The sequence below is a fragment of the Agelaius tricolor genome, unplaced genomic scaffold (genome assembly GCF_023055355.1).
Source record: "Agelaius tricolor isolate 1412-34295 unplaced genomic scaffold, bAgeTri1.0.p SCAF_2, whole genome shotgun sequence".
Classification (NCBI taxonomy): Eukaryota; Metazoa; Chordata; class Aves; order Passeriformes; family Icteridae; genus Agelaius; species Agelaius tricolor.
In genome coordinates this window covers 67,051,380-67,339,737 of record NW_027269262.1, presented here as the reverse complement: position 1 = coordinate 67,339,737, position 288,358 = coordinate 67,051,380, and the positions used below count along the sequence as shown (strand labels likewise).

Here is a 288,358-nt window from a genome sequence, read left to right as displayed (position 1 = left end):
TCCTGGTTTACAGGTACATGCTACTACTCTGATAGTGGGACATGTAGACTCACAGCGACATTTATTTCAGTGTTTTGGGAAATGGATTACTTTAAAAGTCCAAGCATTCTTGGGGATAGATCTTGGATTTTAATCTGATAATGAGACTCTTTTACACATGCCGGTTTATTGCAGCAATTATTGCACAGAGCTTCCAGTAAGAATGTCAGATACAGGCCAGTAGCTCATCTTTCCCAGATGCCAGAAGCCAGACATTGCTTTGAAATAAATCCCCGGATAATCCCCCAAAATCACTTAATGATAAAATGTAAGGAGAAAGAACCTTCTTCCTTGTGCTGTAGAAATAGTTTTTCAGGGAAGGGAAAAGGGTGTGGGTGATTAGCTTGGTCCCTATAGCTGGAAACACCTTCCACCTTGTACTTGTTTCATTCTTTGGTGAGGCAAACAAATATGTGACATTTCTTTTACTCGCATGCCCAATAAAACTAACCTTATTCTCAGCTTTTTTCAGAGAAAGGAAGTTGCTGCTTCCTCACCTATGCTAAAAGAATTCTATAGAGTCAGGAAAAGGAATAAAGTTATTTGATTTTAAAGGAAGTATTATATCAAATTAGTAAAAGGATCATTTTTATCATTTTGTTAAGAAAAAAACCCAAAAAAACAAACATTCAGGAGCCTTGCCCTGCCTCCACCTTCATATATTCACCCAATTAGGTTCCTCATTTGATAGGCATGTGAAGGGAGAAAAAAAATCACCAGTACTTGAAAGGCAGATGTGAATATCTAGGCCTGAGGAGAGGCAGCAAAGACAAAGGCTCCAAAATGCAAGGGCTTGAGTTTGGAGACTAGAAAGTGTAAGCAACTTTTAAAATTATAAGCACCTTATAGCATGAAAAGTTACTAATATACACAGAGAGGGATAATAATGCAACAACTCTTTTCTGGTTTGCCTTTGCCTTTTCACAAACTTGATTGAGAAACAATTAAGTCAGTTTTCATCAATCTTGTTGATGTAGCACTCTGGAGGCAGTGACTTTCCATTCATCTTGATGGCATTAACAAGGCCTAATTGAGGGGAGAGAGAGGCACTCTCCTCTCTGAGCACTCTGGTTCCTGGCAGCACTCTGGCCCTCTTGCTCAAACCGTAAAGCAGGTCACACATGATCACAGACAGACACATCTCAAGATCAACAACTGTAGAGAGCTTTGTGGATAATTGGCTAGCTGAGAAAGGCCTCTTCGATGTGTTACCGTTGGATAAAGATAGGAGAAACAAGCTAGAGATTGTGTAACCAGTGTCCAATCACTGACAAAGGTCATGGTGACCTTCGCTGAAACAGGAAGATGGGGGAGAAAATCGCTTGCCAGAAAATGAAGATATCTTAGGTAGAGAAGCTAGAAGAATGTAAACATAGAAACAAAATAATCATTAGAGCATAGAAGTAGGTGTAGTTGATCTAAGTGTACTTTAACCAATAATGAGCTCAGCTTTTGCAATATGTATAAGCTTCATTAACACCAATATAAATATGTGTGAGCTTTCAATAAACTTTGAGATTTGCAATTCACGCATATTGTGTGACGCATTTCTTCCGCCGTTCACGACAAACAACTGCTCTTATTTTTTTTCAAAAGAGAAAGGTTTGTCTGCCAGATTTGTGTACTAGAGGAAAGAAAAGAAGAAGAGAGATAATTTTGTGTAATTTGCTCTCTAAAGAGGCTCATTAGTACTCTAGTCTGACAGGAAGCAGAAACCAGGTTTTGAAGTGTGAGAGACATTCTTTCTGCACAAGTTGTGTGAGGTGTTAATTTTTCCCAGGTTGCCCAAACACAGACCACCCTCTTGCTAAAAACAGATTGAAAATTCGGCCATCCAGTAACAGAGATTTGAGTCATTGTGACTTTGAGTAGTACTAATCCAAACAATCCAAAGAGATTTATTTCAGTCTTCAGAATTAATGTTTTCTATCAATGTGCAACACAACTTTTCTTGTTCAAATGTGTTCCTTTGAAAAATGCAATCAAATTTGAAGGTAAAAGGAAAGGTGAGGCAGGACACAGATCAGCTTACCTCTGAAATGCACTAGAGAGAATTTGAGATTGAAGTATTCTGGTTCCACTTGACACTATCCCAGAATGAACAGGAAAGTTGCCATTTCAGTATGAAGACTAAATTACATAGTTGGTAACAGCTCTTGGTGGTTGTTGCACAAGAGCACTCAGTAAGGTGTTTCCACGGATTATTTCAGTCATTCAGGCAATATTCAATGTTGAGACTTCAGCTGGCTGACATCACTACAGACTCAAGCAACTCAAAAGTCATTACCTCTTCTTACATGTTAAGCAAACTTTCAACTTGGAATTACCCTGGTGTGCTTGCTTGCAGACATGAGCTCCTTTTATCTCCAATATGACATTGAATGACCCTTTTAGAATTAAACTGTTCCTTTAGTATGCAATTTTAATAATCTTGCATGTATCTTCATAATAGAAATATGGTACAAGTAGAATCATAGCATCACAGAATCATTAAGGCTGGAAAATGTATGTAAGATCATCAAGACCAAGTGTTAACTAGGCATCACCATGCTCCCAGCTAAACCATATCCCCCAAGTGCCACATCCTCTTTTTTTCTTGAACACATAAGTATAAACTAATCAGGATGGTGTTAATTCTATAACTTTAAAAACAAAATTCTGCTAAATTAAAGTATTGATATATTTAACACCTGGTTTTTGTTATATACACCAGGAATTGAGGGAATCTTACCCATTTCAACTTAAGTAAATGTGAATTCAAAGGCCACATCTTCTGACTTATTCAGGTTGATATGAATGTAGGAATTTTACTCTGGATTCCACACTTGCCCATCTGTGTATAAAAGGTACAGGTCCCTTCTGGATAAGACTTTACTTACAGCCTCATCCCAATAACTTTGAAACAGGAGGGACAGCTGTGTCCTGGTGGGCATTGGGCACAGCATGGCCAGCTGGGCAAGGGAGGGGACTGTCCCACTCTGCACTGGGGTGGCCTCACCTCAAGTGCTGGGGGCACCACAGTATAAAAAAAACCATTATGGTATTAGAGAGCATCCAAAGGAGAGCAAAAAGATGGTGAAGGGTCTGGAGAGGAAGCCAAATGAGGAGCAGATGAGGTCACTTGTCTGTTCAGGCTGGAGAAGACTGCAGGGAGACCTCAGTGCAGTCTACAAGTTCCTTGTGAGGGAGAGAAGAAGGGCAGACACTGATCTCTTTTCTCTGGTGACCAGTGACAGGACCTGAGGGAATGTCCTGAAGTTGTGTCAGGGGAGGTTTAGGTCGGGTATTAGAAAAAGGTTCTTCACTATGAATTGTAGGGCGCTGGAAAAGGCTCCCCAGGGAAGTGGTCACAGCACCAAGGCTGACAGAGCTCAAGAAGTATTTAGACAGTGCTCTCAGGCACATGGTGTGCAGGGCCAGGAGCTGGACTCAATGATCCTTGTGGTACCTTCCAACTCAGGATATTCTATCAGTCTGTGATTCTGTGAACAGCACTTCCAAGTGCCAGTGTGGATACTGGGTTTAGTGTCTTCTGCTTTGGTCCTAGAACTGGCTACCAAATGGAAAGATTTTTTTGTAAAACAGTTACCATAGCTAGGTTCTGTACCAGCAAATGTTCAGGAAACATATGGGTAATGTGCTGTACCAGTTGATAAAGCAGTCTCCAATATTTTCTGCTTCACAGAGCAAAAGATTTTATGCAGATGATCTAGATTAGACCATATTAGGCACATAGTGTTTTTGTGGTGCCAACCATCTTGAGTTGTTTGATTATAGACAGCTACACTCACCCAAGATTGAGCCAGTATATTGACCTAGGCTGGTGTGGATTTAGTTGTAGCTAAGCACTTCCAAGCACTTCCAAGCACTACCAAGCATACGATAAATGCGTTCCACCACTAACCCTATGGAATCAGAGAGATGGTAGGAGTTTTCTTTGTTGTGTCAGTATGATCTGCAAGACACAGTAGCTTCAGTACTGTCCCAGATTGCACACCTTCTGACTAGCAGCAGGTAGTGTAAGTCTAATCATTATCCTGCTAGATACTTGCTGGAACTGGCAAATAACCTCTCTGGCTTGACTCTCCAACATTGTGTTTTGCAGCCAAGTCCTTTTATTGCTAATGGGACCAAATGCTTAACACTGTGTTGTCTGAGAAGTAGTTGCAAGGCAAGACAAGAATAATATAATGCTGTTTCCACTTCAGAAAATGTATGTTTTGTGGTGAGATAGTAAAAATCTATAGGGGGCGAGATAGTAAAAATTATCTCCCATCCTTTCTAAAGACAAAAAGAGTTCAGCTTAAGTAAGACATCATGGTAATCAAGGAACCAAACCAAACACATTTAGGTTTACAGCTAAAAAATCTTAGACAACTTGGATTGATAGGCTGAGACCAGTGGTAAGAAGTTCAACAAGGCAAAGTGCCAGGTGCTGCACATTAGTTACAACCACCCCATGGAGTATTACAGGCTGGGGGGAAATGGCAGGAAAGCATTCCAGTGGAAAAGGACCTTGGGGTGCTGGTCAACAGCAGCTGAACATGAGCCACCTGTGCCCAGGGAGCCAAGGGGACCAATGGCCTGCACCAGCAAGAGTGTGCCCAGTCAGGGCAGTGACTGTTCCCAGGCATTGGGCACAGGTGAGGTCACACCTCAAGTACTGTGTTCAGTTCTGGGCCCCTCCCAGCAAGGACATTGAAATGCTGGAGCATGTCCAGAGAAGGGCAGTGGAGCTGGGGAAGGGGCTGGAACATAAGTCCTATGAGGAGCAGCTGAGGGAGCTGGAGGTGTTTAGCCTGGAGAAAAGGAGGCTCAGGGGAGACTTTATCACTCTCTACAAGTACCTGAAAGAAAGTTGTAGCAAGGTGGGAGTCAGTCTCTTTTCCCAGGCAACCAGTGACAGGACAAATGGACATAGCTTCAATCTGCACCAGGGGAGGTTCAGCTTGGAAATCAGGAAAATTTTCTTCATAGGGTTGATAAACATTGGAATGGACTGCCCAGGGAGGAGATGGAGTCAACATCCCTGGAAAAATATTAAAGAGACAACTGGACATGGCATTTAGTGCTATGCTCTAAGTGTACTCAATGATCTTGGAGGTCTAAATGATTCTGTGATCTGTGATTCTGTGAGCTATTATATAGGCAGAGGAAGAACTATATAACAACTAGAAGTAACCAAAATAGCTTAAAAAAATCTTCCCTGTCTCCCACTCTCTGAGTATCAGGAGATGTAGCTTCAGTAGCCACTTCAGGCCACGGGAACTCAAGCCTGCATACCTCACCTGTCACTAACACACTCAGTGTATCACCTTTCTTGGGCAGGGCTCTTCTTCATGGAAGGCTTGGGGACTGTGCCAATGACTGGACACAGTCATGCCTTAATAGGGGTGAGCAGTTTGAAGCAAAAATAAGTCAGGCACTAAATTAAAAATGACAGAAGAGATTTTCAGATACTTCAATCAATTTCAGCAAGTTAGTATTGGCTTACAAGAAGCTGCATTAACAAAGCTAATGGAGAAAATACTGTTAGAACTGAGATATGTACAATCTAAAGCCATATGAGACCATAAAATCAGTGATGTTCAGCTTAAATAATTTGTCAGCAAGACTAAAATAATATCAGAGAATGAGGAAGGAACAGTATGTGTTAAAAAAAAGCATGCATTTAGCCTCATGGCATGCATCTCCAATAGAAACATACAATTTGTTATGCCTGAGAGCTGTGATGGAATCCTCCAGAGGGGAAAATGAGGGCAGAGAGCATTTTAAAGTAATTTTTGGGCTTCAAGGTAGCAGATTTAGAGACTCTGTGGACCAAAAATAACACCTGGATATAGTTAGGTATTTGAGCAAAAGAGCTGTAGGGACATTCTTTGCCCACATCTGCTGATGATGGTGATGGGAGAGATGCAGCACATATGGTATCAAACTCCATCCTCTCTGTGCAAACTGCTCTGTGCTTCTAGTCCCTTTACAGCATCTTAAACAAGGATCTGCATCACTACCTTAGATTAAGGAATGCATTTCACAGACACTCCCTTATTGGAGATGTGATGTGAGTTTTCTCATGTCAAACATGAACAACATTGACTAGTTCCTGGCAGGACAGCTGTCCAGAGCTGGAAGGGCAGGAATGATGGATTGCTTTAGAAAGCCTTAGCATTTCTTTCCTCAGAGATCCTTTTGATTCCCAAGCTATTATATCTGGTACAAGGTGAGATGAAATGAGATTGGCAGTGACAATGAAATCCAGCAGTGAGGCTGCAGTGAAGGCAGCTGCAAGTGGCCACTGGCCCAGGCAAGGTCAGAGGCTGGGCAGGAGCTGCTGGCTCCTCTTCCCTCCCTGAGCTGGCAGCACCTGGGGGCAGCAGTCAGCTGCAGAGGATTGGAGATCTGCTGTGGAGAGCCAGAGAGCTGCCAGCCTCCACACCCTCCAGCTCTCACCACGCTGCAGGGAGAGGACTGTTCTCCAGAAGGCTTCAACTCTGAAGGGAATTGCATATTTGGATTTTTAAACTTTCCTTTACATAGAGGACTAGGTCTTTGGATGTGATCTAAATGCATCTGTAATAATAGAGAGCTTTCTGGCAAACCCAAGAAGGAGTTCCCTGAAAGTTTCAGAGCAAGCTGTCAGATTGAAGGCATAGGAAGCCAGAAACTGCAGCATGCAGAAGGAAGACATGCATAATCAGGGCTGCCAGACCCATGCATATTTTACTCAGACTGCAGGTTCAGCAAAGCTTAAATGTTTTGTACAGAGTATTTTTATTCCTGTTGAAATATTGCTCTTACATTTTGTTCTTTCTTTGTTGGTTTAAAGAAAAGTGAAATTGTGGGAGTGTTCTTGCTTCACAAGAGGGCAGCTGTTAAGAGAAGGACAACCACTGATAGGAATAGCTTAAATTTACAAGATAGTACATGTTACCAATATGCACTACTCTCTCATCCCTATTTGAAGATTTTTTTGGTTCAGCTTGATAAAAATGTTTAACAAGAAACAAACAGGTGGTATTGCATGAGCTGCAGTAACAAGGCAGAGCTGGGATGGATTCCTGTTGTGCAGTACCAAAGTAGATGTAACCAACAGTTATAGATGTATACCTTTGTATAGATGGAGGCTTTGAGAGAGGGTTTCAGCTGGATGATCTGGGATAATTCAGAAGAGCATCTGGGGAAGGACTATAAATGGATTTTCAGAATAGTATTAGCAAGTCTAGTCTTCTAGCAAATTTTCAAATTGCTGGAAGAAACCCAAAAGTGCTTTTGGAAACATACTACTTTTTTCATTTGCATCTCTGCTGCGATACCTAAATTTAGAGTGAAGTTTAGGGATAAAAAAGTAAGAAAAGAAAAGCACCTTTTTATTTGTGGGCTGGGGGAAGGTAGAGGGGAAGAACAACAAGGATTTAAATGCTCTGAGGTAAGTCCATGGACAAGACAAAGCAGGATTCAGAAAAAGGCCAACTTTCATTATAAACCCTCAAGAGGAGAAGCCCTGATGTTAGATACAAGACTTCTACCATACATACAAAAAAAGTTGGACAGATTTGAATATCAGAGCAACCTTAGACAACCTTAAACTTATTCATTAGATCAGGGGAATCTGTAGGTAGTTAGAAACAGGAAGCATCTGCAGTGCCTACATTACAGCCAGCAAATTAGGATCTTCTCTCATACAAACATTCATAAGTCATGAAGTTCAATTTACCACTAATCCCAGTATGGCATTTGCTGGATACAGGATATATGAGGTGGACCTCTGACCTTTCAAATATTCTTATACAGAAATGTACACATTATGTTCTGGAAGCCCATCACCTGCATGTCTGTAGGAGTTAGTGTACCTGCATTTCTTCCCATTTCAATGAAATAAAACAAACACACCCAATATGCAAGTACTCGTCCTTTTTTACTTTTCTGGTATTCTGATATTCCTTTTAACTCACAACCTGCAATTCATAAAATTCACACTGCCTACTGCCTTGCTCCAGGAATGAGTGACATACATGTTAAAGGAGAGCATGAGAAGTCCAAGTTTACCTTAGGAATAGTAATCACCACCTGTATGATCTACAGATGTTTGGCAGCATATATTATAGCCAAGCCATCTGCTGAGAAAAGCCAGAATCTCAGCTGTCTCTCAGGAGAAGTCAAGGGCCCAGAGGTTTGCTCTACCTTCCAGATATATCTGCATTTTTTCTTCATCTTTAAAAAGAAGTATCTTTAAAGCAAGTTCAGAAAACATAATTATGCATATTTTATTTGCAAGTTAATGGAGTCAACCACCAGGTTTTGTTTCGGGCTTGATCTTACTATGCCTCAGAGTTATGAGATTTCATTTATGTTCTTAAAAGCTTTACCACAAACTTAGCTTAGTGTTTCAGAAACATCTTTCAAATGTTTTTAAATTTCATGGTCCTGCTTTCAGAAATTGGACACCTATTTAAGGGTGTGGAGACTCACCGGTTGGCCTAAAATTCAGGAGGAAATAAAAGAACCCAGAATCATGAAAAGTAAAAAAGCAGGTGCTGGGTCACAGAAGCCTGAGGTCTCCAAATGTCGCAGCCCAGCAGTGTGACTGGGTAGAATGGTGCCAACACTCATTCAAGGAAACAGCACCTCTGTTGTTGCTGGCCAATCTTACTCCTTCAACAAAGTGACCATTTGCAATAGCACCCTCAGTTCTGAGTGAGTTCTGAAGCCACAGTCACAAGTGGGGGAGCATCAGCTTGGTCCTGGGCACTGAGCACAGGAAAAAGGACCTGCTTTTTCTCCTGGTCATCTCCTTCCCCAAGAGAGAGAAAAATACCACTGAAAACCAATTGGCCTCTTGAACTTTCAAGCAAACTGAAGCCAGTATTTTGTAAAGTCAGTGAGTCACATTATGAGTACTGAAGCTTTAGTTATACCTTTTCCTGACTAAGCAGAAGTCCAAGGCAATTCACCTGTTTCAAATGTTAATCAGAAATGAAAATAGCAGCTTTGTGAGCAGAGATAGCATTCCTTTACCTATTCTTGTCTGCTCCAGAATTAGATCACCTTTCTTGTAGCTACCCTGGGGCCTTAGAACAAATTCCCAGTCTTGTACCAAGCCAGACAAGCATTCAGAAAGGTTTTTGCTTTGCCAAAGTTGCAGGAGTACCAGAAAGTGTGATATGGTCCCTCCTTCCTAACATAAGGCTGGTTAGAGTCCATCTTCTCAGTAGGTGTTACTGTGCCTGAACAAGAAGCTTGCACCAAAGGCACAATTCCTTCCCTGCATAAGGAAAAATCTCCATTGCTACAGTTTTGCCAGGAATACATATTTCTTCTTACTATGAATATTGCCACATGTGCCAGTAATAATCCCATAGAGAGGCCAGGTTCCTTTTAAGGGAGTATTCAATGGAAGTCATTGTCAATGTCATCAGCCATGGGATCGAGCTTGGGTGCCTTTCCATGCTGGTTTTCATCCAAAGAGTAGCACAACTGTTGAGACAAGTCTGTAAGCACAATACACTGCTGCTCATTGGTAGTCACCAGTTTGACAGCCAGAGCACTCAAAGGAGTTTACTCTGTTGCCCTTCTGGGGCAAGGAGGAACTTGAGGAAGAAGCCTCCTTTTAAGGAGTCATAACTGTTAACTTATGTTTTCACATTCGAGAGTAAGATGTGGTTTTACTTTGACAATTCCATCCTTACATGAAGTACAGGGAAGGTTTAGCACAATGCTCAATTGAAAGGTCTCCTAAGTGGCAGATCTTCACTGCAGGAATAAATATCCTCTTTCTCACATACTCTAGTGGAAGAGGTCATTGCTCCAGCAAGCCTGAAAGAGCCAAAGGGAGGTTACTATTGTGCTTATTTTTGTAAAAAGCAGTTTATCTCAAGTAGATCTCCACCTTTGGTCTGAGTCACAGAGTAAGATTTAACCCATCATTGCTCCCTTCCCATCTACTGATTTCTTCTGTGGTCCTATGAAGTGTAACACTGCTTGCTTTGCTGTTACACTTCATAGAACCACAGAATTCTGTGATCACTTCAGCATATCCTGCATCAGGAACTATCCTCAAATGTCACAGCACCCCAGGACCACACTGCAGACAGTAGGTCATTGTAATTTGCAGACTTGAGCTGCAACAGCTCATATCAGGATTAAGAAATGAATTTTCTTTGTCAGCATTTCCTGTCCTGGACCCTCACCAGCTTCCTTTTCGTGGTTTATCTCTTGCCTGCTGTGGTTTCTTCAAAATTTCTGCTTATTTTGAAGGCGGTTTCTACACTTTTGAGGATGCCCTTGTTTTTGGTGGTATGAGATCACATCAGTGTCAAAAACCACAGGGCTGTTCAGCCAGATTGCCCAGCTCTTGCTGTCAAGACTCTTCTGCAAGTGACATGAATCACTTGCTTAAACTTCCAGGCTCAGAAGCCTCACTGATTTCTTCATGACCATTAAAAACTGTGGTATTTATCAGCAGACTGCATGCATTTACCCCAGAGAGCAGGGCATGATTTGTATTAGATGACATCAGCGCCGTAAGTTTATCTCTTGTTACTGGAAGTCTCTCCTGAGGGAAAGGATACCATTGGTAGGATACTTTCCAAGGGAGAGCCATAAGTGTGCTCCCAGATAGCTGCTTGTTGAAGTAAACATGCAAGTCAACCCACAAGCTGGCTTTCCTCTTGCATTTTTGAGTCATCACATTCACAAGATATCTACAAATAGCTCAGATTCACTTTAAATAAGTGCAAGGAATTGAGTGCCAGGGGAGGGTGCACGTGTCTGCTCCAAATTGATTTGCATGGAAAGATGCTTCTGCTCTCCCCAAAAAAACTCTTCCAATATCACAGGCATTGCAGACAGCTGTTGACACCAAGGACCAATTGCCTCTCCAGACTGTAATTTTGAATTAAAGGTCCTATTCCCCCTCCAAACAGAGGAATGCTGGTTGTATTAAGCTGCACACAGAATAGCTTCCAAAAGGCAAGGAAAGCACGAACAGGAGCTGACTTCAGCTGCATCACATCCTTTCTATCTGACCCACTACAACAATCCTCAGCTGGTACTTTCAGTTCTCATTATTTAAATGCTGGATTTGAGTTTTCATGTTCCTACCGTCTGCTCACACACAATACAGAGCTTCTCAAGCCAATAATCTGAAGTAAAAATACCTCAAGATAATGACACAAACTTGAGAGACCTCAGAATTTCCTTTTAAAGAACATTTGAGCATGTGACATTCTGCAAAAAACAGCCAGGGAAGGCACCAGCTGCTTCAGAAATAAAATATAGTTTTATTTAATTTGAGATTAGGCCAAATGCAGTGAATGTGCAGAAAAATTTTAAAAGAATAGGCCAAATCTGAGATTAGATATTCTAGTCCCCACAGACTGACATCTTAAAGGGACAATGGGGTAACTCATTATAGATGTAAAATATGCTCAGCTCTCTGAGCAATCCAGGCTGGGGACACACTGCCGAGGGAGAAGCCCTGCAGAAAAGGCTCTCAGGGTCCTGGTGGGCAGTGAGCTGAGACCTGGCAGCAGAAAGGTCAAAGGCATCCTGCCCTGTATGTCAGAAGCACAGGCAGGAGGTTGATGGAAGTGATTGTGCCCCTCATCTCAGCAGTCATTAGGGTGTATCCAGAGTCCTGCATCCAGTTTTGAGGTGAGTTCAGCAGAGGACCCACAGGATCCTCAGGGGTCTGGAGCATTGTCCTCTGAGAAGAGGCTGTAAGACTGAAGTGGCTCATCCTGGCTTACCTTTGGGAGTGCTTACAAACAGCCCTCAACCGCTGGGAAAGTGACCAAGGAGCTGGAACCAGGCAGTGAATGGTGGGGGGATGAGAAATTGTGAATGAAAGCTGAAGGTAGAGAGGTTCAGAGAGAAGGTAAGGAGACCCTTTCCCCTTGGGACAGCTGGGCAGGAGGGTGTATTGCCCAGGGAAACTGTGCTGGCTCCATCCTGGGAGTTTTCTGATCCACAAAAGGGCACAGCTCCAAGCAGCCTGATGTGGGCTCAGAGGTGACCCTGCCTGAGTGGAAGGATGCACTGGAGACCTCCTCACTTCCCTTCCCTTACAAATACCCCTATCATCTTGCAATCCCATATAAATAATTCTTCTATAGCACTGTTATTTACAAAGACAACAAGTAGAAAAATATGTGCTCCAAAATATAGATGCCTAGCAACCAGCAGAGCAATTCCTAAAAATCCACTTAAAGAGAATTTCAGGGGCTGGACCATGCACTTGTTAGCTGCTTTTTGCCATTGGAATAGCACATTACAGATAAAGGAAGGTCTAAGAACTTGTTTGACTTCTTTCTGATAGTTATTCTGTCAACTGAAGTATGACAGGATCAGTCAAGATGGACCCATTATGTCAGGCCTGTGCACAACTTGCCTCAAACAAATTAATGCCCGAACAGCACAAGCAGAAAAGAAATGAAGTGTCCTGGGACTTTTGGTAAGGCAATACTAGAGCCTAGCTTTATGCCATAACTACTCAAAATGCCAGTCATTAGGGCATGGTTTGTCTGAAGTCATGGGAGTAAAAGGGAGAGAAATAAAAGAGAGAAATAAAACATCTGTTTTGTTATTTTTCTTCTCACAGAACTCCATATCCCGTCTCCATTACATAAAAGCATATGTTAAATTGACATTTGTTAAATTGATTCAGGTGGTGCAGGACAAGCAGATCCCAATCAAGGAAGAAATTTTATTGCCTTAGCCTTCTATAACCCCAGCGTTCTCCCTTCCACTTCTTTCTGTAGTTCTGTATTTCTCTAGAGGAAATTTCTGATTGCAGCAGTGCTGAAAGCAAACTAAATGATCCCAATGAGCCTTTTGAATCTGAAAGTCTAGGCACTGAGCTGTGTCCATTTGGTATAGTGGACTGAAATGAAAGAGTAGGGGCGAGAACATTAATTTTTGTGCATTGAGCTTGAGCCTCCCTTTTTATTCTGAGAGGTAATTTGATTTAATTATTTGCCTTTAAGGTAGAGTGTTCTTGAACGACAAAAATAATTAAATAAAAACAAGTCAGTGATCTTTGTGCTAGTAAGGGCATATGAATAATAGCACTATGACCCACTGGCAGAGGAGGGGAAGGGGAAGAAGAAAAACACTCGTCACTGGGACTCACTCTTCATTGGTCATCCCAGAACATCATGTGGCCACAGCTTCTTTTTAAAGATAAGTGCTCTTCTCCTGGAGCTCATTATATTCTCCAGTCCTGCATTTCTGTTTGAACCTGTGGAAGGCATCTTTCTTGCCTGACAAGATGTGCGACCATTTTGTGGGCACCTGGAAGCTCCTTTCCAGTGAAAACTTTGAGGACTATATGAAAGAACTGGGTGAGAATTGTTATTTCAACTCCTTGTATCTGGAACAGGGAAGGAATGCCAACTTTGAACTTTATTCTTTACTTGCTTTTTCTGGCTCTGCTGTTTATCAAGGGGGGTTTAATCCAGTATTTTGATCAGATAGTCTTAAACTGGAGAATTCATCTGTTTCAATAAGTGGTGTTAAAATCCTAAAAAGCAGAAAAACTTTAATTGATGGGAATAATTTCAGGTAAGTGAAGTCTATGCATGCTTTATTAGTAGTTTTATAAATGGAAGTAAAACACACCACTGGATGATTTTGTGTGAATTAGCTTTTATCCTTGGACATGCAAATTGGTGTGATGCTAGAAAGCAGCAAGTTTCCTTATGTCTGTGAGCAACACACCTAAACAACTTTAAAATGCTGCTGGATTAGGACACCAGTTAATTGCCATGGCTATTATATTGAATGAAACTCTGTAGCTGGCTCCAGTGAATATTAATAAAGACAATTGCATGGATTCATGCAGATACTTGTAAGATTTGATGTCTAACACTTTTGTCTAAAGGTGTAGACTTCTCACTTAGAATTAAAATTGGGGTTTATAAGGTTTCAATATTCTGTTAGTGTGGAGGAAGCAGGGGGTAAGTTGCACTGATTCAGTTAGTACCTGCTAAAAAGCTGGGGGGTTATTTGCAGTTTAGGGGTAAAATACTTACTGTGACTTATCCTGACAGCTTTCAATGAGTGAGACTTGCACTCTTAATCTTTACTCCAGATTTTACTCAGGACATAGGACTTGCCAGCTATTTCTTAATCATTTCCTTATATTCAACCTACCTACTTGTAAATATAAAAAGCTTGGGTTTTTTTCCTTGTTTGTTTGTGTTGTTGGCTTTGTGGCTCAGAAACTGTCATATATTCCTGCTTATTTACATTTAGATACAATTAGCATTCAATTTATTGTACAAGCTACTAAAATTGTTCTGAACGGGTCTATGTGCAAATATCTGGCATTCATATAATCTCAGTCTTCAAAATATTACTTTTACTGTTTTGACAATGACAGAGAATTTCCTTACAACAACCCACCCAGCTTGGTCTATAGCAGAACCAAATAAGATTTTACAAAAGAATCTCTGTAACATAGAATTATTAACACTCAGAAAGCAATAGCAGAAAAATCACTGAGGGTTTTTTTTCCCAATGTATAAGACAAAAAGATTGAGGAAAGATAAAAAATTCATACAGCTCTATCTTATTTACAGGTGTGGGGTTTGCTACCAGGAAGATGGCTGGTGTGGCCAAGCCTAATGTAACTATCAGCATCAATGGTGATGTGATAACCATCAAAACAGAAAGTACCTTCAAAAATACAGAGGTCTCTTTCAAGCTGGGTGAAGAGTTTGATGAGACCACAGCAGATGACAGAAAAACAAAGGTGAGTCCTGAAATGGCATTTTGCAAATACATCTCTCAAAAGGGATGTGGGAGCAGCAGGGCAGAGCTGGGATTTTGAATCCAGTGCAGAAATGCTGCCTCCACAGGTAAGACTGTTGAGGGTGCTTTCTGCTTTCTGCTGCTTGGACCTGGAGATTCTTCTCCTTAAACCAGAGCGCTCTGATGAAACAGCCACACTTTGTTTTTTTACTTTGGTAGAATGTCATAACCCTAGAGAATGGTATGCTGAAGCAGGTGCAGAAGTGGGATGGAAAAGAGACTATCATAAAGAGAAAGGTGGTGGATGGGAACCTGGTGGTGGTAAGTTAATTTTTGTTACTTAATCACTGAATTCCGTGTGCAGAATTTCATGTTTAGCTGATGTATGACTTGGGATTCAAACACAGGGAGGGAAAGCATCTGAAAGGGCTCTGTGCACTTGGTAAGAAGTCTCTCTGATTGAGACTAGAGTGTAGGTTAAAACTGAAAAGCTGTTAAACTTATGGAATGGTATGAAGGTGCCTGTTCCCCATAGCAAGACATGGTTGGGAAAGTGTAAGAAGAAAAACCCAACATCCTTATGAGGGAAACTTATATATTTCAGAATCTCTAAGTCCTGGACAGTATAGAGGAAGCATTAGCAAAGCCCACATTACCTAAGTCCACTCTATGCTGATGCAGAGTACTGCTGTTCATCTTCAGCAGAGGCTTAGAGCCCTCTGTAGGAATCCTGCTCTGCATCACCAACAACTGTGTTAATAATATGATGTGAGAGCAAGGAAACCTCTGTCCAAGCTCTGTTGGTTGGTTTTACCTGGCCAGAGACTACTGTGCTTGACTTGGGGCCAGTAAGGCCCACATACAGTCTGGGGCTTCCCAGCTCTGCTCTACAGTTTTAGAAAACACACTTTGAAGAATCTGGGACAGCACTAAATCTGTGTTCATAAAAGGCAGCTGAGATTCCTACATGCTGCAAAACTGTACACATACACAAAACTCCTGAAGAGTTCTGCCTTCCCCCAAGGAAAAATAATGTCCATAAATTCGATATTTAAATTCCTTTGGATAGAGAGAAGAGGAGAAGAAATAGAAATCATTTTTAATAACAACTTCATTAAGAAAGACTGAACAAACCAGAGTTTGATCTAACTGAAAAATAGATGAGGACAGACAGGCAGAGGCTGACACTAGCAGCTGCAAGTCTGAAAACTCTCTGTGTGTGCATGTGCTGTGCTTACATGTGTGAAGACAACCAGAGCTGCAAAAGGTGAAGGAAAAAAAGGTTAATGCCAGTTCCAGGGTCCAGTCAGCCTCCACAGAAGTCCTAGGAGCCTTTTGTAGAGATTTTAAAGAAAAGATTAGAAATCTCCCAGGAGTCAGTACAGTAGTTCTTGAAAATTCTTTCACTCCTGTGCTTTTCAGTCTTCTGTTGCTGAAGCTCTCAAAACTGAGTTCCACTCTTTTAGCAATTGCCTTTAGAGGCAGAGAAATGCAACTTTTCTTGAACTGGTTCCCAACAGATAAGTAATTCTCTACCTTCTGACTAAAAAAACATTTAGTAAAAGTTAAAAGCTTACTGAATTATCTTTTCTTTCCAGGAATGCACCATGAATAACGTTTCCTGCAAAAGAACCTATGAAAAAGCATGAAGAAGCCACCTTCACACAGGACTAATGCTTAAAGCTGGAGTAAAACAACTTAACCAAAGGAGAAAATCCCCACAAATCTGTTTTAAAGAGAACTGTACTTTTTTCAGATATATCCCAAAGCAGTTACATGCATTTAATCTAATTTGTTGTGCCTATTCAATAAAATATTCTGCTTTCTACAACTGTGTGTGTTTATGCTGGAGTTTGTCAGGGCTTGGGGGGCCATGAAGTGTGGGAAGGGGTGCAGGGCAGGAAAGCACCCAGTGACAGCCACTGCCACCCATCTCCCTGAGGAAAGAGCACCAGAGCCAGCCCAGGGAGTGGCACTTGTGTCACGGTGACAGATGGACCCCTGAACACTCATTGGGGAGTGCTGGGTGTGGGCTGCCCCCTGCAAGGAGTCTGTGCTCAGCCAGGGCATGGGGCTACTCTGCTCAGCTTCAAGCAGAGGTGGTTGTTCCTGGGGCAGGGAGGAGGATGATCCCTGGATGCCCAGTTTTGGCTTCCAAACATGAGCAGGGTACCAGGCACCTCCTCCGTGCACAAATGCATACACTTTTAAACCAGGAGACCATTTGAAGCAGCTTGATCTTATCCTTTATTTACCTCAACTGTGAAATTATAGCAGTTAGAGCTTCCACCTATGATTATTTTGTCAATGTGCTTTGACCACCTCATTTTGACCTAGAAGGGCTAAAAGCCTGGAATTAATAACCATAGCTTTAAAAATACTCAGGTTGACTAAAAGTCTGTACAAGTTTGTTGGTGGTACAACCTCCTTTATTACCTACATGCACTTTCTACTTGCTCATTAGGCTTGATCAGTCTTGGGAACATGAGCCTTTCCAGATGCAAAGCACTTTGGTACCCCATGTCTTTCAACTTTGCTTATTTCTGAACTGCCATCTTCTACTGCCCATAGGCCTGGTCTCCTGTTTCAGAAGACTTCTACACAAGCCATGATTTCTACATCTGGAGAGCTTAAATTAAGGGGGAAAAAAAATATCAAGATTTCTACAGAAAACCTGGACAATAAGTATAAAAGTGTGTGCCTTAACCACTAAATGGGGAAATGAGTGGTTAAGATCTCTGAACCAAATTCCACATATTCCTGACATTCCCAAAATCAGCTGTCAGAGGTGATGGCTGAGTCCCTACTGCTAGCAAAAGAGACCTCTCATACACTTGAACTTTCCACTGAATTACTCGGGTTGTTTCCAAGTTTTTGCACTATTTATACAACAGGATAGGGAAATGGAAGGACTTTTGCATTGTACATGAGCTGAGGAGCCATTTAGAAGTGATGCCAAAGACTATCAGTAAATTCTGCAGAAAATGTTTAGATAACCATGAACAAGAAACTCCTGTGTTTTAACCTTGGCTTCATTGCTTGTGAAATCTCAGCACTTTAGAGAACAGTAGCTGCATATGGGATGGAGGAATGCTTCAGAGTATATATATACACAACTCCATGTATCTACTACTCCATATATACTACTCCATATATATACTACTAAATCTACTTAGCACTTAACAAAACCAAAATTATTTATAAGAGTTAGGATACAACTACACTTTAGCGGTAGGAAATCTACATGAGAGTGATGTTTATAAGAAGCAGAAACATTGATTTAAATAAACTACATATAGACATTAAATATCAGCCCATAGTAGTCCATCATCCACAGATTTGGAAATACTCTGTCAGAGGTAAAAGTTCCAATATTTTGATATTCATATAGCAGATTTTATTTTCCAGAAATCTTACATGCTGAAAGCAGCCAGCAGTTACAATTGTAACATTCACAGCCTACTATTTCAGCAAAGGGTAATCTCTTCTAAAAGCATCACCCTTTATTTTCCTACCTGGTGAATGACTTTGAACTTTGTGAATTAATCAAGACACTTTAAAATTCTATTTTTGGATTTCAATAAAGTAACATTCTGTCTATAAACCTGAACAGGGATAGCATCATAAGGAAGTATTAGTGATGCTTTTCTCAGAATATGAACATGTTTGGAATTTAGTCTCTGAAGAAGGACAAAATTTATTGTCTGAAAACAGCAGCAGTCTAGTGACTGCTTGAATAAATGGAGGTGATTCCTCTCTGTCAGGAAAAGGTGTGTGCTCTCAGACCCAGATGGAGGTGGGACACACATTTCTAAGGGCTAAAGTCAGATCAGTGTCTTGTCCTTCCCTGGAGAGCAGCACAGGTCTCCCTCTCTCTTCTGTCATGCGGAACTATTGTCCAAAAGCCAGTAACCACCCCAGAGCACTCCTTTCTGCCAAAGAAGGATCCTACTGAACCCCTACAAACCCATGGGCAGCACACTTATCACAGCAGGCACCTTGAATGCTGTAAGGAGATCTCTGCCCCTCTCCACATTCACCCACTACTCCTTTACAGGTTTCTTGGACAACAAAAGGGAAGGGCAACTCACACCCACAGATTTTTGGCAATTCAGGAGAAAGATGAAGAAAAGCTTATTCTGATCATCGATCTATCAATTGTTTTTCTCTTTTTCTTTTAACTATTATTTCCATTGGAAAGAGCTGGAAGGACTTCTGTGTCCTGGCCAGTCAAGCCCTGTGTGTGCAGTGCAGTCTGGACTCATTCCCCCCGCCCAGCTGTCCCAGTCTGGTTCTGTAGGATGCTCCAGCTAAGGGACAAGAAGCTCTTTGCACCCTCCAATGTAGCTACAGGGAAAAGAGAGGCTGCTGGCCCCATGTTCATAGTTGATCCTTCAGCTTCATAGAGTCAGTGCTAAAACATCCTTGGTGTCCTCACAGCAAGTCCCTCTTTGACCTCTGTTCTCCCCTTCTATTTCTGTTTTCTTCATTGCTCCCCTGGGAATCTATTTAGACTTCTTGGGCCTTGGATTTGCCTAGATCATATTTCCTTTAAATGAATTCATATGTTTACTTTCTGTATTTCTTTAAATGTTATCTTTATCTCTAATTAATCTCTGGATTCTTAGTTCTCTATTTCTATCAATTTTTACCTTTATCTCTTGCATTTCTTCATAATCTCCAAGTTCAATGTTTTAAATCCTGTTTTACATGAACTATAAGCAAAACAAGGGAATCAAGGCTCTCCCTTATCATATGTACTCACAATCCTTGATGCTTTTTTCTGCTTTAAACTCCAAGAAAAGATTGGTTTCCACAATTATTTCCACTGAGATATAATTCCCTGATCTTGTTCTTTCTAAACTGCAAGTCCTTTAAATGAAAGTACTGTTTTTTCTTGGTGACAAAGAGATAGATGGTAGCAATGTCAACATTGTTTGAGACTGCTTAAGACTGGGGTTTTGTCTGAATAAATTCTCTGTTACTTTTGTTCTTAAGGTTACTGGTACTGCAGTGTAGCTGTTCTATTCTGACTAATTTTCTCTTCTTGAATTTCTTTGGGCCTAATTTTACAACATCCCAATCATCTTTTATTCCCAAAGGCACCAGCCTTGTCTTGTTAAAGTGTCTTTATGTGGACAAGACAATTAAATAAAAGAACAAAGAATGCCTGAGGGGCAACGGTAGCATATTTTCATATTATTTCTTGAGCAATAATGGATAGTTTCATTTAGAAGTAGTTTTCTCATTTTCAGAGAAAAAATGGATAGTTTCATTTAGAAGTAGTTTTCTCATTTTCAGAGATGGGATAAAAGACCTAGCTATTCTTTATACAAAATGTGATATTATTCATCTCTGCTTTAGAAGAGTTTTGTGTGGACAACACCTTCAAAGACTGACATTTACTTACTTATTACAGATACAGCACCTGCTCCCTATTGTTGGGGAGAAAGAGTTCTTTTCCGTGATTATGTTTTTAATCACTCCAGACTTTTGTTCCCCACACTGAGCTGTCATTAGACCTGTGCAGCAAGGGAAGCTCTTTTCAGCTTCCCCTGCTGATGTTATTATTGAAGGGTTTAAAAACATGTGGCATATGCCACCAAAATATGTGACTGAAGACCTTCTTATTTCCCACAACCACCATGTAAACCACAGACTACAACAATTTCACTCCTCAGACTCTATTAATTGCCTGTTCCAGTGTGTTCCCCTTCTTGCTTACGATAGCTTTCAATCAGGACCTAGACCTCACCTTCCTTGGCACGCCACCGTTTCCATCTCATTCTTTCAACTCTAAACACAAGAAATTTGGTCCCACAACCTATAATCCCAGTATCCCTGCCCTTAAAATGTAGATCTGAAGAGTCTTCATAGGTTGCCATAACCCAGAAATTACAGTCATACAAAAAAGACAAACAGGTAGCTATTGTTCACCGAAGTTGGAAAGAAGCCTCTAATCTTTGCATGTACCAAGCAATAATTTTCCCCAGGAAGATAGTTTAGGAAGAGGAAGGACAGAATTACATCTGATGTGGTCTTGTACTAAATAGTTGAGGTGTCTTTAGTTACAAAGCTTTAAATTCCTGCCTGTCACATACACATGTGGTTTATGATTTCTTTGTGTCTGTTTTTTACTAACCATTAGACAATAGTTCTAAATGTGGATTTAAAAACAAAACAAAACAAAACAAAAATCCAGTTTTAAATGCTGAAAACTCTAATCTTTCAATCTTTCAATTTCAGCATGGCAGAAAATATTCTGGTGGTCCTGGTGTACACCAAGCTGAATATGAACCAGGAACATGCGTTGGCAGCAAAGGGTGAGTGATGTCCTGGGCTGCATTAGGAGTGTGTGAGGTTGAAGGAGATTTTCCTTCCCTTCTAGTCTGCACTCAGCTGGTCACAGCTGGAATGCTGAGTCCAGATCAGGGCTCCCTAGTATAAACAGTGCACAGACCCAAGGAGATTGTGGCATTTCTTCATGGAAACCGGGAAACCTGAGGAAATCTGACAATAGTAGGACACATTTGAATGCAATGCCTTATATGATTCTGCTGGCTTAAATCTTCCCTTTACTTTATGACAGATTAACTACCCATGTGCAGAAAGAAAAAAGGAAACAGAATATGTCCCCCTGTCAAGTCAGCAAAGCTTCTTGCCTCTCACCACACGACTTTAAACTAAGAATAAGAACTTTAATGACTCAGCCTCTTTTCGTGCCGTCCACCTGTCAGGCACGAGAGCTGATCTCCACTGATGCACTGTTCTTCTGAATATGCCAGGTTGTAAAAGGGAGCCAGCAAGTATTGTCTGCTTCTTCTTCTTGTGATCCTGTCTGGGATGTGTGCAGGGAAGAACCCACAGCTTGAGATCATTTCTCTGATGGAAAGGGAGAAAACAGAACAGGATAACTCAGTTCTGCCTTTAAATGATAAAAAATACAGACCTTTTCCAGGATGGATCATGAAAGGAAGAAAAACATCCAACAAACCATTTTGTACATCATCTTCTTGTCCGTTCCTTCGCACAATCCACATGGCTTTGATTTATCTGACTAGCTCAGAGGTGACAATAGTGGTAACACCCTACAGCCTCCTGAGGAGGGGAAGTGGAGGGGAAGGTGCTGATCTCTTCTCCCTGGTGTCCAGGGATAGGATGTATGGGAATGGTTCAAAGCTGTGTCAAGGGAGGTTCAGATCTGTCATTAGGAAGCACTTCTTTAGTGAGACACTGGTCATACACTGAAACAGGCTTCCTAGAGAGGTGGTCCAATCCCAGGCCAGTCAGTGTTTAAGAGTCATTTGGACAATGGCTTAACAACATGCTGTAACTTTTGGTCAGCCCTGGGTTGATCAGGCAGTAGGATGAGATGGCTGTTATAGATTTCTGTTCTCTATAGTGACTGCAGGACAATAGTATCGGGAGGACAGTGGGAGCTGGGTTTTGTAGGGAGGCAGTGCTCCTGTACTTGTCTCTGTGCTGCTGACACCCCCCTGCAGTGTGCCCTGACCTCTCTGCAGGTGCAGTGGTAACATCCCATCCCATCCCATCCCCATCCCCATCCCCATCCCCATCCCCATCCCCATCCCCATCCCCATCCCCATCCCATCCCCATCCCCATCCCCATCCCCATCCCCATCCCATCCCCATCCCCATCCCTATCCCCATCCCCATCCCCATCCCCATCCCATCCCCATCCCCATCCCCATCCCATCCCCATCCCCATCCCCATCCCCATCCCCATCCCCATCCCCATCCCCATCCCCATCCCATCCCCATCCCCATCCCCATCCCCATCCCCATCCCCATCCCCATCCCATCCCCATCCCCATCCCCATCCCATCCCCATCCCCATCCCCATCCCCATCCCCATCCCATCCCCATCCCCATCCCCATCCCCATCCCCATCCCCATCCCCATCCCCATCCCCATCCCTTCCCCATCCCCAGGCGTCCCTGGTGTGCTCAGGGAAGGAGCCAAGGCAGCGTCACCCAGAGCCTTGCTGCTGGCACGGCTGCCCTGCACAAGGTGCACATTGTCTCGCCCTGGTACTGCCTCCCCTATTGGCCAACCCCCACTGCCACAGGCACGGGACCTCTTTAAAGGGAGACCACTAAACCTCACTGGGGCACACAATCTCTGACTGCCACCAAGAGCTGCTGTGGCCACTGCCTCTCTCTGCAGGACCAGCGCCTCACAAAGCCTGAACCATGTGTAACCGATTTGTGGGAACCTGGAAACTCATCTCCAGTGAAAATTTTGATGACTATATGAAAGAATTGGGTGAGAAATGTTCTGGGTTTGTTTGTTTGTTTTTGTTTGTTCGTTTTTCTTTTTTGTTAGTAAATTTTTTGTTAGTAAGTTAGTTAGTTAGTAAGTTTGGGAAGGCTCTGCTCACGGATGCTGCCTTCTTTCTTGCCAAAAAAAGCTCTTAATTACTCTTCTAATATAATTTAATTTCTTTTCTTTAGCATCCAAATTGAAAAAGGTAGGTGATGAATTAGTACTATAAATTTACTTCTGCCTAACTGATATGAATCAATCTAATATGTTTTTCTGTCATGAGAGTAATCTATGGGGATACAGATTTTTTTTGTATCCTCTTGATTGCACTATTAAACTTGTGACTTATGATAATTCACAATATATAATGGAGCTGATGTCTCATGACACTGTAGTTTCAGACATCTAAATACTGTGAATGAATCTATCTGTTACTGAAGAATGCCAGGAACGTAACAAATTAAGCATTGTTTTTCATTTTAATGCTGGCTTCATTCCTGTATGCCAAGTGCACAGGCAGTCAGCTACTGCATTGCTTGTGCTCTATAAATGATTCACTGATTCCCTTTATTTGAAATGTTAGACTAAATAACAAAAGAATTGAAGTTAATTAATTAGCCAGGGTGAATGTGGGAGGACAGTCCAGCTGCAGATATTTTTCTGAACATCTGAACAGAATTGCTTAGTATGGAATAATTATTGCAAACAGTTTTACTTTTTGGATAACTTTATACCCTTTTTTACAGATCTTTTCATCTGAGTGTGGCATAGCATTAACAAAGGCAATAACTGCAGCTATCCCTTTTCTGATCTTATGAAGCAGTGATAATACATCACCAATGGCTTCATTCCTACTTGCCCCAAACCTCACAGCCTGTAGACAATGAACTGGACTGGAAAGGACTAGGCAAATACAAAAGGCTTTTGGTATGGGATTTTCCTGGAAGCTCTTTGCAGCTCTCAGCCCTTATACCTCAATGTTTTTTATATTTCATACTTGTACTTCTCACCGAGGTTTAGATGCCAGGATCCTAAAAGGATGTTAATAACAACTTAGGAATTACCCAGTCTTCAGTATGTTTTAATGAACAAGCACCAGCATATTGGCAATTCAGTGTCCAGTTTCTTCCTTGCAGCTATTAACAAAGGTACAAATTCTCAGATTTGTCAAGGATTTTTTTTAAAGGATTTTTACAAATTTTTATGAGAACCAGACTCTTCCTCTTAGTTTTTCTACTTATTCTATCTATATTTAATTAATGCAGATTTTTAACCAACCATGTTTCTTCTTAGCTAAATGTGCACAGCTCTATAATTGTGTATATCTTTACTTCCTGCTGAAGGTGACTCTTATCAGCTGGGGCTGCCTCAGCCCCTGAACACTGAGGTTCCCATTCCTACCTCTGTCTCAGTAGTGTCTCATCTAAGGAACGAGTGTTTCATCTAAATCAGGCATTGAAGTATTCAAGAAGAAACTCTTCCTTATTCTTCCACTGAAGGATCATGAGAGGATGCTGAGTTTCTTGCTGCTGGAATATAATGATTTTTTTTGTTTCTGGTTTCCAGGAGTGGGGTTAGCTGCAAGGAAACTAGGTGGCCTGGCAAGGCCTGATGTGATCATCAGTATGAAAGGGGACATAGTGACCATCAGAACTGAAAGCACCTTCAAAAATACAACCATCTCCTTCAAACTGGGCCAGCAGTTTGATGAAACAACAGCAGATGACCGGAAAGTCAAGGTAAGTGGGCTGATGATTTCTGAGTGGTCTGAACATCTCGTAGAAAAACACCAGGGGAAATTTTACCTACTCCCTTAGTGCACCTTGAGTTTTCCAAACTATTGAAATAAAGCACTGAAAGAAGACACAGTATAGTGCTGAATATAATGTCAGTGAGCATGCCATTATGCCCGAGTGCATATCTTGCTGAATGCAATGTGAATTGCTGCTCTAAACTGCAAAGCTCAGCCTGCAGTCTGAAACTCTTCTCTTGGAATTCGCAGAGTGTTGTAACCTTGGAGAAAGGGTCATTGGTGCAAGTGCAGAAGTGGAATGGCAAAGAGACCACAATAAAGAGAAGACTTGTTGATGGGAAGATGGTGGTGGTAAGTTCACATTCCTTGTTTGCTTCTAAATGTCAGTAGAATACAGCCTTCAGTACGTTTCTGTCTAAACAGACTATCAATTTTGGCTTACTCTTTGAATAATGAAACAAATTAAAGGAGAGAAAAATGGAACCAAGCTTAGAAAACAGCTGGAAAGAAATAAATGTTGTTGAATACACCAACTTGTCTTTACTAATCTCAGAGCTGCCATAAGTTGACAGCTTACTTACTACTCTCAGCATTATTGTTCTTAAAAGGAATAAGGTTTAAAAATAACAGAAACCTGTGAAATAGAAAAAAAAGTTTATAAGCAGGGTACTGCTGTCCCTGAAACAGCTCGTTCCTTTTCACTATCTTGGCCAAGCCAGGGAGATACAACATTTTAGGGACCCTAGTTGTAAGGGTCACTATCAAAATTAAGATTTCACTTTGTTCAATAATTTTTTTAAATGTTGGAGTCAAACTAATTTTGGCAACTTGCTTGAAGTCAGCAGCATTACACTTTTACATGTTAGCTGACTGTCTTTTGTTTTAAGCTCTCTTATGTAGAATCATAGAATGGTTTGGGTTAAAAGGAACCTTAGAGATCATCTAGTTCCAACCCACTGTCACGAACAAGAACAGCTTTCACTGGACCAAGGTACCCAAAGCCCCATCCAGTCTGATCTTGAATGTTTCTAGGGATGGGGCATCCACAACTTCTCTGGGAAACCTGTTCCAGTGCCTCATTACCCTCACAGCAAAGAATTTCTTCCTAATATCTAATCCAAACCTCCCCTCTCTCAGTTTAAAGCCATTCCCCCTTGTCCTGCCACTGCACAGCCCTATAAAAAGTCCATCTCCAGCTCTCCTGAAATCTCCCTTTATGTAGGAAGGTTGATTTGTTTTTGCATCTCCACATGGCAGCATTTCTGTGTAAGATTTTCTAATTATTAAACCCTCTTCATAAAGCAGAGAGGTAAAGTGCCTCTTCTGTCAGTGTCCTGCTGCCTGCCCCTTGCCTCAGAGAGGGTTGTGGAGGACTCCTCCTCTTTTGCAGACCAAGGAAGTATTTTTTTAACATCCTGTTGCCTTTGTTGCATGCATCCTGTGACTGTGAGTAAACAGCAGCCACTGAAGGCTGAGGGTGAGAGGGGTGACAGGGTCAAGAGAAATATTTTGTGACTCAGAGGAGCAAAGATTTTTTGGGACTGTAGCCTGACCTTTGAGATACCCAGGCTACTTCTGCTTCTACACAAGAAAAAAAAAAAAAAAAATTACTACTTTGAAAATTTAAAGCGTTGGTGGGCCATGATATAAAAACTAGGTGAGGTGAGGCTAACATTTCTGACAAGCCAGCAATAATAGCAAGGAAAGTAAATTTGTTTGTGGAAGCTGAACCTAATTTTGCAATCTTTTTGTCACTAAATGCCACTTAATGAAGTTTAAAGCTGTCAAAATAGAAACAGCTCTATTTGCAATATAAAAATAACTTTGCTGTTTGCTCTAAAAACATGACATCTGTATTTTCATTGACTTCAGAGGTTACTGCAGCAGACACAACTGCTGTCAGCAAAAGGTTTATATTAATATTTTCCTTTATGCCTTAGGAATATGCCATGAAAGGGGTTGTCTGCACCAGAGTTTATGAAAGAGTGTGAAGAAGTTCCCTCTGTGCACTGGACCAGAACTGGCTCTAAAACCTCGGCTTAGTTCAGTGACCAAAGCCTCATGCACTGTGCTTCTTTATTTTATTTCCTTTTATTGGGAAAATGACTACACCATAATTTGGTATTTCAGAGCCATAGTGTAACTAATCCAATATGTTGTGGTGATCCAATAAAATCTTCTCAACACAGAAAATAGAGTGTTTGGCTCCACATGAATGATTTGCATTTACTTCTAGACTGGTGCTATCTTTTCTGTTGATAGTGTCTGTACAAAAGCTCAGACTATTTCTGAGTAAAATGGTGAAACACAAGCAATCCATATCTGAGAGAGGGCTAACACTGCTTCTTTGATATGGGTAAAAAAAAAAAAATCTCCTGGACTCAATATTCTTTTCCCACAAAAGATTTTATTGCTGAATAGCTCCTATAGGGAAAATTATCTTTACCACCAGAATTTTTGACTTTCAGTATGATATGTCATTGTAGCCTTATAGTCTTAGCACATCATTGTTTCATACTAATCTCAAAAGGCTTGTATTTCTTTTAGTACCAGGATTTATATACTGGCATTTATTTGGAAGAAAACAGATACTGGACGGAAAAAATTGGAATGTATTCCATATTTGCCTGCCAAAAGAGCAGATAAACCCATGAAACAAAGTGTGGAGCAGGTGTGAAAGAACTCCAGAAGCCTTAAGGCTAGAGGGCTTCATTTATAAAGTGCTCAGCAATCAAGCCTACTTCCAGCACAGTATTTAAATGTATGCTCAACATTAAGCACACAGAGGAGTTGCATTGGGTAGTTTGCTGTCAAGCCTAACTGAGCAGCTACTATACATTCCTTCCACTTCTCTTACTCTGCTTTTATTTAAGGAAAAAAAAAACAGAAAAAGCAAACCTAAACTTCTGGAAAGCTATTTAACCAAAAAGCACTGTGGCAGGTTATTAATACTTGCCTTCACTGGCCAGTGGACAGTATCACTGCCACATTCACACTAAACACATTTCATCTTGTGTCACTGCCTCTGTGCCATCACACAGAGCTCCCACCTCCTCTGTGGCGTTAAAGTGACTGTGAGAGGCTTATGTGCTTATCTTGGCTCATTAAGAGCAGCAGAGCTGATATGAACCTTTGCCTAATGGTTTTACAGGCAAGAACACAAGTTCTCAAGGTTAAGACAGATCCTGAACATCAGAATCTAAACTGGTTTAGCCAAGCAGAGAGTGAGGAGATGGATATCATATGCAAATGAAAGATACAAAGGTCATCTTTCTTCTCTACCCACCACTGGAAAAGCCAGAATCTGGGCCCAGCTTTGGATACATTTTTATGTAGATGCAGTCTAACTGCAGGCAGCTGCCAGAAGGCAAACAGGATGAATCCTAGAAAATAAGAGCAGTGAGAGAAAGATGTGGGATTTATGGACAGCAGTTTTAAGGAAAAATTTATCCTGGTCTCTACATTTGATGAAGGGACAAATGCCCCATCTTTAACCTTACCATTAAAATTCACCCCTATGAGTGTCAGAGTTTCTGTGACTCCAAGTCCTCAGTGATAGTAACAAGGAATGGAGGCAGAATGATGCCCTCGTGTATCATCTTTTGCAAACAGAATGTAATCACGTATTTTGAGCGAAGACATTTTACCAGGCTTCCATAAGAACAGTCATACAGTGTGAACTCTCATTATACATGGCCCTCCAGATTATTCTCCTAGTGTCTTAACAGAGAGCCAGAGACACTTCTTACAGCTCAGAATCTGCCTGACATGGACTTGTGAATCTGGATTTCTGCTCTGCAGTTTCTTCATTCCCTTCCCTTGCAGTATAACACAGTCCCAGCTGGAGCTGCTCACCCAGCCTGGCTCTTGGAAGCTGGAACCTCTCCAGGGCCTTTTAAGCAGAGTTCACCTCCTACCCCTGAGCCACAGGCAAGGGAAAAGATACTGCAGCAAACAAGCTCTGTATTTCCTTGGCTTTTCCTGATGCAACCTGTAAATTCTTCTTAAGTTAAATGCAAAATCCCCTTTCCAATAGGATATTAGTTTTCAGCTTTTTATTTCCTTAAGCAAAGGAAATAAATGTTTACTTCAGTACAAACTACAGTTTTTCCAGGTCTGGAAACAGTAACAGAATAAAAACAAAGGACTTCTCACCTACTCTTCATTTATTTATTTACTGTCATCTCTGTTTCTATGACATAATCCATCTCTCTCTTCCTCTTCTAAAGAAAACTTTAGTTGCAGTTATTTTCCAGAGATTTGGAATTAAAATAATGATAGCTAAATTCCTAACTACATGCAGATATGCTGTTTAGGAGCCTACAATTTGGCACTTTCACTCTATACAAAGGTCACATAAAAATGTCATGAGAGCTGGAGACTTTCCAGAACAGGATAAGTGCAGCAGCGTGATAGTGTTGAAGGCTAAAACAATAGGGCAGGTGGTACAAATGAGCATAGAAATGGAGCACTTTGGGCTACTGCTGTCTGTAAAGCAGTCTTTGGGGTCTCCAGGAGAATTTAGGGGAAATATGAACTTTATAGTCTCAAGGTCGTCTTCATGTCTCACTGTAAATTAGTTTTTCTTCTTTCTTAAACTTTTTATATAGACCAGATACTTCTGGAATGAACATCTAGGCTGAGATACAATGTCTGTGACTTGAAATGTACTTTCACATTGACAATCAATCCATTTGCTATTTTCCTAGCTTGCATATGAGCCTAGCCTAGAAATATTGGCAGTCTGATGCTGTGTATAAATAGCATTATTTAAAGCTATCAGCTTCATCAGGCACCCACCCCAGGCAGTGAAGTCCTGGCTGAGTTTAAAATACCACACTCAGATTCTCCTCCCATTGGTCACTCTTTCTCTAAGTTTGTAAGGCTCTGTCACACCAGTGTTTTGCCACATCTCCTGAGGTGGTGGAAATTGCCTGCATGGGGTATTCATCCTCCAGCTGCTGCAGGTCTGGCAGCATTCCCTGCCTCTGCCCTCTCTGACATTCTGCTGGGGAAGGAGAAGCAAGCTGTCATGGCAAGAGCCCCTCTCAGCCCCTGTGCTCCCATGGGGAGTACTGAAATCAAATGAAAGCCACATCTGGACTCCATGTACCAAAGCTGTTTCCTTGGACTGGGCAAAATTTGGCAATTTGTGATAGAAAACATCTCCTGGTGATGTATGGCTAAACCCAGAACACCAGACCCTGCATCCCAGTCTTTTCCACATCGAGTGGAGCAGAGAATATAGGCTCTCATGCAGCTTTCAACTTCTCTTGTCCATCTCTTTGAAGTTCCTTTTGGGAGCAACTGTATTCCCGTAAAGTGAATTCGTACACATCCAGGTGCTCAACGTACAGAGCTGCTGTTGTTTCACACAGAAACCTTGTCACCTGCTGGGACAGTTTGACTGGACAGTGAGTGTGTGGCTGGGCAGCTCTAGAAATAGCAAAGATTTGGGGAGGGGGATGGGGCTGTGTTATTAAAGCAATTGTGCTTCATAAGGAGTCTTCGCTGCTTACCACATTTTTTTCCAAGAAGCAACGTGTTATGCTGCTAAACACTGTGCTCTTTATAAATTGCTCAACTGTGCCTTTTAAGACATTGCTACCTTGCCTAATTTTCATTTTGGATTAAAGATGTTCTGTTTCTTTCAGGAATACTAAGGAGTGAAAGGTTAGAGCTGAAGGGATAATCACTCAGAAACAAATAGGCTGATACCATGAAAAAATTGCCTTCAGAAATCCTGGAATTTAGATGTAATCAAGGTCTTTGTTAAGGAGGCAATTAGAGCATATCCTTGCCATTTCAATGAAAAATGTTGTGGTTGGATATTGGCCATCTGCTGCAGATGAGAAACACAAGAAAATGTTATTTGGATTAAAGGGCACAACAACATTGGGACTAATATTGTGCCTGAGATGCTACAGAAAGGGAAAGCTGTGTTAGACAGCATTCATGCAGTATTTTCAAGGGAAAGTTTGCTTTTTTTTACCTTTCAAGAAGAAAATCAATGTTTAAACATACTTTCCTCAGACGTTATGAACAATTTTAAAACTAAAATTAGAAGAAATGCAATCATTCAGGGATTAGGAAGGGTGGGGTGAATGCATTACAACTGGATTTGTTTCCAGTTTCTCAGTGAAGAATTAATAAAAATATTTTTAAATATTTTTTATATTTGCTATAATGTGATCACCAGTATTAATCATACTATTTGTGAGAAGATGAGGGAAGAAGAAGGGATTTTCTATTTAATTCAAATTAAACATGCTCCATGTCACACTCCCTTGGGGATAAGAATTCCTACAAGAGGCACCTGTGCCAGCAATGGGCTCAAAACCACTGCAAGGATCCATCTTGTCTTTCAAGCTCATAGATGTGGTGTCACAGCTAAAGCTGCATCAGGAGACACTTACAGAGGAGCTGTGGGACATGCCTGCTTCAAGCTTGACAGAACTTAGGGTTGCTTTGGAAATCTGTAAACATAATTACGGGAAAGGGGAGGTATGTAATGTGTCTAGCTGCTGTACAATACTCATACATGCCAAAAACAATCTCATTCATCTCAGATCCTAGTATGAATTTCCCAAGCTAACAAAATCTTTAACTTTTACTTGGAAGCTCTGCACATTTGATATGAAAAAATCTGCAGGACAGTGAAGGTAGGGCCCCCAGTCTTCTTATATAATCTCCTAGCAGAGGTTTGCAGCTTTCTATGGCATTGTGCCACCTTCTTGTATCTTGTACCATACTGCATTCAGAGTTTTATAGCCTACTGAGTCCTATGGGTCTGTAGGGGTAAATGCATTGTAATTCCTTTACAAATCTCCTCTCCATATTAACAGTGGGAAAAGAAAAGACTACAAAGCAATTTGAGACTGTAAGACATAACATTCAAGGCCCCTAATTACTCAGTCATCACAAATGTTTTAATTTCATTTAACAAGAGATAGAGCAGTTAGATTATGAAAGGTTTGGTGCATAAATGTCTGTGCTTTCCAGACAGGAACTGAGCCCTCTGGTCAGGGGCACAGGAACCAAGATTAAGACTCTCCCTGGTGCTTCCTTTTTTCTGGGGATTTTGGTGTAATCAAGAAGCATCATAACAGTTTATCCTGGCTCTGACTCCAGTTGGACAGAGAGCATGTTGTGAAATACAGGCACAATCACTATGGTCTAAGTTAATGACTTCAGAAAAGTAGTGTTGAAGAAGAAGATATTTTTAAAGCACGGGGGCCTATTTGGATAAGGCATTTCAAGCCTATCTCATTTTCCTATCACAGGGTGACAAGTCCTGTGGATGGAAGAACCATAGTAGTCACCTCTGCTGACTTCTGAAATGTAACAATATGACCAAAGCCATCAGCCTACAAGAAGGTCTACAAGAACATTGGAGAGGAACTTTTTGCAAGGGCATGTAGTGAGAGGACAAAGGGATATGGCCTTAAAATAAGAGGACAGGTTTAGATTGAACATAAGGAAATTCTTTACTGCGGGGGTGGTGAGGCACTGGAACAGGTTGCCCAGAGAAGTTGTGGATGCCCCATCCCTGGAAGTGTTCAAGGCCAGGTTGGATGGGGCTTTGGGAAACCTGGTCTAGTGGAAGGTGTCCTTGCCCATGGCAAGGGGGTTGGAACTGGATAATCTTCAGGGTCTCTTCAAAACCAAACCATTCTATGGTTCTGTGTCTATAATTATGCTATAAATTAGACCAGATAAAGCTGCTGCTACAGACAGGGTACAAAGTGATGCACAAAGCCATGCTTCACCAGCTAATAGTTCAAAGCGGAAGGATGGATCTCATGGATTTGTGCTGGCCCAGTCCTGTTCAATCTTCTCAGTAATAATGATGTTACTATTTGTGGAGTGTACAGAGCTGAGAGAAAAGTCAAGCATACCAGAGGGGAGGGTTCAAATTCAAATGATCCCAAGAAACCCTGATAGTAATTTGAAAAGCCAGAGGGATATTTAAGAGGAAAAAAATGCACCAAGCAATATGAGCAAAAGCACAAATATCAGATGGAGAACAAGCAAGAGGTAGAGCAAACACTGTGGTTTTACAGCAGATCACAGACTGAAAGTGAGTGGTGAATGTGGCCTTACCAAAAAACACCAACATCCTATCAGGATGCAGAGTCCAGAGGATAGCCAGCAAGCTGCAGTCATCCACATGCTCTGCTTGTCACTACTAAAGCTTCTGGGATCATTCTCAGGTCTGGGCAAGGCCGTCCAAAATGAATGGATTGATGCAGACAATTCAGAGAAAAGCAATGAGGCCCAAAAAACATTCTTTAAATGGAAATGTGAAATTACTAGGGAGAAGGGATTCAGGGAAGTGAGACTGGTCAAAGGCACAGAAGGCTTATACTGACACACCAAATTCCCTTATATGTAAGATGTGTAATAAATGTAGATCTACACATGCATAGAACTATCTATTCATACACATGGTTTAGTCACATCCAGGGATACAGAACCAAGCTCCTGTTGTCCACCTCTGAAACTGTCATGGAGTCAGAGCAGAAGAGGCTAACTCCCCTCTGCAGCACCTGCTGTGAGAGCCATCATTCAGTGCACCTCTCCTCAGCTTCACAAGTACATGTTCTCACAGGGCAACAGGTCAGGACATGAAGAAGAGGCAATTTGAGCAAGAATTTCAGCAAAAGAGTAGAATACCCAAGACACAAACAACACGCCTGATTTTATTCTACTACTTACGTTTTCTATCTGATTGGGCATTAAAAATAGGAGATTGAAGTTGCTTGTACCTGAAATATACTGGCACCAAGTTACTCCTTTGTCCAAGGTATACAAGCAGCTGGAAGTTAGATAGTTTGAGAGCAAAGAAAAAAAAAGAAAACAGAGAGAGAGGAAAAAAATATGAAATTACCTAAAAAACCTTAAATCTCTCATTGTTTCAGAATTGAGGAAGTGCTTGCAAAGTAGAAGACACTGTATCTCTGAAAAATCTATACTTGTCACCCTGACACAGTTATGGATCAGATTGTGATTAAATCAGAGTGTGGTGCTAATAAGACCAAGGTTGTGAATTCAATCCCTGTATTGACCATTCACTCGAGAGTTGAACTTGGTGATCATTGTGGGTCCTTTCCAGTTCAGAATACTCTGTGATCTAGGAAGTGTCATCTTCCCAATGTTTTTCTAGAATCAGGAAAGAATTGCTATATTTTTCTTTGATACAAGTTTCAGATTATTCATAGGGACCTGTGAAAACAATTGAAGAATGTACCTTTTGGACTTAATTTTAACTGTACTCTGCACAGAGTTCTTCCCTGAAACCCATAAGCTGTGAATTCTCAGAATCTGCCTGTATGGTACCTATAAGCACTTTGGGGTAGGAGATGTACATTGCACTGAAGATATTCTCAAACTCCATGTCAACAACAGCTCTTCCATCTGGAAACCCCTCTGACAGGTCCTGGTTGGCAACACTGGGGCATCAGTATGATTTATATTTTTGATGTGAGGCTGTGCTTTCAGAATTACTATCTTAAAAAACAGTTAAAGTGATAAGGGAAAGGGCCAAGTTTATTTCTTACAGCTCAGATGAATTCAGTTACCTCTACTGTTGTCAGCTACTGCTGGGTATTTACTGGGCACCTTCTGGAGGCAGAGTTCATTGAGACAGACTGAGGAGAGACCATCCCCAGCCACTGGCAGAATACATAATTCCTGAAAAATATCCAGCATGGAAGATAGCAATTAGTGCAGTCAAAACCAGCTCTCTGAAAAAGGGCCTGCAGTGTTGAGGCTGGGCTGAGTGGATTGGTATCCCCTGATCATGATGTGCACTGACTGCTCCAGTAGCAGTCACAGCCAGTTGGCTTCCTCCGTGTGAGATCCTGCCCTGTGCACCTGCAGCACTTCACCTCTTAGGGACAAGGGCCTGGGATGTGTCCCCACTCATGCTGCAAGTGCAGTTTCTGCTGCCTGACTGCATCCATTCCTAGCCAGGAAGGCTAGAGAGGGAGGGATTTGGCAGGGCTCCCCCAGCAGTTTGCAGCACCCTGCTCTGGGGGAAACACCATCTTAGAATCTATTTGGCCACAAAAAACCAAACCACCAAACAAAGCAAATCTTCTACATGGCATTTAGATGAGTGGCCATGAACACAAGAGGATTAAAGCACGTTTTCTCCTTTTTGCCTATAGCTGAAGCTTGCTCCTCCTGGCAGCCCACACTGCTCACAGCACACCGTGCCCACATCTGTTTTTACCAGACACACACCAGCTCTTCTCTGCCTCTTCTTCTAACTCCATATTTTCCATACCTGCTTCCATAAGGGTTTAACTTAATGTCTCATTATGCACCTTCATCCTGGTCAGCAGGGAGGGAAACAGAACAGAACCTGTCCATGTTTGTCTGGGTGCTGGATGTTTCAGTCGTGCTCGCCATGCATATAGGTGTATGTGTATCATGTGTGTGGCCACGTGCACCCTTTGGCCAGTCTTGCTGCTGACTGTGTCTGAGGCAGAGATCTACATCAGCCTCACCTTTGTGGGGGCCACTGAATTCAGTAAACCCAGACAGATATCCCCGTTCTGCCTGCTGTGACTCAGCCATGAGTTCCTGTACATTTCTATCCCTCAGTCAAGCACTGGTTTCACAGTGAGTTTTAACATGTATACTGCTTTATCTGGATCCAAGTGAATTGCTGAATTTAACACTCCTCTTCTCTTGAATCCTGGCCTCTGATGTCCTTAATGCAGTGTAGACATTTTCCCCTAACCCACCATGGATATTAATATTTGAAATACATCCCTACTACAGTCCTTGGAAAATGGCAAACACCTTCAGGTAATAATTTAGCTGACCTATTTTAAATATATTCTTTTAGAGATGAATAACAGCTTAGAAATGCTTTCTTTTCAGTGTCTGATAAAGGATTTATGTCATTGTCTAATACTTGATGTAACAGCTCACTGAGCTGTAGCTCACACCACTATTTTGGTAGCTCACACCACTATTTTGGCTGACAGGTCTGTGGCTGAGCTCTCTTTGGTGTCAGAACCCCAAGGATTACACAGCTGGAGAGTGGTGGTGTGCTGGTGATGCAATGAAAACCCTCACACATCTCTGACTGTGTGCCAGTGTCACACCCCAATGTCCATTTGGGTAATTCAATCCGTGTTCTCCAAACAGGATCAGTTCTGTTAACTGTGATCTAAACAGGATCAATTCTGTTAAAATATCTGAAGATCATCTACTGAGATGAGCAAAGAAGATGACCTGTTTCCTTCCACTCAGCATTGAAAGCATGGTCCCAATCATACACAGGCATACGTGGTTAAACGTGGTGCTGGGTTCTGCCTCTGCATGCCTGTACTGTCTTGCTTGCTGCTGCCTCTCCTCCTGCTCTTTCAATGGCTTTGACAGCCTGTCCTGCTTCTTGGGCTAAGTGGTTGGGCAGTACTGATGGCTGCTTTCCAGCTGATTTCCTATCCTAACTCAAAAGTAGCTTAATTTTGTATCATATTGTTATTAATTATTTTTATATATTTAATATTAATATTTTATTAATTTTCCAACACTACAATTAATTTTAATCGTAGTGTTGGGAAAATGTGTGGGAATCCAGGAATGAGAAAGTCCTTCTTGACTAAACGAAATATGCTGTTCTACTGTCATAACCTAGTTTGGGCTCTCATGAGGAGACTCTCATGAACCCGACAAACACTCAAAATACTGGAAGCAAAACCAACTCTAAATCTTTGTTCCTCATTTGTTTCTAAAAATACTGCAGTTTTTCTACTCACAAAGTAGCAACAAAAAACAGAAACGAGATTCTCAAGTTTCATTTCAGACCTTTCATCAGGAAATTACTCAGGACTCTCCAGAGCAGTCTTTGCAATGAGTTTCTCTTCTCTTGGTAAGTCTGTGGAGAGAACTTTGAGCAGACAGGGAAAGGGTGAAACATGGAAATGATGTTAGAGTTCAACAACAGCATGATGTTTATGTCCCAGAGAAAAGGGGAACATCACCCCAGGGACTTGAGTTGAGCATCTACATTGTGATCACATGATGGAACATTGAGATCCAAAGCCAGGCAATGGAAATGTGACCAACGTCACTCCCAGGTGTGGTGCAAGGATGTACCACAGCCAAGAGGAAGGGAAGTCCTTTTTTCAATAGCAGAAAATTCTCCAAGCACCATCTGGATTTGAATAGAAGCACTCGTTAAAGGAAATAACTTGTAAATGATGACACTACCCTTTGCAGTTCACATGGCTTTCCACACACATCCGTCTCACAGCACACAAACACACACACACACACAGAGCTGATGTACTCCTACTGTTTACAAACACTGCGACAAAGAGAGGCCATGGCCAAAGGACAGAAAACCTCAAGTATCTTCTTTAAAGTCTAAGTGTGCGATAGAGAGCATAAACATCCTTTCCTTAGTTAACCCAAGCAATCCATTCATTTTCCTTAGTTAGCCTAAGAAATCCATGAGCTTAAAATGCAGTAATTATTGTGATTGGCTCCTGTGCAATGACTGATGGGGAAGACGTAACCCTGAAGGCTTAGCAAAGCTGTATCACTACACATTTTTAGTCTTTCCTTCTGAGGTTTTTCTATGACATCTGCCTGCTGTTTGGTCATACAAGACCCCCCAAGAACTGTCAAAAATTTGAGCTCAGTAAGAGTTTGTGGAAAAGTAAAAAAACTCAACAATATATATTGTAAATTCTTATATGCTACAATATTAATAGAAAATAACACTAGGTTTTCTTTTGCTTGTGTACTTGATATCCGTCCATAGACTGTAGAACAGTTCTTCATCCTTTGGGGAACTTCATCTACAAGTTCTATAGAAAATATGCTTTTCTCCATCAAAATGTGTGATTTTTTTTCTCTAAATATATTCTTATTTTCTCTCTTGGATGTGACTAGCCCCAACACTAGTAAGACAAAAAGTACAGGATGACAATTTAAACAACCATTTCTGAAAAGGATGCAGTATCTGATGGAGTTCTCTTGTTGCTAGCAATATGAAAGCAGAACAATTTGTTATCAGATCTTCTGGCTAAATGTGAAGGACATTTGTAATCCAACTGCAACAATATGATGAAACCAGGACTAGCACCCTTTGTGGTAAACTGTACTGGCTGTCCCAAGGAATTGATGGTACAAGGAACCAGAGTATCACACATGTCTCTAAGAAGGCAGATTTATTCCTCTGTGGCAGCTAAGCAGTAATGGAGAAAAAGATTTCTCCTTTTGGAATCATTGGTTGTAACTGTGAGAGATTCTGAAGTCAATACAAGCAATTTCCACGGGCTAGAGAATGTTCTCAAAGGTGAGGCTGCACACTTGTCCTTTCAAAACTGATTCCTTTCATCTTTTCAGAGCTCATTTCTGTTGGGGTTTGTCCAACAGTGGGGTTCACTCCCTTGCTGGCACAGCCAAGCTATGACATCTAAGAGGGTGAATATCCAAAAATATAACAAGCAGCCACTGGTAGCTGCTAATCGCAGCATCTGGGAAGTGATGGCCATTTGGAAAAAAAGCAGACTAGATCTGGCAGATGACATGTCCTCTCCCCCATCAGCACAACATTTGCTGTTCTGTCATCTTCTTGAGCAGATCTGGTCCATCTTTGTATATCCACAGCAAGGCAAACTGCTTTTTACTCTGCCATGTTCACAACCAGACTCACTGGACAATCAAGTCATATTCATAGAAGTGGAAACTAGAACATGACAATTGAATCACCACAAGTGAATGACAGCTGTGGCAGACAGGTGAAAAGGATGGAGTGTCAAGATGCAGAGGGAAAAATTGTTTCATAAGTCATTTTGTAAAGAACCCTTAAGCAGAGCACCTTGCACTGACTGGTTTGTTGTTTGAGCACACTGCTTTTCTTTTCCACTTCAGTCAGCATGACAATCTGCCTCCCAAGACACTCCCAGGTCACATAAAAAAAGCTGACATTGATTTCAATGTGAAGGAAGAAAACCCTTTCAATGAAAAGAAAAGAGTATTTTCTATTTTTCCACTAGTAATCCAAACAAAAGGACATGCTCTGGAGTCTGGCTCTGTAAGTACTGGGCCAAAAAGCACCTCAGACAGCACTGATCTTCAGCATGGTAATTGAGTGTACACAGTCACCTGTGGCAAACAATAGCAGGAAATCCAGCCCTCAGGCAACGGAAGGCTCCAACATATAAAATCCAACACATGTATTTTTTATTTCTACATTAGGCATGAAACACAAGATGGATGAATGGTTGAAGAGCAACTCCATGCAATGTTTGTAGGCAGGAAATAAAAGCTATTTATAAATGCTTAACAAGAACACTTTCTTTTGTTCAAGAATAAAGTTTCTGTATAAAAACTGGTGAAGTACATCATACTATTTTTGTCCTCTGAATGTTCTCCAATCAGAAAAAGAAAAACAATAACAAAAAATTATGGCCACATTTGTTAGAAAGTACTACTGTTTAGATTGAGAATACTCAGAGGAAAAAAATCATTAATCAGTCATTTAAAAATACTCTTAGCATTTTTACAGGAAAAGGCAGAAAAGAATTCTTCCAAAGATCCCACTTTTGTTCAGCACTGGTTTGGCACTTTCCAACATACTTTGCTTTAGAGTTTCATGCCAGTCTCTCCTCTGTCCAGGTAATGTGCCCGAGCCCTTTTCCTCACCTGTGCACTGCCTTATTGGCTGCAGGTCATTCCTTGTTTCAGATTTCCTTCTCACAAAGTCTGAAGATGACAAGTTTGGGCATCTTGTGCTAAGGATTTTAGGGATTTCACTTGGATAGGGCTTTGTGGTTTATGTTGTATCATTTTGTGAATTTTCCAAAAGAGCTCTCAGTTAGTAGTTAGAAATATGATCCAACATCTGGGATGGCTTCCTCTGTAAAGAGATTTGCCTGCATTTTTGTGCAGGCCTTTTTGAGAGTGTGGAATTTTTTATGGGGTGGCTTACACACATTAATATAATGAAGCCCTGTGAACTTTGGAGAGAGTAGAGTGAATAAGATGATTTCCTATTACCTAATTTTCCTGGGAGAAAGTAGCTCTGAATTAAAATGGAGAGGCCACAAACTCCATATTAGGGCACCTTGAAGATGAAGTTCAGTGAAAGAGTGGAAGAAGCACTACTTGTAACTGAAACAGTAAAAATGCTTTGATGAAAATAAAAGCAACAGTTGTCAAAGTCCATTTGCTGAGTCATGTCCAGCCTCTCACCCATCAGCACCCCACAATCCTTCTCAACAAGGCTGCTCCTGATCTGTTCATGCACAGCCTGTGTTGATACCTGGGGTTGCCCCGACCCAGGTGCAGCACCTTCCACTTGGCCTTGTAAAACTACTCTGTAAAATATTATTGATGGACCAACACCATCAAAATATATTTAGGAGGTCATGAAGGTGAAAATCTGTGACAAATATTTGCTAGCACTTGTAAAAAATGAAGGCAATGTGTATGACACATCCAGTTGGCGGACATGGAGTTGCTATTACTAAAAGCAGGCAACACTGGTGGTAACTTGACAGAGTCCCAGCATAGCTCCACCTCATCCAACTACAAAATGTTTTCATCCTCTACACAAAAAAGTGCACAGACAGTCTTCATTCATGCCCCACATTTTTTTTAAAGCTTCATTTCCTAGTTCGCTTTTGATGATTTTCTGAAGTTATCATCTTACTGTTTTGCTGTGTCTGTTGGAAATTTTATAAACTACTTTAAAAGACTTCAGAGACAACATGTTGTTGGAGGAAGCTGGAATATTGTTCTCCAGACGGATGTTTTAACACAGCCAGCTGCCTTTTATGTAGTACAGAGGCAGGGGAGGTTGATGCCAGCTTAGAGGAAGGAAGATTTCTAGAAGTGCAGATCTAGCACATGTTGCATGCCATTGCACAGAAATCCCAACTCTCAGAAATGCTTGACTAGCCCTCATTATTCCATTGTCATCAGTCCCAAACATAGGGAACCCTAAAAAACTGTCCAAACCCACAGTACTCCACAGCCCTTTCACTACACCCGGTCCTTACATTGCCAGCAACCACATTTTCAAGCTTTCTCTGCTAATATATTACTGGTTATTTCATTGTTGTTTTTCACTGGTTGTTTTGGAGTTTTTTTATGAAATTGAGGCTCTGAGATATTAATACTACTCTGGGGGAGGCGGTTTTAAGAACAGAGGAGCGAAGTAATAAACATGTTAAAATAAAGTTTAAAAAAAAGATGTGAAAAGAAAGTTGATTGACTCCATAAACACAAAAACTAGACAAACTCTACTTTTACATACCTATAAATAGAGTGTTACATGACAGCATTGATGGACTGTATGAGTCCCATTGTACTGAAAGCTCTGTTATAAAAAGAAGTCTGACATTTAATATTTTGTCTATTATTTCTTGCCAAGTCTTTCCCAGTCTTCTGAATCCACAGTGTGTATTGAAAGCTCAACTATGCCTACCAGTATGACAAGTCTAAGAATTCTCCTTTCTTTGTTTTCTCCATTTCTGTTTACTGTGTGTGCTTGTGCATTTTGAAACACCAGTCATTGAGAGAGTATTTGAAAAGTCCCCAACATGTGATACAGATTCATTAAGTCTCACTGAAATACAGCATTTTGGAAAAGGAAGTGAAAGAATTAGATTTAATCACAAAAAACCAACAATAGCTTTTGGATGTAGAACATTTAAAAAGCCATGAACAAGGTCAGTCCATGTATTTTCTGAGCATACCATGCATTGCTTGTTGCCAAACTCTCTTGGGGTGATGAGACTGAACACCTCTGAGGTAGTTTGCCATGAAAATACAAGAATGTGCAAAGCTGAATGTCCAACAGAGAAGCCTGCATCACTGTTCCTTTTCAGACCTGTCTGGGATAAAGACCTCCTCAGGACAGACCCGAGTGAGAAGATACACAGACACACTGACCCTGAAATCAGTCTTTGGAGGCTACATTAACCTCATAGGATTTTGGTCTGTCTTGCAAGGCAGCTCCAGCCTTTACAGACATTTTGTGAGTAGTTCCCTTTCCCCAGGTGCCCAGGGAGATGGCATTTGCAGCAAGCAAGGCTGTCTGCAGGGCCCCCTGGGTGTGCAGTGTCACTGCCCTCTCACTGTGGGGAAGCCACTGGCACCTCCCTTCACATCCACTACTGCTGCCACCCCTTCAGGGGCTTGGGTCTGTGAACAGCAATGTCACAAAGCACTTTAGAAACCTCAATGTGCTTCATGGGCTAATGCAAACCAGCATATTCAATATGCTGTCTTCATATATTCATTATTTTATTGCTGGTTCTCTAGAAAAGCTTTCAACTGGTTTGCACTGTCCAGTTTAAAGTATACTGAAAGGATAGGTATTGGGTGAAATCAGGAAATAAAAAAAGGCAGAAAATAAATCCCAGATTATAAAATTCATTTCCTATCCAGCAGTGAACAATGTCCCAGAAGATCAGGAAAAGCAGCTGCACATATAAAGTCCTGGGGTTTTCACTTGTACAAGAGAGGAAAATACTAAATCACTGATTACAGAGTCATGTACTTTTCCTGGTATTTTAAATATGTATTAAATAATCATGTGAGTGCTTCAGTGCCCAGGATTAAGGTCTATGTTAAAAAGTCACATGCACCCTAAGCAGGGACTCTCTTGATTGTACTTACTCTTTTATTTTAAAGCTGTTTTGGGGAAGATGCAGTTAACCAAACATGGCTCACAAAGTTTTTGAAGCCAATAGACTGCATTACAGCATATTTCTATTGAATTTGTGTTGGTGGCTGATTAGAGAAATTTATATTCATTAAGAATTAGTGCTTTCCAACATTATTGGTATGACTTATTACCACACAGAGAACTCAGCATGGTACTAAGAAACGGGAGAAATTTCCACATTGAGAGCAAGTTTATAGTTCAGCATCCCACAGTTACTACCTGTAGTCAGACAGGCAGACACTTCAAGACCCAACATGACCCATGACATCAAAAACATTTGCTTTTCAGCCTCCACTCTGAAGGTAACAATATTTGCTGTCTTGAGATACACTGAAATATGATTAATTTCCACCCTGCCAGTTGTAAAAGGGGCAAACGAAAAACCTGTTATGAGAAGCAGGTAGTTTGAGGGGAAAGGAAGGAGTAGGATTTTGTTTACATATTCTTGAAAGTGTCAAAGTACATGAGTAGCCTATAAAGCAATGCTAATGCATAGCTTTAGTTTCTTCCTCCATATCTTTTTAGGTTCAATGATTTTCAAGGGCAAGAGGGTACTGAACTTTCTTCTAAAAATAAATGTAGTAGATGAGCACTACAGATGAAGAAATGTGTAAGTTGACAAATAATTAAAAGAAAAACGAAAAGGCCAGATTTTAGTGCTATGCTCCTCATGCATCTATGATCCTCAGTGACAACTCTGAGGAATGTTTTTCAGCTAAAAAAACCACCTTCTGAGTCATCACTAGCACTGACTGCATGGCACTGCTATTCTTAGTTAGACAGCCTGACCCAATCAGTGCAGAGTGGGACAGATTTTCCCAATATATGTTTGCTCTAGCCATAAGTCATTTCTGGCCTATTATTGAGATGCATATGCCTGATGAGACACTTAATCCCTGTTACCACCCCTGGAAAGGCATGGCAGATCATGCAAAAGCTGGCACTGTAGGAAGTCATATGGGAAATAGAAAATGGCCCTCAGTTCACCCTCCTTCTGAGAGCTGGTGATGAGATGGAGTCATCTGTGCTGGATTCCAACTGGTAGGCCAGAAGTGCAAAGCCTACAGCTTCCTTTCTGTGCCTTGAGTCACCTAGACTTTATTAGGAGAGGACTTTATTATCCAGAGAGTGTTTCTAAATGTTAAAAGGAATGGCAAGCAGGAGGTGGTCTGGGGCAGTGAGATTTTTGAAGAGCACACCATTATCTGCTATTAGAAGCACCACCACAGGTAGGGAGCAACAGGCACAGCACAGCCTCTGTGGCTGAAGGTGAGATGGCTGCTCTAGAGCCAGGTCCCACCAGACAGACTTTGAAAAGCTGATTTCTTGGTCTGCCTGTGTCAAGACATGAGACTTTGCTCAGAGAAAATGGTAAGAAATATCCCCAGAATTGTGACATCAAAATGGCAGTGGAAGAAAGGTGGTTGAGCACCTCCTTTCCTGCAGGAGACACTGGCCTGAGGCCAAGCAGTAACTTTCAAGAGGAATATTTTCACTCTCTTCCAAAATGCAACATATTTGACTTATGCAGTGCTAAGAAGTCTGAAATTCATGCATACAATCATCCTTTCAGTACAACTCCTCTTCAGAGTTGAAGTCTACAGAAAAAAATAACCAAACAGTGACATCATGGGAAAAGTGAAATACCTGCTTTCTTTACCACAGCTGCCAACTCACTGGTAGACAGGACACCTCCTTTTAAAATTAGAGAGCCCTGAATCATCACTTTGTGCTTCATTCACAGGTCACAGTCACCTTTTCTCTAGTCCCTAGGAAGCTGTGTTGCTGCGTGCTCATATGATCCTAAAAATGTCATCAGCCATGGAAGCTGTGATTTCCCAGGGACAATGGAACATCATTAAAGTTAGCAGACAGTCCACACTGGGTAAATGCCAGCATCTAAATCTGTCTTCATGAGAGACCTGTAAATCTGCTCCCCCATCCTCAAGTGAGGAAGTGAAACTACTGAGCATATAAGTAGGAGATACCCAGTAATATTTCATATCTACATTGTTGACTATTAAATGCCTTCTTTTTTTTTTCAAATTGGGTTAATAAATCTTCATGGACAGAAACTGGTCTGTATTTGTGATACACTTTTATGGTCTTCCATAAAAATGAGTCAGAGGAAGTAAAAACAACCCTCCAAATGTGATACTCGTGGCAGGTACTTGCACAGGCTCATGCCACTTTTGGGTAGCAAAGCAAGAATTACTGCAATCACCAAAGAGGCCACATCTTTGTTAGGAAACTCCCATAATTTCAGGGTTTTTACTAAGTTAAGATATTTCAGTTTGTAAAATGTACCTCTCATCTCCCATCTGGAGTGTTGTGGAACAATTTCCTATTTCGGAGCATAGGGAGCCCCTCTAAATCCCTGCATCTTCTCCACCAGTCACCTGGAAGCACTTCCCACAGGGCTACCCCACCCTGCACCTTCACCTGGCCCAGACACAGCCCTTGTGACAGTCCTTGGCTGAGCTGCCAGAGTGTCCCTGTGCCAGCCCCAGTGTTCCAGAGAGCACAGCCAGCCCAGCCCTCTTCCACACAAGTGGAAGTGTGGCAAGTCCCTGTGCCCAGCACAAACCAGCTTTGCACAGCTGATTGTTACAGGGATGCTGGGGAAAGGCAAGGAAGCCTGAAGCAAGGACATTGGGATATTATGAGCCCACTTTCCTTTTCCAGGCTATATTTTGCACAGGGTGGGGTCCAAGCAGCAGCTCTGGAAAGCAAAGGAAGCCAGTGAGCCCACCACCCACTCTCTTAGGACCATTCTCTGGGCTGCATGTTAAAGTTGAACATCTTTATAGGAATCCTCAGTGAGTGGGGCCAGGACTGACAGCCATTTCCTGAGCACTTTGTCAGCCTGTTCCAGCAGCCTCCCTCCTTTCCCAGGGATTTGGACCTGCTGAAGTGAGCCTGGCTGCTTGCCCCAGGCAAGCTGCTGTGAGAGCCAAGCATGGGCTTTCTGCCCCAGCCACACCACTGGTGTTCCCCTCTTTAGGTAAATGTTCTCCCTTGTACCCCTGTGTGGTTAATTAGCAGCTGTTCAGGTACTGTAAAAACGCAAGAACATTCAATAAACGTAATTTATTAATAGATAACACAAAACAGCCTGGTTGGAAGGCTATTGAAGCCACTGGGAAGACTTCTGCTGTCCTCAGTGGGCTTTGGAACAAGGCCAAAAGCTGCTCAGCATTAGATAAAGAGAGGTTGATGTCAGGACTATAATACTTAATCTGTGTAGTAGCCAGATATATTGCACAATTAAATTGTCATTAATTATTCCAAATTGTCTTCCCTGATCGCTAGGTTTAAATATTATGTCTTAAAGTCTTAAACTCTGAAACAGTGAAGCGTGTGCCTAACATTGAAAATGCAATTAGTGCCCTGGAATCTGTGCCCTTGTTCCTATTTTAGAGAACAGGAAGGGTTTGTAATGCTCCTGCCACTATGAACAATGGTTTTCACTGATACAGTATTAATTACAACATGCACACTTGGGGTAGATGCCTATTTCTAGTGACCATGCACTCCCTTTGCTCTTACTGCTTGAAAGATAACAGGACTAAATATATTGAATTTGAGACAAGCGTTGGTGCAAGGGAAGGAAGGAGGAAGAGAACATTAAATAAACAAATATTTAAAGCAGTGTCAGCTATTTCGTCAACAGTCATTAAAAATGTTATAAAGTTCCTATTGAGAACAGTTTTGTTCTTTGATATAAAATTTGTCTGTTTAGAAGGGTATCTCTGTGGTTACTGACTGGTGGTACTACATAGAGAACAGAGCTTCAGGGACTGGGTAAAAGCGGGAAGTTCTCTAACTAACAAATGAGGGAACCAATTTTCTGAGCTACTGATACCCACCAGGCTAAGAATGTAGTCTGTGGTGTAATAGTCTTTGGGCAGCTTCCAAACAATGCTGTGTTGTGGGAAGGAAGCTATAATGCAGTTGTGTCCCTGTCTTATATTGACTTCTGGGTCAAACAAAGCCTGGAGTGATTTGGAATTCCCTTGCAGTGCCACTGCTTACTGCAGCTAGTTTGTGAAGGAAGCTATTGTGGATGAAAGAGAGAAACAAAAAGCATTTGATCCTTGCAGTCCTCATGAGACAGCTATGAATTTATGGCAATTTTTTTCTTTCCAGGCAGCAAAGGAACAGATTACTATCTTATTACAGATCAGCATTTTTACAAATGCTGAGCAGCAAATGCTCCCTGGCATCGCTTACTAGGGATGTGAAAAGGAATTATTCAAATTACTTAGAAATTGCCTGACAGCACTTTTGAGATAAAGATGCATTGAAATAAAGCATTGCTTACCTACAGATAACAAGGGAATTGCTGTACTGATTCAGACTGAAAGTGCTTTTAAGACCTGAACTCCAGCAGTGGCAATCTATAGGTGATGAGAAGAGCAAACAAGAGTAAGCAGGGCATGTACCAAGTGATCCTACCCCCTCATACATCCCCCCAGGCTTCAGATACCCTCAAATGAGGCCCTGCTGGAGCTCACATTTACATTCTTACATTGAAGAGTCTGATTGCTGCTCTTAACAAATTAGTTTATACATTTGACCTCCCCACCATTCTGGGACCTCAGTTTCCACCATACAAAAATTTGAGTCACTACATGAAAATAATAGTAATTTGCTTATTTTTTGCTGCTTGCCTGTTAGCTGCCTGAAGTACTGGAATTCTGCAAAAGTTGAAGAGAGGAAAACAACCATTTATACTTTATCTTCCCCAGACAACTTTGTAAGTCTGTTTCACATCTGACCTTGATTATTTTTTCACAAGTTGAAAATGGAATTTAGCTTGAAAGATCAAATGATCAGTCAATCTTTCTATACTTCATTTCTCCAGTTATAGAAAGGGGTTCCTGATGTTCAGTGCATTTCTAAAATTTTATTGCCACCTCCGCCTCAATGTCCAGGAAAACTCAACTAACAGAATGGTTTGGGCTCTTCCTGATATTTTAGTAAACTTCCTGATATTGCAAAGTTAATGGAAACTACAGGATCCTCAATTGCACTGAACACAGCAGTGTTGTAGAGAAAATGCTACTGTTAACTCAGTTTTCATGCAAGAAACTGGATAGATATGTTAGGGGGAAATAAACGTCTGACTGAAAAAAGAGCTCATGTTTTGCTGTTCACTAAAATAGTGGGGAAAGCTGCACAGACATCACTCATTTACTTTTTCAGCTTGTGTACCTGAAAAACAGAAAGCACAAATGGTCAGAAACAAAGCATCTGTGTTAGATGTGAACATACCAGCCATGTGCAACAAGGGAATGGAAATGACCTCTGATGAGGTTAGTGAGCTAACCACTGGGAATGTGATCCTGTCTTCCTGAATCAGAGGCAAAATTCCTAGTTAAATTCCCAGGACCATTTATGAGTCTTAATGGGTAAACCATCTTTATAAGAGGGGTGTGGTTGTAGCTTTTTGAAAGTCATCTTTCAAATTCCCTGTAGAGTTTAGCAAAACTATTTTGATTTCTGAAATTCCACTTCCACACAAGAACCTTCTCCAGTATGCTACCAGACTGCCTAGCCAGGCTGACTAAAACTTCTGCCTGTCCAGAGCCACATTTGAAACAAAATCATTTGCATTTTAATATAAGGGGCACAAGTCTCTGAAAAAAAAATAAATAAAAGGTATCTTGCTCTCACCTTTCAATGAACTTCTGCCTAATATGACTTGCTTGCTGCATTTCTTGAGACTCATAAAAATACACCAAACAGCCCTGCCCCTGTACTTTAGTGAAATTTTAGCTGGCTGCAATTTTTAGAAAATGACATGATTACCTATTCAAGGCTGAAGCATGTCCAGCAGCAAAGGAAATTCCTGCCCAAAGCAGTAGGAGTGTACTTGACTTATGCCAGAAGACAGGACCATCAAACCTGCTTATGTTTCCCTCTGCTCAGGTCAGGATGTTCAAGAAACAGTTCAGGTCACAGCAACCTTGGACTTCCTCATGTCTGAAGGCAGCCATTTCAGGACCTCTGCCTCATTTCAAATTCCCTTGTAAAATCTGAGATTATTTCTACCTAATTTATTTATTCCTCAGATTGATATTTAGGCATATCACTCTAAATGTTTTGTTTAACCATTGAAAATGGGTCTGTATGTCCTTGCTCTGCAAATAAAAATTCTTGTGAGCTGTTGTTTTGTAGAAGTCTCATTCAGATACTTGAAGGAAAACAGCAGTCCAAGACCTGAGTCTTTATTCTTGACTGCAAGAAGAATAGAGTAGGTGTGTGTAGAACGTTGCAAGAAGTGTAACTCCCAGGAATGTGGAATTTGCCAGCAATGGGAGGATGCTGCAGGACCATGGCTGGCTGTGGCTGGAGGAGGGAAGCATGGCCAAGGTGCACATCCCATGCTCCCTGACATGCTGAGGTTGCTCCCCAGCAGCATCCCAGGGGCACTGCAGGCCTGCTGCTCCTGCAGCTACACAGGAGGTAAAGCTGACAGCAGTTCTGCTTTGAAGTTCCCTCCTGGCCACAGCATTTGAGGGTTTAACCCTTAAGGAGATCGGGGTTGTAGTCATCAGGATGAGAATCCCAGATTGCTTCCAAGGATTCAATTAAATATGCCACACAATAAAAGTGCAGGCATGAGAGACCATTTGGGTTTGGCACCATGCATGGGACTAGAGCCTAATTAGGCCTTTATTGCTAACAACATCTGGTTATAGCACTGCCTGCATTTCACAATTGGGCTGTTTTGCAAGCTCTCTCTGGGTTAACTAACACAGGGATGCCTACACCACAAAATAGAGCTTGATGCAGAAAAAAATCATCAAAGCAGCACTGACCAAAATCTGAATTTACACACGAGCATTCAAAAACCAGAGAGCTGTGATTCAGTTATGCCCACTGATGTTAACAGGCCATGAAATCTAATAATCAAAGAAACTTTTGGGTCAGGTTGAAGGCACCAGTACTGCAGCCAAAGAGAGTACTCTTCCCAAACTCGTGGTCAGATGAACTAATTCATTTCTGAACTTTCACAGGGAATAAAACATTTGGACCTTAGGTCACTTGGCATTGCCTGAGTTCTGAGAGAAGATGACTTAAAATCATTCAAAAGATTTAAAAGTGAGACAGGAGAACAAATAATCTCACAATACTCTCACAGGGCTAAGTAGGCATTAACAAACTGGGATCTTTCTTTCAAGGCAAATATTTCCTGCACAGTTGATCCCCTCAGATAAGTTTTGTTTTCTCAGTATCATGAAAATTAATTTACAGGTTTCAGTCACACATAGTAAAATATTCTCAAAGGCTTATTTGTGCTGTTCCAAATAATTTAACTCTACAGAAAGCAGCAGATATGGAAGTGCATTCTTGACAGTCAGGTCCTGCTGGGTTTAGATTTACATTCAGCCCTGGGGCTTTTGGCTTCTTACTGATAACTGGAAGACTGGTAGTATTTGCCAAATACAATTTGAATTTAAGTGGTTGCTACTGAAACTGAGTAAGAATAGAGACATAAAGTCAGAGCAAGATAGTTTCATGAACCATCAAAAAGAAACAGATGTCTATTTTCACTTATTTGTTTCTGAAATATTATTTGATGGCAAAAGAATAAAGACAGTTTTAAAGCTGGTATGATAGGAAAAGAGTCAAATTAAGAACTCTTTCTGAAGTGTGTCACCTGTGATTCTGTGGTAGAGCCATTTCTATTGCTTTCTATTGCACCTACTAGAGGAGTATTTAGTATCATTCTCCACTGAATTTTAACAAGATCTAAAATATTAATTTAATATTTTATTTTAACTTTGTTAATCTTTTAATAACAACTTTTGCTTCATGTCGCAAGATGGTTGTGATTTCTTGATGGAAGCAGTTAAAAGTTGTTTTTCAGATCCTGCCAATCAACATAACTACACTGAACTTACTTACTCTAGCCCCAAGTATTTATCAGAGTCTTGAGGTCATCCACAACAACTCAAACTTCATAAAATCTGCAAATAAAGACTAAATATTTGTTAGGGGCATCCATTTATTTGGAAACATTGTCTTTCTGGTAATGTTTTCTTAGTTTTTGTAAAACTACATATCTTGAATAGTCTTACTGTTCACAGACTGGACTCTGATATTATTTTTTTTTAATGCATGCCACAAACTTTTTTGATCAACTTTACTTCTGAAACACAAAAACCAAAGGGGGGTGAGGCCATATACTTAGTGTGCTTCAAAAAAATTTCAAACATTTCTATTAGGTTTTTATTTGTAATTCATACATTAAAGCAGCATAGGCTTACACAAATATTGTGACTGCCCCCCGTAGACCAACTTATTCCTGGATTCTTTTAATCTATTGTATTCTTAATCTTCAAGCAGCATAAAGATCATGAGGAATGTGCTTTACTTTCATGTGCTTATAATTTTCTCCATGTGAATACAAACATTGTAGTTACATGGGTATTTCACAGTGCAAAACACTCTTTGTAGACTTATGAATAAGACAGAAGGCTGACAATGGGAAATATGGGTTAGCTGAACCTATATATTATAAGCTGATTTATTGCACAACAATTGGCCAGTTTGCAAACCTTACATGTGCTTTCTAAACAGTGAAAGCTATCCTAAATATGTAGAGAGGTTGGAGAGTTAAAAGTAAAAAGCATTAACTTTTCATTTATAATGATCTGCCTCATTTTGCAATAAAAATCCAATGCAACAAAACAAAAGAATACTTTTTTCCCTTTGCACTTGAGCGCTCAGATTTTTTAAAAATCTCATTAAAGACTGTTTCTAACTACACTGGAATCCTTGCCAGACAGAGAGGAGCACCTGAATCACTTTGGATATCAAAGTTCAGGAGCTCTTAATTCGTGCTGCAAGAGGTGACCAGCTTCCCCTGGATGTGATGCATTTTCTCATAAATGGAACCAAGGAACACCCTTTCCCACCCAAGGAACAAATTTATGTATGCAATATATAGAGAGAAATCTCTTCTTGTTTTGGGAAAGGAAAGGTTAATGTCTGTGCTGTTGTCTGAGTAGAAACTAGACCTTAGTAAGAGTCTTTTGTTTCAAAGGAAGTCCATCCCACAGTTTGGAAACTGAGTATAAGAATGACTCTTCTTGTCTCAATTGAAAAAGGCCAAAGTCCCATCTCAAGTGCAAATGATAAATTGTAGCTGTTCCCCTAATTTCATTGGGGTTTTGTTTTGGTTTGGGTTTTTGGGGGAGAGGGGGGTTGGAGTTTTTTTAACTTATTTGCTGAATTCATCAGTCATTTTCTTGGCTTTAAAATTAGCCAGAATCATACTTTTAAAGGTCTTGGGGAATTTAGCTTTAAATCAGAAAGCTTAATTTTTATTGTATTGATATTTTAACATATTATTCTTTGTTCTGCTTTACAGTGTTCCTCTCCAGCATTGCCACAAATGTGTTTAACTACTACAAAGTTATTGAGCTCGTTACTGAGTTCCTTCCTCAATCAATATTGTTGCTGAGTTGACTGTCACAGAGAAAATTTACACCATGATTACACCAAATAGTTAACTACAAGAAGCCAAAATTTATGTTTATAAATCCTTTTAGGAGGTTGGCTACATAATTAATCCAGTCTAATACCACTGACCTCTATTTTATAAAGCCTTAGAAAGACTGCTTCAGAATTTGTAGACCAGTGAACCAAAACTTTCTTATATGTAACATATATTTTGCACAGACGGAGTAGAAGCTTATCTTTGAAGTACCTTTAAAAGCATCAAAAAGCAGGTGTGAGCTGTGGGACAGACAACCCAGACCAGGGTGAGTGAGCAGTATCTGGATGAGCAGGCTCCTTGATTGTATCTCTCACTAGTTATAAATCCAGCTTCTAATTGATGACATCTGCCTCTGCTACACCATGGCAGCAGCCAAACCAAGCGGTGCAAGAAGAGGCAAATATGAGGAGTATAGGGGAAAGGAAATCAGAGATTTTATCTGTTGATTTTTGTCTAAATATGGAAATTCTTATACAATAGACCATCAAATGTAATTTCCTATGTCTTAGAGGACAAGCTGTACATTTTTTAAAATAGTTCAAAAGGCTTCGAAACTTGAGCTCAGGGTGTGGAAGTGGGAGGAGGGGGCCAGAGGAGCTGTAGAGAAAAAAAGATGGAGTACAGGATATCCCCCTCACAAGCCTTTGTGAAGAATCCCTCAGTCTGAGATTTCTGTGTAGCAGTACCAGACATTCTCCTCACTTGGCAGGACTGGGCCCACTGCAGATTGGTGACAGGGATGTCTTTGTGCAAGGACAACTGAGAGGTCCCTTGCCCACTGCCACATACAAGAGAAGACACACAGTACCAGAGCTGAAGCATCTTCCTAGTGCCATTCTGCATCATGTGCTGCAAGAAGGAGGAGCCAGTAATATCACAATAAGGCTCTACCCTTTGTTGTACTTTTTCTTCTCTGCTTGAAACTCCAGGTGTGCCTCGGTCTGCCCTATCACAACCTTGCCCCTGCCTCACAGAACAGTGAGCTTAGTTTGCTCACTGAGGGCCACAGCCCTCCCCATTTTATTTTTTTTAATTTTTTTTTTTTTAACCAGGAGTGAATATAGCTACTCCTGCTTCACTTCGTTTGATATCTCATTTCCAAACACTTTTATCAAATGAATTCAGAAAGTTGCCAGACTCTGCCTCACGATTGCAAAACCTTGAAGAAACCACTGGGCAGTTTAAGGTCTTTGCTAGGTCAAAGAAGATTTCCAAAGAACTAGGACAACCTTTCTCCCAGTACTTGAAGAGTTATGCTTCTTTCTTGTCTGGTAATACTTGCTGAGTATGTGGTAACAGACTTGTACAGGCATTCTTGCCTAATGTCATTGGGACATTACAGTACTGAGAAAATCAATGCAACTTTACAGCTATTAAGCAAAGTGTTCACAGTAGCAAGCATATAGATTCCTTCAGAAAACAGTCCTGGGAGATTTGACTCTGTCACAGGCATCCCAGTGCTCAGCTTTGTGAAATGTGAGGAAATGTGTTTCTCTCAAACAACTTTTTTGGGTAAAACTGAGATCCCTGAATGAGGCACAAACTGAGAGGTAGAGACTTTTTGTGCAGTCACAGTCCTTCCCAGAATAGTGATCAAAGCTGACAGCTTGAATGGCCAACAGGAGTGATGTTCTGTTGCCTTCCAGAGCTCAGGCTCATACAGCCTCGCCCATCAGTAAGAGAGCTGAAACAAACAACAGAAAATCATATTTATAGGCGGAACACAATGATTTTGCTTGACTGAAGAAGGAATTCTGAGCCTGAAATGTCACCAAATTTTTTCACGTTTATCAGCCAGTTTAATAAAGAACAAAGCAATTTCCCTGCAAATTCTTCCTTATGCCCACACAGTAAGGTAGCTATGGAAACATTCTCACCATTCAGTGGACCTGTTGTTGAGAAATAAGGACTTTGGACCTACAGGGGACCAGTAGGTAGCATAAATATTTCCTACTCATTATGGTAGGTGAAGCTACCTGTCTTGATTTTAAATTTTAGACAAATTTTCAAAGCTGTCTTGAAGGGCAGAAAGCTGGGAAACAGAAGATGATCGAGTATTATTTTATTATTTTAACTTGAGTATTTTTTAACTTTTAATAAGCTAATTTTCTTTATTTATGGTGAGGCAGGATTGTGGAAATACAGATGTAGATAGATAAGACGCAGGTTCAAACGTCTTTTCCTATGACCAGCTGCCCTCAGGAACAAGAACTTACCTGGATTTGAACAGAGCATTTCTCTGCCCTCAGCAATCTTGTGTTGATTTGCAAAAGGTGAAAGTCCAACATTTCATACAGAGGAAAAGGAAGTAAAGAGTGAGATTTCCCTACTGGCAGCCTTGTGCAGGTTGGTGTAACTTCAAAGTTACAGCACAAGCACTCTGAAGGTGGCTGGGAAGCTTTCTCAGGCAGGAGGAGGAAGTTCTGAGTAACACAGATGCACAGTGAGATTGCTGTACTCGAATTTGACAGCAACGCTGCAGCATATCTGCAGGTAAGGAGAAATGATATCAAAGCAGGAACGCTGGAATCTGGGGGAGGGTCAATTTATGCATAAGGATTTCCACCACAGACACCCCTGGAGTTTTTTGGAGCGGCTTCACAGCACTCAGCAGTCCAAAGGAAAGAACTGAGCAAGTGCCTGATGAGGCACACTCCATACACTGACAGTGGTGCCACCAGTTATTCTGCTAATGGCCTGCTCTGTTTCTTCCAGGCAGATAGAAACCACTTTCACTCCTGGCTTACAGGGATATTGTAGACAAGTAGGAATATTTTAGACAAGTAGGAATAGTAATGAGCACTTGGCTTATCTCTTCCTGTGAAATCTCCCATGTTATGTTCTTAATAATCTCTGAGAAGAAGGTGTCCACACTTATAAATTCCCATCTCAGTGAGAATAAGAGGATCATGCAATTTTATAGCTAGAAGAGAAAATATTTTTCATGGGAAATGATATGGCACAAACATTTTAGAGCTGTAACCTCATCCTGAAATGTGGAAAAAGAGAAGCTAATTGTTGGAAACAGCTCAGTTATACTGGATGGATGATAGGCCTTGGAAAAAAAATATTAAAAAGAAAAGCAATGAAGCAAAAAGATTAAACAATTTTACCTGAAAGCAAATGCAATCCTCAAAAAGAACACTTTATTTTCACAATACTTTTAAAACTCATTTATTCATAAAATTTTCGAGCTATTCATTGGCAACACTCACTCGTTATCTACAGATGAACAACTCATGGATGCAGTGCAAGACAGCTGCATTTGGACATTGAATGACTCCTGCAGGTAGGTAAAATATTGTAAGACTGTCTCTGGAGACTGGATGTTGGACCATATTGAATTCTTGTTCACTAGAGAAAACAGTTGGCAAGCTTGGGAAATATATATACATGGGTTTCAAGAGAACAGTAGAACCAATAGTCACATTCTCCAAAAAGCCATAAAAGAAAGAGAAAACTCATGGGTGAAGGTTTAGAAGCAAACCAGGACATGAGGCAGGGAGTGGAAGAACCACTGAGTAGCTGAGGTGAGCTCAAAGGAGAGTTGCCTGTGGGACTTTTTTATCTTGGTCATGATGGGAGAGCTGACTGCGATCTGCCTGAAGCACTGATTCACAGGTGTCACCTTTGAAAAGTAAGAGCCATGGTCAGCAGGAAAGTTGCAGAAGATCCAGCTTGATGTGCCCTGCCCAGCAGGAAGCATGAGGCCAGATTCTTCTAGCTGAGAACAAAAGCCAAAAGCACCTGAAAAAATCCTTTACTGGTGAAAATGTCAAGGTCAAGCTCTTACTGAAATCTTCTTTGAACTTCTGTGGAAGAAAAAAAATCTGGATGTTAAATATAGAAGACAAATTATTTCTTTTGAGGTATTGTACAAGATCAAGAGCAAACCTAAAAAACAATATGTCTGTCATTACCTAGGAAATTAATAGTTCTGCATTTTAATTTATTATGAAGACAAAGAATATTCTGGCCACCATGGTGTATTATATAATTTCCCTCCAAACAGTTTCATCTGTCTTGTTTGTGTCCAACAGCAGCAATGCCTTCAGCAAGGTGTTCACCAAAACTATTCCATTCAGCTGACACTTCCGCCAGCAAACTGGATATTTCCTTCTCAGTGATACATTGGTGTAAGCCTGCTCACATGCCCTACAAACATGAAATTTAAATCACCTCTCCTCAATGAACAGATTGGATGGCAACAAGGCAGACATGCTTGGAAAGATCTAATATGTACTAATAAGAGAGGAAGTCATCAGGAAACGGATAGTTCCTCAAGCTAATGAATTTGTCCCAACAAAAATGTGTCTATTATATTCACTATTCTTTCATGGGATCATTTTTAGAACATTTATTCTGAGCAGTTCAGCAATATTTAGAAAAACATGTAATGTATTTGTTCATTTTTCTCTCCCAGGCTTTCACTTAACAATGGACGGTATGAAGGTTTTCCTGAGTTCAACATTTGCTTTCCAGATCTGCACGATTCTGATGGCTTGGAAATGTGACATAATCTTAATGATTTCCCCTTATTCTCCCTTAGGCCATTCCACTGCTCAGGAGTATTGTGCTGCATTGATAATCACCTTGAGAAGACTTTAGTGAAAGCCTGGTGGGTGTGGTGGTATGAAACGTGGAAAGACGCAATGCTCCTCAAAATGAGAACATACCAAGGATTAAATACTCCTATCTTCCAGCAAGAGAATGCTAAGAATCTTGGTAGGTGTCCTGGCATAGGGACCAGGCGTGGACATGCCTGGGAAATACATCAGGAACTGATCACCTTTTGGTTCCTGAATGCCAATGAAAATATATGAAACATGAGAGCTCTTTTAAAAAATTTAAAAAATAAAAAAAGAAGGAAAGCCAGGCCATCCTTTATCAGACAGGCAAAGAGATGTACATTCACAACAAAAAATGAAACATGACAAAATACACCAACAAAAAATACCCAAAACAAAGCAAAACAAAACCCACAGAAATATATATATGTTGAAAAAATAATACATCTCATACCATTTTATCAGTTTCATTCGAGGGTCATCAAAACCTAGTTACTTAGGAGTAGCAGGATTTAGTTACCCTCTTTTGGGATATGTGTCTCCTGCCAAAGGGCTGTCCAAGACTGAGCTTTCTGCTTCAAGTTCTTGGTTTCTGCTTGGTTGCTCTTTGATTTGATTCTCAGATTGGACTTAGGCTATTTTTCATCAGTGAGGCATTTGACAGGCCATTTAAGTACCACTGCTCAGTACCCCATACAGAGGGTATGCACATCCTGTTAGAGCTCAGTTTACCCTTTCTCTTTTCCCAGTGGAATTATTTTGTCCTAACTTGTAGAAATTGTCTAGGTATAATCTAGTCATTTGTGCTTTCACTATACCAATCAGAGAAAACCAAAAATCAATGGGGGACTGCTGACCTCATTTGTAAATGCTTCCTTAGGGTTGCTGAGATCCTTGTCCAGTGCCCACAGGGGAATCCTCAGTGGCTGTGCTGGACTCTTCTGTGTCTGTAGTTAAATGAAATACATGTTCATCTTGAACACAATTTTGATCCACCCTCCTGCATCACAGATAAAGCTGCTCATTAAAGACCTGTTAAAACATCCAGTCTTCTTTGCTGATGAAACAAAACACAAAAGGTCATCTGATATTTGCTTTTTAAAGGCCAAGGGTCACAAGAGATAGGATAAAATCCAATCATCAACTTATAGCAAGATTCACATGCCCAGCCTACTATTTCCAAGGGCATTGCAAAAGTCTAGCATTTTCTTAATCAAGTCACAGATGACTAAAATCAATTACAAAGGTTAATGCCTCTGGCAACTCTTGTTGGTAGTGGATCTCAATTCATAATATTTTCTCTGATGTTGCAGTAATAATATATAATTATAAATTAAATCCTATTAATATTGAAATCTATTTTCAGATTTCTTACCAGCTATAGCAATGCTAAACTCAACTCAGCAATGCTAAACCCTTTTTATTAACAAAATATAGCAACTATTCTGATTCCATCCTTTTTCCTGCAATAAAACCTTGCCATACTGTAACAGAATTTTGCAAAATAGCAAAATTTCATAGTTATTATTGGGCTTTTGTAGGAACCTCCTCCTTGATGTCAGCCTTTCAGAGGTGCGTCCATCCATCCTTTGGCTCATGATGAGGTACTCAGTGAAGAAATTTGTCTTTGGTGTAAGCCTGTGAGGATTTGCCACTAATGGGTCAAGAGAAAAGCAGGAGTAACATAACATAGCTGGAACTATTTTACATAAGCAAAAACACCTTCTGAGTTATATCTTGTTTGTTGTCTTATATGAGAGAAAATTTTGCCTGGTCAGTATTTGGGCAACAATCTCTGTACTCCACAGGGAATACCCAAGAATACAGTAGTTGCTATGATTACAGGCTTCATATGACAGGCAAAATTTCAGCAAATTAACTCCCTTAATATTTCCACCACAAACTGAGGCTATTTACTTGTATGATATCTTGATAAGGAGATCATACCATCCATAACTGCATCTCCACAGAACCCAATTTTTTGTTTTACAGCTGATGGCTCACTGGCTCCAAATTATTGCACAAGTGTGGCTATGGGCAGGGCATACCTGGAGCAGCTTCACGTACTCCAAGAAGCGACAGAAGTGCTGAGAGAGATGATTGCCTTCTGCTTTCCCATCAGGAGTGGTGGGGCACTGCCCCAGCCTGCCTGAGGCTCATTAACCACACAGCCAAAGCTCAGCACTGCTCCCAGCATAACCAGAGCAACAACTTAGGTTTGTGGTCATGGTAAAGAATGTTTTAGACTGTTTCCTCTATAAGATTACAACAGCCTATAGTCTTTAAACTAGTCCATATGAACAGACATGGAGCTCCTAGGGTGTGTCTCTACCAATGATTAAAAGATCAGCACGTGGTGGGGCCCAGCTTTCTGTTGAAGTCAAAGAAATTGGTCACTGAAGAACCTCTGGAAGTAAAAGATGAAAATTGACATGAAAAAAATATATCAATCTAAATTGATATTACACCACATAAGCAGCAAAATAGCTTTAATGTTTAAGAGAGGCCATTATTATAATACCCCCATTTTCTAGGCTCTATTCTGTTACTTGGGAGTCCTTTATCCTTATACATTAATATAATACCCTCATTTTCTAGGCTCTATTCTGTTACTTGGGAGTCCTTTATCCTTATACATTAAAAGCATGCTTAGCTATAGAAGAAGATCAAGGAGGCAGGTCTGACCTCTTAACAGGCAGAAGGAGCAGGCTGCCACCTTTTGCTCTTTCTTTGCTTCAGTGCCATACTCAAGTGTTCTGTTCAGATGAAGTTGTCAAAGCAGTTCTTCATGCAGGATGTCCAAAAGGAAATCTCTTTCTGGGGAGGTTATAGTTTTTTGAACTCAAGCAAGGCAGCTAATAGCATTATAATAAATGTGCACTTATTGATTTCCTTTCCTGAGACAAACACAAATTTTGATTTTTTTTTTAATAAAAAGGAACATGGCACATCTCCTTCAGAAACAATTCTATATTCCCTTGTAAGTATTTTTTTTTAAACTGCTAGTGGTTTCTTGCCAAAAGGGAGGCAGTCCACACTCCTCCCTCCCCAAATGTTCCCTCAGGAACGCTTTGTACTTTCCCTTAACTGTTCACTACGTCCATTGGAGCCCAGCTGCAAAAAATGGCTCAACTTTACATCTGGATTTCCAATCAGTCACAAATTCATGGCTGTTTTCCCAGACAGAGAGCAATTAAATGAAACCTGTGAAACCCATTACCAAAACCTCTGGAAACATCACTTCACCCAAACAAAACTATCTCAGTGTTTCTCAGCCTAAGCTTTCAGGATTTAAGTGAGATTTCATAAACATCTAGGGAGAAATCACTCCCAAGGTTATCTGCTGATTCTTTCCCTCTCCCATCTTGTTCACTAGTATTATGTTCCATTTTTTAAACTTTGCTTAGCATGCATTTTACTTGCACTATATTGCAGACAAGTGTGCTAGTGGATTTGTCCAGATCTGCAGGAAAAGCTACATTCAAGTGACATTCTTCTGAAAATATTGAAGGGAAAAGAAGAAACTTTTTCTTCTTTAAAAATAGAAGGTGGCATCTGCATAATGCCATGTTCCAGTTCTGTCCCTAAAAGCATCTCTGGAGAGCTACTTTTAAGGTTTTGAAACCCTAAGTAATCTCAGAAACACTGTTAATCAACCAGCTGCAAAACAAAATGGTTCACCAAATGTTGCTGTCCACCTTGTAAGCCTACAGCTACAGCTGGTGTTTAGATAAAGGAGCTTAGACAGAGCTGCATCTCCTTGAGCACCATCAGTTTCCACAAGAGTCAAACACACCTTTTGCAAGTTCAGCTCAAAGAGTACTTTTTGCAGGGCTTGCAATAGCAGTTTTCTTGAAGTCCTTATTTTTTCAAGCCAAAGAGCAGGTAATTTCTGATCCAACTTGCACAACATATATTATCTATCACTCCTGCTGTAACTTTGCCTTTGTCTTCAATGTGGATGACAGACCAAAGGGATCTCAGAGCCCTGACCTGGAGGACCATGACTGCAAGAATGATCAAATCCCAGCTGAGCCTGGAATTGTGCAAGATCTGCTGCTCCAGCTGGATCCCCATAAATCTATGTGGCCTAATTGGATTCACCCAAGAATCCTTGAAGAGCTGGATGATGTCATCAAAAACCTCTTTTGATGATTTTTGTGGTGTCTTGGGAATCCAGAGAGCTCCTAGTTGACTGGAAGCGTTCAGGAGGCAGATTTTAAAGAAGGGCCAAAAGGAGGACCCTGAAACCTACAGGCCAGGCCTCTCTGTTACACTTTGGTGCCTGGTACGGTTATGAGGAGAGACCTCATTGCCATCTACAATTTCCTTGTGAGGGGAAAAGGAAGGGCACAGATCTCTTCTATCTGGTGACCAGTGACTGTACCCAAGGGAATGGCCTGAAGTTTGCATCAGGGGAGGTTTAGGTTGGATATTAGGAAAAGATTCTTCCCCCAGAGGGTGTTTGGGCACTGAACAGGCTCCCCAAGGAAGTGGTCACAGCACCAGCCTGGCAGAGTTCAAGTTTGGACAATGCACTCAGGTACATGGTGTGACTCTTGGGGACATTCTGTCCAGGGCCAGGAGTTAGACTTGATGATCCTTGTGAGTCCTTTCCAGCTTGGGATATTCTGCGATTCTGTGATTCAACATCAAGCCCATAAGTTCTGCTGTAATTGAAGTGGTGGCACAACTGAATTAAGAACTCTATAAAAACTAACCCTCTATTTATAGCGCTGCGACCAGCTTCCAATACCACTTCCACACCAATAAAATTGTGATAGTGATGAAAATCCAATATGTCACTAAAGAGCAAAAGAACTACTCAAAACAATAGCAAGGCATTGCTACAGAATTATCTATGTAACTTGCAGAAAGATAACAGGACTTCCAACTATGTGGCATGGCTTGAATTTTTTCTTTCAGACAAAGAGTTGTAAAAAAAGAGGACAGATTTAGTGAGATTTGTAGTGATAGCAATCACAAAGGCAGGATGAGAATTTGGACGAATTTGTTCATACTAAAAATTTACCATAAATTGAAAAATATGCACCAGTTAAGCACGAGAGTATCATGAAACATCTCCACCTATATGGTTCCTAAGAGCATTTAGGTCCTAAATTGGGTAAAATACTAATTTACTTAGTACAGAGTTGTCAAACCTCAAACCAATCAACTACATCTGGCTTGACAAGCTGTTTAATCTTGACCAGCTCTTCCTGCTCTCTTTCCCAAAGCTCCCACAATGATAGGAGAGGACTGCTCTGTAGTGCCAAACCAACTGATCTGTCCAAACCAGCCAGCCTTGGCCACCAGCCTTCCACTATGAGGACCCACTGTCCTTCCCATTGTAGGGTGACTTCTGGGAATTGGCTGAACTCATTGCTCAGAAAATGGCAGCTTCCTCCTAGACCTTTTCTTAGGTTTTCCCAGAAGTGGCCAAAAAGTCAGACAAACCAAGAAATGTTCACATGTTTTTAGAGTTATATTGCATAAATTCAAGTCTTCAGGACATGGCAACAAGAGGAGGAGATGAGGTGAATATGTGCTTGTGCAGCCACCTGTATGAAGATCAGGTGCTAGGGACCTAGTCCATAATCTATTTTATTATTGTAGTTTTCATTGCATTTATTTTTAATTAAAAGCAGCATACCCATCAGTAGTTGTCTTATTACTATAAGACAACTTCAGTAGTTGTCTTATTACTATAAGACAACTTCAGCACTTAGTCCAGAAATGGTACAAATTATACCATTAACATATGCAAACCAATACCAGAAAGTTTGCAGGTCTCTGAACGCAGAGAGGAGACAAAGGAGTTTGGGCATATAAAAATAGAGTGGATGTAACCACCACTTAAAGCATGTTCTAGCCATTCAAGCAGCTAAAAAAATGATATTGTATTAACATTTTTTGTTTAAATGGTATTTGTTTGCCTCAATATAAATTTTCCAGTCATGTGGGAGAAATATGCAGAAAATGAGCAGTTGCAGTCTTTGTGGTTTTAAGGAATTATCTAAGATTGTAAGACTGTGTGATGACTGTCCCCATGTAGGGAGCATGGAATATATAGCTAGGGTCAGCTTTTGTACCCATCCAGTTCTTTCTCAGCTTTCCTATTGGTTGAAAAAGCATCATTCATGCCCCTGTTGAAGACTGCATTCTGTACATGGGTGACATTGTCACTGGAGTTCTCTGTTCACAATCCAGCCCTGCCATCACCTCTTTTGCTACCTCACATAGTCAGAGGTCTGAACTATTGCAGCACATCTAGTAAAATCAGTAAAAGGCTGAACAAAAGAAAGAGGTGTTCAATAACTCATGATTAGTCTGAACAGCTGCTTGGGGTTCTGAAGAAATGTAATTTCTAAGAGGATTGATTTTTCACACACATTCGTTTATGTAACTCATACTAACTAGGCATGGCCCTGTCCTGTGAGACAGAAGGAGAGAATGAAAAGAATGATGAGTCAGTGAGGAGATATTATGTTTTTTCTAAGAGGGTACCATTCAGAGTTCTTGACTATTATGCCTTTTGAAGTGCTGAGATCCCCAGATGCACATTCTTCCTTCATAGATTACATTCCCCTTGGAGCAATGAGTGCACAGCAGCTGTCTTCTTTCCATCAGCATGTACTGTACCAGACTTGCTAGGTGGAGAATTTTGCTCTCTGATGCAGGATACCCTTTCAGTGCTATGAAAGGATCAACCATGCTGACGTGGATACTCCCATTCAGGGCAGTAAAGGGCACAGAACTGAGGATTACAGCTTTGTTCACACTGCTGTAAGAGTAGTTGGTTTCAATCCCTTGTGGTCTCATGAGTAAAAATTATGGCTACTTCTCCCTTGCCTATTTATCCAATAATCCACCAAGCAGATGTGCTAAGCAGTTCAGAGAAAACTTCTTTACAAAATACAAAAGCTGTGTCATGCTACAATCCTCCTTGATGAGTTTAGCATTTGTACGGACTCCAACACTTTAATTTCTAAGGTCTTTAGTATTTCCAGAACATTCATTTGTCACATTAGGTGCCTTAATGCACATGTTTGGAACAAGGACATTCCCATCTCAATTTTCCTCTTGTCTTCCCATGTTCATATATTATGATCCCTGTAAATGCCAGGCAAAACCAAATGCCTATCATTCTCAGGGCATCCTAGAGAATGTTCCCCCAAAGGGAGGCAGTTGCATCCTTTGTGAAAATGTGAAAACAGCAGCAGAGGGAGTAGGTGTCAGGAGAGCTTTCTCAGCCAAAACCTTTCCCCAGGCTCCTGCTGAGGCAGGGAGGTTCTGCAGCACTTCCAGCACAGCCAGGATCACACCACACTCTGCTGACTCAGGGCTGGGGCTCTTCCCCAGCAGCCTCTCACCTGGCTGATGCAATCACACTGTGCTTTCAAATCACTTCAACCACCTGCCTTTCACCTGGAGATGCATGCAGCATAGAGCATGCACTCTGACTGCCTTGGGTAATTTTATTCCAGGTTGTGAAATGCTGGGTATTGTGCAATGATAAATCCACTCTAAGCCTCATTATCTCACTTCTTAAAGAAGTGAAAGCGTGTCTGCAAGCATATCTGAATCACACTTCCAAAATAAAGACTATTTTGAATAGAGCTAACTTATATCCCCGGAAAAACACACCCTCCCCTCCTCAAGTATATTGTCTGCTGACCTATTTTTAAGTATGGTTATAGTCTCATTTCATAAGCCTAGGAATCTCCCTTTATACCAAGCAAATTTTAAGGAGGCTTTGAAAGCAGTAACTTCATCATAATATTGTCATCATAAATATGGTCACAATGTAAGGTGAAGTCTCTATTTACCATGTTCTCAAAAGATCAAGTAACAATTATCAAGACAAATATCAACAAATCAAGAAAGAAACAGACTAAGTAGGAAAAAAAGTGACATACAAATTTTTCAATGTCATCAAAATGCCTTGAGATTTGTCATTCCTTCTTCCTTTTTGGCCTCCTGATCTCTTCTGTTACCTCTTCTATATCTCCCTGCTTGTTTTTACTGCTTATGGAGAATATGAGTCAGAGCATACAGACAGACCTTTGGGTTTTTTTAAAACAACACTTTAAAACATTAAAAGTTGCAATGTTTCACTAGGAAGATGAAAGCAAATTTAACATAACACCTTCCTGGCAAAGAGCTGAAGTACCAAATGCAAAGTGGAGCATCACTCTGGTTTTAACTTCAAGGTTGCATCCTGTTCTGATGTCAAATATTTTCCACTCATGGTACCTGCTGGATTCCTAGTTGCTGTATTCAGCTATTTTGTGGGACAACTCTTTGGGTCCCTTCCTTCTGAGGGCTTCAGTCTGTGCTTGGCTCTAGACATCTTGCTCTAATATCACTCTTGCAGGACTGCACTTCCTCTAGGCGTCATTGCAGTGTGTCATATATATTCCCATTTAAATTATGGATCTTTCACAATTCAAAATTTTTCCTGTTCAGCTTCACCAAAGTAGCAGTAGATGAAAGCAGTGGGATTTGCCCTGGACATTCATTTTGAGCACACAAAGATAGAAGGCATAGAGTGGGTCTGAAGAAAAAACCCAGGGGACACTTTAAGCCAAGACAGAGATTGCCATCTCAATTCTCGTCTACAGGGGCCACTGAAATGAACAGGACACGTTTATGAATAAGGTTGCCAGAATTACAGCCACCACAGAGCTTCAGTACAAGCTACTGTGCAAACAGTTGTTACATAGAGTCAATCTAGAACAGGCTATAGAAAAATCCATATTATTATTTCAAATTTATTATTATTATTATTATAAAACTTACTTTCAAACTTACTATTGTTCCAGCTGCACACAGCTCTCCTTCCACAGTTACAGTATCTACAATGCTTGCAAAGGATATTCTCTGGATCTGCAGGTCAGAAAGCTGTTCAGATGTTGCACAGTGAGTCCATCCCGAAGACACTAACTTTAATCCCATCCCAATGGGCAAAAAGGTGGGACAATGGATCTGCCAGAGGATAGGAGAAAGCTTACTGATGGGAGAGGAAAAAAGAAGAGAGGAGAACTTAATCAGAGTGAGAATGCTTCTCTGGCCCCAGCAGGCATCAGTTCCTTATTCCGGTGAGAGATTTGGCCTTTGGCCCATGTTTGTGGGGCCTTTGTAAGTGCCAGAGTTCCATTAGTCATTCTAAAATTACCTATATAAAAAGGAAATTTTTTGGCATCACATTCCCATACTAAATGTACTTACAGCAGGAACAGTGTCACCAGTGACCTGGTGACCCATGTTTGAGGGACAGTCACCTGCCCTGGCAGCTCACTGTGCACTCAGTGCTGCACTGCCACAGCCCCATGGCCCTGCCAAGGAGCAGATTTCAGACTTATAACTACAGAAATACAGTCCAGTTTTCACTGGTATAGCATAAGATATTCCACTCCAATAGAGCTTATGTTTGACTCACTCCATCATTTTAGGATTTTTGGTCCAGATTTGTTTAAAAAAGAAAAAACATGTGTGAACATTGGGAAGTTATTTTATCATTCTTCCCATAAAACTCAGCCAACACAAAAGAAATACTTGCATGAGTAATTCTTTTGTTTGTTTGTTTGAAAGTCAAAATTCAAGACATTTGAAAATAGAAAGATGAGTGTTTTTGAGAAGTAATAATTGTTCCTCTCATGAAAACAGAAGCATGGAATGGAAATGTATAAGCAACCACAGGAGTTACTGGTGCTCCAGTTACATTCCAGTAAAAGCTAGGCAGATTTGTTGGTGTGCACACTTGTAAAATGAAACTTCAAGTGAAGATGCATTTTCCTTTTAGATAAATTTATCACCTTCCAGTAACATGTATTATTACTGAACAAAAACTGATTAAGGAAGAAATAAATATACTTTGCTGGTAGATTTCTCTCTGATCCACAGTGAACACACTACATACACATCTGGTTTTCCTCTTTCAAAAAAATCAACATTCTTGAGAAAAAACCCCAGTGTTACTTTATCCACAAGAACATGCATGCAGCATGCATGAGATGTTTATTGACCTTCCTGCTGAAAGACACACAATTCTCCAAGCTGTCATTTCATGCATCAGTTCTAACATTCCTTCCAAGTACATGTATAATACATGTGCAAGCTACTCATCAGCAAGGCTGTTTTAGGAATAAACTATCTTAGATAGCATGCCAGTGCCTAGAGCTGTTTCCAGCCCATTTGGATATGAATGAAAGGGATGAGGAAAAAAAAGTTTGATTAACATTAAATTACTGAAATAAAAGATTGAAAAACAGAAAGCATCTCTATTAGGGGAGGTAAAAATCTACTATTTTGTCACCTGAAATTAACATCTGAGTTGCCATCAGCAATCCATTTACTTGTATTACATGTAACCAATTTTATTCAGGAAAAAATTTAAAAGTTTTCTTAAAGTTAAAAAGTACTTATTGTTAATATAATCTAATGATATCACTGCAATTTTTCATTTGGAAATGATATCTTGACATAAGACTGAGATAATTGTGTAATGGGTGTCTAGCTGTGCTCTGGATGTATAAATCCCTTCATGTTCTGCAGATATCTCCCTGGTACAGTTTGTAGAGCCTGTGCTGCTGTTTAGCTGGCCAGTGAATAAGGGTCTGCTTTATGGTGAGACGGAACACCAGGCTGTGCTGACATGGGGCTCATTTCAGCTGCCTAAAACTGGAATCCAGTGCCACCACAGGCACCTTGGGTACCTACCTGGCCTCCAGCTGCCTCCAGCAGACCACAGAACTCCAGCATTTTCTCTGAAATTTTCCAAAATTTTTATTCATTCACATCAAAATTGAGTTACCAAAAAGTAAAATTGTCTACTCGATGTCCTAGGGAAAATTTCCCTCAAGAGTATCTAAATGCTCCATACAAAGCAGTAAAAAGTCCCAATCTAACAGTCTTTCCAGAACTTTACTGTAAATTTGGAATGCATTTTAAATACATTTCAGTGATCCGTTTTCACTTGCTGAAAGTTGCTAAGCTTTTCCTCAAAACTATTACAAAGTACGTATTTAACTTTTGAAGCTACTGCCTATGATATCATCCATTCCCCTGCCATAATACAAACACCTTTTTTGTTTTCTACCCCTGATATCCAGTATTATAGCAAAGAATGCTTTGGAAACATTGCAAGAGCCACACAGCTCAGTTTACAATCACAGCCATTTAAACCTGACATTGATTTTAATAGGCACCAAACAGCTTTCAGCCTGTTCCTTAGTCCTGAGATGTGTCTGATCAGTCACCCTCACTTTCACCACCAGAGAGTTTACAGGTGGTTGCAGATGGCTAACTACACAGAAACATGCTCCTTATCAAGGCAGAGTATCTTCTTACATAAGAGTTAACCAAAAGATTGAATTAAAAGATTTTGTTAAAAGATATGGCTGAATAGGCCAGGTGCTAAACTGGAAGACAACAGCAGCTTGGAAAGACTGTTGGAAATTTTTAATAATTTCCATGTTTTGGCTGGAGAACAAATAATAATACAGAATAAATACTTTTGGAAATAAGTTGTGTAATTGCAAGTGGTTTTTCTCTTTGTTTTGATTTCTTTAGGAAAAAGAAGTTTTGTCAAATAACCATGTAGATAATTCAGAACACAACTCCAATCAGTACTCGTGGCCTTGCTGGAGGGAGAAGGCAGTGCTGGCTTCTCTAGTACTGAGGTCACTGGAGCAGAGTGGATGTCCTAGACCCTTGGAGCCAGGGGATCATGTCTTTGGACACAGGATGAGTGCAAGGCCTTGATCCATTGTTGCTGCCTGGAGCCAGGGGATCATGTCTTTGGACACAGGATGAGCGCAAGGCCTTGATCCATTGTTGCTGCCTGGAGCTGGAGCAGTGGGTGCCACCAGGCCTCCAGCAGGACCCAGGGCCTGTCCCTCTCCCACCCCAGGTGTGCCAGCCCATGGCAGTGCCTGTGGTCAGCCAGGACACCCAGGCAGTGCTGGGCTCCCAGAGCTGTGGACCATCAGTCACCTCAGGCACCCACTGGCACGGCAAAGCCACCGCTGTCTGGAAATCAGCTAAAATGCAAAGAGCGTTTGCTGGGGCTGCTGGAACAAGAGGGAGGTTTCCAGAGTTTTCATGGCTATTCAGTGGAGCTTGTGCAATGGCAACTATTGCTCCAGGCTCTAGAGACCACCCAGCAGTGGGTGAGGGGCTCTTGACCCTCTTGCTGTTCCTTCTTTCCAGGCCAGCATGCTATCAAGAGAAAACAGGAGCCTGAAAGTGCCTAAGGAGGAATTTTGGATAGTCTGACTCCATGCAGTCCCTCTGAGCTGGAGCTGACCCAGCCCAGCTGCTTTCCCATGGGCTCCTCGAGGGCTGAGGTCCAGCATCCATGTCCAGCATCCAGCAGCTACACTGAGCCCTGCTGCTCTCTGCTCTGGGTGCAGCCATCTCCAGCCACAGGGCTGCTGATTCCCCAGGCACAGCCACGTCCCTGAGTGCCAGCTTGCAGGAATAGTCAGTTCCCTGTTCAGCACCCATGTAGGCTTCATGCTTTTCCCTTCTCAGATGGGAAATGCCTGCATGGCACCGCAGCAACGGTGGAAATGGTGCCTCCTGTTTAGCAGCTCTTCCACAGAAGGTTTCCACCGAAAACTACATGTTTCTGTCATGCATGGACTTGAGCACCAGCATGTGTCCCACAGGTCAAACTGCTTCACAGCAATCTTTCAAGAAAGAGCTTGTTCCCACAAAGGGTCTCCATAGCATCTCCTAAAAGTGGCAGGAAAGAACCTGCTCTCCTCTTCCTTCCTTGGCTACACACACATAACTAGGGACTCATCGCTTCAGTTATGGATATTTAATTTACTTTCAACAACAGGACAAGGTTAAAAAAATCTGAGTAAAAGAAAAAAGTGTATGGGTAGGAGAAAAAGGAGCTGAACTCAAATAACCTTTTTCAAGGACAACTCTCAGTTTGAATGAGTTCAACAAAAGTGCATCTCCAGAGAGACAAAATGTTTCTTTCTAGACAGTAATTGTCTTTTTTTTTTTTAATAAAGACTGAGATTCTTGCATTACCATAAATTTTGACCAAAAAAACCCCAAACAAAACAACTGAATAAGCCCAAGTGGCTTTACTTTTGTTATAATCACAGGAAATACTTCACAGATTTGCTTGTAGAAAGCAATTGGAAAATTAATGCTCTTTATATTTCTCAGAGATCTGGTTGAAATTGCATCCTCATTCAAATTTTACCTGCCTGTGCCATAAAATGCAATGTTGATGAAAAATCTGAAGGATGGATTTCTGATGCTTAGAAATATTTTTGTGAAGGAGGTAAACCTCATTTTCATATAATCAAATTCCTCATTTTCTAACTTTCACAGGTCAATTAAAAATGAAGTGTTTGAATTAAAAATATTGAATTAATTTTACACAGAAGAATGAGTGTCATGGGAAAACAGAGTGAGCATTATAATTTTTCTAATAAGAAATTATATATAAAAATCTTCCAGGATATAACTACTTCAAAAAGTAAAAATTCAACAAACAATATTTACTGGAAAAGCTGAGTAAAGCTATCCCTATCTTCAAAGAGGGAAAGGTGGAGGACCAGAGAAGACACTGACCAGTCAGCCTCACTGCCATCCCTGGAAAGGAGATTGAACAGGATATTCTGGAGGTCATCAACAAGCATAGTGATAAAGAGAAGGTCACCAGGAGTAGTTGGCATGGATTCACCAAGGGGAAATCATGCTTGACCAATCTGATGGCCTTCTGTGATGGCCACAATGGCCACTGATGGCTACAATGGATAGACAAGGGGGGAGCAGTGGATGTTGTCTCCTTCAACTCCAGCAAAGTTTTGACACTGTCTCCCATAACATCCTTCTAGGTGAGCTCAGGAAATGTGGGTCAGATGAATGGATAGTGAGGTGGATCAAGAACTGGCTGAATGGCAGAGCTCAGAGCTTCATGATCAGCAAAGCAGAATCCACTTGGAGGTCTGTAGTCAGTGGTGTTCCTCAGGGATCAATACCAGGTCCAGCCTTATCCAACCTGCTTATCAATGAGCTGGACAAAGGTATAGAAGGTACCCTCAGCAGTTTTGCTGATGATATGAAACTGGGGCAGTGCCTGATACACCTGAAGGCTGTGCTGACATTCAGCAATACCTCAAAACCCTGGGGAATTGGGCAGAAGGAAACTCAATGAGGTTCAGCAAGGGCAGGTGTTTGGTGCTGCACCAGGAGAGGAATGACCCCAGGAGCCAGCACAGGCTGGGGGCTCACCTGCCAGAGAGCAGCTCTGGGCAGAAGGGCCTGAGAGGCTGGGATGGCAAGTTGGCCATGAGCTGGCAGTGAATCCTTGTGGCCAGGAGGGCCAGTGGGATCCTGGGCTGCCTCAGGAGGAGTGTGGCCAGCAGGCCAAGGGAGGTGACCTGCCCAGCCCTAAGGAGGCCACATCTGGAGTGCTGTGGCCGCTTCTGGGCTCCTCAGCACAAGGAAGACAAGGAGCTGCTGGAGAGGGTCTGGCAGAGGCCACAGGGGTGATGAGGGGTCTGGAGCTTCTTTTATGAGGTGAGACTGTGGGAGCTGGGCCTGTTTAGTCTGGAGACAACTGAGAGGAATCTCATTGACACATATAAATACCTCAAAGGTGGGTGTCAAGAGAATGGTGCCAGACTGTTTTCAGTGATGTCCAGCAAAAGGATGAGGAGCAATGGCTATAAATTAAAACAAAATAAATTTCACCTCCTTTCACTTTGCATTGAGGGTGGCAGAGCCCTGGAACAGGCTGTCCCGGGAGGTTGTGGAATCTCCCTTTCTGGAGACATTCAAAACCCAGAAACCCACCTGGACACATTCTTGTGTCATCTGATCTAGGTAACCTTGCCTTGGCAGGGCATTTGGACTGGATCTCCAGCGGTCCCTTCAAATCCTAACAGTTCTGTGAATCTGTGAAATTACTTCTAGTCTTACAGCCTCAGTTTAAAAGTTAAACTGGCACAGGCCAGTTGTGGGGAAAGGTTATAAATATATGATAGCAGCTCTTCTTTTGTCCCTAAGATGGCATTTTTCACTTTTACTCCTTTTTATATTAGGAATGAGACAAGAAAAAAAAAATCATCACTGTGTTTGGTGCTGATTCAGAAAATTGGCAATGACCTGAAGGCTTCAGGTATGGAGAGCAAATTTGAGAAGTGGCTGGGAAGGGAACAAAGACAGTTTTACTCACTCTCTGTACACAGAGGATCCACTGCTGGGGCTGTATAATTTTTCCATATCACCTTTAAGATAAATTTTGTCTTTGTTATGGAAGGCAATGTGTTAAGGAATATGCATTTTCTGACTGGAAGAAATCTCTCCTGCCCAATTTTTGTGGAATTTGTGGAGGAAGATGAAAGTCATTAGGAACAAGAGAAGCATTCAGCAAGGCAAAATTGGAGTTTGAAGAAACCTACTGAAAGTTTTACATGTGACACACCTACATTATAAATGACATTTTTCCTTCACAGAGGAACACACAATTCAGTAATTCAGCCCCCTCCACCATAAGGCATTAGAAGCCAGGACTGCTTGTCCATTCATCCAAAAGTGCAAATTCTCAGAAACTGGGAACTGAGTCGTTTCTAGTGGGCTGTCTGGATGATAATAGTAAGCTGTTTCCTTCTGAGCCCACTTAATGGCAATTAGTACAGCTTTGGGAATGGTGATAATCATTTATTTATACTGTGCTCCAGTGAAAAAAAGAGCTCTTAATAGTATTTACCAGAGAGCAATAGCTTCAATAATCAGGTTACCTGGGGACAGCTACACCTCTTGCACAGACCCTGACTACAAAATGCCATTCTTTATTTTGCCTAGAAAAACATTGGGCAGACTATACTTGACAATCTCTAGAGGCATATCACTTCCACAATAATTATCACTAACCACCAAACTTCCACTCCTCTCTGGATAAAATGTTCTCCACAGGAAATAGTGAGAAGCTCTTGCTTCTGGGCTGGGCCCTTGCCTTCAGTACAACTGAAGACGTTTCTTTTATACAGCATTGTACTTGCTGCCCAGCATAAAAACAAACCATTCTGGGTGTATTCAAACAGAGCCACCACCTTGGACTTTTCAAGACCCAGCTAAAACAAATCTATGGCTGACTTGACACCAGAAATGTGGTACCACTTGACAGTGGTAGTCCTACTTTAAGCAGCAGGTTGGACTTGATGACCTCCAGAAGGGCACCCACTGCTGATATGAAACTATGAGATGTGTATAAAAGCCTTAGATATTTAGAACATGATAGTTTTGCATTTGAATTGTAATTGTTGTGCAACTGAACCAAGAGCCCTGTATTTAATAAAGTTGGTGCTAATCCAACAGTGTGTTCAGGACTTCTGATCATATACACTGTTGCACATCATACTTTTGTCGCTTGCCTGTGCGTTCCATGGATTGCAGAGGTCTTTTGATTTCAAAATAGTAAAATGAAACATCAACAACTTAATATGGTTCCTCCCATGCAAGAAGGATGTAATTAACTTAAGTCACTGGCCTGACCTGAAAACAGGGGATCATGGCATCACAGGAGCTCCTGGCTGTGGGCAGAGACTGGAGAAGGAAATCCCAATACCTTGCAAACAGCACAGAAGAGAGCAAAATAAGTTCTAAGTATAGGTTAAGTAGCCTCCTTGATTCCATGGGAAGAAAATGCTTTGAATTCTAAGTGTTGTAATACCCCCATTACGTTTTGATTATTGAGGTATTATTTGAAGTGCTAACAATGGCATCAGCCTGATCAGGAATGAAAGGGAAAAATGCTAAAGTCAAGATCCTTTCACGCTGGCCACTTTCAGGGTAGTTTTGGTTTGGGCCTTGTTCCCTGAGACTGTTTGGTCAGCAGTACCTGAAGCACTATTGAGCAAGGGAAACTTCCCTTCCAGGAAAGCTGAAGGGAAAAACTGTAAATATAAAAACTTCCTTGTTTTTCATATTTAAATCTGAGGACAAAAAAAGCAGACCATGTCTGTTTCTGCACATGCCACTGTAGTATTTCAGTTAGTATAGGGGCAAAGAATATCATTTAAGGTGGGGCTCAGGAAGGTGGGGGAGGGTCGCATATTTTAAATGAAATTACTGGGAGGAAGTGATTAGCATTTTTTTTAACAAATTTCTAAGTTGCTCTCCTTCTTACAGCCTTTTCCCTCAATTACTTCTATGACCCCATTTTTTTATTGTTGAGCATCCAGTAAATGCCTATGAGGTAGAGAAGTATTATCATTATGCCTCTCAGAGGATAAAAGCACATGTTAAAAGACACTTAAGCACATGGCTTTGAACGTCTATGTGTAAGTAACTCCATTTGCTGAAAGCAATACAGAAGATTAGTGTCAGTGCCTTCTAAGTCTTGCTCACTAATCACTTTATAGCATTCTTCTCATTTATTGCTCAGTGAAAGGACATAATTACATGACCCTCAATAGTTAAAAGCACTTGCTCATTTGTCTGTATGCTGAGTTGTTCTATTTATAGCCATTTTTGTGCAATTTACTTGCAATAGGAAATATGCTAGCACTGCATTGAGAAATCAAAATCTGACCTTGACTTGGCTCTTTTTCATTGTGTGAGTCTGCTCTAAAAGCCAGTGGGAAATCTGTGCACAAACTTTGCATTGTATCGTTCCCCAAGGCAAAGGCCAAGAGTGCTGCAGATTGTAACTCTGCAGAATTTAGGGCACAGACTAAATATTTCTCAAATTGCACAGAATTTGAGTGACCTATCATTTATTTTCTCTTTATACCAGTTTATATCATCTATTTCCAGCAGGCTCAAGCATTTGCCTGTGCGACATTTCCCTGACTGGCCTCTGTTACTAAAACATCTTTTAGTTTTCCACCTACAGTATAATTTAATTTTCATTCTTGATTGCAAATATTGAGTTATATTTTTTTGAATCAAGTCTTAAAATAAAAATCTCACTTAACAACTGTCTTTAGAGGAAATATTTCATTTTAAAGCTAATGAAGTATAGTCCATTTACTTAATTTATGTACTCATCAATCAGCCATTCTTTGAGTCTCTTTAAGTTATGTTTCCATGTACCTGTGCATACTCTCTTTTTTTTTCCTGAGTATTTTCTTTTTTTATTTCATCTCACACATATTCCAGAACAGATTTTACTTCTCACATTTTCCCCACACACCAAGGCAAGAGCCACCACACCCGTGACATGTCAAGTTCTCATAAGAACAGACATGCTTCCAAAACCTCTGTTCTGGAGGTGCCAGCTGAACCTAAATTTGACCCAGCTGTCTTATCAACATCTGATACATCCCTCTGTGTTATATCTTGTCTAGATCCTGCATTACCTTCACAGTCTGCCTCTGATACATGGGCATAATATCTCTTGTGTGATGTTTGAGCATGAAAGACAACACAGCCTCCCTACTCACTTAGGCCTGAAGAGACTCTGGGATGTCAACCCCTACACAAAATAGGGGCAGCTCTGTCTTCAGACCAGGCAGCTGAGGACCTTGATCCATCTTGATGGATCAGAATCTCCAGGCTCAGAGATCTTAGACTTCTCTGGGAAATTTCTTACACTGTATGGCTGTTCTCAGAAGGGAAACATTTTTCTTTTTATCCAGTCAGACACTGCGCTACTTCAGATTATGATAATTGCATTTCATTATCTCACCATGCAAGTTAGTATTGAGATTGACTCCCTTTTGTAGGTAATCTCAAAAATATTGTAAGGGAGCACCTAAGTGCTAAGCCTTCTCTTCTCCAGTCTAAACACACTTCAGTGGGTTATGAAGCACTCTAGTTGTAGGATTCAACTTACTTTTAAAATTCATCCTCTAAAACTTGGGTATCTCAGATAGGTCTTGTCTTCACCTGACCAGTGAAGGAAGAAGGAGATATTCTTGGGGGATTATTGACTGCTATGTTTGTGTGACACTGGCCAAGAAATGGCACCTCTTCATTCTTTGTTTCCCCTCTCTTAGAAGAAGAGAGTGATGACTGATTTCAGCATTTTGCCAAGTGGTTTGATTTTCACGTGCAAGAAGTTCCCTGTGAACGGAAAGGGCGCTGGTCCAGGGTGAAGCCACAGGAGAATGAATTACTGGGCAGAAATCATAATCCTTTTAACTGGCACACCCCAGTGGTAGCAAAATGTAACATTCTCCTTTTTTTCAATTATTGTTTCTGGTTGGCAAATAGAAGAAACATGCCTAAAAAGGCCAGGCCCCCCCTGTGGAGATAGACATGGATTTCTGCCTGGAAAATGCCTGTTCTTCACAGAATACTGGGCAACAAAAGTCTTTCCTTGTTACAAAGGTACCTCCCTAATCTTATCTTTGTCATTGCACCTATTACAGTTCAGGACACACCTTCATTTAAATACAAGTAAAGTTCAAAATCTTTCTAAATCAATCTGATAACTTATTTAAGTGTTGTAAGAAAATGATTCAATACTGCAATTAACTCTTGCCATAATTGATTGTGTTTGTTTACATGGAAGGTTATTAACAAAATATTATCTGGAACTGAACTCTACCTTTAAGCACAGTTTAGATTATTGCAGCAATATACCAAACATAATGTCATAAAGGTGCAGCAGGTGGCTACTTAATTACAGTTCATAATATTCAGCATTCATCCTAAATAGTGCATTTAGAACCAAATTAGCTGTCTTGAATGAATGATTAATTTGACTGATAGTGAACTGTATGGCATTACTAGTGAGTATTATGCAGCTTTAATAAGAAATAACTCACAGTTACATGATGATGTCAATCATTATCTTTTAAATACTATTTTAGAAAAGGGGTGAATGGTCTTTGCTTCTTTCAGGGTGATGCATTCTATTCCAGGAGCTGGGGAGTACTTTTCAGTGCCTAAATTCACCATCTGGTATAGCCCAAAGCCATTATGCCATCTTGCCATCTTAAAACAACAGTATAACAGACCACTCCAGATTTATAATACTGTCTGTCTGTTTGGATGTCATGCAGTAATGCCACACTTGATCAAGCCCCTAACTGCATGACTGCATGCAATATTTTAAATCCCTGTGTATAAAAGTGTTCCAATTTTGAGGAAATTTTTTTTAAAATATGGAAAAAGGAGGAAAGATATAATTCTGAATCTGCTCAGAACAGATCCATGGAAGCATTAAAACTTTTCATCCAGCCTGTTTCCCACACATCTCCCTTTATGCTATCTAACCAGTTAAAAATGCTAGAATAAATTATTCCAGTGATGTGGCAGATAACAGGATATAGAGCCATTGGCATGCAGTTTACAGAGAATTTTTGAAATTGATGGAAAGGGTCTTACAGGAATTGGAGAGGTAAGAAATACAGGGAATCCAGTCCCTACTGCAGTGCCTTCAGAATCCTGCTGCAAGATATGGGGTGATCTTGAGGATTATAATACCAGAAGCAGGATTGTCATTAGACTAATATTCATACATACACCTTTTGACAAGGACTCCTCCTTTTCTCATCATCTGTGCCCATCTCCTTCCACTCCTGTGCCCTGCTGCAGCTCCAGACCTAACTGATGTAAGTAGGTGTCACTGGGAAGCTGCAAAGCCTTGTGCCCTCCACAGGACTCAGCTGAATTGAGGCCCTAGATGGAAAGATTTGGGCTTCCCTCCACTTACATAGAAAATATTCTCTTGTGCTGCTTGTTAAGTGCACAGCATAATGGTGCACTGAGCCATGCCCCCAAAAGAACCAAAAGGACAGGCAGTGCATCTGTAGGTGGAAGTGCTGGAGGCTTTGTTTTAGGTAGAAAAGTACACTTGGAAATGAAAACACCTATAAAATAAATAAATAAATAAATAAATAAATAAATAAATGTGGGTTAACAGGGTTAAGGCTCTCTGACATCTGAAACAACTGAAATATCCTCTTCAGAACAGATCAGTGTCAGTGTCTTGGGGTCTCACAGAGTCAGCTCGTGGTGTTCTGTGGTTCCCACTGGGAAACTTGAGGATATATCCTCTCATCTAGTGTAAAATTCAAACTGCTAGGCAAGAATGATTGGTTAGTTTATAAACAGACAGGCTGGAAGTAGCGAGGGGAGGGAAGAAAAGAAAGATATGTCTTGTTATTGGCATGTAAAACTCAGGTATAGTTGGAAAATTATCTAAATATAACCAAAGGATTGTTCTGTTTCTTAACCATAAGCTTTTTCAGGGTGGAGCTCTTTCTTTATTCTACTTCCATACACCCTGTTTCACCAGCATATTTCCTTGTGTTACACACAGTCTGCTGATCTTTCGGATCATGTCGAACTTTTTAGTTTTCTCTGGTTAGCTGAGTTAAGGCCCTTCCACAACAGGTATAGCTCCCTTGAATGCTAAATTGTTTGCTATGAAACAACATGGATCTGCTCTTTAAGCACCAGCTTGAAGTATCTTTTTATTACATCCAAGACTTTTTTATTACATCCAGCAGCCTCCACATACATGTCAGGTCGATATCAGTATTCTTGGACCCCTTGATTAGGGAAATATCAAGATGTCTGGACTAATATTTTAGAGGATATTATAGTTGAGTTGTGAGAACTTGTGACACCTAGTGGTCCTGGCAGAAAAATGCAAATATTCTAGAGGAAGAGGAAGTAGGGGGTGGGTCAGTTATAGGAGGAAGGGATTCAATATCCTACTGGAAGATAGTTACTACAGTAGTCTAAGAAAACACACAGCTGAACAAATTCTGTCCCTGAGGATGAGGCACACCTGTCTGAGGCAACCACCCTTTGCAACCCATTATGTAAACACTGGAAAAATTCAACTATGTGAAACACTTGTGAGGTGGGGTGGCACTAGGTGGTTATAGATGTTTGGGTAAGGTGGTCAGGCAATTACCCAAATCCTTTTCATGAAACAGGAGGTGAGCACAGGAGCTGTGAGTGATGGCATCAACCTGGAACCAAAAGAACACCTGGGGTAGAGCAAAACTACCAAAGAAAGCCAAGAAAAGTGTTGTACTCAATTCATTTGTCTCTTTACAAAATCATCCTTTAAATGTGGCACTCAACAATGTTCTATCATCTAAGATAGTCTGTGTATTCTACAGAAAAATGTGGGTGTTTCCCAAGGCATGAACTTAGAAGGACTCAGAGCTTAGATGGACTGTGGAGAAGTCTGTGTCAATAGCTTAATAAAACCCCTTGAATTTATGGATTTTGCAAAAAGACCGGATTAAGAGCACGCACCCGTGTGATGCACAGAAGGGAGCTGGGTGTCATGGTCAGATGCAGGGACAGCACAGCACAGGCTGTGCTGGCTCACTGGGGCTGGCACCTAGAGAGGCATAGCCTGTTGCTGCTGCAGGGCAAAGCTCTTCAACAGCTACCCAAGCTGCTGACCCAAGTGCACAGAATCTCCAGAACCTCCTGTGCTGGAGATTCCTAGAAGAAAACTGCTTTTGATGGTAGAGACAACAACATCCAGTGCGTTTTGGAAGTCTCTAAAAGTCAAAACAATGGAGTCCAGCATACACAAAACTCATCAGAGGCAGGTATTCAGTTAATTAATGACAGTGCCTATTTCTGTGCTGCTGTCTGCTAACACAAAACACTCATCTAAAGATCTTTAATAGGGATAACAAAACCAAAACCAATTGACTTCACAACTGAACAATTTTTGCACAGCTAGACAACAGATCTACTGAAACACACCTTGCAAGCATGCAGTTCCAGGCATATACAGTTTGTATGTACTTAGTGTGACTCATTAATTGGAGCATGTTGTGTGATTCACTCAGCTCCTGTGAGGTTTGTGGGATGAGGGGCAGGCTCTGTACCTCCTACTGTGTCATGGCTTCTAGTGCTAGAGTGTACCATGTATGTCCCTGGAAAACAAGAAAGTGTATTCACTGTGGGCTTGGCAGTTTGCTCCTCAGGCTGCCACCTGGCATTTCCAGGTCATTCTGCTCTTTGTCACTGCCATGAGGAGCAAAGCACCTCAGCTTGGCCCTCCAGTTAAGGTTTGCTGAGGTGAGTCTGACTCCACAGTGTGCCACAGTTCTTATAACTCCTACAGTTCCAAATAGATGCTATTGCTAGGTTTGGCTATAAAGGAATAAAACTCAAACTGCAGTAACTGCACTATTTAAGTGTCTAGAAGAAGTACATGAACAAAAGATCTTACATCAGTCTTCAGGCTCCTCTCAGACTTTGCAAATTATTATTTTGCTTGGACTGCTTAGTTGTAGGTGCTTTTCTAAGAGAACTTTTTAGGTGTCCCTTTGTAGATGGCACTAGGAGAAATTAATGTATTTTCCTAGCAAATTCTTCTCATATGGAAAAAGTAATACATCAGATGGTGAAAGTGAAGCTCTTCAGGATTTTCTGAGGGACCATCTGTTTCTTCATCCCAACCTAAACAACATAACTGCAGTTAAAAATGGAAACTGGATTAATTCATTCCACTCAGCACCACACTCCCATTTTCCCATGTGAATCCTGAGGCTTGCAGGGCAGCCAAGAAATGCCGAGCCCTGGGTCAGCAGGGGAGCAGAGTCACTGTGCAGAGCACAGCACCACCAGCGACAGGGGCAGCCTCAGCAGGCTGCTGTGGCACATCCCAGGTCTGAATGGACTCTGGGTTATGTAAACCCAAAGTAAACAGAACCTGGAGAAACAATCAGTTTGGTAGTAGGACCGTATCAGTCCCTACTCATTGTCAGCAACACAAATAGCAGAACACCAGACAGAGCTGTCCTGCATGCACAGGCAGAGCCTGTAAGAAAGGAAGAGGCAAACCCATGGAGTGAATAATCTTGAGGGGGAGTTGCCAAGAAAGCATTTGTCTAATTGTGAAGAATGATTAGAAGAAAAATACCTTAATCAGTAATTTGGCACCCACATTATGAAATAGTCCTCTGTTTCATAAGTTATGCTGCAGGGTTGAACTCTGCAACAAGGGGGACCTATCTTTTTCCATAGTAATATTTGAATAATATTATTATGGAAGAATGTGGGATCTCCATTTGTGGAGTGTTTTAAGAATACCTCTATTGTTACTTCTCAGGGACAACATAGACATCATTGATTAAGGTTTCTGGTAGAAGAAGGAATTAAATGATTTGTGAAAGATCCTTCCTTCTGCTTTTTATTATTTTTTCTATAATACACTTATTTGAGATATAAGTGGAATAGTAATGAAGAACAGTGCTCTTCCTTGCAACTTCAAATGTCTTGTAAAAGAAAAGGAAAATATGAGAGGGAGGGAGGGAGGGAGGGAGGGAGGGAGGGAGGAAGGAAGGAAGGAAGGAAGGAAGGAAGGAAGGAAGGAAGGAAGGAAGGAAGGAAGGAAGGAAGGAAGGAAGGAAGGAAGGAAGGAAGATCAATTTTTATTGAAAAGCGTACAAGAAACTTGGAGACTGTTAGCTTCAGAGTCATTCCATAAAAAACAAAATTATGTATTTGGCTTCAGTAGAATAAAACTTCATTTGCACAGTTATACTTGAGCTTAGCATCTGAGTCCTTTCAGCTTTCAACTTCTTTCAATATTTAGAATAAATCTAGTATACAGCATTAGAACATTAAATACTCATAAAGAGTCCTTTGGAAATTCTTCTTTTATAACGTGGGAATATTAACTACTAAAGACCTATAAAAAATGAAAGTTGAATTAATTTCATGAAATACATCTTTTTACAGAACAGAAATAAGCAAAAGCCTTTTAAACTTCCTAATATAAAGATAAGCAAAATCAGTAAAATGTTCAAACTTACCTTTTGAAGAGTCCTTTCACTATGAAAAATGCTCGACCTTGCCTCACTGAAGGACAAAATGGGGACAGAACATATGCTGCAGTTGCTTACCAGTTCTTCACAATTTTTTCCTTTTGCATAAATAAAACCTTTGAACAGTAAATGTTATTTTACTTCCAGGGGTCAGTGAGTACTTTGGGGTCTGCATCTGAAGGAGAACTCTATGGTTGGCCAAATCAGACACTGATCATTAGAAAAACCAATCACTTCTAAGGCCCACCAGAATTCTCAAGAAACGCAGTTTTGTTTGATAGAAAGGCAAAGATATAAAAACAGAAGTTATGCTGCTCTGCCCTACAAGAAGTGTACCTGTAAAATGCACCTCTGAAGTGCACATCACATGAGGAAGCTTGCACTGGTTCTTCTTGGCTTCAATATTAAGAGTAATTGTGTTAATAATATCATGCTATTATTCATACAACCCATTGTTCTCAAATAACATCTGAAACTACATCAAATTACCTCCAAGTGTATGCTTCAAAGAACAATTGGAGTCATAAGAGATATCTCATATAGCATAATGTTGCTACTAATGAGACCTATACACTCAATAAATCTGGCTTTTCCAAATCCATTGGATTCACAGTAATAACACAGCATAATGTTTTCCTTTTTCTCCTTGATGTATCTACATGCAAATTACCATGCAAAGCAAGTTGCTCTGCTTATTAAATAACTGACATTTTATTATGTCAAGTTAATTTCAAGACTTGCAAGGGTAACCGCCCATTGTATAAGGTAGTCAAAAATTAATTACAGCCTTGTTTTCTGAGACATGAAGTAACTGTTCAGACATGATATTCTACAACATGTTTTATTGGTGCTTTATTCAAAAGATGTCCCAACAAACATGAAATTAAAGAAAAAAAAAGTAGATCAAAGTTAACAGTGAAATATTAACTGAATATTCTGATGCAACTGCATAGTCTTCCTACTAAAATCTTTTGATACTATTGAAGGCAAGTAAGGGAAATATTTTCTCTATAATAAGGTAATTAAATGAGAATAACACCAGGATAATAAAATATGTTTTGTTCCCCACATGCTACTCTTTATTCCAAGGATAAGACAGTGAGAGCATAATAAAACCATACCAGCAGCAGTGATCTTTACTTTCTGCTCTCAATATTAGGTTCATCAAAATAAATAAATGAATATATGAATTTATCAAACTTCATGTGCCACTCAAATTGGGTTCCCAGTGAACTCTATTCCCATCATAAGTATTACAAACATCAGGAAGGAAGCTTTTATAATTTAAAGAGTCAATAATGTTTCTTAAAATGAATTATTCATAATTGATTTCTGATATTAGTTTTCAGTTACTAAAGCCTAATCCAATCACACTGCAGTAATGCAAGGCTTTCCATTGATATCAAAAGCTGTTGCTTCACAAGATGCTCTCAGTGCCTCTATAATAAATGCATTTATCTCTTGATTTTAGCAGGAATCCAGCCCAGAAATCCTAATCAGTAGGATTCAGCCTCAAAGCAGAAGTTAACTCTCTAGTAAAATCTATAGAAGAAATTATGGAAGGGTGCAAAGCATCTCCTGAAATTTAAAGACATGAGTACAACACAACCAGAGAAATCTCACTGAACAGAGAAAAAAAATTGATTTTATCTCTAAGAAAATAGCCAATTACAGTGGAATAAAGACACGGCTGACCAAAAGGATTATCAGCTGGGGAAAGGGAAATTCCAGTAGATGTCTGGTCAACCTCTCACACAGACAGTGTTTTTAATCCCAAGGAAGGATACTAGCCATATCCAAATAAGTCACTATCTACTATCTATGAATTAGAGCTATGGGTGATCACCTGAGTTTTCACAGCTTTATCTAAGATGTTTTAAACATTCCTAAAGGTTTGGTACACTTCATTTTCCAAGAATAGTTGATTTTTCAGATTTGTTTTTTCTCTAACAGAAAAATCTCAGGGGAGACCTTTCTTCACAGACTTATTATTTTGTCATATTATATCAAAGTATATTTAATTTTAATTTTTCCTTCCTTCTCCCTCTGTAGACCTATGACTATGTCTTAAACACTGATCACAGAGTAAGGATATAATCGAGTAACTTTTGGGAAGTTACTCGATTATATTCTTACCCTGTGATCAATATGTGACAAATATGACTAACTGGGAGCAGATCTAAACATGAGGGAAAATCTCAGAATGCTGCAAATTAAGATAACAACAAGGCAGAAATCAAAAACTAAGCTATAAATTTTTGCATTCCAACTTGAAACTTGAGTTCCAGTTCCATCCAGATATGATGAAATTTGTGCAGGTCTGTGGAGCTTTAGCTGACAGATTAATAAAGGAAACAGATCTTTTCAGATGAGGTTGTTTATATCATTTGATTATCACAAACTACATTCAGAAGTTAGTAGCACTGTCACTATTTAAAAAAATTAATTCAGCAGAGATTGGCTTTTTGGGTAAACACATGTCTATCTACTTTCTTAGGTCAGGACTATACTGATTAAATACTGCAGAAAACTCTGCTTGAAACCTCTTCAGCACAAGCATAAGAACAAAGAGCATGTGGAAATAATTAAATCTCTGGCTAATATTGCTTAGACATTTCTGCTTTAAAATCAGACCTTCAAGATGGCTGCCATGGATAACATCACATGTAGTTGGAGTGGAAAGTTGTGCACTTAGTTGTTGTCATTCCCTTGGTGCTGAAAAACAGAGCAAAGAAAACAAGCTTAAAAAAAACAAAAAGCGGGAGGCTGGACAAGATGCTCATATTAATTCTTATCTTTCTTAAAACCTGTTCCACTTTACCACAACAGCTGGATGTTCAGAACCAGAGTCTGAGTGACCTGGTAATCTTTTTTTAAAATAGGAGCAAAAGAATAATCTTTATGAAGAAAGTGAGCATACAGAAGGATAATGCTTAGGCCCAGATAAGCATGGACTGTGTTGTGCTAACAACAGGGGGAAGGAGAAGCGAGGATGTTAAGGCACTGAGGCCTCTGTGATGTCTGTTCTATTCAATTGGCTTCCTTTGCTCTGTCACAGTTTCAGAAAAGCAGCCAGCAGTTAATGTAGCCCTTTACAGCAGGACCATATTCCATGCAGTGGGCAAAAAGAATGCAGTTATTCAAACCATACCCCCAGCAGAGAAATGCACCTTGCATTTTCATTCTGCATCTCACCAACAGAAAAATATAAACATCAAAGAATAGAAATGTCTCATTTTCTGAATTTTATTTATATGCACTCTGGGGAAAGCAAGGCGGTTTAGGAGAATGAGATGAGACAATAGAAAGCACTCAGAGCAAATCCCAGTATCAGACACTGCTTTACACAGTTCAAGAGATAATATTAATATTTTGCTGTAATTACACTTCACAATAAAATAGGAATAATTTCTACAGAAATTATTCTGTAGAATTATATCTCTACTGCTACTTATAGAATTAAATTGCCATAACAAGGCCTGGTCATAATTTCTAGAGTGAAGAGTCAGTCAGAGTTGCCTTCAGCTCAACTTAGCATGCACCCAAGGAGCCTTGATACTCTAGAAGTTGCCAGAAACTCCCTGTCATGGACTCTCTGATCTCAGTTCAAGGTTTCCATGGAGCTCAAGCCATGCAGGCCATGCTACCCTGAATGCTTTTGAATTTGCTGATCACCATACAGGACTTTATTCCAGGCCCCAGAAGACCATGCCACAGACATTCAAGCTACAGAACACGAATGCCCCTGGGGTGGGCAGCAGCACCTCCCTGCCTTCCCAGCTTTAAAATTGCACTCCATTTTCTGTTGGACACTTGCACTGCACAATGAGCTCACCCTTAGGTAACACCTTTTCTGAAGGTAGACCCAATGATTTCAAGCAGGAATTCCCAAGGGAAGCAGATGCTCTGCCTGGGGGAACAAAAAGTCAGGTCCTAGATAAGTGGTATGCATGGTCCTCAGACTGGGATATTTGTCTTCTGGTATTTAATTTCAGAGTGCACATCTGTGATTAATGACAAACATGTTATTTATTTTAAAGTGTCAACAATGCTAATTGGGATTCAGCAGATTTTTGTAGGACATTACAAAACTGGTTCCAGGTTGCATGTGTTGCAGAAGCTTTACATTTTTTCTGAAACTATAATGAACTTCACATGTAAATATCTTCAGAATATAATTAGGACCTGGGAGAGGGAATTGATTTTGAAAACATTTTTGCTGGAAAGGAAACCAAATTCACTCTTGGGAGCAGGGTCTCTCATAGTGTTTCCTTTTCCTCTGAAATAATAGTATGAAGTAAAACCATTCTGGGAAGTGTCAACAAAAACTTAATTTGATGTACAAGGGCTGAAAAGCCAAAGCTGGAAGAACCATGGGACAAAAATGTGTTTACACAGATGCTGGATTTTCTCCAAAACCTAAGAAAATAATGCTAAATCCTCTCAGGGCTGAACAATGGGACTGAAATTAGGCATCAAAGAATAATTAATATATGTTAGCTTGTTCCCACCCACTCTCATGCTGGCTTTTTTTCCCCAAGATCACAAATAATCAACACAGTGCAAAGGTTTCTAATCCATTCATTGTGCCAGCACATACTCAGGCAGGGAAGGAATCACCAGCAAAGGTCTGAGTGGAACTGGCCTGCATTACTACTTTTATTTTTGTTAAACCATTTTATGTAGAATAAAAACAACATGGCACTTCCTTTATAGAAACTAGTTTTAAGCATGATTTTTTTTGTGTAAAATCTGAAGATACCTGAGCTGGAGACTTATCCTCTGATAACCAGCTCAGGCACAGACTGACACCCTAGGCTGAGCTGAAATGGGGCTTCTGGGCAGAGACCCAGGTCTCTCTTAGGACCCTGAGAAATATTTACAGGGCACTTATTTTCGGCATTTGACCTTAATAAGAGTTACTTTGAATGGACTGCTTTATTAAGCCACAGAATTCATAGAACATAATATTACCTAGAAGTAGATAAGGTGGTTTATACAATACTAGATTTTTAAGTCTTAACCTAAAAAAAAAAAAAAAAAAAGAGTGCCTATTCAATGATAATTTGCTTTTCAGATCTTTGGGTGTGAGTTAATATAGCCCAAGTGGCCAATGGCAGAGCAAAACTCTTATCCTACACTTGATCTTGACACCTGAAGAAATAAGCACTCTTTTTTTTTCTGGACAGCTGACAGGTATCAGTTGAACCATATTCTCAGAAAACTGAGATGTTTCCTACCATGGGCTTTGTTTATTAAAAAACTTTGATCTGGAGGGCAGTGAGGTAGGAAGGGGAGAGGAAGAGGAAAAGCCAGTGTTAATTGCAGAGATTGCAGGCAGAGTAGGATAACAATTCTGAAATAAATCATAATGCCAAACCATAACAGGAAAATCCTTAATAGTCTGAGCATTATCCAGAGCCAGTACACGCTCCACAGAGCACAGTGCCTTTTCATTAGTGTTCCTGGAAAGCTCAAACAAGACACTTCCCTAATGTGGTGGAATATCAGATCTAAATTACTCAACAACTTCATTTTCTACTCCTTTATCCCACTTCACTACAAAAAAACTCCACCTGCCCAGCCACTCACCAACAAACAAACAAACACCTCAGCAGCAGCCTTTTCCTTGTAAACAGCAGAACTACACCAATTTGAGAAGCCAGTGAGATTTAAAGATATAAATTTGACACTGCTCGTAACTTTAAATGAATGTGTTTTGGACATGGAAAGTGCTTCTCTTTGAGCAAGTTCTGCTTGCAGCTTCCTTTGCTAAACATGGTTCTTTCATCCCTCCAAAGTATTTAAAAAAACATGCACTAAAATGTCACAACAAAGCTTGTCTCCTCATTTATTTCTTTAGCATTATAAAGCAGTCCTGGCTGGATAATGCACAACTTCTTCTTTTTCAGTTCTACTCAGAAGTCTTATTTTCTGCCTTCATGTGTGATACAGTGAAGTACAGCTATTCAAATGTCAGGACAATTGGTTATTTTGCACTGATGGGAATATTGCGTGTATAAACTCACGAAGAGTGAAGGTTTTTTCCAGTATAATAAATAATAGGAGGAAACTGGGAACTAAATATATTTTCAAGTCCTGAGCATTATAAATGTTAGCTTGCAGTATTATAGAACAATCATCATTTTTAGTGTGTGGTCTAAGCTAACACAAACAGGTTGTATATATGGTAGTTCTGGGTCACAGTACACTTACATTGAAGCTGCTGGCAACTGAGGCTGGAGCTAACATCAAAATAAAGCAAATAAATATGTGAGACTAAGTAGTTCTGGAGAATTAGCTCTAAAGAATTCCAGTTTCCTCTTGATCTGCCTCTTCTCATTGGTCAGCTTCTGTGCTTAAGATAACTTGTGTCTGCCAAGAGCTCTCGTGATGTTTTACTTCCATTTAATGTCAAAGTGTCACTTGCATGTGCAGTCTTTCCATCATCAAGGTACTTTAATGATCCATCTCCTTCATCAGGCCACCTATTTTCATGGCATTTGTGGAAGAATAGTTTTCTTTGGGACCTGTAGCCTCTACTTCACATGTGGCTGAATTTGGAGAGCACAGATACAGACTTTATAAGCCTTTTTTCCCAAAGGAAATCACTCTAAAAAGACACTCTTCTGCCTTTTGTTTTACAAGAAGTGATCTCATTGTAATCAAAACGGATGTCCTAGAAAAGACATTGGGCTGTTTTTCCATTCAAATGAAAGATAAACAATTAACACTACCCAGGATCAGGAGTAAACAAAGCATGGCTAAGTGATAGACCAGTGACCTCACAGAAGGCTTAATGCCCAGCTGAGAGCAGCCACACTGTCTCTTTAGGAAGGGAGACAGGATTTCCATATCATGCCTGATACTGTTCAGTGTATTTCTGATCTGAAATTTAGTAGGTCCCAAAAGCAGTTTGTTTTCCATATTACTTCTGTGGGTAGATTCCTTCTATTTCTAATGTCTGTGTAATACTGCACCCTCTATCTTTGGGGTTCATATTAAAATGAGGAGAAATACTACTACAAAATAATGTGGAAAAGGACCACCCAAAAAGGAGTCACAGAAAGAAATTGCAAGAAATATTCTCCTGGGAAAAATGCTTTCAGATGACATAGGTAAAAGGGATGACAGTGTAAGTAGTCATAAAATTATGAAATGGTCCAAAATTATGGGAAAAGTCACTTTCCATGGTTCACAGAATGAACACAACACAACAGATTTTTCTGTTTGAGTAAGCTCAGTAATACGATACATGCACTGAGCAGCTAAAATCTCACAAGTAGAAATTGATCCTGCAATGACAGATGCAGCAAACAGGACCTGTGCAATTGCATGATCCCCAAGGCTCCTGAGTTCATGGAAACTTTCCTGTCACCAAATGGTTTCACTTTTAGGACATGCTTGTCTGGTATCACAGAAATTCACCTAAACCTTTTAAATTTTTGTCTCATCTGACACCTCTTTGGCAGAGTAATAGCATTATAGGCTCTGTTTCCCAACCAGTGTAAAAGTAATACTCAAGACACTGATATTTCTGATTATTTATTATGGCACTTCAAAGCATATATACTCCATTGATAGGTGTTTCAAACAAGTTAAAAAAAAAAATGAGGCTTTAGGTTTTAGGCAGTATTTCAGCAATTTTGGTTAAGAATTTTTAGAATGTTACTGGACATGGAATAAGAGTTTTGCTAGGAAAAGTCTTCTTAAAATAAGGCTTCCTTTCAAGAAAGTGTGTATGTGCTTGCTTAGATTTATCATGTTCATTGGCTTACTGGTATATCTTGAGATTAAGAAAACTGTGGGTATTATATATTGAAATTAAGAAAACTGTGGGTTTGAAACACAAGAAACCCCAAACTAACCCTGAAAATCCATTCCTCTTACTTAAACACCAATTTAGTTTATCTCGAATTTATACCCACACAATTCTAGTTACTTTGTAACATGGATGTTAGAAAATACATTCAAAGTTTGGGTTGTGGAGTTGTTCCAATTTCAGATTTTACTATCTTAGAAAGTAGGAATGTTTGTGATATACTGGCTTGTTTTGTGCTGAAGGCAGACTGTAGTAGAGCCTAAAACCAAAATGGGGTTGTTTTTTGTTTTTTTGAAACCTCACTTAAAATTCCACTAGTAACACTAGTAACAATGTTTCCACTTCATATATTCAACAATTTTATTTAATAGCCTAAGTTCAGAATAGTTACATAATAGTTACATCACGGCCTTTAAAAAGAATTGCACTCAGCTACTCAGTCCATTGAAATACTAGAAAACAGGGAAAAGGAAAATACGGAGTGAAAAGGAGCTCTGTCCACTGAACTGAGTTGTTTGCAGCAAGTTCCTACTGAACCTGAAGATGTCCTCATGCCTTCTGGTAGACTCTAACACACTTGACACCATTCATGTCACACTCCTAGAAGATAAAGAGATGTATTTATTAATTTACCTCTCAGTGCAGACCAACAGGGAAAAAAGGCATGTTAGGAGTTACATTTCAGGCTACCAACCAGCAGCACTTGGGGATCAGAAAGTGGGACTGAACTCACCACCACCAATTTTCCATCCACGAGCTTCCTTGTGATTGTGGTCTTCTTGCCATCCCATTCCTGCTCTTGAAGCAATGAGCCATCATCTTTTAAGCTGACAAGGGTCTGAAAGAAGAACCTGACCATCAGTATTTTCCCCATGACATTTGGGCAGCACTGAGGCTTTCCAACATCTTATCCCAAATGAAAGATTCCCACCCCAGCTCACTCAATAATAATTTTATCATTGACAACTACAAAGCCAGAAATTATGTTAAACATCTTATCAATCCTCTTCTTACAGTAACTAACTCACTGCTCTGACACATTTCTGCATCAGACAAACTTTTGACACCATCCACAATTTCAATTAACAGGAGCAGAAGATGTTCTCTGTTCATCTCTTTGTTACATGGGCTTTGAGGCTTTGTGTAGCATTTATCTGATCTTGCAGGAATAGATGAACTGAAAGTGTGTGGCTGGAGGGAGGGGGGTGATAAACAGAGAGCACTCACAGGAGGAAATGAGATATATCCTTTGCTTTTTCCCTCCTTTGGGATAAATATTCTTCCTTCTAGGTGCAAGGAGAAACTCTGCCTTCTAAAACTGGAGTTTAGTGCCTGTAATTCTCATGGCTACCTTGCTGTCTCTGATCCCACCCCACACTGAACCAGGCTCTCTTGTTATGCAAATAAGGGACAGAGCAGAAAGGTTAACCCTAGGGCTGAATTGCCTCTGATTAAACATCAATGGCATTTTTTCCCCACAGGCTTCAAATGAAATGGCATTTGGCTTTAACAGGGATTTAGAGGTCTGTTAGTTTTACTAAAAAAATGCTTCTGCCACAAAATGAAAACAGCAAAATACACAAGACTATTGATTTCAGCACTCTCCCTCTTTGGAATGTGCTTAATCCATGTTTAAAAAATTGTCAATGAGACTTAGAGAGACAACTGCTCATTGAATAAAGCACTGTTCGTGTGGATGTTAAAACTGATTTTAAAATAGCATCTCCCTTTGTAAAACACCCAAAGAATTGCCTTTTTTCAACAGGAATTTAGTGTACTGACCTGAGTTTTCCTGCCATCTAATGTGTTTTCCTCAAATTTCTCACCAAGCTTGAAGCTAAACTGTGAAGTTTTGAAGGTGCTTTCTGTTTTCATGGTGATGGTGTCCCCATCCTGAATAATGTAAACGTCTGGTTTGGCCATGCTTCCCATTTTTCTCATGGCCATACCCACACCTGCAAGGGAGAGGCACAGAGTGTCACAAAGTCAGTTAAACCCTTAGGCTTAGGGCCACACAAGAATTCAAATACCTAATTCCCATTTAATTAGGCACTTAAGCACACTTGAGAATCAAAGCTCAAGAGCCACAAAGAAAGAGGATGTTTTAAATTTTCCACAGATGAGGAAGGAAAAAAGATCATTTGCAGAGTTACTCTTTTGTTTCCTCAGAGAGCTAAAGTTAAATTTATTTTGCCCTCTCGAGGATTTCTAGGTATCCCAAAACTCAGCACTGATTTTTTTTTCAAACAGAAATAAATAGCAAAAAGGAAAACAAATATGAAAGCTTAAACTAAAAGAAAATTATCCACTTCAAATTCTGAACACTTTAAAAGTCTACAAATTATTTTTATTGACAGATGAATCCACTTTATTCAAACTTAATAAATACCCTTCCATTAATTTGTACACCATTGCAAACATGGCATTTTTAATTAAATTTCATATTTTACATCCTGTTTACAAAGTATGGAGTTGTGAATTAGAAAATCATTATCATAGAAAATAGTGCTTACACACACATGCATAAGACAGAGAAATGGAGAAATGAGCAATTCGGAAATGGCTGAAAATTCATGATTTGGAGACAGCAGCCCTCAAAACTCTTCAGATTCACCCTGCTTCAGCCCCTGCATGCACTGTTTGCAAAATTTGCTTGAATCTTTTTGATATGAAGGATGAAAATGCAAATAAGAGGGCAGCAAGCAACAAACATGACTCCATCAAACTGGTAAGTGCATATCAGAACCGTGAATTGATATGCAACCAAATGAGGCAGAAAGTATCACCAGGTCAGTGAGTGCCTGGGTTCTGCAACTGGTGTAGTTAAAAAATGTAAAAAATGCTGTCAAGTATCAGCACAGCACTCCCCAGGCATGTGGAGGTAAGGGCTGTGTCCTGCAGAGGGAAATAAAGTACTCTCCAGACACTGCTTCTCCAGACTCAAATGAGATTCCAGGATTCAGCCTTAAGCTTGAGTTCACAGAGAAAAAACAGTTATCCTCAGTCCAGCTTTTCTGATCAGAACTGGAAATTATTGCCACAGTAACCTCCACACACATTCTGTTGCTGTAGTCCAGGCCAGAGTAATCAGGGAATTATTTCATCAGCTACAGCTTGGGATCCAACTAAACAGAGATGAGCTGCATGTCTTCCATATGGCAAGAAGTGAAATTCCAACTTCTTTGTCCTCAAATGTTCTTTTGCACAGAATGAGCAGAATCTGCATGGTCTCATTTGTGGTGCATCAATAGGATCAAAGGCAGAGAGTTTCACAGGTAGCCAGCAAGGGTGAAATCCTGGCTCCTAAAATGTGACTTGGTATAAATTTAATTGCCTGAATTGTGAATGTAAAATGGAAAAGTGACTGGGTTTATGATTTCAATCTAAAACCAAACAACAGTCTGGTGCTGCCTACGCATGGGAGGTGCTCTGCAGTTGCAGCACCTAATTTCTACTTTGAAGTTGCAACTTGGCACATGCCTAGGTCTGGCCATTGGACATCAAGGCACCAAGGCATCCTAATCCATGGCTCAACCAAGCCGAGCTTAAAATTCTTGAATTTCCTCCAAAGTCTCCTAAAGAGTTCAGTCCAAAAGGCTTTGTCATATCATACCTATCACATACTGACAGGCTTCCCAAAATGTAATTACAGCCACCACTGTCTGCAGAGTGTAAATGCAGTGATGCTTTTTGTATTTTATGTGAAGAACGCAAGACCTAAATTCCTTCTTCTCCCTCTCATGATAAGCCTACATCTTCTGCCTCTTGAGAAAATATCATGGCTTTCATCTGTGAATAAATTGCAGAAAATAATAGCTTCTGGGCCATATAGACACTTCCAGGTATCTATCACCTGTCAGCCAGGATGCTCACAGAAAAGTGGTAAATCAGAGCTTGTAGATGAGGCTCCTGGTCTGTTAGGTGTGTTCTTCATCCGGTAACTTCATGTGACAAAATGTAGGGCAGCCTGGACGCAGGGATAACAAGCCAGGACCATCCCCCAGAGATAAAGGTGTGACTAGCCACAGAAGAAAGCAGGCAAACAGCCTCCGGCAGGGCAGCCGGTTACCCACAGCAGCTGATCCAGTTTGGCTTTCCCGGGAGGAGACAGCCAAGGTGACTCCGCGGGGAGGCAGCCCCGGCTCGGCAGGTCTGTGTGCTGGGGCTGGGTGACCCAGCCCGGCCGAGCGGAGCCGCCGCCCTCGGGGCCGGGGCAGCGCCGAGCTCCCCCCGCCGAGCTCAGCCCCGGCTCCCCGCCCCGGCATTAGCGCTGAGGGAGGGGCGGACCGGCCTAATCGCAGCCGGGCTGCCGGCACCAGCTGCTAATCCCGGCCCTGCGGAGGGGGGCGGCAGCGCTGTGCGGCGGGAAGGTGCCTGCTGGTGCCGGCACCTGCCTCACAGGCACCGGCATTACGATGCAAAAAGGGTCGCTGACATCTTTGGGACGCGGAGCCAGAGGCGGCAGCTCTCCCGCCAGGAAAGCTCTGCTGCCGGCCAGCGCTCCGTTCCCGGAGCCGAGAGGGCGCGGAGCCCCCGGCGCTGCATCCCGGAGATTCCCGGCATCACCCCCGCAGCCGCCGCCCACCCGCGGCTCTCGGCCGGGCTGCGTCCCACCCTCGGGCCCGGCTCTCCGCGGACCTTGGACAGAGCCTCGCCGGCCGGCAGCGGCAGCACATCCCCGGGGCGGCATCCCGGCATCCATCCCTCCCTCTCGGGGGCGGGGAGCCGCCGGCTTCTTACCCAGCTCCTTCATGTACTCCTCGAAGCCCTCGCTGGAGACGAGGCACCATTTACCCAAAAACGCGTCGATGGCCATGGCGGCGGCACTGGAGCTGATGGCGTCCCTGTAGAAACGTGAAGGCAGGAGGACGGGCTGCAGCGCGGCCGCGGCCGCCTTTATAGCCGGGCGGGCAACATGTGCTGCCGGCAGAGCCAATGGGGCTCCCGCCGCGCCCCGGCCCCTTCCCCGCCGAGCCCCCGCCCGGCGAGTCCCGCCCGCGGCAGCGGCGGCGGCAAGAGCGGGCACGCCGGGCACTGCCCGCCCTCCGCCCGCACACACGCTCACGCACACCGACAGACACAGACAGACACACACACACACTCACACAGAGGCAGGCACACAGACACACACACTCACACACAGACACACACAGGCACACACACAGGCAGGCACACTCAAACGCAGTCACACGCAGACACACACACTCACATGCACAAATAGGCATGCACACACACAGAAAACGCACACTCACACACTCAGACGCACTCACATGCACAAATAGATACGCACACTCACACTCACACTCTTACACACACAGACTCGCAACCCCTCTTTGCACCCCAGCACGGGAACGCCCAGGAACGGGGGGACACTGCCTGAGCTGTCCCCCCGAGGGATGTTGTGGCCTCAACGCTGCTTCGAACACAAACTCCATCCGGCGTGGTGAAAGAGTCCAGCATGCTGAGTGCCGGTACCCTGCACTCCTAGCTGGACTCTGGATGCTAAATTATACTTTTTATTACTCGTCATGGTTTTTTTGAAGGCTTATTAAAAAAATCATCATATGGCACAGAGACAGAGCAATAAGGCATCAGCATCTCAAAGCAGTTTATTGGGTTTGATTGCCAGCTTTCCCAACAACTCCCACTGGTACATCACATATTATTGAACTACAGCTATCCATAGTTACTGTGACCCAGGAACAGACCTTCTACATACACACAGTGGTCAGTTTAGCCAACAAAATCAATCAAAACACAGAATTAATGTGGGTGCTTGCAGTACGCAGGAAAAATCAGAGCCTGAATGCAACCTCATGCCTTAGCATAGGAAAAATGGAGATATGTTATCTTGGTTTTAGTCCATCTTGAACTGCAATTCCTACTTCTTAAAGGAAAATGTTACAGCTGCCTCAACTGTACACTGGCACAGAAGTGGCATCATAAAATATACTCTCTCAAGAGGCCCTGTGAGGTTTTGACTAATTGTTTGTCAAATTTTGTCAGATTTACTGTCATATTCTGTGAGGAAGCTGCTATTATTAAGTCACAAAAAAAATATTCCTGATTCCAATGTACCCCCAAAATTTGTTTCCAGCATCAGGGTTATGCCAATCTCTGCCTCTGTTGGCCTTGTATCACACTGGATGAAAACCACAGCTACTTTCTCCTGTCTGAAAAAAGAGAATTGTGGAGATACATCTAGTATCTCAAGGTTTTTTTATGGAATAACAGTTACTACACTTCTCTGCTAGTACTTTCATGAAGGAGTTTGAGATGAAGGTATCAAAACCATCAAAGCCAGAGAAGACAGTAAAGCAGGTTCTGTGCTGGCTCCAGCATTTCACAATATGAGAAAGTGCCATAAAGCCAAACGTTTTGGAGCAAGGAGGACTTTTTTCCTTATGCTTTGCAGTGATACAACTTCACACAGCAGCTAGAAGTTTCAAGACTTTGTAAAAAGTCAGATTTTTTGTACACAAAATAAACAGATAATGTTTGAACTGATTTTTTTTATTTATTTCCTCTAACTATCCTTCCCTACAAAGCTGTCTTTAATTACTTTCTGCTTCTCTGACTATATGCTTGCTTTTAATATGCAAACAACATTATAGCCTCTGCTCATAAGACAGCAAGTCATATTGCTTCTTTTTTGTGTCATTAAGTAGGTATATTGAAACACAGGACTTTCAACATTCTTTCACTTTTTTTTTTTTAATTTAATTTTGTGTGTGTCTTGTGTAAGAGATTTCAGAGTAAATGTTAAATTAGGGTGATGTTTACTGACTAATTCATGATAGTTGAATCAACATGCCGTCCATGCTGCAGTTCTCTGGTTGCTTACAGAAAGGATAAATGAAAAGCCATTAGATTAGGGATCAAACAGAATCATCCTTCAGGAATTAGGAAGTCTTCAGTCTTGTAAAGCGGGGACAATTTCTAGAAATAGAAGTCTTGGCTTTACTCCACGTACACCAGCAAATAATTTTGGATCCACATTTCTGCAGTGCTGCCTGCAGATGGCTTACGATATGCAAATGGTAGTCAGGTATAAGTGCTGATAATGCAGCAGAAGATGTAAAATCCACTATTTCCATCTAGTGGTGAGACAGTATTCCTGGATCTGAAGTACCTGAAGATCCAGTTACCCACCTGTGCTCAACATTGCTACAGTTTTGAATCCTCCCACAAGTCATTTGGTCTGATTTATTCTCCTCACAAATTTTTCAGGTCTAGGCATGTAAATTCATACAAGACACAAGAAGAAAAGAGACTCTTATCTCTCTTTTCTGAAATGCAGATTGTTAGTATACAGTGAAAAAAAATTCACTCATTCACTCAATTCTTACAAAGTCCTAATGTTTTGCAAATTAATCAATCCAGTGACACGGATTACTGGCTGTGATATCATCAACACCACATCTCAAAACTTCTTTGAAACAAAATGGTGCTGAAACTGTCTGTGTAGCAAAAAAAGTATCTATAGGGGCCAGAGATGTATCATTCTGGGTAAGGCACAGGTAGCCTGAGCTACAAAATTTACATTGTTTTTTATCTCAACAGTATATATTTGCCAAATATGGCTCCTTCTTTGGGAGGCAAACTAAAATGTTCAGATATCCAGACGTGCTTGAGCCACAGGGATTCAATCCTGTAATTCTCAATTCCAGCCTGGTTTGAGGCTGACATCATGATCAGACCTTTTGTGTTTGTGTAGTCTCATCTTTAGATATATGACAAGAGAAGCAGCAAGTACATGCTACCTATGGACAGCATGGAATCCCTGTGCCACATATTATTGTTTCAGTGCAGACAGAATAAATTCTCTGAAGTTTTGCTCATTTCCACAGTGAACTATATATTGTCCAAGAAAAGGAGAATCAAATTTACAATGAGAAGTGTAAATTTTTCTGAGGAAATGAGCTGCACGGCAAGCACGTAGCCACATTTGGGAGCAACCACCACCTTGGCAGCTTGAGCCTAACCAGGGTGAATGCTTCCCTCAGGTAGTCAAACCCTTGCACCTTGTAGGACAGGAGGGTATTACAGCTCTTCATTACCAAGTGCAAGGCGATGTGCACAGAGACCTTCATTCTACTCCTTGGGGCAGGGGCAGTGATGCTTCATCTGACGTGGGAGCTGTGGCCAGCAGTGTTTGAGGTTTCTCTTCACGTAGCCATAGATTCACCTCCTGCATGCAAGCTAAGCCATATTTTGTCTTTTGGAGTCACAATACCTGCTGCTTGGGCAGGGCAGAGCACCACCTCCTCCTCTGCAGCATATCACTAATCTGGTTCCATAGGAGGCGTAACTTTTTCCCTAGACCTTTACTCATTAATCTGCCCATATGTTTAACTTGGAGGGAACCCAATCTGATAGAGCTATGCTCTACTGTGTGAGGGATCTTGCTTTCCTTCTAGAATACAGACATATTGTGTATATAGACCACCTTTTCTAAGTGTCTTCTTTTAGATAAGATAACCTCTTGAGAAAGTCTTAGAAAATTGTCAGGAAAACTGGACATCACTGCCAAAATTTTACTCTTCGGCCTATCCCTAGCTGTGGAAAAAAGTTAATGCAGTCTATGAATAATAGCTACTCACCCCCAAGGCATGGATGGGGAAAATTGCATAGGTAGCAGAGTTTTGTTTCTGTTTCCTTGTTGTACAAGTGTGGTTTTCCCTTCCCAGCCATGTCATCGCTGGGCAGGCATGATGAAACCCGTGCTACAGTTGCCTAGCTGGCCTAAGGAAGCTTTGCCACTAAAGAGGTGTTTGCTTGGGCAATACAAGGCCAGGGATTATGAAGCAACAACGCACAAACCTGCAAGTTTTCCTTTGTATGTCAACATGCACAAGATCTCCCGGCATATCAGCATTTTATTACCTCTGAGCTGGAAGAGCTGGGCATAGCTTTGTTTTATCAATGGGCTTTGTGCAATACATCCGGTTTTGAATCAAAACAAAGCCATGTTGCTCTCCAGCATGGAGCATGGGTCCAAAGAATCCTTGCTGTGAATCTGGAGACTGCTGCATCTGCCCTGGGTAGGCAGCCTGTCCTGGGGTGGGCAGGCTCACGTGTGCCGGCGCGGCGGTGCTGCTGGTGCCACAGAGCATTACTGCATTACTATAATGCAGTACTGCATCACCATAATGCAATTAGCACCCTGGCAGCCTGAGCCCAGCTCCTGCACGTTGTCAGCAGCACGTTCAAAGCAAGGTCAAAGAGAAATGCTTCTAGGGCAAAGTTTACTGTGGCAATGGTGTCACAGCTCACCGAGTGTAGCCTGCCTCAGTGATGAGAGAGAAAGCTCCAGGAGCCTGCAGTGACTTGGAAGAGGAGTCCAGGACTCATTTTCCTCATTCCCAACAAAAAATGATTGGATGTCAGATCCAGCCCAGGTCACAGTGACTGCAGATATGTGAGCTGGTACCTAACTTCAGAAGCTTTGAAAAGTCCTTTCTATTTAGCAGCAGTATCTACCATGAACAGCAAACAGCCACATGTAAGAATAAAAATATTTTTATTTATCTTCAGAATTTTATAATCAGCATAGTCATTACAATGCTAAAAAAGATATTAGGGTGACTACAAATCTTCCATAGCTGTAGTTTTAGCACTGAAAAAGCCTTTGATCCATGTAAAACAAAAGCTCAGTAAGAGGGAATACCTGCTCACAGAAGAGACTTTCAGAAAACAAATATTCTGGTATTGGTTTTAGAAACATCAGATGTACAAAAAAAAAATCAACCCAAATGATGTCTCTGTAAATAAAGACAAATAAAACTTCAACTTTGTCCTTTCTGTGTAGTCTGGAACAATAAGAACGTAAGGGAAAGGACAAAGAATGTCAAAATTATTTGGAATAGGTAATGATAAAACTAATATTTCTACCAATGATAAATAATTAGATTATGAAATTTGGAATCAATAGAGTACATATGTTCTCACTGGATTTTAAAAGGGTATATAAAGCTTTAGCTTTTTTCCTTGATTGCATATCATAAGTAGAATTCCATTACTGAGGATGTGAAGGGAACCTCAGAAAAAAAACAATGTTTCATTTATAGCTACAACCATACTTCTCATTCTCAGGATATCACAAAGGAGAGCATCATAGTCCAGAAATATGAAGGGCAGAGCCTGACACTCACACTCTGCAGAGGAAGGGTCTTCTCATTGTGCTGTGGATACCAACAGCTTTCCCAGGAAAGCTGGAGAGGGGCTGCAATTGCTCCTCTTCCTGTTGGCCAAAATCAAGTAATAGGGTGCTAGGAATATGTGTAGGCTGACTACCTGGCCAGGGCTCCCAAAGGACTTCATCCTGGGCTGAAAAGGTGTAAAGCACCTGAGGCACAGTTGATGGGGGTTCCTTTTCACCAAGCAGCACAAGCCTTCTCACACCTGCACACAGTGGGAAGAGAGAGGCTCTCTGGGCTGCTGCTCAGTGTTTTAGCTTCCAGTTCTGACTCGCCTTTCAAGACCTCCTTTTTCATGGACTGTAGAAGAACATTGGGGAAAACCCTTTGAAAGCTAAAGCTAGTTTTTACTATTGTCCCATTCCCATTGCCAACATGCTAAGTTTGCAAAAAGGATTGACTAAATGACTTGTGTTCAAAAGTCTTCTAAGAAAATTCTTGCCTCTGGCATCTCAAGCTACCGTGCAGGACAAGCAGGTATTTTCCAGCTTGCTCTTCTAGACTTGAAAAGTCTCATGCTATTTGGGTTTACATCCCTGATTCCATCTCAAGATTTGATATTACATATCTAACAACCAGATCAGAGAAAATCTGTAAGGGAGTAGGAAATTACACTGCAGTTCTCTAATTTGTTCCTATGCTTCTGCCAAAAGTTTTTGGTACTGACTGCTACCTTTTCTTTCATGTGCAATTTAACTTGATACTGATCTAGCTGTTTGAAGGAAAGAAGTAATCACCTGATCCTTAAATTTGTCATTCCCAGTAAATACTCTGAAATTCACTTGAGCAGTGGATTTTGAAGTCAAGTTCTATAAATCTTCATCTATAAACATACTTTAAAAACTCCATGAAAATATTTATTTTTTCTTTTATTCATGCAAGTGACTTGAACCACTCAGATTCCCCAACAGTGAAAAGATAATTCCATGCATTCATGCAAGAACTGTGTAAGAGAGGACAAACTTGCTGGCTTTGCATGCCAACCATGTTATTTTTACAGTAAGGCTGGTCTTTGACTCTGTGTTGAAAAAGGGTGGAGGGTTCAAAAGAAACAGAGGAGTAGTGCCTGAGTAAGGAAGGAACCTGCTGCTTTGCCTCCTACCTGTGCTCTGAACTTCCTGCAGGGATTGTCAGTCTGAATTGTGAGAATCTGTCCACTAAGGTTGTCTTTCCCAGGTTTGCTCCTATTGACCAAGCATTCCCTCCACAAACATGCTCGTCCATTTTTCCAGCTATTTTGCCTTAAAAGAAATATTAATTCATATGGAAACAAGTCAAACTCACCTCTTCCAGTGAAGCACAATGCAAATATCTCCTTTGATGTGCTATTAACCTCTGCTATTAACACTGCCGGTAGGTAGGAGACTGCTTAAAGTCAAACAAAATATCTAGGCTTGCCTTAACTCTGCTTTCAAGTACCACTTTGGAACTTCAGGAGTCATGATCAAAACAGGTCAGCAGCTCCTTTGCCTTCACACCCCTAACAGCGGTCCCTGGGTGCATCCTTAGTTTTGTAAAATCCTGAGAAGACCGGCTCACTGTAAAGACCATTTTTTGTTAAGTTAATCAGAAGCCAAAAACCACCTCTAGCTGTTCATGCTGCTCCATCCCAACAGTTACCAGCTTACAGAGCAAGGCTGAGCAGGAAGCAGAGAACATGGAGTGGTCTACCAGCAGCAGAGTACCTTGGCTGCTTGAAGCCACTGCATGCTCTTAGCAATCAACAAAAAGGGCTCAGAAGAGTGACTCAGGCCTTCCAAGGGGAAAAGGGGAGCCTGGATGAGATCAAACAATGCCAGTAAGGAAAAAAACTATTAGGCCAGGAGATGGAGAAGGCAGAGAAGTGCATGGAGAAGAGGCATCAATGATAGGCAATATGTTGGTCTCAGTGGGACTCCAAGCCACTCAGTGGAAAGGCAGGGCCTGCATCCAGGGAAACTTGTTGTACATGGAGTTTGAGGTGGGCAGTGAGCCAGCAATTCTTAAAACTGTAAGGAGTGTATACATGTGTAAGAGATACATTTGAGAACAAGCATCTTGAGAACTGTTGAACACAGTCCCAGGATATTCAACTTTTGAGGGGTTTTTCTGGCTTCTTTATACCACATAAACTCCTTGGTCATTTAAAATTCAAACAAGCAGAGGCGAAGAACTTGCAATGTTCTCTAACACTGCTGCTCCTAGTTGAAATCTTTAATAAAAATACCATTATCTTTTTCTAAAAACAGTGCTGCAGATACTTAAAAAGGGAATACCTCAGCCAGGTTGTGTTATCTGAATGGCATATTCATCCATTTCAAGACTATTTTCCCTATGCACTGATAAGAACGTCTGAAAAAACAGGTATTTGTACAATGAAAAGATCTAAGATTATTCCAATAATTACTAAATCTCCAGGCATTAGAGATTTAGCCATTTTAATGTCATCATCTGCTATCAGACATCCTATGTGGCCATGCTATTTGCATGTAGGCAATCCTAGTTTTTTAGGGTCTGTTCCAGTTCCTTTTATAGTCGGGCAAGCACCCACATTTTTGGTGGGATACAATAATCAAGATTAGCGGGCTGAAAAATAACAACATGCAAAATCAGTGCTCACCCAGACACGCTTTGTTGTGCATGAGTGACCTTAATACCCTGTACATCCCCAGTGCTGGCCTGTGCATGTCAGGAGCTGTCAGAGCTTTGTTTCAGGCAATCAGCAGCAGGAGCTGGGAGTGCAGGAGCAGCTTGCAGCAAAGCTATCTAAATGCTCAGGGAAGAAAGTCATTACAGATTATCTTTAACGTACTTGAAAAATAAATTCCTACCTTTATCTCCACGATACAGGGAGAGAAATTTTCTACATATTAGCATAATAATCATCAGAGGAGTGCCTTCTTGCTCATCTTGCTTGTTTATATCACTCCAGTATCTTGTAGTCTCGAGGATGCACATTTTTAGCTTGATTTTTCTGTCCTGTATGTTTTGCTTTACACGTTGCATATTAAAAACCCAGTCATTACTTCTTTTTCATGCACAGAAGGTATCAGAGCTTTATCACTGCAAACTGCAGCTCCCAGCACCCACAGCAAAAGCAGCAGCAGCCTACACCTCATCCCCTGAATTGTTGGTGATCCCTCAAAAGCAGCACCAGCCTACACCTCATCCCCTGATTTGTCAGTGATCTCTCAATGGCAACATGGCAGGCCTTTGACCTAACCTAAGCAGGAAGGTTGGGGATGTGCGGATTAAAATGAAAGCATTTAGAAAAAGTGTGTGTTTTTACAGAGCAATCCATGCTAGTAAAATAAAAAAATAAACTCCCTTTCTTTGACAACAGAAGGGATTCATTTTGATGATAAAAAAATTGCAAGGGTTTTCATTTTTCCCTTTTCTATTCATAAATATAAGCCCCAATCTTGGGCCAAAATAAATACTATAGAAACTTAATTATTATTAATAATTAATGATTAATTACTTAACTCCTCTTTAACTCTTTAAGCACTTATAGATGGCTATTTAAGATGGATATAAGCACTTCAAATTAAAACATAAGTTTTGTACACTGATGTACAGACTGTCAAAGAAAGAAAAAACCTTCAAGAATCATTGATATGTTACAGTAAGAGGGCTTTTGTGCATATGAATATATGATTAACCAGAGGAACAATAATTGTGCATAGGTCTTCCACTTGAACAATTCTCACTTTTCCTGCAAAGCTTTTTCAGATGTTATTCTAAACTGTGGGAAAAGCAAAAGAAAATAAACAACAAAACAACCTGTCCTTTGAACATTCTAATTTCAGTTTGGTCCTCTTCTACAGTACTCCTCTAGCTTGACAGGATTTAAAATCCTCTGTTTCAGGAGCTCTCATAACCCCTCTGCTGTAACAGAGCTCAGTAGAACATTTAGCAGCTCAGCACTCCAAAACCACTGAAGAGCTGATGGCCTAATAAAAAAAAAAAAAAGGTTCCAGTGCAGAGAAGGTATTTATCCCAGATAAATTTATTCACATCTCATTCCCACATCCAAATTTCATTGAATCATCTTATCTCACACTCTTCTGTTTGTTGCAGACACATGGGAAACACCCAATGTCTTTAGCACAGCTCTCCTTCTCTAACACAAGACATCACCTTGACTTCAACATTCTAATGAAACTTGCAAAGAATTACCTTGACAGTGCTATTCAGAACCACCTTGCCTTCAGAACGGACAGTGTCCATTTAATAATCTTGGCAAAAGTAAAGTAAAACTAGTTTCAGATTTGTGTCCTAAATCTGCTGCCAACTTTGGAAATACATGTACTAGTTTTAGAGAAATCAGGCATCTGATTATAAAAAGGTAGAAGTAAAGCCTTTCAAGAGCACCACACTTGCAATTCTCAAAACTGGAACTACATTTTTCTTATGAACAAAACTGATGCACATGAAACACACGTGGAGCTGACACCTTCACCTGCACAGCCTGAGGACAGATCGACCCTTCCAAACCCACAGATGAGGGTTTGCAACACAGATGAGACACCTAAGCAGTTACTCTAATAAATAATAGGGTTGGACATGGGACTATAAACACCAAATAAAGCTCTGCCTTTGATCTTTCCAAAATAGTTAATGAAATATCCCAAGAGTGACAAAACCACTACAAAACTGAACTTCAAAGATAGCCCTTTTCTCCAATTACCAAAAAAACTAACTTGAGCTAAACTTAGTTACTTTTATGCAGGATGAGTAACTCTACTGTGTGTTGACAGACCATAACCTTGTTACTTTAATAGCTGAGCTAAATTTACATTTAGCAAATTTCCCACTTCCTTCAAAAACAGAGGAAGAAAATGGTAGGGACTTAGCAATAGATGTATTATAAACAAAGTAGTACAAAAACCACTCTACATTTTCAGCCTGCTGTCCCTCAGCTAAGTCAATAAGTTTTCTTCAAATGTAATAAATTTAATAGCCTTCAAACAATAATAATAACCACTCTAAAAATGTTCTGCCTTATAGAAATTTTGTAGGAAATAATGTCCAAAGAGATCTGGCTTCATTGCAGTATTAATTTAATAGCTGATGTGCATGATTCACATTGAAATGCAAATACATGTGATATTAGTCCAACATGCAGCTGCTTAGAAAGATGCATTCCTGCATCTTATGCCACTCTTGACCCACTACTGTAAGAATATCTGTTGATCTGTATGTCCTCTTTCAAGGGAAGGCAGGGAACATTTAAAGTCTTTCGGCCATCTCTCAGATTTTGTTGCATAGGAAAAAGCCTTCTGTGCAGCCTGCTGTTTCTAACACATGTCAATGCAAACACAGCTGGTTTTCCATTCTTCAGGGATTCTTCTTCTTGCTTTTCTGTTCTTCCTTCAGGTCTTTTGCTTTACATCTGGATGCCAATGCTGTTAACATTTCCCCTGTGGTCAAGTGGGCTCCCTTCATTATCAGTCGATCTCCATCAGCTACAAATGAAGAAAACCTTGAGAAGTCACAAAGTGACAACTCCTCTGGTGTGCAGTTGTTTTACACATATAAATCCAACTACAGTTCACCTTGTCTGATTAGAAAGTGCCCCAGCTACCAAGGAACCTGACTATGCACCACTGCCAAACAGACATATCAAACTGCACACAATATGCATTTAATTTTCACTTCTGCACTGCATTATTGAAAAATCTGAGGCATTTGTCTAGGTATGCCTATAGTAAGAAGACATTTGATAAGAATGGCTCATACTCTGTCCCCAAAGTCACCTCACAAAAGGCAAGTAAGGTATTGGAAGGGACAATTTCCACACATGGCTAAGCATTTTAGTAGCCTGTTATCAGTGGTCCATTTAATGTGCTTCTTCAGCCAAAATAACAAATTGGTTCACACAATCTTGTGGTTATAATGTAAAAAAAAAAAAAATAGGAAGCACTAGGATTTCTAGAATTCTGAAAGAATTTATTTTAAAACAAGCAGGGAGCAGTAGAAGGTGAATATTACCCAAGTTAATTATTTTGCAAGATTTGCAAATACAAAACCAACAGCCAAACCCATATAGTGAAATACCATGCCTGGCATCCACGTTCCAGCCTCATTTTTGCCAACTACAAGGGCTACAAACACTTCACTGGAAAAAATCAGCTTTCAGAATACGAAGAGTTTAGAGGTGTCTTGGCATTAATGAGATAAACTGGTTTGGGTTTACACTGTGAAAAAACATAGAGCTTTACTGCTTTAGTCTTAATGCATCACAAGGATGAGAAAGAGGCATGGGGGGAGAGAGAGACATGCAAGGTTAACATTGCAATAGTTTCTTTCCTAAGCAAAACAAAGACCATTCAACACTTTTGATACTTCCACCAATTCACTAAAAATATGGAAGTTTAAACATAAGAGGGTAGCAGAAATCAATATTAATGAAAACTTTAATGGGCTACATGACATATTGGTCCATTACAGCACAGCAGGAAAGAAGATGCAGCCAGAGAAAAGGACAAAAGCAGATTAGAGCCATCTGTTCACAGCCTGGAATCTGGGACGCTTCCAGAACTGATGAAATCTCCACCACCAATTCCCTGCCTGCTCCCTATACCCTCAAAGGAAACCCAGAAATTTGTTGTACATAGTTGACCTCATTCTGCAGGTCCATCTGCACATGCAAAGCCTCACCCACCTGAGCAGTTCCTTCAGATTACAGTTACTCAGTTGCATAAGCAACTAAAGGTATTCAACCTCCTGTTCTCAAGACTGAGATGCCTCCACCACAGGTAACATTAAAAAAATTATGGAAACTAAACAGATTATTATATAAAAACAGAGCTAAATTTACCTTCCTGGAATTCTATCTGATTGCAAGGTTTTAAGTACATCACCAGAAAAGTATACTTAGCTCCAGTGGTGTCAGTTGTTGGATCTAAGATCCATAGCTCTACTGTCTAACAACAGTAGAGACATATCAGGCTGTTAGTGACACCCTCTTTCTTTTTACCTCCCAGCTGCTCAACATCTAGTTATGGACCAGAGGAAAAAAAAAAGCAATTTAAAAAAAAAAGAATACAATAACATTGTAACAACACAAACCCAAGGTCTTTTGTTTCTTTAAAAACAAGCTCCTTACCAAATGTAACATCTATAACTGGTTCAGATCCATCATGTCTCACATCAGCAGTCACTTCACAGTTTGTATTAGTAGCTTGGACTTTTTTATGGTAAATACTTTGGAGAAATTTTCTGAAAATATATTAAAAATATATTAAGTATGTTGTAGACAGAAATTAAAGTAAACATACTTCTAAAATTAATTTGCACATCTCAATATTGATGGGCAACAACATATAAACAAAATAGGCTTTGTACTTAACTTCAGACAGGTACTTCTTATAAGAGAATCACTCTTAAACTCCAAAAATCCAAATTCAGTATATATTCCTTATATACTAACATGTAAAAAAGCATACCAAAGAACTTTGTAAAACTTCAGTGTATATACTTTCTCTGTTTCTCTTAGCTGGATTAGTAACAACAATAAAAAAATAAACAGCAGAGGCATTTTCATTTTTCTTTATGCATCATTTGCTTGCCAATGTTTTCTTGTTTGGGTTTGAGACAGCATTTATTTATATGGCATCTTTGGTCTCCTGTAGATTTCTGAAATGCATGACAGCTACTTTAAGCTGCTATTCTGGCAGTTTAAAGATATTCTAAGTTAAGGCGCGTTACTAAATTCATTTTAAAAGTGGGTGCGCCTGTAAAGTCATTGCAAAACGGCATTTTGGAATTGTTTGGTGCAGAACCCAGAATTGTTTGGAATTGTTTGTTCTCCAGAACATGGCTGGAGAAGCACAATTCCTTAAATGTCTCCAGCGATTAATTCCGGGGACAGAGGAGCTGCTGCTGTCCCGCGTGCCCGTCACCAGCACAGGGAGTGGATTTGTGCCCTCGCTACAGATCAGCCACTGCGGGGCTGAGCACTGAGCGCTGTGCCGAAGCTCGGGGCACACTGCGGGGCTGAGTATTCTGCTGAAGCTCAGGGCACACAGCTGTGAAAGGGGTGCATGGCAGCGTACGGGCCCTCGGGACAGCAGCACGGGATGGCCCCGGGTGCCATAGCCCAGCGCCAGCGCCCGGCGGGAGACGCGCGGCCCGGGAGGCCGCAGGAGGGGCGCACGGAGGGCGCCGGGGCGTCTACAGAGAGGGAGCCCAGACAGAGCGGGCCAGGGCAGCCCCCGCAGTCCCCTCACCTGGTGCTCTCCACGTTGGGCTCAAAGGGGCAGAACCGGACCACGATACTCTTAACCGGCCGCAGCACCAGGCTCACCTTGGACGCCATCTTCTCCCCGCCCCCTACTACAGCTCCCAGCAGCCCCCGCGCAGGGGCGCTCGGCTGCGGCAGCCGCATTGGCCCGCCCCGAGGGCAGCTGGGAACTGTAGTCCGTGAGCGGCCGTGGGGGCCGGAGGCCCGCGGGTGCGCTCCCTTCACCGCTGCCGGCCCCACGAGCCTCGTTTGATGACCCAAGGCGCTCGGGGCCGGGCTCTTTCCTGCGTCGGAGGATCATAGACTGGTTTGGGTTAGAAGGGAGTTTAATTTTTTTTTTTAATGTAGTTCCAGCCGCCCTCCCTGTGCAGGGCACCTTTCACTAGACCGCGTTGCTCAAAGCTCCCTCCAACCTGCTCTTGAACACCTCCAAGGATGAAACATCCGCAATTTTCTCTGGAAAAACTGTTCCAGTGTGTGAAAATGCGTATTTTATTATTGGCCTTTCGCAAATGTTAAAATGAATATTATATGTGTTATGTTAGAAAGTTATGCTGTATTAATTTTCTTAAGTAGTGTGTTAAATATAGTTTTAGGTTATAACATAATGGTAAAATAGAAACTATGCTGTGTAAGATACTTTTTTTAAAGAGAGGACTTGCACTGAGATGGCAGCCACAGGACACCAAAATCTTTAAGAGAAAATTTATTGCACCCTTATCAGAAGAAACGAACTTCTCGCCTTGCTCAGCCCTGAACACGCCGTCAGTATTAAGAGGAAGAAGGTGACACTGACCAGATAGAATCCTTTGTTTGAATGGGAGTTATGCATCATGTATGAGATGTATGAATATGCAACAGGCTTTTAAGGGTTAATCCTCTGTTAACATGTGTCCTTTTTTGGGCTTATGCTGCCCAGAAAGAGGTACCTGGACTGTCCGTACCTCTTTGTTTTTTATTGTCTCGTATTGTCCTAAATCCTAATTGTCCACATTTTTATTACTCTAATTATATTACTATTTTTATAACCATTTTATTACTATTAAACTTTTAAAATTCTAAAAACAAGTGATTGGCATTTTTCACACAGTGCTTCACCATCCTCAGAGCAAATAATTTATTCCTAATCATCTAAGCTAAACTTACTCTCTGCTGTTTTGAAGCCATTCCCCCTTGTCCTCTCACGACATGCCCTCTTCAGCTTTCTTGTAGGCTCCCTTTGGTGCTGGAAGGGAACAACCAGGTCTTCCCCAGAGACTTATCTCCTCCAGAATGAACAGCCATGACCCTCTCAGGCTTTCCTTGTAGGAGGGGAGCTCCATCCCTCTGTTCATGTTCATGGTCCTTCTCTGCACCTGCTCCAACAGGTCAATGTACTCCAACAGGTCCTTTGTGTACTGAGCACCCCAGAGCTGGATGCAGCACTCCAGGTGGGTTTTCACAAGAGTGGAGTAGAGGGGGGAGATAAGGATCAGCTAAAGATAAATTAGAGGCAATATTTTGCAATACATCAAAGAGGAAAGAGATTTGCAAGAGGACCGCTGCTGGAAGTGAACACATTTTGGTTTTTGTTCATGACTGGTTATGTCCAGGAGCCGCTTCCCAGCCCTGGAATTAAGCCTGGAAAAGAGGAGGCTCAGGGGTGACCACTCTGTACAACTCCCTGAAAGGAGGGGGTAGCCAGCTGAGGATCGGCCTCTTCGCACAGGCAACTAGCAATAGTATAAACTTAGTCCTAAGCTGCACCAGGGAAGGTTCAGGCCGGGCATTAGGAAGAAATTCTTCAAGAACTGGAATGGGAATGGGCTGCCCAGAGAGGTGGTGGAGTTCCCATCCTGTTTAAGGAAAGGTGGGACGCGCCCCTTGGTGCCGTAGTGGACAGGGTGGTGTTTGGCCCCAGGTTGAACTGATGGTCTCAGAGGTCTTCCCCAGCCCGGCTGTCTCCGAGTCCGTCTGGGTGCCGGTGTCGCCGTGTGTCCGTGCGGGTGCCGCTAGATGGCAGGAACCGCCCTGGCAATGGCTCCGCACCGCCGGGACCCGCGGAGCGCTGGGGGCGGCGGCAGCGGCGCTCAGGCACACACTGGGAATGTCCGAAATATTCCATACACACCCACCATCCCGACCCACGGGAACTGCATTAAACAGCCACCATCTCTTGGAATGGGAAACCTATGCTTAGAAGCTTATCTTTGTATATTCCCAGTCGTCTTCCTTAAGAAACTCACATTTTCTTCACAAAACCATTTCACATTTCTCACAAAACCATTGTCTTCAGTGAGATTTGGACAAGAAATTAACTAGCAAAAGTAAGCACAATGGAGTCAATCTAGTTGTAATGTTTAAAGTTTTTATTCTCTCTCTCAAGAGAACAAAAAATTATACATACATACATATATATATATATTTATGTTATATATAATAATATGTGTTATATATAATATTTTTCCCTCATGAAAAAAAAGAGAAAAATACATTATTTTGAGTAATCTTTTAAAAGACTTCACTGTAACCAATAAATAGCTGGTTTAAATAGGAATTTTTCCTATCTAGTAGGCTTAGACACAAGGCCAGGTAAATAGAGTATTTTGGAAGGCAAAAGTAACTTATGAAATTTCATTATCTCTTTCTTTGTTATAACACTTATGAAATTTCATTATCTCTTTCTTTGTTATAACACAGAGAGGTCACTGTATTCCATTTGAAATCTGTGGTTAAATTTCCATTGACTTCTATGGGAACACTGAAGGAATAACCCCAGAAAAGGACAGGGGAAGAAAGAATGATCACTGATTTTTCTGAGGCTCCATTTTTCACACTGTCAGTACTGTGGCACTCAGAAATATGCACAACCAAAACAGTTTTATATTTGCTCCTATTGCATTTTGATAGTAATTTAAGAAGAATGTTTAGCTTATATTGCACAATTAAATGAAGAGAAAATTTTGTTTACTCCTTTCCACAGTCAGATCAGTTAATTTTTTTACTTTTAATGTCAGCAGTAAAATTTGCATCTTTCCCCTTAAGCCATCTGTTCAGAGTAATTGAAAGCTCACTCTGATATTTCAAAGTAATTTTTAATTTTTTGAAGTCTGAGAGATTCGCAGTGACACCATACAACAGGTATCAGTTAACTGAAAAGCTCTGTGTTCTATTTCTCCCTTCAAAGAACAGTCTGTATCTCTGATATGAAATTTCTACTCATCCCTAATAATAGGAATATCTCTTCCTTGGATGCTACCCCTACTTGTGGTCAATGAAGTCTTTCTTAACACCTCCTCTAAATGCAGTAGTTTTGGGTGATGATAATTCTGGTGAGAATGTGAACTTCTACAGCTACTAAATTAAATAAATGAGCAGCCAAGTCACACAGCTATTTAAAAACAAAACAAAAAAAAAAGCCCCAAGCAAACAATAACAACCAAAAAAACCCCACACAAAAACCCAAAACAAACAACCAAACCCAAGCATTTCCTCATCTGCCTTTAAAACCAGGTGGTGGTTAAGCACAGTACATTGGACTACCCTCAGTTTATACAAGAGTAACTCCAGCTGACCTCTGCCATTTCAGGAAAACTGATAATTTATTTGTGTAAGACCTTGAATCAGTCTCTCCAGCTCTAGCAGGTAATCTAGGAACTCTCAAGTGTCTGCATTTGAGACTCATCTTCAAGGACATCCTTGGGAGTCTGAATGATTCATGATTCTTATACCTAGTGATAATCACACACATTCCTAAAGCATAGTAACATGAAGAAGCATCAAAAGATACATTATTATAATGGAAACTATTTTAGTATTCCTTTCACTCGGTGGATCTTTTTTATTATAAATACTGCCTCATCCCAAGTCTACAGACTTTCATGTCATCAGTTTCACTGAAGTGTAGCCACAAGCCATAAATGATTTATCTCTAAGTACCATATACAGCAAGGAAAAACTGCAGCCATGCTTTTTACACTGTAGTTATGCAGAGAAAAGTTGCAGAAAAAAGTTATGCAGAAAAATGTCTGTAGTATTAATTATACTAAGTAAATTTTCCTCTTTTCTCATTGATCATTCCAGATCTTTTAAATCCTGGGAATATTCTTCTGCTTTTCCTCCTGTTTCTTACTCAGCTGCTTTCACTTTGTGTTCCGTTTTCTGACTATAGACAGGCCCACAGTTCAGAACTCTTGAAATCTAATTTCTCCATGGTTTGGACATGCCTGCTTTTAGCACCTTGGCTCTGGCTTTTGACTGCTCTTCAAAAGCTGCATGAGAGAGGCTTCTCAATGCTGCATTTCAGGAGTGGTTAACACCTCCCTGTGTTTCTTGGGTACTGGAGACTTGGATCCTTATCTCTGACTGTCCTCAGCTGATTGCCTCCTCTGCATCTTTATCCTTTTTCTGCTGAGTCTTTCTCTGAGCCTTGTCACAAACGCCAATAGGCCTGGAATTTAGCAATCAAAATGTCATGTCTGCACATCTAGTTAGAATGCTGTGTAGTCCAGGAATAAAATTTAATGCTGCCTTCGGGGCAGTAGGCAGTGCTGAGGAGAAGTGAAGCAACACAAAGCCAGCAGCCTGCCTGTTCTGCACCGAGGTGATGCTTCCAGATGACCACCCAGGAGAGGCTCTTTGAGAAAGGCTCTGTGCTGGGCCTGACAGGAGAAGCAAATTATTTCTGGGGACAGAAAACCACTCTGACAGGTGCAGTATCATGGAGCATATCTTTGAAAGAGCAATGGACAGAGAGACAGTCAAGATCACAAAGGACTCGCAGCAAGTCATTATAAAATACTAGTGCCACATTGAAGGACATGTTGAAATGAATTCCCTACCATACTGGAGGAACACTGCTTATAGTCATAAAAATATAAACCAGTCTGTGTTTTCTGTCTGGCTTTGTTTCTTCCTTTGAACTGAATATTTTACACCATATGTCAGTTACTGAATTTTAAAAATATTTTCCCAAAGAGAAGAGCTGGTAAAGGTCCTTTATTCTCTGAAAATTGTGGAATCAAGCATAGTTTTCTACTAATAGGACAACAAATTTTGCATTTTATTTATAAACTGGCTAATAGTTGTATGTTGTTAATGTGGTTTTCAAAAATAAAAACAAAAAATAAAATCAACCAGCAAAGATGCCACTTACAATGAGCCTGCTTTATAATTAATTCTGAAATAATAACTCTGCATATCAGTTCAAAAAAGCTCTTATGGGAGTGAATAAACAGATTCCCTAGTTGCTCTTTACTCCTCTGCAAACATGTATTTCTATTGCCTGAGGTTAACAACTGCCAGCAGAAATGTTTGCTAAAATAATATGCAGCATTAAACTGGCTGAGAGCATACTGTGCCAATTCCTGACTTGTAACTTAATTTCTTGAGGATAATACCAAAAGCTTTACTTTGTACATTTTCTTCCCCATCTAATAAATACTACATTAAATGTCTGCAGTTATCCTTTGGAATTTTATGTTGATTCAAAAGATGCACTTGCTTCCAGCAGAGAGAGTTTATTATCTTAATTGCAAAAGGCACAAAGGTGAGCTGAAATGAGTGGTAACAACTCAAGGTTAGCACCTGAGTCCTTGAGGTCTGGGATCTGTTCTTGAAGCTCCAGGTAGATTTAATGTGTGTATTTTTACTTTAAGGGTCCTTGCCCAGGTCACAGGCACAATCCCATCTAACAGATCTGACTCAGAGTCATTATCATAGTTTGAGGGGGAACAGATTTTTCACAAGTGCAGAATCTGGGGAAAGCAGTTGTATTAGAATTTGATCTATATTTTCAAAGACTTCCAGAAGGTTTGTCTGTTCTTCAAATAACTTGTTAGAGGTTTTGAGGAGCTCAGCAGCATATTGACATTTGTACCACTTTGCTAAGGGCATGCTTCAGTGCTGTGGATACCATAAGCAAAGCAGTTTGTTTTCACTGTGTTCTGCTAAGAATAGCTGTGCCTATAGATTGATGGTTTAAGTTATTAGTATTGTCAGCAAAGTATAACAACACTGCTCAATTGAACGTGGTGACCAGCCAAGATAGTCTCTGCTTTCATTTTCTCCATGTCAAGAACTTTCACTTTATATTCTACAAGTTTATTTATGCACCAGTTTTAACTTCTCTTTGATAGATTTCAAGAATGTGTCTGGGCATGGCCTACATGTAAGCCATAGAATACCTACTTAACACAGATAAAAGCTGACACATAAAGAGTCTAGACATTCAGACATAAAGGAACTAGATATCAAAATAGGGGATTTTTATGCAACCATTGCTGTAGCAAGTTTCATACAATTTAATCTATTTATTAACATAAATAAAAGGTATCTCCTCAGGAGAGTCATTGTAAAGTATTCTTACCAACTATATATATGTAGAAGACCATATTTCTTTAAATTCAAACATGTATCAATGTCAGTGACATGCTACTACATTTAGTATTATAATTCCAATAAAAGGTAGTTTGACTTACTGAGAGGCCATGATAAAAATACTCTTAGTTGTAAATTTAAATATGTTACAGCATCCTTCCTGTGAAGCTCTTTCTACATTTGCAGTCTTATGCTCAGTTACTAAAAATCCCACACCAAACCTCCCTAATCTGTTGGTTTTACCTTGTACTAGAATAAAAGAGGTAAATTTTGTTAAAAGCCTACTTAGCACAGGAAGAGCACAATTCAGATGTTGTCCCACAAGAATTCCAGGTACAGTGTGGTCAGTGATATGCACTGACTTAGTGCAGAAATTAATAAAGATCTGAGCCATTTTAAAGTTTTTGTCAGATATCTCCTTATGTGATTACAATAGTACTGTAATAATTACATTATTGTGTACTAATTGAAGAAACATGTCAGAAGATAGAGGAGAACAAATAAGATATTGCAAGAGTTGCTTGTTATACATACAGAAGCTACATTATAGAAACAACAGGCAGCAGATGACAATTTAGATAGATATTCCCAGGAAACTTATGTTACACAGATGAAGTTTGGAATATGAAATGCCATATAAATAGCAGAACTGGTGAGTTTTATTCAGGCGTATATTACCAGTTAATACAGGAATGAAGCAAGTATTATTTCTCAAAGCAATGATTTTCAACCTATGGACCCTTAGTCTTCCATGGCCTATGGGTTCATGAAGTATTCTTTTTAAAAGATAATAATTCTTACTCTTGACAGAGTTCCAGTCAGGGTCAAGGAGTCTCAATCTCCCTTTGGACACTGTGAGGACCCAGTGTTACTGATCTTTACAGACCAGTAAAGGCTGATCACCACAGTGTAAGTGGTCACTGCTCAGCCCCAATGATAAGAGATAGCAGAGTATTGGTTACTAGGCTAGTTCCAAATGGTCAGATTTTCCAGACAGAGATTTCTAATGTTTTAAAAATATCAAAGATTCTGCTCTGTATCACTCAAACCAGAAGAAATCATCACAATCTTTGCCCAGTCTTGAATTACTGACAGTATATCCACATTTCATCCCACTTGACCTACATGAATTACTTAAACATCTCAGGACCTTAGGATAACCAATTCAGTTCTTACCTTTATCCAATTTCTTATGTGACATATTAAACAGAGAATGTGCAAGCCAGAGATTTCAAACACTTGTGTTTAGTTTTTTGCATATAATACTATTGTTCACCTATTGAAATTGCTGGATCAAATTTCACTGAAGTCAGTCATATTTCTCTCTGCAGTACTGATGGGTAAAAACTATCCTGATGAATCAAAACTACTAAACTAGAATTATTTCCAAGGCATTCATATTTATGCTGTTTTCCCTTTTTCTTGATGAATGGGCAGTGTGTAAAGAAAAGAGATTAATAACTATAATATATGTAAATATATAAGATATAAAGAATATTTAAGATCTGAAATATAGAAAAATATGAAAAATGGAATTTATTTTCCAAAAATTGTTTCTAGCAGTAAGAAAATTTGTCTCTTATCAATGCCTCATTGAGAAACTTAGTGGAAATCAAACATATGTGACTGGTATGACCATACTAAGCTCTAGAGCTCTGTAAAGACACAAACAAATATTTAAGAGTAAACCGCTTCAAAAGGAAGGAAGAGAAGCTATGACTTTAGCTATTTTATTCCATCTCCATCATGTCTGCAATGAGAGAATACATTCATTTACTGTAATCCCTCCCAGCAAATCCATATCATCAAACAAAGGATAAAACATCAGTTTCCAAGACACATTTTTCTAGCAAAATACATCAGCTCTGTAGAGGTACAGTAACAAAATGAGGTTTGGGGGGCACAGGCTTTCCTTGTGTCTGTGTCCCTTGTGCAGCAGCAGCTGAGTTTATCAGCAGTACTGCAATCCAGGTGATGCCTTGGCCTGCTCCCGTGCTACAGGCACAGAACCCAATTGTCTCCAGACGCTCCATTGTCCAAACTAATCAGAGTGACGCTTTTGCCGTGGCTGCACAGAAAGGAGCACACAGCATTTGAGAAAGGCAGCAGCACACAGCAAAGAGGCAACTGCCTGTGGCTTCTCCCCAAACACATTTATGGCAGCAGACAGCTCCTGTGGAACAGTGGTGATGAGCCGAAGGTCTCTCGCTGCACCCTGCGCTGCCACAGTAGGCAGCAGCACTGCTCTGCCTTTTGTAGGGCTTCCACCTACGTGTCTGCAATCAAGCAGATTTCTTCTCCCAGCCTTAGAGAAATATATACATCAGCTATTTCAGCTATTGATTTTTTCTATTTGGTAGTGACACATTTAAGTTTTAAATCTTCTGTGCTTCTCACTGTCTAAATAAGCTGCTCCTGTCTGCCCCGCTCTGCAGGCTTTCGGGACACAGTCAATACCTATAAACTCTAAAGATGTGAAGGGAGGTTTCATCTCATTAAAGTGTTCCATGAGTGGAGATTTCTTTATTCCTTCTTGTGATTTGTGTCCACAATTTCTGACCTTTCCTATGCGTGTTGTCTCACTCATACATTGTGTGCCCCTAGGGAATGTACTCAAGTATGTCACGGATTTTTGCTTTATGTTGTACACTTTCCTTCTCCCCTGTCAGAGTATTCTCAGCTGTTTATAGATTGTGCAATAGCCCAATGGGTAAAATCATTCTTCTAGAAGACCAGGTTCTGGGAAAATTACTTATATTGCTTTCAGATATTGCTTCTCTACCAGATTTTTCACTTCACTTATGTCAATAATGCAATTTTTTACTCTTTAATGCTACAATTCCTCAGTAAAAAACCAATTATCTTTAGGAATATCATAGCTGTTAGGGCTTTTTTTCCCACTATGCTTATCATACCTGAGGTTCTGACTGTGTTATGTTGCTAAGGTTTCTGGAAACTGGGTTATGACTCAGTCTCTTTCTCCCTCTTAGAGCACCTCCAAGAGGCTTGAAGTGAGTCACAAAATTAAAAAATACAAGTGAAGGAAGAGTTACTCAGCTTTCTATCCCTACACAGAGTCCACATACTTCAAATGTCCAGGGATTGTGGGAATGTGATGACAATAGTTTCCCAGGGTATCCCATTGCTTTGCAAGCCAGCAGTGTTGGCTTCTGAAGTCTCCCATGGATCCCCTGCTTCTAAATATTCAAGTTGGCCCCTTGGTAGAACAGCCTCCCTCTGCTCATGAATGCAGCCCCAGCATAGCAAATTACACTTGAACAGCTTGAGAGCTGCAGGTGGCTAGAGTCCCCAAACTACCACCCACTATCTAAGCAGTTAGCAATTTCCAAATTTGTTGTAAATTCTTGCAGCTAGTAACTACAAACATTCCTCTTTTTCTCCATCTAAAGAAATTAGGCTGCTGCCTTCTCATCCTGGAAATGTGGGGAGGGCAAGTCAGAGGAAGGGCCTGTGGTTGAGGGAGCCTCACAAACACAAATGGGGCCAGAAGGAAGCTGTACTCAAAGAAATGTAACTCTAAACCATTCTCCATTCTCTGATGTTCTAAAATTTCATTTTACAGAGAGAAGTGTCTGATTAGGATTCTGATCCTCACCAGAAATTTGATGAAGCCACCAACAGCTTTACTAAAATCCTAATCTTTGAGTGACAGTGCACACTCTTGCATAAAAATGCTCCTTCTATCAACATCCAGTTTGAATATATGCATAATGGGCTCCACATGACTTGGGAATGATCAAGATCTTGGAGCAAAAATCAGGAAATGCCATAAAGCAAAGTGCCATGGAAATGACAATGTTGTAAGTATTTATGAAAATTTTCCATCAGGAAAAGTAGTCAAACATGAGGCAATCCTAGTCTGCTTTTCCATAGGATTTGCACAGCACAAGAGTATGCATGAAAACACATAACATATAGATGAAATAGAAAAGAGATATTCAACCCTTTGGTTGGTATCAATCCATGAAGGGATTGCTCTACCCCTTTGGGGGCAGAACTGATGGATATGCTCTGAGCAGAACTGATCAGCCAGTGCTTGAAACCTTGGCTGAAAAGGCTCATGTTTTGTTTTTTTTGTAACCACTCCAGAGAAACAATGGATGTAGTGAGCTGAAAAAGTTATTATTTTTCAGATCATGCAAATCAGTTCAGCTCAGTCAGATGACATTAAATAAAGAGATTTCTCAGTAAAATAAGTGCACTTTAAAACATTTATGTGTTATATCTATCAGAGAATCAAAATGAAGAAGTTGCTTGAAAACTGCTGATTAATTTTAAAAGTCAGTGCTGGTGCAGAAAAGAGAAGCAAAGGATAAACTTCCAGCCTTCCATGGGGAAGTGACTCCCTGGATGAGCCTCTGAATCCATGGGATTCATAGGGTCACCATTTTGTTCAGCAAGAGCATTTGGGTCCATTGCTTTCCTTCTGCTTTCCAGGGATCAGGGAGTGATTTTTCTGTGCAAATAAGGGAGAAGAGATAAATCCAAAACCTTCCCCAAAATACTCTCTGCATCTTAAACATTTAGGCATATTAACCTGTCTCTGTGCTTGTTTCTGGGATGGTTTTTGGGATGGACCAGCTACAAAACCTGGGCTCAGAATCAAAGGTTTGTTGCCATTAAATTTATCCAGGTTCTAAATTCTTGTTGAAATTTCTGAACACAACAAAATAAACTGTCTCTAATGCCAGAATAGCCTCCTAACTAATATGAATTTAGTATGAATTCCTTTAAAAAAGCCAAGTGCCACAGAAATAGTGACTGTGTCTAATTGTGCCAACACTATGTGGAGCTCAATTGTATGTTACAGCTAGGAAGTCATATCAGATTTGCTTTAATGGATTTTCCAGAAAGCATTTTCTCAAACCAGTGCACAACTTAACAACGAGAGCTTGTGTAATTCTTCTCTTGGCTGTTTCACAATGTCATTTTTTGGTCTTCTAAACATGAGACTCTAACTAAAGTAACAGAGCAAGTAATGTTGGCAATAGAAGCAGGTAATGTGAAATTCATACCTCACACCTGCTTTTCTATGCCACTTTGTCTGTGCCAAAATGCTACTCTCTTGTTGGAAGCTAAGCAAATATCAGATGCCTTTCATTTCCCAGACGTGTGTGTGCCACATGCCACAATGTGCTCCAAGTCTTATTTGCATTTGAAGAAGAAAGAATCAGTCTTTTGTGTGCTTGTATTGCAGCCATTTTAGTTGTAAGGATATCTTTTTTCTGGCAGGTATAGATTGCTTAATTGGTCCTGTCTGTCCAAGTCTCTGCTTTTTTTCTACATTATCATCCTGTTTGTAAGACTTGGGCTACCCTGATTTCTGTTCCTCCTCTCCTAAGCATGAGAGCGTGAGACAGCGAGGAGAAAATGTAAGTTAAAAGGACCCCACATTCTGTTTCTTTGCAATATTTCTTTCTTCTTCTACTGCGTTCTGGCTGTTTTGCTTTGGGAAACACTGGCCTGCACAACTCCACAAAGTCTTCTATGACTTAAACTACTGCCACTGCTGTGTGTTATAAGGATGCAGAACTTCCCTGCTGCCTCCTAACTTCCCTGTTTCATATACACACAGGCAGCCTGGAATCATTCTTGACAAACTGTTGCCTTTGGATTTCTTTGGTGAAAAATGAATGATGGCAGGAGAAAACTCGCTGAGCACAGTGACATCTCTCTCTCTGCCTTCATTTTTATGAATGGGTTCATTTCTCTTCCTGCTGAACTCATCCAGAGTTTCAAAAGGATCCAAGTGAATAAAAACCTGATAGACTTCTGCACTCCTGGACAGTATTCAGCTGTCTTTCCATGTGTGCTTACTGTTATTTAAGAGAGTGGGTGCATCCTGCCTGTTCTCCTGCTGCCCACCTTGTGGGAAGGTCCAGCTTTTCTCCTAAACCCATATCTGCTAGCCCATGCAAATGACTTGGATATCCCAAAGTACTTCCAAAGGATGTCTTAACAAGTGTTAGTGTTCAGAAACATATAATCACAAGAGTGAATATATATAGGTGCTTTTATTGAAGAGCTCTGGGTGCCAGGGGTATTCAACCCAAATCTGACTCCGATATGCATTCGGGATGAACATGTTTTTATATTCTATTGTTATACAACTTTCATGTTAATTATTAGACTTATATTGTTCTATTGTATACGTAGATTTCAACCAAGCATGGCTCCTCGTGGCCCCCCTTTAAATTTCTAACATAGTTTCTCATGATTCTTCTTATGATTATACAATAATTATATTTAATTACTAAACAATCATCACATCTAACAATTATATCATTTATCATACTGCTTATGCAGGTGTAATGATTTGACAAAACACAAAGCCTAACATTTTCAGAGTCTATCTTTAACATTTTCCAGGGCCCCACTATCAGAAGTGCATTTATATCCTAGCAAATATTTCAATTTAATTAATTGGATGTAGGAATAAGTTTGGACTGATATCACAAAAATCATGGCTCTCTTTAGTAAGGTTTTCAAGATTCTGGTATTAGGAAACCAAACTGAATTTGGTCCCATTAAACATCTATCTGCCAAGATCTGCAAAAGAGGAAATGAAATAATATTTTACTTTTTGTTAATGTATTTTTCAGTTTTTCTTTGGAGTGTGTGGCTTTTTTTGTGAGCAGAGATCAACATTCTCAATAAAAAAGGATAATAATAATAAAGGTTAATAAAAGGATAGAATATGTTTTAATGTTTTAATGTCATTTTCTGTAGTCAGAAAATAATTGATAGTTTGCATTTAAAATCTTATTTTATATGGGAGAAAGAAAGATCAGCATTAAGTAATTTTAAGTGAGGAATGCAAGTAGATTTGGTGGATTTTCTGGCAATATGATTTACTTTCTCCTGCTCCAATCTAAGGAGCAGAATGAAAGCAAACAAATGGCATCAGCCCATGAGTCAGATTTTAGTCAAGTCAGTGGTTGACAAGTCATCCTAGCAGTATTGCTAGTATTTAACTGCTGGGTGATGTCAGAATGGCTGAACTGGCTGTCAAATTACCTCACTTTACCACTTGCCTACCATGCCCCCCAGTTAGACATAAAATCTATTAACTCCTTCTTGCCTGCCAAGGTGAGTTTCAAACTCTGTTATGATTGAGATCTCTCCAGCTCCAACAGAAGCCCATCTTTACCTGTTTGGGTTTTTTCTCCATGAGCTGGCCCAGTTGGCCATTGTGGCCATTGCTATGCAAAGTAACTCACTTAGGTACGAGTTGTGTGAAGCTCTGGAGCAGTGTGGGCTTCACCTGCAAGACAACTCCTAGCCAAAGGCTCTCTTGGGACATGCCCAGAGAGTTACTGCAGGGCTTTACTGTACCAGGCATGGGTTTGTCCCGCTGACTAAAAGCTATGAATATTTTGATACAAGCCAGTTTAAGAATTTTTCAGAGCGAACTTCAACTGCATGATGTTTCATTTTACTGTGGCATCAAAAAGCACGGTTGGGAGATAGGAAGCAATTACATGGGTGTTAGGAAAGGAGCAATCATGATACAGATTCAAAAGAAAGAATAATGTTATTTAACTGCCTCATCATAAGAAACACACTTCAGACTCCTTTGGCCTTCTCAGATCTAGTAACAAAACAGATTCAATGCAATGGGAGCAGTGAATAGGCTTTAGGGGCACGGAGAGAAGAAACACATCTTTCCTCAATGGACTATTCCCAAAAAGATCTCAGTGTTGTTGGTTGCCACCATGAGAAGTTATCTAGGGGCAAAGGTACAGAAGTGTCCTGATGTGCCTGGGAAGTTCTGCCTTGCCCTGGGATAGCAGTCCTTAACCAGAGTGAAGCAGCTCCTGTCCTAAAATGTGTCCACATTCACAGCTTCACAGCCTTCTTCTTTCAGCTCTTATCCAGCAGGTTTTTGCTGTTGTTATTATAACAAAGGGCTTTTGTACTCTTTGGGCTTAGCTAAACAATCAGATAATTTGATGAAGCACTGTAGGTGGAAACAATATGGGGTTTTTTTCCACTGCACAGTGCTTAATAATAATGATAATAATAATAATAAATCTGATAATTTTTCTTTCTTCCTTTAATTTGCTCAAATGAATGTTCCTTAGATAATTAGACTCCCAGGCTACTTAAATGTGGATCACTCCAGTGGCTACTTCAGCCATTTGGAAGAAGCACACAGCAGCTTCACACAGAGAGGGAAATAATATCAGCTTTGCTATCCCCCAGGAAACAAACACAGATGTTCTCCACTTGAAACTAGAGCAATTTATCATTTCCTGCACACTACAAGACTGCTAGGTAACAAAAGGTAAAGGGGGAACACTGAAACAAAAAGGCAAAAGTGGAACACAGAAATAGATCTGGAGGACCTTAGATGACACAAAACAGAAATTTGTGCTGCAAGGCACACACAGAACAGGAGTAGTGTTTATTTGTTCCATGTCAGTATTTAAAACCAGAATGACAGTGGCAGTGTACTGGTAGTGTCTGGAGGGGGAATTTCTGTAGACAAAGGTAAAAATACATGGTTTAAATCTTTCCAGCTCCCACAAGAAAAACTTCAAAAGATTGATCCATGTTTGGATGGACCACATCTAAAGAAACTCATGTGACTAGCTGAATGTAATTGGCTATTTTCTGTTCATGGAACTTGTCACATTTCCTTAAATTTATGTGACAAGTTCTTTAGAGCTGGACTGTTGAAATTTGAGTGATACGATTTTGTTATAATTGATCAGATTTTTCCCAAGGTATTCTCCAGCTGGGTGACTTAGCTATGAATGCAATATTTCAATTACATAGATGCTTGTGAAACAACAGCTTGGAAATACACTCTCCAAATTTCTCTGCAGGCAGGTAGAATGTGTGGGGCTCTTTTCAAGTTTCATGGGAAGGAGCCATAAAAGTGAGCTCAAAATTATAAACTACTTTAAGACAGGATTAGGAAAAATAAGAAGAATAGGTTTATCAGGGGCTGTTAAGTACAGCAGCTTTACTTCAGCTCTGACTCCTGGAATGAACAAGTGCACAAGAGGGATCCCTCAGTATTTGTGGTTTTCTTATATATCATATAAGAATGATAAGAAACTCATAGAATACCATGTTGGAAAGGACCTCAAGGATCATCTTATCCAGCCTTTCTTGGCAAAAGCATGGTCTAGCCAAGATGGCCCAGCACCCTGTCCAGCTGGATCTTAAAAGTGTCCAATGTTGGGGAATCCACAGCTTCCCCATGAAGATTATGCCAATGGCTGATCGCTCTCATTGTGAAAAAATTTATTTCCAGTCAAAAGCTCTCTAGTAGTAACTTGTACCCATCACGCCTCATCTTTTGCATGTGACTCATTCTAAAAGAATGGAGTCTCTATCTTTTTTGTAACCACTTTTTAATTACTGGATGATAGTGATAAGGTGTACCCTATGTGGTCTTTTCTCAAGGCTGAGCAAACCCAGTTCTGATTTTCCTCATATGACAGACTTCCCAGTTCTTTGCCTGGTGTGGCTGCTGGGCCACAGAATTTGGAACTTGCTGGAATCACAGCAGGGATGTACTGGGCAGAACTCACCGGGGATCTGGACAGTAACAAAGCATTAATTGGCAGATGTTAATATTAGTGAATAAATTCAAGACGATTTTGTTACTCCTCTGTGCAGCCACACCAGTCTGTTGTGCATATGAAATATGTTCTTCGTGATTTACAGCAAAATCTGCACCTGTTTTTTCCCCTCTAGTTACCTAGATGCATTTTGATATGAGGATTTTAGTGAGGTGCTTACTGCTGGAGAAAAGCTGTGTCCCTCTCCGAGATGCAACAAAACTTTCCTTGGCCTGAACTGTGAAAATCAGGTCTCCCATTGACCCTTGAAGGGCCTGGGTTTAGAGCTAGATCTTTGCCTGGTGTGTTCCATCCATCTGCCTTAATCACTCAGTCACAGGTGGATCTTGGGAATTAAGCACAGCTAAGCAAACAGTTCTTTGAGCAGCAGAGCTAATGGTATTAACTTCCTCCTGTCTAAGAACTTATAAAAGTGTCTACTCAAGTATTTTCTGCACTTGAGGCAGATATAACATTTTTTTGTGTGGGCTCTCTAAATTAGCAATAGAGTTGCACTCTTCATGGTCAAGGCATTCCTGTAGTAAGGCTAAGAGCAGCTTGTACCTCCCATCCTGCTGCTTATCTCCATTAAACTCCAATGGATTTAAATAATTATCTGTACCCTGTGCTTCCAGCTGGGCACTGCTTTCAATATAAAAAGATGGGGGATTACAGGCAGACAGGCCCCACATGAAGACAACAGGAACACCAGAACCTCATTTCTAAGTGAAAGTGAGTTTAAAATGTCACTTAAGAGCTGTGTTTTGACTGTTGCATGTAAGCATCAGAACTGCCCCAAAAATTCAGGATCTGACTCACTATTTTGATGTTAACATGAGATAGCACAAATCTCTGTGCCTGCAGAACCTTTTCCTTCCTTATCTGCTTTAAACAACTGCGATTTAGTGTGTGGTAATTTATCTCTGAATAAAGATGAAAAGTTGAAGTCAGCTCCTTTTAACTAGAATTTTTTAAAGTGTGCAGAAACTAGCACGTGCTACAGCTCTAACTGGTACTCGAGTTGCAGTCAGGAAAATACTCTTTGATTAAAATTTGGATTCCTAAGTATTTGATGTCAACCAGGACTTGAAAACGCAGCTAGATGAGCCATTACAGACCTGCTAATTAGGCTCCTGGTTACTCCAGAGAACCCTCTGGAGGGTTAAAAATTAATTGACAGCATAATATGAGTAAAATAAGACTATTGCTGGAAAAGGAAAAAAAGGAAATGTGATTTATTTATACACATAATTGAAACATATTTTTGTATGATTTTAGCTTCAGCTGATCATTTGCAATCTACATATGGAGTGAGATAAGTAATTTACATAGTCATCTGTTGTATGGAGCATTGTGTGGCATAGGTCCACACATTAATAAAAAGACTACCACAGAGAGTCAGGAACTTCTCTGCTTTTCCTTATATATCCTTACATCGTCTCAATGACCTCTCTTACAGCAATTAAAAATATCCAGTGTCAAAAATATTTTTAACATCAGCAGTAAGAAGAGACTTCACTTATTGTAAGGAATATATTTCATATTCACAAAGGTCAGTTTCCTCTAGAATCACTGGGATGTATCCTGTATCCCAGGATCCTGACCAATATTCTGCTGTACCAAGGCAGGTCATTCAACCCCTGTCCTCCCAAACACCCTGAGTAAATTATGCCTTGTACAACAAAAGCCCTCTCACAAGGAAAAGCCATTGGGATCACACAACAGGCCCTTGACAAGGGTTCCTCCTGTGGTTTTCCAAAGTCAGGCACAACCCAGCTGTTACCATCTGCTAGGAGGAGTTTTTGGCAGGAGACACCTTACAAACACCAGTCAAACACCAGCCTCCCGACAAAATGGACCAGCCTCGTTCTCCGAGGCTGAATCCCTCTGGAGTTATGGGATCTCACTGGCCAGGGCACAGGTGCTGGTGCTGCTTGCTGCCCACCTGTCTCCAGGAGGCTGTTGGATGGGAGGGGGAGACTTTTATAGACTGAATCCATAAATGTGAAATAGTAATTTTTCATGGGTAATTAGGAAAAGCTCTTTCAAATTTTAAACACAGATACTGTCATCATTGCAAAAGCAACACCTTTTTTGGGACACTTAATTTCCTCTAAGCCACTTTAATAATCATTAGGTTTTATTAAATTTCTAACCCTAGTACTAACTGTTTGCATTGATTTAAAGAATAAATTACAGATTGAAATTTTTTCCACCATGATTTCATCCTAGTCTCATTAAAATACTGGAAACTGTCAAGCTACCAGCATGAAAAATAGTTAATCTCAGTCTAAAATTAAGCAGTTTAATTTATTTGCATAAATATAAATCGACACCTTTAATCCCACAGAGAAAAGTCTGTATTCCCAATACCAGATCCTGTCATTTAAGACTGAATTAGTGTTGAAGTATGGAGATCCTCTTAACGTATGATTTATTTTAATGCTTTCACTGAAATTATAAAACTATCATTTCTCTTCTACTTCTCTTTCGACTAACATTTCTCTTCAATGGATTTAAGATTTTTTTTCCTTTCCAGCTGCACATAAATGCTACACAAAGACTTAAAAATGTTAATGCATCACCTCTGGAGTAGTCTTCAAAAGAATAAATGATTGCTCAACTGGCACTCTAGGAATTTGCCTTGGAAACGCCCAGATAACCTAATGTAAAATTCAAGAGAAGAGGAACAGATAGCTGTAAAAGTAAACCATGGCATAGTCCAAAATGAAAAGTTCACCACGGATTAAAATAAAGATTGATAGTTTGTGCCCCCATAACTTGAATTGCTTTGGATTTGTTTGTTTTAAATGACAGCATTTAAGACACCAAGTTTTGAGCCTTTTTGGGGTATAAGACCAGTTGTAAACTCTGTAACTGAAATCTTGATTTAAATTCCTTGTCATTTAGATACATGTAACTCCTTTTTGCATGACAAGTGTACACTCTGCTTTGATACTTATATTTGTTCCAGCTCATTAAACCCAGCTGTTGTGTACCTTTCCTCTCTTCCCCTCATTGTTCAGTGGTTAGCAAAACCATTCTTCCCAGGCCCAAAGTGAAAAGCAGAGAAAACATTAGCTGCAACCAGCCAGGAAAATACTACCACTTTTCTTGATTTTCCATACTTAAGTGTAAATTGATCAGGGAAATACACTCACTGCACAGAAGCAGAGCCAGTTTTGCTCAGGAATGCTAAGCCGTGCACAGAGCTGTGCTGGCACACTTAACAGCATTGCAGTGATACATTCTGGTCAAAATGAGAATGAAGAAGTTCTCCTAGACAAACTGAGAAATCCTGGTCCTATGCCAGCTTACATCCATTACTGACTGTACCACTGTACTGTCCATGCAGTGAAAGCATGATTGACAAGTCTGAACTTGTGAGTAAAAGTTCTCACATGTACTAATGCAATCCTGTTTTTTCTCCCAAAGGACAGCTTCTTACCCAAGTTTAGGTAGGCAGAAGAGAATCAGACTCATCTCATCCATATGAGCAGTTATGTTCCCCCTCTGCTTTAATGAAAACTCATAAACCCAAGTGATGTTACTGTGGCATTCCAAGGCTGCCTTTGGTGTCCTAGGACACAGCATGCCACATGGGCTATGATCAGATTGGTGTTTATGTATCCTACAGTAAGTTCTTATCAGTTCAAGTTCCTTAAAACTGTCACTGCTCCCATGTCCTGTTGGGAAATAGGTCTTTTTTCCAGTGGTCAGTGATTTAATTATATTTGTGTGTGACTAAGTAGGCACCTTGTTCCCCCTTCCCTGTGGTAGAAACAGCCTGTTGGACAGGAGGCATTTGTGCACATACATGATGTAAGAAATTCTGCAAAGTATCTTTCACTCCCCACAAAAAAAGCTTTCCTCAGAGTCCTTGCACCTGAATGCACAGGTGTGGTAGGCCTAGAAAGGTGGCAAACCAGAGAGATGTTGTGTGGGAGAATAGACCTAAAATCTTGTGAAAGCATTTTGACTGAAGCTTCCCTGTCTACATTGAGTTATTTGCAGTGTTACCACAGGCTTTTGTTTGGCTTTTACCCACACTGCACTATACCATCTGTCCATAAACATAGACTTTGTTCCAGGCTGCTATTTCAGGCTGCCTGCAAGCTAAGACATCAGGGATCATTTCCCTACCATAAGGTTGCCAAAGGCTTCATCCAGCATGGATTCTAGCTGAGGATGAGACTGGCAGCAGTCTTAAAGCTCAGGCAGCAGAGGAAGCAGGATTGGATCCCAGTCTTTTGGGCCATTTGGGTAAAATTTAAGAACAAAGCAGAGAAGGCAGGACTGTTATCAGCACTGGAGTCACAGCTGATGCCAAGTTGATGTTGCCTGGAGAAATATTCCATGTAATCCCATGACCAGTGATTGAAATTATTTTGGTAGCTTCTGTTTGCTATGGGATGGCTTTTGTCTCAGTCAAGGGAAGAAGTAATGTCTTCCTCTGCCATCACTAGCAAGAGCAATTCCAGGTGGAGAGCTATTATCCAAGCCTGCAGCTAGGGATTTTTTTCTACTGTAGAAAACAATAGGAAAATTTCTAATAGTCATTTTTCTCCTGGTCTTTAATTTCATTAAAGGCACTGGCAGGGGCTTGGGCCTCTTCCTATTCTGCCCACTGCAACAGTGAGTGGAAGAGCAGAAGTGGTAACATGGGGTAACATGTAACCCTATCACTGGAGAGTGATGCACAGGGCTGAGACCCTCTCCACAGACAGCACCACAGGCACTTTGCTGACATTTGCAAACTTTGCTTGCTGTCTACTTATTTCTTAACAAAATTGTTTCATTCTTTTTGAACAGCCTTTACTTGCTCTAATGAAGACCATAGTCCCACACTCTACTGGCAGATAAGCACATAAGGAAACACAAGAAACAGGCAGGCTCACCCAAACTTTTAATAGATTTCAAAATTGCATAAAGCAGTTGCCAGTTGGCACGGATGTGACACAGTAATGCAGCATCACATTTCCTTACCCTGTCTCACTGTGCACTGCCTCTTGCCACACAAAGCTGCAGGCACACAAAGCCCTTTCAATGCCTACCTCTTCTGGACTGCTCCCAGTGATGACAGATGAGCTCTTTAGTTGCCTGTGCCAGGCCTGCAAACTGATGGTGCTCACAGCCTATGCCAATGAAAGCTCTTTGCATTACCCTTGTAAATATTGTGCCATTTACCTCCCACCCCACTACTCTGAAGAGCACCAGGCTTCCTGGCACCTCAGCTGGGTTACAGGTAGTGTCCATTTTGCTTTCATTTTGCCTGAAACTGGTTCTGCATCCATTAAGCAGCAGATCAGTGCACAGCTGAGCCATCTCCTGCCAGGTGCTCTCATAGCAGGGAATGGCCTCATCAGCCAGACTAATAGAGGGTACACTGACCAACCCCCCCCCTCCCCCCCCATATATAAGCAGGTACTCATATTTTTAAAGGCAAAAAGATGTTTTCATATTCAAATAGATCTGGGCCACATAGTACCATGCACACTGCCAAGGTATCCCACAGCAGTATTCACAAAGTCTGTGCCTATAATAATAAATCAGATGTGCCAAGGAATGCTCCCAGGTGCAGGGGCCAGCTGGCACTGAGTGGCTTACATCTATGCTAATAAATTGCCTCATCCTCCCAAGCAGGGCTGCTGCAAGCAAACCACCCACACTGCCCTGACCATGCTCAGGCATTGCTCAGAGGTGCCATGGCCAGGGACAGCTCTAAGGTCTACCAAGAAAGATACTGGGAGCTCTGGGCACGCTGGGCATGCTTGGAACTGCTCACAGAGGAGCAGCTGATTTTGCCCACCTGGCCAAATAAGCCATTTTCAGTGGTGTTACTCTTTCACACTAATTTGTCCAGAGCCTGTGTAGCACTGTGGTATTTGCTGGGTCCCCAGGACAAAGGAGGAATTGAGAATCTGGCTCCAAGTTCTTAGAAGGCTAATTTATTATTTTATATGATATTATATTATAGAATGCTACACTAAAACTGTACTAAAGAATAGAGAAAGGATCCTTACAGAAAGCTTTACAAGATACTAATAAAAAACTCGTGACCTCTTCCAGAGTCCTGACACAGCCGGACAGTGATTGGTCATTAAGTCAAAACAATTCAGATATTGGATAAACAATCTCCAAACCACATTGCAAAGCAGCAAAACACAGGAGAAGCTGATCATATAATTATTATTTTCATTTTTCTCTGGGGCTTCTCAGCTTCCCAGGAGAAGAAATCCTGGCGAAAGGATTTTTCAGAAAATATGACAGTGGCATAGCACAACCGCTGTCCATATAGGAAAGGAAAGTTTGTAAATGCCATCACCAGCACCTGGTGAGGGGCACAGAGGGACTGTCCTCTCCTCAAGCTGGCTCTCACTGCAGGGCTGATAGGAACACCAAACATTCTGCAGCCACAACACTTTAGTAATCACCTCACAAGCTCCCACAACAACTCCCACCAATCAGTTGTTCACTGGCTGGCATCAGAGGGACTGGATGCTGGCGTGTAATAAAGTCATTGCCTGAAGATCCCAATTGGAATCTGCCTGGGCTGGAGCTGCCTTTTTACATGGTTCCATGAGTTAGTGCTCTCTGTGCACAAGCTCTTCTGTCAGTTCTTGCCATCTAAGGTCTGTGGAGTAAATGGAGGCACTGCAAAACATTAAATCAAGGAGAGGTTAGTAGTGAGAAATTCCTTAGGCTCAGATCCCTCTACTTTAATATTTCCATTAGGGATTTCAGCACAATAAATATGAGCAGTGTTGGTGAGAATTGTTGAAGTCCTGAACACGTGTGGTGACATGAAAAGAGAGGAGGCCTGAATATCCTATTGGAGAGATAACTTCAATACTACAGTATTAGAGACAGGATGAATGTCAATAAAATGAAAGATTATATATTTGAGAATAACATAACCCATGTGACAGCAAGACCCTTACTGTTGCCATCCAGAGAGGAAGGCATCTGATTACAGATTGAAGAATGAACCACCATGAGAGGCAATCATGTGAAAAGCAAATGTGGCTGCAGGACATGCCTGCAGGAACAGGGTGTTCCAAAGAGTCCTGCCTACTGGGCTGGTCACTGGCTGGGAGAGCAGTTTGTAGTGGCAGGAGGGGCAGGGGAAGGGACTGTCTCTCCTGTGAGAGAAGGCTGGTGACTCTTAACTTGGCCATCCTAATAATAGGAGAGAGTGAGAGATGTAGCACACTTGTTTTGTCCATAATTGTACAATGGAGGTGAACCTCTTCCCTCTGGAAGTACAAGCCAATGTTTGCATGCTTGACATAAATACAGGTAGGCTGGGATTTAAAAGATGCTCCTATTCTCTAAACCAGTCTGCTCTGGAGTAGCTATTCAAGTAAAGCAAGGATGACAGAAAGAAAGGAAGAGATTTTTATGCAGTGTTTCTTGAGTTCAAAAGAACAGCACGACATACTCACCTGTGAGGGCAGAGAACAGGCCTGGCAATTCACATTCCCACTGCAATCCTTTTGTCCTACAACAGAGAAGCAGCAGTCTGTGCTTAAGTGTTCACTTGTTCCTGTGACCTGGGGAATGCAGAGGGCACCCAGAGAGGCTGCAGCTGGCGTCAGCAGTCTCCATTCATTCTCCTGAATGGCCTCTGTGTCATGGCATGCCCCACCTTCTGCTGCCCTCTAAGCATCTTTGCCAAGTTTCATATCCTTCATTTGCATCCATGTTTGCATAATTGAGAAGTTTTTCAGTTTACTGCTGTATATGATTAAATTCATTGGTGGGAAATGAGGAGAGCTCACAGCTGGAGTGCATTAGTTTGCCATGTCAGAAGGCTGAGAAGTAACAGAGAAAGTGCACTATGGGAGTAGGGACACCAGAATAGGACCCCCAAAATCTGACATGCCTGCCCTGCATTACAGTAGCAGCAGTTTGGACCTGAGGGCTGGTTATGGTCGGGAATAGGGACTCAAGTAGGCTGTTTGGCTAATTTGGTTGCAGGAGCCAGGGAAGATCCTACATGATAGCTGAAAGGAGACTCTGCTGGCAGTCAGGCTCATGCCAGCATCATGTGGAATCACTACAAGAAAAACAAATGGGAAAAACACCTGCCCCAGTGGTCATCTCTCTCCATCAGAAAGGACCAAATGTGTCTGAAGGCATAATTGAAAACCATCAGATAATCAGCAAAGCCCTGAGGGTCGCCAGTACGAAGTGTTATTAATTGATACAAATTGTTTTTTAGGGAGTGACTCATTTGTCATGGCTTGCACAATGCCTTGGAGAAAAAAATCCTTAAAGACAGAATGAAACCATTTTCCATAGTTGTGGAGGAGTGTCTGGAACAAGCTGCACATATGCTTTCTAGCTCTGGTTGATGCCTGCCAGAGCAAGGCTTTGCTGGTACCAGAATGGATGTGAAGTGAGTAACCACTGCAGCTGGTGACTGATGCCAGTTCTGGCAGGGACAGGGATGCACAGAGTCCTAACAGCAGAATCAGGGGTGCATTGACTGAAACCCCCTTTGCTGACACTGACAGCAACACAGACCCTTCTGGAGGACAGCACCCACAGTGGTCCTGCAAGGAAAGAGAGGGAATGGCACTGCCTGGAGCAGAGATCCCAGCTGGCCAGGCAGTGTTGCACTGCTGGGGCTCTGTTCCTCTGTGCCCAGCTAGGACAGTGGCACATGGCCAGTAATGGGGACAGGCTCAGTGCAGCCCATGGGCCACCAGATATGTCTGTGTTGAGATGGCTGGGGCAAGGAAGGAAGGCACAGCAGCTAGGGGGCTGAGCACAGGCTCACCTCAGCTCAGGAGTGCGAGTAGCAAGTATGTGCTAAGTAAGGAGAAGTAACACAGACTACTTCAGAAAATCATTCATTGCAATCCAGATGAAAACATGAAGGTTTTTAAGCTGTGAATTGAGCAGGCAGCCAGCCTTAGCCATAGGTGTCTGTTTGACAAGGGAAGCACCCAATTAATCCTGAGCTTCACTCCGAGAGGGAAGCCTGGAACTGAGGACAGCAAATTTTTTTCACGCACTCCTGCTTCAGCTTCCAGGTCTGACAATCAGATGTGCATCCTGGAGAACTCTACTAACCAGCAATCTTTTATCATTTCAGTAGCACACCTGACATTTTTTGCAGGTAACTCTTTCAGGTCTGTAACCCAGCTGCTTCACTAGCTTTTCTCTGAGAGGTGAATCCTGTCTCAGATGGTGGTGGCTCTAGTCAGTCACTGCTTTCTGCAGAAGGCAGGCACTTTGACTTTGAAGACTGCTCCAAACACACAAAAAATGTTGAACTGGAAGTTTTAAAATTTCTGTTGGTGATACACTGGATGGAGGCAGATAGTAATGTAAGTTTTGTTACTGATTAAGGCAGGTATTTGCATGAGAGTCTGATCTGTTATCACCAGGTTGTCCCCATGATGAACTTGCACACATTTGTTATTAAACTGGAACATGCTCCTGCCCCTTTTTAACTGCAAAGATAGTTTCCAGAACAGCTCTCTTACTGCCTGTGAGGGATTGTGTTGCCATGATATTTTCTGAAAAATCCCTTTGCCAGGACTTTTCTCTTGAGAAGCTGAGAAGCCTCAGAGGAAAAGAAAAACAATAATCATCTGCTGCTGTGGAATGCAACATGTGCATCTTTGATTGGTCCATGTGGTTGTTTTTAATTAATGGCCAATTACAGTCCAGCTGTCCTGGACTCTCTGGTCAGTCACAAGATTTTATTATCATTCCATTCCTTTCCTTTCAAGCCTTCTCATGAAATCCTTTCTTCTGTTCTTTTAGTATAGTTTTAATATATAATTTTCTTTTAATATAAAATATATCATAAAATAATAAATCAGCCTTCTGAAACATGGAGTCAAGATTCTTGTCTCTTCCCTAGTCCTGGGACCCCTACAAACACCATCACAGGATTGCTTTCTCTTTTCCAGCAGGATCAGCTGGGCCTGAAGAAAGAGGCTGGGGAAGAGCAGAATGCCTGAGGATATGGGCTCCCAGAGTAACCTCTCCATGGTGAGGCTGGGGTGAGTAGTTCCTTCTTCTCCCTCTCAATCTTAGAGATCCCCACCATCCCTTCAGCAGTGTCACCACAGGTCCCAGTGGACCAGATGGACCAGGCAAATGATCAGCATTAAAATGGAACCTTTTCCTAGTGAGACCATTTCTGCCACACCAGCTCACAGTGTCCTACCTGAGAGCATGAGCAAGGCTGCCTTTACAGTCAGTGCACCTTCACAGATGCCTGCCCTGCTGTTCCCCCCAGTTGTGCCACCCTCCTCTGGCCCAGCCCTGCACCCTCGCCTCTTCTCTCCCTTCTCTGGCAGCAGGGGAGCCACAGTGGGCTCTGGGCTGAGCCAGCCCTGCTGCCACCAATGGAAAGTAGTAGGCAGGTTCCATCCCCGACTTTCCATTCTTACAAAGAGGGATGGGAAGTCCTGAAGAGACCAAGAGTTAAATGAAGGTTATGCTGATGTTTGGTTTAGACCCCTCAAGTGAGCCAAATATTGCAGTTTTATGGCAGTTTAAGGTAAAAGGTGGGAGGGAAAAGATTTTCTTTTCCCCTTGCTCACTGCCACTCCTGTGCTGCGGGTACCCACAGATCTGACAGGGGAAAATGGCTCTTTGGAGGTGGGAATTATGCAGAATATGTGTGACTGTGCAATAAATTACAGCTTTCTACCATAGATCAGTTCTGGATAACACACACAGCACAGTGAAATGTTTCTCAGATTTGTACTTTGCTGATTGTAGGAAATCAGAGATAACATATCAGGGCTCAATATATTCACTTGATCTTGTGTGGGTGAGGTCAAGCTACCACTGCTGATCAGGAGCAATTACTGCTGCAAAGGGAAAACCCTTTTCCACCTACAGAGCTGTGTGTTGTTGTAAGATTTGAGACCAAGATTTGAACTTAAATTGAACTACCAGTGAGAAATGTGTTAATATAAATCAGTCCTCATAAGCCAAATACAAATTGTAACAGCAATCATTAAAGCAACACAGAGTACAAAAATATTACAGCTATGAAACTGCATATTGTAATTACTGGTGTTATCTCAGTGCTTTATATTCAAAGTTCTCTGTTCTGAATACTATTAATGAATATTGATTTGGAGAACAGAAGAAGAACTTCTCAATATTGAAAATGGTTTAGCTGTATTTAAACTGAGACAGTTCCTTTTTTTTTTTCCTGCCTTGGCTGTATCTTTCAACCCCCATCTAACAGCAGCTGTGATTTATTTTTAGCTTCTTTTTTTGCATATTTAAAAGGGTGTTTCCGTATGGTGTGAAGCATAAGCTAGTGCAGCAATTAGCTGGCAAAGAGACTGAGCTTTACAATTGCAAGTAAGTCAGAAAATAATTTTTTGCTGTGAATCAAAGACATCTACACAAAGTGAACAGTATGCCTCGACTGTACACATATACTTCAGATCTCTTCATTCTATGGGCCCAGTGGAGTATACAAACTGAATTCAAAGGAGGATATCTAGCAGCAAGTTTAAATGCCTACAACACAAAAATATTGGCTGTGTTGTAGAGCTGCCTTTTAATTCATAATATGTAAATAAAATATTGCAGAAATCAGCAATATCCTCTCAGAAGTACTACCCTGTACATCTAATGGAACTTGATCCAAAGGCTCCATTTGCATCTAAACACAATGATCCATGCAGAAAATATCTGGCTTTTATTTATAAATTGCAATGAACATTTCTTTTTCTACTCAGAATGGTTCTCTTTAAAGAAAAGGAAGCTCTGTCTTCCAAGAGATGATGAACAACTGATTTCTTATTGTTTGGATAAGGTGCAGTGATCCTGTCAGTCAAGACAAGTTACACATGAGGGTTGTAAGTCTGTGACCATATAAATGGCTTTGCCCTGCCATCTTCAACTAGGGAAGCAGCCTCCAGAAAATAAATTATGTGGGTACAGAGCAAACTCTTTTTACACTGCATCTTAATTAAGAATTAATTAACAAGTCCTCATAAAGAAATAATTAATTTCTGGATCTTATTTGCTTTTTTTGTTGTATAATTCTAAACAAATGTCTAGAGTTTCAGCCCTAAAAGACAAAAAAAGCCTTTACAACCAGAGAGCATTTTGATCTCTTATTGGTGTGTGTTAGAATTTTAACAATCTAAATCAGTGTTTGGGTTGGTTTTTTTTTTTCCATAGATATAAAACCCCCCAGACTTCTCTGTCTGGTATTTCTCTTTCAGGCAGTTAGTTTCTGACTTCAGTGGCCTCATCAGCAGGGATGGGGAGGAAGGGCTTTGCTTCCCTATTCTGTTTTGCTTATTTATGGTGGTTTATTGGTTTAACCCGGCAGGCAGCCAAACACTTCCCAGTTGCTCCCTCACTCCCCACCAGTGAGATGGGGGAGAGAAAAGGAAATAAAGGTAAAAGTCATGAGTTGAGATAAACAGTTTAATAGGACAGAAAAGCAAGGGAAAATAGTAACAATGATAAATGAATATAGAAAAGAAATTATGCATAATGCAATTGCTCACCACCCACTGAAACAATGCCCAGTGAGTCCCCAAGCAGGCCACCTCCAGCTGACTCCCTCCGGTTTTATCACTCAGCAAGATGCCATATGGTGTGGAATGTCCTTCTGGCCAGCTGGGGTCATGTGTCCCAGCTTCTTGTGCCCCCAGTCTCCTTCCTGTCAGGGCAGAATGAGAAGCTGTAAAGACCTTGACTTTAGGGTAAGCACTGCTCAGCAGCAGCCCAAACATCACTGTGCTATCAACATTATTCTCATCCTAAATCTGAAACACAGCACTCTACCAGCTACTAAGAAGAAAATTAACTCTATCCCAGCCTAAACCAGGATAACCAGCACTTCAAAGTAGTTGAGCTTCTTCTCAAGGCAGACCGAGATTATTCTAGATCGCCTTCAACCCTTTCCAAACAGGACACCTTTTTACACAGTCAATAATAAAACAGCAGTGGAGCCTGCAGAGACTCAGCCAGACCCAGAAAGCTGCCTTGCACTCAAGCTCCCTGAGCCCTCAGCTATCACTTCTGCTTGGCCCCTCTCCAGGCTGGATTAGATGCACCCAGCAGGGACACACACCCTGCCAGAGCCCCTCCACTGCTGTGTGGCTCAGACAGGGACAAAACAGCCAGCTGTCTTCAGTGTGTAAAAATGAGGAACATTTTGGGGAAACACCTCAGAAAATACTGGGTGTTAAGCAATGAATTTCCTAGCATCATAGTAAATCTCTGGCATGTGGGATAGACTCAAACTCCTTCACTGTTTGCAGCCACTCCTCTTTTGCTGTTCTGAGTATGTCTGCATTGCAGTCACTGTTCACAGAAACATTGCCAGACTGGGTTAAGCTCACTCAACTCCTGCTAACTGCTGCTGCAGCAGCAAAAACCTCTGTTACAAATTCTGCTTCAGCAGATTTCTGCATGGCTTTGTGTGTTAAAGTATCCACAGTGCAATTAGTCAGAACTTTTAAAAGTGAAGGTCCATAACCCATCAGCTGGGCTGAGAACCCAGGAATTCAGATAATCAGTCCTGAGATGCAGGTATTTTATTTGGGCATCTAATTAAAAGACCCAACCGAACACAAAAACTAAAACAACACCAGTACAATTTCATGGATTTCTGTCTTTGAAAAGGTAGCAATTATCTTTGGTAATTTCATTCCCATGGTACATGCTGCCTTTCTGCTTATCTCTGCTGAAACGCATTTTTCTAAGCAAAACAAAGCTATTTTATACCTCATACTCAATAGTTTTCAGTCTTGATCTTCAAGGCTAAAGGTGAATTTGTACACAGTGCTCTCCAAGTCTCTAGCTCTGTCATTACAACTCTGTTTATCCTGGGCTATTCTGGGACCTGTTCCCTATTTTACTCCCTGTGGTGCTTCTCTGACAGTGGCAGGAATGAGAGAAACTCAGGAGAAAGAACTGGGATTTTCTACCCCAAATCCAGGACAAGTTTTGATTAAGTTTAGACAATCCAGGACCAAAGTTTCTGTCCTTCAGCTGCAACACTGATGGCCTCCCTTACTGCAGCGGGAGGACCCCTACACACTTGCCAGATTTCTTCAGAGGATCAGGTTCCTACACACTGCTTTGCATCTCTAGCAGATTTATTGCAGGCTGAAATTCCTCCCCCAGCACAGCACTGTGCTGCAGGTGTGCCACAGGACAGGCAGCACAACCTCCATCACTGGCACATCAGTGTCCTGCCTTGTATGCATTAAACTTTAATGCATTTGCTGCCTTCCTGACATCAGCCCAAGGCACAAATGTGTTGATCCTGCAAGTGTGAACCTTCAAGGTTCCAGAAGTAGAGACCTGCTCTGCATTCAAATTCCAGTTTGAATATTTCACCCTGTCTTTCTCACACTGCATAGTCTTGAGAGAAGTCTTTTTATGGAGCAGGCACTGCACATAACAGTCAAAAAAAGGACCACTGCCTTCTTCATCTTTTTGTGAACACATGCAACATTCAGGGCCAGGTGAGGACACAGAGGAGGACGCTGCTGCTACATTGCATGGGACAGGGGCTGGCAGGGGACACGCCACCTTGTGAGTGGAGCCAAGTCAAGGGCACGTGCCTCTTCATATCAAGTGCATCCCAGTGGTACATCCGCCTCGGCACACCAGCTGATTCAGCCATTCATGTCATCAAAAACCAACGGCCTGGTGGATTGAACACTTGTCATCATGCATGTCTGGTAGCAGCTTGTATTGCATGATGTAGCTCACCACTTTTGCTCCTTGATTCAGACAGCTGAGCAGAGGAACCTATAGCTGTTTTGAGGAAAAGGGGATCCATATTGTGCTCTGCTCCCAACCAACATCTCCCACATGATATCTGAGGCACTGGTACTGACCTGCTGTTGTTATGTACTGATGGGCTTGCTAAGGAAATGAATGCACTGTTGAGAAAGTTTTCCTCATTCATTCCTAGGTGATTCATTGTTTACATGGTCATCAAATTGCCCTCTGAGTGTGTGACAGGAAAATAAGTCCTGATGATAAAGTACACTGTCAAAACTGTCCTCATGTAGTTTTAATTACTTTGGGTGTTACAGCAGACAATTATTCCATGTAGATTTTACTATGGATCAAGATGTACATATAAAATTAATTGATTCAAAATGGAATACACTGCTTTTGTGAAGGAGTGTGCTTTTATCATTAAAGGAGGGAATAGAGCTGAAGTAATTTACTGATGACAGCTGGAATATAGTATTTAATAGCAATGTGTGGAGTATGCTAGATACTGAAAATTAGAAAAAATATTTTGATCATCTCTTTGCATCTAGGTGGTGGCTCTGTCAGGAGATATTCTTTCATCATTGCAGTCACTTAATATGCAAAAACTGAATTAATGTCCTGTTATACAATTTCATCTGTGGGAGCACCATGCCTATGCTAATATAATAAGAAAAGCATACACTTCATCATTTCTATCCATGACTTAGTCTGGGAAGGTAAAAATGGCACTAGTTCTCTGTGTACTATGCCACCCACAAAAAAGAATTCCTAGCACAGAGATCCCAAAAACTCCCACCCTTGTCAGAGTAGACATAACATCTTACCAGCCACTAGGGCACAGCTTCTCCTCACTGGGCTGGACCCAAGCCACTTCTGTCTTTTTTGGGTTTTTTAATCTTTCAACCTCAAAAAGAAGGCTGAAATACTTTGAAGGTAGTGTCTCCCAAACCAACTTTGAAGGCAGTGCATCCCAAACATCTCTCTAGACTCAAGACATAAATTTCTGATGTCATTACATAATCATATCATAAACTATGTAAAAATACAACTTTACATGATATGGACACAGGATCTCCAGCCCCAGCTGCTTTGATGTACAAACCATTCTTACTGCCTGATATCACAGCCTGTAGCACATGGATAAGTAAGCAGCAAAACACTGAAATCTGCTGTGCTTGCATGTCTGAGAAGAGAAACAAATTTATAAGAAAGAACCCTTATCTTCAGAGTGAGAAAAACCACAAGCACCATGATCCATCCTCACCCCCATCTGCTACCAAGCCTGCTGAAACCTCCAGCACAGGCTGCTTCTGCTCCCTCACTGAAGGCGTTTGCTGATGGTTCTACCCCTCTGTGCCTCTGCTGTGAGAACCACACCAAAAGCATCAAAGGAAGGAAGACAGAAGTGACACTGCTTGAGTAGGGATTCTAGAAACAGGCCAGAAAATAGTGCTACAGTTAAATTTCACTGAAGGTATCTCAGGATGAGGTAACCTACAAGGACTAGCCCAGAAAACACAATGCTAAATGCATTTTGTTGTTATTATTAGATTTCTAAAGTCCATACCTCTTGGGTGTATTCTCATGGTTGCAGATCTTCACAGACTCCTTCTTCTGCACGCTGTTCTCTCTCGGGTCAGGGCTCCTCCAAGGCTCTCCCTGACTGGCTTACCCACCCCCTTTTATCCAAGTCATATTCATTGGTTACACTGCAGCCCAATTAAGGACATCACAGCTGCAGCCCATCAAGGGCAACCGGGACCTCTGGGGCAAAGCCTCTATACAGAAATTCAAATACATTTCCTCTATTATATTTCCCCCTTTTCTTTTACTTAAGTTAACAGTTATACAGATGTTCAATTACAATACATACATTTCCCCCTGACTCACAGGCCATGTTCAACACACACATTTCTCCATGACTCACAGGCCATGTACAACACCCATATTTTCCCACAACTCACAGGCCATGTATAACCCACATAGCTCCTTGCTCAAAGGCCATACTCTTTCACAGCTCCCTGACCCAAATGCTATGTTCCGTCACAGCTCTCGGCCGCTTTATCTTCTGCTAGCAACCACTGCAGCTCTTGGCTGTTCTGTCATAGCTCTTGGCCGCCACAGCTCTCGGCTGTCTTATGTTGTCGCAGCTCTTAGCCACCACAGCTCTCAGCTGTCTTATCTTCTGCTAACTATCACGTCGGGATCACCACTTGTTCTTGTTATTAGATTTCTAAAGTCCATACCTCTTGGGTGTATTCTCATGGCTGCAGATGTTCACAGACTCCTTCTTCTTCTGCACACTGTTCTCTCTCAGGTCAGGACTCCTCCAAGGCTCTCCCTGACTGGCTGTCCCACCCCCTTTTATCCCGGTCATCTTCATTGGTTACAGCTGCAGCCCAATTAAGGACATCACAGCTGCAGCCCATCAAGGGCAACCGGGACCTCTGGGGCAAAGCCTCTATACACATATTCAAATACATTTCCTCTACTATACATTTAGCTGTCAATCACTTACATGATGAAATTATTGGTATATTCCTCCTCATTGACCTGTTTTTTGATTATTATCATTTTGAATTCTTTTGTGCCTAAATTTGTAAGAGCAACTCAGAACACTAGGCCTTTCTTTAGGGATACAGTTAGGATATGATCTGCCTATAACCAGAGACATTCAGTTCCCTTGCTGTCTAGCCTCAGTTTTAAATGTTTGCAAAACTGCAGCCAGCTTAACTGCATTTTGAATTACACAGCTGTGTAATTCAACTACACAACACGTTAGCAAAAGGCACCTCTAAAATAGCTGAGTACATTTTAAAAATGTGTGCGTCTTCCCTCAAGATTTTCCTATTCCTCTCAAAAGTCCAACATGCCAGAGCCTCAGGAGAAAGAAGGCTTAATGGATTAAGTAGAACCATCTTGATTTTTACTAACTGGGTAGCCAAACTGGCAGCAGTGATGCTGAAACAGTGTCAAGAGTGATGCTGCTCCCAGACAACTGCACTGGTTTCCTAAAAGTGTTGTGGGTGTCCCACCCCTGGAAGTGTTCAAGACTTGGCTGGACAAAGCTCTGAGCAACCTGGTCTACTGAAAGGTGTCCTTGTCCAAATCAGGGGGGTTGGAACTAGATGATCTTAAATCCTTTCCAGCCCAAACCATTTTACCATTCTATGCTGTGCATTTTACTATCTGCTGCCAGAAGACAATTGTGGTGTTTGGTGTGGCAGTACAGCTTCCCTATCCTGAATGCAAGGTTGCAACAGCTCCTTAGAGTAAATGCAGGGTAGATAAGGTTTAGCAAAGATGATTTACTGGTGATGCTGTGTAGGGCTTTACATTTGTAGACAGTGATCTGATGAAACTCTTAAAAAACAGGAAGATCTGATGAGCAGCCAGCTGTTATGGTGTAAAAGACTTTTTAAAACACACAGACAAGGTAAAGATCACCTCAATCCCCTTCCTGGCAACAAAGTCAAACTCTAGGTGTTGATGGTCACCCAGTGTTTGCTAATTAGGAAGAATTGTGGAGAAAATCTGTGTGAAATATGTTTTGTCACTGAATTGCTGATCTCTGCTAATACACAGGGTTTCCTGCTTGATAACTGGAGTTAGAGGGATGAAAAAACAACAATGATAATATTCACACACATTTATCCACATGTTCAGGGCTTCATAAGACTCCTGTATTATAACCTAAAGCCACTGATGCTTTGTAACTGGTTGGATGCTTCTCCCGGGTGCTGCATCCACCAGCTGATGTTGTCCCTATTCATGTAAAATCCCTCCCATAACACAAAAAAACCCCATTGTCTGATGCTATTCATTCTGGTAACCATTCCTAGTCAATCAGACAGGTGTCAATCAAACTAATGCCTCTCAAGATAAAGCCAATCTGTCTAGGGTTGCAGGGTTTGAGCCAATTTAATTTAATTTATTAGAGTTGAAAGGAACCTTTGCCTCTGTGACAATGGGTAAGACAGTTTGTAATCATTCTCATTTAATTGATGAATGTAAATTTGGCACTTGACAATTAACCAGACACATTAAGACACTAGAGATGAAATCCCAAGAGGATTTCACAAGCATCTACATGTTCTAAGGTTTACTTTCCTATAGCAAATTCATCTGCAGCCTTTCTCTGTTGGCAAAGCTGGAGCCATTCAGCTGTGTCTCACAGAAACCGACAGCCTCCACTCAAAGAAAAAATCCTGCTGTGAAGGAGAAGGACCCAAGTCTCAGCTCTGCTTTCAGTGTGTGACTGCTGAAAACATACAGCCTGATGGCAATTCTGTAACCCCATACAGGCCTGCACTCCATGGCTTTTTGCAATTGATGTACCTATGCACAAGTGAGGAACTTCTAAGTATGCATTAGCCACAAAAAGCCCACAATAAATTAATTATCTTACAGAGGGCTGGTTTGAAGGAGCAATATTTTTCACTGGAAACACTTTTCTTTCCCACATATTTTCTAATGCTGAAACTTTGCTTGTTTTTATAGTTTGTCCTTTATGGTTGCCTGATTTACCAACCCACTTTGATTAGTTTTCAGTGTGAATTAATACACATTTGCAACCCTTCTAATCACATATTGCTCAAGGGTGGGTATTCTAAAGTCACAGATTTTAAGTCCAGGGTGCATCATTGCAGGCTTCAGCATAACTTTCTAGAATTTTACCCTTTGCCATGGGAGCAGAGTGCTGAACAATTCTCTGCTGACTGAATGTGAGATTTTTTTTAAGGAAGGAAATCTAATCCTGATTTAAAGATTTAATGCGAGAGAGAAGCTAACCACATCCTGTCAGGTGTTTCACTGGTCAAGATCTACATTTCATTTTTAGCTTGAACTTACACAGCTCCAGCTTCCACCCATAAAGGCATTGCTAGAACTTTGTTTTCTGAACAGTGTTATTTATAGCTTGTGACAGATCACTTCAGCTATCTCCTCATTTACAAGTTAATTAGATTTTTTATCGATATTTCTAGCTCCCTCACCCAAAGAAAAGCCCTGGAGGACAGCTTGGTCTTCTCACTCATGCCTCTACCTCTCAGCAGTGTCATCTGATCTGCACAGAAGCTGCTGCTCACCAGTGCAGTCCCCTCTTGATGGGGACAAAACCTTTCAGGGCCATCAGACTGTCACAGGCTCAGCACAGCCCACTCTGCTGATCATCCCAGCAGCACCAGCAAGGGCTCTCTGGCCTTTTCCCACCACCCTCCTGATGTGCAGCCTTGGAAGTCTGGATGTTATTTGAGCAGAGGGTTGGTTACTGCTGCGTTTCTCCTGTCATCCCCTGCTCCTTGCAGCCTGCTGTTAGTCCTCTGAAGCCACACATCTCACCAGGAGCTTGTGTTTACCCACCACCTAAGAGGCCACCCAAATCCTCTGTATAATCCCTCATCTCCCCATCAGTCCCCATCTGAGGCAACCTATAGTTACTTGAATATTTCTATTTTATTTTAAGTTATTGACACATAATTTGCCTTTTTTCATCACGTTAGTCCTAGGGTTTTTAGCTCAATGGGAACTGTTCTGGATGGGACTCCATGCAGTATATGTGAGTTTAGTGTGCTTACCCCTCTCTGTTCTCTGGTGTCAGTTCAATCTAAAAAGGCTTTAACATTGTATTTAAAGTGTTTACATGTTCCATTATGTAATGTTTGCATTCATTCTGACATACTTCAGATCTGCTCTCCCTCCTTCCTCCTTTTCCCTTCCCATTTCTCTGCCTGCATCCTACGCTTTCTGTCTGCCAGCTATAAAGAGATTTCAGAATTTTAAAAATAGCTATTTAAAAGCAACAAACCAAGGCTGAAATGAAATACAGCAGGCAAGAACTGCTCAGGGGAAACTCACTAAGTTAGAATACACCAGGGCTTTTCTGCAGGGTTTTAATGGTGACTTTGTGTAACTGCTTAGACCTAAATCTACACCTTTAGCTGAACCATCATCATGAGAGGTTTGTCCTTTATCTAAATATAGCTAATTGCAAGTTTACTTTGGGAAGAGAAATTCCAGATATAAATTAATTTAAACCATGTTTTATTCTTCTTATTTATTACATATTCTTCTTACCATGAAATTTTATTTTCCCCTCATGAGAGTTTATGGGATAATCTGGATTTAGATGCCTCTGTTTGAATGAACAAGCTCAAGAGATTTGGCCCCATGGTATTTAATGAAAAAGAAAATGTCATGAGGCCCTCCCCTTTGGAAATAACCAGTTGGGTAAAGATTAATGAAGATATATTCATGTCCACACTGTCCCCTGCAGAGAGGTTAGGAGGGATATTCATCATATACATCAGGATTAACTCAGTTTCTGCTGTGGCATTGCAATTCTCTTGAAACTGTATAGCTACTGACCTACTTTTCAGGTGGTTTGGTGGAAGTCACTACAAATCCTTCTGGCATTTCAGCACCAGCAGACTACAATGTTTTACAGGGATAGAGCATCTTATGAAATGGCAACAAATACAAAACTGAGTCACAAAATAGAAATTGAACCCTCAATGCTGGGAAAAACAAGGATAATTTTCATAACAAGCACACACAAGTAATGAGCTGACATGGAAATGCCCTACAGGAATTTTTCTCAAAGGGCAGTCTCTTCAACCCCAATAATATTATAATCTTTGACGACCTTCTGGTGCTCTTCCTCTTTTTGCAACAAAGTTACTGGAAGATTCCTTCCTTCCTTCCTTCCTTCCTTCCTTCCTTCCTGCCTTCCTGCCTTCCTTCCTGCCTTCCTTCCTGCCTTCCTTCCTAGCAGCTCTACTAAACCCAGGCTTATGTGTATATAAAATTACACCAGCTAAATGTTGGACACCACAGTCTGTCTCAGTTGAATATACTAATTCTTGAGGTTGAAATAACACCAGCTTTCTCCATAGCCCTTGCTCCCAGCTAAGGCAGCTTCTCAGGAAGTCAGTGTTGGAATATTTACCAGCCCAAGAGGGAGGTGGGTGATAAAAGCCCAGGACAGACCCCTGTTTGGCACCTTCCAGCACTGTCTGCCCCTCAAGCTGTGCCCATGGTTGATGGATGCTGTCAAACAAGGTGGTGCAGGGCAGCAGGCCTGGAGACACAAGCTTCTCACTCTGAAACAAAGACAAAGCAATACCTGACTCTGATCCAGCAGACAGAGACATGTGAATTTATACAAAGCAAATCCTTAATCACTCACCTAAACACAAGAAAGACTTCTCATAAATTGAACCCAACCACATTATCATCTTAAGCTCTTTAAGGATTTGCTTCTGATTTCATAAAATCAGCCTCAAGAGGAAAGTGGAGCAACATTTTCTGAAGCTGCATTGGGAAGTCCTGAAGGATGTTATTTTACAGCAGAATCTTGAGCAGACATTGTAACTGCTCTATCACTACCACTGTAATGGCAAAATGATCTCCTGCATTGCTTTAGTCCTTTGAGGACTTGGTGGTTAGAGAGCTGTTTCTGCTCCCTTGCACTGGCTGTACAAGGGCTGCCCCAGAAAAGAGGGCATGAACAAAACACCCAGGCAGCTCAAAGCCCACATTGATTTGTCTTGGCCAGTAATTACATTAACATCTCTGTGGTATGGTTATACAGTGCAGCCAGTGGGGAAGGGAGGAAAAGGATCTAATGAAGAAGACAAGACACAACTCAGCAATTCAGCTGTAACACTGCAGTTTGACAGATACATAAAGAATTTGTTTCTTCATGAATGTTTCTTCATCATCTCTTAAGATCTGGTCACCAGTTTGAGGAATTGAGGACAATAAAATAATCCCAATTTTAAAAATTATTATTTGGGCTCATTGATATAAATGCTATGCTAATTCAAAAAGTGGTGGCACCAGCACAGCACCGAATAAGGGAGCAGAGTTGTTTCAGCACTGCTGAGGCTTGCTGCAACTAGAGGGAAAGCCTCTGTTGCTGTGTCCCCATTGCTGTGGATAAGACCACTGGCTAGGTGGAAGAAGGAAAATTTTGTCTCCCTCTGCCCCTCTTCCATTGTTTCCAGGCCATGTCCACACTATTGCTGCATGGAAATTGATCTGCTGGTGTAGGAGAGGTGTTAAGCAGAAAAGACAGAGGGGAACAACCACTGTATATGGCAACTGGATTACAGGGTTATAGGAGTTTCTCTATGTTTTTCTTGTTACTCTACCTTGTAGTTAGAGATGGGGAAACCAGATTTTACTGTAGTTGAAACACCCAGACAACAGCCCCCAAAAAGTATCCCAGAGGGTACCCCATGGAGCAGTAAGGTGGCAAAGGCAGGAGCAGGCTAAGCAGTCTGAAAGAAAACAGTGCCTGAAGATGTCAAAAAAAGGGGTTGCACACCAGGATTGTTCCAGCCAACACAGGACAACTGATCCCCCTCTAACAGGTCCCTTGGAAGTGAGATAATATTAACCAAGAAAATAACTTGGCTTACTGTTTTTTATTTACCTTGTTACAAAAAGAAGAAAAAAAAAAAACACCACCAAAAAGAGGGTAGCAGACATTTTTAAGAGTGAATATTGCATACTGGTATAGGGTAATATCTGACAGTAAAGACACTTCAGAAAATTGAGATTAAATATCTTTCCTAATATTAACACTGTACTAAATCAAAAGCTTTACTCCTCCTCCTGTTTAGCTTTAGCTATATTACTGACCAGATAGCCTTCAAGACAGAAAGACCCTTTTATCAAAAAGGAAATAATTCCAGGGTTTGCCTGAGGCATATGTGCTTCCACAAGATTTAGAAAGGTAGGAAAAGAAAGTAGAAAAATGATTTATCTAACTTATTTTAAAATAAGATATATATTGCATTTTTGTATTTCAAATAAGGACTTGTTTCAATTTTATTCTGTCTATGTAATGGATTTTGTTTGCTTGTCATTTTAAATACATCCCTGTCTTGGAATACCTGAGGTATGCATTTAGTCCAAAATTAATTTCTGCAGTTTTAATTAATTATGGTTCTTGTATTAAAAATTAACTTCAAGGTTATTTTTTAAAATATATTTTTCTTATTTGTAGGACATCAACAGAGACAGGAGATATACATACCATAAAAATCATTCTTGATGTTCAAAAAATTTATTAATTTTTTTCAGGTCTTCCAGGCTTTACTTCTGATTGCTTGACAATTCAATGCCATTTGAGAAGTCCGAAAGAAAAAAAAAAAACCCCAAACTGTTTCAGACTTCAAAGGTAGAAAGACAGCATGGAGCTGGACTCCGTGGTATCACAGTTGTGGAGCAAGCCTGGCTCAGCCCAGTTCCCTGTGGCTGCAGCTGCTCTCCATGAGCTGCTGGCCCTGTGGCCACTGCCCCTCCTGCCGCCCTTTGGATGGTGCTCCCTGTCAGGCACAGGCCATGGGACCCACCCCAGCCCTGCTGTTTAGCTGCCATGGAACTCAGAACCTCTAATCTGACCTCCAGCTTCCTGGAAAGAGAGGTGGGAGAGGTCAACTGCTTCGGGCTGCAATCCCTCAAACCTCTTCCTAAATGCAGTCAGCCGTGAAAAGAAGTCACGGTGGTGAAGCATTTGTCATTCAAAGGGAGCATTTGCCTGAGCTCCTTTCACTAACCCCTCTTCCCCCACCAGGACCTGAGCCTTGCCCAGACCTTGAATCACTTAGACAGACCCTGCCCTTTCCTATTTGGGGTGGGAAGGGCTTGCATTTCTCCTTATTTTTGGTCTCAGAGCAGGGCAGTATTCTCCATGAGAAATGTAAATCTCTTCATGCACCACCACAGCTCTTGCTCTGGACTGAGACCTCAGCACTCCTTCCTGCTCTCCATAATTTTCTGGTGTCTTTGTGAGTAATAATTAATCATTTTTAGCCTAAAGACAAGGAATGTGTTCTAGCCTTTGCAAGAATCAACCTTTTACCTCAGTATGTGAGAGTAGCACTGGCATTGATTTGTCTTTCAACAATGTTTCAAGCTTGGTTTTGGGTTTTTTTTTTTGACAAAAGGCTACATTAGAGCATTAATGATCACAATATGTTCAGGTTTGTTACACTTAGCAGGTGGGCTATTAATAAAATGAGTATTAGTGAGTTTGAAAAATCTTTTTTTCTACTCAGTTTTGATTTGCTTCCAAATACCTGCCCTGTGGTCAGACCACATATTTGTAATAGGCTCCTCTGTGGTAGTGAATTTCTTGACAGGGTTTTTTGTATGTTTTTAAAGATCACTTCAGCCTCTATACAGCAGCATCTTTGTTCATATTTAGCAATTGGAAATCAGTCCTTAATTTCCCAAGGCCAGCAGAATGTCCTGAACTTTGCTGCAGCAAACTAAAATTTATAGGTACATATACAAAGAGTGGGAGCTCAGACAAACTAAATAATTTGTAGATTCAAGCATGATGCTTGTGACTGTCATTAGAAACCAGTCTGCCATCCTAGTAATTACATTCAGATGGCTTTGGGTCAAACCCACTTACTGTATTGTTTCTTCTAGAAAATGAGCTCTATGAGCCTACATATTTCTGCCTAGCAGTTTAAAAATATTGATGGAGGATTATATTACAGCAGCCTTAAAGATTTTATTTAAGGTATGAAAAAAATGAAATAGTTTGTAACTGTGAATATAGATTGCAATTATTTTTAACACTAGCAACCAATTTTCTGACTGAATAATTTTTATGTATATTTCTAATACTTGTAGGGAAAAAAACCCCATGATTTTGATGTAATTTTCTGAACCAAAATATTTTCTCAACATGGTACAGTCAGTAGTTTTAATTTCTTATTTTCGTTCTCTTTCCCAGCCATCATCTACAATCAATACTACAGATGAATCAAACCACTTCTCCAGTTTCCTAGTGGAAGTCTGATAGATCAAAGTCCATTCAAGGGTGCAAATGTTTCCCTTTGTCTCATCCAGGCCATTCCTGAAGCTAAGAAGAGGTAAAATATTAAGAACAGCCATATTTTTCAGCAACAAATCAAGATACAAAGAACAACTAAATACTCCTGAATAGCAATTCTGCAGCAGTGTCAGCTAAAATGCTGCCATGGACACCTGCTCATTCCCTCTAAAAATACATTTCTGGATTGTGTCACTAGAATTAATGAGCCTAAAACATCTAATGTCTCATGACAATAGGATTCCTGAGTGGGAAGCTGTGTGTGGAAAAGTCCTGGGCAGATGTACTGCAGCCCTTGCTCTGCTGCCCTGCAGCTGTGCTGCTGAGCAGTAGCCACAGCCAAGGCAAGGCACTCCAAGGCTGGCAAGGTGAAGGAAGCCACAGCTGGCTCCCAGGCTGGGAGCAGCATGATTTGCTAAGGCTGAACGTGGGTCCAGGTGCTGCTCAGCAGACACAGCAACTTCTCTCCTTCCTCCTTGCTGGAAAGCAGGGAAGTGAGCTACCCCCAGGGGTGGCATCACCAGCAATGGCTTTGTTCATTTGTCACTGTCATATTTTGTGAAAAATCCCTTTGCCGGGATTTCATCTCCTGGGAAGCTGAGAAGCCTCAGAGAAAAAATGAAAACAATAATTACCCGATTTGCTTCTCCTGTGTTTTGCTGCTTTGGAATGTGGTTTGGACATTGTTTACCAACTGGTCATTGTTTGATTGGTTTCATGTGAATTGTTTTGACTTAATGACCAATCACAGTCCAGCTGTGTCAGGACTCTGGAAGGAGTCATGAGTTTTTCATTATTATCTTGTAGCCTTCTGTAAGTATCCTTTCTCTATTCTTTAGTGTAGTTTAGTATAGCATTCTTTAATATAATATAGTAACATAAAATAATAAATTAGCCTTCTAAGTACATGGAGTCAGATTCATCTTTCATCCCTGAAAATACCACATCCATTTGATACATTTCTCTCCTTTGGAGGAAGCCTTGGTCCAACACTTCAGCCAGAACAGTTTCCTTGCCCTCAAGGCCTCAGCACTAACCAGGCAGCAGCACTAACAACGCCTGTCTCACTCAGTCAAATCGGCCACGCCAGGAGCCACTGCTTTGACAGAACTATTTTACACACCTCAACCATAATGTGACTTGTCATTGCTTTCAGAGATGTGGTGTGCAGCCATCCAGGCTTTCACGGAATGTTTTGGCCTGTAAGAAAGTGCTATTCGATTATTTACTCTCTCCCCTTGACTGTGGCAGCTTCTCCCTGATGTACTCCTTGAATGGAAGCAATGCTTTCCCACAAGCCCCCATGCCTTCCTTCACATCCCCTTCTTGTCCCTAATGGCTTGATTTCCAGAGGTGATGCTATCCTTAGGCCCCTCTGCTCCTTGAAGAAGTAGGGCTGCCCAGGCCTCTTGAAAACCAGGCCAACAATACAGAGAGGAGTAATTGCAATCTTTGTGGGTAGCTCCAGGCCATATCATAATACACTCTGTTAGGTGAGGACAAAGCCCATGCTGGAGGGATGAGCAGTTAGAAGTGATGCAGGCCTGGCATGAGGAAAGAAACACATCAGTCTATTTGAACTTTTTTACCAGTGTGTGGTGAGAGGGAGCTTAGCAAGGATGAACATCTTCCCTGTCTTAAGGCAGGTAGGGCACGCTTCATCCCAGCAACTGGCAGGGGTGAGGGACATTGAAAATGCTGATTTAAACCCATGGTACTGCTCTGCATTAGGAACTCACATGAAATTTACACTTGTGTGGTTTGAAGTTGCATTCTCTTTATAATGAGTTTTGCTTATACTATGTACAAATAATAATTAGGGGACATACCTCAATACATCTTCAAAAGGTACTTGTTTCCTCAAAGTACAGAAGCCTGCAGGCTGAGAACCGATTTTTCTCCAATTTTATTTACTAAAACTTCTTTAATGAGTATTTCTACATGAATAAGAGATGTGGAACTAGGATCATGTTTACGTAAAATAGGAGTGAATTGAGGGATTGCAGCAAACTGCAGCACTTCCAGTTCCTACAGAGTTTGTGTATTTCTGGTTTAACACGTGTAAATTGACCTCTCAACTGCATCTGCGAGCACCTAAGCATATCCAGTGGCTTGGTCTTGCCATAAGGGGGAAGTCTTGTTCCTTCTTTTCCTTCTCCTCTAACTCAAACTTCTTCCCAGCCAAAGAGCCTGCCCCCTCATCTGTGGTGGCACTGGAGTTTATTTGATTTGCCTGTGAGCTGATACAACTCAATGACACAGCAGAAAACCAGGCAGCTGTTTCTTTCAGGGTCACTTTGTGCTTGGTTAGTGACCAACACTGGTGACTGAAGGGCTTCATTCATTCACAGGTAGCAGGGCTGACAAAAGAGAGATGATGGGATTGCATGTCTGGGAACAGGGTCTCCTCAATCTGGTGGAGGTGAACTGCTGGCTTAGTGATTGCCATCCTAGGAAAATGAAACCTAAGGTGTCCAGCTTGAATACCAAAATCTATTTTAGGCATCTGAAAATGCAGTTTAGTAAAACAACCTGCTTTGCACAAGCACAGCTGAGGCCAGTCCTGTGCCTCTGGAGCAGAACATCTCCAGCAGCTTCTCCAAACCCTGCTGCCCCCCTGCCTGCCCCTGACACTCTTCCCATGCTGGCTGGCAGAAATTTCTATGCCTTCTCTGGGAACTGGTCCAGCTGAAAAGTAACTTCTGTAGCCAGCTCAGTTGCAAAGAGCTGTGACAGTGCAATGCAGGGCAGAACAAGGAACAGAGATGGGCTGTTCCAGGCTGAGCCAGAGCAGAGCTTGTACGTGTCCAGCTACTCCTGACTGCTGCTCTCCCAGAATGCTGCAAGTCAAAGGCTGTGACCCCTAGCAGCACATGCTGTGCTTCAGCTGTGCCTGTGTTAGCCTTCCACCCTAACTACCAACAACAACAGGCCCTTGGACAAGAGGTTAAATAGGGTGCTTGGGATTTCCTCATTCTTGACTGGGAGAAAAAAGACAGTGGAAAGGCCTGAGATGGAGGGTGGGTTGCTGCTATGTGTGTACATTACTTGTATGTTATTTACTTCTGATATAACTATGACATTACATAATGTAAAGGCAATGTAGGCTTCCAAGGCTCCAGTTGTCCTTCCTCTCCTGGTCTTGTAAAATATTTTGTTGCACTCCTTTGCTGCATTTTGGGTCATGCTAAACTATAAGCTCCTTGTGGCAGAGTGTGTGTCACTGGTGTGAGGCACAATGCCTCAGATAATGGAGCTCTAGCAGCAGTGGGGGCCTTGGGGAGTGCCTGTCACAGAAATGACAGGAAGGAAGAGTTTCACTCTTGTTGAGTGCAGAATTAGTCATGTCTGAGATTGCTTGATTTTTGCCAGCCTTTTTGAAGGACTTCATCTTTGCCTGTTGCCTATGCAGCTCCTATCCCTCTATCTCCACCAGCTACCCACCACCTTTAGACCCCCCTCCTACTCCTCTGTTTTGATTCCATGCCTGATCCTTCCCTTTTGTCAAGAGATCACAAGCTCCTGTCCCTCATTCTCTGCATCTCTTCTTTCTGACCTCCCTGACCAGCCTGTCTGCTGAGTAGGGCTGCAAATAAAGGTTAGGTAATGAGCAAACTCCACTTCCCCAGATTTAAAAGAGAAACATCCAATATTGTCTTCTTCTAAATGCAGAGGCAGATAAATTAAACCAAAAAGTATTTGGAACTGGAGTGCAAAGGGGAGATGAGAGGTGGGAGAAAAGAAAGGAAGAGGTCAGCAAAAGCTACCCCTCTCCTTTGGAACTGTCTTTGGCTTTGTTTCCATTTTAGCAGGAGTAGAGGTTAAGGTGAGAGTCCAGATTGCTTTGGCAATACACTTTTATACCACATGTAGTGACTCTTGCTCAAAAGCAAGTATATGGACTTGATTAAGCTTATGATTTTTGAAAGGTTTTTTCCAACCAATTAAATCCAAATAAACTAACTCTCTGGAGGAGTCAGGAATGTCTACAGCAGGGTTAAAGAGATGGAGAGTTCCTCTGGGTTTCAGTGTACTGGCATGCTTTGTGCACCCCTTGTACAAGACTCAATGAAAACTGTATTTTGCTGATGACATCAAACTGTGCCAAAAGATACAGCTGCTAGAACATTTGTTTCCAGTCTTTTTGGACCTACAGCCTACTGTTAGCCTCCAAAATTTCCTACAAATCACAATTTCACAACTCATACTTTAAACTGAAAACACTACAGAGGCACCAAATGGCCATGACGGCCTACCACTCTTTATAGGACATCAACAAGGCTTGAGTAGAGCAGGAGAACCACTGGTCAAGAATGAAGGAATGCAAAGGTAGAACAAAAGTGCTGATTCGAAACTCCACATGTGCACATCTTCACTGACTACAAAACCAGTTGGAGGTGCAAGAGTTAGTTATTCTCTGGGGTAGTTGGGTTCATTGCAGACTCACCATGTGGGATGTGGATACAGATGTTAGGGGTTTCACAAAGTCTTCTTGATTCTAACTAAATGATTTGATGGGAACCTTCTGCAAGAACTGCAGGTGAAAGAAACCAGGGAAAACAAAGTCTGAGAAAAACATCATTAGGTCAGCTACAGTGCCAGTATAGTGGCATGTCAGGAACAGAGAAGAAAGGCAACACCAGACTGGTAAAATGGCAACCATCAGCTGGATATTACAGGAACTGACAGGTTACATGCTACAATAATATGCATTTTGTGGCAGGGGCCACGTGGACAAACTGGGATGGGCTGGGCTGGACTCTGCTAATCATGTCACCCAGTGCAGACAGAAGTTGTTGGATAAAGAGCTCAAAGAAGGTTAAAAAAAAAATTAAAAAAAAAAAGGTTAACAAATCAACAGAGGAACCCAACAGCTGGCAATCATGAAAGGTGGGATGAGGAAAGGATCAGCTCTGAGGATTCATTGGGTAGATACACATGGAGATAATACATTGAGCTGTAATCTTGCCAAAGATTAGGTGAAAATGAAAATGCTGGTGGCTGCTGTATTTGGATTTCAAAAAAACCCCCAAGCAACAAACCAGCACTTTCCTGGAAAGGCAAATCCTTGCTTGGAAAACACCAAGAGCAGATCTAGACTCAAACCTTGAACGCATCTGACAGCATTGCTACTGCAGAATGGCATATGGGGCTTAAACTTATTCTCAGGAAGAAAGAGCTCACTGGGTGTTAAGTCACTCCTTACATATGGGTGGAAACTCGTAGTAATTGTGCAATTTCCCTAAAAAAATCCCCAGAGATCTCAGTTCGGTATTTTGCTTTTGCAGCCTTTCCTGCCTTTGCTGTTACAGCGCTTTTCACTTGCAGTCCTTGAGCTTCCCTACATCATGTAAAAATACGATTATTTCTTTTGCTTAAAGACCTTGGTACAACATTAAAAACCCACCAGTAACTATACCGAGGTTCCTTTTGCCAAAATACCTGTCCTCTTTAGTCACGCTCACTTAACGAGGAAAAAAAAACCAAAAACCCAAGACCAGGATGCTTCAATTCCTCCTTTTTTCCTCCTTTCCAGGCCGGCCACCGGAGCATCCTCCAGCCGCGCAGCCCCCCGTGCAGCAATAGGGGCGGCGGCCGCAGCATCCTCCGCCGCAGCGCCGGCCCGGCCGCAGCTGCTCCCCGCTGCTCGGGGGCGGCCAAGGCCCCCGGGGCCGCGGCAGTGCCGCAAGGTGGGCAGCGGAGCGAGGCGCTGCGGCGGCAGCCGTGCCCCGCAGCCTCCGCAGGGCCGTGCCGCGCTGTGCCGTGCCCCGCAGCCTCCGCAGGGCCGTGCCGTGCTGTGCCGTGCCGTGCCCCGCAGCCTCCGCAGGGCCGTGCCGCGCTGTGCCGTGCCCCGCAGCCTCCGCAGGGCCGTGCCGCGCTGTACCGTGCCCCGCAGCCTCCGCAGGGCCGTGCCGTGCTGTGCCGTGCCCCGCAGCCTCCGCAGGGCCGTGCTGTGCCGTGCCGCGCTTGCTGCCGGCCCGCGGCGCCGCCGCCGCCTCCCTGGCTCCGCCGCCGGGCGCGGGGACATGCGCAGTGCCCGCGCCGCGCTCCGCGGCCGCGCTCCGGCCCCTCCGCCGCCTCCCCCGACCCTCCCGCCGGGCGGAGGAGGGGGAGGGAGAGAGGGGGAGGAGGAGGCGGGTAGGGAGAGAAAAGGAGAGGAGAGAAGAAGAGACGAGAGACGCGCCGCAACTTGCTGCCTCTCCTCCCTCGGCTCCCTGGCCGCGCCGCTGCGGGCTGCGCTCCGCGGGAGGCGGCATCCAGGGACGCTCCGCTCCGCAGGGCCGGCGCCTCCCGGTGAGTTGGGGGCGGTGCGCGAAGTTGCGGTGTCCGTGTCCGTGTTTTGGGGGGTGCTGGTGCAGTCGCTGCGGGGACGCTGCGGGGCTACCCCTGCTTGCCGCGCTCCGCGCTGCGGGCGCTGAGGACGCTGCGCACGGGCGGAGCTGCAGGCGGCAGGAGCGGACACAGGTGCGGGGCACGGCCCCGGCCCCGGCCGGGTCAGCTGCGCGGATCTCCGCGGCGCGGGGTTACCGCGCCTCCCCGCTGCTGCCAGCCAGCCCCGTTACCCGATTTCCATTGAAATCCTATTAGGCAGTGACAGGCTCCAGTTTGTGTCACTGTGGCATCTGCTCTTGGCTTGGAAAGTCTCGTGGAGGACGGGGTCGCTGGGGCGAGCGGGGTCTGCTCGTCCAGCGGAGCTGCGAGCGCAGATTGTCCCTAACGCCGAGTGCCGGGCGTGCTGCGCGGGGCTTTCGGCTCTCAGTGCTCCGGAGAGGGAAAAGAGAAACTGACCCACGGTCACAGCAGAAAGTTGTGCAGCTTGAAATGCTACGGGCGCTAATGGAGCAATTAGCTAAATAAACAAACGTAGTGATTTATAGGTGTCTGAACTATAGCACTTTCAAGATAGAGCTCTTTAACCTTTCTTTCTAATCTATCCTTCAGAGATTTGGTTATAAGGAGAGTAACATATCGTGTGTGGTGCTGAATACACGAATTAAATGCATTTGTGAAAGGAACGGCCTTTGAAATAATACTAAGCCATTAAGCAATAAATGCAGAAAAGGAGTGAGACAGAGAAAGAGCAAAGAAAAAATCTTGGCAGAAAATATTTCCCCCCTTTCTAGCAGCCTAGGAAGCCTAGCAGCTGTGCTTGATTAACTTTTATCCAGGGTTCTTATTTAATGAAATTAAACTTCAAAAAAACAAGTGTGCTGTGTGAAACCAGAGGCAAATCCTCCTTAGTCCTCTCAAAGTCTGTCTGTGTTGCAGATAAATGATGATTGGAGCAGCATCTGTTAAGAGAATTTGTAGAAGCAAACACTGCTAAAGATACCAGTAGGTAAATGGAAGTACGTTGTTATTGTATTTGTTTCTCTTAGGTGATGCAGAACAAGACATTTCAAATTCCAGGGAGTTTTATTTTACATCTTTAAAAATTTTTCAGGTGCATAGCTTTGTTATTGCAAAAGTGCCTCCCCTGATTGGAAAAGTGATTAATTCAGGTCTTAGTTTATTTAACAAAGGCCAAATTCTGCAGCCTGTGGGGCATCTCCTGTAAGGGGTGAGTGTCTTTTGCACTCATTGAAAAAGAAAATAGTACAGCATGTGTAACACCATGCAGGCCTGAAGTACTAGAGCAGTTTTATATTTAACCAGCATTTCAACACAGATTTTTATTAACATAAAATCAATATTCAGGATTGGGATCTGCAACTTCCAAATGAGAACCTGATCTGGAGGCAATGCATTGCTCAAATGAGTAAAAGTTGTGGGATATGACAGTCATCAAACTCACCCATCTTTTGTTTGGTTCCTTTTATGAGATGTCATTTAATGAGGAAAAGAAACAGGTAATCCATTGTGTTTTAAGACACAGTGCTCCTCATAGGCCTCATTGCCAGGCATTTGAAAGTGAATGTGGCTTTAGATCATGTATTGTGTACAAATGACTACTACAAGATAACTTAAGTTCTGAATTTATTCTACTATTACAGTTCTATTGATCAGAAAGTGGCAACTGGATTCCAAGTCCTAAACAAGGATGATCTGAGAGTTAATTTATATTTTAGGAAGCACTGAGGAGTGCACAAGAAAAGCCATCAAGTTTTTCTTGTTGGATGTGCAGTGGCATTTAGTTTAAGGAGCCTTCTTTCTTGGGGCACTGGGAACTTCATTGACACACAAAGGAGTTAAATGAGTTTATCAGCTCATTGATGCCCATGGTGAAGTGCTGCAGAGTTCAGTGGCTGGAACAGGACAGTTATTTTATTTCCAGTAAGGATGGGGATAGAGAACTGAAGGGCTTTTTCAAAGTAGTTCCAAACCCATATAGTTTAAAACTGTAAAATAAAACACAAGAATAAGATTAATAGACCAAGAGGACTCAAAACCATGTGACAATTAAAACAAGAAATCATTCAATAACACTACCCATGCCCCTACAGCAATGCCTCTGCTTCAAGGTCTTGAGACTGGGGCAGGATTCAGGCAGAGGATGGGAGGGTGGCTCAGCCCTGGAGCAGCCGTGGGGAGGAGCAGCTGACCTGGGGTGTGGTGGTTGTGCTGGGGATGGGAGGGAGCCCAGGCAGGGTGAAGGGGAGCAGAGGGCTGCCCCTCACCCTTATCCCCAGTAGCTAAGCTGAGATGGGGAGTGGCCCCCTCCCATGATTTAGGGTTTGCTGATTGTATGGTGACTGCTGGCCCTGGCCCTGCATGGAGCCAGCAGGGAGAGGTGCTGGATGAGGCTCAGGTTGCACAGCCTGTGGCTTGCAGGCAGGCTGCCCTGGCTGCTTACTGCCCATCCCAGCATCCCAAGGATGCCATCAGTACTGCTACTGCCTTATACTGTGTATAATAATGCCAAAAAGTTCTAGTGAGGGGAGAAGCTCAAGTTTCTTCCATGGGACCATGGGAAAATGGTCCATTTGTAAATGTTCATATGATAGGATACTGCTTGCATAGAGTGAAACGTGGAAAGGCAAGCAGTTTACACTCATTTGTGCAATACTACAAGAAGTAAACTCTGAATTTTGAAATCACTATGCAGTAATGTGGGCTCATGGAGGACCTGTGAAAGCTGCAACACAGATGAGGAAGCTGAATCCTGATTTGGCTGCCAATTTACTACAGGTAGTTGAGATGTCCTTGGTTGCTATTCCCCCATCTCCATCCTGGTACCCTTCATGCTCTGATTTGCTGTGCTGTGCCAGAGGTTCTCCATCAGTCACTCCTTCCCCTGGTCCCAAATCTCCATGTGCCATGCCAGCAGTGGTGCCCTGCTTGTGAACTGGTGTGAATGGCAGCCTGCAGGTGTTCAGTGACTCCTTCAAGGCCCCAAACTGCAAACCTCTCTGCAGTTTCATTCTGCTTCTCTTCTGTGGTGAAGCAGTTTTTTTGGCAACACTGTTCCCTCAGTTACCTGGGCAGGCTGCAGATGGTGGGACCTCCAAAGCTTGCTCTGAGAAGGTGCACCAAGCACAGCTGTGAAGTGCATGACGAGTGACAGGAGGTGTGCCTGTGCTTCATGGATGTGATATAACCCAGTTTTAATTAAAGCAGGCACAGCAGATTATTAGGGTAGATAAATACTGCCTTGTTACAGCCCTCTTGGGTCGTATGTAAGCAGTATTCGTTTAGAAAGGATGAATGAATAGTCAGTGTGAAGGATAAAGATCAGCATTGTTAATCACTCTGGAAGTCTTCCGTGGGAAAGTGTAAACTCATGAGGAAAGACAGTGCCCATAAATGTCATTTAAATATTTAAATAAATTGAGGATAAAATTTTGATAATAAAGGCATGCAAGTACCAAGTTATGTTTGGGTTCCTGTCCAAGATAACTGGGACTTGTACAGTTGGCTTCTATCATTGATAGGCTGTGCTTCTGCTTCATACTTTGCTAGCAGTAATGAAGAGCTCATCTTCAATGCCACCTGGGGGGGAAAAAAACCCTAATTTTTCTTGTCATAGTGCAGAGAAAAACTTCAGAAACTTGGGGGGGCTATGTTTGCTTAAGATCTTGAGCTTCAGGAGGGGTTAATGCTTCCCTTGTGGTGTTTGTGCCAGGTGCCTTTATGGGGGCTTGAGTCAGGGGCACTGAGCATCCAGCTGCAGCTTGTTGCTGTTGATATATCTGCAGGGTGGGAAGAATGACTCCAGGTGGGAAAGAGTGGGTTTCCACCTCCATTAATAAGCAGAAATTGTGCATCTACGGTTCCTTGATTTTGTAATTCTCACTAAAGTTTCTTTTGCCCTTTCATACCTCTCAGAATGCCTTACAACTGTTGGGGGAAAAAAAATCTGTGTGCTTTCATGTAAATGCAATGAGGAAGAGCCTTTGAAAATATATCTAGCTGATGTTGATGAATAAACAAACGTGGCCAGGGTAAATCTTTTCATCTAACTTCAAGAGCCACGCTGTAATGAAGTAAATATAGATGTACTTAATGGGCTTCTTTCATCCAAATATATAGCAAGCCCTTTAAATTAATGCAAACAAATCTAAAATGGATTTCTAAGTGGCTTTTTATTTTTTGTTTTCTCAATATTGGAGCAGTTTAGTCTACCCAGGCTAGGCCAGGAGGGGACCTTGCTCCTGGGGCTGTGCAGATGCTGAGGTGAATGCTGGCCCAAAGGGGACAGGGCAGTAGGAATGTGAGAGACCCAGCTCTTCTGCTGGGGTGTTGTGCAGTAAAGGCAGGAAGTGCTCATTCCATGTGGAGTTTCAAATGTCTTATGTGATGAGTCTCCCCAGACATTTCCCTCTGGAAGGCAGCTTGCAGACCTGGCTCCAAGAGGCAGGGAGGGACCCTGCTGTCTGCTCCCCCTTGGCTGTGCTCATGGCAGGCAGCACCAAGAGCTCCCCAAGCTCAGGAGGTCTGGCTGCCTTCCCCTTGGGCCACCTGGGCATGGCAGGCCTCTGCTTGGCCAGGCACAAACCTGGCTGTGGGGTTGCTCTGCAGGACACATCCTGGAGTCCCCAGGTGGGGTCCTGGCTCAGAGCACCTGAGCTGGGTGTGAAAGGTGGCCTTGGGGCCATCAGGACACTGCCACAGACGGTCATTGAAGTGTGAATGCAGTGGTGGTGGTGACTTTGGCAGCATCCTGTTGTGGGAAGCTGGAGCTCAAAGCATAGTTCTGCAGATCTGGGCATTCACTGCCTGCCAGTGGATTGGGTTTCATTTCAAGTTTTGCAGGATGACTGTTTCCAATGACAGCATTTGTAAACAGATTACTGACTTTTTGTGCAAAGCATTTCTTGCACACACAACTGTTTGGTTTCACTGCCCTTGCTTGTAAAGAGTGTGTAATGTTTGCCTTTCCCATATCATGGGACGAGATTTCAGATCTTCTCTATAAAAAGCACAATTCTAAAACAATTTTACTTTAGAAGGAAGTCTTTGTTTTAAAAAAGATTAAACCCTGCTCTGGAGAAGAAGACCTTTACTTGGTCTTACCTTTTCTTAATAAGAAAACTTCAGATCCATTTAGTCCCATTGTTGAGTAAAATCCCATCCACAGCTGGGCAATATTAGAATTTGAGTATTAGACTATTTAGACAACTGCATCAGCATAATTACAGAAATTCTTCAGGATGAGATTTTTCTTTGCTGAGATCTTGATGAATGGGAAATACTATAAAGAATAATTTCTATGAGTCTTAGAGGACTTTTGTGAAAGATATTTACATCTAGAAGACCACTGTACTTTGAAAAACATAATGGTGATTTACTAATGTCCCGACTGAACTCGCTGTTTGACGCCTCGAATAATCAGACCAGTCCAGTTTAGCTCGCATCTCATTGTGTTGGGCAGTGTGTACAGAAGTGAAATGTATTAAAAAGTGCTCAGCTTCGGATGTGTTCATCTGGGGATTTGCTCATAAATAATTGATAACCCTCTGAAACAAAATCTCTTCATTACCCCGTGGATTGCTCACCTCTTCCCTCCCGCACTCATTGTTCTTGCAGGCGGGGGAAGGAGGAGGCGCTGCTTTAATGAAGGTGCACGTCAGCCTCTGCTGCTCCTTCCAAAGGTCATCCAGCTGAACAGGGGCAGTGAAATGCCTGACAAAGATAAACATTTTATGGAGATATGTGGCATTCCAGTGTTTTAGAGGAGCTACCAAGCTGCTGTATTTAAGAATTCTTTGCATCCTAGCATAGTAGCAGCGCGTACGTTGAATTACTGAGGCAATGAAATGTTTGCATCTCATGTGCTGCAGGACAGGACATCAAAGTAAGAACATCAATTATAGCTGTAATATTTGGGCTTGATCTTTCATGATTTTACTGCTAAGGATACCATCAAGTATCCTTGCTCAGACTGTTTGCTGCAAATGGGACAAGTCTTGGTGAGCAGTGCTTTCTCATTGGAGCCAGAGGGAGTTCCTATTTATCAGACATTGATGCATAGTGATGAATTTCCTTTTCTGCAAAAAAGAGAGCCATTCTGTGTCCACTGACCTAAAGCCTGAGTTGATCTAACAAAATCTTGTTTTAATGGAAAAAGTGTCTTTAATGTAAGTTCAGTTCATCTTTTTGATGACTTGATTGCTTCAGAGGTATTAGCCAGATTCTGTAAGTCCTTAAAGGTGCTAATACTTGCTTGCATTTAATAGCCCTAACTATTGCTAATGTACAGGAAATGATCAAATCACATCATTAAGAGAGAGCCCTGACAAATCTTAAAGCCATTTTAATGTGAGGTTTCAGATGTTACTCTTTTTAATTGAAAGGTGAATGCTGTAAAGGCTTTGTCAGACTGCTGTTTCTAGATGACAGCACTTTCTATGGACTAACTGGAAGTCCTAGGGTGCTGATCCCAGCTTTCAGCTTCAGGATTCATAGCTTAAACTCTTCCTTTTTTACTTGGTAGAAGCATGCATCTGTGGTGGTGTCTGGATTTATGTCTTCCAAAGAAATATTGGATCAATCAAAGAAAATTAAAATGATTTTCTGAAATGGTAATCACATTCTGGCTGGTACTGGAAAGAACAGAGCCTTTGCTCCTTGTCTAAACCACAAGATTAGCTTGCCTATAAAGGATTAACAGAGCTCTCTTCTGTTAATTCGTAGTGGTGTAGTCGAAGTGCTCGATTCTACATCAGTGGAAAATCCATTATCAATCAATGGGAGTTTTGCAGCTGAAGCCAAAGGGATTAGAGGCTCATGGTTCTGAAGTGACTGAGGGAGAGAAAGCCCTGGATATGCTTGTTGCCACACAGCTGTGAGCCACTGCTGGGGTGTGCCCACGAAAAATGGCAAAGCAAGCGTTCAGCTGCCTCAGGTGGGCTCTTTCCAGATGTGAAGGGGCTCCTGCCACGGGGCAGGGCTGCAGAGAGACCTTACCTGGGCTGCTGCTGACAGTGGGCTGTTCCTCATGTCCAAGCAAGGGGGTTTCCAACTGGAAAAGGCAGAGAAGGGTGGCCTGAAGCCTTCTTCTAGGGCTCGTGCTGTGGTTGGGGGAGAGTTAATGAGGATGTCGGTGAGAGCAGGAGTTAAGAGCCATGGTAGAGGGGTTCAGGTTTGGGCATAAGGGGTGCAGAGGAGCACTGGTGCCTGCCTCATGCTCTGACACCTGCGCTGCTCAGGGTGCCACCCATGCTGCTTTAGGAGACTGCAGTGTGAGGGAGAGACAGGAACACATAGCTGAAGAGGTTGTAAAGAATTTGCACTGGTGGTGTTGTGGGTGATTTCCTAACAAACTGCACTGTCTCCAGAAGTTTGTCCCTTCAATGAATAACAGCTATTTTTCCTTCCAGCAGAGTGCATAGGCCAGCATTCAGACTGTCAGAGCCTGCAAACTAGAATGCCTGTGGTTGCAGACTTACTTTAGTTTGGAATATTCACCAAGTACATTCCAAAATATAGTTTTACTTTCTTTTGAAATGCTGTCAGAGAGCTTAGCCTAAAGATAGCCCTGATCCCGAGCCTAGCTGTGTGGAATAGCACAGTCTCCATGGCCTCTACTGCAACTTTTGGTAGTTACTTTTCCACAAATGGAAGCTAATGCTTAAAAAAAAAAGCTATTCAGAATAAAAATTACAGAGTAAAAAATTAGTTTTTACAACAACTTGGTAAATTTACATATATTGTATTGATCTGTTATAATCGGCAAGGTTGTGTCATTTAGTTTGGCAATTACAGAGATTAAATTAGTTTTCCTTTACTCTTGTTAAATGCAAAATAATTGAACACACGCCATGGAAGGTTGGGGCTCTCATGTTTGTAGCTTCATCATTTATTAATCTAAGACATTAAATGAGAGGCTTTATAGATTTGCTTGCCTAAGGAAAAAGAAGAAGAAAATACAGAAAGGCCAAAGTGGATGTGTATGTGTTCTGTCCCACACTTTGATGTGCTGTCGAATATTGCCTGATTTTTAGTACACTTTGTAAGCAAGGACACTGCTTTGCCTCCAGAAAGATAAATTGTGACCTCATGTTTAAATAGTCTGAGTAAGCTCATATTGGTGTAGGCAAAGTCACTTGTGCAGTTCCCTTCACACTCTACCTATAGGAATGTAATGTTGTAATCAGAGCAGCAAAATAAACTACAAATGAGAACCCTGTAAAAAGGTGTATTTTGGAACTATCTTGGCCATCTTAATTGACTCCTCTGTAGTTATAGGAGGGGCTGTCCCTTCCCCTAACTCAGCCTTTTCAGGGGATGGTGTTGGCAGCAGTGCAATAACAGCTCTGTGGGGGCAGATGTGCTCTTCTTTCTTACCTTCATGTAGCTGGAGGGGATTTGAAAATTGGTTATTTCCCTCTGTCTCTGCAGCTCCAAGCCCTGACACTGCCAGCTGTGGATTAGTGAAATAAATCCCTCATGTTTGTACTGAAGTGGAAAGCATAAAGAGCATTTCCTGCCTTTTTCCCCCCTTTTTAATGTGTCATTTGCTGGCTGGCACAGTGACCTCCATTTCGTGCCTTGTGAAGGGACTGGTCACAGAGATTTCTCTGTGGGTGAATTAATCACTCAAGGGAGCAGCAGCATGTGGCATCATGCATGGGGACCTGAGGTAAACAGTTACCTATGGACCACCTATTCTGAATGTGTATTCAAATATTATCTGCTAATGCACTTTGACTTTTCTAATATGATTTTCTTTCCCTTCTGTTTTATCTGTTTTCTTAACTATGTCCTTGGTAATCAAAAGGGATGCAAATGTCTAGTCACCTTTTGGTGTTTCTAAGTATGACTGAATTTGGAAGAAAATATTCCTGGCAATTTAGTACATGAAATTTGCCAGTTCATTGGGGAATGGTTTTATGCTAGTAATGTAGAGGTACAACAGTTTGGTTTTCCAGGGTATCTTGGACAGTTTGTCAAGTCTTTTGAATTATTCCAGTCAACGATATTGACTGAAGTGCAAGAAATAATTAATTTCTTTTTTTTCAATTCTTGATGGTTAAATCTCATATTCTTGATTTACATTTTGGTGTCAATTGTATAATTTAATTTGTGTGAGTGAACCCTGAAGCTCTTACTCACTTGTGACTCCATCTTTAATTTTGCTTGACAAGTCCATCTCGTTCCTAGAAATCTAATACACAGGAATTGATTAGCATTAACAGTCAGGTGAATGACAGGGGAGGAGGTGATATCTGGGTCTGATGTGGGGCCTGACCAGTTATGCTGATTAATGGATGCTGGTTTCCAGGTGATCCTGTTATCATTCTCCTCAGCAGGTTTGGCTAAAACAACCCCTGAAGAAGAGCTGGGGAAAGCAAACTAGAAGCAGAGGATTGGTTTCCCACCAAAACAGGAAGCCATTATTATGAGGCATAATTAGCTATATAATTTACTTGGCAAAGCAGGCAGGCATCAAATAACTCAGCATTTCTGTATTTCATGTTTACTCAGCACTCAGGCACAGCATGTACCAGTAACATGGTGCTGCTGGTTCTCAACAGGCACATCAACATCTGGTCTGGGAAGAGAAGCCCAGGCTGTGAAATGGGTGATGGAACTTCCAAACTCCTGCAGGGATGGCCCCAGGAGCTGCATGTAGCTACCCTGGCACATCAAAACCCTGGAGGTTGGGACCTCAGGTTGGCAATCTGGGAACCTGGAAACCCTTGGTTGATTTTTGTCACCTTTTGCTTCTCCCAGCTGTGGGAATTACTGAAATATTAGTTCTTGGACAGTGGTGAAATGAGCACAAGTTGTTAGTTTTAATCAGTAGTTAATGTTTTATTCAAGAAACACAGTAAACAAGAAAACTTGTTTTCCTTTGGTTTTCTGAGCTAGGCAGAACTTATACATTGCAGTGGTGTGATTCCCTGAGAAAGCAGAATTTCAAAGTCTTGGCAGTTTCCATGTTCCAGCCAGCATGATATGTGCCTTGCTCCACAGAGCATTTTATTTTCTATATGAAGTGTTAGCTTGTATAATTAATTACACTGGTGCTTAAAAACAATCAACCACTTTAAACACCAAAGGCTTTCTTTCATTAGATTCTAGAGAAATGAGAGAAAAACCCCAACCAATCAAAAAAAAGAAAAAAAAAATCCAAACCCCCAAAACCAACCAAAAAAAACCCCTTGGGAATTTCTGGGCTTTAACTATCTGTCCATAGGCAATAGGAAATTGATTTTATGAAGTATAATGCTAATGTTTTAGGGATCATCATTTAATAAAAATGATGCTCCCTGCAGTTCATCAGCAGCTGGCACTTAAAAAGACTGAATTCAGAAAAAATAAGTGTGAAGATTGCTGTGGGTAAATGCTCAGGACAAGAGCTGTGAGATTGATACTTTTTCAACACCTGGCTACCTGGTTTTATTAACACTCCAGTACCTGTGGTGTGTGTCTGCACCAGGCTGATTGTGTGCAGAGAGGAGCAAGCTCTTGCAAATAAATAAGTCAGTTGTATGGTAAAGAGAGGTTTTGGTGTCAGGGAGAAGAGCAGTGCTGCTTTCTCTTCCTTCCTGTATCTGATGTTTCAGTTTAGCAGAAGAGGAGTGCTGGGGTTGAGATTTAAACTTGCGTTTTCTCACCCTCCTGCTTGATAGTCTCCAAAGGATTATTGTCCCTCAGCTCTGGGAGTGGTGGTGTTTGGTACAGGAAAGGGTTAACTTCCAAAAGCACGGCCTGGCAATTCGGTGCCTCTGGAGCTTTAAATGAGGAAACGCTGACATAGTGCGGGCTGTAGAGTGGGCCCTGCTGGGGCATACCCGGAGCAAGGATCCCAGGTCCAGGGTGCCAAGGATCCCAGGCCATGAGCAGAGTTCTGAGCAGAGCCTGCCTTCCTGCCCTGCCTGGCCCCAGCTGAGCAGCCCTGCCTCCAGGGCATGGCACCTTCTGCTCTGCTGCACAGAGAGAGCTTGGAGTTATCCCACATGCACAGCTGAACAACTGAGTGGTGGGTGCTGGGAGCAGGGGAAGTGCTGAGTCCTTCCCATGGCAGGAACACCCCCAGGCACCAATATGTGCAGGGGGGTGACTGTTGGGAGGGCAGAAAAGGTGCAGGGCTTCTGGTGGGCACCAAGTAGAACATGAGCCAGCAAATGAGCCCTTGTGGCAAAGAAGATAAAGTGTGTCCTGGGCTGCATTAGACAAAATCTTGACAGCTAGTGGAGGGAGATAATCCTGCCCCTCTCCTAGGCACTCGTGAGGCCACACCAGTTCTGAGATCCCCAGTAGTGGAGAGAAATGCACATATTGGGGGTAGTGCCACAAAGGGCCATGAAGATGATTACGTGACTGGAGATCTCTCATATGAGGAGAGGCTGGGACTGTTCAGCCTGGAGAAGAGAAGGATCAGGGGAGAATATTGTCAATTTGTAGAAATACCTGAAGGATGGGCACTAACAGGACAGAGCCAGGCTGTTTTCAGTGGTGCTCAGTGACAAGACAGGGGCAATGGGCAAAACCAGAAATACAGGAGGTTCCTTCTGAACACCCAGAAACACTTTTTCTGACTGTGGGGGTGGCTGAGTACTGGCACAGGTTTTCCTGGGAGGCTGTGGAGTCTCCATCCTTGGAGATATTCAAAATCCACCTGGACATAGTCCTGGGCAACCAGCTCTGGGAGGCCCTGGTTGAGCAGGGATGTTGGATCAAGTGATCTCCAAAGGTCCCTTCCCATCTCACACTGATTCTGTGACAGCACAAACTGCACTCTTTAGCAGTTGGGCTGGATGAGTGGTAGGGACTTCCTCCTATACCTCATTCTTTGCAGACACAGGTTTTTTTAAGAGAGCCTGTTCTAAAATAATAGTTCTCTTGTTTCTTTTTTAAAAATTTGAAAAAGGTTCTCCATTCTCACTGAAAAAAGAATAGTGATACACTTCTCAGTTTGCTCCTAATTCTTCACCTTTCATTTTTAAAGTGTAAAATCTTTCACATGTTCCCTGGATTGTAAAGCAGAGGAGCAGTATCTGCTCTCTCCTGTTCCTGTTGCAGGATGTGTGCAAAAGAGCAGTTACTTATCACTGGTTTGAATATGCAGGTGAAAAATAAGAGAAAATCTCATTCTTTGCAGAGACTTGAGCCTGTAAATGTTGGACAAATAATGCTTATTGTGCAAACCCCTTGTCTTGCTTTATTGAAGTATATCCTTTCCTTTAAAGCCTGTTGCTTACTAACTGTTTTCAAGCAATTTGTAGCTGGCATTATGTTCTGTGTGCCTCCACAGCACAGCAGCTGAGATGCTGAGGTTAGCTGTCATTAATAGGCCCTTTAGCAGTGTCATACCCAGGACTCAAGGCAGGAGACTTTTATCAACACAAGCCTTTTGTAAACCACAGTGGTTAGGTGTGCCACTGCTTGTTCCCTCCTCCTGGTGAGTTAACACCCCTGGAAAGGAACCCCACCAAATGTGCTGCTTTTGATGCACATGGGAGGAGTGGAGCTCTTATCAGTGACCTCAGCCTCCTCTCCTTGCCTTGCAAGCTGATTTTGTATCAATTACAGGCATAGCTTTAATCTTCATCAACAGGATAGCAACTGCAGTGTTACCCTTGGACTGGTGATGTTCAAATTGTCTTTATCTCCTGATTCTCTGTTTGAAAAACTGCGACTGAAGTATTTTGCATATAAATTTACTTTGTATTCATGGTTTTTAAAATTTTCCCAGAGGCTGATCTTAGACATACACGTGCTGCCTTCTCAGTGTAAATATTATTGCCCTAATGCAATCCTTGGAGACCGTGGTGGCCTTTCCAGCTCAGGAATAGTTTTTTGAGGCAAAAGAGGAGCAGTCTTATGATAAGCCATGTGGTTCTCCCAAAGGCCTTAGTATCTTAGGATAGTATGAAATCCCAGCCTTTACATAGGTCTTCCTCAATTAAAGGCATTCTCAAGAGCTTATGTACTATTTAGGATTTGAATATACTTGCAACAGCAAAGACTTCAAAAGAGAAACAGCTGCATGAGTGACAGAGTGGCTGAGATCTCAGTGAGCTGCAAATGTGTGACAACTTCTTCTTTTTACATCTGAACCTAGGAAGTGGATGTAGACTTAGGTAGGAACAAGTTTAGCCAAGGGAAATATCCCTTCCTCCAGAAAGGAGATTTTGTTCTTTGGCTTTGGTACCTAAAGTGTGTCATATGGGGAGAAAAGTGCTTAGGAGGATTGGAGTTCATACCAGGTATTTCAGTTGATTTAAAAATACTTAGGAATGTTCAGAAACAGACTTTTTTGTTAACCACAAGGTTGCAAATGTTGACAGGCATAGGTGTATATGAGCAATAACTACTGAGTAGATTTCCATGATAACTGAAAATGTAGATTTCATGTTACTTTTTAATTTGCATTTTATGCCCTGTGGTGGCTTTGGGGGGAATATATATATATATGAACCCGTGGTGCAGAGAGATAGCTGCATGGATGAAGTGACACTTGGTGCTACATTTGCTCTTTATTATACAAGAGGTACATTTGTTTTTAGTTTTGGTCATGTAAAAATGGTGCAGTCCTAAAGCTGAGAAGAAATATTTTGGTATTTGTGTCTTTTTATTGCAACCAATTGATACAAGTAAGACCTGCTAATATATGTAGCTAGTAAGAAAATAAATTGGGGGTTTTTTTTCTGTTGTATATTTTATTTGCCTTATGTGGCTGCACATGTGACTCAAGCAGTGAACCCAAGAATAACACTGCTGTTGCATTTAGGCAAACCTGTTATAAAAAGAAAATGCACTTCAAGACTTTGAAGAGTTTCAGAAAAATTCTGAATTAGTGTGTAAAAATGTATCTTTTAACCTCAAGAGCTTTTTATACACGGAAGTACTTGTCCCACACACAAGTAACAGCAGATCAGTTGAAAACAGGAGAAAGTCAGAAGAGAGAAAATTAGTATCCTCAGGCTCAGCATGGGAAGCTGCTTAAACACATTGTAAAAGTCACTTAAGGCATGTGTATGTAAGCAAGCAGAAACAGTGGTCTGCTGAAAGCACAAATGTTAGGAGTTACTTGGACTACAGAAATATCCTCGAGCAGATGGGTATCTGCCCCTAATGATTCCAGCAAAAAAACCCCAGCCAGACTGTGTTGAATTGGATGCAAGCTGAGCATGAAGATCTGAAAAAGGCTTTGAAGAGTAAAGAGTTAGCAACATAAAAGAAAATGATGAACTGTGTATAAATCTATGAAAAGGTTGATACCTGTAAGAGCACTGGAAGGCAAGCAGGGTCACCAGGCAGGACATCAGAAAAAATAACTCAGTTGAATTGGTCATTGCAGGAGAATTTGGGCAGGTGTTGTGTTGGGTAACAAAGATTAGAAGGTGCCAAACTGCTGAGGTCTCACAACAGAAATGCTGAAGAAAGCTGGAGAATTGAAAATTGAATACAGAGGTGTGACCATGTGTTGTTCAGAGCAAGGCCAATCCTCTGAAGAGGCATCACTGCTGGCAGAAAACACACCACACATGTGGATGCTGCAGCTGTGAATATGAGCAATGGATTTCATTTTTAAAACCCTGAAATATTTGATTAGGTTGTGATTTTGAACAGGCTGGCAGTGGCAGTCCTGGGAGGCTGTGGGTAACCAGGTGGACAATTCCTTTCCTCAGCCCACTCCAGCTCCCTCCTTTTGACTTCTGATGCTTCCCTTCCAGGCAGGTGAGCACAGCAGCCCTGCTGCCTTCTGTTGTTGTCCTGCCTGCAAGCCCCTGACTAACTCCACACTCTAAGTCCATCCTCCCCCAAACCTAGCTCATTCTTGATAAGATATTCATCTTCAGTTTCTCTGTGATTTGTGGAAGTGCAGAAAAATAATGTGAAAAATAGGTGCTTGGCCTTCTGGATATTTCATGAGAAGGCTGTATTATTTGTAAATAATTTATGACTTTGAAGCCACACACTTTCTCCCCAGGTTATATGTCTTGTATAACTGAACTGTGTGATTTACCTTAAATTGCCTATCTGCCATGCATCCTGAATCTCTGTACAGTGCTGTTTCTCCTCTCCTGTACAGCCTTCACCCGTGGATGAGAGATTTGCATAAAGTGATTTCTTCATGTAAATGTGATCAGGCTGCAGCTCCAGCATCTTCCTGTAATGGATGTACCAATCCCCTTGAATTGGGCCAGTGTCTGTCTTGCTAATTGAATGTATTTGTTTGTTGTTGTAGTTTTGGGAATGCACGTACTGACACACTTTTGCTGCAGCCTTCATGGCCTTTCCTGATCATGAGGCTTCTTTGCAAAAAACAAGAAGCAAGCATTGGCATGGGGGTTGGTGATGCTGCAGCTCAGGCAGGGGCTGGGACAAGAGCTGGGGGGCTCCCTGGGGACACCCTGGTTATCTGTGCTGGTCCTGAGCCAGGAAGCTGCCCCCCCCTGCCCTGCCCTGTGGGGACAGCCTGCCCAGGGCTGGGACAAGCAGTGTGATTGGAATGGTGCATAAGCCAGGGAGATAAGGAGCTCTGCTGCTTTGGTTGGTGTCATTCAGGCTGTGACATGGGCTTGCTGCAGCCTCTGAGGTGCCAGACTGTGTGAAGCCTCTGCCTGAGAATAAAGCAACCAAAGCATCTCACAGATTTTTCCTGCAGTCCTCTGCTCCCTGTGCAGACTGTCCCCCATTTGTTTGGTGTTTTCTACCCCTAATCACTGGTTTGGCTGACTCCATTTATGGTCTCACGGTCTGGTTTCCCTTGCCTCACTTTCCTTGCTTTGATTCCTTTCTGTTCTTCCAGCTCCTTCTGTACCAATCTTGTCCCAGCTTCTGTATTCTTCCTGGCACCCCCTCTTTCCCCTCTACCTGAAGCATGAATAACTGAGATAATGAGACACAGCACTTCCCCAATTACTTTGTATATGTATGCATATGTATGGCCTCACCCACTGCCTTGTCTCTCATCCTTCTGCCCTTTTCTACAGCAGTCTCTCGAGGATGGGATTATCTTTGAGTGTGTATTTAGCATATTTTCACTGCCACAGTGTGAATAGCATGGAGTAATGGTATAGATGTTTTGGAAACCTAGAGCTGTGCTGTAGTGTTCATAATGCCTGACAAGTGACCAGGTAGCCTACCTTGCCATCACCTTCAGTAAAGTGTTTTGCATTCAGGTTGTCATTGCATAGTTTTATATTTTTGAAATTGGAAGGGAGGGTAAATTAATAGTCTGTATGGCCTCTAATAATTTTTTTCATGCTTTTTAATATTAATGTGTTCTGAATAATTGTTTAAGGGAAGTATCTGTTAATTTAGGTAATGGGGATGGTATTTTGATCAGGTGTGTGGTAAATGCAGGAGTTGGAGGGTATTTTTTGAAGGCTTCTCCATCTTTCTCTAATTACCAGATAGATAATAGGAACTTGCCAGATTCAACGTGCTAATGATTGCCTTCCAGCTTTGAGAGAGACAGAAATTATATGCTAGCAGTGTCTGAACGAGATTCTGCTGTGGCAGTGTAATAAAACATAGAATACTGTGCTCTCCTGCCATTGTGTAAACATCCATGAATATGTCCTCGGTCTTTCAATACAGAAAGTAATGAAGATGAAGCTAAATTTACTTTGGGAGTACTCAAATGGCTATTGATGGCTTAGGAATGCTGGGTTATCAATAGTAGATGAACTGCTTTGTTGTTGTCTGTCACTTTGCAGGGCAGCCTCATGAATCATGTTTAGATAAAAGGTAAATGCTCTTACTGTCCCATTTTGCTGTTTTAAATTGCTACCTTTGCAGCCTTGTCCACAGATCCCCTGAAGCCAGCGAGAGCTTGCTGCATCTCTGGGCCTGAGATGCAGGGTATTTTCTTACTGGTGCCTTTTTTCCACTGGCTCTGGACTGTGCTGCCTGATTAAAGGCAAGTCTCCTAAGATCCCAGCATGTGACAGTGATCTGCTGTGCTGTCTGTTCCACAGGCAGCTTAGCACTGCTCTGTGCTGGGCCTTTAGGAGCACAGGAAAGAAAACTGTGTGTGGGCACTATTCTTAAATATATCACATACCCTTGGTGCCTTGCAGCTGGGTCTAGAGTGATGGGGAAGGGAGCACTTTGGGTGTTTTGCCACCAGCTGCTCTATTAGTTGCCTCTTGCTGTATCTCACTTTCAAAGGAATGATTTGCAGCACACAAATCACTCTGGGATAAAGAGAGTTCTGTCCAGTATTTTCTTCTAAAATTCAGTCAGCATGGTGGATTATTACAGAAGAACATGGAGACCTTTAGTCTTTCATATTTTTTATATTGCATTGGGAGTGTGTAAGCAAAGGAGCAGTCTGAGGTAGCAGATAACCTTTGGGCAAAGGAAAAAATAACAGTAAAGGTATAAGAGGCAGCAACAGTATTTCTAAATCTGCAGGAAATAATCTAATCCTCAGTTAATATAAAACATGTCTAAATCACTGGCTCTTTTGAAGTTGGTGTCTTTGTTTCAGAAGTAAGCTGTGCAGCCCCAGGTGGTGTGAATTTACTGGGATGTTGCTACAGAAAGGTATCTGGAGATACAGGACAGGAACCTTGCCTATTTGCTCAGGGGCTGTGAACCAGATCACATGATGGTGTGTGGAGCTGATGTGTACTCTGCAGGAAAAGGGGAGAAATTCTGGGAGAAAGCTTTTGTAAGCTTATCCTGATTTATTCTGAATAACCCATCAGTTAGATACTGCTGTTAATGGTGTGTTATACTGGCCAGTGCTAGGAGTAAGAGGCAAGGCTCTTTCAATAAAGAAATAAATGTCACCATCATTTTTTCCAGAGCTCTACACATCAGTTCTGTGTATTAAAATGGACAAAGACTACATCACAAGGGGGTGGTTGTGTGCCTACCAGTTGTAATAATTAAGGGCACACTTAGACCACTGGGCCAGTACCAGATCAGTGAAACTGAGGAAATGTCCAGCACTCCTTGTCTCTCCACCCATTGCATCATGGTTTCTGCAGGAATAGTGCCTGGGTGAGGGGTTCCAAGGGAGCCCCCCTACACCTCTGATCTGTAGTGACAACAGCACCTCAGTATTTCTGGCAAGTTTTGGGCATTTGTTTACTTAGGTGGGTGTTTTTTCCTTCCATCACAAGCACTAAAAAGATCCTGGACTCATCTCATGCAGTTTGCCAGCTGTGTCCCTGTCCTGTCTAGCAGGAGCTAAGGGCCTTTTTTTTTCCAACCCTGTGGTAGTACTTGGAAAGCATTAGCTATGCTGGAGGCACTTCAGAGGATGGGAGGTGTCAGTGCCCTGCTGAGCTGTAGCTGGCTCCTCACAGCCTCCTGCTGACCCTGGGTATCAGAGATCACAGGGCAGGCCAGTCTGGTTTTCCAAGAAGGACAGTCAGGGCCCTGTGGCAGACCCTTGAGCCATTGGCATGTTTAAAGAAGTCAGTTTGAACCAAATCCATAACTCATGTAGAATGGTGTCACATCTTTAACAGGGACAGAGTGTTACCATTTCACATTTTAAAGAACTATCCTGTAATGTCAGTTTCTTTTATTGCTCTACTGCTTTGTGCCATTGGTACCAGCAGAGATGAGAAATTAGGTAAAGAAAAAAATTGTTCTAGCCTGGTTGTCCCTAAAATGAATGTGTTACTGTGGCTGGATTGCTGCACTCAGTCATGGTCCTGGCTCTGGAGAGGAATATGCTTTTGTGTTACAGACTCTTTTGTCTAGCTCTGCCTAAAGATGGTCTCTTCTGACCTCCTGCTTTTGACTTAGACCTGTTTGCTTTCTACTTCTGTGTTGCTTTTGTGTTTGCTTTCTACTTCTGTGTTGCTTGTCTTTTATTGTCTTTTATTCTTATTCTCGAATGTTTTCCTCACACTTACAGCTCTCCTAAGTGTATTTCTCCTTGCAGCCACTGTTCCCATCTTAACAATCTGTTGTATATTTTTCTTTTTGTCCCAAAGGACTTCAGTTACTTTCCTGCCATTCACTTGATGCCCCATTGCTGCCAGTCTCCCATCCAGGCTCCCAGGTCTGTGCTGCTGCCTCCCTACCCCTGTGTCCTGTCTCTGCCCAGCCAGTGCCAGCCTCCCCTTGTACCAGCTGTGTGTTGGATGGGTCTCAGCTCACCCTGTTCTCCTCCAAGTAACTCCTGATTTCACTCTCCTTTTTCACCCGTTTTTTCCTCCTTGGATTTTGCCTAGATTGACTGACTCTCACCATCTTTCCTCCTTACTCCCGTGCCTTCTTTCTTCCTGCTTTTCTCCCAGACTCCCCAGCCAAACTTCCTTGCCTGTTCTTATCCATCATCTTGCCAACACATCTCTCAATCCCAGTTTTCCCCCTTTTTCCTTACTTTTCTCCAATTTCCTCACTCTTGTTCCTGTTCTCACAGGAGTACATCTATTTCAGAAGGCAGTAAAAAGCATCTCTCTGACATAAAGCTTTTTCCTGGGTCTTCTCAAGTCCTTTCTTCAGAGTAGAGATACTTGAGCTTCTCAAACAAAAAGACCTTTTAACTTGTGCAGGAAAAAGTGCTGTTCTTAGGCTTTTTTTTTCAGAAACATAGGCATTGTTTTAGTGGAGATACCCAAAACTTCATTTAGCATGAAGCCACGTTTTTTAACAATTGAAAATTATCAAGAAAGGGGAAAGTGGCCAACAGCTGTAACAGGCAGCACCACTGCTAGCCTCACCTCCTATAGTTACCATCACAAAATGCCAGTTGGAGTTTGAATGTCTTCAAAGTCCTTTTCACAATATATTGGCAAATACAGAGTCTTGGAAAGAGTTAATATGATGCTGCAAATTTTCCAAGGCTCCCAGTAGAGTGAGTTGCCCAAGGAGGAGGCAGCACATGAGCAGTAACTGCTGCCTGCCTTGCAGGTTTGGAAGTGTGAGAGTGAGTGCCCCTCTTAGGAGTTGGGCATGGTCTGTGAGTCCCTTGATGCTAGAATTGCATGTCTGTGTGTATCTCCTAATCATCCTTCCAATTACAGCAGCCTGTATCAGCACAGTCTCACTGGTTTATAGAAGGGCTAGACTGGGATGCTGATATCTGGAAGAGGATTAGTGATATGACAGAAAATACACATCTGTTGAAACAGATATTTGAATTTTTAATACATAAACTTGTAGAGCAGCTCTACCAGCCTTATATTGTTCAAGGTCTGTCTCTGTCTATCATGTGCTTTTTCACAGGAGAGTGAAGACATGATCCCCAGGGAGTTAATAATAATTCTTTCATCCCAGGGAAAAAAAGTGAAAGAAAAAATGCGCTACATAAGATTTGCCTGTGACATTTAAAGTCCAAATTGGAGTTTGTCTGAGTAATTTATCTTTGGGTATTTGTAGGAGGGAGTGTAGGAGAATATGAATGAGGAAATCTTAGTTATGTCTGAGCTTTCTGATCGTTGAAGAGAATTTTTGGGGACTCTGTGTGGCTGGAAGGTCTGTCTGTGTGATCTCTTCTCCAGCAGATGGAAGATAACATTAGGAGGAGTACTTTAATTATCAAAGCATGGGAATTACTCCAGTTCAGTATCACCCTGAGACACCCTTTTCTTTCAGAGTGACAGGTGATGTGTTTCTGGAATGTTAGAGCTCATTTCCTGCTGCTGCACTGAACATGTGTACACCACATTTTCTCTGGCAGTATTAAACCTGTATCTATTGCTGGTGAGGAAAGAAATAAAAATACAGCATATCCTTGTAGAGAACATAACAAGTACAAAGACACTGAAGGAAGAGGGTGTGTTTTTCACTTTGACTTCTTTCACAATCTGCTTAGATTCCTTGAGTTCCTATGAATTACATGTAAAATATGATTAGACTGACACAAATTGAAATCTTCCTGCACAGAGAGATTCTTTCTCAAAGCATGTAGCAATTTCTATTTCCCACTGCTGTTAGATTTCTGCTTGCACAGGTGTTTGTGCAACTTCATGTTTCTGTCAAGACTTCTCTTTGCAATGTGTTGTATGTGAACCTGCCAACAGTCCTGCATCCAGACCTCCCTTTAACTTCTAGGAATAGCATTCAACATATTCTGGTGGGTATCAGCTGTTAACTAACAGAGACACAGACAGACTTCTGTGAATTGCCTCCAACTTGGGCAAGACTGGAGCGCTGTGTTTATTCTTGAGCCTCTGCTTGGTTCTCAGCTGCTTTTCCCCACAGTTGCATATCACAGAGTCACTTGAAATACAGCTTTCAATGTCCAATCAGTAGCAGCTAAGGACTTTGGGTTTGTCTAGTTTGGGAGAAAAGGAGGCTTTGAGGCAACCTCACTGCTCCCTACAACTTCCTGAGCAGGGGAAGTGGAAAAGGAGTTGTGGTTCCTTCTACCTGGTATTCAGTTATGGGGTGCATGGGAAATGGTTCAAAGCTGTGTCAAGGGAGGATCAGAGTAGAAAATAGGAAACATTTCTTTACCAGGAGGGTGGTGAAAGACTGGAACAGGCTTCCTAGAGAGGTGGTTGAGATTCTGAATGTCAAACCTCAAGATCCTGTTACAAAGAATTTAAGACAACAGATGGGTTATTCTGCAGGATATTATTAAATGAACATGTTTATTACTTCCAAGGTGTTTTTGCTGTTTTATTTTAATATTTATGAATCTTTTCCTGAATTAAGTAACTTTTCTATTAATACCTGAATGTGGCTGTGTGTAATTGGCATTGATTAATACATCTAATAGAGTTTCAGTCTTGAATGTGACTCCTTTTGACATGCTTTCTGACTTTTTTCTGTTTGCTATTCATGTTGGCCACCTGAGACACTTGTTGGGTTTGGGTGGGGGTTTTTTTGGCATAACATTAATTTTTGTTTCATAGTTGATAGCATTATTATTTTATCAAATAAGCTGATAAATTGGTACAGCAAGACTGCAGCAGCAGCAGTCAAAGCACTGATGCTCTCTAATGGTGCACTTTACCTCTGCTCTATTATTGCTGCCCATTTCATTATTTGTGAGTTGATTACAGCTGCATTTCTCAGGGGCTATGAAATATTCAGCAGCCTGGACTAGCCATGGGAGAATTGCAGTCCTTGCAGCTGAACAGCTGCCCTCAAAGGCAAAGAAAAACCAAAAAGTTCTTGTGTTTACAAGTGATGGGGAAAATCCTTCTTTTCTTTAGCTTTCCCACAGCACCGACTCTAGGTACAGGCTAATTAAAAATTGCCACTTTACTTATCCTTGTTATTGGATGGGGGGGAAGAATAAGAATAAATATACAATATAGATCTACTGCATTTCTGCCATATTTGCCTGGGCACAGCAGAGAAGGAAAACAAATGTTGGTGTAATTGGTTGCCTGTGTGTCAGTGTGAGGTAGTTGATGTTCAGGGTGGGGTTGGGGAGAAAAAAAAACCCTCTCTCTTAGGGGCTAACATGAACACTACCAGTTTTGTTTTCACACTGTGTCTTTCTGGGGGACTTGCCAGCAATGACTGACTGAAATGTGCAATATTTTACCAAGTAGGAAACAGATAAGATTTTTTATAAACAGGATACTTCATCATTAAAGTAAAGAAACAATTGCTTTGACCTTGTCACTGAATGGGTAAGGCCAGCATTGTGATAATTGAGAATGTAGCTAAGCAACAGTTCTCCAGGAGCATGCACTGCTTTATTTTTAGTTGAGCACACTAGTGCAGTGGGGGGATGTGGGACACACACACATGGGTATGAATGAGCAAAACAACCGGGTAATTATTACTAAAAAGAAAAAAAAAAATCTTTTTGCACAAAATTTGAGTTGTAATATGTTCTTATACCGATTTTAATTTGGATTTACATCAAAAGAAAGTAATTGAATCAATATATCCTTCTGTGGTCTGAACAAGCAGATAGCCTGACAGTATCTCTGGTTTCTTAAGCTGCTTTAGTAACTTGAGTCTCCTCTGAAAATTAACGGTGTAGAAGAAATGGCATATTTCTTCAGAGATAGTCTATTTTGTATCTATTTCCCTTTACTTTGGTGTTAATTATATTTCCTAATCTTACAGGTTACTATTTCAGAGCTTAATTTATTTATTGCTCTAATTTTGGTTTAAACCTGTCTTAAATACTCTAGTGAGCTAGCCTGCTACAAAGTAAACAGTATAAGATCCTTTAAATCTGAAATTAATGTCCAGGGACGACATTTAACATTCCTCTAGCTAAGTCAATTTACAAACCAAGTTAGTTAATTTTTCATGTAAGCAATGGGGAAAAAACAAAGTGCAAAGTTAGTCATTTTTGTTATGTAGGCATTGCAGGACAAATTGCCACCATATGGCCCCTCTGTTATCCCATAAACAAAAGTATGTGCTCCAAGGCTGGTGCCAAAGGCAAATTTGCAGCCTCTTTACCTTTTTCTGCTTCTGGTAAATCTCTCATCACTGACCTGGATGCTTTTTCTTTAGCTACTAAAGCAGTACAATTGCTAAATAACAGTGAGTTTCTCCATATCAAACCCAAGCAGTTACAGAAATCTCTCTGAAGATATTGTCACTGCACAAGTACAAACCACCCTAACTTTACATATGGGAGCCTTTAATTCTGATTTGTTCTATGAAATTTGTGTTATTGGCAACATTGCATAGGTGGAAGAATAAAAATGTCCTAATTCTCAGCCTAATTTTATCAGATCTTTAAAAGCCAAAAGATAGTTTACAGATAAAAATAATAAAAAGGAATTTAAAGATTGTATTAGTTACTCTTGGGTACTTTTAGTATAGTAAGAAAACCTTTTCATAAAGTGCTTTTCTCTGGATGTGATTTTAAACTTGATGAACCAGAGAATGTAATGTATATTCTCATATTCTTAAAGTGTGTCATAATTGAATTTGGACGTGTGAATTTTTTTTTTAATTTTTTTTTTTCTGCCTAGGAGGAATCGTTTTTCAATACTGTATCTCACTTGAACATCAAGCCCTACAGAGCCTACAAGGTAATTGTTTATACAACGGCTTTCTGTTTCCTGTGGTGGTCAGCTTGGCTTTAACTCATTTTCTGAAGACTCCTGTAATTTATGATGGTGCCAGTGCTAAGTCACTAAAATGTTTAGCAGCAATGTTACAAGTAGCTTTTACAGAAACTGTTGCTTACAGCTTCACCGTCCATGGTGAGCTGGGTGAGATTGCCAGTGTGTGTGTATAAAACAAAGATGTGATGCATTTTCAAAATGCCCTTCTAGTATTTGTGTCTTAAGAAGGAGCAGTGCCAGTCCCAGCTGAAAGGTAAAATCTGCTGAATGTGGATTTGTGTGTGGTCATTCAGAAAGTTGTTCCTCACCCCTCAGCATCCCAGCCTTTCAGCTGGTTTTTCTCCTGGAGCTGCGTGAGAGGCAGCTGAGAGGCAGCATGTCCTGACACAGGCTTTCCTGCCCAGGAAGGTGGCTTTGGTCAGTGTAAATGGTTTGGTCAAGCAAAGCCATGACCATCTCATGGAAATCACAGTCCTGGCTCACTTTGCCAAGCTGATAAAAGCTGTTTCTGCTGTTGCAGTTGTGGTAGATGCTGCAGATCTGCACATCAACCTGCTCATCTCAAAGGCCTTTGGGAGCATAGCTCATGAGGTCACCATGGGTGTGGACAGCAGCTGAAGCAAACAGACTGCAGGGGGTTCATATTTCATGGTCAAGTCACAAAGCTCTCCCCCTGTGCTGGGTGCAGAAGAGGATATTGTGGTTAGGGAGTTGGTGTGGGTGTGCAGTCTGCAGAGCAGAGCTGGAACCTCCACATGGAGCCCAACAACATCCAGCCTTCAGCTGCTGCTGCTTGCCTCATTTACTGGAGGAATGATGAGATTTGAGCCATACCAAATTTATGTTGGGCTGCCTCTTCAATAATGTCTCCCAGCACCTGGCAAAAGGTAAATTTCAAGGGCTGAAGTTAATTTTAATTCCAAGTGTCCCAGCCTTTGCTGGGTGGCTGTTACTAGTAAGTGATATGGTACCAGACTGGACTGGACTTGGTTGCGTGTAATGCACACAATTTGTGGCTGAGTTGAGAAATACTGGGAAGATTTGAAGTCTCTTTCTTAATGCAGTAAGAACCTTGAAACTTTCTGAGGAATCAGTCCTTTGCTACTGTACACCAGGCAGGTGGTCTTCACTTGATAGTATTGCAAACAAAATCTTTCAGGGTAACCCCACAGTGCTAACTGACCTGCTGTGCATGTTCCTAGCTTTCCCTAAAGGAAAGGTGGATTGTTCAGACAAACTTAACTTTTTTAACAATAGACAGGTTTAACTTTTCCTTTGCAAAATGGAGTGCACTTCTCTGGTAACATGTTTGGTTACCACAACTTGTCTGACCGGGTGCCTACTAAGCTACAGTGACTGGTTGTATGACTTTGTGTGAATACTCTGAGTCCCTCTCTGTCTCCTTTTGTTATCTCTATGTAGGACAGAGATGCTTTTGAGCTCATGAGAGGGGCATAAATAAATACAACATAAATATGGTTTATAAAATTATTGCTTCTTGGGAATAGTTGTCTTTAAAATGAATATAGAAATCCATGAGCTTGTACAGATACCTTAGAGATAAAATTAATGTAAAATCAATTTATTACCACTCATGCTTCTAGTGTCTTACCTTGTGGAAGCTAGAGGTCTATGACAGTTGCCTTTAAATCTGTCAAAGATTAAGCATTTTACTTCTGAACTCTCATTTTCTGATGGAAGAGAGAAATTTTCTGTGAAAGATACTCAGGTCAGGAAATGAAACACATCTGAAAGCTGAGGGGTTTCTCTCTCTTCTCTGTGTGTTATTGCAAATTCTGTTTGCAATAAAAATGTGTTGATGACTGAAGCATGTCTGATGGACCTGCATAATCTGAACTCTTGCAGAGGAAATCAGAACTTGTGAACAGATATTATCAGGACATGCAATCCTCCATCAGCATTAGACAGCAACACAGTGCCATCTGAGGACAACTGTAGGTCCAGAGCACTGTCATTTCAGTTAAAAGCTGAGAACCTTAGAACTGAGGAAAAAAAAAAAAAGTTTTCTTTGGGTTCTAGGGTCTTTCAGAAATCTGGGTGTGCTGCTCTGATGCACAGTACAGCCCAGAAACAGCTGTTTGGCTGGGAGCAAGGCTGGAAGGTGAGACAGGATCCTCTCTCAACCAGCTGTGGGGTGGTGAAACAGTGTCAGTCTTTAGCCTGGCAGATTTTGGGCTGTGTAAAAAAACCAGGTGACCCCTCCATGGGTCACTTGATGGGTGTGATCTGGAGTACCTTCAGATGGAGGTGGAGAGGGCAAGTGTGGCAGGTGATAAAGGAGGTGGCTGAGCCGAGGAGTTCGTTCAGCCAGTCAGGAACCACATCTGCAGGCACTGCAAGCACAGGCAGCTCTGGTGTTTCACTGAGAGGTTCCTCCCTGAGGTTCCTGTGGCCTTCAAAGGCAACATTGAGAGGTTACAGCCAGTGTCAGTTTGAGGAAGCTTAATTATTTATTTAAATTGCATCAGAAGGGTAAGAATGTGCAAGTTGAGTGGTCATAAGTCAAGTGTCCAAGCCCAGCTGGTCCTGTCTCCTGGGGGCTGGCAGAAATACCTGCTGTACAGTCATTTTTCTAGAAGCACAGCAGTGGCTTTTAACACACATACACTGTGGTGGAGGGTGAGGGACGTGTGAGGGGTGAAGAGCAGGGTGGGGTCTCTTGGGTAGGTCTCTACAGCAGGACAGCAGAGCTGTTGGCAGCCATCCCCTGTGACTTAGGTCCTGCAGAGAACGTGCAGGACTGGTTTGTTCCATGTTTGTGGTGGGCATCACACTGCTCTGCCCATGTTCAGTGTCTCTGCTTGGGCTGTCTGGCCTGGTGTTGGCCTGGCAGAGGTGCCAGGTCAGTGGCTGAAGGACAATGTGTGAGCCAGGTGCCAGCTGGAGAGGGCTTGCTGACATGGGAGCGCTGCCAGGGACCTGGAAATGGCCCTGGACAGAAAGGCAGTGAGAAGGGAAGAAAGGGCTGCTTCCATCAGAGTGATTTTGCACAGGATACATGGTTTGCTGCTTACAGCTGACAGCTTGCCTGTGGTGGAAGTTACTATTCTGCTTTCAGTTTCCTTTCTGGCTGTTTTGCACCAAGCACATGGGGATTGGGGTTTGTAGGTATTTGGAATCAACAGAAATCCATACAAGCATCAGCCTCAGGCTTCTCCTTTTTGCCTGTGTGGCTTTTGAGGAGTGGATGTGGGACTTTTTTGTTTGTTACTGGGTTTTTTTTAGGTTGAATTTGTTGGGGGGCTTTTATTTGCTCCCTTCTGGTCTGATTGTTCTTAGAAGTTCCCTCTTGTCTTTATCATTTCACTTTCTTCGAGTTGGCAAAAGCATTTTCTATCAGTGTTGATGTTAATGAGCTCCACCATGTTGGCTGGTGTGAGCCTCAGGATACCTTGGTACCCCTGCCACTATCACTGGTAGCTTCTGCATGTCTGCAGCTTTCTTTGGCTGACATGTCAGGTTTTCCCTCTGCTTCCTTTAGGTTGCCCTTCCAGATGGCTGGCTCTCCTGCAGGAGTGAGCACCCCCAGGCAAGGGCACTCAGCTGCAGCTCCTCAGCCTGAAAGGGTCATAAATACATGAAATTTGTGCTTTTCATTATACTGAGCATAGCAGGAGGAGCCGCCTTGTCAGCAAGCTCCCATGGGGAGGATCTGCACTAAAAGGTTTGCATAACAGCAGGGGGGTGAAAAAACCCCCTTGGAGAGCAATGTCCATGAGCTGAATGTTGGTGACTTGGAGTCAGGGATCTCAGAGGTCATCCATGGGTCTGCCTGCAGCTTGCTAGCTTGTCTTTACCTCACTGGTTCTGCTGTTTGTCTGGCCATGCTGCTGAACCTGGGGTGCCTGTGGCTCTCATGAGGGCTCCTAGGAGCACTGGCAGCTTGTCCCAAAATCACCTATCCATCTCCTCATTTTCCAGCATGAGATCTATGTTTTCAAGGAACATGGTGGGAAGGTAACATTTTTGAGGAGGTGAGGCTGGGTGAGCCTCAGCCCCCCTGGCCATCAGTGAGCTGGGAGGGGAGAGATGTGCTGTCCCCTCAGCAGGGGCTGTGTGCTGCTGCCTGGCACTGCCCAAGCTTTCCTGGTGAGGAGGGGCACATGGAAGGAAGGAAGGAGTGTAGGAGTCAAGCTTGGCCACCTTCACTAAGGGTTCTGTCTCTGTGGGAGAGCAGTGGGCAGCGGTTCCTACAGTGCTGCTTCCTGCATGGTACAATTAACATACCCAGCCCTTCTCGGGCATAATGCAAAGGAATTTAAGAACTGCCCCATCACAGGAGTTAAGCCTGTTTATTTAGGCAGTGGAGGGATTCAAATATTCCTGTGGCAGGTTGGCATCTGGGCATGGTGGGGGACTGAACCAGGAACTGCACTGACTGCAAAAATAGGCTTGTTGCAGGAATGACTAAGACCATTACAGAGCTGCATGAATGATTAATTTACCCTGCTTTTGTTTCACTTTTGATCCTGGAAAGGAAATGAATGATTAATTTACCCTGCTTTTGTTTCACTTTTGTCCTCTGGAAAGGAAAAAAAAAGGTGATTTTGGAAGATGTTTTTGAAATAACAAACAAATCAGTTGTAACAACAGCTTTACTACACAGATGTGCACCAGCACCACTCCAAGAGGAACAGAATAAAAAATCGCTTGCTAACATTTTTCTGTAGTGTGACTATTTGAAAGTTGTAGCCAAATAATCACCAAATACTTTGCAATCAGAACATTTATTCACATTTCCAGAGAACAGTATTATTAATCTTCAAATAGCATACAGAGTGATATAGAAGTAGTGCTTTCTTAATAGCCTTCTTTTAAGCTCAGTGTAGAAGGAATTTGTTTTGTTATTAAAATTACTCCACGTATTTGAGACAGACTTCAGCTGAACAACTGCCTAATACGTGCTGGACACATATTGATTTTTTTGTCTTAGCCCAACGTTTCCCCTGGGCATCATATTATTTATTCATAAAGCAGAAATGATGTCTGACAGGCAGTTAGAGGGGTGTAGAGCTATAGGCCAGAAACAATGTGAAAAGCTTTGCAAGGACCCCAAGAAATCAATGTGCTGATGCTAAAGAGCAGCCTTTTAATTCTGAGCACACATTCTTGCAATCATTTAGTGTGGAGCAGGAAATTTAAATAACAAATAGTTACTATTAAAACTGCAGGCCTAAATTTTCATTCATCTTTATTCCAATTATCCGAGGCAAGGTGGAAGCAGGCACTGAAGGCAGCTAGCCAAGCCCAGCCACCTCTTAGCCATAACACAGGCTTGCTGCTCTAGCCCTGATTTGCACATTTGTATGTAAATTTCTGCTGGAAGGAAGATATTTCTATCAATAAAGATTTAGAACCCAAACATTGTTCAGAGAGCCAAGACATTCCTAAAATGTGCATGATTCATCACCACTTACTCTGATTGAGCGTTAGACTGATGTCTGTACAGCAGAGTAAGATAATAAATAGCTGGTATTTTTAGAATGCAATTTGAAATATTTTGATGAGTTAGTCATTGTGATAGACCTGTTTGAAAAAAAAAAATCAGGCCAAATGAGATTTGTTCTGGTTTTGTTCATTCAAAATTAGATCACAGCATACTATCAAGCAGTATTTGCTGGTGGAAGATATATTTCCAATAATGTTTTGTCCACTGGAAAAAAAAAAACCAAACTATCAGGTAATCTTAGGAAAATTTTAATCTGAACTTATACCTCTCTCAATAAGATAAATAATTAGAGTATTAGATTTGAAATGCAATGAACATCTAAACATCTGGTCCAATCAGGCCACTATGGAATTTGTTTCTTGTTCTTTAAAGCACAGATAATGCAGTCAAAAAATAGCATGTCATCATGTAATTAAATATTTCATCTTGATGTATAAGCACAAGGGAGCTGAACTAAATTTGTTCTGGCATTTCTTGACTTTCTAGGATTTGACTTTGAACCTTTTTCTTCTTTGATATATATTGAATTGGGAATTTCAAAATTTGCTTTGCATATTTTGAGGAGGGAGGGAAAATGTAGGAAAATAATTCATTTCTACTCAATAGACATGAAAATTATTGTCTTTCTTGTGGTTAATAAGAAGGTTGTGTTACTTACAGTGAAACCAAGACACACATTAACCTTGTGAAGCTAAGAAGTTCACATGTACTGGTCTGCAGAACATCTTATAGTTGTTTTCCCTGGGGAAGGCTTTGACCTCTTCAATCATGAAGAATCACAATAAATCCAATTTTAAGTCACTCAACTGAGACAGCATAATCTGAGTCCATCCACAACAAGTAAGACTGTCTGAAACATGCACATTTTGTATTTTTTCCCCAGGAAATGGTACGGTTTTGACAAGGAGGGAAAAGCAGTATCTGCTAGGAAATCAAATGTATGAACTTTCACATGTAGTGTTCTGACATATGATGGCATTGGGAAAGCATTGCAGTGTTTGACTCTGCCTGTCTTTCATGGATTTGAAAACCTCATTTCAGCTGACTCAATCTGAAGAAAGTGTAGCAAAGCCAGCATTTTTCTGGGCTATTGTACACATTGCAATGGGCATATTTTTAATGCTTGCTCTCTGATGAGGACATGAAGTCATAAGAATACCTCATTTCTCCAAAATGGGTGCATTTTTATTTGCTCTTGCCCGTACTTTTGAATGCTGCCAATAACTTGCAAGACTCGCTGTGTATTTACAAGTAGGTTTTAAATAACAAATTTACAGCATAGCATTACAGGTGGCAGTGTTGTGTAGTGACTTTTAAATGTCACTTTTCCAAACTGGTAAACTACAGCTGTAATAATAATTCTTTTAATCTATTTGGATAGCTGATAGCCAGTCAGTTAATGAGGTTTGTTCATCAAAAGCTCATCTGAATTTCTCTGCCTCTCTGAATTTTTTTCTTGATTTAGTCCTGTCCTTAACTGTTGTCAGGAACATAACTCCTGGCTTTTGACAGCAGGGAGTACCCACCCCAGATAAGGCACTAAAACATGAATGAATGCACACATTTTCTGCTTCACCAGCCTGGAGAGCTCTTCAGGACACCCAGGCAGAGGATTTGTGCACCAGAGCTGTTTGCCCAAGGTCCAGCTCTAGTCAGTGCAGGCAAGTGGCTGCTCTTAGGACATGGTTCTTTAAGATGTTTTGCAGGCTTATTTTATTGCATGGTGAGTTGTGTCCTATAAAAACCTTACAGGATGCAGCAGTCTGAGTGTAAGGACCCAGTTGTGGGGTGGAGTTCAGTTTCAGGCTGACACACACACACTGAGTTCCTCTCTGAGCAGCTGTGTGTCCCTGTGAGCACAGCACCTCCCTTGGAGTCAGTGGGAACGTCCTCCCTGTGTCCAGCAGAGCCTGGAAAGCACTGTTGGTCTCCCTGAGCCAGGCTCTGCTTGGTGTAATCCCTCACAAAGGGTGAAAGACTGGGCTGGACCCAGCCTTGGTGTTAGCAGGGTGCTGGGACCCCAACTGGTGTGCTTTTCCAATCCATTAGTGACAGTGAGACATAGCTGGCTGCTATGTTACCTCCTGGCTTTTTTTCTGGTGCTGTTTGCTAGTTTATAAAGGACATGGTGAAGAGCACTAAGCAAAATGATCAAAGATAGTCCACATTTTTAACAGGCCTTTTGTTGTTAAGGTTTGCATGAGTACAGTGCAGCACAGCAGAAAGTATTTTCTTAACTTTGTGATATCGTTGTGTTCCTAAAATTGCTTTCTTCTGATGCTTTGCTGGAACCTTTGATGAAAGGTGGTTCATCTGTAAACCACTGTTAAAAAGGCCTTGTGTGGGAAGATGTCTGCTGCCATTTTCTATCTTTTACCTTCTTGTTTCAGTAATTTACCTAATGTGACAATAATTTACCTAACAGCATATCTTTGGTACAGCACCTAGCCTTACCAAACAAACAGGTGTTTTCAGAGGCGTGCTAAGAGGATGGCAAACACCAGTCCATCTCATGGTCACTTGGATGAAAGGCTGCACTGCTGTTGAGAGTACCATCTGCTGAGAGGCAAATGTGTTTTAAGACCAAGGTTTGCTGCTGAGCTCAAATGGCCCCTTAGCCACTGCTCTTTTGACTTGGGAAGTGGCTGAGCTAAGGAGGTGACAAAAAAAATATACTACCTTCAATATTTTCTAACAGAATTAAATAGCAAGTACATTAGTAAATCAGTTTATAATAAAGACCAAATTAGTTATGGAATGCAGAAGTTTCCAGCTATTACATATAGATATTTTAGGAGTCATTAGAAGATAGTAACTCCTTGTAACAACCAACATAGTTAGACATGTTTGGGAGCCAGCCCTAGGGATGCTGGTGGCCATGGAGCAATGCCATCCTTCAGTACAGCATGGTTCATATGCAGTTTATGTAACTTTTACCTTGTTCAAATCTGCTGTTAAAAGAAATTTGTTTTCTTGTGAGTGTTTCTGTAGTGTTCATGTGTTTCTTTCATAATAATAATGGTAGAAAGAGGCAGTCTGATTTCATATCCAAAGCTCTTCTGGCCACACAGCCCCCCAGTTCATTTGCAATACCAGCTTTGTCACTGACCTGCTGTGTATTCAAAACAGCATCTGCAGGCTTTATTCACTGCTACACTGAAGTTAAGGATGAGCTGTGGACAGACATCAACACACTTAACCTCATTTTCTCCTTTTAAATCCCTTCTTAAGAGTCTCTTCTGCCATAATCCCTGGAAAAAAAAAAAAAAAAAGAGAGAAGTAGGTTAGTGAGGTGTTATAGCCACTGCCTCTTGTGTTGACTGATGTAGTCTCTTTGTTTTCTCCTACTTCCTTGTCAACAATCCATATCCTCTTACTGGATCTTTTTTTTTTAATATTTAAATGTGGCTTTCCAGGCAAGAAAAGGCTTTCCAGGCTTTCCATTCTCACTGAGAACAGCCCTCAGTGTGCTTCTACCCTGCCTGGGACTGCTAGATGAGGTCCCCAGCACAAGGGCCACCAAGTTGATGAGGGAGATGAAGCACCTTTCCTGGGAGGAGAAGCTGAGAGAATTGGGATTGTTCAGCCTGGAAAAAAGAAGGCTTCAGGGTGACTTAATTGTGGCCTTCCAGTACCTTAAGGGAGCCTGCAAAAAAGATGCAGAGGGATTTTTTTACAAGAGCATGTAGTGGCAGGACAAAGGGGAATGACTGCAACCTGGAAAAGAGTAGGTTTAGATTAGATATCAAGAAAAAATCTGTTGCTGTGGGTGTGAGACACTGAAACAGGTTGCCCAGAGAAACTGTTCCATCCTGAAACATGCCCCATCCCTGGAAGTGTCCAAGGCCATTTTGGATGGGGCTCTGAACAGCCTGGTGGAGTGAAAGGGTCCCTGCCCATTGCAGAGGGTTGGAAGTAGATAATCTTTAAGGTCCCTTCCAACCCAGGCCATTCTATCATTCCATGATTCCAAGTGACCGTAACACAGCAAAGAGAATGTAACTGTGATGGCTCAGTGCCTCACAACTGCCACAAAGTTTTTTATAGCACTGTGTGAGGAAAACAAATATCACATGGTAAAGGTGAAAACTGATGTCCTTAATAAGGGATGATCTTAAAGATGTCTAATAATTATAAAATACCTGAGCTGAAATACAAACCCCGTTTTTTTTAGGAAAAGAAGGGCTTGTGGCATTCCTTAGTATTTCAGATCTCTTGGAGCTTCCATTTGCAGGTATATGTTCAGCACTGCTGCACATCAGGAGCTTGGGAAATGGAGGTTTGAGTATGGATGGGACTTTTAGTCAGTATTTTCCCAGGCATCCATGGGAGCTCTTTGCCAGAACCTATGTTACAAGTTTAATCCTCACACTTGCCCAGGTCTCCTGTGGTGATGACTTTTTGCCTTACAGATTATGGAAGAAAGGGGGCACAGTCCTATGGGCTGGCAATACTCAGAAAATTAGTAATATAGAGCCTTCCCCTGCACCACTGTGTAGAGCAGCAGCTTTCCTGTGAGGGCAGGGTGTGTGCCTGGGCTGAGGCATACTGCAGGCACCAGGAGCTGTGTTTTCAGGGCAATATGAGCTTTGCCACATTCAATCATATGTTTGGCAGAGTTATGGGCTCTGTGTGTTACCCCACCTTTTGAGAGAGCATCAGCCCGTACAGATTTTGGTGGTTTTGCTCTGGAATCACAAAAAGTTCCTCCTCACGTGCAACATTTACAGAGGATTTTACACCAGTGGTATTGAATTATAAGTAGAAATATATAAATACTTTTTTTTTTTACATAAAAACCCTTACAGCTGCTACTACTCAGTAGTTTTCTTAAAATTTAGTTAAATTTTGATATCCTTTTTGATTTCAATAAAGGTTATGTTAATTGAAATAGTATATTTAGTCAGCAAATATTTATTGAGGTTATAATAGCCTTCCTGTAGCCTTCCTGTGTACTCTGTAGTGTGCTGTTAAAAGCATTTGCTTCCTTTTATTGAAATGTAAGGCCTACACACAATACATGCCAGTGTAGGGTGGGATAAAGTTTTAGCTGCCATTTGGGATAGGAATATTGTAATTGCCATTGAATCAATTTTTTTAACGTCTCTGTTAGCAAATCTGGGATTTGTGCTTCTATTATAGAGGGCTCCCTTCCTGAAATCATCCTAAATCTCAATATATGGCTTTTTTATGTGTATACAAGCATCATGATACAAGTACACCCAGGAGAAACTAAAGTAAATCCTCTTTGTAATATTTCTGGGTGAGGCTTTATTCTCTCTCAGTGAAGCAGGTACTCTTGGAAGCTTGTGTCTTTGGCATGGAGAGTATCTCCATTTTGCATGACAGACAAGAGGAATGTATCCATGGTGAGTGTCTTGGTTTGAAAGGACAAGTGTCTGCTAAGGAAGGCAGGAGCCTTCCTTGAAATGGAAAATGTAAACCTCCTCCCTCTGAATTATAATAATTTTTAAATTAAGGGGCTCTCAGGCAAAGATATAGGAATAGGAATACCAGTTCTTTATTAGGAAAATTAAAAATACAAATGGAATAGTACAAAAAAAGAAAACAAATCACTGACAGGGTCAGAATACAACCTGACTCCCTGTTGGTCAGGGTGTTGGTAGCAGTCCCATTAAATGGTGGCTGCAGCCCTCCTGGAGGGCAGATGTGGTTGTGTTGAAGCAGTGATCCTGTAGAAGGGTGCAGTTCTCCTCTGAAGGTCCAGTGGTGGTGTAGATGTGTCTGGTCTTCCTCTGGGAATCCAGTGGAGAAGACAGCTGCTTCTCTGGCAATCCAGTGGAAAAGGCTGCTCTGGTGTTCCAAATACCAGATTGTATCCAGGTAGGAATGCTTGGCTCCTCCCCCTGGGTAGAGCATCTCCCAGTGGATGATGTAATTTCATCAGTCATGCAGTGACTCAATGGCCCATTCACAGAAGACATCTCCCCAGAGGGAGGATTGGTTGTGAAAGAGATAAAGAAAACTGCCCCATTAACAGAAGGTAACTGCCCCACCTCTAACAGATGGCAAATAGAATACACAGCCCAGCTACACCTTTCAACCTGAGACAGTGAGTTGACTCATTTGATGATGGTGGATTGAGGTTGCTGGCTTATGCTGCCAGGAAAGCTAGTGAATGGAAGGAGTGCATAAACATTATTTTCATGTCTTTATGGGGCGTTTGTCAATATGTGCACCCATACTGCATTTCCAATTGGTGCTTGAAAAAGCATGGAACAGGCTACCCTATGATAGTGTGAAAGAGGATGTAGAATGAAAAGTTAAAATACACAAAGCTCAGTCTTTAAAAGTGGATTAAATAATATATTTCTTGTTTATTGAGAAGAGGAAATAATTTCAACCTCTTTCAAATGAGAAGAGGTCAAGCTGTCCCAAACTGAATTAAAACATATTTGAAAGGAAGATCTCTAAGATGCAACAAATTTCATTTATTTTTGTTTCTCTGGAGAGTTGGAACTGGGCATCCATGTTCAGGGTTGAAGAGGAGTTCAGTACCTGTGGGGCTCCAGCTGCAGAGGCTCACTTCCCTGCAGACACTGCCAGCAGGGCAGCCCATCACAATGGCACTTTCTGTAGTGCTCACACTGGGCACTCTCTGCCCTGCTCAGAGCCTCTGTTCCATTTAAGCAAACATCAAGTCACAGCAGCTTGGGTCAGCAGTGATTTGACCCCTCAGTTATGTTCAGTGCTATGACTAAAGCCTATGTATTCTCTTTGAGCTATTTTATACATGGCATCGCTGCCACTTGGGAATCTAGAGTGACTGTTGTTTATCAGTTTAAGCAGTGAAATATCCATATGATATTTACCTAGTGCTTCTAAATAAAGTATTGAGCACTCTGTCTCTGCCTTGGTAGCACCAGGAATGGGTGTGGGCTTCAGCTCTCAGCCTTACCTCTGCATGTTCTTATGTCTGCATATTAAGAGACTATCTTGTCTGAAACCATAAAAACCTTTTAATTTTTTAACTGTATGACCCTCTATTGAACAATTGAACAGAGAAAGTTGCAAACATCCATTGAACGTAAACTTTCTTCAGAGCTAACAATGGACTTTTTTCAGAGCTACTGAAGCTGCAGTCTGCAACTTGCTTTGAGCTAACAGAAAAAGAGAATAGTAAGAAGTAGACCTATCAATATGCCATTGCTGTATTTCTATTGAGAGGCCTTGTGAGTATGCCTTTGCAAATGATTGCCTTAAAGCTTTTAATGTTCTTGCACTGCAAGAAGCTAAGCAACATTTTCAGTGCTTATTCACAGTATATACTCCTGCAGTCCACAACGGGCAGAAATCCCCCTCAAATTAAATGGGCTTTTTTGCCCAATACAGTCTCTCATTCTAACTGAATTAGCAGTAACAGACTTAACTATAAATTATTTTTTACTCTGGGCACATTCTCTAATAATTACCCTCCACTAGTAAATACTTCACCGTATCAGGGAGATAGAAAAGCTTTTAATTCAGCAACTGTCTTTAACTTCAGAGCTGGTTCTGTTGGAAGAGGACTTATGTTTGTTTTTATGGTGAGAAAGATCACTTTAAAAACAAGCCTAAGGGTATAATTAGGACACTGCTTTATGAAATTACTACCTTATAATATGTGAAATTTGAAGTTCTTCCCCACTGAACACCTTCTGCTTTAGAGATTGGGGTCCAGAAGGGCTACATTTGTGGTGGTTTTTTTATGCTTTTTTTTTCCAGGTATGCATTAGTATTGAGAAGAGGCTGATTCATGCTAGATTTCATTTTCAGTATGGGTTTAATTCCTCCTGGAATCAGAGTAGTGAAACGTGCTGCATGGCAGCTGGCACAACAACATTTTTAATCAAATAATAGATTCCAGCTGGTGGGGAGTCACCTGAGTTTTAAGCAGACATGACTTAATGCAGATCTTCCTTATTTCTGTAATAAAATGCATTACCTTTGCATATGAAATAAGTGGAAGAGGAGAAGTGAAGGAAAGCAGGTTTGTAGGTTTGCTAGAAACAAAAGTAGCCATTATAACCTTGTAAGCTGACTTAAACAAGGGATAGTCTGAGGTTCTGAGGTCAGAGTGGGAAATTAACTTGGACTCTTCTCGCATACCATGAAATGATTTCTGGTTTGCAAGTGAGCTTGCAACTGCAAGGGTCATTTTCTGGGCTCTGTCCTTGAATATTGCATTTTGTGGCTTTAGCTACCTACTCTTGTCACTGTCATGAGGAATCATCCTCATGTTAGTTGTCAGCCTCTTCCCCCTTCTTACCTGCCCAGGTTACAGTGCAGTGGTGTGAACAGTCAACCCCAGCAGCTGAGTTTGGGTCTTTTTGATGTCACTGAACTGAATATTGTTTCAGACAGACATTTTTCTCTGCTCTCTCAAGAATTTAAAGATTTTGATAGAATTCAGATAATGAGGATCTTATCGATACATGGAACTGAAACTAGTAATTGTGCTGCAAAGCCGAGTGTAATGGTACTGGAAAGGTCAGTGCATGCTGGAAAATGTCAACAGATGCTGCATTTTCAATGATTTTTCTTGTTAGTTTCTATCCCACTATCTAAGCTTAGTGGTTAGCCAGGAAAAGTAACTCATTCTTTCCTTGATGCTTACTGGGTCTTAATTCATGCTATTGAAAGAAAAGTCAAAATCCCCATATATTGGCCAAGGCTTTTTCTGCTGGTTTTCTCCCTGGCTGAAAGCTGAGAGTGATCCATGCTGGCTAGCTGGCTTTCTGTTATTTCAGTGGTGGGTGTTCTGCAGAGAGCCAAGGTGAAGCCGAGCAGCACCCCACCAGACTCAGCAGGTCTCACGGGGAGCAGGTGTCCTGCTGTCCTATCCCCAGCTGAGAATTGTGAACCTTTGAGGAGCTGGTAACTCCCATCCCATCAGCTGGAGCTGCAGAGATTTGATGCTTCATGCAGTCCAGCCTGGAAGTAAACAGAGTATGAAAAGCATGTCTGATGTGAGGAGACTGTTTCTAAGATGAGTGATGCCCATTCCTTTGGAGCCTCCCCGAGGTCACTTGGTTCAGTCAGGAGCTGCTGTGTGATAGCAAGATCAAAGCCTTTGGAAGCAATCAGACCTTTTTGTGACATTTGCTGAAAATGTGCTACAAGGTAAGTTTTCCTTTAAAAAAAAAAAAGTAAAAAATTTCTTTTTACTTTATTTGTGTGGTCAGAATTTCATCCTCAGTAAAAGTCCTATAGAAGAGGAATACTAAGAGGTGTTTTTATGTAGATGTCTGCAATTAACATAAATCTCCTAATCCAGGCTAGCAAGAGAGAATATCGACTGCAGTGTTTTTGCACTTCCTTCTGACAAGTCTGAAAAGTGATGAGAGAAAAACAAGGCCAAATTGATCTCATAATTTCAGTTGTCTTGAAAATAAAAGTAAATATTCACATAGCTTCAATTTATTGCCTGTACTATTTCCATGATGTTTCTGTAGTTGCTGTCTGTTGATGACAACATTACAATATATTTTAGAGACTTTTTGTGTTACATTTTGGTTTTGTCTGTCTCATTCCTCATGTAGCTTATTGATGCCATAAAAAACCCTAAAATCCTAAAAATGTTTCTGTATGTGGAAAATGTGCAGAAAAAGCAAAAATAATCTATGTATGGCAGATACTAATCAGAGTTTGGAGGAGATATTTAGGTAAGTTTTTTTATTAAATGTTATGAAAAGTTCATATTAAGTTTCTGTTGTGCACTGATAGTTCAGGGGATGCACTGGAAGTCTGGTTGTCTGTGCTGTGACCAGTCAAACCCCACAGTTTATTTTGGTGCAAGGTGAGGGTTGGGTTTTTTTTCATACATAAGCAAAACTGGACCTTTTGGAAACATTAACAAAACAATATGGAGAGAAACTCTTGCTAGAGCAGCCAAGTGTATTTTGGCCAGGCACTTTCCTGTAGCAACAGGAACCCAGCCTCAGGTCTCTTGTCTGACACATCCTGGGCAAATTCTGTTTAATGTGGACTGTCAGTGCCTCTTGGTCAGGAGCCCACATCTCCCTGCTCGTTCTATTCATCTGGAAATCTTAACCCACAGCTGGGAAATATTTCTACATCAGCTTTCTTAGGAAGTGACATAGTAGTGCAAAACATTCCAGTCACTTTCAGTTTCAAACTGTATTTGATAAATTTAGAGCCAGCTTTTAAACGAAGCAGTATGAGCAGTGGATGTGTTCACATTTTCAGAAGGACCCTATGAGTTAACAGGCTTTTCATTTTCTAGGGTGTGTGCTGATGCACATCACACAGTTGAGGTTGTGATGACCAAGATAGAGGTACTAGTTTGCTCTCAGCCTTTTTGTCAGCATTGGACTGGTTTTCATTTGGATATATGGAGTTCCATGTGCAAAGATTTGTGTGACATTTGTTGGTTTTAATGAAGTAGGGTCAGATTCGTAGGATGCATTTAAATGAAAACTGGTAAATGGAGCTTACCAGATTGCGTATCAGCCATGTAGTTTAAGAAAGCAGCTATTTCAGAAGTAATCAGCCTATTTATGAAATAAACTAATAATATTGAATGAATTGTTTGATTCTTACAAATAGTACTGGTGCTTGTAGATGATAATTGCATGAGTAGACCTCTGTACTTTGCAGGGGCAGAGTTATGTTTTTGTTGAGGTGTTTGTTGTATTCATGCCAAAAAAACAACCAGAAAACGTCATTAGGTTCTGATCCTTCAAACGTGCCTGCGCTTAACACAGCTGCTCAAATGATGTTGCTTTGGCAGGGTTGATTTCAATACTTTGATCATGAAATAGCTCATGTAAGGTGGTGGTGGTGGGGAATTTATCCAGCAGAAGTGTTGATCTGAATAAACAGTCATTAATGAGAACACATTGCACCCTTCCCTGGAGGCAGAAAACCATGTTTCTGCTGAGTTGATGAGTAAAATTAATTTGCTTACTAAAGATACTTACTGTCTTGAGATTCAGTTTGCTGCTGCTATCTCAGCCCAAACTCAGACAGCAGAGTGACTGTTTCTGTTCTTTGCTGGGCTGAGATTTCTCTGGGTGTTCAGGCATTTACTCCTGCCTGCTGTATGTCAGCTGCACCACCTTTGCTCAGTTCCCTGGGCTGGACTGGGGATTGCACAAAGACATTTATAAAGGTAAACAAGGGTATTGTTTGAGTGTCTTTACAAACAACAGAAGATAATTTGTTTGCCCACTGGAAGGGGAATGTTTACTCTTTAGCAAGGAAGGAAAAGTACTATCCCTTCAGGCTTTACAGAGCAGAAAAAATTACTGCAGCTTAAAGATGACTGGAGCCCCTGTACCTCTAATGTTAGATACCAGCAAGTCCCCAGCTGAGATTTTGGGATACCAAAGAAAAACCCAGGGATCTAGCAGGGAATGAGCTCAGGTAAGACTAAGAGAGAAATATGGGAGTAAAACTAAAAAGCCACATAAAATGCATAAAAGAAGCATGGGGAACCAGATCAACAAGGAGATAACAAAGGTAGATTTCTCTGGTTGCTGCTTGGAAGAGTGGCTGGCAAATATTCCACCTGAGAGCATTTCATGCAGATTTTGCATGGCAAAAATTTCATTTATAATTATAACTAGATATTTGAATTTCTTTACTACTCCTGTGCGAAGTTGTTCCTGCATTGTTTTTCATATATTTTCTCAAAGGAGAAAAAAATTTGCAGGCTCCCCAAATATTCTGAGAAGAAAAGCCAGCTGTTTATTTAAGCTGGCTCTCAATACACAGAAAGTTGCCTCTAGAAGAAAATGCTAATATTTGGCTTTGGACTTGCCTGGGAACACAAATAAACTGTTGTTTATTTTTTGTCTTTGGAGGTTTTGTAGGTGTTTTTATTTCTTCCTTGTTCTTTTAAGTCTTTCTACTTATCTAGCATCTTGCATAACTTTGATATTTATCTTTGCAGTACAGTAATTTACATGAAGATATGCAGGATTTCGAGATTTTTTTTTTACCGGTAGACAGAATAGGAGGCTAAAAATCATCTGTTTTCCATTCAGTATCTATTTTGCAGTACATGTTGAAAGAGACATATGCTGCTGCATGTCTGATGAGGCTAATTCTGTCTTTGCCTTGGTGGAGTTGTTCACACTGCACTTGCATTCGGATGCATTGAATGAGAAATTCAGTGTTTAGGTTCACAGTGGGCTCTCAGGAGGTTGCTTTGTTAGAGCAGTGACTTGGCTCAAAGCTCTGCAAAACTCACCCAGTCTCAGGTCCCCCCCAGCCTTCTGCTGCCACTGTGTTCTCTTTCCTGAGGGCCATCCAAGGGAACCTAGGGGTGGTTGAAGGCTTCAAGAGGCTCCAGCATGGCTTTGGGCAAGGCCTTGCTGTGAAATTAAAATTGAGTCATGTTAAAGTGACAAGTTCTCTCGTAGGCAAGACTATCATAGCACTCTGTGCATCAGAGACTCATGAAACTAGAACAACTGTAAAGGTGAGAGGTTTTGAGTGGGAAGTTCCTCCTTGACTCCAGAGCATTTACAGATTTTCAAAGTCAGGGATATTGCTGAGGGTGGGCTGTGGCCATGACCACATGGTCATTTGACTCCCTGCATCTGAGCCTCAGTGAATGGCATTGAAGGATTTCCTTTTAATGGGCATGTTAAACATGGGACAAATTCAATTTTAGCATTGTCATTTAAAGTAATTTCTGATACAGATGATTTGCTGGCAAATGAGACATTAGGTCTGCCATAATTTGGGGCTCATCCAAGTTTCTGTTCCTCTAAATGCAAGTGATCTAAGTGATGGCTCAGCTGTGCACAGTGCTCTTCAGAACTTCAATGCAGATGAGCTGTTCTGACCATGATGATGAGTGCAATAGCTAAAACTCCTATACAGTAATAACAGAATATGCCTGCCATCACCTCCTTAAAAAAAACCCTGAAATCCCAGCGTGGTTGGCTGTTACTTTCATCCACTGCGAGCGGAAACTGCTTAAAACACACACACATCTCAGAGTTTCCCATGGGCATTTCTAATGCAGCATAGAGTATTGAATATCTGAAAATACACCAAAAATTTATTTGAAAGAATAATGAAAAAAATCACAAAAAATCTAAGTTGTTATCAAACAACTAAGGCTTGAATAAACCCTGCTATAGTGAGGCATATAATATTTTATACAGTAATCAAAGTGTATCAAATATTCTGACAAAATTTTCCAGTTCACTCTGGGCTGGTATGTTAACAAAGATACTTGTCCCAGCTTTAGTATAGTAGGGATAGTAAAATTCTTGTAGAACCTATATGTGTTGTGCACGTAGAGTAGAAATGTCTATCATGAGACTACACTGCACTTAGGTTCATGATGACCTGTCTTTTCTCTTTACTTTGATTTTCCCCTGACTTGTAGCTACTGAAGTCCCCAAGGATTACAGGGGCAGAATGCCTAAAAGTGCTCTTTAATGCTTGACAGCATGGCTCTGACAGTGTTAGACACACATTTTAAGCACACTAACAATTGAAGGATAATGCTGTACATAGTGTAGCGGGTTTACAGAAAAGGCAAATAGGGATTTTACAGCTTATAATAGAGAGAGTCTTTGATATAACTGTTTCAAATATTAGATTAGGGTGTATATAATTTAAAACTCCTTTCCAGTTGTGCTGTAAATTTAATGGCAGGATTTGGTTGAAATGAGCTCTTGTGGTCTGCAAGGAAGAAAATCAATCAGGATGCACCTTATCATTTTGCCATATCGTTGGTAGGGATGCAATTAAATTCAGTCTGAAAGGTCACAGTGTGGGGTGTGCATTAACCTTACCCTAACCTGGTGCATGATGCTGCCACTGAGAAGGAGTTAATAATGATAGCAGTTGGAGCTGCACATTTGTTCTCTCTTTTTCCAAACGTATCTGTGTTCACACACACTTCTAATTACGTCTTTGTGCATAATATTAGCAGATATCTGGAATATTTGCAGGGCTGTTAATTAGGTTGTAGACTAGTGTACAGTGGAATGTACAGCAGAGTTCCACAGCTGGTGGCCAAACCCACTTAAACTCACTCGTTGGGGTTCATGTTAATGCAGGAATATGTCAGTGAGACAGGGCTTTGTTTTGTTTCCAGACTCTGATGATATTTAAAGCAGCAGCTGCAAAAAGTGGGTTCAGTTTCAAAGTGCAGTAGAGTTTCTAAATGCCATTTGCATTATACACATTTGCTCCAGATGACAGAAATTAAATTTCCTATTGAGAATTGGACAAGTACTTTGGTGGTGAAGAGACTCTTGACCTTTTTAACCTAATAAATTAAGTTATGGGGAGGTATTTGATTTTAGGTTTGATTTGGGAGGCCTCTTTAAAAGGAATCAGGTTTCCCATATTAGCCATCGAAGAAAACCAGTGTAGTGCAACATTAAAACAGCAGTGGAGTTTCAGGGACAAGGCAGAGAAAAAATATCCATCACTTCTTTTCCAGAGGCTTGCACTGAGAGGTCATCAGATTTTTACTTCTAAAAAGCATTTTTGCTCCTCCCTGGAAAGCCATTTTTTGTTACATGGGATTGCAGACTTTTTTTATTGAATATATTGAACACTGGGGCATGAGAATGAGAAATATAAAATGTAAACTTCAGATTTTGAAATGGTTCCAGGGGAAGTGGATTTGGCAAAATAACAGCCTGTTAAGCCAACCTCTAAAATACATAATATTTTAGAATGAATGTTGAACAACATCATAAAGTCAGAGAAGCTAATGGAAAATGGGATAAAATAAAAAAAATATTAATAAATATTTTTGTGCCAAGGTTAGCTGTTTCATATTTTTCAGTTCTGTTGCTAAATAAAAGCAATAGATGCGATTCATCTCAGTCTTGATAAAGAATTTGAATGTGGTACCCACATGGAGATCTATCAATATGGCAAGAGAAAAAGAAGATTCATAGAAGAAATATTAAATATGTAGAGAATTGAATAGAGAGGTCAATATTATTTTAAAATGGTGGGAGTGTTGGGCCAAAGGGAATCTGCTAATTAAATTCCTCAAAGGAGATGAAACATGTTTCATATTTTCCTATCCTTGTCATAAATAAGCAGCAGTATGCTTATGAAGTTGACAGGTGACAGAATTCTTATGAATTTCTAGGTGACTCAAAGGTAAGAGTCACTGGCATTTCAGAAGAGGATCATAGCATCATACAAGGATTATGTTTTCTTCTGAGCTGGTGTGATAGATATGGCATAAAATATAATGGTGGAAGCCCATGCTTTTTACTCTGGGTAAAGTGAGGCCAGGCAATAAAAACCAGTCCCTGATTATCTCTGAGGTTTGTTAACAGACTTTTCCAGGTGCAGCAGAGGTAAAAATAAAGAGCAGCTTTAGGATGGAGCATCATGGAGTTCATAGAAGGGACTTGTGAGTTTCCTTGCAGTCCTGTGCTCCCGTATTTATTCGAGGTGTTTCTCTTGAGGAATGGGATGTGCATGTGCCTCTCTGTGTGTGGATGTTTTAATTAAATTGCTAGCTGCTTCCATGTGTCTGAAGCATTCCCCAGTGGTGTCTGTGTCTGTGCACTGTGAGCAGTGGGAAGGATGATGTGTTCTTGTGCACGCAGCTGCAGCCCAGCAGGAAAGGGGGAGACTTCAGAGAGAGCAAACTCTGCAGCTCCTGGAGGGATGCTTGTCCGTCACTTCTGCCTGTCCCAGGCCCTTTGCTGCTGGGGGAACGTGCTGAGTTTCTGCTCCTCTTTGGATCATCAGCCATCACTGCTCATAAGCACAACCTAAATATTGGCCTGCCTGCAGAGAAATAGAAAAAATCCCTTTTTATAGCACGTAAGTTTTGCTCTTGGAAGACGAGAGAGAGCTGTGTCCTGATGGTGAGGTAAGTGCCACGTCCCACATTTTGCAGTTCCCAGAGGCAGGCTGGAACAGTTAAATTGATTGTTTGGTTGAACTGACTTTCTGTGCCAGGCACACTATGGGTAAGTAAGGGCAGGCATATACAGGTACCCTTCACTGGGTACCATCACTGTGCTCTGGCCAAAGCCTAGTTTCTCTGCTGCTTGGATACAGCCATGGGAAGGGGACCTTGTGCACTGAGGAGGGACCTTGACTGTCAGAGGAGGACGTGGTGGGTGGTTTGCTGGGCCCCAGAACCAGCCTGTGGCTGAGCCTGTGATGCTTGTGTTGGGTCGGAGCAGGTGCCGCTTCTTCCCCACTCTTGTGGCTGCTCCTCGTCCCTCCTTGCACGTGATCCTTTGAGGTTTGTTGGGCTCTATAGATTTCAGGAGGAAGCATGTGTCACTACTTCTGTTATCACTAATCTTGAAAAAGCAGAATTTAGGATTTCACCAAAAATCCAGCCATTAGCTTCATTTATTTTGGATGCTAATGCTCATTTTGCCTTAACTATCACAGAGTGGAGATGATAATTTACTCCACTTAGGGCATACTGGTTTTTGGTTTAGCCATAACAATGGTTATCAATGGTGGGATTGTATCCTGCAGCATCTGCTTCTTTTTTTTTTTCCCTTTTCATATTATTCTCACCCATTTTCCATGCTTGCATTGTTTACCCTTAACATGAATGATTATTTCTTCCAAATGTATTAAACACATTAATCAAGTTTTCATGGCTGAAGCAGATTTAATATGCATTTTTAGGAAATTATTGGACAGATTTCAGTGTTGTTATTCCAAGAATTTTACTTGCTGATTTACTGTGCTTTGAGAGTAAGATTGTCTTTTGTGTCAGACGAGCATGGCAAGCCAACAAACACGAGAACCAAGAGTGACTCGATGCTACAGACAAGAATGTGTGATTCTCTTTCTGTCATCTAGTTCTGTTTAATACTAACAGAAATGGCACATCTCCCACTTCCCTGTGAGTACAGCTTCTGCATTTCTGCAGTGAATCCAGAAAAGTTTGATCAGGGCTTCCTGTCCCCCAAGGGCACAGAGGAAGCTGTGGCACTGCCCACTGTCCACCACTTCTCTGAGAAAAAGCTGCTAAAAGTCCAAATGAGTGAAAGGGTTTTATTTTTCATGGCATAAAGACCTATGAATTTGCTCAGGGGCCACACATTTCACTCTATAATTTTCTACTTGATTATGCTTTTAAATTGCAGAGCAGTTGTATTATTTTTATATAGCAGTATCATGAGGGTTCAAGAATACTTCTTAACTGGTGTTGAACTTTAACCTGAACACTGAGATTCATGGGTTTATTCTCTTAATATCCCTTGATAATCACTCCCTGCCTTATCACTGTCTCTTCTTGAGGAAGGCAGAAAAAAATACCAGTTTGTTCAAACTCATGAGATGAAGTGATGAAGGTCCTTATAACCTTATTGCTTGAAAGGAAGAAAACTGGACCAGAAGTTCACATCCTAATTATTGCTGCAGTTATAATATAGTGTGGGAACTATTCTGTTCTAGGCAATAAGGGAACACACACTCTTTCAGTCAGAGGCATTATTATTTTTGCATTATTTCTATCAGCATCACAATTCTGCCAAATGAAAATACATATCCAGACATTACATGGTCTTCTTGCTTTTCACAGTTCATTTATTCTGTCTGTTGATGCGTGCAAGTTCTTTCACCATGATTTGAAACTTCTTAATGGTGTCGACAAACAATTCTGTATTCCCACACTGTCAAACAAGAAATTTGTGGTTCTTCTTACCCTTGGGGTAGGCAAGGACCCAAGAAGATTACATTACAGAAGATTGATTTCTGTTCTTCATGTAAAAAGAAAATCTATTTCTAATCTAGTTTGGGATGAGAATTCGTAGTGACCATCTGTGTGAATATTTTACCCATAGTAATTTAATTTTAAAAAATAATCTGGCTCAAAAAGCAGTGCTTTTTTTTGCTTTTATTTTTCTCTCCCTGAGTAAGGTTTCCTGGTCTGGCATCTCAGGGCAGAGCATCTGCTTCAAAGGATGTCTTTGGAGGTTCTGAGTTCAAAGATGTCTTTGGAGATTCTCCTTACCTTTTTAACAAATATTTCCATCATGCTGCCTCATACAGACAGTAAGAAGTCTTCAGCTGTTATGGGCAAGGTCTATAGTATAAACATTCATCTCACTTCATCAGAGATACAATCATGCTTCACTCCTTAATATGAATGTCTTGTTCATCTTATTCCTTAAAAAAATTAATTTGGCCTCATGATTTACATTAATAATTCACAATTTTGACAGAATCTTTTTATTAAAAAAGATCATGCCACACATTTCAGCCTATTAAAAACAAAATTACAATGGATTTAGACAGAAGGCTAATAATACTTAGGAAGTCCAGTCTGCACATGCATTTTTCATTATGATTGACAACCTGTTTAGAAATTCTATGTTTGTAAGTTCCAGCCCAGATTTTCACTAGGTCTCAGTGAATATTTATTGGAATTCGCAAATACTTGATAGTTAGGCTGCATTCTGTCCCCACGGGAACATTTTTCCACTGGACATTCAGATAATTATCCTTTATTCACATAAATAGTTCAACAAATATTCAACATTCACATTGCATGAAATAATGTACTTACATTCATGTAATATATTGACATTAATCTCAATACGAATGTAAAATATTGATTGATTGTGCTTGGACATTCTCACTGCAGCACTCTATTAGGTTAAGGATGCTACTGGGTATCAGAGGGGAATGCTGCTCCCAAAATTCTTTTACTGGTTCACTGCAAGAAAGCAGTTAAAAGCCAACATGGAGATGAAAATATCTTTCACAGCTGTGACAGCACAACATGTGTTAGTACTTTGTGTGAAAATGAGCAGAGACAATTTAAACTCTGCATTTGGCCGATTAGTCTTACGCTGTCTTTTCTTTGACAATAAAGATGCCGTTGGCAAAGCCTAGCCAGAAAGGACAGAGTGGGTATTCCTGCAGAGACTGCCTAGAAGATTGGGATGCTTCTGGCATACAGATACTTGTAGCAGATGTTTCCAATTAACTGTAATAATTCTGAAAAATAAATGAATTTTCTTCAGGATCTCCTTGATGAATATTGATGTGGTGGCAGTCTCCTCAGCCTGGAAGTGCTCATGGTGGCAGTGCTTGGGGTGGAAAGGATAAAAAATTAAAAGGTGATGATTTGCCATAAAAGCTGAAGATGCAGATCCTTGCACAGGGTAGAATTAGGAAAGGGCTTTTGTCTTAGTTTCTCTCTCTGTTCTGGCATTTCCCCTCCAGCCAGCCCTCCCAGGCAGTCAGCCCCATGAGGCAGGCCTGTCCATGAGACTCCACGCCATGGGGTCACACCCAAGGGCACATCCGAGTGGATGGTTTTACTGAGGCCCGAGGTGAGCTTAGTGCCAAAAGGATTTGTTCCTGGAATGCTGGGATTTGTGAGGAGCACAATGCTGGTGGAGACGTGCCAGCTCTTCAGGGACCCCATGGTGCTCCATGTGGAGCCACTGGGTTTGCCTGGAAACACTTCCAATGTACGGAGAGCTGAACTTGGTGTGGCTGTGCTGTGGGATACCAGAGTGAGCATGAAGGCTTCTGGTACAGACTTTTTCAGCACTTCAGGACTCTTGTTGTGTGCTGTCCCCTAACAGATGGCGAGCTCTACTGTTTAATAAAAAAATTTAAAAAAAAAGAAAGGCAAAGAATCTTTCACAACTTGCTGAGAATTTAATGTGGCTTTATTTCAGCTCATTTCTTGTTAAGTCCATTTTGCTTTATTTTCTTCCTTGTAGATGTATTTCTTTTCATACCTATAGCTAGTTCTAAGTAGTTTTAATTTGAATTTGATGATTTATATAGTTTTATTTTTTTGAATGTACCAGTATTTTTACCAGTCCTATTTGCTACTCTCTTCATAACTTTGTTGCAGGACACATTTTTGTGGTGATTTCACGTAATTCTTTCTACACTCCTAAACTCTTGTATTTATAGTTTCTCAGATTATATAGTATCTTCCATGTCTTGAGAGTGATGGCAGGCATTGCTAGTGTCACATCTTTGCATTTATTTTTTGTTTGTTTCAAAAGCTAAAGCTGTGAATTGGGTTATTTGAACGAGGCATGCTGTGTTGTATGTTTTCCACATTAGCTCTCCGAAGCCTCCTCATCTGTAGCACTCACAGGGTGTCCTGCTTGTGATGTCATGGAGTCAAAGTCTGGTTTGGGGTGGTGACCAAACTAGCCATCAGGATCAAAACTTTCTGGCTGGTGCTGCTGCCCCAAATATATGCCTCTTAGCTGTAAAACCCACTGGGAATTAATCTTTCCTTTAATTCCTATGTATTCCTCCTACTCTTTTATGCAGCAATGGTATTAGTGTGTTTGCAATGCAGACCCATTGTGTGGGGTCCTGCCTGCTGCTGTCCTTTGACACAAGCCTTCAGTTACTCAATGCTGCTTCTTTTGGCTTCTAGAAACTCAGCTTCAGAGGCTGTAAAGGGTCTGTGTAGTGTTTCTTTAGAAAAAGCCCAACTGACTGTGTATAATCCTAAACCACTTCATTTTCCAGTACTTTACTTAACATTATCTGCTTTCTGTAGAGAATTGCATGTTTAAGAGACAAAAACTTAAACACTATCAAATAGTTCCTTGCAAGGTTTTTTTAAAGGGAATTGTTTGCAAAGCAAATTTCCTTGCCCATTGTCACCATTTGGGAGTGTCTCTAGTTTACTGCCGAGTCAGGAAAGTGCAGAAGATGGGCTCTTAGCAGTGATAGGAACCCTTCCTCTCTCACATGTGCAGCTCTGCTTTGGTTTCACACATTTATCCACCCTTCAGACACTATTAGTGAGAAAATTTAATTATATGGAGGGGTAGGGCTGTTTCTTTTGTCTTTTTTATGTTAAGGCAAATTGAGGATAGGAGGATGATGCTGAGTCAAAATGATCATCTCTGTAACTCTTGTAGGGCTAGCACTAAAATAAGAATGAGATGGGACAAGAGGTCTTGAGCAAATGGAAATTGTAAAGCTGAAAACACAAATGTGAAAGAAAAATGGTTCCTCTGAACTCCCATCTGTATTGAAAAAGACTGTCAAGAGCAGGGTTAAAACTTTTTTGGCTGCATGCTTGCATGGGACAGAATGTATTTAAAACAATTCCTGTCAAGTTTTCCTAAGCAGGAGTGTCTGGAGAAATAAAGGACTGATGGAGCACCGCAGGCTCACGGTAGGTGAAGAGGTGTTGCTCCTGCACACAGGATCAGGTTCTGGCCTTTTCCACCTGCAGAAAGCCAGAGAAAGCTTAATGATTTCAACAGAGCAACTGCACAAAGACTTTATAGGAAAAAATAGGATTGGAAGTGGCAAACATGATGGGAATACATCTTTCAGATTATTTGCTGTGATTTTTCACCTTTGTTTTAACCACCTCCTGGCTAGAGTGCTGCAAGAACAAAACCATGGTCTTCTAAAACAATTTTGTAGGCATTTTAAGAGATGCTCTTGCAGCATAGGTGAAGCATTAATGTAGCAGTGCTTTGGTGTGCCTGGGGGATTTATGTTGTGTTGGTTCAGTGATGAATCAAGAAGGCAATGTGCAGTGCTGAGAGGTGTACTGCTAATGCTGTTAGAGGAGAGGGGCTGCAGCAGTAGGCAGGGAAGGACAGGAATGCAGCTGCAGCAAAGGGGTGGCTGAGGAACAGGAGCACAGAGCAGAATTCAGAGAAGGTAGGTCACAGGTAGCAGCAGACCTTGACTGGTCTTGTCTTTGTACCCATGAACAGTGCTTTTGCACATAGTTCATAGTGGGTGGTAAATATGAACTTTGTCTGGAGGTGTGACTTCAGGCCCCTATCCTTTTATGTTCTCCCCTTTGTTAAATATTGTTATAAAACCTCCAAACAGCATAGTGAGTGGGGTTTTTTTTTTGTTTTTTTCTTTTTTTTGTAAAGGATCTATTGGCAATTATTATTATATCAGTATGGAGCAACATAAAAGCCAAAGCATTTGATGCCTCCCATGCTTGCTTGACAACATTAAATTACTGCAAAGAGTGCCCCTTGTTTAAATGAGTAAATATGTAAATTTTATGTAAACTGCTTAACTTATTCACATTTTTGCATTAAGCTCTTCTTGTGTTTTATGAGCTTATGATCAAGCAACAAAAGTTTTATTTTATCAGGATTTGGAATTAATGGAAGACCGAAGTTAAAAAAACAACTAACCAAACAGTAAAAGCTGCTTGATGGAGAGAGGCAAGGAGATTTCTTTGTGTGTACAAGACTTGTAATTTTTGAAAGTGTATCTGCCAGCCCACTTATATCTCTGTCCTAATAGGATCACTTGGAGAATATCTGAATGTCTGGTATTTCACATTCTTAACATCTGAGTTTTAGTTTTGAAGTGGCTGGACATCTGAAATAGCAGACATGCACATGTGAAATACCCTTATTTGAGTGTACTTTCTTTGTGTAAAGTAAAACAGTGGACACATCCACATTAGTTGGGATTATTGGCTGAGATGCTTCCCATGTCAGGAAGAACTGATTTGTTTCCCAGGGCATGCTTTCCAGGCTGATGTTCCTAGGAGATTTGCCCAAGCAAAGATATTCAGGCTTTGACTCATGCTGAATTCTGGTATCTAATGCAGAGAGGATGCTAACAGCCACCCAAAAATTGGACTTTAAAAATGATGGAGAAAGAGAATGAATGTTTTGTTTTTCGCTTCCTCAGTTATTAAAAGCAAAGGTGGGGAGGGTACAATTACCATTTGCTGAACATTATTCCTGAAACATTTCAGAGGGTGTGAGGCTTTCCTAAACATTCTGCATGATGAATTTGTTTCTTCTGCCCCACAGAATTCAAAAGAGTGCTTCCCCTTGTTGCAGTGTGTAGGGCACCCTCATGTTGTCCCTGCCTGGAACACGAGCAGCGCTTTGCTGCCCGGATTCCCACGGCAGCAGCAAGCAATCTTGTCTGCAGTTAAGATCTCTCCATCACCATGGGACTGTCACTGCTGTCTCAGAGGCAGCACTCAGGGTCCCATGGGGAAGCTCACAGCTGGCTGCAGCTGCTCCCATGCTTTCTTCATGGAGCGAGGAATGTACGTGAAAAAGGAGAAAAACTGTAATGAAATCCATTAACAACTGCTAGGAAGGAAGCAAGCTCGTGCAGATGAATTTTAGTGGAACAAAAGCTATTGATACAAAGCCACCTTATGTGTTGCAATAACTGATGGCTATGCCACAGGGTGACCCCTCTTCCCAGGGCCTTGCTGGATGGTGGGGTGGAGGTGGGGACCCCCAGACTCCTTCCTGCTCTGCCCCAGCACAGAGCACCCCAGGTGCAGTTCCCAGCTGTGGCTGAGGTGCTGGCAGGAGCACTGCCCTGGCTGCCAGGCCACTGCTTTCTCCATGGCCAAAGGAAGGGATCTCTGTGAAAAGAAGGCTCACAGGATGGGGGGGTGGGATGTATGCACTGGACTTGGGGAGAAGCACGTGGGGGCTTCTTTTCTTGTTCATCTCCCCTCAGGCTTAGCAGAAAATATTTTTCTCACATCCCTGGCTGTCCATCTGGCTGCTTTGGTGTGGGAGAAAACACATGCTGAAGCCCATACAATTTGCATGGATTTCATGCAAATATCAAAGCAGAATTTCAGGAGTTGGTTAAGTGTGGGTTTTTTTCTAAAAGGCTAATGTAATCTTCTGTGGTGTGTGATTACATCTTCTGGCAAAGCTCACTTGATTAAGCAAATCCCATTTCTGGGATTTAGAGTTTTATGCTAGCATCTCTCCCAGTTCAATGAGTTGGCATAGGAAATTCTGTTTACTGTCTTCTCTGGTGCATTTGGTCCAGTGTGGAGTCTGGAGGTGGTGAATATGCACACTAACACTCTGGCTGTCTCAGCCACACTCATGTAAAAGAAAAAGTCACATTCAAAGAGTTAAAAATAAATAAAAATCTTCTCATCCACAAGTTTCTGCAGGTTTCCTTTAAACATCATAATCAGTTCTTGCTGGCAGAGTGATTTTAGAGGTCATTTTGAAAAAGAGAGAGAAGCATACAAATGTTCAGGAGAGTCCTCCTTGTTAGGGCACCGGTCAGAGCAGCGATGCTCTGCACTCTCCAGCCACCAGTCCCCACTGCACTTGCCACCTCCCAGGAGGTGCCCAGGAGGAGGGTGGTGGGTGGTGGCACCCAAAAGATGGCTATCTGCAAAACTCCCCTGCTGAAATGGAGGGAAAGGCTGCCCAGTGGTGCTCTGCCTCAGCTCCTTCCTTGTGGCAGCTCCTGCTTTATTGAGCCATGCTCCTCTAGAGCCTGCATGTTCTGGGGTCAAGTCTCCCTTGCAGGTGGCTTTTGTGTGCCAAAGGCTGGTGCAGTAGGGACAATGCAAAGGCTGGGCCTCTGCCTGCTAGCTGGAATGTATTCCCCGTGCCCAAGATAGCTTTCTTTATGTTGATTTAGTTATTTAAAAAACCAAAGCCAATCAGCTTCTGTCACAGCCTTGCTGTGTGACCAGGGCAAAGCCTTTATTAGCAGATACTTTGAGAGCCTTTGTGGAACTCCCCTGGTGGACAGACACCTCTGACTTACTGGGCCACTCCACTCCCAGCAGTGATTGTTTAAAGTAAACTTTAAAGTCAGGGGAGGGCCCAGTTTCTCAGCACCCTTGCGTAAGACTCGCTATATCAGACACTTGAAAGATTTGCTCTTTTAAATTCCTTTTTAATTAGTCTGTAAATTCTTTCACTTCAATCTTGTGAACCAAGCTTGGGTTAGGCTTTCAGGTATGTGTCAATGCATCCATGATACGTATCTCCAAGAGAGAACAAAGTATTGAAGGGCAATATTAGATACTAAACCAGGTCTGACCTCTCACAGGTAGTGTAGAGTGCAGGCAAAAAGCATAAAATCCCACAGCAACAATAGCAGAGAGAAGGTGGAAACACCATCTCTTACTGATCTGTTGTTCACCTGCTTCAAAAGCTGTTTGAATCTGAGGGGTCAGCAGATCCTTTAGGATTTTTTTGTTCTTTTATACCAGGAACATGGGTCAGCCTTTGGGCAGCATTGATAGATTTCAGTCCAGTGTCACATGAAGCAGGTGCAGGGGCAGCCAGCTCACTGTTCTGACCTGTGGGTACTTGGGAGGACAGCACAAAGAGCTTTAGTTGCAATAAGAAATGTTTGATGCAATTAACCAGCTTTTTGTTTGGGTTGGGTCTAAGGTTGTCTATCTTGTTTTTCCTGATTTTTAAACCAGTTTCACTCTGAAAGATATGGTGATAATCAAAGAGAACAAGAATGGTTAGCTGACAGTCTACATCCCATCCTGCTTTTCCTGAAGTTAAACTTTGAGTATTAACACTATCTCAATTCCTTGTAGTTAAAGAAAGGTTTCTAAGAATGGGGGAATTTTTTTTGTTTCTTTGTTTTTGTGCTTTTGGGGTGGTATTTTCGGTTTTTATGTTCCCTGTTTTATTAATAAATAATTGCCGTGGACACTTCTGTTGCTGATGCAATACTTTAATGTGATTCCACAGTTTTTATGTGGCAGTGGCTGTGGTAAGAGGACTTGTACAGTTTGTGCAAATGACTGCACAGAGAAAATCACATCTTAATAATTACTTTTAATGTAATGCAATTTCCTGAGCACAAACAGTTTTATGTGATATGCTTTTGCTGAGTAAGATGCCAGCATTCATGGCAGAAAAACAGGGATAATTCAAACAGGTCTGAAGGGATCAGGACTCAGAAATGCAAGGCAGCCATTGGAGGTGAGATGCAGAGCAGTCATGGATGGTGATGAAGTACTGACAAAGCTTCCCTCTATCACAGCCTGTCAACAAACGACAGGAGGATGACATTTTTTCTCTCTTGCACTTGTAATCTCAAAGTTAAGCCCTCATAAATAGATAAATATCCTCTCATGGCTGTTTTCCTGATTAGAGTGGTGTCACTTCCATTTCCAGAACCTCTGCCCACTAGTATCTTACAGTCTGAACAATTATTTTGAGCATACTCTAATCATATTTTACATTTTTAAAAATAATTATATTCCCTTGTGCATTTGAGTTAGCAATTTGATTTAAATAATCAGATCTTGTCCATATATTCAAATAATTAATGAGAGTTTCTCCTTGTTGGATATGATGATATAGGATAATGGATTTGCACAATTTTTTAGCCAAATCTGAAAACATTTGGACACCTTGAGTCAGAAAGATCTTTGACCCGGAATTTAATTAAGGAATGGAAAATAGGAAAAGTGGGTGGATGCAGGAGAGGATTAAACAAACAAACAAAAAAAATCTCTGTTCCTTCAAGATTTTGGTTCTGTTAAATGGTGTAAAAAAGTTTTTTTCATAGAATAGTTGAGGCTTATAAATGGCATAAATTTGAAACTTAGGAAGAGTGGAAAATGGAAACTTAGTCATTTGATTCCATTTTTAACAAAAATGAGCGAGCTGCAGGGGAGAATAAAAGACAGCTGAAGTTGAAGGAAGCACATTTGTAGCATCTACGTCCTAATGAGTAACATTAGGAAGCCATATGTAAGTATTTAGTCTTGACTGTAATGGATTGAATACATTTGGAATTGTCTGAAGGAAACCAGCCCAAATCTATCAAGTACATGGATGAAAAAACAGTTGGAAATTCTGGTTACTACAAATGGAAACCAAAGAGCTATGCTCAAATTCTTTCATCTCAGATGAGGTGAAAATTTCATTTCCACTATCAGTGCTTATCAGACAGGTGAGAAATAAATTTTTTAATTACATCAATTATTCTTAAATAGTTTACTGGATGTGTAGTACTTCATAAGTACTGTAATGTTGCAAACCAGCTTCCATAAGAAAAAAATATTTAAGAAAATTATTTGCATTATTTTAGTACAGAAGATTAGGCTTATTATTATATTGGTAGATGTCAGATCTTTGTACGGCTTTGACTTGACAGCTCTGAGAAGGGGCTTTGGCCATGTGCAAGTTATGCCAAGCAAAAAATCCACATGACCTGAGTTAGTCAAGAGTTAAAGAGCTTTTAACAGAGAACACATTGTAGGCCCAAATGAACTGTGCCCAAGTGAAATACTTCAGTTTGATCAATAGCTCAAAATGAAATACAGACCTTTCAGCAGTGGGGGCAGTCTGCTGTGTATTTGTCTTCAGCATGTGTAGGAGATTTGCACTTCCCAGCTCTGCCAGCTCCCAGCCAGAGGCAGAGGTGATGCTTGAGTAAGTGTAATTTTGTGTTTGGTCTCCCATAGATGGAGAGGACCTGCTATGATCCAGCATTTGTCTCAGGCAAGTAGAAGGACCTGATGAGGTGCAGGTACCAATGCCATGTAACACTACAAATAAAACTGTCACAAAAGTAATGCTCTTGGAAAGAAGGAATAGCAGTGACAAATTTGACTGGAATAACTGTAATTGAGGCAAGTCTAGAATAAGCAGTGTTATCAAGTTGGTTTTCATCAACAGCTAATCCAAATTTAACTAGGATCTCTAGGGTTCAGGCTTCATTATCACCTAATGCTGGCTGAACACATCTATCTGGACTCATTGGAGGTTTGATATAACACCTATTTAGAGAAGTAATTTACAAGTGTTAGTCTTATCTGTATGGCCAGAGATGTTCATAATTTGTTTAAAGATGTTTGCTTTGTATTTGTAAAGATTGAATTTGCTATCAGGGAATTAGAGTGGCAGTGACTAAGTCTTGGCATATGTCTTCAGAGAAAGAATCTCTTGTCCTTGTGGTTTCAGAAAACTGAATGTTGAGTCCCTCTTTCTCTTAGTTGTAGATGTAAAGTGGCAGTCTAAACATGTGTGTGTTTTAAAATCCTGTAAGCAAACCAGATTTTTTAGAATAGCATCATACTAAGAAATCTCATGGTTTTTCTACATCTCCAAAGACACAGATGGCACCTTCCTGTCCTTGCCAGAGGATGTGTGCAGTGCTCCTTCCTTTGCATGATTTTATGGAGAAGTTCTTCTCTGAAACTTTTATTCTGTGGTTCCTTAATCCATCCCTCCATTGAATGACAGAAGTCTTCTGCCACCTTGGCTGCCCTGAGTAATATCCTTGTGGTTTTATACACCTGGAGAGTTAAAAAGGTGTGAGATCGAGGTGAGGGCTATCTCAGATTGATGGTGTACATCCAAAGATACTGCAAGTTAATGGAATTGCTGGGAAATTGCACCAGTGAAACTGAGGTCTTCTTCTGTACTTCTGCAATACTTGTGAGAGTAGTCTGAAAGCATTCATTTTTTCATGGGGCCCTGACAAATAATATCTGCATCTTTACTTGCCATAGATGTGGGAAAAAAAAGACAGTAAGGTCTTTTAAAAATGAAAATCAAGTAGGATCACAAAGATTCAGAAGGAGAAGTATCTCCAAAGAAATATGTCATATAAATGACATGTCATTTATGTCATATTATGTCATGTAATATGTCTCTATGTCATATAAACAACTTACATGTAAGTGATAAATCTCTCTACATCTGTTGACCAGTGTAAAGATTGAGTTTTGGCTTTCACATTTGACTTTATGTTCACTGAGTACATGATCCCTCAAGTAAAATCTAAAGGTACAACCTGTTAGAGATGAAGTGAGATGGCACAGGCAGGCTCCTCCACTCCAAACTCAAGATTTCCAAGAGAAATAACCATCTTCAGGGTTCTTAACTACCTCCAAGCCAAAATACACCATTTTTAGGCACCTATTTATGTTATGTTGTGGTTTCTAAGTGTTGTGCAGTGAAAGACAAAAGTGATATGAGAAGAGTTACACCGAGGACCACTGATTTATGTGGCCTGGAAACTTAGGAGAAGCAGAAAAAGTGGAAGCAGAAAAAGGAGAAGGAACAAAGCTGGCCTGGTGCTCTTGATTATACTTGACCAGTTCTGCTTGCCTCTGGCCACAAGCATTTCCTAATGTATTTTACCATTAGATGTTGCAGCCTTTACTAGATCTTGAGTGGTGTTTGTAGGCTGACCCCTGCACAGTTCTCTTTTCAGACATCCTTTTGACTCTGAATAACCACCTCAGCACGAGTTTTTAAAGTTTTGAGATTACTTATGTCATTCTGAAAAAAGAGATTCATACTGTGAAAATGCCCCTGGAAGCTACTCTGAAATTTGTTCTAGATGTTCACAACGTTCAGTCAAAGAACATCGGATTTTGTTTATTGCCATGGAGTTGTGGGGCTCTGCTGAAATAAAGCACTCCTGAACCTGCTTAAGTCCATTTGACAAGATGCTTAAGACAAATTTTATCTTACTAATAGATAAAAGGAAATCCTTAAGAATTGTTATTAAGTAATAAAATTAGAAGAGATGATTGCTCATTCACATCTGTCCTGTATCAGCTTAATTTTGAATGCAAGATGCAGAGTTTTACAGGTCTGTTTCTATCCAGACACTGAACTGAGCACTGCTGCTCAGTTCTCCTGAAAATTATTTTGGAGTTTAGCTTCAGTGAAATGCTTTGAAAGAACATATTTTTTTTTAAGTGCTTATAAATTCCCTCTAGAAGTCACCCTCTTACTTTGCTGTCTCATGTTACAAACTTGAATATATTAATTTGGAAGAAGTGTGTCTTTGATTGTTCATTACTCAAGAGATCCCTTGCCAGAGTCCCCAAAAATACAAGAGCAAGAAAGAGCCCTGAGAAGTGGGGCAGCAGGATAGCTGCCCAGCCGTGATGATCATCTCAAGGCTGATCTGGTAGGACTGGCTAAAAGGGTGAGATAGGCCCCTGGGACCTTGCCAGCAAGTCACCAATTAATACTAATTGCATGGGAAAATACTGTAAGGGTGGTTCATCAGGGACTGGAATGAGTTCATAGCTGTGCTGCACCCAAGGGCTGTGTGTCCCTTGGTATTTACTTCAAGAAGAAAACACAATGTTGCTTGCTGGTCTATTCACTTGCAGTGTTTTGAGATCTGGACTACAATTCATGTGGAGAGGCATGAAACATCTCACATCTATCATAGAGCTTGGCTTGTGAATATTTGAGTTAAAGTGTAATATTCTAATTGGTTTCAGCAGGAATCATCACTGTCTCATCTTGAGCCAGACATTGCTTCTCATTTTCTCATAGGAAGGAAAACAAAGCTGAAATTGCATGAACTATATGCACATGATAGTCCTTTCAAAACAAGAAAACTATGGCCATCTGATTTTAAAAGGGCTTTTGGCTTTGCCTCTCTGATTTCCAAGGAAAGCTTTGTAGAAAACTGGGATTTAAGCTGCTGCTGTCTCCTCCTCTGCCTCGTGACAGCTGTAAACATCTGCTGAAGATGTCATTTATTGTCTCATCCTCTAGTTGCTCATGAAGATCATGAAGCATCGTGCCTCCTTGAAAATGAAGCTGGTGATGCTGTGGGGCAGGAGTGAGCAGGCAGCGTGCTCAGGGGCTCTGGAGTGTGGTTACCGGGGCCGAGAGCAGCTGCTGTGCCTGCGCTGCCCCGGGATCAGCCCAGGCAGGGAGAGCCGCTCTCCCGGCAGGTTTGGAGAGGCAGGTGGCAGCAGGGGGCTGGGAAGGGCTCATCGCTCTGTCGGGGCACTGCGATTTCGCCTCTTCGTCCTCCTCTCGAAAAGGCAGACAAGGCTTCCAAGTCCTAAATTGCATTTTGTCTAACTCCTCCCCTATTCCGGCTGCTTGCTCATGCAACCACCCACGGATCCGAAACAAAAATGTGTGAAGCGAGGCAGGGAGGGCTCTTGCCAGCGCAGATCCCAGCTCCTCTCTGGGCGCCCGTCGTGCGCTGCCACTGTCTCACTCCTGGGCACAGCGGAGCTGTGGCTGATCATAAACACATCGGCATTTCTCTCCCGTTCCTTCTCATCACCCTGTGCTCCAAGAAGAAGAAGCAAAGAGAGGTGCGGGGCTGCGGATGAGCGTGTCTTTGTGGCACCGCTCGCCGGGCGGGCTGACAGAGGCGGCATTGTTCGCGGGCTGTGCCCGCCTGGCAGCCCAAGGTGGGATCCGAGCCCTGCACACGGGATCGGTGAGGCTCTGTCCGAAGGTGGGATCCGAGCCCTGCACACGGGATCGGTGAGGCTCTGTCCGAAGGTGGGATCCGAGCCCTGCACACGGGATCGGTGAGGCTCTGTCCGAAGGTGGGATCCGAGCCCTGCACACGGGATCGGTGAGGCTCTGTCCGAAGGTGGGATCCGAGCCCTGCACACGGGATCGGTGAGGCTGTGCCCGCCTGGCAGCCGGGGAAGGTGGGATCCGTGAGGCTGTGCCCGCCTGGCCGCCAGGAGAGGTGGGATCGGTGAGGCTGTGCCCGCCTGGCAGCCGGGGAAAGTGGGATCGGTGAGGCTGTGCCCGCCTGGCAGCCAGGAGAGGTGGGATCCACGCCCTGCATCCGGGATCGCTGAGCGGCCGGGACAGGGCGAGCAGCTCCGAGAGCTGCGTTAATGCCCGGAGGGAGTTTTAGAGCTCAAACAGCTTCTCCTGGTATCTTCTTCTGCACAATGCAAAGAGGGTCTAGGATGAGGAGTCCTTGTTAACCAAAGGTAATATTTTTGTCTTTAGAGTAGCATAAGTTAGCGGCCATTGCTGCTGTTTGGTTGTTTATTAAAATAAGAGTGATACAACAGGGAGGAAAGTTATGAAGTGCTCTGTGCTCCACAGGAGAGTAAAGCTTTGTGGGGGCATCATGCTGAGGGTTATTGCAATTTGGCTGTTCCCTTTTATGTGGGCTTAGTTTGTGTTACCAGTAATAAGATCTGTATGTGTTTCCATCAGAGGAAGAAAAGACTATTTAGTTTCCTTCTCCATCTTACTTTTAAAGCCAAAAGTTACTATTTATATGCAATATTAAATTAATTATGCTAATAAAAATACATTTATATATAGGCAAGGTAAATACTTCTGATTACCAGAGACAGTTCCTCACCCCTCAAGGTACTCCCTGGAGTACAATCCATCCTGTACAGTCATAAAAACATTAACATTTGTTGCACATACCTCAGCAGAAAGAAAAAGCATTGTTGCATTTATTTTTCCAGCCACCTTGCAATAACTATGATTACACAGACTGTGCCAAACAGATTTTTCATTGTTGTGCCAGTGTTTCTCATATGCTCTTAGTACATCAGTCCTATTTTAGTGGTTTTTAAATGACTATTTTTTAGTTTCTAAGATCTATTTTGTCCAAGTGTTTGTTCTTCATATTGCTGTTTGTTCTTTGTGGTTGATAAGTTTGTTTTTGAGAGTGTGTACTGCTATTTGGGATGATAACAAGTATGGTCTTAAAAGCACAAACCTTGTGGCTGTTGCTCATCTTTTGTGCCCAGGCTGACATGCTTTTGGGGTGAACAGGCTCAGCTGCATTGAAGACTTCCCACACAACTTAAATCTGGAGCTCTTAACAAAACAAGTGGTGTTTGAAAGGTTTTTTCCTAAGAAGGGGTTAAAATGAGGAGAGTGTGGGTTGTGCACTGAGGAACGTGACTTGGTTCTGCCAGTGCAGCACCGTTTGTTCTGTGTAATTTGGGAGAACACAGCTTGTACCTCCTGTTTGCCTGATGGCACATAGCAGCCCCAGAGGACACACGCTGCTTTTGTGCTTCTGCTCAGTTTTAATCTTTAGGGAGCAACTGTTTCAAAGAATAAACACATTGCCTTGTAGGAGAAACTCCAGAAAACATCCTGCTAGTGACAGCGGCAGCCGCTGCCCATCATCCCGGGCATTGCTCTGCCAAAAGCGGCGGGGCTTTGGGAGCTGGCCTGCCAAAGGCTGGGAGCTGCAAACTCTGTATTCCCGAGGATGGCCAAAGGAAAGCAGCTTTCAAAGAGCTGAATTAAAACTGTGAGGCTGCTAGCTGCTGGCTCAAAATGCAGAATCTGTGTTTATCCTGGCCCCCTCAGCCCAGGGATCTCTGGCATGCCCTTTCTGCAGGAGTGTCCTGCCCACTAATCTCTACACACCCCTCAGGCTGCTTGGTGGTGGGGCTGCTTGGGCACCAGGCAGGCAGGTAATGAGCCTGCTTGCTCCCTCCATGCAGGCTTTTAGGTTAAATCAAAATTAGTTGTTTATTATTTTGAATACACTGCCTCATACTGGTGTAGAGCCTGTTACTTTCCTGTTACTTTTCTTCTACTGATTGGTTTTAACTGGCAAACAAAGTTTCATTTGCTGTTAGTTTAAAAAAGTGGAGTAAATACATGTCCCACACAAAATAATCCTACTAAATAATATTTGTTTGCTAGATGGTGCATGCCTCACTTATACAGAGACTTTAATAACCCATTTCCTTCAGAGTATATGACACTAAGTGGGCAGGGTCAATTTAAAATAAATAGCTTTTGCTTACGAAGTCGACTTCAGTCTATTGTATATGTTTCTGTAAACAAAAGATGCAGCAGAGTTTGGGATGGATATAAGCACGGGCAGGGGTTTTGAGATAATGTCTTAACCAGTGTTTCATCGTTTTTTCAGCCCAGAAGCTTTTGCTTCCTCGCTGGGAGAGCCTGTATGAAGACCTGTGTGGATGATGTTATAAGGTAAGGAATACACCTTAGGTGTGTTGTTTAACTTCCTAATTTTGCATTGCTACAGAGTTTCTGTGTGAGAAGTTGCTGCACTCCATCTAATTTCTTCTCAGAGAGACTCTGTTGTTTGGTAGTAACAAATAAATGAGCAAGACTACCTGTTTACAGTGTAGATGATGATATGTCTTAAATGATGTTGATTTTCAGTTTCTCTGCTATGAGCCTCAAACTGTCCCTGTGGGGAGAGGCTCTTGCTGTGTGTCTGTCTGGAGGACCTCTTGGTGCAGCATCTCGGTGTTTTATCCAACTTAGTAATGTTGCTTTACAGGAGTGTGCAGTGTGTTTTCTTATTCCCAGAAATATTGTCACTTGGTGGCATTCCCCTGCCAGCTTTAATGTCACCTTTCCTTCTACACTGGTCTCTGTCTGGGTAGCAGTCCCCATCACCTCTATTCCCCTGCAGACATGGTGCACTCCAGGCTTTTATCCACAGGCAGACTGATGATATCAGTGAACAGCACCACTCTCACCTCCTCTCTCAGGGCCTCATGCACTGAGTCACCAAGTCATTTGTCAATTAATGAAGAATCTATTTGAAATAAATTGATGAGGAAATGTGGGGTTCTTCTGTTCTGGGGTCCTAAAAGGCAGGCTTTCCTGCTAGGCAGTTCACAAGCCTGCATGCATATTACAAAGTCTAGCAGTGTTAGTATAGTACAGCTGTGCTGCATATTTCCTTAATCTGCTTGTTTAGAGACACCCAGAATATTCATCTTAATCATTTCCGCTGCATAGTAGGTACAGGAGGAAATACCAGGGAGAGCCCTGTCACTGGGAAAATGCATCATTTGAATGTGTAATGTAAATATTTTAGCTAACCAAATGTAAACACTGTTTTGCCTTTAGGATGGGAAAAGACTGTTGCAGTCAGAAACGAGCTGACATAAGAGTGACCCTGTATAGATGAGATACAAAATTGTGTTCACACATTTTGGTAATCAAAACAGAGCCCTTAATGAATTGCCTAGTGTGAAAGGAATTACAAACACAAATGTGCCTGACACAAGGCATTAGGAAGTTGCTGCTGTATTAATGCTAGAATGAAGGACTTTTCAGTATTCATGGGGATCCAAGGTCTATGGGGAGGATGATGGGAGATAAGAGAGATAAGATGATGAGAGATGTCCTATGGTGAGGGCTAAACAAAGGCTGGAGACTCTCTGGAGGGAAACCCAAACTTGTGAGTATACTCTGAATGTCCATGCTTCTGCATGCCACTGACTATGAGTTGTTGAGTGAGTTGTGTTCATCATGCCAGTAAATTCAGAAGTTTTCAAGGGTCAGAAGATGGTAGAAGCAACAAATATACTTGATTCAGTGAGAAGCACCTTATTGCACTCACAGCCGCGCTGTGGTTTTTCAGCCAGTGGATTCAAAGGAAAGCAGAGTTCTTAGGGAGTTCAGAGTGGTTGCTCATCAGTTCTGCCTGAACTGGCTTCCTAAGTGTGTGAAGACTTATGTTCAAGTGGTGGTGCTTGATAGAAACCAAACACATGGTTTAACTTTTGGTACTGAAATTGGTCCTGAAAAACAGCATGGGATCCAGAATCCTCCCAGATTCCACTTGACTTCATTGTGCAGTAAATGGTCTTTGGGCATTCATCAGATCGCTAAGCAGAAGAAACATCTGGAGATGATTTGGTTGGCTGTATGTTCTAGCCCTTGAATTGTTAATGCCAGAGGAGGAGGAAACGACACAGAGGATTTGTCTAGATTCCATAGATTGCAAGAAACTAGTTAGATCTTATTTCTGAAGGCACAGGTTCATGTAAACACCCAAGTGAGTGAGCTTTCATTACTGGAATAGCTGGGGGATTTTTTAAGGTTGATTTTTGCTTGTATTAACAACAATGGACAATATATTAACGTCTGCCTCACATTTGCTATTCCTTTGTTGTAACAGCTGGAAATTTACATTTACACATAGGCCTCAGAGCTAAAAATGTCATTCCCTAGGTTGAAAACCCATAATGATTTTTGTTGTTCTCCTTGATAGGAAGGGAGAACTGAAAACACAAGGAAAAGACAAACAGGAAGGGTAGCCCCAGATGATAAAGGCTCTCAGTTGGAGCAAAGATTAATCATGTATAGTGTAGCCTTGAAAGTGTCATTGTCTGCCACTACTACAGCAATTTAGCTATAGCCAAATGAGCAAATCTATCTATTTAATTATCTAAAGAAAGTAGAAGAAATCAAATAATAAACGTCATCAGTGAAAATACAATGGCTTTTTTTTCAGTACAGAGAAAATTAAAAGCCCCTCTTGTGTGGATGAAGAGTGCTCTGCATCGATGAGAATAATGTCAACATTATCACAGAATCAAACTTGTGTTGCTAGAAAATCTAATAATTTTGTGCAATAACTTCTTTTAATTATTCTCTTGAATACAGATAATCCAAATCTCCTTTTTCTCCCAGACATATGTATCAATTTTCATGGGAAAGCATTAATACAGTCAAGAGTAAGAACTTCATTTTTTTCCTTTATGGGCAGGAAGTTCATATACGTTTGCTAAAGGGCTGTATTGTGCCTTTTAAAAAAAAAAAATTAAAAAAAGGATTTAAAATTAGATGCTGTATTTTAGCACAGGGAAAAAGATAGGAACAGATTGGTCTGTAGTGCTGAATTCACAGTATCATTTTTCTAAAATAAAGTTATATTATTTGAAAGCTGATGAAAGAGAGGGAATTTAAGAGATGGGAACTGCAGTTGAAAAATTTTTGGAAGGAGATTGTAAACTTCAGGGCGGAAGGGAGTTAGATAAAAGAATCTATGAGAGTTGGAATAATAATGTGAAGAGGAACAGACTGTGCTGGTGATATCCTTTGGCCAAGGTTTTGAAAAGAATTCAGAATATGATCTGCAATCTCTGTCTTTGAGGGGGGGAATGGGAATTTTTCCATTTACAGTAAAGTTGAGTGAGAATGTCATTGCTCCAGCTGTTAAAATATTTTGAATTCTACTTCAAACTGATTATTTATTGCAGTGTTAAAGTATAGACTGTTGTGGACAAAAGAAAAAGAGAAATTGGAATCAATCCCAAAACGTGGGTTGAAAGTATAATTTATGCTTTCCTGAGAGGGAATGGGACTGCTTGTCCAGTTCAGCTCATTCCAACCTAGTTCTCTGAGAGACTGCTTTTTAGGAAGCCTCTTTGGATGGATACAGCTGGAGGTGAACAAATCTCAAGGTTCAAATCTGCACGGGAAACGTGGAAGCCTCTGTCAAAGCCAGGAGTAAATAGGATGCATATTTTGAGGCTGGAAGTGCCATCTGAGTGTGACTTTACAAAGCATGTGAGGACCACGGCATCCCAGGCATCTCTGGCACACACTTGAGAACAGAGTTGTGTAAGGCAGAGTTTCTGCAGAAGGTGGATGGGCTACTTGGGCTGCTCCGGTGCCTGCAGCCTTTTCAGCAGCCTCTCTTTCCTCATGGTACAGAGCAATACACCATCTTTGCCTGTTCAGTCATTTCTATGTAACACAGTCTTCACATTCATATCTACATAGAACCAGTTCCAGATGAATAGCAGTAACTTCCAGCATTAGGTAAATATGTCTGTGAAATGAATTTATCCTTCTGCTGTTTGGACTGTCAGTAGCCTTGGACAATCTGCTGTCATCAGACTGACTTGGGTTCTTAGTTCTGCTTTTGTGGCACAGCCAATTCCATTTCAGTGAATGTGAATTAAAGAGAGTATTCTCTAATAATATTTTATATTTACATGGCACATTTCATCCCAGAGGACTTTATAAATCATGTATATTCAGCACCTCTGACCTTTCACAGTCCCTTCAGAGCTGGAGAACAGGCATTTTACAAAAGCAATAAAACCATAGGAATTTTTTCTCTGTAATACTGGGGGGAACTCATTAATTACAGAATGAATTTTATGTTCCCTAAGCTACAGCTTCAGTTTGTAAAGACCTTTATTGAAAATTTCTTCAAGATAAGATGTATGATCCTGCGTTTTGTGTACACCACGAACAAAGGACTAATCCATCCTTTTAAAACTGGACCCCTGGAAATATTTCACTCTTGCATCTAAATGAACATAAAAGTGTCACTACCTCTATACCTTGGCTGTCGTTTAACCAGTAAATAGTCACCTTTTCCTGAAGGATCTGCCCAAAATGCCATAGTCTGCCTTCCCCCTCAGCTGCTACGCATCCTCCCATTGCAGTGTGAGAAATACAGCAAAATAGATGCATCAGAAAAACTATTTACTTGCTTTTGAGGAAGTCAAACGTGACTGGTCCTCTGAGGTATCAAGCTGAAGAAATTCAGCATGTCTGTGCATTTGGTCAGCATATGCAGAGGAGGAGGGATGAGCAAGGCCAAAGGAACAAGGCAGACGAGGAGGAGGATGGCAATGAATTCAGAGGATGGCAAGGCATTCAGTGCCTGTTCCTGTAACATTAGGAGGATGCCCCAAAGCCTGCGGGTATCAGTGTCTGTCCCTGCAGCACTGGGTCAGTGAGGGACAGTGTGAGGCCCTTTGTCTTCCCAGAGCATCCTCCTTGTGGTGCACTGAGGCTCAGCTTATGTGCAGGACTACCTCAGTTGGATTGGATTCCCTCTACTTTGAGAAAAAACTCCAGAGGAGCTGCTTTCCTGAATTTTAAAGAAGGAAATGGACATACAGCCTGTCTACATACAGTTTTTGCTTGGCCATTTTGTGGGTTGATTTGGGCCTTATTTAGTCTGTTGTTTTAAACAGAAGGACAACTACATTTCTATTCTAGTTATACAATTCAGCAAATGGATTACAAAACCACAGTGAACTGTGACTCCCATGGATGGTAACTCAGTTAATAATAGATTAAAGAATCTTTAACGTTTTCTGTGTATTGTTTTGCCATTTGTCTCTCTTTGTAGCTTGTCTGGGCTTAATATAGTTTATTCCATTTAGGAGCATTACTGAGACAAACCCCATTAAAGCAGGCATTATAGTCCTTGTTTTGATTAGCACTCAAGGCCACTAGATAATGATGCTTTAAAAAAAAAATCTCGTATTTCTCCCATGGTCATTAGCACTGTGATCATTGCCAAACTTCATACAACAGTGTAAGTTGGTTTTTTTTCCTAAATCTCAGAGCCAATTGTGAATGTCTGTAATATAGTCTGTGACATTTGAACTGTAACATTTCTCTCAAAAATAACAGTTCTTGCTCTTTCAGTGCTCATACTTGCAAGAAATTGGATCTTTATATGTAAGACAGTCAAAAAACATCATTAACTAGCTAATATTTTTCAAAGCTATTTTATTGGGGTAATTTTTTGGTTTTTTAGCTTCATGTTGTAGTGAGGCTTTCTAGATATTCAGGTATGTACATGTTCTTCTCAAACAACACTCTGACCAGAGGAAGACATTTGCACCACTCCTAACAATACCACACCATTTCAGCCCTGGACTAATATGGGCAATTAAAATAATTTCCACACATCATGTTTAAACCAGTGACATGTAATTCTAGGACAAAGCCTCTCAGCACCTCTTTCCAATATTCATCTGCACTCAGAGGATAAGCAGCTGCTATTACATGCTAATGTCTTTTGAGGGTGAATGGCCATTTTAGGGCATGTTATTAACTCTGTGCAAATCAGTGCATTTTCCATCTTAGTGTACAGAGTTGACTTCACACACTGTTCCCTTTGCAGGTTTTAGTTCTGTTAACCAAAAAGAAAAATGAGAAAAATTAGGCATTTGATGAGTTTGGGTTGGCATCTTGAAAGATGGGGCAGGTCCATCCGCAATTACATGTTCAGGCTGTGGGGACCAGACCTCTCACCTTACAGGCTTGTGAAGTTGCAGGTCTTAGGGCAAAAGGCCAGCCAGAACAACTATAATTTTTAATAACACAGCTGACTTATTTTACTTTATTGCTGTGTTTTACCTACCCGGTGTAGATGTACACTGGGTACCTGGAAAGAGGCACTCACTCTAGTGTTTGCTTTTTATCCCTACAGACCCAAATCACCCTGTGTTCCCACTAACTGGCCAGATCCAGGTGCAGGAGCCCAGCAGACTCATGAGATCCTTTGAGCTGCTCATTGAATCCTCAGAGCAAGCTGAAGGCTTCTTCGCATGAGCATACTTCTTCATTGAGATAAAAATTCTTGCTTTTCCCCCATTTTCTTCCTCCTGAAAAGGAAAAAATATAAGTGCACGCACACACACACACACCCAAAAGTGGTATAGCATACAGAGCTTTAGCATAGACTTGCTTTGGCTTAAGATTGGCTTGTTACTACCAAGAGTTTGTTTCTTGCTGTGGCCATGATCCCCCAGCCTCTGCTCCAGCATTCAGGGGACTCATGTGGGATGAGTGGCAAGGAGTACCAAATGTATAAGATATTAATTTTTGTTGAACTGTTCCACGATTCTCCAAACCTTCTGAGCACAGAAACCCTTTTTATGGTATTGCAGCCCAAGCCTCCTAATCTGTACTCTTCTAGTTTGAGCATTTAAATGAATTTTGCTCACTAAGGCATCCAGTTCTGTTCTATTCCTACTATTTGTTTTGTCTAGCCTTGCTCAGAGTACATAATTAATGCAGTAGTTAAAATACCATCATCTTAATGCTCTTTACCATGGATGAAAACCTGCTTGTCTCAGAAGCTGTTAAGCATGAACCATGTAGAAGAATTAGCTTCAGAGTGGAATAACCCTGGATTTATTATTCAACCAGTCACCACACTAACCTGTTTTTTCCTGTTATTATTCTTACCTAAGTAGTTGCTATAGTTGAACGGCATCTCCCAGTTTCTAAAACAGAGGACAGAAGCAGATTGTTGGAAGATCTTTTAAAAAATCCATTTTTAAAAAGTGTAAATCCTCACTTGTGAATTCCTGATAAATGCTGAATAAATTCCCACAGTTCATAATTTCTCATTATTTATTTAATTTATACACCATTATAACTGTGAATGAGGCTTTACAAAACCACAGGGACACAATCTTTGCCCTAAAGAGATTGTAGCTGAAATTAGACACAACATATGACCAATTATTTCAATAGACAAAGCAGGATTACACCAAATAAAAATGGTTCTTGTTGCATATCTTGTGTACATTGTAAGCTTATAATAATACAGTTATTTGGAAAGACCTGTTTCTGCTTCTGAATGTGGTGATTTGCAACAAAGCTCTAGAATAAAGCCATCATTAGTGTTTGCTGGTTTAAACGAGAAAACCTGAGACACTAATGACTAATGGTTGCTTTCCTACAGGCAATTTAATTAAAGTGCTGGATTTAATAGAGGCTGTATTCAGTATTCATTTCTAGCTGCTGTGGCCTCCAAGGACCTTCATTTTTAGACCCATCTTGAAGATATTGTTTGCCTGGTGCATTTTATTGCATGGTGAAGGCAGAGCCTCTTGGAGGCTCTAACAGGACTCCACACTTTCTTCAGCCTAATCTTGGGCACACAGTGAATGATAAGATTTCTCTGAATTTTAAGTAAAGAAGTCTTATTCCATACATATAGAGCTCTTTTCCTACTATTTAGTTTCAAGTACTAGTGTAATATTTTATTTCCAGGAATAAGCCATAATTGTGCAGTACATCATTGTTGAAGTGTTCCTCAGCAGAAGAGGCTACCATCCTCATATAAATACTGCATGTACTTGTATCAAATCCTCAGGCTTTATTTTGACATTTGAATATCCAGACCTTTTACTTGACAGGACTTTAGCTAATGAACTGAGGTTTGACCACTATTTCCAGAGTTCTGCCAATATAGAGCTCATCTGATCCCCTCTCTAGATGAGGACGAGTGTCCATGGTGGGAGCAGGGTGGGCTGGGCGAAGGGAATGGGGCTGGAAACCTCCCCACCTTCTCCTCCCCTGCAGCAGGTCAGGGTTGGGGTTTTATTCCCCAGCAATTCACTCAGATAAAAAGAGGATTAGGGTACCTGCTTGCCTACCCCACAGGATTCTGGTGTGGCTAATTAGTCAGTATTTGCACAACTCTGAGAAAATGCTTTAAAGTGCCAATTATGAATAATAATTATCTTCTGAAGATGATTGGGAGTCCATGTTTGCATGTTGATTCAGGCCACAGGAGGCAGTCTTTCAAATAACAGCTCTTATTTAAATGCCTTGCTGCTTCCTTATCTCATGTTGTGTGTTGTTTTTTTAAGGATGATGAGAAACATTAGTTTACCCTCAGGAAAGGCCAGGTCTGACTGTTTTTAATAATGAGTTATGTACTTAGTCACAGTAGGTAAATTTACAAACCAAGCAGGACACACTCGGAGATCGATTCTGTCTGTTGGGCAGATGGTTTTACACAAAACGTTCAGCAGGACAAGCCTGCTGAGACTTTAAAACAAATACTGCTAAGTAACATTGCCATAAGCCTCTTAATATGGTGACAATGCCTGATTTACACTCTGCAGAGCTACTTTATTTATACCTCATCTATTTACTGGTGTGTAATAGATTTACTCTGGGAAGAGCTCGATCTGGGCAGATTTACTTTGAAGGCTGACATTTTCAGTTGGACCTTCCAGAAAACAGTAACTAGTCCTCAGCACTAACTGCAGGACACTGAGCTATTTTAGTAGTAACAGCACACCAGTATTAAAGACAAAGCAAAAACAGCCTACAAAAGAAGTCTGTGATTGGACTTCAAATTTTTGAGATTCCTGGAAACTTTCTGTTGCAACAGAAATATTTTTTTATTTTTCTAAACATCTCTGCATTTTCTTGTAGTTTTAGAAATGTTGCTGGTCTCTTTAACTAGATAGTAAGAGGCTTAATTATTTATTCTACTTTTATATGAGCTAATTGGAGAAGTGTTGCCTGAAATTTAGTTTTAATATTTGAGTCTGTATATCTGTATGTTAATGTTGCATTAAATAAAAGGAAATCTACACTTGTACTTAATTCTACAGAGAGAACAAAATTTTGCCTCCAGTTACTATACAAGAGCAATTGGGAACAAAATTGGGCCAGAAGTTCCCTGCCTTCTATCTCTTTGCAGTAAAATAAAATTTTAATGGAGAAAAATTACACAAAAAAGAACACTTTGTTTTAAAATGTTCATAAAGGGAAATTTTTTTTTTTTTGCCTGAATAGAGGTCTTTTGATAGTTGTTTGCTAATTTTATGCTTATACATGTGTTCAGTAGCTGCATAGGGACATTAAACACAATGTTGATATGAGCCCACATATTGATGCTCCAGCAGAGGGGTCTTAAATATTCATATGATGACTAGATTTGTGTTGTGTTATTTGCTTCTTTTCTACCCAAAGTCCTAAGCACCATCAGATAATTAAACATTACAGGGTCTGTGACAGTGAACATTTCTGAAAGTTTGAACATTAATTTTGTGTCCTGCCAGCTGGAAGGAGTGTGATGCTCTGGCATTGTTCTACTAGGAGAAAAGTGTTTTTCTGATATTAGACTAAAATGTTTCATCCCTGAATAAATCCTTATGGCTTTCTGAGAAGGATTTAAGTGCTAAGAGCATTCAGCTTTGTATAGGCAATGATTTTAGAGGAAGATGTTTGTGCCTGTGCAATAATAAAGCATAGCATTACTGGTGTAGATTCAAGTGCAACTGAAAATTCCTAAATTTAGGCAAGTATCTGCAGGGCACCTTCAGGCCCTGTTATTGTCAGTGGCAACCAGAGCCCCCTTCAGCTGCTCTTGCAGAAGCAGCTGGTGCCATTTGAGGTGCCCCGGTACATTTTTCATAGTTTCTTAATAGCTGTTTGAGAAGTGTGAGAATTGGCCCTGTGCCATGTCTGCTGACCTCATCCAGGTGCAGATTTCATCTGCCTAAGAGAGGGCAGTGAATGGTGGTGGAAATGCCATAAACTGTGTCCTTTGGCCTCCATCTGCCACTCCAGGACACACATCTCCTGCAGTTCATGCATCAAGTTGTTCTGATGCCCTGAGGAGGCTGACCTAGAAGAGAGGCTAGATGGAGTTAAAGAATAAAGCAGGTATTTATTAGGAGGCCTCAATGGATCCACCTTGGGCAGTACAAGACCCCAGCCAGTGCTGCACCCAGGATGAATCCAAAATGGTCACAAAATGGACAACAGGTCACAGGGTCTCACACTCTTATAAGTTCAGGTCCATTTGCATATTGGAGTTAATTTTCCTGTTATAGCTTTAGGTTATGAAGTCCCATCCTTCTTGTTTTTCTCTCTTCAGTACACCATTGTTTATGCTCTTGGGCCTGAAATTTGGATCATTTGTCCTTGGTCCCCAGTGAGAGAAGCTCTGTGAAGAGAGCTTACTATCCCCTAATATGAAGCTCAGAACTACACACTAAAGCAGTACAGAATCTGAAAAATATAAAAGCTAAAACCCGAGGCATCAGTTCATCTCTGTGGACACGTCTGCATGAATATCCAGACATCCTGGATGCCTTTAGGCAGCTCAGGCTGTTCTAGCTGCCAGTGTTTAGGCAACTAAATAGCCCCCTGGGCTGCATCCTGCATCTTTTGTGAGGCTCCATTGCCTGGTACCCCTGGAAACCCAGGAGGCTCAGACATGTCAGGGAGGAAGGGAGGAAGGGAGGAAGGGAGGAAGGGAGGAAGGGAGGAAGGGAGGAAGGGAGGAAGGGAGGAAGGAAGGAAGGAAGGAAGGAAGGAAGGAAGGAAGGAAGGAAGGAAGGAAGGAAGGAAGGAAGGAAGGAAGGAAGGAAGGAAGGAAGGAAGGAAGGAAGGAAGGAAGGAAGGAAGGAAGGAAGGAAGGAAGGAAGGAAGGAAGGAAGGAAGGAAGGAAGGAAGGAAGGAACTGTAGTTCTGCGCGTGTTACCACTGTGCTCTGTAACTCAGCACTGTGGGTTTGATCTGTGGTCTCCCAGTTGTCCTGCCTTATCTGCATAGCCACAAAACAGCCACTGGGCAACCAAGCCAAGTCAGAAAGCTGCACCAGAGGGACGTCAGTGGCCCTGAGGCTTGATCACTGGGCAGCACTAGCCCAGTGGAATAAATTGTGCATCCTGAAATGGCTGAAATGCCTGTCCTTCTGAGACAGCAGTAGGTACCAGGTGCCCTATGGTGACTGGCTTGTTTTCTCCATCTTTTTGGGCTGCCATCATTTCCCACCATCATTTTGCCTTTTCCTTTCCTCGCTTCACCTGCGTTTGCCAGCAGTGCTGTCTTTGCCTATTAGCAGTTGTGTACCAGCTGCTGTGCTTTTCCTTTTTTTGGCAGTTTCTGTGCAGATTGTGCTTGCTTCTTTTTGCCCCAAACCTTTTTGGTGCGTGTCAGCATTTTATCTGTTCACATGCACTAGGGAATGATAGGAGCCATGATCTATTTGGGTCAGTGCATGCCTGTAACAATTCCAAAAGGAGGGGTTTTCTAAGAATAAACTCTCCAATGCCAATCTAGTTCTCATTCTTACCCACATAATATCTGTTAGCACCTTCTGCTATTTTTATACTTGAGAAACTGGGGTAGCGTGATGAGTCTGTTGTTTTTGCTTTCTTCCAGATGAACTAAGTCTTGCAATTCTTCTGTTGATTGAATAACTCATGGAAATACATAGCAAAGTATGTAGTTTAGCAGCTGCCCCAAACTAATGTCCACAATTGTATGTTTCAAGTCAGTTGAAAATTCAAAAAGGACTCTCTAAAAGGATGTCATGGTTGTTTTTTTCTGAAAGTAGCACATAAATTTGGTATTGAATCAAAGTAAAAGCAGAGCTAGATGACCTTTGTTCGTCAGGCAGTTTGCCAGGTGTTCATTGCAGTCAAGAAAAATTTTCAACAAAAGGAAAAATTAATTTACTGTCACTGCCATCAAATCAACCTGTAAATGTTTCAGCTTTCAATAACTAATGTCACTCTCTTGACTTACAGGTGGTTTCTTTGAAAATTGTTTCCTTCTGCAGAATTGGATTGCTTTACAATAAAACGATGTCCCAAAGTGATGAAAAGGGATGAAAAAGCTTTTTTCACCATATAGCATTAGGTTGTCCTTTAAAATGAACCTTGTCCAGGATGTATTACAAGAGGCCTGAGCATGGCATATTTCTCAAAGAATAAAGCAGATAAGAGTAAAGCAGATTCCTCAGTTCAGGAAAATGGAACCTGAAGAGGGTGTTATAACAGTGATGTAATGATAAATTGTAAAAAATAAGTAGTTGTTGAAATTCCTGGGTGGGATGTGGTGTATTGTAGCTTATGTTCTTCAGGTGACTACTCATTATTGTGTATGTTTGTGTCTGGTATAGTGCTTAAGGCCATTTAACACATTTTAGGTGAGCTCTTCTACTGCCTAATTCCTATAATTCCATTCTCTCTCTGAGAAAATGTTTTCTCAGCATCTGCTCTTTGTATTTTTGACATGCCCTTTCTTCACCACTTGGGCATCCTGATACTAACAGGCCATAACCAAAGTAATCAATACATGTTGTTATCAGTATTGGTAATTTTAAAAAGAGTTTGTGTGGGTGTTTGATCAGCACATTATTACAGAAGAATAATCCAAAGGAGAAGTGATAAACCAAAAAGGCTACCCAGGGTGGGAAGTACTCAGTGAATAGTTGGTGGCTGCGCTCTCTGCTAGAAGCACCAAGCTCGTGGAGCTGTGGCACTGTGGCAACAATGGTGTGGCCTTTGGAAAGGAGGAGGGGGCACTTGTGGAAGGAAGAACAAGGTTTGGTGGGCTGCAGAGGGTGGGTGAAGGTGCCAAGAAGAGGCAGGATAACAGAGATGGAGGCTTCCTGGCCATGCAGGAGCAGAGGCAGGACCTGCTTTTGTGGGCCCAGGCCTCCAGTGCCTGCTGCGGTCACACCCACACAGCTGGAGAATTCTCAGCTGCTGGGGGAATGGCACCTGCTTACTGTGATCAGTCCTACAAAGGTTTTGAGCTTGTTATCTGCTCTTCCCTCATACATCACTGGTGAAAGACTCTTCTTACCTGGTCTGTCTTGACTGTCTCTCATGTCTCTGGAGAGCAGTTATCCTGAATCCTGACAGGCTTTCTTCAAATCTCAGGCTTCTCTTTCAAAACCTTAACAGGACTACCTTCTGTGGGGGAAAAGTAATGATTTGGGTCAGCACAGCGGAGAAACCTGAGAGAAGCAAAGCCCAGCTGGTTATTGATTGCATGAAGTGATGCAATGCTCTGCTTATCCTGCCTGCCAGCCACTGCTTCTCTGTCATCGTGCTTTGGCAGCTCGTAACTCAAGGTAGCAGCAAAACTTTTTGCAGGAGGCTTGATGTATTTCTCCTTCTCTCTGCAGTGCTGCCCATGTTGTAGAGCCTCCTGTGAAAGTACTGCTAATGATCACGCAGGAAAGCACAGAGGCAGGGAAGTCTTGAAGCAATAGTGATGCTTAAACTGCAGAAAAACCCATGCCAACAGGCAACAAGAAGAACACACTGGAGGAAAGGGGGAAAAGGGATTTTCTTTAGTCATTTGTTATTCAACAAATTTGAGTTTACAAGCTATAGGCCAAATTCTGTCTTCTGATTCTTGCTTTAATGCAGGAGGAGGGTATTTTTACTAGGGATCATGATTTATTCATGTTAAGGAAATGCTTCTTTATGCCAAGTTCAGGCTACAAAGTGGTAGTTAGTAGATGACATTCAGACTGAAGATTTCCCTTGAAACAACGTGAGAAAGTATTTATTTTCTGAAGTCCACTTCCCTTCACAGACAGTTTCCTACTGTCCATGTAATATCCAATAGCCAGGAAAAAGAGCCCAATACTGTGACAGGCTGGATATGCAAATGCCATATTCATACAAAGCTTTATGGAGGGTTTCTTTTCCACGGTGTGTGAACAACCAAACATCTCAATTAAATCAAGAAGGGAAAGACCTGGTTTTCGTTAGCTGTGAAGACTTTCAGAATTACATTAGTTGCAGTTGATTAGATCTCATAATTGCATTTGCTGTGTGTCAGGATGAAGCAGTAAGGGGTTTGGGTGTGTTGAGGGGGGTGGAAACCAGCTCGTAGATCACTCCTGCAGGACTCATGATTAGTTTCTGCTGCCTAGGTCTGTTGGGGTCAAGCCCAGGGTTTTATATTTCACTCTCCAGAGCAGGAGAGAAGGTGGAAAAAATGCACCATGTGTCACAACGTTGGTGTGGGGGGCAGGACAGGATTTTGCCTCCCTGCTCCGTGCTGCTGCAGGTGCCAAGCAGGACACTGCCTGTGGCTCAGTGGGGAGGTGAATCCACAGGATATTCTGGACTGTCAAAAGCAAGTGATGTTTTCATTTACCCCAGCTCTGCTTCCAATTGAAAGGGCAGAACAATGTCATGCTGGTCTTGGGGAGAAATTGCAATGAAATTGTGCCATAGCATGAGGCTGTGAAAAGGTGTGGTCTGTCAGGGCTGCTCCTGCTGCCCAAAGGTTTAGTTATCCTCATTGTCTGGTCTGATGGGTCAGCCAGGGAGGCCAGCTCAGAGGAGTGCATCTGAGGCCCTTCCCAGTGGGTCAGCACACATTAACCTCCCTTGGTTTTGTCCATGATTTATAGATATCTCCTCTCCTAATTCTAGGTGTCTGAAAGGTCACTGGTCTGTCAGAGATGAGGGATGACCTTCACAGCTCACTTTGAAGGTATTCCTCTCTCCACAGGAAGAAGTGAGTCTTTACTGATCATGCAGAGCATAGAGGCAGCCAGTTTAGATTATTTTTACAAGACTGAATTAAGGTGGCACCTTCCCTCAGGGAACACACAGCTCTGTTTCCAGCTCAGAGAAAACAAAGATCACAGAGAGGCAGCACTGAGTGGGGACACCAGGTATCTGGATAAGTTGCAAGAACTCTTCAAAACCCATCAAATCTTTCTTTGTCTTGGACTTTTTTTCATGAAAATTAGGTTATTTAGACAGGGATTCTCTCATGTGCTGTCTTGGTTTTATCTTGACAAAAAGTAAACTCTTCAAGACAGAGACCATCTCCAGCAATGAAGAAGGCTCTGCATATATGCACCAAATGCTTAAGAAAAGCTGACATTCCTAATGAGATACAAATGCTAAAAAGTTAAAAATTGTTCTATTGAATCAATTAAAGTGAAATGAAATTTGGCCTTGAAACAACTCTACACCTACACAAAGCACATTGTAAGGTGAACTGTTTTCTTCAAATTGATTTGTCACCAAGTTAAGTCACAGCTGCTTCTCTTGTTGTGGGATATCACAAAGCTCAATTCTCACTAATTCCTTTTGTTTCAAGATTACTTAATCTTAAATATAACAGGTCCTTCTGATCTAATTTGTATTCTACCTCCAAGGACCATCACTTAACTTCCCTGGAAGACTCCTGTCTTCCAGACATTTATATCCACAGACTTTATGATAGCATTGGCACTCAGCAGTCTGGGCTGTTTGAATTTAAAATTATTTTGAATAATTTTTTAAAAAATTGGGATGATCTTCATGTGCTTCATTTTGGGGGTGCATCTCACTCAAGGCACATCAAAAGACTGTAATGTCCTGACAGTTGGATACATTTTTTTAATTTCTCATTTTAGGTAGAGTTATTCTCACTATAAGTAGTACCATTTGAGCAATCTGAAAGTTTGGTATTAGTAGAAGTCATTTAGTCTTCTCCTGTGATGGGAACAGAGGTGAGATCTCACAGGTGGGACTCTGTAGATTGCATCTGAGTAAACCAAAGCCTGGGTTTAGAAATGTAAATGTACAGAAGTGCAATCTCATTCCAAGTAGGAGTCTCTCTTTTTTTTCTTTTTTTTTGGAGGGGGGGGGAAGAAAAAGAGCAATATTTAATTGGGGACAATCAAAGCATTGTGTTTTGCTGCTGCATATTTTGCAATCTTTTGTAATTTTATACAGTTTGGGTCCTTTGGAAACTGGAAGTAGCATCTGGAAAAGTACCATCTACTTGTTCTATTGTTTCGCAGGCCTGATTCAAACAGCAGTTTGAGAACAAGTACAATTGCCATGGATTTTAGAGGTCTTTTAGGTCAGATGACTGAGACAAACTCTGTGTGTGCCTACTTCCCAAGCTAGGGGGAATTTCTTAGTTTCCATTATTATTACCTGAAAAGGACTGCTTGAAATGTGGTTGCACTGCAAAAACTGAAAGGGGATTTGGCATGGTAGAATTACATAAACAGCAAAGTGAAATTATAAACAGGCCTTGTTTAATATGAAAGAGCATCTAGTTCCAGGAAAAGCAAAGCTATCAGGAGTAGTTGTGTCAGAGCTAGAAAATACAAAGACAGCTTTCATTTCTATATGCTCTAAAGTATGCAGTAATCGTGGTCTAATTGCCTCACTGCAGCCAGAAAGCAATATGGGATATTGTGGGGGTGTGGGAAAGAGCACAATAATGCTACAATTAAGCTGTAATCTTTGGCATGGTCACTCAGCAGATAAAGCTTTTCTGCTGTCCCATTTGAGACAGTCATTATTTGGCTGCTAAAGCCTGGGGAAAATATGTGGTGCTGTTCCTAGGAGCTGTTGCACAGAGGCTTCATTATGGGTTTCTTCCTCAGCAGCTGGCCAAGCCCAGCCAGTGCTCTGCATTTGAGAGCTGTGGCCTCAGCACTCCCCTTCTCCCTGTTTGTGCTTGGGGAGGTTTGTACTGCTGGTAGTGGAATGGGGAGAGCCTTATTAGCCATTGTGGAATAAATTTGTGAGCTTTAAGATTTGTTACAAACCTCTTTGCTTAGGGCCTGACTTATAATGGAAGCTGCATTTGGCAGAGATTTGTGAGTGTATGGTTTATACACAGAAAAACCTTGTGAATGTGGGAAATAAATGTGATAGCTCTGTGACAGGTTAGGTGCATAATTGTGCATGTGTATTAACCCCAGGATGCAGACTGTGTTTCACGGGGACATAATCACATTCATATGCAATTATGCTCACCTTCCTTTGAAAATTTCGTTTTACAGCCTGCTATGAAACCTTGTTAGTGACATCTCTTATTTTCTGAAATCCTCCATCATTTTAGGAAATCTATTCCACTGTCTTGAAGCAAGCCCTTGAATTCACACACTTAATTGTTCATGCAACTTTCCTGACTCTTTCCACTTTCCCAAATTTCTTTCTTTCTGAGGAGAGGCTGGCTGCACTGCAGGCTTGTGTTCACTTACTAGAATTCTAGTAGGAATAGAAAGGAAAGAGTGGCAGGAGAAGTCAGGTCAACTTTGAATACATTAACCTTGAGGTGATGTGGTCTGACAAGGCATGAATGAGTTGCTTGGAGTATGAATGCAGATTCTGGCATAGATCAGCCTTTACTGCTGCAAGAGGCTTTTTAATTTTTCTGCAATGCCACAGATAGATGGGTTCAGGGAGACTTGGTTTCTCTCTAGAAGATGTTAGGGTTTAGAAGGGGTTAAAAGTGACCGGTGGTTTGGAACTGTTCTGTTTTGTCTTCGATCTGGTTTTGCATTATAGAGCACATACATCCTTTGATAAACCAGCCTTGATTTCTGAAGAAGTAGGTACAGGTAGACTAGATCAGAACCTCATTATTCTGCTGCTTTGCAAAGCAGAATCATGAACTGTTTTGAAGGCTTATGGCATGCACAGTCTCTGCAAGGCTCATCTGACAGCCTGCAAGAGCAGCTCATTCCATGTCAGTAATTCCTTCCAGCATCAGGCTTTCAGGACCAGGCCTTAATTATGTGCACATCTGGTCTTCACAGCTTGGAATAAGATGTGTCTGTCTTGAACTGTTCTCATAAATGGGTGCTGCCAAGCTCAAAACACAACTGCACCACGAGAAGAGCTTTAACCTGTTGTAGGAAAGTATTTGTCCTGATTTAATACATAGGAACCCTAAAGCAAAATGCACTAGGTACTGCATGAGAAAGGGGATCTTAGTCTTAAGGTTTGTGTAGCTCAGCACTGGATCTACATTAAGAACACTAGAAGCCAAAAGAAGCCATTGCAGATGCAGAAACAGCAATTTGACAAATTACAAATATGTTTTACGATGTTTTTTAAGTGCCTGGGAAGAAACTTCACTATCTTAACTCCAGTAACACTGTGGTGTTAGGAAATGTTCTGCAGGCAGCATCTCAGTCCAAACAGCAATCCTGTCACCTGCTGTCTCCAGAAGCATTTAATTGCAATTGCTCTTATTCACTTACTACCAATGTAAAGCAAGGAACACATTTGTGTATTCAAGCTGTTCCATAGTATCATCTATTTTGATTTGGCAATGCCTGAGAGTTATATGAAATGCCTCTTTTTGATAAAATTTTGATATCTTTGTATTTATTTTATTAGGCTGTCATGCACACTTATTCCTATTTTGATATCTTAATTAGTCTTTGTAACCTGTGGCAGAGGTGGCTGCTTCAGGCAGCAAACAGGACTGGGAACTGAGAGAGGAAGAGGAGCTGGAGTGGATAGAGACCTGGATATGTCCTGTGTGGAGAAGTACTGAGAGAAGAGAAGGATCTCTAGTACAGGGGGATTAAGGTCCAAAGGACCCCCTGTTATCAGATGCTCAGAATGAAACACAGAAGATGTGGGTTTACCAAGTTAGAACAGCCTGAAGCATAATTCTGGCTGCAGTCAAAAGGCTCTTTCCCAAAGCCAATCCCATGCATAACTCAGGAGTTAGCTCTGGTCAGGGACCACTCCTGGAAGATAATACAACCCCCATTCTGTGGAGAATAGGAGAGTATGAGATTGTGGGCTTGGGCTGTACAAGACAGTTATCTCCAACATGCTTCATTTACTGCAATGGACCCAACCTTAATGTTCATTAAAGCACAACTCCCACCAGCTTCTGCAGACAGGCTCCAAAGCAGGACTTGCAGTAGGAGATACCCATGAAGAGTTTGACCCAGGTATTTTGCCCACACAAGAAGAAATTCAGTCCTGATGATGTCATCAATCATGTGTGTAATGTCTTATTGGGTTATGCTGTGAGGAATCCACCAAGTGTGGCAAGTCACAGAAAGGAGACACTCCAGCTGCCTCCAGCTACTCTGCAGTTAAAGCCTGGTTAGGCCACATAGTGGAAAAGGTTAGAAAACACATTCAATTTAAAATCAAGAGGTTTAAAGGAAGGTTGTTTGGGTGAAGGAATTTTGATTTCATTTTAACACAGGTCAGCACAGTGCTACTCTTAAGGGCTGTTTCAGGAGCACAAATGGCATTTTCCTGCCAGCACCATGGTATTTGCATGCAGAGAACAGTCCTGACATGCAAATGGTCATGGACTGAGCAAAGTGCATTGCCATGTCCTCCCCCTTCTCCAAATGAGGTGTGTAGTTTGATGTGAGCTGTTGTGGGTACAGGAGATGGGGATTGCCTGCCTTCAGATGTTTTCTTTAGGGTGGCCTTGAGGGTGTCACATACAAGGGGTGTGCTCAGTCTTTGGGCCCTTGGAGACATACTCTGCCTGCTGGTGCCTGAGCTGGGTTGGAAGTTGCAGAGAGAATTTTCTAGAGTGGGAGTAAGGAAAATCCCCTGGTCTCCTGTAGGATGCTCTCTTCATAGAGAAAATGTATTTTCAGGATTTGGAGGAACAGAAGATGAAAGGCTCTTACATTGAGAGGTGTTAGTCACATGTGCAGGACAATTTCTGCTGTTGCCTCTTTGTTGCAGCCCAGGTTTCTGGTCTGGTTTTGTGGTTGAATGACGGCATTTGCAGCTGGATGTCGGCAAGACATTGCTTCATACTTCTCAACTCCTGTCTCGGTTTGTGGGTCCACGTATCTTGCACTTCCCCATTTTCTGGTTTAATAATCTCTGGGGGATTGCTACCAGAGTAATAAAAATCTCAGATAAAAATTCCAACCTTCTTTCCCACTCTCCCTGCTCCCTTCCAGGCCTGCTGCTGCGGGGCGGAGGGGATCTTCCAAACTGTCTCATCTCCCTGATCTGTTTTGCAGTTTAACAGTGGATAACTGAGAGCAATGGGAGCCAGAGGGGTGGCAGGGCAAAGAGAGCAATAGGAGGCTGAGCAGTTCCCAAGGGAGTCCCTAAAAGAGCTTGGGGGTGAGCACATGAGGCACCTGGGCAGTGCCCCCGTTAGCTGAGCACAGCCTGGCAGCCCCGGCCCGGGAGCCGCAATCCCGCAGCCTCCGTGAATCCCTCCTGTCCTCTCACGTTTGGCTTTTCCCGGCCAAAGTCGCTCAGTTGTCAGAACAATTTAGTCTCTTGCCTGTGCTCCATCTATAATTCATTAAGAAACCCAGAGAGGTGAAGCTGTTGACATTTCCCACTCTTTTCCCTTTGGAAGGCATGGGCTGAGTGTTCTTTGCAGCAGAACGTGAAGGAAGCTGCTCTAAACCCAGAAGCCAAGGGAGAGGGACACGCTGCCATCTCCTGCTGGGACACCAAAGCATGGCATCTGCCTATCACAACTACATCCTTTGCATGTGCCACCATCAGCTCAGGCAGGACTTTGCTCAGAAAATCCTGGCCAGATCCTGGACCTGAAGTGCCCTGGGTCTTTTGGATGCACCTGTTTTTGAAGGAACACCTTCGGAGGTGTTCGGGTCTCACCCCAGACTTTTGGGGAGCAGCAGCTTCCCCACCAGTTAAAACTGATGCTTCATGTGCTCCCTAGAGTTGCAGCCTGTCTATCTGCTTCACTGCAGATACAGGTTTTTTGGAACCAAAATTGCATTCTCTTCATCATCACATCATCCTGAACTGCCTCAGCTCTGCTTTATCCCTGCAACAGCCGCAAGCAAAAATAACACATTATTCACCATAAAAGCGTGGCTTATGCAACAAAATATCTGTCATTTTGAAACCACAAATATAATAGGGCATTTAAGTGCAATTTTGAGGAATGGCTACAGGCATCATTTATCATAGGGATTTCGGTAATGGCAAATATTGATGTCTAAAAAGCAAGAAGTTCCCTCAAGAAGAAAAAATTTTATCCAATATAGTGTAAAGATTAGTTTTCTGAACTGGTAGTGACTTTGGCATGTAAATGCAGACTATTGTTTAGATTTTGCCATAGATTAAATAACCAGGTTTCTTAGCCTCATGTTCCAGGCCTTTCTCTGTTATTCTCTTTAAGAGTTCAGCATCCCCAACAACTTGTGTGCAGAGTTCTGTGGAAAGGGTACAGTGAAGAAATCTTCATCTTTAAAGGGTTGTCACACAGGAAAATAATTTTTAAAACCCCAAACAGTTCCACTGACCACTGTTCTGTCTCAGCAGTGTCTGTCTGCAAGCTTGAACTATTTGAGTCTGACAGACTTCCAGGGGTGGAGGTAGGACTCAGGTTTTGAGGCTGACAAATGAAGGGCCCCACTGAACTCCAGAGTTTGCACCGAGCTCTGAAGCACCTCGTAAGAGCCACAAATCCCAGACCCCGAACAGAGACATTCACCAGAGGGCAGCACAATATCACTTTCTATTGTAGGAGCAGGAGTGAATCGTTTCAGCCGTCAGAAAGCTCTTAAAAATTAATTAGCTGCTTGTTGTTCCATCGTTATGATTTCAAATAAGCTTCTCTTTAAAGCTAGCCTCAGGAACATCTCCTAAACCCAAGGTATTGATGTTTTAGTGTCCAGACTTTCACGTAGGGAAGCAGAGGGAGTTCAGGCAGTTGTGTTTTCAATCTATGTCTTTGCCAGGTTTCTGTCCAGAGCTGGTTGGGGCAGCTGATGGGTGCTGGTCCAGCTTCAAGCATTCCAGGAGCTCTCCTGGAATATTCCCCAGCCTGGGTGAATATTATTTCAACCTCATTTTTTGGGAGGCATTAAACAGAAGGAGTAAGCCCTCTGATGTCATTACATGATAAGGGTTCACAGAGGGTTAATCTAGAACCACAGAATCATAGAATGGCCTGGGTTGGAAGGGACATTAAAGTTCCTCCAGTTCCAACTCACCTGCCAGGGCAGGGACACTTTTCACTAGACCAGGTTGCTCAGAGCTCCATCCAAGCTGGTGTTTAACACTTCTAGGGATGGGGCATCCTCAACTTCTCTGGGCAACCTGTTCCAGTGCCTCACCACCCTCACTGTAAAAAAATTTCCTTTGAGATCTAGTCTAAATTTACTCTCAGTTTAAAGCCATTCCCCCTTGTTCCATCACTACATGCCCTTTAAAAAAAGTCCCTCACTAGTTTTCTTCTGAGTCCCCTTTAGGTATGGCAGGCTGAGGTGTTTTTATGTTATAATTGTATTTACTTCTGGTTGTCATGTGTGCTGAGCAGATTCTAGGTCCTTTAGCACTTATGCTAAACTCCTGCTGTTCAAGGAGCTGAGAGGAGTCACTTGTCACGTTTTGCCTGGTCGGCTTCCTTCATTCAGGGCTTCACCTGTCATCAGTCTGTTCCTGTTATTTCTCTGTTCTGCTTGCACAGGTGTCTGCAGCAGTCGCCTCCCCTGGTTCAAGTGCCACTGTGCTTTTCTGTCCTGTTCTGACCTCTTTCTCTCAGCGTACAGTCAAAGCATTTTGTGCTTCTTTCTTGTAAATTAACTACATCATCTGGCCTTGGTCATTCCCTTTGCTGCTTTGACTTCTGCCTGGTGGGATGCCTCATGTCTTGTGCTTCACTCCTGACATCACTCATAGAGGTCTTCCTTGACTGACTCCTTCTGATCTCACTCCTTTTGAAGTTCAGTCTGAGCTCCATCTGCTCTGGCTCAGACCAACATTTCCTAACTCTTACTGAAGCCTTCAAAGACAGAGCTTTTCCATGGGGCTGCTCCCCATGTAGCCTTAGCTTTCCTTAGCTTAAATATTATCTTTATTTAAAGTCATGGAAACTTCAGAATATATATTTAGAATATTAAAAACCCACTTTCCTTACAGTATTAGCTTAAATTACATTACTTAGTCTTTTGAGAGTAGAGTATCCTTCTTCAGAGTAGATACAAAATTATAAACTTAGTAGTAGAAATAATTTAAGTATCTTTCAAGACAGGTCTGTGTCTGCTCTAAAAGAAAATAAAAATGTGCTTCTGTTTTAAGAAAAGTACTTTAAATCCCTATTCTCTTTCTTCTTTCTTTCTTTCTTTCTTTCTTTCTTTCTTTCTTTCTTTCTTCCTTTCTTCCTTTCTTCCTTTCTTCCTTTCTTTCTTTCTTTCTTCCTTTCTTCCTTTCTTCCTTTCTTCCTTTCTTCCTTTCTTCCTTTCTTCCTTTCTTTCTTTCTTTCTTTCTTTCTTTCTTTCTTTCTTTCTTTCTTTCTTTCTTTCTTTCTTTCTTTTTCTTTCTTTCTTTCTTTCTCTCCTTTCTCTCCTTCTTTCCTTCTTTCCTTCTTCCTTCTTTATTTCAATATTAAAAAAAATAGTTTCTTGTTTTCATTTGCATTCTTTTTATTTCTTGGGAAAACTAGGGAAAAAAGATAACAAAAATGCTGAAAAATTATTTTGCTCAGTTTCCTTTGTCTTTACATTCCATTTTCATTTCTTTTTTTTTTCCCAAGGAAAAAAGAAAATTAGGGGATTTTGAAGGCAAAAGGATTGGACAAAAGAAACAAAAAGATTTTTCATGAATTTTAAGTTTTAGCAGGGCAGAAAATGTCTTTGAAAATTCACAAAAAAGTAAAGCTTAAAAGGGAAGTACTTTCTATTCAACCATCTTAACAACGGTTTGGGGCTAGTTAAGGCAGCCAGCACAGTGTGCTTTGTAATGTTTTCTGGATGAGGACAGTCCGTCACCTTTACAGGAATCCATCCCAGTGCACAGTGCCCTTGCATGACATCACAGAGGTATTTGTGGGCATTACACCAAGTTTTCTCCTGACTAAACCTGATTCAGTTTCCCTTAAGGTCTCTCCATTTCACAGCCAGTGCTATGACTGTGACTCACGGTAGAAATTAACCCAACCTGGGCTTTAAAATAAGGATGAGGCAGAGCTGTGTCATCTGCTGCATGCACAACTTTTAGAGTGATCTGCCTCTGCTTTTAAATGTTTGCTTTTCCAGGCTCTGCCAGGATAAGCAGAGAGGCACATTGCCTGGCAGTGGTCATTGCTGAGGAGCGGTGGCTCTTGGCTGTCAGTGCTCAAAACTACCAGTGAGATGTTTGTGCTTTGCCAAGGTGTGTGGCACCTGTTCTTCCTGTGTATTTAGGGATTTGGAGAAGTTACACAATGTCTGGCTTTCTTCTTTCTTGCCCAAACTAAAAATATTTAACTACACCTTGAAATTGGTCATTTTCAGGATCAGCAACTTCTCCCATCTTTTGTTTGTTTCTTCCCATTTCAATTTATATCCAATGCCATTATTACCTAAAGGGAAATTTTTTTTAAAAAAGCATTTATCCACTGTGGATAAATTAGTAAAGTTCTTCATGGAAGGTGTTCAGAAGTCTGTTCCTGCATGGTTGAAATTAATGAGTTCATTTTATGCAGGAACAGAAATGTTACTTGTAAGAGCTACCCAAACTACCCAGTCACCTAACTTAGTTGTTATGTGTAGCTAATATCTTCTCTGATTCACCAGATTTACTTTGATCTGAGTGGCCTTTTTCTGGGGATAAATCTTCTTTTCTTGTAAGATTTTAATAAGAAAATGGTGATATGTTTTTATATACAAGTATGATATTAGTACCTAGTTGAATTTGTTTTTACAAAGGATGCTTCTGCTGCAAAGAAATAAATATATCTACATACAAATTTCCTATACCAAAAAAGAAATTCTATGAAAATGTATGCATTGAAGTAAGTCATTAGTGGCTTTAGACATTGTCAATCTTATATTTGTGCTACTTTTTCATTCCCAAAATATATCTCCTCATTTCTTAGCAATTGTATTCTATTTCAGTTTTTATCAATCAAGTTAGGCTGAAAGCCTGTAAATAGGCTTTGCATAACCTGTTCCCAAATTATGGAGGAATTGATACCTTCAGCAGTGAAGAATTAATAACTTCTTTTTAGTTTTGCTATGTCAACAATGTATTGCATTAAATGTATGTACAGAATTTTAGAATATATTGTATACCAAAACTTGTATGTCACAAGTAAGGTTTACCCAGGAGTCTTCCCCATGGGCTGCTGTGCTGTAGTGTAGTTGTATTTATTCAAGTTCTTAAAAAACACCCTGTTTACTTTGCTCTGTTGTTTCTCAGACTCAGGTGGGGAGAAGCTAAAAAAGAAAGTTCAGTATTGTTACTCTCCAGACACACTATTATGAAAATAAGCATGTCACACAGAAATAAGACGGGATCTTATCTGCTGTGAGAAAGGTGTTTGTGGTATTCCTTTCAAAGACTTACCTGGTTTATTTGTCACTGCACTTTAAGCCTCCAATCACATGCAGGCAGGAGAGACTGAGAGAGAAGGAGGTGAATGTTTGCTGCAGCTCTTTGGCTTGTTAACTTTGCAGAAGTTGTAGATGTTTTTGAAAGCTCACTTTTCAATGAAATTTGCAAATATAACCACAAAATAGATTAGTCTGGCCCTCAAAGCAGATTTATAAATCTTTTCCTGAAGATACAAGTACAGAGATGCTGTACTACCTTTTATTCACATTGAGATTGTAGATAGGTAACAGCTTGTGTTAATATTTGACAGATCTGTTCTATGTTACTATCAGAAATGTAGCTGAAAATCTCTTTGGCTGGCTGGCTTGTACTTGAAACTGGTTTTCATAAGATCTGGATTTGAAAATCTCTCCTGCCAGACTTGTAGCTGTCAGATTCATTATCTTCAAAATTTCTCTTAACCTCTGATGGTGTTTTTCTTTCCTTCTGCAGAAACAGAAGGTGCATGCAGCACAGATGTCAGTCTTCTTCAAGGAGTAACTTCTTCAACCCCAAGTGATCCCAGCTCCTGCTAGTACCATGGGGCTAGAGGGTGTTTTTTTAGGCACTGGACAGATCCACGTAATCCTGTGGGGAAGTTTGGCAGCCATGACAACACTCTTGTTCCTCACCTTCCTCATCTTCCTTTGCTCCAGCTGCAATGGGTAAGGCTCCAGGGCTTAATGGTTCACTTTGGACACAGCTTCATGTATAAATAGTTAGCAGGAAATACTGAGGACTGAGGTACAGAAATTAAAAAAGAAAGGTACCTTTCTCAGAGCAAACTTCAGTTTGAACAGTTCTATTAATTCTAGAATCTAATTGTATTTTTCTTTTGCTGTGAAGGAAGTACATGATTGTGTTTATTTGGTGGTTTCCCCTAAGCAGAAGCCTGAAGCACAGCCCAGGTAGACACTGAGTGTTAGCAGGTCACACCCCTAAGCTGAAACTGAGAACATTATGTGGGCTAAACAGGACCAAAAAAAAGCCTAGGTAAAAAGGAAAAGGAAGTGATTATGTATTTCAGCTTTGCTGTGGCCATTCCTGATGTATTGGGAATATATATAGTATTGATCCTGCCTTTCGTGCAAAAACGAGTAAGGATCAAACAGTGGTACTAATTAATGCCTTCTGCCTTATCCTTATTTTCTTCTCCATAAGGGGATTCAATTTGACCAATACAGGCACTTCTACTGACTTTGTTTATGCATGTTTCAAGGCTCCTTCATGACAGGTACTCTGAGCCCTGCTGGCTGCACAGGGAGAGGGGCAGCCTGCAGTCTGTCCATGGTGCCCTTCCACAGGCCAGAGCAGGCAGACCCTTCACTGTGAGGAGTGGCACTGCTGTGGCCCATACTGTTATTTTTTGTAAGCACAGCTGAATCAGCCAAGTCTATGGGGAGAAAAATCCAGTACAGCAGCAAAATCTGCAGTTTGGATGCATGTGCCTATAAGGAGCATGTGCTTTCATTCCTTGAGAACACTGAGGAAATTATGCAGCCATAAAATGCCCTGTATTGGCATAGGATGTGTCTACAGTGGAAGGCTTTGTTTTTCAGCAGGATTTATCTAATGCCCACCATGCAAAAAACAGCTGTGAGCAAAGATAGGTCCCAAAGTTGATTGAAACCCTAAAAGGCCTAAGTTAGAACATGTAATTTCCTGTGATTCAGGAGAAACACTTTTGTAAACTGTGAGTTGACACTTCAGTATCTTCTTATTGTCACAGTTTCCTGTGATATCTGTGTAAAAAATAGTAGAATTTTTTTTAAAATTATTTAAAAGTAGAAACCCTATTTTAAATATTCTTCAGTCCACAGACATTGTATTTAGGTAATGTGTATCATCTTTAAGGCCTTTTCCAACCCAAATGACTTTATAATTCTGTGTTTTGTTTTGTAACACACCAGTCCTTGAAACATCTCTAGAAAGATGTGTCAAACCACTGAGTGATCTTTGCAGTTACAGAGATACATTGCCTGAAATATTCTGGTGATGTTTTTTAATAAATTCTTGTGTTGCTAGTTTGGACATATTATATGTTGTTTCAGGTCATTTTGTAGGGCAGGTTGTTTATGCATAAATGCAATTGTGCAGAATTTCTTCCTGACTTCCTGTTCAGAAATGGATGAGGACATAGAAAACTGAATAAAATTTGTTCTTTCTAAAATATCAGAGTCAGAAAAATTTCCAGAGAGGAAATTCAGCTTTTAACTTTCTCTGCTGTGCATTGGTGCATGCTCACTTGCTGTTTTGGTATTTCCCAATTAGGTAGAGTTTTAACAGTTGCTAATGTGGAAGTACAGTTCACTGCAGACTTCAGAGGAAGCAAAAGTTTCATCTTGTCAATATTTTCTCACATTTTTATATGACTTTTCATCTAGGGGAAGGACTAACATTATTTTAAGCTCATACTTTATTGCAGTATTTCTGAATAAGGGCTATATTTCCCAAATGGTAAAAATGGAAATGTGATCCATACTTAGACTCCTTTGAAGGACCCAGGGAAGCAGGATTCCTTTAAAAATGTAGGCCCCTGCTGCTATGAAATTTGTACACCTTTTTGAACTGCTCATGCCTATTATCAATTTGACTGGCATTTTTAGTTATCTGGATTTTGTTGGCCTTTTCTAATTCCTCATAGGATACACACTTTTTTTCTGACACAGTTTAAGGGACTTCCTAAGTAGTCTGTAACCAGAATGTATATCTGAGAATTTCAGATATTATTAAATTAAAGAATTATATTTTTATTATCATAGAATCATAGAATGGCCTGGGTTGGAAGGGACTTTAAAGATCATCTAATTCCCTGTCACAGGGAACTAGACCAGATTGCTCAGAGCTCCATCCAGCCTGGCCTTGAACACTGCCAGGGATGGGGCATCCACCAGTAGTTACTTCTTGGAGCAATTTGTTCCAGTGTCTCACCACCCTCACAGTAAAGAATGTTTTCCTAATATTTAATCTAAACTTACTCCCTTTCAGTTTGAAGCCATTCCCCCATGTCCTGTCTCTACATCATTATTTATATTATATTGTAATAACCATCAGTCACTTCTCACTGTGATCTTACATTGAGTGAGAAGAAAGGTTTTGTGTGTTTGTTGTACCTCTTCAGTTATGTTTATCACCATTCTGCCTCAATGGTGTTTTTACACAGAGGTCATACCAATTGCTGTAATAATTTTCAGTTATTCCATGTTCAATATTATTGTGAATCATAGTTCTGTTCCCTGCAGGAGTGTAAGGTCTATGAATGATTGGTATTTGTATATTAGCATAATTTGTAGTAAAAATTCATGTGTCTTTTTCATTAAGGGAAAAGAAGGCAAAAAGTCAGAATGGAGATCATGAAAATCTGATGAATGTGGTAAGTATTTATTTCTGGCAGCTTTTGTCTGTCTTGTGGTTGGTTTGTACCAAGCTCCTTGCAAAATACAACAGATTAGAAAATAGCTCAGGAATTTTGAGATGGTTGAGCATGGGAAACTTTAAAAGTTGCAGAATGGGAAGAGGAGGAAAACTCGTGTAGATCCTGATAATCTGCACTTTCTCAGTGCCCTTTCTGCCACCACTGTACTCCAGCCTTCCCTTCACTCCATTTGCAGCCCAAGGCAGTGTACCCTTTGTCAGTTGCTGTCTTCTCATGGGTGAAGCCATAGCAATGTCTAGTACCATAAAAAAGCTTGAAAAGGGCATCACTCTGGACATCTTGGCATTTATTTCTTTTTAACAGCACTTAAATCTTTGAATCTAGCTGGCATGGTTTGCTTCTCCTGCCAGTAATACCTGTGGGTCAGAGCCCCAGAGATGGGAATGCAATTTCTTGTGTGTGCATTCATGTGAATGTTGGTTGTGATCTGGGGGTCTCTGATCTGTGTTGCAGCCTTCTGAGAAGGAGGTGTTCAGCCATTCCATCACCAGCTCTGTAACAGAGCCTCCCCCAAACAGTGAACAGAACGGAGCCCTCAGCAACGGAGAGGGTGAGTCCGGGCAGCCCCTGCGGGTGGGATGAGCCAGGGGCCCAAGCTCCCTCCTCAGCTGAACGCTGCTGATCCCTCAGGTCTCAGGCTTTCAGCCAGCAGCTTTCCAAGCACACAGGCAAGCCATTTGTCAGAATACTCTGCACACCTCTGCTGGCTGACAGCAGATCACACAGACCTCACAGCCAAGTTCAAAAATGCCATGGAGTCGTTTGCCTTGCTTGGAGGTCAGTGGAGGTGATCATCTCATGGAGGTTTGGGTGGTTTAGGCTGCATCTCCACTCCTGTTACTCTTGTGTTGAGAATGACACAGGAGCAGGTGAGAGGCAGTATTGCAGAAAGAGCAAAGAAGGCTTTATTCTAAAGAACCACGTGGTTTTTATAGAGTGATAATAAACGATAATAACATAGAGTGATAATAAACGGTAATAATATAGAGTGATAATAAACGATAATAAAATGATAAAAAACTATATTAAAATGATAATAAATGATACACTCTGTTTGATTGGCTGGTTAACAAAAACACCTTTCTCATACACCATCTTTGAGAAGAACAGAAAGACAAAGTAGAAAAACACCACCTGCAGATTGTTTATACTAACAAGTTATTACATTCTTACAACTCCCTGAAAATTCTCACAAGCTGCTGTGGGAACACTTGTGTTTCTCTCTCTCTTTCCCATGGCATCCACACACTCCTGGGCGTGCTCTGGTACAGCCCCACACTGCTGCTCCCAGCACTGGGAGCTGCTGAGGTCCTCTCCTGGGCCACCAGGTCTGGGTCACCAAGCCATACCTGCAGATTGACCAGGTCATCAGGCAGAGAATGGGACCTTCCCTAACCTTGGTAAGCTATGGAACTGGCATAAAACCAGAAGATGAAGCTGCACCCACCTTAGAGTTTCAAAAGTGCTCCAGGAACCTAGGGACATATTTCATGTCCTCCTCCAGGGATTACAGCTTTGGATCACAGTCCTGTGCTGTGCTGTCACTTACATTTTTATATTTTAGAAAACAGGCAACATAAATAGGCTTCCTTTTTTTTCCTTAGTCTTTGCTTTGCTGAACACTCAAAATGATTCACCCTGAAGTATCACTGGAAAATATTTTACTCAGCTGCACCTAAAAATAAACTCACTCTCAGCTCAGAGCCACTGGGAGCCAACTGTTGTCTTCACACTAACACCAACACCAGGGGCTGCACTCCAACTTACAGCTCTCTCCTCATCTCCTGCAACCAGAGGCTAAGCTATTCAGACTTTACCCCTTAGAGACAAGCATCCAAAGTAATTTTTAAACTTCATTTTTGCAGCTAATTGCTGTTCCCATCCATTGGCTTATTGTGTATGTAGGTGTTTGCTTCCCTGAGGGACTTGATGTGCAGAGCAAGGCCCTTCAGAATGGAAGTATTTCTCTCTGCCATGAGTCACCACATGTGCAGCTGTCAGAGCTGCTACTAAAAGGTGTGCTATCAAGCAGCAGACAGTTTTCAGACTGTCTGTCTGATATTATACTCAGCTTACACTCTGCATAACAGCCCTTCTGAATAACCCAAACCCCTGTGCTTCAATTTCTTACTTCTAATTTATGCACTTTTTGTTAATAGTTCTTTTTATTATTGTTTCTGCTAGCTTTTTGAGCAGGGGCAGGGCTATGGAAGAAGAACCATCAAATGCTATGCTTTTTCCTTTACCCAACCTGCCAGCATTGTCTTATCTATGCCAACCCTTCAGCTACACCAACCCCTTCTGTGCTACCACCCATTCCCACAAAAATACAGAAACTTAAGCTTTCATTGCTTTTGATTATCCCCTCCAGCCTGAATGGAGTGTGTGCTTTCTGGGTTCTGTAAGGGTGCTCAGCACAGCACAGAAATCCCTAGAATCAAGGAGCAGAAAGGCAAAACTCCTATCTCCCATTCAGTGATTATCATCTCACACCTCCAGTTCTGTCCTGAGTTTTGCAGTCAGGGTATGGCTCCCTGCAGGTGCTGACTGTCTGCATGCCCTGAACACAAGAGAAAGCAATGTCCATGGCAACCACCAAATCAAGGGCATCGATTGCTTTGGCAATGCTTCTGTCACCATGTCAAACACACTGAAGGACACAGAGAATGGGTTGTTTTTTTTGAGATAGTGCCTTAGGAACTGTACTAGGAAAAGTAAAGCTGTTCAGAAGTGATTTTTTAAAGAAATAGTGTGAGGTAAAGTTACCTACCGTGCTTGAAACATGCTTGTATATGCCCATGAATGTATGCAAATGTCACACGTGTGCTGTGAGATGAGAAGCCCCATACATTTCAGTCCCTCATTCCTCTAGTGACAGTGACATGTGGCCCACTTCTGGGACCTGAAACAACATGTTCTGCCTGCCACTACCTCCTGAAGTCTAGTCTTGTCTCTTGTGCATATGGCCAGCTCGTTAGTAGGTTGTCAACCAGCATTATGTGCTGCGAGACTAAGAGAAGGATGGCTCAGCCCTCGGTGGGGAGCTCCTGCTGGAGCCTGCAGGGAGGGCTGAGCAAAGTGCAGCTCCAACCAGAACTGGGCCAGCATGTTAAACAAGCTGGAGGATGGTGGGGAGGAAGAAGGAACGCTTTCCTTTTGATTCCAAAGGATGGGGAAATGCAAAGAGGAAAATCTGACAAGGATTTTTTTAAGGCGCTTGATTTGAGGCCTCCCACCTGTTTCCCATCTGAGACTATTGAGCACTCTGTAATCATTCAGTGAAACTGAGTACAAGGCAGCTGAATATCCCACCCCCTGTTCTGACAGTGAATGCTGTTGCCATATAATGTGACTTGGGGGTGTACAGACTATTTTAGATGTTGTGAGAAAGACATTTTACCAGTAGAGTGCAGAAATGTCTGTAACTGAAACCTTCTGATAAGCCAAAAGCAAAAAGCACTAGGCATTTCCAAGCATTAGCATCATTTATCCTTTCCAGCATGTCACCAAAAAAAAGTGATGTAGAGAGTACCAAATCACACCTTTTAGTTATGCCTTTGTTTGTAATACTTCTCTGTAATTTTCTTTAGTTCTTTCTGAGGACAGTACAGCTGCCTGTATCCAGCCTTATGAAGAAGTACAGACATCTGATCTACTAGATCAACAGGATACCCTTGGAAAGTCTATAAAATGTCACCAGAGCCGGGAGCTACCCAGTATTCCCCCTAACAACCCCATGGAAACTATAATCTCATCTAGAAATGCAGAAAATGATCAAGGTCTTGGAATGGAAGGGCCTTATGAAGTCTTGAAAGACAGCTCTTCTCAAGAGAACATAGTTGAAGACTGCTTGTATGAAACTGTGAAGGAAATTAAAGATGTTGGAGCAGTAGTCAGCATGGAAGGGAGCTCTAGCTGCAAATCAAAGGCTTCACTGACAGTTTCTGAAGGTCAGAGCCAGATTCCTGAGTGCAGAATTGAGTCAGCAGAATATGCATCTGTTGACCGAAATAAGAAGAGTCGCCAAAGTGCAAATTCAGAAAGTCCTCTTGACAACATACCAGATGTAGAGGATGAGCTTCCCCCTCCAGTACCCATGAAACTTCTTGATGAAAATGAAAATGTGCAAGAAAAAGAAGTGGAAGAAGAAGTGACAGAAGGAGCAAGTAAACCAGAAAAGGTAAATACTACAAATATTTGTCCTCATCAAACAGCCAAATAATGATTGAGAACATATGGGTGGGAGAGGATTTTATTTTTCAGTAATAAATAACAACAAGAAAGAAACCCCACTCAAGATGAAGCAAGACTGTAAATGGAAATATGATAATGTATAGTAGAATCTTTGTGTTAGAGGTATATGCTCATTCTATTGCTGCCTGTATTTTTGATTGTTGCAGCTATGCAATACAAAAGCCTTTTCCCAAATATTATCCAGGAATTGCATAGGAGGCTTCTACTTCTTTGTTTGATGGTATTATACTTGTGGAAGCTATTACAAAGGGCATCCAGTATCTCTGTCACCATCTATATATTGTCCTTTTTTTTCTAATGAAACTGCAACTTACAAAAAGGAGAGGGGAGCATCCTTGTTGGACGTCCTTACTTTAGATGTGCCTCTTTCGTTGGGCCACTTTGACTTAGCTGTGCAAGTGTTATGCACTCACTTTGTCTTTTGCTGTAGGAGAGAGGGATAGAAAGAGAGAGAGATTGCAGCTGTATGCTTTTATATTTGTCAAATTCTGCATGTCACATATAAACAGAGTGTCAGGAATTTCTAAGTGCTGAAATCACAGCCAAAAGTTAAGTTTTCTCAGCAGCTTATGCTTCCTCCCTAGGAACAAGTTGTGGTGAATTCATTGAAATATAAATTTATGACATTTTCAACAGTTTCTTTTCCCATTTATAGTTTTTTATCGGAAGTCATTTTAAGGATGCTTTCATATCATAGCAGAGACTTTTCGTAAACTGTTGAGTTTGCATTTTTCAGAATATTTCGATATCTTCTTATTAATTGTGAATGAAAGAACTGTAGGTTTAGCAGATTTTTGGTATCTGAGTCATCAAATAATATTAGGTAGGTATTGATGAAAATTTCAAAAAAATTCTTAAGATGTAATGTGACTTTTTAATGTAAACATTTATGTGAAAAATCACAGCAGAGCTGAGGCACTGTTACTTGGTTTTGGTTGTTCTCTTATTTGAAGAATTTCAATAATCCAGGAAGAAGGCAGAAGAGTATCTTGTTGAATAAATAACTAAGCATGTAACTTGTAAAGCACAGTATAGTCTAAATGAATAAGCTGAAGACTTCTTGCAGTATAAAAATTGCATAGCTAGACTCTTCAGTGCACATTTTTACAACAATGAGCTCATTAAGCAAAAAATTAAGATGTGACTGTCAACAATAATCCAGAAACTTTCTCCCCTCCCACATTCCAGCCATAAGTAATTTCTAATTAAACTTTTAGATAAACAGCTTAGTGTAAAAGTGATATTTTCCCTACCAGGTGTGAAAAGACTAGCAGAAAGTAATTGTATTTCCCAGGCACCAATACAAAGGAAAAGCCTTTGCTGCTCTGTAGCTCCCCAGCACACCGTGTATGCCGTGTCAGTAACTGCCAGGAGTGGGAATTGATTAAAATGGTTCAGGTTTTGAAGGATTAATCAAGAGATGACACATGCAGTCCCCTAAGTGCCAGAAAAAAAGGTGTTTGTCTAATTAAAATTTATTCAGAGCTGAAGGCACCCTGAGTTAAATCTTGGGCAGCATCAGATCATTGCTGTGCACGCTGCTGGGTACATGCATTATGCATCGGGGTGTGCCTGTCCTGTCCTTGAGAGCTACAGCTGCAGCAGAGCTGGAGATGGTAATTGATGGAATATATAAATGTCATTATTGTTGGCATTGTGTGGGGAGGGGGCTGGGGGATTGTTTTTCTGTTGTGATGATGATAGCTTTTCCCTGTATTTTGCTGCCTCAAGCAATGCAGAGCAATGCCTGGTTTTTCGATGTGGCAACCAGAATGAAGATGTTCATGGAAATGTATGTTACACTGATAACTCTTTTAGTTAGACTCATAGGTGTTCCTGGCTTTGCTTCCTTTCCATGAGTCTACTTAGCTGCTTTGTTTAGCATGGCATCTGTATCCCAAACTCTTCAACCTTCTGCCCTGGCCCTGATGAAGACAGAGGTTGTGTGTACGTCCTGCAAGTCTCCCTCACTATGATGAGGGCACATAGAAGGGACAGGCAGGGCGACACCTGTGTAACCAAGGCTTGTACCTGCCAGCAGAGAGAACAGACTGTGTCCAAGCTGTCTCAGTCTCACTGTCTAAAAGAGGGCAGCCAGGGTGATGCCCAGCCCATGCCAGTCCCTGAAGCACTCCAGTCTGGGAGTGAACTAGGTGGACCAAGCCAGAGACCATTCCTGTATATAACAGCATGAAAACTACAAAGCACCCTTTTAAGAGCCAGCTGTGCAATAACGGATGAAAATTTACCTAAACAGGTTTTTGGCTGTGACCCAGCCAAATCCTTTGGAAAGACTTGGGAAGAAAGACACTTTTAACAGCACAAGGCCCTCTTACAGGCCTCTGTCACCTGCAAAACCTTGAACATCATTCTTCTAATAAAACTGAAAAAGCAGAATAGATTTCTTTAGTTCTTTCTTTTATTTAAAAAAGAATTATGAATCTCCTTTTTCACCCAGGTCTTTCCAGAGTGAGCAGTGGTAGAAGTGCTATCTCTGTGTCCATTCAGCTGCTGCCATCTGATTTCAGCCTTGCACAGTCTGAGGATGAGCAAAGCATCTCTTACAAATGCATCAGAGGAGAATGTTCTTGTTCTTGTGCCCAAGTCAGGAGCAGCAGCTGAGCCAAAGAGCAAAATATCAAGTGCTGTTGAGGAACAAAAAGAAAGCAGAAGGCAAATAAGGACACGTTGTTTGTGTTGCTACTGTTGAGGTTTCACCTTAGTTTAAAATGTTGCTAGGTACAAAATGTTGAGGGGCAAGCGGGATTTAAGTTTCCAAGATAACAATATCCTCCAAAATGGATGTGTCACAAGCTTCACATTTAGAAGAAAGAATGCTGTGTCAGGGGAACAGCACAGGATGGCAAACACCCTGGTGTATTTGTCATACTTGAGTGGGAAACTGTAGAAGGGGTCCTGACACATGGTGCTTATAGACACACTGATGACAGAAAAATCACTGAAGAATTTTATGAGCACATGCTTGTTCTAATGTGTGAGGATGAAATTAGTAGCTTACTCCCCAGCAGAAATAGATGCAGATAGGAAAGACTAAACTAAGTTGCTGTAGTGAAGCAGATTTAATACAAGGCCAAAATATATTTGAACTTTTCCTTTTTCTTTTGGTTTTTTGGGGTTTTTTTTTCAGTTGGTTGGTTGGTTGGTTTTTTTAAGAGTAAACAAACCACAGATTACAGAGCACTGTTCTCCAGTCAGTGAGAAATAAGTGAGGGAGCTTGTCAGTGTGAGGGAAACTCTTTGGGTGCAGCAGGCAGCACTTCAGTGTACTTTGGGCCAGGGTCTGTCAGAAGTGCCCAGAAACCTGGAGTTTGGTATTTACCAGAAGTAAAAACAACAAGAAAATGGAAGGAGGAAAGAATCTACCACAATGAGCCTCTGAGAAAAAAAAAAAAAAAAAAAAAAAAAAAAGAAAACAAGTTGTGTGCCTGGAAGTAGTATTTTATTAACTATGCTGAAAATAGCTCTAGTCCTCCATGTCTCCATGTTGGCTTGCACTGGAGGTGGTATGAAGTATTTTAGTTGGAGAAGATGTGTGAAAGTCCAAAATACAGCCTTTTACAGTGCTGGAAGGCTCCCTCTGAATCACTTTGGAGCAGGAGTCCAGCAGAGCCTTCTTGGCCCACCTGTGCAGCAGCAGGGCTTTGTTGTTGTGAAGGTCTGAAGATGATTTTCATAAGAGCAAAATGCTTTTCCCCTGATGTTTCATGACCTGTTTTACACAGAACACTTTAAATGCTTGAAATTAGACTTGATACCAAACCAAGCCCTCCATCCTTCAGTGACTCTGCTGTGTGACCTGGCTCCAGCTCAGGGTGGGCTGCAGCAGCTCTGAGTGGTTGTGAGGCTGGGCTGCTGAGCACCTCTGCACAGGAACTGCATTCCAGGGGTGGAGGACAGCCCTCCCATGCAGCACAACCAGGATCTACAGAATGAAGGGTAACAATCATCCAGAAGGTGTCAGCTGAGTATTGTTCTTCTGTCATCTAAAAGTGTATCTGAAAATCCCGTGAAAGGACAACTGGTGTATCACAACAGCTGACTTCTAATTGTTCAGAAGCCTCTGCAGATACTTCATAAGAGGTGTAAAGGCAGGGATACAGTGGTACAGTGGTTTCTTTAACCATTACATTATTTTTACCCTTTTCAGGTCAGGATAACAGCAGATACATTAAAAAAGCTTTACCAACCTCAGGGCTGTAATCTCCAGAGAAGTACTCTGAATGGTGGGGGTATTAGCTATGTATAATGGAGGTTGAGAGCAAATGACATAAAGTATAATGTATTGATTATAATGGGAGGGTTTTGTTATAGATTTCACACTGTTGATGGGTAATGAGCCTTTTATTTTCTTTCTTTCTTCCTTTTTTACAGAGGCTTAGTTCAGTGTCTTACAAGTCTCGAGAGGAAGATCCATCTCTTACAGAAGATGAGGTAGGTTTCTTGCATGAAATTCAGTAACTAACTAGAGACCAATTTTTAGGCACAAATTAGCATAAGCTCTGGGTGATTAAGCAGAATCCAAGAAAGGTGAAACTTGTGTGAAAGGAAAATGAAAGCCCAAGGTTCTCTGCACAGAGAACCATTCCTAAAATCAGAGGTATTCTAACGTATGGTTATTTCAGGCCCATAGGTTAAAGGTAGTTTCAGAAAACAATAGGAAGCCACAATTAGTTGATTGTTAGGGTAGTTTCTTGATTTGGATGGCAAGACCTTCTCAAGAAGAATAACCAGCAGCCTTTTGAAACATATGCTGCACCTTCCCCATGCAAAGTGTTTGGGGCTCTGGGAAGTAAGCTGAAGCACAATAAAAGCACTGGAACATAAACTGTTCTTTATGGCCAACTGTCTGTTGGTCAGATAAATGGAGGAGAGTTAAACAAAGAGAAAAGTTAAACATAAATAAGGCTGTTTGTGATCATCTCCAGTATACCCATGCCATTTATAAATATGTTTTCTGGACATAAAACTAAACACAAACTTGGCAATGAGCTAGGTGAGCTAATGCCTTCTGCTGGGAGAAGCACTCCCAGCCATTAATGAATAACCTGACCTTGAAGTGGGTTAATGTAATCTAATACTGAGAAGAGTTGAAGTACAGATGAGCAGAAAAACCATTTTTTGTTAGCTGAAATCAGTAAAGAGTAAGAAGTATTGCCATCTTCAAGATGATTTCCCTCTAAAACAAACAAACAAAAACCAACCAGCCCCAAAAACCCCAAACCAAACCAAAACCAAAATAACCCCAACCAACCAATCAACCAGCCAAACCCAGCCCCACACAAACACACACACACAAAAATCCCAGAATTATCAGAAGTGGTCTGGTTTGTCTGCTTCAGTCTGTGTTGCCTATTGGTAATGGACATTTTTATGCTAATCTACTCTTTTAACTGGATTGATGCAAACCCAGAATGGCTTTGCATGCTTGGGAAAGACTTCAAGTGTAATGGAAGAGCTATGTTGCATTGTGATATTGGGTACCAGAGAAGCTGTGCAGGGAATTTCAGCCGTCTGTCTTGTGCAAGGGCTAGTATCCATTTGGCCTGGGAGAGGAAATTAAGACTGATTCCTGTGCTTGGCAACAGCCCAGGTAATCCCTGAGCAGAGGGACATGTGTTGATGTGGGCTTCTCACCTTTTCATGAAGGGCCACTTTCATGCACTTGTTGAATTGTACCACCTCACCAGAGGAAACTTTTAGTCAGGAATGAAATGCTGGCTCCCTTTCTGCTGTTTACAGCTGAGAGGATTCAGTCTCCAGTCTAAAGTTCCCATACTCAATGCCTGAGAAGCAGCTCTTCTTTGTAGGCAAAGTGTAGTCAACAGAGCAGACCTGGCATATCAGTATTGGCACTACTTGCTATTATCTGGTCTGAGTAATTTATCTACAGATTTTTAATGTTGTCTTCACATGTGTTGGTGCCTATTTAGTCCTGCCTACAAAAACAATTAACTATTAATTATTAATTAACTATTCTTCTATTGCAGTGTCTCTAAAAGCAGAAAAGTAGCCACTACCATTAAAAATAGTAACAATAATAATTTTTAAAGCCCTAAGGATCAGACAGCATCCTTCATTACAGCAGTTCAATCTGATCCTCCCTTTGATGCCTCTCTCCCTGTTGAATCTAAATTGACTCCACGACCATAATAAAACTTGCAAGAGCTCCTGCTTACAAAGCCATTCCTTTTTGCCCAGTTCTAAATTTCTTGCCAGGGTTTTATATTCAAGGAAGTTTTACATTTATAAACTTACTTTATAAAGCATTCTTTTTTTTTAAAGAAAACCATCTGTAAATGCATGCCAAAAAAGGAAGGATTTGTAAGAAATAGTTGGGGTTTTTTTTCCATAGAAAAAATCATATCTTTTTAGAATGGATATCTTTTTATCAGAAGATCCTGTCTTTTCTTAAAAACCAGCATCCTTGTAGTACAAGGGTACAGACTGGTGCACAAGCTCTATGCCATGCTCCATACTCAGCAGGTGTCTCCTTTTCCTAGATCTCAGCCATGTACTCATCGGTGAGTAAGCCGGGACAGGCCATCAAGGCACTGGATTCTCCTTACACCTGCATTCAAGAAATTGCATCTCAGAGGTCCCCCTCCATTTGCAGTGGCCTCTATGCAAGTGTGAAGGACTTTGAAAACACCCTCAATTCCACCACTGTGCCTCAGTCAGCGGACAGACCAAACGGGGAGCTGGAGCCGGACTATGAAGCTATCCAGGCAGTGAGCCAAGAGGAAGAGAGGACCTTGGTGGTGCCCAACACAAACCACACTGCTCTTTCAGGAGAGAGCGACTACGAGAGCATAGGGGACTTGCAGCACCACAGGGAATTCACCAGACTTTAACCGCTCCTGCAGCGGATTCCCATGCTGTAATTTTCGAAGGACAATGAAACATGGAGAGGGAAGTGCTTTTCCTGTGGAACACAAGTTGTGAAGAAGCAATGTACGTTTCAGCCAGGGTGTGATACCTGCTGGTTTTTCTGGGTGGTGGATCAAGGCTCATGGGAAAGGGTACATCAGGTCAGAAAGATGACCAGGAAAATGTAAAGGTTTCTTTATTGCTATTAGCTCCAAGGCAAGCATAATTTGGGAAGGAGTGCCATGCTTGTTGTCCTGATAGGATTACATACCAAAAAGACTACCTTTACACAAAACTAGCTTCTCATTTTAAGAGATTATTTTATGTAAATTTCTTCAAAGTTTTTCAAGCATAATTTTTCATTCAAGTTTTGGCATTTGCAATGTTGAGCAAACCACGGATAATTGTACCTCAACTCAGACTTACTCTGTGGGGCTGGGGAAGATGCATTCACTTCTATGTCTTTTGGGGAGCTCTGGCCACCTTCACTGCAACTAAAGTGCAAACAACAGTAGTTCACAAGGGACTGACTCCAAATGTACTTGAATTAATTCTGCTGGCTTTTTCTTTTTTCTTTTTTCTTTTTTGTTATGTCAAGGGCTGTAGAATGTGACTTTCAGTATTTGAGATGTGTACTGGTATTTGTAGGGGTTTTGTTTGATGATTTGCGAAATATTCCTTTAAAATGGCAATGGTCACCCTTAGCATTCTTGCACTGTTTCCCTCAAATGGGCATAAACATGTACATACACACACCCCAGACCATTGTCATGTTGCAAAAATTGTGCAATTGAATGCATTGGCATAATGTGTATAATCTAACCTTAGTAGTGTTGAGTAATTTTTTTTTGCAGAATTTTGCCCTTTTTAAAGACTTAACTATTTTAATGTTTGTCTAGTTTCTTATATAGGAAAAATTCTGTACTGTGTTCAGTGGGTAATACATTTTTTTTACAACATATTTTTCATCTTCAAAGTTTTTATAGATTAACTTACTAGGGTTTGTAACAGGAGGAATCCCATTCTTTATTTGGGTATGATTTTTGGTTTGTTTTTTTTTTTTTTTCCCTATTTCAAAAGTAGATAAATGAAAATTGCTTTGGGGTTGTTTTGTTGACTTTTTCTGTCTCCTTGAGCAGGGAAATGGAACATGCCTTGCTGTTTTTAAGCTAAAATTATGGAGTCTATGTAAAAGAACACTGCCAAAGGGCAAAAAAGAGGCAAAAGGGACAGTGGGATTTAGTCAGGCATAGCCACTGGTCCTCCTTGTTCTTCTGCTAAAAGGAGCAGGAGGGCAACCAAGACCTACTTGGGCCTCTGAAAAACAGTTTGAAAGCCACTGGCTTTTCAAAAATGCTGAATTATTCTGTTACTGTGAAAAACAAAGTGCAATGCTTGGATGAAATAAGCAGGTACTGGATTGGTACCTTTTTTCTTCAAGAATAATACAATAAATAGTACCATGGTACAAGAATAGTCCAAGGGTAAAGAACTAGCATTGTGTGACATGCATGTGCACATATCCCCATGTATATAAGCATACACTTGTAATTTGGACACAAGTATAAGTTATAGTCCAAGCTGGCAACATTCACATACGTAATATCTGGCATGTGCTTGAAGAGCAGTTTATTTTTAATTCAAAATAAACAGTACATAAACTGAGGTTGGCTTATTCTGTAGTAAACAAAACAGGTTTACTTTCAGCTCAATTGGTACTGGGTTTTGAAGGTTGAACCCTTCTCGGGTCCTTGGTCAGTTCTCAACATGACTTGGTACTATAGATCTGGTTACACACATTTATTAGAAATAGCTTCATAACTGAAAGAAGTGTGCTGATTTACAGGCTGTGCCTGCAAGTTTGCTCTGAGGAGCAGTGCAGTTGTGCAGTCACCCTCTGCCCACTGGGTGGCTCAAACTTTGTGGATCCTGACCTTGTGCAACAGTGCAGCACACTCTGATCTCTAACTCTTCCTTGAAGGAGAAGCAGTTCAGACCACTCCATCCTGTTCTTGACCATGCTGCCATGTTTTGACAGCTGCAGCAAACCCTTTGCTTCCACTTCAGTGCTTTTTAAGGATGACTGTGGTTCTGCTTTCTGGAGGTTTTCCCTTTATAAAAGTTTTTGTTTCTGTTTCCTTGAATGTGAATTCATGAAGTTCACCTTTGAATGTTCTCTCCTTCTTCACACTGTTTAAGGCCAAAGATAAGATGCACCATTTTTCAGAAGATTTGTCATGCTAAGTCTGAAGAATTTCTCTAGTCTTTAACTATGTGTTTGCTGTCTGTTCCTTGCTCAGGGGTACCAGTTTATATATGTAGTCCTCAGTCTGACTCCTGCAGTCTAGTGGCAGGCATACTTAAACTCCTGATATTCCCAAATGCATCTCAAGGTGTAGTTATCCTTTTACATGGATGACTGCTTTTGGAGAAACAGTAGGAACATGAGGTTTGCCAGGTTCACTAGATTCAATTTCAAGATATCTTGAGATAATGTCAGTTGATAGCAAAGAATAGCCCTGAATTCTTGATTGTAAAATTTTAAGGTGCAAAAGAGGAAAAGCAAACATCACTCTAGAAATACTCCCATTGAGACCAGCAGGTCAAAGGATGGTGGAGGACTGTCCAGTCATTCTGTTGTCTTTCACAGCCAGATCAGAAATGTTGCTTTGTAGGAAGGGACACGAGTCCTTCCGTCCTTTCTTTCCTCTGTTCTGACAACTGCTCCTGAGGCCCCCTAGGCTTCCCTTTTACACAGTGAAAGAAAAATTTTCCTCCCCCTCTCTTCTTTCTTTGGTTTCTGTCTTTAACCTGTCTCCTACAGCCTTGCACTGGGAGCTGGTACCATGTTTGCTGTGCTGTGGCAGTGGCACATTCCTTCCTCTTTCAATTACTTTCAGACTGGTCACAACCTTTTAATGGTTCATCAGACCCCAGTCTCATGGAGAAGCAATTCACATTTTGGATTGCTGCTTTTGGGACGTGTACCTGCCCTCAGCCTTGAGACCCACACACACTGGACTTAAAGGCTGCAAAAAATAATTACCCTCCTGAACAAGGATGTATGGGGGAGTCCATAACTCCTCTGCAATCACCATTATGTAGTTTAATGATAAATGAAAATGTTTTAGAATTCAGACCAAGGTTGGTAAGTGAGTATTTACATTTCTTGACAATGAATCAATGTTCTGGTTTAGTTCCCTCTTCCCAGAAGTAATACCTGTTCCTTTATGGCTGCTGTCAATGCCTCCTTTTCGTTAATATATTTGATAGAAAGATTTTTCCAGCAGTAATCCCCAAAGAGATTCATCTGACTGTAAAGAAAAGGGAGTTTCTTCTACTTGTCTCTTTACTGCTCTTTTTAATTCTTTCACCACATCCCTAAATAAAATTTCAACATCCAAAATGAAGTGTTTGTTACCTGGTGATGTTTTCTGGGAAGATTCACAGTCTATTTCTTTGCTTCCTTTTTTTGGCACAACTGTACAATAAGATCTCACAGCAAATTGCCACAGTAAGGCCAACAGAAGCTGTAATGTGTATATAACTGTACTAGTGAAAAGGTCATTTTGATTTTCCTCTGGGAACTGGTAGAAAATAGGAAATGCAGTTCAGACATCTCTTCCATGCATCTGTGTCTTCCGTGAAAGTTGTTCTTACCACATACCTAGCCAGTGCTAATCCAATATGTAAACCAGTCATCCTGTTCTACCATAAGTGTAGAATAACTTTCTCTGTCACAGAGAGAAATAAATTCTTTGCAGATACCTGTAGCATGGGCATGTACCTAATTACCACAGTTAGATCAGTTATAGTGCCTTTTCTACAAAGTAGCTAGTACTTCCATACTCTTTTCCATACTGTATGTGTTTAACTCTAAAGTATAAAGGGACAACCCCAATGTTTACTTGTCCCAACTTGGAAACATCTTTATAGAGACACCTTTAATGTTAACTCAGTTAACTAGACCTCAGTTAGCCCTACAATAGCAATAGTCACTCACAAACATTCACAAAAAAGCCCAGTAATGTAGCTATGATGACCAAGCTTTGCAATAAGAATTATCAGTCTTCTTTTGAAGAACCTAGCTTTTACAATAGTGAGCATTCAGGGAGGTGGTGTTCATGTCAACTGTGAAAAATTTGTTGCTTCAGTCTTTCTATTCATATAAATTGCAGGCTTGCTTACATGTAGCAGGATCCATGGGGTGAGGGATGAGTAGGTGTGGGGATTCATATTCATGAGTAACCCAGAGCTGGCTCATCTCCATAGTTTCAGCTGGCTGGTGACCAGCTGCCTTTTCTCCAAGCCCTCATCCATTGTGCCTTCAAGGAATCCATCCTGAGGGGCTGCATGCTTCTCCATGGCTCCCTGAACAGCTCCTGTCCTCTGGTTTGAACACAATCCTGTGTACGCGGTGCTCTCAGTTCAACCTCTCAATGGTGCTTCTATAAGATGCTGGATAAATGGTTTGCATGTGTAAAGCTGTGACACAGAGTGCTCTCTCTGGTATTGTCTGCTTTCCAGAACTTCATGTTAACTGTGCTACTCTTGACCACAAAAGCTGCCAGTGCTGCCCTGTCTCTTGCTCGTCTCTCTGCAGCCAGTGTGGAGTCACCCCATGTGACAGCCCTGCCCAGGCTGGGACACGGGTGTTTAAAAGCAGCCATTCAGGCCAGGTGACTTGGCTTGGAAGCAGCCAGAGACAGGACTCTCATCTGTGCACTGTGGGACTGGAAACATCATACCCCAGCTCAAGGACTTTATTTCTGTCTCCTATTGTGCATATACATTTGTTTGCCACATGACTGTAAGAAATCTGTTTCTGTATCAAACATTTTAATTTGGACCACACTCCAGTGAGGGGCTCTTGCTCTTAGGCAAATAACCAGTTATTTCAGATGAGTTTTATTTTTTGAGGTTGAAGTATGCCTGAATAAGGCTTTTACATCCCTCACAAGTAATTTGGTGTGGTAGTCTGCTGCAAAACAGAAGAATGCAGAAGATGCTTAGCCTGACAGATGCTCCTTTGGTGGTGTGCTGAAGACTTTCAAGGGCAGGTCTCTTCCTGGGAGCAGGGAACATAATTACTGTTAATACAATTTCATGTCCTGGTGCTGAAGTTGATTTGTAGCATCTCTTCTGGGAGGGTGGTGGCTGAAGTCATTGCCAGAGCAGATCTCAGCCCCCAGCCTCAGAAAAGAAAATATATATATATAATATATATCCCTTGCTGCTGGCAAGCAACATGTGTTCAGGATTATGTTAAAGATAAATGCTGCAAACATCACAGAACTAAAAATATAGGGTTCCCTTTTTTCAAGGAGAGACAACCCCCTTGGCTGGTCAGCATAAAATATCCCAGGCTTACAAAACTTATTAAACAAATTAATTGCCTATGTGGTGATTTTCCAGGAGTGCATTAGGATTTCACATACAGTAGGCACTGTTCTTTTCTCCTGAACAGAGAAAAATGACAACTTATTTGTAATACAAGGTTCCCATTGATTAATTGATAAAACTTAATTTACATATAATCCAACGGTCAGCAAGAGTGTCTACACAATGTAGATATATTTTAGTTCTGGCACCCCAATTTCCATAGAAATGCACAGATTATCTTTACATTACAAACCCACTGGTCTGTGCCCAGTCTATGGGAAATATAAATCTTACAGTTCTGTTTTTACAAACTGTGAGGTTTTGTTTCTGGAGGCCTTCAGTTTTAAGCTGGCCAGAAGGACAGTCACTACAAATATGATAGCAAAGTGCCTAAAAATATGGATATTTCTGTAAAGATGTTCACTGTTATTGCACAGCCACTTGACTACTGTATGTGGTGCTCTCTTGCTATACACATTCCTAAATATTGGCTTTCATTTGTGGTGTTCATTTATTGTAATAATAGCACAGTCTGACAAGGGTTTTGCCTCTGCAAATTCATTGGCTAATTTTAGCTAGCATGTGTTTGTACAGAAAATACAAATTTTTTTTCTTTTGTTTAGAAAGCAGGTATGTTATTTCCTATAGTTTATGATAATGCAACAATTGGCTTAGATTATTTATAAGGTATGTAAGTAACTTGACTTCAGAATGCTTCATTTGAGATTTCAGAATGCCTCCTGTTCACTACAAGACAATATAACCAACTCTTGTCCTTTTAATCATGGTATATTGAGGAGGGGGGCTTAAACATTACAACTCTTATTACTGTATTAAAAAAAATGGGACAGTTCTGGTGTTTTCAGTTCCTAATGTCTAAAAAGAGAACAGTTTTAACTCATATTTTAACTTTCAGCATAGGTGGGATTTGGACTACCCTCACTCACATTTATGGAACTGCTCTTCCCCACTATGTTCATCTGTCACCACCTGAGTATCTCTTTTGTCCTTAGTGAAATATGACAGTTGTACAGAGGGCACAGAAACTGCATCACATTAACACTCCTGAATGGGACCTTTCCAATGTGCCTGTGAGATTCAGAAACCTGGACTTCAGTTTGATCATCTCATCCTGTCTGGAGGCATCTGTGGAGGTCTTCACTTTCTTTCTAGGCAAGAAATTCTGTTGCTTGCAAGCACTCACATGACAGTCAAGGACACATATGAGATGTGAATTGTCACAATGTTTAAGTGCATTATTAAAGAGACATCTAAGAGCACAAGAACCTGCTTTCTCACATGTCTGAGGATACTGGAATTTGCTCTTTGTATCTGAGACTGAGAAAGGTCACATAACCAGTCTCCTCAGAACATCCTACCAGCAGACAGAGCTTTGAAATGAGCCACTGTGCTGGCTCCTGAGTTTCTGAGTTTCTGCATGTATGTACCAACTTGATGATTTCCAGCAGGGTTCGTCTCATCTCAGTCTCATCTCATCTTATCTCATCTCATCTCATCTCACCTCATCTCTGTGGCATGACTACTTAGGAATGGCCCTTTGCTTCACAGTCCCAACCCCTTTAACTTGGGGAAAGGGATGTGAGCTGCTTCTCCTCAGTCTGACCAGTCTTTCTAGATGAAAGTGTGCTAAGAGCCCACCTTCAGAACCACAAAAGAGCATTCACTGTCAGGGTAATACAGGTACAGCCCACAGCAGCAGCTAGGAAGAAAGGTAAAGCAACAATAGCTAAGTTTCATTTGCACTTCTCCTATCCCACAGACAAGCTGTTTTGAAAGATTTTTAAGGTAGAAAAGGTTATAGTGAAGGGAGGAGTTGCTGAGAGTCTCACAAGAGACAGATAACATTGTTTATTCTTCTCAGTATTCCCTATACAGAGAGAGGCAGGATCAAGTCATCACCACCCAGCCATGATGCAGCTGGATTATCTTTTATCAAGCCTCCATATCAACAGAATGGAAATTAATAAATTCTAAATACATGTTTCTGTTCTATTAGAAACTCAACATGGACAAATGTAAATGCACTAAAGTAAGCACCATGTGTAGATCTGGACTTGCATCATATGGGGTTTTCAGCAAAAAACAAAACCCAAACGAACAGAAAACCCAACTCTAACTGGATTACTTTATTTTAATAGAATTCTTTGCATGAGCCAAGGCTGCAGGATTGGGCCCTAAGAGTTTAGAAGTTTGGTTTAGTGATAGGTACTTTTGTTTGTATTTTCAGCAAAATGTATTTTCTTTTTTATATTAGTGAATTGATATGACTTCCATAAAAAACAACAAAAAATAGTCAGGTATAGGGATAATTATGTCTAATAGCTAATTATTAAAATTGTGCCTCAGTAAGAGTCACTTAAAATTGGGTGCTATATGACCTTCAGCATAAAATTGCTTTATATATGGAACACTGCATACTAAGAACATAGTGAATAAGAATTTGTAAATACAGACACTTGTTTATTTTATCCATTGTTTTATAGTGGAAAAAATACATGTTACTGGAATATCTCCAGGCAAAGTTCTTTTACATAGTGTTCTAGCAACAAAAAGTGTTTTCTGGACAACTATTTGAGTCTCTGATCACTGACACAGAACAGCAAAACATCCTCAGAACACTATGAGCTTGTGCAAAGAGAGGCTTAGGACTGTGCTGGCTATCTTAGAGTGGATATAGTTGAATATCCTGCAAAGTTCAGCTCTGTGGGCACAGAGAGCAGCTCAGTGATTCAATGACTGTGCCATATACACAATGCATGGAGTCAATGCATGCAGACTTCTGAGATGGCATTAGCTAAGGCTTGTTTGCTACATGAAGAGTTATTTGGCTTGCTACCTGTTTGAAATCAAAAATTTTTAATCAACATCACTGCAAACACTGAAATACTGTAGTTTTGCAGAATGTATGTTCCATAAGTTGTAGTTTAACTGTAATTGCAGGGCTTATCCTACTGTTAGAGAAGTTCAGATCCAACACTAAATTGCATTTTGTAAATTAACAAATGCCATTAAATTCCTCTCAATATTTTGTAATAGTATACACAAGTTGATGTCATTTAATCATACCTTTGTTCCAAGAATCTTCATCAGATATTTCTATAGCAAATTCAGCTTTTGGCTGCTGAAAGCACAGTAGGCAATTATGGTTATTTACTGTAAATGGAGAAAGTTTTATGTAAATATTTCTGGGGGGAAAATGCTACATGAACATATGAAGCAGTTATCTAAAAGTAAGAACATAGGCCAATAATAAAAAATGCAGGTTTTATTTATGTACAGTAGCATCCTAATATTTACTTGTTTATATGCAGAAGAAAAATCATATGATTCTGTACTGTATTCTCTGAAAGCATTTAAAAGAGGCTCTGCCATTTTCTCTGGTTATTATATTTGCAAATAACTCAAATTTATTGGAAATCCATGTAAATGATGTCAAATGGGAAGCATGTTACATTTCAATGAAGTTAATTTAATTCAAAAATCCTGGCAAAACTCATTGGATTAAAATCTATATATAAATTCAATAGCCAGACAGAATAAACCACAATAAATAAGCTTTGTCCTTTGTTTTAGTGGTTGGTTGGTTGGTTGGGTGGTTGGTTTTCACCTGTGCTTCTTTTAGTTGTTTTCTTAACAAATATATTATTCAGTCCTTGCAGTCACTTCATTCTGCAGGTCTTAAAACCTGCATTATTTTATAGAATTCTGTTTGTTCTAGGAATTTTGTGCTGATTTCATTATCTGACAAGAACTACTAAGACTTCTTTGTGACATATAGCACCTTACTCCTCCCAAAGCCACAGTCCTGTCAAGATTCAAGCATGCACACAACAGTACCAACTTTAAGTTGTCTCTGACTAAAGCAGTGCCATGAATAGTGGCACTGTGCTCTCTAATGCAGGTAAGAATATTGGGTTTGAGCCTTTCAAAGTTGTGCAGCTTTCAGCATTTTTAAAGTTGCAATTACCAGCCCTATGGATTATCCTCTGAAATTGCTGTGGCATTTGATTCCTTTTCCTTTGTAATAGATGTTTTCTAGGTGATGTTCCCCATCCATTTGCTGCACCTCTCTGTCAGTAGCAAGACTCATTTGTGTAGAAATACTTTTAAGAGCATCCTGAAGCATTTCAGAGGCAGGTGACTTAGGACCACTGCTGAATATGTAACACAGATTCTGCTTGTAAGTCAAACACAAAGAAATGCCATTTTTAAGCATGTCACTGGAACAAGGTCCCTTTTTACACTAGAGCATGAGGCTAATTTTAGGTTTTACCTAACCTTTTGGGGCTTGCACTGTCCATGACTTGCACCTTCCTCCTCATTATCTTTAATTACAGATAGTAAAAGCTTTACCCACTTAATACTAAGTAGTTACTGATGAACAGGTTCCTGGAAAATTCACAGTGCAGACAGGGATTAGTTACACCAAGCTAGGAGACTGAAGAAATTAGACAAGTATCTGTTCATTGTCAAAGTGATGGCTTTTTAATGTTTAATCTGTGTGAGTATATTTTAATAGTCAAAAGATACAAGGTTATAGGTCAAATAGAGAATTTGTGAAAATAAGGAATATTTCATGTGCAAAATCATTCAGGATCTAATAAGTGTAAAAGAAGATTGCTTTTTCCTGAACATTTGTTCATGGGCTAAGAAGCTGCAAATTATGCAATTTGATATAAATTTTGTATTAAGTAACTGTTGGATATTATCCAATATGAGCTGTTCTTCAGAAAAAAAAAAGTGCATGCAGCATTATTATCAAGAGAACTGTTTCACATATTTTTTTTATTCTTCATTCTGAACAGTTGCTATCAGCCATAAAATTGCTCTATTACTATGGTTAGCTTCATGTTTCAGGCCAACCACATAGAACTATAGATGTGGCTGGTTGAAATATTGAACAATTTTCCCAGATTCTGGCTAATCATATAGCTGTGTGGAGACACTTGGGAACAGAAAGTACCAGCATCTTTGTTCTCCATAAGCTTTGACACCACTTAAAAGTAAAGCTTTAACCTGATGGGAGCTTGGTGTGGAGTCAAGAGTATACTGCAGTGACACCTGGTGTTTAAAGTAGAATTAGTCCCTGTGAAGTGTGGCTGACAATTTACTTTTAATTGGGTACATAGTCACTGAAAGACTCCCAGTTCATCCTGTGTTCATGGAGCATAGCATTATGTTGAACTACAAAGCACTGGAGCTAAAGAGTGCCTTGACATTGCTTCGTAGAAAATGTGTCTGACAGATTTGTTTCAAAAGCCCAAAACTACAGTGGCATGATCTTCCTTGCACTGTAGCTGGCAAGATACTTCAGCACTACTTCTTCTCAGTTGGCTATTACATAAATGAGATTGACCTTTCATATAACTCACACGACTGGAATTTCTGTGCAGCCTTTGTGGAAGGACTGATAGGCAAGAACAGAGAACTGTCAGTTCAGGCAGAAAACAGGGATCCTGTGTGTGTCATGGTGCTAGAAAGCAAATTAGAGCTAAAACAGATTCTTCTGAAACAGCTCCGGCTAAAGAGCTTATTGACCAAAGTAGTCAAGATCTGCATATTTACAGATGTGACTGAAATGGCATGTAAATCCCATTATCAGTGAATGTAATTAAGGATTATTAGGATAATGTAAGATAATAATAACGAGGATCGTTATTATTCAGGATTTCAGTTTGCCACAAGATGAAATAAAAAATAAGATCTGGTTGCAATCTCTAATTTGGGCTGATGAAGTATTTCTATTATGCAAAAGGTTTGTGTTACCTATTTTGAAAACCACAAAAATGCTCCACATTTATGTAGTTAATCCTTGAAATTTGGCAAGGACAAAACTCTAAGGCCAGCATTCTGGTTTTCCTTTATGTCACAAAATTCTGTTAAGGGTTTGGCTGAGCTACAAAAGTCAGATTATCCTAAAAGTCACTGGGTTTTTTTTCTTTCCTTTATTTTTCTGGAAAATTATGGGAGCCCGTAAAAACAAACAAATAAACATGAACCTGAACTTTCTAAGGCTGTACTGAGGCTCCAAGTCAACCAGCAGATAGCCAAGCCTTGTCCAGCAGATACTTGAAGGTTGGCACTCAAACTAGCATTCAGAGGTCCTCCTAATTTCTCACCTGCATCTTATTTTCAGCAGCAAAGTACAAAGATAAAAAAGGGTCTGGGCAAAAGGAACTCTGGATGGGTTCTAAAGGAAGCAAAGAGCTGCTGCTCCAAGTAATGTAATGAATCTTGCAACCCAGCAGCAGAGCCACCACTGTGCTGTTTCTAGGTTAGAGGGCTGAGGCTGTCCCAGACTGGAGGAGAGTTATCGGTAGCTTGTCTTTAAAACACATAGTTCCTTGAGTACTCCTCCTATTTTGGAAGATAGAAGGGACACTTGCTTTCCCCCAGTTTTTATGTACCTCTCCAAGTCATCATGATGATCCAAAGATAATCAAAATGCAATGACATAAGCCAGCTCCCTCAGCATTTTTGGGTGCATCCCACTGGGGTCCGTGTCCATTTTGTAACCTGATCCTCTTCCACCTCACTTACATGTTCCTTGCATCAAACTATCCCTCTGTCTCCAGGTCCTTGGATTGCTGAAGGTAGGTTTTTCTAGTAGAGACTGAGGTGAAGAAGGCATTCAGTATCTCAGCCTTTTCTGTGTCCAGTGTCACCAGGCCCATGCCACCTTCAGCAGCAACAGGCTCACATTTTCCCTAGTCCTCCTTTTTTTACTGATTTAATTACAGAAAGCCTTCTTGTTGCCTTTGATACCCCTCACCAGATTTAATTCTGGCTGGTCTTTGCTTTCCTGTGTCTTGCCTGCTTGGACAGCATCTCTATATCCTTCACAGGTCTCCTGTCCCTGCTTTGACCTTCTATATACTTCATTTCTGTGGTTTAATCTTGCCAGAAGCTCCTTGTTCATCCATGCAGGTCTCCTGGCATTTTTGCCTGACTTCCTGCTCCTTAAGATGGACCCCTGTTGACCTTGGAGGAAGTGAAGCTTGAGTATCAATCAGCTTTCTTGGATCCCTCCAAAGCCTTATCCCTTTGGACTCTTTCAAGCAGATCCCATACAGCCACCTCATTCACCAAATAAGAGGATTTTTGGGAAAAGTATTATTGTGACCTTATTTACAATGACTTTAGTTGCTCAATCAGGTGTGGGGTTTTTGCCCACAGAAACTGTCTCAGTAGTTCTAAGCATAAAAAATAGCACAAAACTGTATGAAGTATGTAAAATTATTTGTAAATCTGAGGTTTCTTTCCCTCCAGATTTTGCAGCTTAGGTAACACTTGAAGGTTTGGTACATGATTGAAAGATGCTGATTGCCACTTGTCTGGGACATGTCTGCAGCTGGCACTATAAAGACTTATAAGTGGAAGGATAAGATGACAAGTATCCTGTCCTTTATAATTTGCAGCTAAAATACTCATTGGGCAGATGAGTGCAAAGAGATGAGTGGGAGCAAAGTCCATTCTCTGCTGTTCATTGTAATAGGTTTTTTATACTTTTTTCCATGGCTCCCAAATTCCCACTAGGTCCTCCTGGGTTTATCTACAGTGTTCTCCAATACACACAGTGTCTGGCAAGCCTCCTAGCCCAGGCACAGCCTGCTTCTGCAGCCCATGTTACCAGAATATACAGTCAGCTCTGGGATAACATCTCCTAAGCTGCCTTAGCACAGCTCCAGCCTTGGTCCTGGCAGGCCCAGCTCCAAGCCTCAGCTAAGGAGCCTGCACAGAACCACACAAGCCCTTGGAACTCTTATGTCTCTGCACCAGCACTGCAGTTTGGCCACAACCTAGGTAATTACCCCACAAAAGGGAGATAAATAGGTGGGTGTATTTCTTTAACTATGTGTATGCATGGCTGTCGATGGGAGAGGAGAAGAAAGAGCAGCATCACAGGTTTGAGATCGTGTAACTTCCCTTGTCAAAGCTCTTCTTATGCACCTTTCCACTTGGAATTGTCTGAGCAATGGCCTATAGTGAAAATTGGCCTGAAACTCAAGACAGAAAGATTTCAGGTTGTTTGTGATCATTTGTGTGGTTCACAAAGCAAGAGAGTTTGGAAGTGAGAATTCTCCCACTGGAAATGTGTGAGCTGGAGGCAATACCACCATGAAGTGCTACAGCAAGAGGAACCCTTCCACAAAGAGAACATGGCCTGGGGGTTATCCTGCGCTTTTCAGCCACATATATGACAAAATTAAAACCAAAATTACTGTCTTGGTGCCTGGGGTGGCTGTACAAGCATGTTCTTAATAAATTAAGTAATTTTAGGTTAAGCTAAAAAGACCCCTTCAGAAAACAAACTATTCCTTTTGGACTCAAGCTGAGCAACTTTCTGTTTGCTTTAAAAAAAAAAAAAAAAACAAACAAAAAAACCCAAATACTTTAACATGTATGGAGGATACTCGTGAGACTATTATAGCCCTAGATGGTTACCAGAAAGTGAAAGCTGAGTGTTTGGATCCCCTGCAGCACTAAGGGAGTTAGGTAACTTCAAAGGAGCTCAACAGGCAATGTACTGAGAATAAACTGCTTGAGGTAGTCACTGAGGAGCACAGAGATGATATTAAGGGTTTGCTCACCCAATGTAGGATAGGCAGGTACTTGCTGGCAGTCATCTTTCACAGACACAAACCATTCCAGTATGTTCTGACAGCTTGTGTCTTGAAACCTCTGTGTTGGGTGAGATGATGACAACTACTATTTGTAGCATGAAAAAATTAGCCCGAAGAAATAGTTAGCACATGTTCTCTTCTGGAGAAGTGCAATATGAACTCATTCAGAGCCTAAGCAACCATGACCGCATCCGTATGGGGAGCACATGTCCTTTCAGTTAAACACAGCTCTATTTGTGCACCATTGCCCTCTTGGCAAATCTGCATCAATCCAACACTTTAAAGCATGTGTCATCTCCATTATAGTATGGTGGGAAATAGAAAGTGCTGGGTACACTTTAGGCTGCATTCAGAACTGATTTAGAGGAGTGCTTGAACTCATTTGAGATTACTATCTGGTCAGGCCAGGTCATCTCTCATGGATAACATGGATGTCCAGATTTCCTTTTGGTATTTTAGAAATAACAACAGAAACTGCATTTGGAGGGATTTGTCTCCAGTGATGCACATGCAATTTTCATACTCCAGGAAGAAGAAAGTTGCAGCATTGACAGCCACACGGTGCCATTTGAAATGTAGTTAATTCATGATTAAGCTAATTCATTTGCTCCTCTGTAAAGTAGATTTGCAACAAAGGAAAATAATAAGAATGCTATCACATCACAAAGGATTCTTGCTACTTATTCTTCACAGACACAGAGATAGTTTAAGGTAGGTGAAAAAATTACAGGAATTTTCACCAGACAGACTTTGCCAACATCTGCCATGTTACTACACCCAGCTTGTAGATTTGACACCAAAGGCCTATCAAGTAAGTGCTCTTGCATGTTTGCTTTTCCTCACCATACAGAATATGTTCTCTTTTTCCTAGAAAGCTGCAAGCCCTTGGCATGATTGGCTCTGAATCCATCAGTGATCTCCACAGGATCCAGAACTTCAAATGTTCTTCTTCCTTGCATGCAGGTTTTGGGGCCCTCTCCTAGCTTTTCTCAGGGCTGTTTAATTTATTCGTTGTACTCCCTGTTAGGGCAGAAATAAAAACTTTGCCATTAAGCTGTCTAATTCCCTAACTCATTTCTGTCTCTGATGAACAGATTCAGTAGAAAAAGGATGTGAAGAGAGGCAATCCCCAGAATCCCTGGGCTTGGACAGCTTTAGCATGCTTACTCTTTATACAACATGCATCCACTTGTAGGAACAGCCACTAGTGAACAACTTCTGTTCCTGCTCATTTTGAACTGAGTAATATTTGTTCTGCAAGGGACACACCCCTCACTCCAGTGACCACGAAAGAAGGCATGTGTCCCAGAGACAATTTTGGACCAGCATGGGTATCCAGGAAGATTGCCAAGTTCTGTTCCTAATGGGAAGAAGGTGGGTACTGCAGGGTACAAGAAACTCTATTCTTTGTGCCTGACAGGGTGGAAGAGCCAGAAGAGGAAGAGAAACTATGGGAGACAGAATGCAGTTGGGATAATTTTCATTTCTAAGACTGCAAAGCTGAATTTTAGTCTTGGGTCCTGGCTGATATGCAGGGCAGCAAGCACCCCTCCATACAGATGTCTCAGAGTTCCAGGAGGTTTTAAGTTCAAAACAGTGACTTCAGCATTCAACAGCTCTGGCAAGCATTAAGAGAAAAAAATTGGCATGTGTTAAGGATCTCAAAGAGAGGGGGAGGGAGACTGCTGCCAAAAGCTCTCCATTTTGAACTTAGTTTTTCTCAGAAACTCAGTTTCTACTGCTGTTCATTAAAGCTGCAATTTCTATATCTGAGGGAAAAAAAAAAGAGGCAAAGGATAGGGAGAGAAAGAGGCTCTTAATTTTGAACAACTGTTCACTTCTTGCATTCCCACCCTCAGGTTTTGATGGTACATTCTTAACTGAAATAATTATTGACCATACTTCCCAACTTGAGTTTGGTTTAGGCAGTAACAAAGGCATTTTTGGCAATTAGGCTTAATCTAGAAACTGAAAACAAAGCTCAGTGTTTCTTAAAAACAAACAATGTTCTTATTGTCTGTTAAGGGAGGTTGTTTTTTTTCCTCTGCTATTTTGAGTTCTAACATGTCTATTGTACACAGGCTGGAGCATTCACTCTGATTGTTTACAACAATTTTTCTGGTGTTGCCAGGCTTTTCTTCTATGAAGCATAATTTTGTAGGCAATGTACAAAACAAGCTGCAGTGTAAATAAACGAAATATGTGTGCAAAGTGTTGGCTCAACACCCCTCAAATTTGTCTCTAGCCCTAAAACTGTCATGAGGTCATTAAACACTCAAGACAAGTTGAAAGCACAGTAGGTACCTCCTTGGATTAAATTTTAAAGGATTGTTTCACTTGAGCAAATTTGGAACTGAAAATATTTCTCTAATTTCCCTGTCTTTAGGGTAGGCTTTGGTGGCTGCCCAGATTTCATTTTGGGTCTGCTGAGCTCACTTGAAAAAATTCAACAGCTGTTGTTGCTACCAACATGTCTGAGACCACTGATTTTAGCACTGGAAGGAGACTTTTTTGGTGTGGTAGCTGGAAACTGTTTTTCTGGGGCAACCACATGTGGCTGACCACATCTGGGAGCTAACAGGGGATAGAAGCACTTTGTGCCATTACATCTTCATGTTCCACACTAAAGGCCTATCTCCTGTACTGGATGCACATCTGAGAGAGCCACATGGTCATGGGACAAAACCAATGGGTTTTTGACTCATTAAACTTTTGTGGGAATGGGTTAAACACTACATCTTACTGATGTTGGTACTGTGGAGAAACAAGCAAAAAGTGAAGTAATGGGGAGTGCTCTTATTGTCAGTACCCTCACCCTCAAAGATGGCTTGGTATGAGGCTACAGCACAGCATCCCCTGCAGCCATGTAATCCATCACACAGACATCAGACATTTTGCCATGTGCATGCAAGTTTATATGCATAACACAAGGAAGACTCAAGAGAAAAACTTTGCAAAAAATATTGGAAAAAAAAAAAAAACCTTGAATCACTGAATCATACAGTTGTATTGCAAATTCTCCCTACTAACTTCATGGTCAAAATCAGAGGTCAATAGAGAGGAGCTTGTGCCACCCTGTGCTGTGCCCCTTTTCGCAATTGTCACATGCTCATTCCTGCAAGCCTGGGGACAGCCACTGCAATCCTTGATGATAGCTATGGTGCAGACACATTTTCATTTCTTGTCATAACCAGACTGGTGTAAAAGTTAGCCAAGAAACACAGCTCTTGTGAATGGGTGTCTCATCTTCTCCACATGCTAACGCACACCTTCCCAGCATCAGTGAAAAATCTGACTCAAATGCGCCACCACAAGTGGACAAGAACTCTGTCACATATTTAAGAGCTGGGAAATTTGTTACAAATCATTATTAAAACAGAAAAAAAAAAGGTATATTAACAAGGCTTATAAATTTCTCACTAGTATGGATGCCACAGGTAAGGACTGCCCCAACCTGAGCAGACTCAGGCTTCTCGGTGAGCAATTTCTGAATGTCCAAAAGTAGTCATTGCTGGAATTACCTTCCTCTGGATCCGATCTGAAACAATTAGGCTGGCCCCCAAAAAGGTTCAGTAATTCAGAAATGGTGTTTGGTTAGACTGTATGATCACACAAGCTATCACAGAATGTAAGATCCCTTTCTATTTATCAGTTGCTTAAGACATGGTTAATAACTATCCAGTTTTCTGATGAGCTGCTGAAAAACTGTATTCAGGACCTCTCAGGAGTGGCAGTTCTGGATCATCTTAGACTGCCTTAAGAAAGAGGTAAGCTGCACTGTGACACCTAACATTAGAAAGAATCAGGGCTGCTGCCCGTGGGATTTCCAAAATAGAACGTCCATATGCGAGGTGGAACACAGGCAAAATACATCCAAAACTTTATGGATTACTCAAATTTTCTGAAAGGCTGCAACAGATCCTGTGGTTCCTAGAGGTGTCAGAGGCATCGTGTGTGCTGCATGGCTGATCTGCCCATGTGCTGGATGTAGATGAGTTTGACCAAAAGAAGAGTCGTATTGTTTAACTCAAACTGACATGGACTTTTCAGTGCATGTTTTCTCATGTTAGTCCAGTTTCCTAACCAGAATTCTACTTATCTCCCCAAATGAACACTGGAATTTACTTTCAATATGCACTTTTCCTCTTCTATAGAAAGCTAAGAGGGTTGCTTTGTTCTAGAGAGAAGGAAGCTTTCCAGGAAGGAATTGCAGTGAATTGCTTGAAGAAACCAGTGGCCTGCCAAACTGGGGATTTCAAAAGTGAAAGAGAAATGGATTCCTCCTCCTCCTACTTTTTCCTTACTACTAAGTCTAAAAAAGAAAGTTCAAACCATAGCAAGACTTATTTTAAGACTTATTTTAAGTCTATTTTTGAGCACTGAATAATTGTATTATTTTTCTATTGTAAGAACTATCTAATTAGCAGAGACCTGGTAAAACAACTTTATTTTTCTAGGTACTACTTGTTGTGGTTAAGCAATACAGTAAAACTGAGACTAATTTGCTGTGAATGCTGGTGCACTAGACCATGAGGCTCTGTGTCAGTAGAAAGCTGCATGTGACACACAGATTACAGACTATTTTTTATTGTCAAACTCAATTCTTCATTCAAACAAATACATTGTCAGAAGCCTAATTATTTCTGTTAGAAGCATTGCAGCTTATTATAAAGGGGCATAAAGTCTTTCTCTGCAAATTCTTGATCATTGCATTACAATTCCAAACCATTTGTGAAATACACCATTTAATTTACAGCCTGTTTCTCTCTATGTGGGCTCTGATTACAGAATCATCAATCATTACAGAGTATTAGCCCTATGATGAACCATGCACTGGTTGGTTTTTTTTCACTCTGGTCTGAAATTAATGCCATTAGTTTTTTCCTCATTATCTCCTGTTCCTCATAATTGCTGACAGGCAAACTGGAAAATCCTGCCTTTTATTCAATCATCTTGCTCTCTTCAGCAGTGGAAATTTTGGGCAGATACAGTAACAATCCTTCTGGCTTCATCTAGTATTACAAAGTTTCATGGACAGGTTTTTAAATTCTTCATTATCTAGCAAATGCTCTGTGCCTGCATTGGAAGCTGCTTCCCTGACTGTAACTGTGAATGGAATTCAAGTTTGATCAATGGAAAAATTTCTACAGGCCTAGCACCTGTTGGTACATGTCTATGTGCAAAACTTGTGGCTATAACTATGCTTTGATGGAAGATACAGAGCGAACAGTAATATCTTTTTCCATTGCTGGCATCTTCAGGCCAGGTCAGAACACTGGAATCAGGTGGCTGGAGCATGGTTAGAACTCAAGGATTAGAGGGCTGTGGTTTTTTTTACCCAAAATGGAAATGCTGATAGCTGGAAGATGTTTAAACTAAATCAGCAAAGGTGAGGGGATCCCTGTGGAGCACAGCTGAAAATAGGTATGTGGAAATCCTGGATCTGGTAAGAAGAGCTGGAGGTGGCTACCTGAGAAGAAAAGACAAGGGTCACACTGCAGCAAAATGTTTATTTGAGTACAAAAACAAGAGTCAGTTTTTTAACATTTCATAACGATACAAATCCCACCAAGAAAGATTTACTACATCCCTGGGCAAGCAATGATGCAGGGTGACCTCGCATTGCTGGGTGGCAGTTTGGACACCATCTTCAGTGAAACCTTGCCCCAGATTTAATAGCCTGAGGCCAAGTATCTTTCTTGACTAACATGATGAAGAGCAGGCAGAAGTGATCAGGGGCTCACAGCTCAGGCTGATCTGGCATTGGAGCAAGAGAAGTGACAGAAATCCTTTCAGGCAGGGCTGCTCCCCCTAAACACAATCTTTGTGGTTTATTGCTGTGAGTGTAGCACAGCACTGACACAGCTTTCTTGAAAGGTTTTTGTGCCACCCACATTGGTTTTGTATTGCTGATGTCAGAGTGTGTTATGTACAGGAACAAAGGCCCTGGCTGATCCACTGGATTCATCAGGGTGAATTTGTAATTAAAAGGACAGTACAGGCCTTTGGAATGCAGGTAAAGGTACTGAGTAGGACAAATCTTCAAAGATTCACATAGAAAAAGTTTCTAAAATACTATGAATAAATTATATCATTTGCCATGCATGGATTGGGAGTACAACAGCCAAATCCTGAACTAGGAGCAACTTCATTGAAGAGAAACTACCACCAAGATAGGTCTATTTAGGTTTTTTTCAGTCTTTCTTAATACTTCTCTTACCTACTTTATGTCTGTGTTGGTTGATCTGAATTTTCTGTTAATTTTCTGAATTTTCTGAGCTCTGAACACTTTTGCTTTTACTCTTTTAAGGAAGTCAGCTTAGTAAATTTCTTTAGTTTAATAAGTAATTCACTGTGCTCATCCATTTTCTGAAACCAAACCCAGCTTTAGAGATTAATTGCTGTTTTCCTGGAGCAACTAAAAGAGAAGTCTACTGCTTGATCTGGCAGCAACACAAGGCTTCTGGAATCTGTCCACTTCTGGAAAATTTAACCCAGTGTTTTTTAAAGGTTTATCACTTTCTGTCTCGTACATCAAGATAAAGTAATACTCCTTGTCTTAAGAAATTTTCAGGAAAGAGAAAAAGTCTGACCAACAGTCTTTGAGAAAATTTTTAATTTGTCATTTCTGGATCCTGTTTTATTATACAAGGTTTCGTCCAATGCATTGACAGAAGCAATATGAAAAACATCAATATAAGACATTGTTTAGGCACAAGGTATTTCTTAGTAATATGAATGACAATAAACCCCAAATTGCAAATAAAAGCAAAGAGGTGAAGGAGAGTTGTATTCAAGGATTAAAACCACAAACAAATGTGTTTACGTATCTCAAAGCAACAACATATGAGTAAAGAGAAGTTTTAAATTTAAACCCTTTTGAATGAAATGGAGAATCTAATAGCAATGGGAAGCAGAACTACTAAGGTATTATCCATTCAAAGGCAGGAACATGCATGAAAATTACTACTAAATCCATTGTCACAAATGTCTTTGAGATCAGTGAAGCAGAGATATTTAGTGACTTGGCATTGCTCAAAACCCACTAATCTCCATGAGCAGACTGAGATTCAAAGCAGACCAGAGAGCAACCCTTTGTTCATCATAATAAAGAATTTGCTGTATTCAAATGAAGTCACAGCAAAGTGGATGCGTGCCAGTGCAGCACCAGCGTTCCAAGAGAAAGGCAAGCTAGGAAATTATAGACCCTTCATCTCAATGTCTGCAATTTGCAAAATAAAGGTTACAACTGAGGAGAACATTTGCAAAATGCATGTGCAAAGGAGTATCATTCTCTGTAATATACTTGTAGATAACTAGCAAGATGGGTGGTGTCAGTTAACTAATCTCCTTTTTGAAAGAACTATGCTACACTTTAGTTATTAAAATTAAAACACTTGAAATCATAATTCATGTATCAGGCTGTTCACCTAATGCTCTGTGGCAGAAGAGGTTAATTCTCCTCTAAAATCAATGCTGTTATTCTATAAGAATTTGACCTGGTATGGTCAAAATGGTAATCTAGGTCCCAAGTCTCCTAAATGTGGGTTTTGCCCACAGCTGAACTGAGCAGCACAAAGAGCAATGTGACCACGAAATAGAGACACAAAAGGAAAACCATCCAAACTTTTAACAACAGCTGTATCAGGTATCTTCAGTACACTTACCTGTGTCATGTGCAATTATCCCAAGCCTCTTTTACAAGGGTGTCTAGTCCTCTTCTTCTCTGTCCCAGTAAGCTGTCCATCAAGAAGAGTTGTGTTCAAGGAGAAATTGTGAGGAAATAAGTATTAGAAACAAAATTATTGGCTTCATACACATCTCTCTTATTATTCACTGCGTGGGGCTAGCTTTCCATTCCTACTACTTGATTCCCCTGCCCTTCCTCTCTTTTTCTACTGTCCTTCCCTCTGTGACTAGAACCATCCATTCCTGTTCCTTCTTTTCTTTGTTGTGCTTCCCTGAGCTGCTTCACTCTGCCTTTGTTTTCCACTTTTGTGTTTATCCAAGTAACATGTTCCAAATTACTAACTCCGACAAGGCAGTAGATGCTTCATTAGCTGTAGCTCAAGTGAAATTCTTTATCTTGCCATCTACACCAAACTTGTGCATTGTGTTAGCACCTTTTGGCCAAATATCTTTAATACCAATAAGACAAAAAGCCTCCAGGAAGACTCCTGCTGGCTTCTCCCTCTGCTCTGCTCCTTCCGGCTGCTCCACTCCTCCCATAATAAAGCCTGACTTGACAGTTCACTTAAATGGAAAAAAAAAATTATACACAAGTAAGTTTGTTCTATAAACACTTGAACCCTTTGTATTTAGTAACATGTTAGTACCCACAAGGCTTTCTTTTTGCTTACATAAATCATAGATTAAAATACAACACACCTCTACCAAAGGAAGCCAGCAGAACAGAAGAGCTGAAGTATTTCTAAACAAAGCCAAACCACTTAGAAACCAAAAAAATGAATTCAAAACACTTAGAAATTCAAGCCAAAACATTACAGTTGAAAAGATAATTAAAAAAAAAAAAAAAAAAAAAGGAAAAAACCCAGAAAGACTTAAAGCACCACCACTTTAAAATTCAGTTTTGGTTTTACAACATCTTCCCTTTGAAAACAAAACCAAAGCCCTAATCTCCCGGAAGAGAAATGAGTGAGAGTTAGTAGATGGAACTTAAGACCTTTTCCTGTTTCCCAGGGGGGTTGCTGCAGTTGAATTGAACTCGCCACAGCTATTAGCTGCGGCCTTGGCTGCATTTCACGTTATGTGCATTGCACCCAAATCCCACTGCGTGGTTAGCAGTACAAGCTCACGCTTCTGCTGTGCCTGTAAAGCAGGGAACTGCTCGAGTACCGATTGTCCCAGCCGCGTTCATGTCACAGGGTCCCTGGTTATCAATTTCAGCTCAGTAATCATGAGGCGTGACAGATCCAAGTTTGGGTCATTTTACTCATTTGGCGATTTCTGAGCTTTTGTATAAAAGTTTCTGAACTTTTTTTCACCCTCATAGAGGAAGATTACAATGGCTTTATTTGGATGTTTTTTTTAAGGGAGCCGAAAATCTTACACAAGCCTCCGGCGTGTAAGCAGCGGGGGCTTTTACGGTGTTTATTTATAACTCGCTGTGGCACCGACTATTGCCGAGCCCGAACCGCACGGGGCCACGGAGAAGGGCAGAGCGGAGGCGGCTGCGGGCGGGAGCTGCTCGGAGCCGGGACCAGCGCCCGCCTCCAGCACGGCGTAAGAACCACGCAGCACCCACCGCAGCCGGGCCACGGCCCCTTCCCTCCGAGGGCCCGGCCCTCGGGCCGCCCCTTCCGAGGGGCCGGGCGGGACCGAGGCCGTCCCGGCGCCCCTCCCGCGCAGCGCCGGGCGGCCCCGCGGCCCCGCCGCGCGTGTGTACGGGCCGCGCTCCGCCGGCAGGAGCAGCGGGAATCCGAGGCAAAAGCCGAACAGGATCGCGGGCGGGAGCATGGAGCGGGGAGCGGGGGCTGCCGCGGCTCGGCCGGCCCTCAGCACCGGCGGCGGTGCGGAGAGCGGCCGGGAGCAGCGGCGTGACAGCGAGGGGCATGGAGCTGGCGGGGACAGCCCGCTTCCATGCCAGTCCTCTTCAGTGGTGCCTGTCCAGCTCCGAGCTGTGTGATCTGTTTGTTTACTCGGGATATTTCTGCATGGAGGAGAGCAGGGTGGGGGAGGCAGGAAGAGGTCGACCGCGTTTCCACATGGAGAACGGGACAGCTTGATCCCGAAGGAGGACGGACGAGTAAAGCGGAGCAAACAGACTGGTGTGGTCTCGGTCAGCCTTTCAGGGAAAAAAGCGCCATCAAAACTGTCCATATTTCTGGACACTCCCCAAGGATTTGACTGAGGAGTAACTCCAGAGTAACTTCCATTTTTTCAGGGCGCTTTCCTGAAAAAACACCAGAACAACCAAACCCAACCAAACAAAAAACTCCACCAGCACCAAAAATTAGCTTTTACAAAGCACTGCACTCACTAGAAAACAGGGACATGTTCAACACAGAAAATATGTCCTATCTCTCCAGCTAGTGAACTGGCTTGCAGTTCACTAGCTGGAGAAGTAGGAGATATTTTCATTTTGGAATCATTGATGCAATCCTCAAGTTATCTGGCTACTTGTTGTTTCCCTTAAATTTTGGTTAGTGGTGTTTACTTGGAGCCTTGTCAGTGTGGTATGCAAGTAAAAAAAATGTGGAGTACCTTTTTTCAAAGGAAGGTATTCATCTCCAAGATAAAGAATGTATGCAAATAAAATGATACTATCTTATGATAAAAATAAAACTGTACCCATTGCTTAATTTATTGGTGTAAATATTTTTATTGCTGGCGTTGACTTGGAGTTATGTAGTCTTTTTTTTTTTCTTGCTTCCACAAGATTTATAAAGGAGTTTCCATGTAAAGAGTGAGTCTGAAAGAAGTTTTATGTGTCCTGTAATATTTATGTTTTTCTGAGTGCCTGATCTAATTTGTTCATTTTGAAAGGAAAAGCTAGTTATTTTCTTTGTAATTGCTACCTCTGCAAATTCAGCTTTGACTTTCAGAATCAATCTGAGTTCTTTGACACTTCCTAAGAAAGAGGAAGTTGACATGCTAATTTGCAGGGGAAGTTCCACCTGAATTAAGACAATTAATGAATACATTTGCTTAAAATAGCATTTCAATTATCATCTTTCATTTCCTATATCCTTCCTTTAATTCTGGTATCATTTCAGGGATTGTTATTCACACACATTGCTGTTACCCCACATGGATGAGCACAAACAACATAGAAACTCCCTCAAATAGCTTTGTGTGTGTCTGAGTGTAAGAAAACCCCAACTAGGTATACATGGTTATTTCTGTTTTGTGCTCGAACATTTTCATTTCAGAGGCCTATGTGTCTTGTGTGTCTGCCCTCAGTGTAGACTCTGGGTCTTTTGGTCTTCCACTGCTTTTGTTCAGAAAAAGTGTTTTCTCTCTCTGCTTACTTTCTTTTTCATGTTCAGTGGGCTAATTAAGTAGGAAAATGTTAGTCTTACCTTTTTCATCTCTTTGTTTTTCTCAGTCTAGTTAATTTGTGAAAAGGGGAACCATAGTCATTGTATTAGCACTAGCATGAAACTCTGGTGAGCTGACCTTTTTTTCAGGGGAGGAACAAAACCTTTTAAGAGACATAAACACGTAAATCGTGTTAAAGTACTAATGGCAACAGGAAGACCTCTGGGGAGGGGTTTTTAAAAAGCTGTGCAGGTCTGGTTGGTGTTTATGCCCTCACAGTCCAAGGATGGACTGTCTGGAATTCCTTTAATTTCTGTACCAGTAAGGTTATTCAGAACTAGTCAGTATTTCAGGGTGGTAACTGAAAAGTAATGTGTAATGTCTGGTGAATTTTTCCACTTCATTCCAACACATGGCTGGCACTGGGACCTCCTTCAGGCAGAAGGCACAGCCTTGTCTGCAGGGTGGCATTTTACTGCACAACAGCCAGACGCAGAAGTGACCCGTGCTCCCCGCTCAGCTGACAAGTGAGGCAGAGGCGTGTCACACAAGCGATGATTTCCTGTACTGAGAAGGGGGTCGGAAGGTTGCCACCTCTCCTTTTCAGCAGCATCTGGTAGACAATTTTCTGCCTAATATTGTCAATCATTCCCTTGTTCTTGAAGGTGCCTGGCTGTCCTCCCAGCTGGAGTGAGAACTTCAATGATCACTAGAAAGCAAAACAAATGCAAAGTTTACAAAGGGAGTGTGGAGAAGGCAGGTCCCCGAATAAAGAAGTTGGCAGGGGCTCAAATGCCTGGGATTATGAGGAGAGTGGAACACACACACAGTTAATGCACATGCTGGTTTGAATACCAGAGCTCAAACAAATACATTTGTTGCACACTAAAAAGTGAAAAGTGAATGACTTGTTGATTAGATTATATTTGAAAAAAATGTGATTAAATGTGCAGTAAATTGAGGGTTTCTTTGTTTTATATTGCTGCTAGATTTTTTAAAGGCAAGAACTGAAGCATAGCATCAGTCTGGGAGGAGGCAGGAGCAGGGGGGGTCTTGCCTCTACTGATAAAAAGCTGGCATTCATGGGCAAGGGAAAAATATTCAGATATTAAAGAAAATAACAAAAAATGTATTCTTTCATTGAAGGCATGGTAAAAAAGAGAGTAAAATAAAAAAAAAAAAAAGGAGAGCTAGCTGAGGCAGGATTCGGGGTGGTCCAATAAAATGCCTGCTGTGATGTAGCCACCTGCTCCTATGAGGCAAACTAAAGCACACCAGTAGTAGTGCTTATTGGCTGTGGCCAGTGCTCATCCCTGCTGGAAGCTGCATTGCTGACTGATGGTCCCTGGTGGAAGCAGTTCTCAGACCAGCGAGCAGGGAGGTTACAGAGTAGTGCCTTCTTCAGCATTACAGAAAAATCTCTGCTTTTTGAAGTAAAAGGAACTTGTTCCCTTGATGTGATGTCAGGCAAGCTTTGCCTGCAGTCATGATCACAGTAGCAGCTGCTGAATAGAACAAAATGTCAAACTGATCAGTAAATAATTATATTAAAAATTCGAGGAATACTTAACTGAACAATGGACTAAATGAAATGTTTGTGAAAAATATGAATCATAAGACAACTCCACCTGATGCTAATCAGCACAGAGTAGTTAAGGCAGTGCTAGGGAAAGCTAGATTTTTTTCCTGTGGCTAGTGCAAAGTGCTGCTGAGTGGGTATACTAAAAGAAGTTAGACAATAATTATTCAAGATGAACTGAAAAGCTGTCAGTGTTATTCAGCTTCACTTGCTCTAGAAGAACTTCTAGAGGGAGATATATATGCTTATATATCATTCAAATTGTCTCATATGTCTTTAGAGAGAAATTTCATTTTTGGAAGTATGAACTGATTGTTAAGGTTAGAGGCAAAGAAGCATCTGAAACATTTCTGCTGTGTTGGAGAGCTGTGTGCACAAAGGGAGTGTGGATGTGCACATTAACTTTTAATAAGCTTGGAAATCATTGACATGCAAACAGCTCTTATTCCAGCCAGAGCCTGTACTTGCATTAGAGGCATATTATGCTGTGGTACGATCATGAGATATCTCTGTTGTGCTAAGTGATACCATATTACCCCATATATCACAAGAATTTACTTGATATCAGGCCATGGCTATGGGCCAGAATTGTTCAGCAGATCACTCCAAGAGTGCTAAGACTGAGTCCTGGGCAAAAAATGTTGATGTGTGATAGTGCATTATGACCTGAGTTTGACTCTTAACTGTTTGTGAATGTAAAGATATAGAAGAAGACTGTGTCTAGGACTCCCTGACTTCCTCCATAATTTAGCTCCCCTGGGAAGCACTGGAAGGACAGCAAGGGTTCAGCTTCAGCTCCATTCATACTGCAAAGTCAGGCAGACTGGAAGAAGTGGAGCAAACAGTCATTTCTATCTTTTGTTTGTATCAAATATTGTGAGAGAAGTTATTCCTACTGCAGCTCCAATCTGGCTCACCCGAGAAGTGCTAGAAATCTTTAACCAATCTGTTGTAGAGTTGTCAACACTGGCTTCTCATTGCATTTGATAACCCAACGGGAATAAAAAACATTAGCAGCTCAGATTACTAATGGAAAGTCAGTCTTCTCTAAACCCCTTCCTGGGACTGACCTGGCCACCAGCCTAGTGAACTCTGGATTCTCATTCCCTCTGAATCCCAAAACTATTTTGGCATCTCTCCCTCCCAGTTTGGTTACACTTTTCCTCTGTCACCCTGACCAACTCTTGTAGGGCTTACATGCTGTCCTGCTCTGCTTTGAGATCTAATGGGCCATGATCTGGTAGAGTCCTGTGGAGAAGAGGCAGCATTTTGGGGCATGGAACATCCTCCTGCAGGCAGGCAAGCAGGCCTGGGATGTTCTGTGTGTACCTGCCTAAGCCTCTCTGCCTCCTCCCACCATGCTCCCAAACCAGAGAACCCAGTTAAGTAATTCTTAAAACAGTTGTTGAACTGACAACTAAAAGCCTGATAATTGGTTAACAAGCTCTGCTTTTATATTCACCCACCTAACCTCGGGGCAAGAGGTGTCAAGTTAGCTGTACCTTACAGCAAATCCCAGAACAAACCTGGCAAAAAAGGCTGAATAGGGAGTTCAAAGAGAGGCTGGAGTGTGAGCTGTCATGAGAGTTAACAGATGTGTCTGTACAAGCCTAGCTATTCTTTATCACCACTGTTTCCTGCAAGAGATCCTTTGGTTTCCATTCTGTTATTTGTGGTGTTCATGCTAGCACATATAATCCAATTCAGTGATAACACACTTGCTGCATATGGTTTCTAAATTTGTTTCTTGTTTTGCTGCAATTAAAACATACAGGGCTTTGAAAAAGTGAAGGAAGTCTCTTAGTATATACCCCAGTATGTGGCAGATAGGAATGGGACCCTTAGTAATACAATTATAATTCAGATAACTGTGAACACAGGCCACTAGGAAAGATCACAATTAGATTCAGGTGGTATTCAAATTATACAAAACATTTCAAATAATTGTAAGACTAGGACGTATTGGAACGATTACATTTCCATGCCTTTAAGGTATAAAGAACTATGACTATCATTGAAATTCATTTTAAAATTAATGTTTAAGGTAAAACCTAGGCATAAAAGGAACTATGACTATCATTGAAATTCATGATGAAGTTCATGTTAAAATTCATGTTTAAGATACAACCTAAGCATAACTTAATTATGTCAAGTATAAGCTCTAAATCTGAACATTCAGCATGGGAATAAAACCAGAAAAGCATTTATCTCTTTTTTTTTTCTTCCACTCTCCTTTATGCAACATCAGCTTCAAAAAACTATGACTGAGCCACTCAGCCAGTCAGGAAGCTAAGTACACAAGAAGTGGCAGGAAAAAAGACAGAACATCTTGTGGCAGCATGTACCAGGAGTTTTGGCTGCTGTTCTGCTGAGGTGGGCTGAGTGGACATTGCAATGCAGCTGGCCAAAGCACAGGCAAAACATCTGGAAAAGACACTTTTGGAAGGGTAAGGTAATAGTGCTGGAAGCCCTGATATACCAGAATTTGCCAGCAATTTTCTTGCAGATCTTGACCCAGATCTGTGGGAACCTTGAAATAATGAATGCAAACATTTGTGGTTTGTGGGTTGGGTTGAGAGAATTCAAACAACTTACAGAGTTTGACATGAAAAGTAACTTCAGTATTTCTTTAAGAATGGGTACTTTATCATGTACAATTTCTTTCCTAAAAATGCTGTATGCTATATTCCAGAATAAAAAATACCATTACTTTTTGAAAGGGATGAATTTACCTAGGGTGAAGCTTGGCCCCATGCTGACAAAATGTGTACATTTGGCCTGTTGGCAGGTCTCTAGGACAGAATGTGCAGCGAGAAAAGTACTCAACACTGAGAAGGGAATGACTGTAATTCACTTGTAGATGGAAAAAAATATACATATGGCTCAAAAATAACATGTAAATGCAGACTTAAGACTTAGAGAGGAAGAGTTTAGGAAAAGCATGTGACAACCTTAAGTATAATTCAATCTCAGGAGGCATTAATGAATGGCATAGAAGCCTGTAGCAAATTTAAATGCTGACCACAGTAACTTCAGACTGGTTGGAAACTATTTTAATTTTTTTTAAAAGCTTTTCAGGGAGGTATTTTAAAGCTTTAAGCACATAATTTAAGCCAGAAATTACTTCCCTAACTGTCCCAGATAATTTTCTTCTCGACAGGGTATAGATACCACTGCTTCAATGATTGATCTTGAAAAAACCCAATTTCTTCATTTTGCGTTTTTATTTTTTCCTTCAAAAGTTCCATTTTCCCCCCATTTAGATTTTTCAGGGGGGGAGAAGTGAAAGAATTTTATTTTACTGAGGCCCAAGAAATCTGACAGCCTGTCCTGCAGGTGGAGGTTGTCACAGAATCCATGAGGTTGGAAAATCCGACATATGACTGAACACCACCGTGTCAACTAAATTATAGTATCAAATGTCATCTTCAGTCTTTCCTTAAGCACCTCAGGGACGGCGATTCCCTCCACCACCTTCCTTGGGCACCTCAGTCCCATGTCTAAACACCCTTTCTATGGAGGAATGCCTTCTGATGTCCAACCCAAACCTCCCCTGGGGTAGTTTAAGACTTTATCCTCTCGTCCTGCCACTGCTTATCTGAGGGAAAAAGCCACCCTCTA

The 288,358-nt window shown here is 41.4% G+C and overlaps 5 protein-coding genes and 1 long non-coding RNA gene across 10 annotated transcripts; 3 read left to right on the top strand and 3 right to left on the bottom strand.

Annotated features, from left to right (window-relative positions):
• The first annotated feature begins 13,231 nt into the window (after window positions 1-13,231).
• Window positions 13,232-16,621, top strand: LOC139600820 (fatty acid-binding protein, adipocyte). The gene is made up of 4 exons (XM_071449302.1): window positions 13,232-13,379; window positions 14,619-14,791; window positions 15,010-15,111; window positions 16,389-16,621. The coding sequence occupies exons 1-4, from the start codon at window positions 13,307-13,309 to the stop codon at window positions 16,437-16,439; spliced, it is 399 nt and encodes a 132-aa protein (XP_071305403.1). The 5' UTR covers window positions 13,232-13,306; the 3' UTR covers window positions 16,440-16,621.
• A 6,286-nt stretch (window positions 16,622-22,907) lies between these two features.
• On the top strand, window positions 22,908-27,026 carry LOC139587256 (myelin P2 protein-like). Its single transcript, XM_071421337.1, has 4 exons — window positions 22,908-23,076; window positions 24,643-24,815; window positions 25,079-25,180; window positions 26,770-27,026. The coding sequence occupies exons 1-4, from the start codon at window positions 23,004-23,006 to the stop codon at window positions 26,818-26,820; spliced, it is 399 nt and encodes a 132-aa protein (XP_071277438.1). The 5' UTR covers window positions 22,908-23,003; the 3' UTR covers window positions 26,821-27,026.
• A 61,861-nt stretch (window positions 27,027-88,887) lies between these two features.
• Window positions 88,888-94,224, bottom strand: LOC139587261 (fatty acid-binding protein 5). The gene is made up of 4 exons (XM_071421346.1): window positions 93,921-94,224; window positions 90,963-91,135; window positions 89,914-90,018; window positions 88,888-89,780 (listed from the first exon to the last, which is right to left on the bottom strand). The coding sequence occupies exons 1-4, from the start codon at window positions 93,994-93,996 to the stop codon at window positions 89,730-89,732; spliced, it is 405 nt and encodes a 134-aa protein (XP_071277447.1). The 5' UTR covers window positions 93,997-94,224; the 3' UTR covers window positions 88,888-89,729.
• Window positions 94,225-104,404: 10,180 nt separating this feature from the next.
• On the bottom strand, window positions 104,405-107,733 carry MRPL53 (mitochondrial ribosomal protein L53). The gene is made up of 3 exons (XM_071421348.1): window positions 107,593-107,733; window positions 106,470-106,582; window positions 104,405-104,826 (listed from the first exon to the last, which is right to left on the bottom strand). Exons 1-3 carry the CDS (start codon window positions 107,679-107,681, stop codon window positions 104,699-104,701), a joined length of 330 nt encoding a protein of 109 aa, XP_071277449.1. The 5' UTR covers window positions 107,682-107,733; the 3' UTR covers window positions 104,405-104,698.
• A 47,586-nt stretch (window positions 107,734-155,319) lies between these two features.
• On the top strand, window positions 155,320-267,087 carry PAG1 (phosphoprotein membrane anchor with glycosphingolipid microdomains 1). 5 transcript variants are annotated; one of them, XM_071421332.1, is made up of 9 exons: window positions 155,332-155,456; window positions 179,375-179,434; window positions 218,295-218,359; window positions 244,006-244,217; window positions 246,874-246,925; window positions 247,442-247,538; window positions 250,579-251,168; window positions 255,635-255,694; window positions 257,764-267,087. In XM_071421332.1, exons 4-9 carry the CDS (start codon window positions 244,093-244,095, stop codon window positions 258,112-258,114), a joined length of 1,275 nt encoding a protein of 424 aa, XP_071277433.1. In that variant the 5' UTR covers window positions 155,332-155,456; window positions 179,375-179,434; window positions 218,295-218,359; window positions 244,006-244,092; the 3' UTR covers window positions 258,115-267,087. The 5 variants fall into 5 exon arrangements, with proteins under 5 accessions (XP_071277436.1, XP_071277433.1, XP_071277435.1 ...); XM_071421335.1 differs by lacking the exon at window positions 179,375-179,434 and having other exon boundaries at window positions 155,320-155,456; XM_071421334.1 differs by lacking the exons at window positions 155,332-155,456; window positions 179,375-179,434 and adding an exon at window positions 215,554-215,724.
• A 7,779-nt stretch (window positions 267,088-274,866) lies between these two features.
• Window positions 274,867-280,827, bottom strand: LOC139587255 (uncharacterized). Its single transcript, XR_011678354.1, has 3 exons — window positions 280,546-280,827; window positions 279,825-279,896; window positions 274,867-277,627 (listed from the first exon to the last, which is right to left on the bottom strand). It is a non-coding gene; the product is annotated as an uncharacterized lncRNA (long non-coding RNA).
• Between the last annotated feature and the right edge of the window lie 7,531 nt (window positions 280,828-288,358).

Coding starts and splice junctions, on each gene's coding strand:
- LOC139600820 (XM_071449302.1), top strand. CDS start 13,307: ATGTGCGACCATTTTGTGGGCACCTGGAAGCTCCTTTCCAGTGAAAAC. Junction 13,380..14,618: donor GGACTATATGAAAGAACTGG/GTGAGAATTGTT, acceptor TCTTATTTACAG/GTGTGGGGTTTGCTACCAGG. Junction 15,112..16,388: donor TGGATGGGAACCTGGTGGTG/GTAAGTTAATTT, acceptor TTTTCTTTCCAG/GAATGCACCATGAATAACGT.
- LOC139587256 (XM_071421337.1), top strand. CDS start 23,004: ATGTGTAACCGATTTGTGGGAACCTGGAAACTCATCTCCAGTGAAAAT. Junction 23,077..24,642: donor TGACTATATGAAAGAATTGG/GTGAGAAATGTT, acceptor TCTGGTTTCCAG/GAGTGGGGTTAGCTGCAAGG. Junction 24,816..25,078: donor CAGATGACCGGAAAGTCAAG/GTAAGTGGGCTG, acceptor TGGAATTCGCAG/AGTGTTGTAACCTTGGAGAA.
- LOC139587261 (XM_071421346.1), bottom strand. CDS start 93,996: ATGGCCATCGACGCGTTTTTGGGTAAATGGTGCCTCGTCTCCAGCGAG. Junction 91,136..93,920: donor GGAGTACATGAAGGAGCTGG/GTAAGAAGCCGG, acceptor TCTCCCTTGCAG/GTGTGGGTATGGCCATGAGA. Junction 90,019..90,962: donor TAGATGGCAGGAAAACTCAG/GTCAGTACACTA, acceptor TTCTTCTTTCAG/ACCCTTGTCAGCTTAAAAGA.
- MRPL53 (XM_071421348.1), bottom strand. CDS start 107,681: ATGGCGTCCAAGGTGAGCCTGGTGCTGCGGCCGGTTAAGAGTATCGTG. Junction 106,583..107,592: donor CCCAACGTGGAGAGCACCAG/GTGAGGGGACTG, acceptor ATATATTTTCAG/AAAATTTCTCCAAAGTATTT. Junction 104,827..106,469: donor AGTTATAGATGTTACATTTG/GTAAGGAGCTTG, acceptor CTTCATTTGTAG/CTGATGGAGATCGACTGATA.
- PAG1 (XM_071421335.1), top strand. CDS start 244,093: ATGGGGCTAGAGGGTGTTTTTTTAGGCACTGGACAGATCCACGTAATC. Junction 244,218..246,873: donor CTTTGCTCCAGCTGCAATGG/GTAAGGCTCCAG, acceptor TTTTTCATTAAG/GGAAAAGAAGGCAAAAAGTC. Junction 247,539..250,578: donor AGCCCTCAGCAACGGAGAGG/GTGAGTCCGGGC, acceptor AATTTTCTTTAG/TTCTTTCTGAGGACAGTACA.